Below are 288,358 nucleotides of genomic sequence, written 5' to 3'. Positions count from 1 at the left end.
CAAAAGTTGTACCCCTTCCCCGTACACGTTTCATAGTTCCAACGTGATTTGTAAAACCCAAACCATTGATAAACTAATGGCATTTAGCTTTGTTTGATGAAAGAGAAATAATGAGACATAACAGTGTATTTGTAAATAACTAATCCACAAACATTAATCTCGACACATGCGTATTTAGCAAGACGCGTTCTCATTCAAGACTTACCTCCCTTGAAAAGAACTCTCTGTGTGGCGTCGTCGACAACAAAAACGAAACACACACTGTCAGGTCCAGTTCCAGTTGCATTGGGATGAAACGACCAACAGATCCTAGATATGATGCGGTGGAAACATACGATGATAAACTCGCAAAATGGACACGGACTGAACTTCAGCTCAGTAGGCTTCACGAGGAAATGTAAGATTAACAACATTAATTTTGTGGGAGGATTTAATGTTACAATGATTAAATTGAAAATTGCCATGAATCAATTAAACAATTAGCCCGAGTTTCCTCTGGCCCTGACACATCTGTCTGATGTAGCCATCAGGGCCAGAGGAAACTCGGCCTATCAAACAATCAAACGCTTGTTTATTGTCACTTTTGAAGACCGGGGGGGGGAGGGTTGCAAGGCCAGACCGGGCTTCAACCCCCGACACCTCCAAACACTAGCCGGATGCTGTACCAATTAGTATTAATTTAAGCTTCTTGATCGCCAATGATTGACCTGGTCTAGTTCCACTACACTCTTCCCACTCATTTTTAAGTCTTCGACCCCGAAGGCCTAACAAATCACAACCTAGGCTCGTTGTATCCCATTGTCAAGTATTCACCTCACTTGAAACAAGGTTTTATCACTGGCACCAAATGTAAGAGGAGCGTTCAGAGACTGAAGTTTAAATCGGGGTCCTCCAAACACTATCCAGATGCTCTACCACTTAAGCTACGTGGTCGGTGATGATCAACCTGGTTTATAGTTCCGCTACACCACTGTATAACACCCAGATTTTAGGTCCATTATCTCGATATGGACTACGTACATTACCAGACACAACTCACACAAGTGTCTATCATACTGTGGTACCACTGTAGTGTTACGGTCACAATGAATTCTCTTGTTTCATTTGATCACTCCAACCACTAGTTATAAGGAGAAAGAGGAGCTTCTGTATTGGCCCCTTGAAAAGGGGAGGGGGGGGGGGGGAGTATATATATGTAACATAAGAGGAGAAGATATAGCGGCCAGACCTGGGTTCGAACCCGGGACTTCCAAACACTAGCCAGATGCTCTATCAATTGAGCTACCTTGTCACAGATGATCGACCCAGTCCAGTCCCGCTACATATACATTTGTGGCAGGTTTTAATTGTGAATGGTGTACATGTGATACAGTTGTCTTCTAGCTTCTTAGGGAATTGTTTCTGTGTACTTTAAAGATTGACCCAAAGAGAGGCTCTGATGAATTACAGTTTTTCGTACACAAGAAGTCAGGACAGTCGAACACTTCAAGAGGCAGCAGACCGACAACGGGCACGGTTGAGGAATGAGCAATTTCTTCAGGTATACCAAATACTATCCACAACGCAGAAAGTGGTTCTGAGAAAAATGTACATTTTTATTTGTTTGGTACAAAAGTCTAATTTCACTGTACAAATGTACAGTACAGTTGCAGGCATATAGCCCCACAATTGTAATACTGCATCAGACATTTGAAGCATTCTCTTATGAATAAATCTTTCTATCTGGTTTATATACTGTATTCTACACAAAGGCTGCAGGATTGAAGTTTCATGATGTAATACTGAGGTTAATTTGTGCTATTAGAATCATGTGGTAAAATATTAAAAAAAAAATAAAAACAATATGAGCCCAAGACAAAAAGCCTAAAGAATATCTAGTCCTGTTTTAGTACTTTTGACTATTGGCCAGAAAAAAAACATTAGGAGACGGGGAATTAAAAGTTGTTAAAATTGTGATTCAAAGTACTGGAAGGTCATTTTATAGAGATGTATCAGCAAATTCTTACCATGCTTAAAATTTATAATCTGTTTCAAATATATGTTGTATATTGGGTATTTATTCAAAAATTAAATTTTTGGATGCTATACAAGTACACATTAATATCCAACTGTCATGCTGTTTCCTCACTTGAACTTTTTCTCTATCCTGAGCCAGAGTTTATATCTTTTTAAAAAAGTAAGCACTTTGTTGTTCTTTTCAGAATATTGCTGACACTGAGGAAATGCTGGAGGCTGAAGCAGCCATTCCTCCTAGCCCAAGACTGACCACACTTCAGGTAAATGGAAATGAAGGATTTTACAAATATTTCTATCATTGGGGAAAAAAGGAAGATTGATGCAGTCTTAATTGATATAGGGTTCTCATTGTTGATGTCTCATATTTACATGTATGTAAAGTAGGAGAAGCAGGAAAAAAAGGCAAGTTTTGAGCTCAGAATTGTAGCTGATTATATGAACGATCATCTAATTTAGTTATCTCCCCTGATCTAGCTATACATCATAGGTGTATTAAGATATTGTCATTAAAAACTATTATTATCACAAATATTGAAGCATATAATGTCAATGGGTAAAAACTGAAAAAATGGGATATTCTCAGTTTGTGAATCCTTCAAAAACTGGAGAAGCCTATGTTACTAAAACTCAATAATTATTGTTGATTAATAAAGTACATTGTATTTTACAAAATTTAACTCTCTTGTGATCAACTCATTTTAAGGAAAATACATTTGAATAGTGAAAATGATATCTACCATTTTCAAAAAATTCAATTTTACTTTTCAAGCTATAATTTTGCCCTGGGTATCGCCTTTTAAACAAAAAATAAACTTGAGACTCAAATTCAAATCTTGAGTCTTAATTGACAGATTTGTTGGAGGTCAGCATCATATGATATATATACATTAATTTCTTCTTTTTTTTTTAATTAAGACTGCATATCATGACAAGATTTTAAATTATTATTTTAAATAAGATGATAAAGTAATATACTGGATTGGACTTCCATTCTCATGATTGATTTTTTTTACCTCCATGGGGGATGTCCACATAGACTTGACATGTTCCATGATGGCCCAGAATGAAAAACAACACCAAGGTCTAACACCTAGATCACATTTGGTCAAGAAGTGATCTAGGGGGCGGACCCTGGGGTGACAATAAGTGATGTAGGGGGTGACAATAAGTGATCTTTGGGTCTGACACCTAGATCTGACAATAAGTGATCTTTGGTTGGACCCTGGTGTGACAATTAGTAAGCTAGGGGTTGTACCCTTAGGTTACAATAAGTGATCTAGAGGGCCGACCCATGGGTGACAATAAGTGATCTAGGGGCAGGACCCTGGGGTGACAATAAGTGATGTAGGGGTGACAATAAGTGATGTAGGGGTGACAATAAGTGATGTAGGGGGTGACAATAAGTGATGTAGAGGTCAGATCCTGGGGTAACAATAAGTGATTTAGAGGTGTCAGACCCTGGGGTGACAATAAGTGATCTAGGGGTCAGACCCTGGGGTGACAATAAGTGATTTAGGGGTCAGACCCTGGGTTGGCAATAAGTGATCTAGGGGTCAGACCCTGGGGTGACAATAAGTGATTTAGGGGTCAGACCCTGGGGTGGCAATAAGTGATCTAGGGGTCTGACCCTGGGGTAACAATAAGTGATCTAGGGGTCAGACCCAGTGACAACAATAAATGATGTAGGGGTCCAACCCTGGGATTGTTTCTTCATTCCCGGAATATATAGGAATGTGTCAAGCCCCAGTGTGTATGTCTACTGGTTTGGTGTAGATGTGTCACATGGTGGTAATATCAATTATTTACATTATGTTAATACAGACAAACTACTGGGCAATGGTACGCAGCATGGTTCCTCTGTATGAGAAAAGTCTGGACCACCAGAATACAAAGTCACACAGTCATCGGAGCAACTCGGCAACCGTACAGCAGCCTAGCTCAAGTCTTAAAGGGAAGTCAACGAAACCAAGCAAGAAAAAGACTAAGAAAACATGATTTACAAAAACTTCTGCAGGTTATTTCTAAAGCTAAAAATATACTGTATAACAGGTTATTTACGTACCATCTAAATTACTTCATTTCAATTTACATCATTTGCGATTTTTTGATTGATCAGAATAAACACTGACAGGTGTTCCAAAATTTCTGAAGTCAGCTCTGAATTTAAGACAATTTTCCAACGTTTTAAACATGTCATAACTGGTACACGTTTTTCCACCTTATAGAACATGTCAATTTCATGAAAATTGATTTTCTTTGAATATTGTGAAATCTATCTCTTTGGAAATAAGTTTACAATCCTCTTTCTCTGGATCCGTTGTAAAATACCCGTAGAATTTGTTTTACATCTACAAACCTAAAGTTGTTGGTGTCAGTTTACATGATCGTTGATTTCACTCAAATGGTATAAATTGATTCAACTTCAAGTATCAATTAGTGAGTATTTGTAAACTGTGTATAAACTACATGTTTAAAGTACATTTCTGCTGATATGTTTCATGATTTGAATATTCATGTTCAGAATTCATCATGGAAATTGAGTGCAGAAATAACCTGTTATACAGTGTATTTACATATAAATCAAACCAAAAGCTTAGTCGGGAGGCAATTTATTTTAAATTTCTTATTCAAAATTATATGATATGCCATATCATAGTATTTTGAATAAGAAATTTAAGGGCTTTATTTTCATTGCCTTTTGTTTTGACTCAATTTCATTAATCTTAAAATCTAATTTCTTTTTTTTTCTGTTAAAATATGTTAAAATTTGCAAAAAAAAAATGTACAGGTATGACCTCAAATTCATAGAATACAATAGAAGAATTTCCTAATAGAGCCAACTCCATTCGTTCTAGTTCAGAGTGGGTTACATGTATAAGTCCCTTCACTCCACAGATAGATACCCAATGGTATGCAGTGTGATCGCGCAATAGAGAAAATCAGGTCAGCAAATCAAACACAACAGCCTTCAGAGTGAACGTTTTTATATTTGGTACATGTCAAATTGTCCTGCAGCCCAGGAGGGGGAAACCATTCGACAAGTACCAAATAAATTCAAAAACATCCACTCTGCAGGCTGATATGATTGATTCACTTAACTGAAAATATAATGGGAGTTTTGATTTAAAACATAGTGAATTTTGTGTATTAGGACACAATATATATCATATGAACAAATGTAGTTCATCAGGCAGCTACATGTGTTTAAACTTTTAAAGAAGCCAAGATGATTTATATGACTTTTTTACACTGCCATAATATGTACTGTGTTCTTTTTAAGTCATTTAAGTTTCATTTTCAGAGAGTTGCGATCAGATAGCGATTTACATCCGTCCATCACCGTCATTTTTGTGACAATGCAGTAGATCTTTTATTATCAAGGACCATCCATAGCCATACATTTACAAGGCAGTTGATAATATACCTAAGTTTTCTTCAAGTGCAAGTTGTTATTACAAATTATTTACATGTTTGTTTACATTTTAAAGATTTTCCTATATTTACCAATTGCAATATGACATCAATTGATAAAAATTTTACTTTAGAGTTTCCTGATCATTGGGATATAGTCCAAGTACCATTTTTTATTAGTTCCCTACCGGTGAAACTGGTATAGGTTTCTCCGTTCGTCCACCTATCAGTCCGTCCACTCGGTTTTCCATACTTTTCTCAGCCATGCTTCAAGGTATGTTTATGAAAGTTGGTATGTAACTTCAGTATGAGTAGCTACAGATCAAGTTTCAGTTTTGGGTCAAGGTCAAGGTCATAGCTATTTTCAGCAGGGAGAAATAGTTTTAAGATATGTTTCTTAAAAACATCAACCGTTTTTCCAACAGTGATTTTTACAATGATAATAGCTTTATGGTAAGTTGACGAATAACTATACATTAATCTTGTTATACAATGTATATGCAGTCTGATAAATTAAGATATTTCAAAATTTTACTTGTTAAACTTTTATTTTTACCCAAGAGCTTCTCCTCATCTTGTTTATTTTCCAAGTTTGCTTATTTTGGATACTACTGTTAGTGAAATATCCCTCAGGGACTTGACGACACAAATTGCCAATTCACAGTTCATATCCGATGTATAGTGTCAAGTCCCTGTGATAAACCCTATATTATACCTGTGTTACAGTTAAGGCTATATGCTAGCTCTATGTTAAGAGTTATCTCCCTTTCACATACCTGTTATTTGTGTGATAGTTAGGAATGCTACCATGCTCGGTATACTATTTTTCTGACGTTGTTTCAAGACTTTCCAAATTGAAATCTGGAGCCAAAAGTCATCCTTGAATGACCACAATTTTTTATAGCACATTAAACAATACAGAACCAAACCAAACAATACAGTGTACAAATTTTGTCATATATTTTGTTTTGTTGCATTTCTACCAGTGAAATTTATCTTATCAAACTAATAAAACTTATATTTATAAGTTTTTCAGTGAAAATATAAGTTTTTCGTTTTTGACCAACCAGAGCAAACCTTTGTATTCACCTCATTGAAACTTGCCGATTTTTCAAATCGAAGCGAAGATAGATAAATTGGTTATTTTGCTGTATTTCTGAAATATTCAGACTAGTTTTTGACTAAATGATCACTTGACATTAGCTTTTCGTATAGATTCCCTGATAACGACTGAAAACGCTTTAATTGCGTTGATAAGTCCTTCAAAATGGCGTGGTCAAGTTGACATGGAGTAACGTCACGAAGAAACGACCTCATGAATTGTTACTGATTCCAGCACTTTTTTACTATTAATTTTTTTATGTTTTTTTCTATTTTGTTTTTAAGTACATGTATATAACATGCAATAAAAAGAAAATTGAATGGTTTCCCGTTTAATATAATATATATTTCACTTGTACGACAGAATGTTTTGATATTTTTCACTCGTGCTTCACACTTTTTAAAATATTGATATTCATACTCAAGAAATATATCTTATATTAAGCTGGAAATCATTTAATATCCTCTTTTATTGCAGTTGTCTCCCTTAGGCAATATACCTGTGTCTTGTGTTGGAAGTTTTCTTCCATACACAGTACACCTGTTATTTGTGAAGTTATCCCCCTTACACATTATACCTATTATTTATGTCAGTTATAAATGTCAGAGTTATCGCCCTTGCACACTATACCTGTTATTTATATCAGAGTTATCTCCCTTGCACATCATATTTGTTTTTTTGTGTTACCGAGTTACATATAGTACTGTAAAAGTGGATATTTTCGCGTGTGGAAATTTTCGCTTAGCCAGCTTCCAAAGTGTTCGCGGTGTGGATACTTTCGCGCCGTCAAGATATTTTTGCGCTAACTTGTATCTTTTATATTTAGTATTTTTTATGTGTTAATATATTCACGTGTGGAAATTTTCGCGGAGATTTACTGATAGTGAAATAAGCGAAAATTTCCACACCACGAATATTTCCACTTTTACAGTACATGTATGTACCTTGTAATGCTAGAGTGCTTGCATGATTTATGATTTTTTTGTTTTTAGAATAACGCTTTTTTCGATGAAAAAATAATACAACAAACCAAATGAATGAATTGCTTAAAATACATTTTCATGTCTATATAAATTTGCTCAAGTGTTTTGTTTTTTTTACTTAATAATGACCAACATTTTATTTATGACTATAATGCAATAACTGTGTAATAGATTGTATGACCCTTATATAATATAATATACTGTATGACTATTATGATATATTCTTGTTATATTGTACTCAAAATTTCTCTTTTGTTGTAAAGTATAAATCTATTATATTGTAAGGCACATTCTGTATAATGTTGTTCTTATTTGCAATAAAAATGAAACAAAACTTGAATCTGTGTTCACATCATCAATTGATTACGTATTTGACTGTAGTCAGCCCTTTGATATACAGGGATTGGATCATAAAAATTCCAATCCCTGGCACCAGTTTTATCAATATTTCAAAACTCGAATAAATTCCTTAACTTTAGATTTTCTATAAGAAAACAATACATAATTTAAGATTCCTTCACTGTGGTTTCCCACCCTTATAATTCTGTTTTTAATGCTTTCCGATGGAAATTATGTGTTAAAGAATTTTCTTCATTGATAGAAATAGGACCATGCCCATGACTGGGAATTTGATATATAGCGCAAATATCATCAAAGTTTCCACATGACTCATTCATAGTTTTTAGTCTTTTGGTACAGATTTTGTTTTAAATGTTTTAGTTTTAGACAATGGTGTTCGAAATCTTTATATTTTGAGGTAAATTTGAGAGCAAAGAGATTCGATATTAAAATCTAAGTTAAGGCCAGTTGTGCGACACCTTTTAAGCCACTTGTAGATTCCAGTGAGAATTGGTGTAGAGGAACACGGAGTCCAAAGTTGTGTATATCTTCAGGTTTTATCAATGTGTAGTTCTGTTAAATATAAACCCAAGAATCTGAGAAAGATTTATAGCGAAATACTCTGTCGGAGCCAAAGTCGAGTATATGTAACAAAGATGTTTTTCCTGGGAATATGTTGGATATATATATCATTATATATAAATAGGGTCTAGTAAGTAATAACGACGGTATATAAACCAATATAGGTACTGGATCCTAACAAACAAATGTTGGATGCGTATTACTAAAATAGATAATTGTCAAGTAGTTATAACGACATTACAGACAAGTAAATTGTCGAATTTTCAAGGCAATCTGACCCTTTATCAAGACACGGGTAAACTACATACGATCACATATAGACATAGAACAGTTACACAAATATAGTGGGTATAAAGTACGGTGATATTGGGACAATACGGGTACACAGACATTGATTGAAACTTGGGTAGAGTCTGTGATTATCGTCCAGCCAGCCCTTTCACACTTCTCATTCATATTGAAATGCAGTAATTCTGATTTTCTTTCTTTTTCATACACTTCTGAAAAAACACCAAATAATGATGTCAAGAGTGTAATTTTGCAAATGAAAACAAAGAAACCAGTGTCAACAATCTAGAATGCCTTTTTATTTAATTTCAAACTTAAACTTGAACAAAACATGAATACAAATGTAAACAAGAATTATTGTAAAGCGAAAAAATAACAAACATTTAAAATTTAATTCTATTAACATGACATACAAAGTATGGTTTCAAATATTTTTGCAAGCAAACAGGGTTTTTTGTTATCAAATGCAGACATGCTCGGCTTTCTGCTGAATTGGAAATTAATGTATATATGGTACCCATAACCAACAATTAATACACAGCAAAAGTTATATACACTATATATACAATCTCTATATTTCCTCTTTTTTTTGCCATTTTTCTGTTTCTTTTTTCAGTTTTTATGTTGAATTTTCTATTTTTCAATTTTTTTGTTTTTGTTTGTTTTTTCTCTTCTTTGTTATATTTCATTAGCATAAATACACTGCAAAATGTTATATAGAGTATATATATATACAATCTCTATATTTCCCTCTCTTTTCTTTTTTTTGCTATTTTTCTGTTTCATTTTTGCCGTTTTTATGTTTTATTTTTTATTTTTCATTTTTTTTTTTTTTTTTATATTTCAATTTTAAAATTCTTTAAGCTGCTTTTTTACTATTAGTAATTTTGATGTTGTTTTTTCTATTGTTAAGTTTCATTTTTTTTTTTTTTTATTTCATTTTTCCATTTTTTTTTTTTTTTTTTCTGGTTGTATTTCTTTCTTACTTTCTTCTTTTCCCAGGTTCCTATACTTATAAATGTTCATCAGTTGTATAAATTGGACACGTTGCGAATTGTAATTAATCAACATTGTCACATCCACACACTATTCTTGTTTTCCTCCACTTCCGCCTGGTGAACCTGATCAATCTTCTGATCTGATAGGCTATGTCCGCCAGGACACGTTCAACAGGACCCCCATCTCCGAACTGACGGGTGGGGAAGGATGGAGCTGGGAGGCGGTCATCAGATAGGGGGTCAGAAAGCGGAACTAAAGGTCTACCACGAGCTGCTGTTTGTTTCCGGACTTTAACGGTATCCTGTATAGATTAAAATGATAAAATCATTCAGAATTGATTAAACAAGAGACCTTAAATTGGCGCCCGCCATTGAATGATCTTTATTGGTTCTATACAAGACTGATTTTGTCTCTACTCTAAACTCTCTTTTGCTCTTAATAATCTGATAACAAGAAAACATTCACATGAAATCTTAAGAAGAGCTATCTTGTATTGCTATACACAATGTTGTATCACTAAATGCTATGTTTTACACCCTTATATATGCTATAAATCTATATGGTAAGCTACAAGCTGTATAGCTATATATAGCTAAACGTTTTGCTATACGCTATATCATATCGCTATAACTTAAGAATAAGCTATAACACTAGTTAGGCTATGTTGTTATGTTATAGGCTTTTTTGTAACACAATCTAGTAGGATAATAAAAATATTACTCTTTGAGTGGTGATTTTACAGAAATCGTACAGCTTGGTGAATGAGCTTTATGAGTGGATTCCATAACATCGGTATACCATTGGTCAATATTTGAAAACTTACCTCGTCTTCACTTTCGGAAGAGCTGCTGGACTCTGTGACCACTTCTTCGATGATAGGTCCATCATAGAGATGTGTAGATGCCACAGCTTTATGTGGGTCTCTTGGTGAAGAATTGCCATCTTTGATTCCTTCTTCCGCCTTCACATTGATTTTAATGACAGAGTCGTTTTGCTTGGTTGCTTTGACTACAAGTCGCTGTGATTTACGACCCTTTTTTGGAAGATGTAAATTTTTCCTGTGTATATAATACATTTGTATTAAAACTTGAAATGAGGATAAAGGGTTAATTTGAAATTGAACTTCTAAATTTCCACTAATCAGAAGATTCTAAATAGCAGCCATTTGTTCATATCCAGATATTGAAGTTGCAGTTGTACATAAAGTATCACAAATCACCTACAATGTACCTATATACGAAAATCAACAAAATATAATATAGCTTCCTCAAAGCCCCCAGATTTCATCAAAACCAGGTAATGCCTAAATTCCAACAATCAGAAGCGAAGAAAGGAGGCCATTTTTTTAATCCTCAAACAGAACATAAACCTACATACATGTACATTGTACCAAAATCGGACAACTCAGTACTTTCGGTACTTTGATTGTTTAATATTCCCACTGGAGTATGTCAAGGCTGCAATAGGGCACTGCTAATGTAGTCAACTATGCTTATTGAAAATGATATACATTTTGATTTTTCAGAAGCCTGTAAATTGTCCAATCGCAAAACAGATTGCACATTTGTGTTTACGATGTCATACCGCACCGATAAACCAATTTTCATGAAAATCTGGCAATAGCTAGCTTTTGACCAATCAGAAGCCTCCACTTTGCGGCCAATTAGTGGACAACATATCATTGGCCAAAGAGAAACAGGTATTTGAAAACTTACCCATTTGGAAACGCATGATTTGCATCTACAAAACTCGTCTCCAATTACAGAAGTACCGCTGGACTTGATGACCTTTGGTTTGACCTCTCGGATGACGATAGGTCCATCATAGAGATGTGTAGATGCCACAGCTTTATGTGGGTCTCTTGGTGAAGAATTGCCATCTTTGATTTCTTTCTCCTCGTTCACATCGGTTTTAACGACAGGGTCTTTTTGTTCGGTTGCCTTGACTACAAGTGATGGTGATTTATGACCCTGTTTGGGAAGATGTACATTTCCCTAAAAATGTATAGAACACATTTATATGTAAACTCTAAATTTTAAAGCAAATGTTAAACAAATTGCATGTACATTTGTATACCTAAATCAGTCCCTTTGGTCTGGAAGGAAGCGCACAAGCTTAAAGGATATTTTGAAACTGAACATCTTAATTTCCACCAATCAGAAGATAACAAATGACAGCCATTTGTTCACATCCAGAAATGGAAGTCATGGTTGTATTTGTAGTATTATAAATTACCTACATTAAGGTCTTTTTTGTTCAGCTGCTTTGACTACAAGTGAAGGTGATTTACAACCCTTTTTGGGAAGATGTACATTTGAACAGTTACCCGAATCAGGTTATCCCCCTTGAATCAATCTAATTAAAATCTAGATGGTCATTCTCACTACGTTACATGAACATCTAACAACATCCCATATGGGGTCACGTCAGGGTGACCTTTAGGATTAGCCAATCAAATGACTACTTCCAGAATCTTGGTAGTGATTTTTATATGTCCGAATTAGCATGACTAAAAGTTCATAATAACTTGCATAATCTGTCAATTTATTTCAAGTCATTTCGTCCCACAAAATATATAGTACATGCTGTACCGAAATGGTTTGCTTCAGATGCATACTGTAACGAAATGGTTTGCCTCGATGACATCGGCAAGTGGACAATTCGCCCTGAAAGTGAAATACGCACATCTCAAAGGTCATCAGAACGTGACCCCTTATGGGATGTTGTTAGATGTTCATCTAACGTAGTGAACATGACCATCTAGATTTTAATTAGATTGCCCTTGAATTGGCAATGAAGCCATATTAGCATGATCGGCCCCAAAATGCCCTCAGAAAACACCACGAAAACAGCTGTAGAGCTGTACATGTATGTATTTACTGTTAACCGGATATCTGATCCCGACTCCTTCAGTTTCCTCGGTGAAGCACTGCTGCTTCTTTGTGGGGAGGGCTCCGTTTGATCGCACTTCAAAAGAAAAAATATATGTATATACAATAAGAGATCGCAGAGGGATAATAGCACCCACCATTTAATTTTTGCCACTTATTTTTTCTGTTTTTCCCTTCTTTTCTCTTTCCGCATTAACCTTTTGATAAAAGAGGAAAATCTTTATATGAAATCCAATCTAAAAAAGATGCAAGAAGAACTTTCTGAAAAAAACAACAACAATAACAAACTTCAATTGTCAAAATCAAGATGGCTACCTGTTGGCCATTTTGTTTTCCCGATCAGGCTCAAAATTGTAATGGACACAACTGTAGCGACCGTGTGAAGCATGCGTTTAAAGTTTGAGACACATCCCTTTGCGCTAGTACTTATGAAAATATAACGATGACACGGATTGTTTACAGACAGTCCACGGATTTGTGGCTACTTAAATGGCCCACCATCTGACGGATGTGGGCTAAAAATGTAAATTAAAACCTTTTTAAGAGACTCTGTGTATTGATAGATAAGGGGACCGTGTGTACCAAGAAATTGTCCGTAATTATTTAACAGTAGTTCTTTGACCACATGTACAGATTCTTACAAAAAACATAATCAATTGGTTTTCTTGAAATTCCATTCACTTGTAGTTCTTTGGCTGTTAACCCTTTCAGCCGGTAATTTTAACATGCTTTTCCCATGCTTAATTTTCATTATATAGACGAACATGTGCACCATATAACGAAAGCGATTGCTTTTGATTTCAACAAGATCTAGAGATCCCAGAGAAATCTTGGTGCCCACCATTGAATGATGTTTATAGGTTCCATGTCAGACTGATCTTTTCTCTATTTTTCCCTTCCACTTACTAATCTGTGTTACTTTGAGAAACATCCCTCCAGTACTTTTTAAACAAGGGGAACTTGTATATGAAATTTGAGATTTAGCAATAATGTCTGTCTGTCGACCATGTTGTTTTCAGATTGGTTCCAAAATGCAAAACAACGGACCAAGGGGAACCTACATATGAAATTTGAGAAAGATCCCTTCAGTACCTTCTGTAAATAGGTTACACAACGAGTGGTTGTTGGATATGGAATTTATTTCACACGAGTAAGTTATTTTTTAAAAGTTACAAAAGACACGAGCTTTATGGAATTTATTTCACACGAGTAAGTTATTTTTTAAAAGTTACAAAAGACACGAGCTTTAGCGAGTGTTTTTTGCAACTTTTAAAAAATAACTTACGAGTGTGAAATAAATTCCATATCCAACAATTTCGAGTCGTGTGACCTGTTTCTACCACAATAATATCGGCTTGAATCAAAGGGAAACGTGGACAAGTATATAATTTCGCGTATGCAAATAAAGTGTACCGGTGACATCCGGGACCCAGTGATGTGACGTCATTAGATTATTGATGACGTCAATAACAATTGCAGCTTGGGTCAAAGTTCACCGTGTTAGCCAATCGAAATGTGTACAGAGTTTATACCACATGTGGTATAAACAGATTGTTAATCAACAGCTGTAATGATTAACTGATGGTCTGAGAGTTGAATAACACGGCGTATTGTGGTAGAAAATAGCGATAACAAACTTCAATCATCAAAATCCAAGATTGCTGCCTGTTGGCCATGTAAATTTCCCGATCGGTACCAAAATGCAATATGCATAACAACAGACCAAGGGGAACCTACATATAAAATTGCAGAAAGATCTCTTCAGTTTTTTTTGAGAAATAGCGATAATAAAACTTCAATTGTCAAAATCCAAGATGGCTGCCTGTCAGACATGTTGTCTTCCAATTGGTCCCAAAATGCAATATGCATAACTACAGACCATGGGGAATCTACATATGAAATTTTAGAAAGATCCCTTCAGTACTTTGTCAGAAATAGCGATAACAAGAATTGTTTACGGAGGGACGGACGGACCACGGACCACGGACGCAAGGCACTTTGAATAGCCCACCATCTGATGATGTAATTAGTGATTATAAGTCATTGTTCCTTAATGAACGATACATATATAGCTAGGACTATTAAATCAGAAACAGCCAATGAAACATCAATAATGATAAATATTAGATCTACCTAGCATGTACTGTTCAGTAGATGATTGGTTTGGTTTGGTTTATTTTGTTTAACATCCTATCAACACTAAGCTCATTTAAGGACGGCCTCCCGTGCATGCGTGTGGTGAGTGCGTATGTGTGTTTTGGGAGGCTGCGGTATGTTCGTGTTAAGTCTCCTTGTGATAGGCCGGATCTTTTGCCGATTTAAAGTGCTATATATCTCACTGAAGCATACTGCCGAAGACACCCAGCAGCACACTGCACCCGGTCACATTATACTGACAACGGGCAAAACAGTCGTCCCACTCCAAATATGCTGAGCGCTAAGCGGGAGTAGCAACTACCATTTTTAAAGACTCTGGTATGTCTCGGCTAGGGGACAAAACCCAAAACCTTCCTCACAGCGGCGAACGCTCAACTAAAGGCCAAAAGTGAGGCATTGCCAAGGGAGACTTTAGGAAGAAGAAAGTTGTTAAGAAAGAAGATAAAAGATAAGATCCCAAGTTTAGTCGCCTCTTACGATCATGCAATGGGGGCAGCAGGTTCAATTCTTACTAGTCCGGCAGAATGGTGCATATATCAGTAGAATTGTGGGTTTTGTAGTAAAAACATGAAACTTTGCATATAGGTAGGGCATCATGACTTGAATAAATTCAGATATGGGGCCAAGCTATTTTTTCCAAGATGGCCGCCAAAATCAAGATGGCTGCCAAATTCAATATGGCTGCCATATATATCTGGTAAATTTAAGATTTTGTCCAATCTATGCATACCTTTACTTTTCTGACTACTAAATGAACAGAAATTAACAAACTTATTTCTTTATCAAACAATCATGTTAACAAGATAGCCACCAAATTCAAGATGGCCACCAAATTCAAGATGGCTGCCATATACATGCCGAATGTTGAGTTTCATAAAGGGTATACAGATTTTGACCTTTTTTTGTGAAACTCTTAGGTGTAATTAACAGAAAATTTGTAATGAAATAATCATGCTTACATTAAATCATATGGTATTTTAGGTATTATATAAGTGAAATATCATATACTAGGCACTATTTAAATCTTTAAAAAGAATTCATCAAATCAAAGTTAGACTGGAAAACATTAACACTTTTTCACAAAAACCCATTGTCCAAAAATCACATGGTAAAATGCCACGCTGAAGTTTACTTTTCATGGTCACATTCACCATCACACTTGCATAATGCAGTGCACTTGAGGTTGTTCCTTGCACATTTACAATGTCCTCTGCAGCCCCTGTCTGGGTTACATGCACATCGAATTAACTGGTGACAGGACTTCGATGCTTCAGGAAGTGTGGTCCATACAGGTTCCCATTCATGATCACGGTTTCTTGTCCATCCCCACTCACTAGGGCAGGGTAGGTCAGGCGAAGGTTTTAATGCTTGTCCCCAAACATATCCTGCTTGGTACACAGCTCTCTTTGTATGCTCCATCAGAGCTGCAGATGTTGGAGGCAAAACTTCTCTCTCTGTTTTATTAGTAATTACCTCGATTTTTTAATAATCTTTTAAATCTCGATTTTTCTGAAAAAAATCATATGGTCGTTAAGTATATTGACCAGTCCATCCAGTAAATACGAAATATGTATGGTAAATTCCATTTTCATTGAGTTAGCCCCCTGTGGTTATAGTCGATATGGTTAGGGTTACCATGCTACATTTGCCCACCATACATCTTGCTGCCATATCGACAATAACAACACTAAAACCGCTGTTCATTGCTTAAATGTATGTCCCTGGTTATATAATCCGCCAACGACATAAAAACATGACACGTTAATACTGTAACCCTGGTAAATACTAGCCGCAATTAGCTCAATCAATTGAGTGTAAGACTAGTAAGCCAGAGGTCCCGGGTTCGATCCCCAGCGGAGGCAGTGATTTAAATTTAATTAATCATGCGCTCTGTTACAATACGAAAGTTTTACTGTCAAAAAATGCGTAAAATACTTAATTAGAACTAGGGTCTGAGTCTGGATAAGCTAATTAGCGGCCATATTTAACGATATGACAAGAAAAATATGATATTGCCTATCTCGCTTCTCCTTTTAACATAATTAAACTCGCGATTTTCTCATTCAATTAAACTCGCGATGGTTCAGACCCCTACCCCTCCCGCCTTGAGTAGGATGGTTCAGACCCCTACCCCTCCCATACTATAGGATGGTTCAGACCCCTACCCCTCCCATACTATAGGATGGTTCAGACCCCTACCCCTCCCATACTATAGGATGGTTCAGACCCCTACCCCTCCCATACTATATATATAGGATGGTTCAGACCCCTACCCCTCCCATACTATAGGATGGTTCAGACCCCTACCCCTCCCATACTATAGGATGGTTCAGACCCCTACCCCTCCCATACTATAGGATGGTCCAGACCCCTACCCCTCCCATACTATATATATAGGATGGTTCAGACCCCTACCCCTCCCATACTATAGGATGGTTCAGACCCCTACCCCTCCCATACTATATATATAGGATGGTTCAGACCCCTACCCCTCCCATACTATAGGATGGTTCAGACCCCTACCCCTCCCGCCTTCAGTAGGCTGGTTCAGACCACTACCCTCCCCGCCTTCAGTAGGCTGGTTCAGACCACTACCCTTCCCGCCTTCAGTAGACTGGTTCAGACCACTACCCTTCCCGCCTGGAGTAGGCTGGTTCAGACCACTACCCCTCCCGCCTGGAGTAGGCTGGTTCAGACCACTACCCCTCCCGCCTTCAGTAGGCTGGTTCAGACCACTACCCCTCCCGCCTTCAGTAGGCTGGTTCAGACCACTACCCTTCCCGCCTTCAGTAGGCTGGTTCAGACCACTACCCTTCCCGCCTTCAGTAGGCTGGTTCAGACCACTACCCCTCCCGCCTTCAGTAGGCTGGTTCAGACCACTACCCTTCCCGCCTTCAGTAGGCTGGTTCAGACCACTACCCCTCCCGCCTTCAGTAGGCTGGTTCAGACCACTACCCCTCCCGCCTTCAGTAGGCTGGTTCAGACCACTACCCTTCCCGCCTTCAGTAGGCTGGTTCAGACCACTACCCCTCCCGCCTTGAGTAGGGTTTGTTTAGACCCCTCAAACTCACGATTTGTTCTCATTCATACGGAGATATCATATATGTATGTCTATCAAAGCGGCCATCTTTACAATTTGTAGTGTTAACACAAACAAATGCAAGAAATGGGTAAACACACAAGAATGATCCTTTTACATGTATTATTGATGCGCATATGAGCCGTAAGGCTCTCGGCAAAATAAAGAATCTGAATCTGAATATGATCGCTTGTAAATAAGGCTTCACGGGGCGATACACCCAACAAACAAAAAACAAATCTTTACCTCTGAAGTCATTATCTTGGCTATTCTACTTGTAGGGTCTACTCCATTGGAGAATGATAATAATGTAAAGTTTGTAACTTACATTACATTACATGTACTAGAATATACCGCAACCTATAAGCTTAGATCTATTAATAGCTTTCAGCCGACCATAATTACCCTTTGTCGGAAATGTAGCATCCTTAACGAAGAAAAAAATAACAGTTTACATGTTAACAGGGGAAAACTTATTCCTGCCGATGGTCCAGACAGGAATCGAACCCGGGTCTCCGGCGCCCTACTTATACCTCACGAGCCAAAGAATCATACTCCGTCAGCTTGGCGAAGGAGCGAAGAAGCGAAGGAGCGAAAATACGATGGAGAAAGAGCGAATACAAAATGGCGAAGGAGCTCATTTTCTCCTTCGCTTCTTCGCTCATTCGTCATCGTGTTTTCGCTCCTTCGCTCCTTCGCGTTTAAGTCGAAGGAGCGATTTTGGAAATTTGGCCCTAACGGAACACCATAACATGTCTCTCTTAATATACCTGCGAACCTTGAATGTTTCCATATCTAGAATGAGACAGACCTTCACTTGACATAATGGACCATCATTTTCTTTCACGAGGTTGACATCGTGCAATCACTGATGTTGTTAAGATACAACACACGTGACACAGAACAATGGGAGTCACATGACGTCGACGACAAATCAGTTATCTCCCCTGAAAATGACTTAGAACAATAAGAGTCACATGACGTTCGTCGACGACAAATCGGTTAACTCCCCTGAAAGCATTCACCGTCATACCTTATGAAATATCGGTAATTTCCGTAGACAAAATATTTTACGGAAAATTCAAACTGGTCCTGGTTGAATGTCATGATTATAAATTAAAATTGACGGTTTTGTCTTAAATTGCCCTTTCACATAATGTCGTAATTTTATCAAACAAACTCGGGTACATTTATATAATTATTTTTCCTGTTTTCCTTTACTGCACGCAATAAATTTCGATAAAGTATAAAACTGTTTAACAGAATAAATAAGGGCGTTTAAACTTATATGTCGTATATATTTATACATTGTAGCACGCTTGTTACGTAACGATTGCTTTATATTTAAATAAATATGATTAAAGTTGTTTGGATGGTGTCTTGATACAGTGAAATACTTGTGACCGTTACAGGTGGTAACTATATACAGTGGCGTGATAGTAAAATACTTTGGACCACTACAGATGGTCGCTATATACAAGTGTCGTGATAGACCACTACATGTGGTCGCTATATACAGTGTCGTGAGAGATATAGTAAAATACTTGGGACCACTACAGGTGGTCGCTATATACAGGTTTCGTGAGTGATATAGTAAAATACTTGGGACCACTACAGATGGTCGCTATATACAAGTGTCGTGATAGACCACTACATGTGGTCGCTATATACAGTGTCGTGAGAGATATAGTAAACTACTTGGGACAACTACAGGTGGTCGCTATATACAGGTGTCATGATATACCACTACAGATGGTCGCTATATACAGGTTTCGTGAGTGATATAGTAAAATACTCGGAACAACTACAGGTGGTCGCTATATACAGGTGTCATGATATACCACTACAGATGGTCGCTTTGCAGGTTCCGTGAGTGATATAACAAAATACTTGGGATCATTACAGGAGGTCGCTTAGACAGGTTCACTTAAAACTGTGTTTTATTAAATTAAGTTGCAATAAACCATGTATTTACTATAAACAATGAAAAGGAAAATTGAAACAAATCCTTGACAGTGTTACAATATGATGTATACTATCCACACCTGGCGAACAGGGCCAATACTGTTTCATCGTGTCAAATGGATATTCTCAATCAATCGATCAATCAAGAAGATATACTGGTACCATCACTTCCATGGATATGTTGGTTTGGGGTTAGGTATTTACTTAGGGCTGAGTATATGCTTAATTGACTCACCTTCGTCAGGAGCCATTTTGTAATTGATAAACATGCACCTTATCCAAAATCTGAAACCTTGAAAATCCTGTGGCGCAGACAATATCCCGCCAGTTCTACTGAGGTCTGCTGTAGAACATTTATTGCAGAACCACTCACGAAAAAAAATCAAAATCTTTGAATGAGGAAATCGTCCCAGGAAACTGGAAAATTGCAGATGTGACAGCTAGTCATAGGAAAATATCTAAAGAATTACTAGACAAGCCAATAAGACTAACATCTGTTCTCTCACAGGTCACGGAGAAGGTTGTAAAAGACGAAAGTATGGACTACATGGAACTAAACAACTTGTTTACTGTATACCAGCATGGGTTTCGTAAAAGGTCACTTTTGTGCCTCACAACTAATTTGCATTTGAAAGCTTGAAGGATGAATGGACAATAAACCTTGATTTTCGAAAAGCATTTGACTCACACCAAAGATAACTTAAACAAATAGATGGTTATGAAATTAAGAGACAAACCTTATCAACAACGGTTGAAATAACTAGAAATTCCTTCACTTAGGTACTGACGTTTACAGAGAGTCTATCGAACTACGAACAATATAGACACTTGTGACAAGGATAAACGATTTCCGCTAAATTGTAATTGGAAGTGGTAATGAAAAATACCCTCCCCACCCTGGGGACTAGCGATCTCTCCCCACCCTGGGGACTAGCGATATCTCCCCACCCTGGGGACTAGCGATCTCTCCCCACCCTGGGGACTAGCGATCTCTCCCCACCCTGGGGACTAGCGATATCTCCCCCCCCCCCCCCCCCCCCCTGGGGACTAGTGATCTCTCCCCCACCCTGGGGACTAGTGATCTCTCCCCCACCCTGGGGACTAGCTATCCCTCCCCACCCTGGGGACTAGCGATCTTTCGCTTTCAAGACAAACATCCTACTATTTGACTTAAGGGACATTCCCGCCATTCTTACCTAGTATGGTGGCCAATACTTTCCACTTTTACAAAATTACAACACCAGAAGGAACGAAAAGAAGCTGCAGAAGAAACACTGTCTTACATAGAGGTACATCTTCGCTAGCCAAGGTTTCTGATTACGTTACACTACACGAACCCTTGGCTGATATAGGCGTCAGTCCATGTGTGTTTGTAAACATCTCAGATGAAGTAAATCGGTAACGCTCGTTTTGATTGGTCGAAAATTTCATGCGTAAAGAATGGTAATTTTGAATCTCCGCTAGAGGGCCAGAACTGACGCCTATATCAGCCAAGGGTTCGTGTAGTGTAACGTAATCAGACGCCTTGGCTAGCGAAGATGATAGAGGTATTGACAGCTGGAACGCCCTACTAAATGAAATCATGTCTGCCGAAACATTGAAATTCCTTCAAATCCAAATTCAACGAACTCTGGAAATGATTAAACACCAAATCCTGTTTTTCTGTTCGAAATACCGTCTGGAATCGGACAGAGAATACAGCCAAATAGATTGTAGTCCAGAGAGGCTGCTAGGCCTAACAGAAGAGCTCGATAATAAATAACAAGTATCAAGTATCGTTTCTAACCAGTTTTGCTTATTGAACTTCAGTTCATCTTGGTGAAACTGGCAAAATCATCTGTATAACACCAATAACAATTAGAGTTATTAACTTTTACATTTTGTTCAGTTCTGATAATCAAGAAAATAAAAACACTTGATTAACATCAATTTGTTAATTTGTTACTCAGAAAGTATATAGATGTTTAAGAAAACTCGTCTTAGAAATCAGTAAGATAAAGAAGTATACTTACACTGTCTTGGCATTTCAACTACAAGTATTCATATTCACAAAACTATATTTTGTGAACTTCAAGTATTTACCTCCGATCCTTGAATGTTTCCATATCTGGAATAAGACAGATCTTCTCTCAGCATTCTGCCTTTTCCGTTTTTCAGAATGATTAACGCGGTTGCATGATTTCCTTCTGGGTATCGCGCAACACCGCTGTAACGATACACGTCACGTGACATAGAACAATGGACGTCACATGACGTCGACAATAAAATCGATTATCTCCCCTGATAATGTTCAATGATATACAATCCCACAATTTATTGTCCGCTGCCAAATCTTTTTTGTTATAACTTATATTTCTATTCAGTTTTCAAAACAAAAAATACATACACATGACACAATTTGACAATACATTCGTTCCTTTTACCTTCATCCATTTTTTCATATCACAAATTCAAACACTCTTGATACATATAAGCATCCATTGCATACTATTTTCTTTCATACTTATTCAAGTAATCATATCTGAATATTTGTATAGTATGGAAGTATATATATACACACATCATTATGACTGACATTTATATCACTGTTTGTATTTATTTATTTTCTTAGAGAAAGAAATATATTTTATATGTTTCTTTACAATCAAAACAAAAGATAGAAATGTGTATTTTTTTTTTATTAAAGGAGGGAGATGCATGATACAGACAAACACAAGACAGACAGATACCACAGACAGACAACTACAAGGACAGACAGATTGAAGAAAAAAGAAAAAAAAATACATATATATTTAACACATATAAGACATCTATTAGGACAAACAGCTAGACAGACAGACACCCGACGGACAACTATAAAGACATCCAAACACGAACAGATAATTGGAAAGACAGACAGATTGACAAACAGACAAACACAAGACAGACACTTGTCCGCTGCCAAATCACCGATAGTGTGAAGACTGCAACTAAGAAACTAAATTCATAACAAGAAACGTTTGGATAATTACGTGAAAAAAATAAAACCAATGGACAAAGAAAAGAAAATAATCTCAGACGAATTGCGCTTTTGTTGAAAGTCTTATAGCCTAAACCTAGTCAATCTTAATTTTATTGATCTATTTATTATTTCATTCTTGACAAAAGTTTGTTTTAGCTTATGCCTAGTAAATGTTATTTATTTATTTATTATTTCATTCTTGAAAAAAGGTTGTTATTAGCTGAAACCTAGTAAATGTTATTTATTTATTTATTATTTCATTCTTGACAAAAGGTTGTTATTAGCTGATACCTAGAAAATGTTATTTATTTATTTATTATTTCATTCTTGACAAAAGGTTGTTATTAGCTGATACCTAGTAAATGTTATTTATTTATTTATTATTTCATTCTTGACAAAAGGTTGTTATTAGCTGATACCTAGAAAATGTTATTTATTTATTTATTATTTCATTCTTGACAAAAGGTTGTTATTAGCTGATACCTAGAAAATGTTATTTATTTATTTATTATTTCATTCTTGACAAAAGGTTGTTATTAGCTGATACCTAGAAAATGTTATTTATTTATTTATTATTTCATTCTTGACAAAAGGTTGTTATTAGCTGATACCTAGAAAATGTTATTTATTTATTTATTATTTTATTCTTGACAAAAGGTTGTTCTTAGCTGATACCTAGAAAATGCTATTTATTTATTTATTATTTTATTTCGACAAAAGGCTTTTCTTAGCTTATTTGTTATTTTATTCTTGACAAAAGGCTTTTCTTAGCTTATACCTAGTAAATGTTATTTATTTATTTATTTATTTATCATTTTATTCTTGACAAAAGGTTGTTCTAAGCTTATACCTAGTAAATTGTATTAAACTGATACGTAGCAAGGGCAAGTACTAGCCCAAATTCGTTTCCTCTGATCATGTGGATTTTCTGGTAGAATTTATGTAATACAAGCTTTATAATGATTTCCACGTGATAAAAATGCATGTCTCAATATTTTGATAAATCTAAATGCTTTATCTATACTGAACGGATAAAGAAACGCAACTTCAACTACACGGTTTAATAAAATAATATTTATGAGCAAGTTACGTAAATGAAATGCAAGAGTTATGTTCGAATATCGGACCATCCGTCTTAATTATTATCTTCTTTTTTTTAGCTTTTAAGAAATGAGGACTTCATTAAGCCGTCACGAATTAGGGTACCCTTATGTCACAATGCTGAAATAACAGTAATTGTCAGACCGATCCTTAATATCGTATGTGTCTTCCCCGAACCGCTAAAAAGGCTCTAAATCTGCGGGAGTTTATAAGGTCATTCCCTGCCCCTAGAGGAATTTTATTCCATTCCTAGGTAAGTGCGTTGGCCAATCAGAGGAAGTTGATTGGCCGGGATGCTTGGCCAATTCCGATTACGGTCGTTGACTGTGTCCAGGTGACATAAGGGGGTCGGTAGTCCTCCGGTGTCTGTTTCCCCCTCAGGTGAGTCTGGGACGGACATGAGCATGAATGCTCCTTCCCGGTCCTGTGTCAAACTCCATACGAGCATTGTACTGCATTTCTGTGTTATTCATACTCGTTATAAATGACAGAACATTGTAGATAAACATTATATTGCGCGTTTCTTTCTAGTCAGACAGTATCCAGTTAAACTGATATTTGTATTTATGTTCCGTTGCTTGTTTCCTACACCATCAGTCAAACTGCCAGCTTGTTCACTATAGACAATAAACAACTTTACCACTTTGTACAGATTGAAATGGCGGTTTATTAGAACGACAAAAACTGATATTTGTATTTATTTCATTTGTTTCCCAAATAAAGAAGCCGCAAACGATATCAAAATCGGTCGATCCAGCACCGAAATATCGAGACCCGAAACAGCGCGCGCTCTCGTGTCCAGGTAAAAACATTGAAATCAGAGTGACCCACTCGTGGCCTCACTGTCTGTGGGGACAATGCCAGGCCATTGTCTTCATTTGACCTTCGTTGTTTTGGGGAGGAAAAACCATAAATAAATTAAACAAATTAATGAACGTGTTGACAAAGAAACCACAAACATCGTAAATCAGACACATAACACGTAAACACGGCGGGAGGTGATTCATTAAGGGATGAACGACGTCACGTGACTTGACGGAAGGGTTTTACAGACACGTTTTTTTTTTATAGAGTTGTGTGTTTGTCAAGGATTTTGTATAATAAAACAGCTACTGTCGGCACTGAAAACCAGTCCATAAGAAAAGATAAGGACTTTATCATGAAATGCGACATTATCATCTGAACAGTATCAATTTATTCCCAGGTAACGCATCAAAAAGAATTAGATATATTTATAATTAATTTAAGAACGCCGATGTGGCGCAGCGGTATACGCTGCGGGTATCTCTGGCAAGGCGATTGGGTGCCGTAGATCGTGAGTTCGAGGCCCGGTCAGGGTACGAGTCAAAAAGTTGTCTTCCTTCGTCATTTGTGTTGCTAAATTATATATCTATTTATTAGCACAATGTATCATATACACTATGTGTTGGTGATCCGAAGATATAGATTTGAATATCCTGTCGTAGTTGTATCGAGAGAAATATAAGATATATACAGAGTATATGAGTCAAAGAGGTAATAATAACGATAATATATGTGTCTTGATAAAGGGGAAGGAGAACGGAAATCATGCGAGGAAATCATGCGAGGAGATGATGGATGATTATAGATGACATTGTGCAAAACACTCACTTTTCACCCTTGAATTGTCTTACTATTGACAAATCTTTGGACGGATATATATATGAATATTGATGAGACAATTTTAAAATTTCATGGTCACTTCAAAGTGACTAAAAATGGAGAAACCAGTATGAGTGCTTTCATATGTTATTAGATGTACTGAAATTTAAAATAAAGATCACAAAAATAGGACTTCAATTATGAAAATGTATATAAAAAATACAAACGCCAGTCAAGTTCATATAAAGTTCGTAAAATAGACGACGCCGATGGTAATAAGATGTTTTATTTTTCCCTAGACGCGTTTAAATATTTGTTAAAACACAATATCACATTTAAAAAGTGAAATGAATGAAACATACACCATATTACATTCTTTTAAATGAAAAACGAAAAACCCGAACACAGTTTCGTATAAAACAAAGTTTACGATATTGGCTGGATATATTTGAATATAAAACCTAATTTTATTCTTCAGTAGTCGCTTATACTAATACTCCATCACAATTAAATTTCGACAAAATTAAAGTTCTGTTGCAAAAAATATCGAAGCAAAGATTTCAATCTTTAAAAATACCGATTGTAACGCCAGGAAAGTGTTGTCAGCTACTGTACGTCATCTGTGTCTACAATCGGAACCCCTCGTCATTTTCTATGACGGAGGCGAGGTGTTCCGATTGCTGTATCTAGCGGTATAAAGCGGTGACGCAGATTGATATCACGTGTTGTTTTCTCTCAGTTGATAAATCTATGATTGTTTTATCGGAATATTTCCCTTTTTTGTGGACGTATCTCGTAGACTGGCTTGGATACGGTAGAACATAGGTGACATGAAAAATATTTTTAAAAACATAATATATTTTTTATGTCACCTGTTCCGCCGTACTTGGACTTCTCCTACATATTTTCTTGATATCCACATTTCTGGGTCCTAGCATTACTGAAGATTCATTAAAATTTTAACTATTTTACAACAATTGTGAAACAAGTTTTCTACCACAATACGCCGTGTTATTCAACTCTCAGACCATCAGTTAACCATTACAGCTGTTGATTAACAATCTGTTTATACCACACGTGGTATAAACTCTGTACGCATTTTGATTGGCTAACACGGTGAACTTTGACCCAAGCTGCAATTGTTATTGACGTCATCAATAATCTAATGACGTCACATCACCGGGTCCCGGACGTCACCGGTACACTTTATTTGCATACGCGAAATTATACTTGGCCACGTTTCCCTTTGATTCAAGCCGATATTATTGTGGTAGAAACAGGTCACACGACTCGAAATTGTTGGATATGGAATTTATTTCACACTCGTAAGTTATTTTTTAAAAGTTGCAAAAAACACTCGCTAAAGCTCGTGTCTTTTGTAACTTTTAAAAAATAACTTACTCGTGTGAAATAAATTCCATATCCAACAACCACTCGTTGTGTAACCTCTATATATCAACTTATATTAATCATGCTTGTTGGCCCGGATTGAAGCACGTGTGATGTCTTACAGCATGTCCCATTTAGCGGAACGTTCCGTTTGTGCCAACTTGGAACGGGTTCGCTAAATGGTACATGACGTTCCAATCACGTTCTGTGCACGCGAAATCCAACATGCCGGACTTGACCATGCCATCTTTTCACTTTTGAACTTGATAGAGTATAATAGTTTAAAATTGTCATTTAAATCTACTTACGCGGCACAATACCGCAAAATAGGCTACAGTACATACGTCCTCGTCCTCCTGTGCCGTTTCAGTCAATTCAAAACATTGCGGGTTGAAAGTTCACAAGAGCGATAACTCCTGCATGTGCATTCGATTGACACAATTAATTAAAAATTCTTGTCACATTAAACTTCGATGTATCTATTAACACATGGCTCATTATTTGGTCTAGGCCATTTTTACCCGAACAATCACCCGAATTTTAATGAATGCTTTTTTGCCCAATTTTTGACAGGACAAGTCACGTAAGATGACAGACATTTCACGTAACATGACCGACACCAGTCATTGACAATCTTGACAGACACTGTTACGTGGAGTATTTTTTACTATTCAACACAAATGGGCATGGAAACAATTAATTCAATATACATGATGCCATACTATTTCACAGCATAACCCCTCGGGGTTCATTATGTTGAAATTACAAACTAACGTAACAAGGACAGATTGTTGGTGTGTATGTCATATTCCGTTACTTCCGCTATGTCGTGTCTACATGTCATATCACATAAAACAAACATGTTTTCCTTGTAAAGCATAACAACGTCGATGAATCGAAAACATATTTAACTGACTTATCTCTTATACAATGCATATTCTACCTTTAAAACGATTCCAGACTGCATCAAAACAACATAATATATCCATTAACATAACAGCTGTAAATCTTCACTGATTTCTTCCTCACGAGATAAAAATGTGGTATAAAAAACGGTTATACGCAATTTCCCAATGTTCTTCTTATTGTTTATCTTTAAAAAAAAAATAGGCAAGAACGAGTGATTTTTATGGACAAAATCTGTTCATATCGATTGAGGGCGAAATGTCCATTTTAGTGACTACAAAATGGCGAGTTCCTGGTTGATAATTTGAAAAAAATATAGGAACGGTGATAATTATTGAACTGAAACTGTTTTGTTTTTTTTGTTCGTCAGCATTTCTGTCGACTAGCAAATCTGTTATGTGTGTAGCCCTTGATTTGGTAAAAATATTTAAAGATCAATTTTTGAAATTAAGATAGGTTCAAGACCAAATAATGAGCCATTTCCAGTTTAATTACCTTCAAGTGTTTCGACAGACTTTTCTTGAATCATTTGGCTATCAGCAAAATCGTTAAGGAGGAAAATGACAGTAAATACATTCTGTTGTAAACGGTCTAATATTGTTTTTTTAAAGACTGGCCAAATCCAAAGACTCGCTCTCTTTCTTCAAATATCTGGTTTTATATTTCAATATACAATATCATCATTTAATTTACTAACAAGTCTTTCCTAAATGCCTCAGAGTAAAAAGAAATGGTTTGGCTAATGATCGTTCCAACGGTGGTTACAAAAACTTTATACATAAACGTTTACGTAGGGGTTGAACATCACTGCTCCAAATATGTGATTGGACTTTTCTGATATAAACAGTAGCATCGTCAAACATGTCGAGACGTAAAAAGTATTAATAATCCAAGACTTTTAGAGACTTGTGATCAATTTGACACGAAGCGCACTGAAAGTACTATAAATTTTGATCATTTTTTTTTCACCTGTTGTCATCTTTTGTTGTGCTTGTTGCCGAAAAACACAGTTTACCGGATATAACCTGAAGAGTCAAGTCGTAATCCTTTCAAAGCAATTATTACAATTCCCGCAGTTGGGTCGCTAAAAGGATACGGAACAGCTGAATACAGGTTAACACATCATGCATACATATATAACGCATTTTGTGTAAATTGTAATCGTAAATATATCACTGGCGGCCATATTTGATCCAACTTGGTACCCTCAAATGAGGCGTTCCCGACGAACCGGTTCGTTCCAGCGGAACGTCGTGTTCCATTTAGCGGAACGTCTGGTTCGTTCCGGAACAACCGGAACGTTCCGCTAAATGGAACACGCTATGACTGTGGGAGGAAACAGTACCCGGAGGAAATCCAGATGACCTCATACCTTCGGGGAATCGAACCCCGGCCGCCTAGGTGAAAGGCAAGTGTGTTACCACTGTGACACCCGACCACCCATTTATTTATGAGATTCCTTGGCGGACGCAACAGCTGTCATGAATTTTCGGATTTCATTATTTGGCTTTAATGTGTCTTTCAATAAATTCATACCTTAAGCTCCATATTGAATATGTTAATAAATTCATATCTTAAGTCCAATACTGTAACCATACTTAAAACTTTTAAAATACTGTAACCATACCTTAAGCTAAATACTGTATCTATACCTTAAACTAAATACTGTAACCATTATTAAGCTCAATACTGATATATTGGTAAAAACATATCTTAAGCTCTTGACCCCGGCTGTTGATAGGACGTTAAACAAAATAAGCCAAACAAAATCTTAAGCTCAATATTGTATATGCTAATAAATTCACATCTAATGCCCAATACTGTCTATGTTAATAAATTCATATCTAATTCATTTATCCTTTGAAAGGATTACACATTTTACAAATGAACTAAACATGGTATACAGGTTACGACAAACCTCGGGAACCAGCAGGGTCTACTACCTGCAATCTCAAAGGATTTTACAAAAGACACACACGATATGAACACCTCTCAATACACATTGTTATAGATACAGTAGCCAAGATGATTTAAACTGACCATACAGCTGTTTCGTCCTTTATTCCAGGAGTAGAAAGTGATGATAGATGCTTGAAATTATATACATAGAGAATACATGGTCAGTGTCTTAAAATATAAGCTGTATTTTGGCGAGGGTAAAGAAAGACAAAAGTGGCGAGCCTTGGCGAGCCACTTTTGTCTTTCTGTCCCGAGCCAAAATACAGCTTATATTTTAAGACACTGGCCATGTATTCTATTTATCCTGCAACAGTAATCAAAATAATCATCAAAAATAATCATTTTGAAGTGAAACGGTGTCAAAAATGACAGAAATATGTTCGCCTTTTAAACGTAGTTTCACTTTGAAGTAGGTCAGTCGAACTGACGCACGTGCTAAGATTCCAAAATACAGCTGTTTTCCGTCACTGCCGTATACAGCAAAAATATATACGGTGGGTGTATTCCGACAATGCGGTGGCAGTTGCAGGATAAATGCATGTACTGAATTCATATCATAATATCGTGTATAAGTAATAATTTGATATATTTCAAATATATTTACAACACTTATTCCAGAACAATTTTTCAATATGTATTCTGAAGTTACATTAATAATGACCTTTGTATTAACTCCCACAACAAATCCCTGCAATATGATATCATACCGTAGGAAGTCGCAGGTATTCGAGGGCTATGTACATGTGTGGCCACAACAGGTGCGACTGACCAACTAAAGACATTATCGCCCCCGGCGGATGGCCGACCCTTACCGAGGCCTCCAGGCCATGTGTCAACCTGACATATATATCCTACATGGACATGTTGATTTGTGTGTGAGGACTAAACTACAGTCAACTCCGGCAGATCTAGACGCTCAAAACCACACGTTTAATTATCAAAATAGTGTGGATATGTCATTGTGGCGTGATGTTCTTTAAACAAAATTTAAAAAAAAAAAAAAGGAAGGGGGGGGGGGGGGGGGGGGGGGGGGGTACCAATTTGGGCCATTCTGCGGTCATTCAGTGATAAGCATATTTTTTGCAGGAAGATATTTAAGGTCAGCTGCATAGGGTATGCTATTCAAAAGATCAGTATTTGATATAAAAATAGACAAGATGTTAAACTAGGTCATTCTGACCTACTTTTCAACTTTTGACATTTTTAACATCTAGGTCATTCTGATATTCTTTTCAACTTTTGACATTTTTTTTCGCAGATGAATATTCAACACCTGTTACTTCTCGACTCTATCAGTAACTGCCAACAATGTTACTCCAACATTAAATTTGTATGAACTTTAACAACACAATTTCCTTTTCCATCCACTGACATTTGACCCCTGATTTGTTAATAGCATGCCATAACTTTGTGTACAAACATTGTATTACTGTCTGTAGCCATCCACTAATTATCCATAACTTTACGTACAAACATTGTATTACTGTCTGTAGCCATCCACGAATTATCTATAACTTTACGAACAAACATTGTATTACTGTCGTTAGCCATCCACGAATTATCTATAACTTTACGTACACACATTGTATAACTGTCGTTAGCCATCTACGAATTATCTATAACTTTACGTACAAACATTGTATAACTGTCTGTAGCCATCCACGAATTATATATAACTTTACGAACAAATATTGTATTACTGTCGTAAACCATCCACGAATTATCTATAACTTTACGTACAAACATTGTATTACTGTCGTTAGCCATCCACGAATTATCTATAACTTTACGTACAAACATTGTATTACTGTCGTAAACCATCTACGAATTATCTATAACTTTACGTACAAACATTGTATTACTGTCTGTAGCCATCCATGAATTATCTATAACTACGTACAAACATTGTATTACTGTCGTAAACCATCTACGAATTATCCATAACTTTACGTACAAACATTGTATTACTGTCTGTAGCCATCCATGAATTATCTATAACTACGTACAAACATTGTATTACTGTCTGTAGCCATCCATGAATTATCTATAACTTTACGTACAAACATTGTATTACTGTCGTTAGCCATCCGCGAATTATCTATAACTTTACGTACAAACATTGTATTACTGTCGTTAGCCATCCGCGAATTATCTATAACTTTACGTACAAACATTGTATTACTGTCGTTAGCCATCCGCGAATTATCTATAACTTTACGTACAAACATTGTATTACTGTCGTAAACCATCTACGAATTATCTATAACTTTACGTACAAACATTGTATTACTGTCTGTAGCCATCCATGAATTATCCGTTTCTTTATGTTTATACATTTTATTACTTGACATTGGCTATTGCCATTCAATCGTATTGTATATATTTGTTTTCGACAAAAGACAACAATGTTTTGTCCTCCCGAGTGGCAATCGGCTGTTCTTTTACTTTCGTTTACAACATAACTGTCTTAGGCGACTCTATCAATATACCATATTCGATCTTACTTTCTATTACCACAATAGCTTAAGTCCCTTAATCGTACCAAACTTCGAGCTTACATAATACTGCGATATTCCGTTGACTGTGTGACGTGTCCCTACTTTAAAAATGCCCGGTTTATCATCAAATCTCACAACGATATATAACCAGCGTATTAAAGTACAAAATGTAAAACCCTAGCGGAATTATGAGCAACGACAACACACTATTTACAGAAAAATTAGAAAAAAATAGAAAAATTCAAAATTAAATGTCCAATTAACAGGATCAGTATTACGAAACAATAACTTCAGCAATATCAATTAAAGTCAGACCAGGATAACGAAAATATATCTACACCAGCGAACATTTTCCTCCATTTTGGCCGGTATAAGAAAACAACTATAACTTCACCTGACCCATTTTACCTACACTCTGATGTAAATGACAATAGGTACACCAGTGATATTGTATTGTTTCTCTTTCGCCTCTGACCCAACACTGAAGGTCCACACTCTCACTGACGATGTAGTTTGATTAATATTTGGCTTCTACTGTATCTATGTAAAATACTTTTACATTACATTCATTATAAAGAAATGTATATGTTGAAGCTAATTGCTAAACTTAAATGTTTCTTTTTCAGTTTACATCTCCTTTGCTGTTACAGGGGAGTAACCCCCCCAAAAACACAAACAAACAAAAAAACTAACAAACTGATATTTTTCACAATAAACAGAAACATCTTCAAGCATTAACCAGTAAAATGCATCTGAAATTAAATATATAGTCAAACCTGTTATATATGACGTTCCAAGGGAACCAATTAAAAAGATCACATATGACAAGTGGTCTCTGAATCCAGGTAATTAGTATATTAAATAAAATTGGGAGGGGAAAATACGGTCATATACTGAAAACGTTGAAATTTACGCGAGGGGGACATTTACGCTAATTACGCGGACTCCTTTTGTTCGCGAAAATCCCCCCCCCCCCCCCCCCCCCCCCCCCCCCCACGCTTATTATTTTGATAACAATTTGCGTAATCTTGAATTACAAGCGAAAGTGGATCGATCGCGAAAATGAAAATTACCCCCAGGCGTAGAATTTACATATTGAAATCGCGAAATTAACCCCCGCGAAAATAATAACGTTTACAGTATGAGAGGGAGTCAATTTATACAGGTGATCACTAAGGCAGGTTTGACAGTATATGTTATTATTATTCTTTTTAATGTTTATGAAAATGACATATCGATAAAAATGTTGCAACAAAACTTAAGTGATAAGAATATATTAAACATTGACATGAATAGTAAGTTTGAGTATAAACCAAGGATTAATGTAAAAAGCAGTTTGGAGGTATTTCCGAACGTCGCCGTCTCGAAAGCATGTAATAGGTCTGTGCCATGACGTGTTTCTGACACCTTGATGTATACATATGTTACTTATATTACACAACATTTATTGTCGTCAGTCCTGTATGACGTCAAAGATATTACGTAATGTAACAAGGGCTAATTCAAAGTCGGAGTACTGGCTACACGACGCCTAAGTGTATACATGTATGTTAGTTTAAACTGTGTTTTTTGGTCAATTTCCATTTAACGATATGTATAAAACATATAAATCTATACATGAAAACAAAGACCAGAAACAAGTGTCAAGATATATAAATCTGACACCTATATATCCATGCTATTCAGCTTAAAATGGCACTCTACAGAAACAATACGTTTAAAAATGGACACTTTGGTTTTTTGTTTTTCTTTCTTCCCTTGAAACCTTTTAGCGAAAACCGCGTAATCTTTCATTAGTTCTATCATTAATTACACATATTTAAAACAGAAGGACGGAACACGTACTCCCTATTCTAGACTATTTTGATTACGGAGTTTGATTTAGTATATTAATGTGATGTTGTATATCTTTATTCTAGTGCAACTGCAGTTAACTGCTAAACTTCTAGACTAATCTAGTAGTCGACAATGATACAAAAAGGAACTATCGATTCGAACTGTCTGTCAACTATTCATGACTATAACGACTAGCTATTCCTAAACAGTACCGTACATATTATACAAGTCGATTTTATTGTACGGGTCAAAATTAAACGGAAATTTGAACCATGTAGACTAAATTATTCAATGATATTATGAAATAATCCATTGTTTTTTTCTATAATGCATAAGAGATTTTATGATATCCTCGAACACAGGCTAAATAGCAACCTCTACAGAATATGTATTATAAGCACATTGTGCTTACATAAGAATAACAACGGATGAAATGACAGATCTCTATCATAAAATAATATATAGAGGATATCTATCAGTGTCTTCAGTAATACCAAATATATTTCACGAGTGGGGCCAATGGTATGATATTTTTCACGAGTTACTAAAAATACTGTTAGATATTTTGTTTATTACATTATATCAAAATATACCAGATAAACTTTTTATTTTCCCTATTGTCGTTTGTAAGCAGTGTTTTGATTGATCAAATCATAAAAAGTGAAAGCTATTTATAGAATTAATATTATTCGATATTTCACTAGTAAAATGTAATAAAATCAAATAATCGTGTGGACATCTACTCCATTATTCGAGTCTAGGTCACATACAGTGTAGATAAAATGTACTTTAGTTGAAATTATGTCGTTAAGATTAATACCAACGGCAAAATGTTGCGTCACATTGGACCCCTATTAACGGATGTTTGTTGGATGTTAATTACGTTCAAACTTGTTCAAGATTCAAAGCAATTTCTAGCATTGTAGACGATATATGATTGAGAAGGTTTTAGATCGACCCGGTTATTTTAATCAAAGCATTAAGACCGGAAAACATTAAAAACTTCCATATTGTTATAACAAAATGGCGAAAAAATATAATGATTTTGTCTCCTCAACTAGATAGTAAAGCCATCATACTGACTAATCGGGGATCTTGTTATTGATTTAAACAGACCGAACACTTTGTGAGATTCTGTAATTTATATGTTATTTTCAAATTCTTATTTGTATTAGATTGTATTAAATGGATCTTTTCGTAATCCTCTGTGGTTTCTTTCTGTATTACAAAATGTTCAGATTTAAAATGGATTTTCACTTACGTATTAATGAAAGAATGCTATTTACTTAAGTTTTTTTTATACAATATTATATAAAGCATCTGTAATACACAAATTTAAAATGGATTTTCATCTACGTATTCACGAAGGAATGCTATTTACTTGTGCTATTTTATACAATATTATATAAAATATAATATGTTACACACATTTCTAAAATGGATTTTTCATCTACGTATTGATGAAGGAATGCTATTTACTTTAGTTTTTTTATACAATATTATATATAAGTATATGTAATACACATATTTAAAACAATAGTAAGAGTATAGCTCTCCCATAGTACAGGGCGGAGAAGCATACCAAACATCACAACCTGTCAAAACTAACATGTTAGTCTGTCAGTAAAGCTGACCATATTTCTGTTACGTTCGACAGGATTCGGTTGTCCAATCAATGCAGGATTGTCTGTATGTCAATCAACGTACTGTATATGAGGTGTGGGTACAGACAGACACTGTTGAACTATTCCTCAGGGGACAGCCATTGTCTTTCTCCTCCAAGACGGTATATAAGGCACTCAGAACACTACATCGGCACCAGTTCTCAATCACACAGCTTTGCAAGCACACAGCATTCTCCCAGACAACATGAAGACCTGTTTCATCGTCCTTGTTTTGGCTTTGGCCATGATCAGCTGTGCATCGGCTCAGGTCGGTGGAATGCAGGGTTTAATGATGATGTCCATGTTCGATTCACCTGAAAGTAAGTATTGCTCTATATTTCTAATAATACCTTTGCTGTTATTTCTTGCTCTAGTTGGTATGATATTGACTTTGAAGAGCTGTATATATTTTCACTATTCCGTTATAATTGCCCAGATAACGATATGATTTCTTGTTCAGACGTATTGCTATTTATTAACGTTAATTTGGGAAATAATCCCTATTCGATAAATGGCTAACGTATTCTAGCTGCATGTATTCGGTCTGATACTCCTTTAAGTGTATATATCAGTTATCCATATTTCTTATATTTATACGCAGCATGGCTTATTACAGTGTTAATTTCAATATCGATTTCAACTATACATTCTTTATTTTTATTTCCATTTTGTTCAATATCAATATTGTAAATCATATCACAGTTATGTCGAATCTTAGTGTAACACAAAACATGCTAGCTAGCACAGTTTTATTCAAACTCATTCATTAGATAAACAAGTTTGTTTTGTTTTTTTCTATTTTTTTGTTTGTTTGTTTTTTTGTTTGTGGTTTACAGACATTCGTTGCCATATTTTTCGGAAATTATAGAGGCACTGTTCTTTTCTACATTAATTCTTATTTCCAAGATTGTTTTAGTCCTAACTAGAAAAGTATAGAACTACTTAAAAACAGCAAGCTTTACAGAACACAAACTCGTTTGAATATCATTTCACTTCATTATCTAATTTCAATACCTCTTTCAGTATCATTGTCTTAATTTGCTTTCTTAGCCTTTAAATGTCTTATATCTTATATCATTCTCTATTTTTACCGTTGCTTTAATTGTACCTTTTTTCTCCTTTCCAGTAAGGACTTTGATGATGTGCCAGATGTGTATGAGGTCAAGCGGAAACATAATGACCTGCAGCATGATGGGAATGTGTGGAAACTAGTCACGTGACACAGTTACCAGGACATTTTGTCTTCCTTGTCATTAACACTAGAAATCAGAATCCTGCATCCGTCACAATCTATAGAACCATAACGAGGTTTTTAGAAGTACTACTAGCAAAGAACATTTTTCCAATTCAACCAAGGATGTGCCTAAAGCTATCTAATCCCAATGACGCTATCCAAACTGTGATGAAGAGTTCGTCATTTCCGGTACGAGCAGATTAGCAGAGCACAATGGCGGGCGTCATTTGGATTAGAATGAGAAATCACCACATACTGTCATTGTTATTTATTAAACATCTCACATTTTAAATATTTGTCTTTGTTATATATAACATTTGTTGTATTTGTATTTAGAGTGAGAGCTGGCGAGCTTTAATGGTACTGTGTGTGCATATTCAAAATTCTAAAACCAATGTGTGTTGGGTAAGAAAGTAAAAAGTGAATTCATCACATAACTAGCCTTTTCTAACATGCTATAAGATCACATCAATAATATCGTTTGACACGTGTGATAACACATTTGTGACGTCATCACCTATTCAGCTATTTCTATCAGGATACCATTGGCGGTTATCGAGCCGAAGGCGAAATTTGACGACAAACGTGTATGCAAGACAATTTTACCTTTACAGCATTTGAACCTTTCTTATACAGAAATAATTTTGAGAGATTTTGAGAGTTATATGATGACACTGATGACAATGTCGTATGGAATTTATTTAAACTCGTTCAATAATTTTATAGGACACGAACCTTTATACAAACTTGTTTAATACACTCCATATGATATAGATTCTCATTTTACGATTCTCTTTTTCAACTCTTTGCATTTCATCCTTATCTCCCATAGCTGTAATCGTTTCCAAGAACAGTTTTGCCAAGGGTAACAGCATTAGCCTATGCTACACTTGTTTGAATTCAAGGTCACATATTTTAAAGTTGGGATGCATTACCAAACGTATTCAAATTCATAATTAATTTCATAATTTATATTCTGTTCTGTTCCTTATTACTGCGAGATATATTCAAAATATTTAAGAAAAACTGCCGATTTGAGATCTGTTCGTTAGTTTGCATGGATCAAGCAATTCTATTTTCTTAGATAACAATGTTTGAAGTGAAAGGATGAATGTAAAAACTTCATGCATGCTTATGATAACAAATTAATTGGCGAGAACAATTACATAATAAAAACAAATAATTTTATTTAATACTATATAAATCATCTTGTAATCCAACACACACATATCACTTAGAATTGTCAGCGTTCCGTTGGCAAGAAATAGCAAAAACATAGTTTGATAATAGGAATTAATGATCTCGTATATGGAAATGAGGTTGCTTGTTAAATATAGTCTTTTCATAAACACTAATCAGTTGGCGAATGTACACATTTCCATCATCACACAGGCGTAGAAGGGTGAATATTCCAGGCAGCTTTTGCACATTATGTACGGCATCAGCACTGAAACGACAAAACAATAGGGTATAGTAGACTAAACAATAGGGTATAGTAGACTGACAGGTGAAAGGTCGTGACAATTGTTAGCTGTCAATCACTACAAATATCTTCTATACTACAGCGTAAACATATATTTTGTTACATTTCCACATGGGGACATGATTAAACAATTAGAACACATACATATTAGTTTTCATTTGTTTAAAAAAAATTCATAAGGGACGGCGTTCTGCTTGCTGCGTTCTGCCTGGTGTTAGATATATTTAAACAATATCTCCTAGTTACTGGGCATTGCTAGACTCGTATATGTTCCACTATGCGTTTATTTGTGTCGATTACTCAAACAATGCCAGTGACAATGGTAAGGAAGGAAGCGATAGACAGTAAGCAAAGACAGTAGGCAGTGTACAGAAATCAGTAAGCTGTATGTAAAAAGCAGACGACAGTACGCAATGAGCAGTAGCCAACAGAGAGTATGATTAAGAAGTAAGCAGGAAACATGCAGCAAGCAGTAATCCTGAAGGAAGCTGTAAAGAATGAAATGTGGCAAGTAGTGGGCAGCAGGAATTCAATATACTGCAAACCTACACATTTTAGCGGTAATCTTATTTAAGCGGTAATATTATTTTAGCGGTAATCTTATCTTTGAGATTTTCGCGCTGAAAGCATTCTGCTAAATTATGATTACGCTGATTGTAGTTTATCTACATTGGTATCTATAGCAATCATTGTTGTTTCGCTAATCCATCCTTCCGCTAATCTCGATTTTAATTTGGTTTTGCGCTAAAATTTGACAGCGTAAAATAAAGTGCATTCACAGTATAAAGCTGGCGGTATATAATGATAGTAAGCAGGGCGCTGTCGCTTATAAAAGTCGAAATAAACATGATTTTCTTATTATGATGCTATTCCAGATATGGTACTGCAATAACTACAATAAAGTGTCTTGACACTTGTTTCTGATTCCTTTTTGTATATTTTATATGTTGTACATATATTGTCAAATGCAAATTGACGAATAAAACAGAGTTTAAACAAACTACAATAAAATCGGTTGCAGTATCATCAATCTTGTATCAATTACATAACCTGTGTAGGTATACCTACCAATGATAAAAACACAAATAAGAAACAAAAGAAAACAATCCGTGTCGATTAGACTTGTTTTAACCAACATTTTGATATACATATATATTCTATCAGCAGTGTAAAATCTCACGACACCTAATTGTTTTGTGTTTAAGTTGTACTTCATAATGAATGTATTAATTTGTCTGTACCAGAAAGTAAATTGTTTGTAAATCTCTAATATAAAGATAATGAATCTATGTTTCTAACTAGAAAGCATCAGATACCACACAGAATCAAAATTTTATGTGCGTCTATCAACTAGATTATTTCTTAATGTCAACGGGTTAAACCTTAAATACTAGTGAAAATTAATAAGATAAAACACTTACTCTCTTGTTGTCTGAGAACACTCATCATGAGAAGTCTGTTCCCCATGCCACTAGAAGGATTAGCGGTCTTTGGTCCCCTCCCAGTACCCATTCCGGCCCCCATACTAGTGGATAATCTGGGGTCCAAAGTTGATCCAGCATTCGAACCCATACCACGTGGCCTTTGCGCCGTCACAATGCATACAACAACAGCGAACGTAACGAGAAGTCTTAGAGCATCCATGCTGCCTGGTATCTTCAGCTAAGAGACCGGGGATTGAATTATTTTATATATATATACCACCTCAAATACCGGAACCGAAGGGTGACAAAATGCATTAAGGCCTTCATGCATGGGCGACTTGGTCCAATGTTTAGTCGTGTTTAATATCTGACCGCGTATGACCAATGAATAGTACATTTATATTATAAATCACTGGCATTAACAAGAATGACACCATACGTCATCTTCAATTAATTCAGTTTACGGTTCGTGTAATGTTGACTGTCCCTTGTAAACAGAAACTTTTATTGGACCGTCTCATTGGGTTTTATTATTTTATTGCCAAATGTATTATAATAATCGTGATGTAAACAATGAATGAAATCTAAAAATACTTTTAATGAGAATCATACTGTATCTTTTCTCGTTTTGCATTGTTCGAAATTTCGCAGTTCTACCGCAACACTTTCGAATAAAAATGAAACGGACTATAACTTTAAGGTTTCTAATTGTATTTTTCGTGATATCAATTCACAAACATTTATTTCTATAAAAAAAAAAAAAAAACATTTCTTAACAGTATTCAAACATGGAAGCAGCATTTCTCCTCTTCTGTATCTTTATATTTTTGTTTATTTCATATTGTTCAAATTTTCGCGACTCTAACGAAATCCGAAAGAAAGATTTCGTATAAACTATGAAACGGACCATACGTTATGCTAAGGTTTCTCTTTTTCGTTTTTTTTTTCTCATTTTATTCTCTTTTCACATACTGACATGATGTATAGAAAAAACATATTTACGATATAATATATACAATTAAAGAAGTGTTTGTAGTTGATACACGGCATTGTTTCACAACAAAATATTTTCATTTTAATCAAGGAGGACAGATCATGTTATTAATTAATCCAATAAAAATACACATTTTCATTAGTTTTTTAACATTAGTTATAATCATTAGTTCGTTAAACTTAATAATATTTGGTCTTGACCAATAGTATTTGTCTATATATAATTCTGTGAACAGATTGTTTTTGTTTAACGTCCTATTAACAGCCAGGGTCATTTAAGGACGTGCCAGGTTTTAGAGGTGGAGGAAAGCCGGAGTACCCGGAGAAAAACCACCGGCCTACGGTCAGTACCTGGCAACTGCCCCACGTAGGTTTCGAACTCGCAACCCAGAGGTGGAGGGCTAGTGTTAAAGTGTCGGTACACCTTAACCACTCGGCCAACGCGGCCCCTCTGTGAGCAGATAACGCTGTACATTCAAGTAAATAATGAAATGCATCGCCAATTTGTTGACCATTACAAGGGGTTTTGGAGAAAGGTAGTGCTATCGAAAAAAACATGGAAATCAAAATCCCGCTGAAATAGAATGCAAAATAGAATGTTTTGCAGTATTCAAAGTAGAAGTAACATTTAACCGTATTTCGTGGGGTTTCTTTATTTTCGAAAATGGGTAAAACAAAATCTCGTGTAAATAGAAATCTTGATAGTGAACTAGAGGTATCTTCGGTCAGTGTTCAGAACTGATTCATGTCTATTACACTGACCTTACACAGGGTGATATATTCATGAAGAGCTTGAGCGACAGCCTAGGACAAGAACTGACCTCCACACCTGGCCAGAATGACCAGTTTATCACGTGCTGTCCAGGCTCGTGATGGAATAAATGTATAACCATAGGTCGACATTTGGCATTAGGTAACAGAGTCGAGTGAACGATTTCGTGTAGTCCCAAATAATGTTAAAATGCTGTGATATTAAGATGTTTATGGGTTGTAATTCACAATATTTTAACCGCTTTTAATGTGAATATCTCATATAATTAAATCTAAACTGCACCGTGCAGCTTCAAGAACCCGTGAATGATTCTAAATACTTTAACTTAGAAATAAATTTAGTCCAGATAATTATTGAAAATATTCAACTACCAATAGAATTAAGAGGATGGAAACACACTTTTCTTTCACCTAAGCGATACCCCGTTCTGACACGAAAAGGTATTAGGGTCACCTGTCTGACCGCGTGGGTTTCTTGTTTTCTCCCATGGTATCTGTTGATATCACTTGCTTCGCAATTGCTTTGAAATGAATAACTGTTTAAATCTTAAGAATTTCTATATATTTGAATTTAGCATCCAATTGTAAATATTTGTAGATTTCCAGAAAAATAGTATATTTTTATTAGGTGATTTAACAATAATGTTGATCTGTATTATGCCATACTAATTTATTCCATTTTTTTTATTCATTTCGTATTGAATTCCTATAGCATATGTTGTATTATGTTTTGGTCAACAAGCGGGCAAAGTCCGAAGATACTTATTAATATACTATTGTTTTTCCATATAGTAATAGCTATCGTCAGTGCTGTTAGAGGCCAAAAAGTTGAAATTCAGAATTCGTGAAAACAAACGTTTAACATACTGTGGTTTTGTCCTTGTAATAATTGTCGCTGTTGCAAGTGGCCATAAAATGGAAATCCTCAAAAGTCTTGAAGATACCGTGTACTGTACAAATAAACAAACCATCTCACAGTTGTTTAAGTCTTTCTAAAGCTGGTTAAAAATTGATCAGAGGCTAAATCATTCTGATTGATGACATCAGCATACTGAGAATGCTCTGTACGTCATCACAATAGAACATTTGCTACTATGTAAGCAATACGACTAGTAGTTTTGTACAAAGCACACATTATATCAGCAGTTTCAACATAAAATGAGAGTTAGAAACAGTAGTCAAGATAACTATACAGTCTTAGCTTTAAACATAACGTTAGCGCCTCAAACGGCCAAGTTTAGAGTGCATTGTTCTCTACGTTGTCAGGGATGGTGTTAAATGTCATGAATGTTTCGAAAGATAAATGAAGACAATTTATTAAGATGTCTTTGATAAAACAAGCTATGCGAATGGACGGAGTGGTGAATACATACTTAATGAATTGCGGACATGATCCTTGGTTACGGTTCAAACGTCGGCTCGTCAGTACACTACCTGGGGTCAGCAGAGTGCTTCTTAGTGCACATTAAGTAGGTGACCATATACACACTTTATGGACAGTGTATATACAGACCATAATGGCGTGAAATGTAAATTACATCATGATACCAATAACATAACATGGCCAATGTCAAATATAGTAATGAAGATGAACAAAATCGTTGGAACTAACATCAGGTAAAATGATCCGTAAGATGATGTTATAATCAAAGTACTGAAAGTACTGAAGACACAAACGAAAACAAATTATTTTAACTGCTTTTGTTTAGTGGGGACATGGTCAACTTTGTATGGAACATCACCAATACCTGATTAGGACTAGGACAAAATATTGGCAAGAAAAGAAATTCATATCTACTTTTGATTGCAAGTGCGTCTTGGCAGCTAATTGTCAGAATAGGTACTCAGGTAATCTTATTTGACATCTTCAATGGGTTAATGTATACGTAGTTGTAGATGTAATATGAAGGTCCTAGATTACCTGTAAAATTAATGAGGCCTTTCTTTTCAAACTTTTGAGGATCCCATGCCTATAAGCGTTTCACAAATTATCATTATCATTAGCCATTGAAAAGATATTTATTCATTTGATGTAGCGCCCCATCTAGCTACCAGCTTTTAGATAAGAGAGAGCTCAGGTTAAAAACTCTTGTGTGATTGTTTTAGGATTTTATCGTGTGTGAGCCCTGGTTTGAATGATGTAATGTCAAGGTTTTGAATGATATTTTGTGGCAGATTGTTCTATCCCTTCAGTACCTTCTGTAAAATAGCGATAACAAACTTCAATTGTCAAAATACAATATGGCTGCCTGTCGGCCATTTTGTTTTCCGATTAGTCTCAAAATTCAATATCCATACCTAGGCACCAAGGGGAACCTACATATAAAATTTGAGAAAGATCCCTTCAGCACTTTCTGAGAAATAGCAATAACAAACTTCAATTGTCCAAATCCAATATGGCTGCCTGTCGGCCATATTGTTTTCCGATTGGTCTCAAAATGCAATATGCATAACTAATGTCAGCACCAAGAGGAACCTACATATGAAATTTGAGAAAGATCAATTCAGTGCTTTCTGAGAAATAGCAATAACAAACTTCAATTGTCAAAACCTAAGATGGCTGCCTGTCGGCCATATTGTTTTCCTTCCGATTGGTCTCAAAATGCAATATGCATAACCACCCACCAAGGGGAACCTACATATGAAATTTGAGAAAGATCTCTTCAGCACTTTCTGAGAAATAGCGATAACAAACTTCAATTGTCCAAATCCAAGATGGCTGCCTGTCGGCCATGTTGTTTTCCGATTATTCTCAAAATGCAATATGCATAACTAGGCACCGAGGGGAACCTACTTATGAAATTTGAAAAAGATCCCGTCAACACTTTCTGAGAAAAGTGATAACAAACTTCAATTGACAAAATCCAAGATGGCTGCCTGTCGGCCTTATTGTTTTCCGATTGGTCTCAAAATGCAATATGCATAACTAATGTTAGCACCAAGAGGAACCTACATATGAAATTTGAGAAAGACCAATTCAGTGCTTTCTGAGAAATAGCAATAACAAACTTCAATTGTCAAAACCTAAGATGGCTGCCTGTCGGCCATATTGTTTTCCGATTGGTCTCAAAATGCAATATGCATAACTACAAACCAAGAGAAACCTATATATGAAATTTTAGAAGATCCCTTCAGTACTTTGAGAAATAGCGATAACAAGAATTGTTTACGGATGGAGGGACGGACGGACCACGGACGCAGGGCGATTTGAATAGCCCACCATCTGATGATGGTGGGTTAAAAACACCTGGGTCTGATAAACAGACTCTGGAGGCGTAGAATGCGGATGTAGACAGGGCAGGGTATACCATCACAACGGGCACATTAAACTAAGCACTATATTCAAAACTTAGAATTACATGCTCATATCAGCTCAGACTTGAGACAGTTTCTTAATCGCTCATTAGAGTGAACATGATTTTCATATAGCACTCTACGTTATATGTTTACACTCCATACTGTGTAGCTACAAATAATCTATACAACAAAAACACATTCATTCACATGTACAGTTCAAATCAATTTGAAGTGGAATTTTGTTTTTCACTTATGTACATTGCATCAAATATTCTCCGCAATAGTATATGTACCATATACATAACTGTAACTGCATGATACATATATATATGTATGGTATATATATCATGTTAATTAATGTTAGTGAGATGTGAATGTAGCTATATGTATTGATATCATCGATTTCAAAATCAGAGGTTTTTTTTTTAATCTGCAGCATCTGTCAGATGAAAATGTAGTTCGAATGCCCAAACTGGATGAACTGTACATGTAGTAGCATTCTTCAAAGTCCGTTAGGAATGCTTTTCATACAAATGTATTTCTTTCAATTGTTCATGTGTTTAAAATATTAGAACACTGAAGTAATTTTTATTTTCATAAAAATGAAAGTACTGCTTATCTTTAAAACTAAATCGGATATTGATAAGATAAATTTGCCAAAATGTTAAAAATCAAACCTTATTAAGTAGAATCTAAACAGTTGTAAATGGCTAAGCCCACTATTCTTAACAACAAAATTACTAATTTTGATTCTCTGTCAAATATAATCAGGTTACTTGAAGACTTTGTCAGAAAAGTTAACACATATATACATTATTAATAGTTGCTTTAATTAAATTAATCTGAATTTGAACATTAAACCGACTTAACAATTTAAATGAAAAAAATGTGTTTTCACCATTGACCATAATTGATAAGAAGAAAATAATTATTTAACTCAACCTATGATATAGTATGTAACAGCCATCAAGACAATACTATTATCTTTAGTCATGCCAAGTTATTTCACAATAGGATATATGCACAACACAAAAAAGTTTTACACATTTTTGTTGTTTAGAAGAATAATGAACTTAGTAATTTTTGCTGTTCTTCTCAAATAATATGTACTAGTGTTGTAAAGAAAAAAAGATTAAATAATAATAATAAATCTAAGTTATAATAAATTATTTGCATTGATTTATCAATACTTTAGTGTGCATTAGTTTAAAGGTTAATTTAATTCAGAAGCTGAAATGATTTAAGACAGAAAAAACCGCAGATGTAGGAATATAACATTTCCACCGCCTTTAAATATCTCTGGTTAAATTTAGCAATCAGTACATTTTCATGAAAAATGTGTGTTTTCTAAAGAGTTACTGCCCTTTAACCGTCCCTGAAGCGTTCAAAACTCCACCAAACATAATAAAGGTCTATGTAGATGTACATCGTAGACCCCTTTCTTTTTTATAATATGCTTCGACTGTTATGTAATATTTCAAATGATAATGATAGATCATTTTCTATTTTTTTTAAACCATCACGAATATTAGAAAAAAAAGAATCAGTCGCTATAATTAGAGATGAAATTTTCAGTGACGTCTACATCTGCATGCAGACAGCCACGTTAATGCGGTACGCGTTCTGTAAACGAAAAACTTCATGTGCATTACGTAGGATATAATCAATAGATCCGAAGTCAATATTAATATTCACAAGTCCATTTGACATTTCGAAACCCTATTCAGTGAGAATTTATTTAACTTTTTATTTGCAAACATGCGTATGGTACTCGACTGCCGTTGTTGTGATATTGTCATGATGAATAGACAACTTTCGTAAAAAAAACATCTATATAGTCTAACCATCTGCAGACTACATCAATCACATGCAAATTAATATTTCAGTGAGAAAATGACAGTCAAAGTTGGGTTTGATCACCTACTCTTGCTTTTATTATTGTTTACATTACTGAAAGATGGCGGACAAAATCGGATGCTGGATGAGTGATTTTCAATGTACAAAATAACAACGATATTCCGACGAAACTTTATCAATATTATAACCCATTCAGTAACATGCCACCAAAGAAAAAAAACACATAGATGTCGATGATGAAAATTCAGCGTGATGTTAGTAGATTTTTCTTCCGGGTCACAGGTAAGCAATATGGCGCCAGCGAAAAGTCGATTGTATCATTCCGCGTGAAGTCAACGCGGAAAAATATTCTTACGTATCATCGACAGAACATACTTAAATTAAATACTTTGAAAACTATCTATTTGTGAGGTTCTGTTGTTTTGTCATATATCTAACGAAACTGCAGTGTTGCATTTGACTCCGTAAGTCACGGGACTATTTTTTTTTGCGATTGAATATGATTGTGAAGTGGCAGTGGAAGTTGTGTCAGAGCGAACGAAAATGCCAAAAAAAACCACATTGTCCTGTGAGCTTCTAAAATACAACAAAACAAAAGGTGATTTTTTTAAATAGCTGAACTTCACTGTATGTCATTTTTTATCGTGAAGCTAAACAAATATTTACTGCATAACATTACGGAGTTACTGTAAAGCAACGGTTAGATTGGCCAAGGCAGTATCCGCCAGAGGGCATCGTAGATTTTGTCAGCTACACCTCAAAAGCGCTGACATAGACTCAAACTTACGTTTGTGTCAAAAACTGATAACAATAGGACAAGGGAATACATTCTCTAAGGCTTACATATATATACGAATTACAAGAATAGAGGCAACACCGGGGTCAACACGCAATGGTCAACTCGTCGGGGTCAACGCCGGGGTGAGTAGTGGCGGACAGGTTGACCCCATTGTCATTTGCTTGGATACCCAAATGAATGCAGAATGATTTGAGATGGAGTAAGGGCATATTTAAAAGGGAACAATCCCACAAAACTAGGGACTGGGTTTCTTGTCTTTATTGCAAGGTTTCGAGAGATGCGGGTTGCTGAACACCAAGGGAAAGTTTTAGTCGACATCGCGATCGCATCTAGAGATATTCCTTATGTGATATGGAGTCAGATACACTGTTTTATAGTGATATACATGTAAAACACCAGAATCTTCCGATAACTGGGTAAATCTAGAATTATCTGGAAATAAATGAAATCATGTGTCATATTGATTAAAAGTATTTCATATCTGAATGAAAATCATATGAAAGCCTGTGTACTGATATTCCCCGTCGGATTCAAATATTGGAGAGAGATTTTCCCCGTCGGAATTTTTCGTGCCATTATAATTAGCCAATTAAGGTAGTTTATAGCTGTAATCCAAACGAATTGTTGATTACTTATAGTTAATTGCAGTCAGCGTTTAATGCCAAAACTCTGTCCATCGTGTTTTGATCGCGATTATTGGGTATTTTTGACAAAAATCATAGCAAATTCGCCGTTTGACAGTAGGGCAGCCGGATAATATTGAGCATCAATCAAACACGGCAAGTTTATGAGATTAACGAATTACTGATATGTATAAAGGAAATAGCGTAGAATTCCGTGGGTATCATCATATTTCCGATATGTTAAAATGCCATGTATCACTATAAAACATACCCCAGCCATGTCCTTACGCCCTTCGGGTAGATACTCCCCGTCGGATTAGTATATACTCCCCGTCGGATTCGTAACTTCCGGTAGCATCCGGTGAGATAGGTGTGATGCCTGTTGATATGACTAGTGGTTCCATTGTCACCCTGACAGGCGAGTAGCTGCCATGCAAGCACGTGCTTGCACATCATTAAAACAAAGATGTATTTAAGTAAAAAATGTTAACATTTGACGTTTGTTATGAATACTACAAACCTTTTGTGTCATTTAACTTACTGCCCAGTACGATTTAAGTTTTGCTTGTATGCATAAACATGGGTTTATTCGGATAATTTTGTCGTATCTGTTAACTAGTTTGTCCAAATACGACCAAATGGCACCATTTGGAGTTAAGATATCAAAATGTTTCGTATACCCCTTGAGCCCCCTACAACGCCTGCATGGTCTGGTTGTCAGTGTTTTCACATCAAACTGGTCGAGCTACGTCCTTCCGAGCTCTCAATTGAGATTGTGGAAACCCAGATTGGTATGGCGGGTGTCGTCGATAAAGCAGTCATCATTATTACAATACTTAAGTGTACAAAGGGCGACATTTTCAAAAATTGCCAAATCGAAAAGCCGCCCAGGAAAACAAGATATTGGAAATAAGCCATATCCAAATCATTACTTTTATATTCACTAAGTTTGAAGTTAGAGATAAGAAGAATATGATCCTATCCTTAGACACACACTGAAAACTGTTTTGCTTATAAAGTCTATTAGACTGGGTAGTAGTTTGCAAGATGAGTTAAACAAGTGGTCCGGGCTCATTTAAGTTGGTAGATGATATTGACGACAAAACGATTTTAAACTTTGAAAAGTATCGCATAAAAAACAACAACAAAGAAGGCGATCCCTGTAATGTATCAATTGTTTTATTTAATGTTTTAGCCCTTGAAGAGGTATCTTAATGCTGATTTATCTTGGCACTGGTCATTGTTCGATTTCATACCTAGCAAAAATTCAATATTATAGATAAGTATACACAGTTTGATATGTACATGCATGTGATAGTAGATCCCTTATACCGACTGGAGATGTTATTGTTATTCCATTTCTCCAATGATTGTGTTTATGCATCCATAACATTCACATTAAGATATATTTGTAATTAAACTTTCTTGTCTAATTTCGTTAAATCATAATAAAATTGTATGGCATCTGTGTAGCCACGCCCCTTTAGGTTTCCCGCGTTAGGCACGCGCCCAAGCTCTGTGAAGCCCATGCTTCGCCACAAGCTCACGGACGCTTCATTGGATACAAACACAAGATTGAAGAACGAAGACTGGTAACCAAGGTCGCGTGCAATTTGAAGATAGTGTCCAACCATGAACTTCCCGACACCTAATCCTCGACTTGATTTCTTCACTGCGAAACCAGCATTACATATATGCGAACATCTCCCAGGGAAATTTGGCTTCACGTAAAAGCTTCCCAATACGTCACCGGAAGTGACGTCACGACAAACAAATACGTCATGTGACAAGTAATAAGACCGGAAGTCCTCCACATTAGCTAAGTCTTCTTGTGGATAGCTGTTACCCTCCTCATTGACAATATACTTCATTATGGCATGGACTTGAGCCTCGTCTTCGTCCTTGTAATAATCCAAAACGACCTTGCGGCCATCTTTAAGAAGTCCGTCAAATGGTAGGTAGGGCAGAATGACGTCAGATTTCTTCTTTTTGATCACGTACGCCATGATAGATTAGTTAACACTGAAATTAATAATAAAAAAAAACAATTTTGATATCAAAACGTTAAAATCATATAACAACTTGAAACAAACACTAAAATTTTAAAATGGCGTCATATGACACTCCACAAGCACTCGCCTCGTGTGTCATACACCTGATTCAGGGGAGTGTCTGTGCAGATTCCAAATACATAAAGAATTCGAGGGCCTTCCATACATCTTTTTTTAAATGAGGCAATTTCTAGTGAAATAAACACATAGATATTTAAGTAGTGTCATAGTCTTGTATAAAACTACAGAAATCTTCTGTATCCGTCGTTTACCTCGATCTTTACTTACACCGTAACCAACATGGACGGGTTACACCCAAAGGTAATTTCAACACCTGCTTCTCCGACATATAGCGTTTACATGTTGGGGGAGGCCGCATAGACAAAGCTGAATCCAAATGATCAGTGGCCAGGGTTTCACTTATCCTAATGAAACCTTAACGTTGTTCAAGGCTGTAAATCAATTTTCAAGGCTTTTCAATGCCCAGAATGAAAGTCGAGGTTTTTCAAGGCCCAGAATGAAAGTCGAGGTTTTTCAATGCCTAGAATGTAAGTCAAGGTTTTTCAGTGCCCAGAATGAAAGTCAAGGCTTTCAAGGCCCAGAATGAAAGTCAATGCTTTCAAGGCCCAGAATGAAATGCAAGGCTTTTCAGGGTCCAAGGTGAAATTCAAGGCTTTCTAAAGGCCCGTGCTAACCCTGCACGCGCACCACGCATTCATTTCCCATACAGGGGAGTCCCGTCATTTAATATGACAACAGATAATAAAAGGACGTTAAACAATACATTTATATATAAGCAATATACATGTGGATACATGTAGTTTATTATATGACATTTTTAGTGTCGCTTTAAAATCATTTCGCTACTTGGTGAATTCATAACCATTGACTGTCAATGGAACATGTCTAATAAAAAAGGTAAAACAAATGAAAAAAAAGACAGATTTGCGTTTTTTTTGTTTTTGTTTTTGTCGTTACGATTAGCTTTAAGGGCATTTAATGAAAAAAAGTAAACATCGACATTCACAACTGTATGGTATGACAACAGTCAATTTAAATAAGAAACTCTTGTATATTTCAAGTACAAATTTAATCAAATTTAACCTAAATCTTTTCAAAGCAAATTTTAAGGTGCCGAGAAATATTTGAGAAATAACCAAACGCTTTGTAATCAATGTTGAACCCCTCCACTAATTTTTTGATTTAGAAGATTGGTTAATGCATAGTTAAAGAAACATTAAAAACAGATATTTTGATATTAAATTATCTGATTTTTTGAAGAGCATCAGTTTTAAAACTTATAAATAGTTCTCTAACGCGTATATTTTCTATATCTCGTTTCGGTTATTTTATAGATTAAATCAGAGACATATATACATGTATGTCTCTGATTAAATGACATCGCGAGAATGCATTAAATGGGACCAGTACCTGTATGTACAGCGAAACGTGTAAAGGGAGATAACTCTAAAGAAAAGTCAGCGCTATCAAAATACACAACTTAGGTCAACCGTCAAAGTGTCAACTTGCATATTTAAACACCGGCCACAGACAATGACCTCGTCAGCATCGTCATAAGATTACATATATATTACCTACATCTAGTAGATATATCACCAAACCGACTTTCCACGTGGTCAGTAAATTAGCGATACGGTACCCCGCCCGTAGCCTCGTCAAACATTGTAATACAGACCTATTTATATCGCATGAGAGCCTTTAATTTGCTTACCTTGATTTATGGTGTATTTCCTTCTGATCGACCACAAATTGATGACAGTCAGCTCGATGTCCAGTGCTCGTATCGCCCTTACCCGATATCTAATGGGGTCATGGCGCACCGGTTCATGCTTGTTGTCGTAATTGATTACGAGGGGCCCAAACGGGGAACGCGTTAGCAGATTTTATTGTTCACTTAGACATAATGTGTGTTACAAGAGGTATACAGATATACACCTTAATTTGCTTTGGTTTAAACAGTATTTTATTTTGTAAACAGCAAAGTTGTACACATTACATGAATGTAAGGATTCGAAAACAAGCCTAAAGCTTATATTAATTCGTCTCCTTATAAAAGAAATAGCAAAATATTTTGCTTTGTTATATAATATCCCTGTTAACATAAAGGAATGTAATTGACTACATTCGAAGAGTATTAGTTTTAAAACATAAATAGTTCTCTAACACGTATATTTTCTATATCTCGTTTCGTTCAATAAATAGACATACATGTACATATCTTTAGAATTAAATGGGTAAATAGCTGAAACGGCTTGCAATAATTAGTATGATATATGTTGTTTAAATGCATAAAATTCGCATTGTGTAGTTACTGAGTATACAGATAGTGAATAAATTTTGAAAGCTTTCAAACTCTCGTTTATAATTTGACAGTGAAATTCTCAAGAATAAATTAATCAATATCAACTTTAAGCTAATTCTATAAACGATTTCGCATATACACACCAATATTAAATTGGGCTTGAAAATACATAATGTAACTTCTATCTTTTTTTTAAAACTAATCTCTACCTAAACTTATCTATCTTAATTTGGGGGCACTATTGTGAAAAGGAAACGGGAAGACACACAAGCATTATACAATTATATTTACCATTGTATGGCACTGCCACTATATAACCCTACCAATTCAGTTGCGAGTTCACCAGCTTATGAACTGCCAACTGAAATTTGAATTTGAAAATTTCAAAAAAAAAAAAATCGCACGACAAATAAAAAATCACAGATGGTAAATATAAGCATTGAACGGCTTTCAGTTGGCATTCCTATTGACTATGAATGCCAACTGAAAGCCGTTCAATGCTTAAATGGACCATGAATTAGATTAACACAAGGAATTATCAACCCTCGAATTAGCCGAGGTAATTATGATAGTCAGGTTTGATACGCCTTGGTGTTAACCTCTAGCTTAAGTCGGAAGTTTTTTCATTTCATAAATAAAAACAAACTAACTAACAAACGAAAAACAAGATTTCTTCACAGCGACGATCGAGTTTTTCAGATATGTTCATCTTCGCTTACCAAGGGTTACGATCCAGTATCTTCCTGATTTTGATATTGAACACACTTGGCCAGCGAAGATGAGATATTTTGGGAACTCTGTTTTTCTGTGTAGCTTTTTATTTTCATCCTTTTAAATGGTTTAGTTTTATGAAGAAGATACAAAGAATAGTAACATTTGATATTCAAGAACTCAAAAATCATTAGATGAATCATAAGACAAAATTTAAGCTGATTTGCTAGTTTCACCAATCAGAAATTCGTATTTAAAGCAACAGGTAATTTCTATTTTAAGGTACGAGGCCAAGGCACACGTGTAATTAAAAACTCGTGCGAACCAATCGTGGATTGTTGAACGGCCTAACATTTGCTTTTGAACTAATGGATTCTGGTCTGTTTTATCCAATGAAAATACATACTATTTTAGTCATGTAATAAACATTCTTTAAGATACGTTCATATAAAATACATTTAATTAACACATTGGTAAAATCGTGTAAAATCACATTCAGTGACAATTAAATTAAAGGCCTATTTGTCTATAGTTGTTTTAATGTAATTGGTTCGTATTGGTGGCTAATATGAATTGTTAAAAAAGCTAAATGAAAAATATATATATATATTGATGAAAACAAATGGTTTTATGAATCAGAGGCATCATACAATTCTCTTTATCGCTTGGTCGGGTATAAAAAAATCAAATGAGCAGACATTATTATGTTTAAATTTGAGAAATGGATTCCAATATTCCATTCACCGATTCGCTTAGCTGAAAATTACCAGCAAGAAATTCTTCAACGACAGTTTCTTTAAAACTCGTATTGGCGGCTTTTGGGTCCTCTTCTACCTTGTTTTTAGATTTCCGAAATTGATCTTTAAATGGGAGTTGGCCCCCAATGTATTTGGTTTTGAGATGGCCCGTATCATCCACTATTTTGAAGTATCCTAGTTTCAGCCTCGACTTGATATCCTCCTCCCATTGGTCCTGACCAGCTTCATAACTGATTGCCAAGTCTGTGACGAGCCTTAACCATTCGATGGAAGGATCTTCAACCTTTGTATCTGAAGAAAAAGAAATAATATATTTATGCCGATATGTAAATGAGAATAACCCTTGCTTAAAACGAGGGAAATGATAATGAAACAGATTTACAAGGCGATCATTGAAATACGACCAGGTGGTCCGGAAAGGCAAGCATCTTCTGATTCAATGACAACATCCGCCATTTAAATTAAATCCGCGTTACGTAAACGCTTTGCACGTCGTCTCAGATTACACATTATAAGAGGATTGCATCAAACATTTAGACATTTCTGATTTTCAAAAACAAAGCACACAGGCAATATCATTTATGATTTTGTTAAAATAAACTCGAGAATATTTTGAAATAATCTCTGTTCCCATGACAATCACAATCAATTGAAGGAACCGCTTGCCATGCATGGGCATTCAGTTGTGAGAGTAATTCGAACAGACGATGATACCGTAGTTGTCATGTGAATATATATGAGTGTTTCATTATTTACGTTTCTAGGATATTCCTACAAATAATAAACAAATTACTGATTATATTTCATAAAACTCTTAAAGAAATAATCAGTTAGAACAGATAAACAATAGACTTGGTTCAACATTCTAAATGTATTATTGTATAATGTATAATTGCATGTTTCAACAGTTCAGTACCATACCTGGTTCTATTCCAACATCTGACGTCACATCACTCCAGTAAACATCGTACCTCTTCAGCAATGTGGCACTGCAATAAACATTTATCAAACTGAGAGTATAATATTTGGAAACTGTATATACTTATAAGAAATCCCTGTTGGAAAATATTATCCAGCGTACATGTACTCATCTATCTCTCCTACGTGATTCCATCCGGCTTTCTCCGAGTAGTATTGTTTATAAATATCAATTGAGGTGAACAGTGTTTTAAAACGGGTAAACATGTTATAATAGAACATTTTTTCATTTTATTTTTATTATTATTATTTTTTTTATTTATTTATTTATTTTTCTACAAAATTACGTCAGGTTGAATAACAAATCGCCCCAAAATAGGACTTATTATATTATTTAAACTACATTACAATGTATTTTCGGTTTCGGTTTCTAATGAAATGAACAATATTTGTTTTAGATAGCATGAAACCATTCACATAGTCAAAATATGAACGACTAAAATGCTCTATTAATTAGTTAATCTTTTCATTCATTTATTTATTAATTAATATTTAAATAAATGAATGAATGAATGAATGAATGAATGAAATGAATGAATGAATGAATGAATGAATGAATGAATTTATTTAATTATTTATCATTGTCTTCTGTAGGAATAACCGTCCTATAATATTTTCAGATCTTACTGTATAGATATCTTCCGATGAACACTGCCGATTGGGATTTTCCCTCGTATTACAACCAGCTCCTTATCGCCATTATTAGTGTGGGTCGCAGTGTCACCATTAGAATGGCAGCTCAGAGTTTGTACGTCATCATTCGGCTCAAAATTTCCGATGGGTTTCTGATATTCATTGAAGTCAAACTTCGTCACTTCCGGTATTAACTGGACCACAAACCCTCTAATGGTGGCACTTCCGTTTGTTGACGTTATATTCACTGAAAGGTTTAATACTTTGCAAGTAATATAGGCATCACAAATTGAACGAATAACAGTATAGAAAACTTCATTGTCTGTTTGATAAAATCTTGATTACCTTTTTGACCACACGATGTTTAAATATCTCTCATTGAGGGGAAAATGTCACATCGGATTTTGGTCGCGGCGGCTTCCCTAATTCTATTTTGTTTTAGTGTGTTACCATTGGTTTATTTTGTTTTACGTCCTTTTACCAGTCAGGGTCATTTAAGGACGTGCCAGGTTTTAGAGGTGGAGGAAAGCCGGAGTACCTGGAGAAAAACCATCGACCTACGGTCAATACCAGGCAACTGCAATGCGTGGGTCCCAGAGGTGGAGGGCTATTGATAAGTGGCGCGCTCGTCCACCGCTACCAATTGCCATATCATCGAATGTGAGAATAGTTAGTTCTATAATTGTTTGAAATCTTGTCTCCATGAGAATAAAATGCAATTTAATTTGAAATCATCAAATCAATCAATTAATCCATTGAAGTTGTTGGGTACTTACCAGAACAGTCAAAGGGACGCATCCAATCAAAATACGGTTACTATTCATGGACTCGATGTAACCATTGATGATATCAAATTTAATGATGAATCATTTGGATAAAAGGAATTTATCTACACAAATTATTTGTCTGGTTTGGGGAATTATTCAGCAAGAAATGTTTCCCTTTTCTTTGCCGCCAATCTCTCAACTTGAATTTTATACAATTCAATCGCCATGTAAATAATAATAAATGTGGAGTAGCTAATTTGCTTTATCTTGGCTGAGAATAGAACCAAATCTTTGGACAAACGTACATGTATGTAAAGATTTTAATTTGACTTACCTGTGATGTCATAATTCCCTCCTGCTTTCGTCACAATTGTTTTTATGGCGTACGGACTTGGTGATGTTTGTGACCTCACACCATGGTGTGGTAGTCGGTGTAAACAAACCGAACTGACTTTTGGAGCACCAGTTCCGTATCCATTTAAACCGGAAATGGTCCCCCAAAATACAAGAACGATAACTCCCCGCCACATGTTTCAGATACTAAAATATCTCCCTTCAGTCTTTATAAACATTATTATTCTTCAGGCATAACACGATATTGTTTTCAACCTATGGACAGACAGACGATTGCTGTCAGTAAACGCAGCTCTCAGCCATAAGGCATACGTGTTCATGAGTTGGGTAGCCTCGTGACGGTACCCTCGTGACAAGGTCAAAGGTCACTATTCTGCCCTGGGGTATAAAAATGATGGATTACCACTTCTGGCGAGTCCTAGAAGACGGAACAGCTGTATAACGTAGTTTAGATAATGTTTGGCTTTAAAGTGACTTACTCTCAATTTATACTGAAAGTTGTCTGAGGCGCAGTTTTATCATTTACCCATTATTCTTTAATAAAAAAAAAGTTTATATCAAATATTCCTTTTTTCAAATAATAGTAAAAATTTGTCTCATAAAGAAACAATAATGTCTTTTGAACAATTCTTTGGCTCCGCTTGTATCTTCTGTATTATTCAATAGAAATGGTCTATGATAATTTTCTTGATTCTGACGTATGGAGTAATTTCGTCTCAAACACGAAAACAATTAAATAAATATAAGATACAAACATGTACCTGCATCTTTATAATGTTTTATAAAAACAGGTTTTATAAAGGATTTCTCCTTCGATCCATTATAAAGTCGTCTTCGGATACCAACAGTTGATTGCCCGACGCCGTTAGGAAGTATTATGCACACTGTAGGTGACTGGTCAATCCGAGTAACCGTTATACATTTAAATACAATATCCCGAAACATAATCTTAGAGATGGACATAGTTGATACTGACTCAAGCCATGCCGGCACGGTATAAGATAATCTTGTAATTTTGCTGACTTATGTTTAATTTTAAACAATACAGGCCCTGGTACAGTCCTATGGTGTACTCGAATTTCAGGAGATGCCTTCAACACAGTGGTAGCACACTAGGCGGCCGAGGTTCGATTCCTCAATCGGATGTGAAAAGGTACGGGCACAAGCCTGACCACGTGCGTTTTCCCTGGGTACTCCGGTTTCCTCCCACAGTAAGACCCCTCATGCAGTTCTATCAGGGAAAACAAAAGTGATTGATATAAGTTAATATAACTTGTTTCGTAATTGTTTGTAAAATAAAGGTACAGCTGTGCTAGGATTGATGTTGACCAATTATCAACTGAGCATCTTAAAATGGTATTGCTTGAGTTCATGTTGTACATTAGCTGCGATGACGTAGGTCAGGACGACGGAGGGACGATTTCTGATAGCTGGTGGCCTGCCGGAGAACAGTGTAGGCAGGGTAAACAGTATTGGTATTGTTTCGGTGTCCATTGTCACGAGCCTGCCAGAAAGCTTTCTGTCACATATACCTATCTATTATAGGTCTCCGATATATAATTAATTATGTTCCGATTGAAAATCTGGATCCGAAGTCACGGTTTAGGTTTGTTATGAGGTTATGTTGTTTAATTTTCTGCGAATTTATCTTGAATCGACAATTCAATCATTTGTTGCAGTAGTTTGTCGGGACAGATATTGCCGATACTGTCCGATTTTTATATCCATTTTAAAAATATGATGTTCCGACATTTTCTCAGTCAGGTGGAAGTTCTTTGAAACCAGTATTTAAGGGGGAAAAAAAATCCTTTGGACAGCCCTTGTGGTATATCTTGTCCACATTCATTCTTTCTCTCGTTATTGTTTATCTGATATGTCTGTGCACGTTATAATATTTTCAAGCAGAGTTTGTTGAAAGAACATAATTATGTTTTCTTTCTAAATTCAGTGAAGTTTTCAAAATTTTGTATAAAACACACAAAATATCAATCTAGTTTAATTTATTTTTTTATCGACGTAATAATCAAATACCCAACCATAAAAACGTGAAAAACAAAGTAAAAAATCAAGGCATGTTAGTGTTTGAGCAGTGTTTATTGAACTGCTAGTCCTTCCGGAAAATGAAGAACAAAAGAAATAATTAGATTAAATATATTTGTGTTTTGTTACCCCCAAATCCTAGCATCTAACTTCAACATGTACACCGTTGTATAAATTTAAAGGCATTCTGTTCTAAATATAGACATGCATATACTTCATTTCAAAGTTAGATGTGTAAATGTATGTAGTTTTGACCTTGGAAGAACCTACTTAAGGCTGTCAGGACAAACCCAGGTCACTATTTGAATGAAACGGTCGTTTACCTGTAAATTAGAGTATACTCCCTTTGTACAGGTAAGGTTGAATCGCCTGATTACGTCCCCTACCTGTCCTCTCACCTGTGGCTTTGTGTTTGTGTTCCGATACGTGACACTGTGACTTCCTCAACACACATATACCCGTCGCAGGTTACTCACTCAACGTCCATTGTTAACTGCCAAAACATCGTGCTTGTTAAAAAATATTCAAAATGGCAGCATTATTTTGGATTATAAGCGTTACATTGGCACTTTGTTACACCGGAACCGCAGGTAAGTTGGTTTGATTAGAAACATGTAATACAGGTATACATTTATCATTTTTTTTTAAATATATATATAATATAAATATATGAAGTGGTATGTTTTACGTCCGGTATTAGTTTATTGGTATATATCTTTATATATATACTTGTATTCATTCGCTTTCCACTTCCACTAGGATTGTTTGTTTATAGAGATCAACCGTCATATTTGAACATAAATTTAAATCAACGCTGGCTATATATGGTTACAAAACAACCTTATTTATGCTGTGCACGTGTGAATCTCGGCTTACATACATACTGTGATACATGTATGTGTTGTGGATATTTATTAATACGCATATAATCACTGGAGATATCGACCGATATTTAATTGATTAAAACTTTAAAGTTTGTTCGATAAACCGTCAAACCCCAATGATATATTGGACGAAGAAGCAGAAATATTGATATCCGTACATATATATTCGTCAACCCTATATTACAAGCTCTGAATGGGGGTCTGTTGTATTTCTGGTCAAAATAAGAGTAATAGAATATATTTCAAAACATCGTGTCGTTCAGATTTACTGAAATTCTCGCTTGGATATATTTTGTATATAAATGACTGCCGTGTTTGTGAAGCATGTATATGTATGTATATAATATTTACAAAGCTCTCTACAGATCACGATTTGTTTACTGCCTGTTATATTTGGTACAGTAATATTATTTGTTATGGCCTGGCTGATAATAACTCAATCTTGCGCAGTAGATATATGGCTCGGAGCCTTACGATAGCCATTCTTGTAAGAGCATATACCTGTTCATCTGACCAAGCCCACGGCATTTTTTTTGCTTATATAAGTACTTATTTGTACATAATACGATTATTTACTGGTAGCTATTTACGTAACGAGTCAGAAAATATGGAGATTTATAATGTGTGGAAAGCCGGTGTCAAAACATATAGATTTTTTCCGGCTGATTCCCCCTCGGGTGAAATTCTATCCTGTTTGGGACAATATAATTGTTTATTTACAAAAGACAGGTACGTGGTGTGTAGGTGTTACCTACCTGTATGTATGTAAATTGTATACTACGTACGTATACTCCAAATGTAAAACTAGGTCACGTTCATTCAGACCGTACAAATATTTCTGGAATGTAGGCATATTTATATATAAGTACAAAAAGACATAATTGAGCATTGATGATTCAAGTTCGGCATTTTACAAAATCGTCTTTGTCTGATCAGGAAAATGTCAATTGTTTTTATTTGGTGATATATCGTATATAAAATTAAAATGTTTAAGGGGTGTGAGTGGGTTGGAGGGAGGGGGAGGGGGCAGTGAGATGGGGGAGGGGCAGAGATGGTGGGGCAGTGAGATGGGGAGATTGAGAAGGGAGGGGGGAAGTGAGAGATAGGGACAGTGAGATGAGGAAGTGAGATGGAAGGGGGAGGGGGCAGTGAGATTGGGGACAGTGAGATGAGGAAGTGAGATGGGAGGGGGAGGGGGCAGTGAGATGGGGGACAGTGAGATGAGGAAGTGAGATGGGAGGGGGAGGGGGCAGTGAGATGGGGGACAGTGAGATGAGGAAGTGAGATGGAAGGGGGGGCAGTGAGATGAGGAAGTGAGATGGGAGGGGGAGGGGGCAGTGAGATGGGGGACAGTGAGATGAGGAAGTGAGAAGGGAGGGTGCAGTGAGATGGGAGGGGGAGGGGGCAGTGAGATGGGGGACAGGGATATGTTGGGCAGTGAGATGAGGAGGGGGCAGAGAATGGGGACAGAGAGATGGGGACATGGAGATGGGGACAGGGAGATGGGGGACAGAGAGATGGGGACAGAGAGATGGGGACAGAGAGATGGGGACAGAGAGATGGGGACAGGGAGATGGGGACAGAGAGATGGGGACAGGGAGATGGGGACAGGGAGATGGGGGACAGAGAGATGGGGACAGAGAGATGGGGACAGGGAGATGGGGACAGAGAGATGAGGACAGGGAGATGGGGACAGAGAGATGGGGACAGAGAGATGGGGACAGAGAGATGGGGACAGAGAGATGGGGACAGGGAGATGGGGACAGAGAGATGGGGACAGGGAGATGGGGACAGGGAGATGGGGTCAGAGAGATGGGGGACAGGGAGATGGGGACAGGGAGATGGGGACAGGGAGATGGGGACAGAGAGATGGGGGGACAGGGAGATGGGGACAGGGAGATGGGGACAGGGAGATGGGGGACAGAGAGATGGGGGACAGGGAGATGGGGACAGGGAGGTGGGGACAGGGAGATGGGGACAGGGAGGTGGGGACAGGGAGATGGGGGACAGGAAGATGGGGACAGGGAGATGGGGGACAGGGAGATGGGGGACAGGGAGATGGGGACAGGGAGATGGGGACAGGGAGATGGGGACAGGGAGATGGAGTAAATGCGCGCGCTACTGTATGGATTGTGATGAATGAAACATTCACCCTCTTTCTTCATCTTCTCAGTTCGTACTTCAATTTACATACACAGGATAAATCGCGTGCATCCTTTTGAGTCACTTTGTCATGTACGACATGTACACTCATGTTTCTACTACATATATCTGTATTAGAGATAGATTTGTATATGCCACAAATTCCCCGCCCAAAATCGATATATAGATATACATGTATATATAGATGTACCATTCATAACTTATATATGCAGTGTTTGGGAATGTGAGATACATGTACCAATATACGTATATCACGTGACATTCCAGTACGGTTACCAGGTATACATTTTAATAATTTAGGATTTATTGTACCTGGTTATCCCGGATCAACGTGACTGAGCAGCTAATCAATAATCATGGGAGAGTCATAGTAATTTATAGAATATGACGTCACGTCACGGTACACATGTATCATCTAATGTATATGTCCACGATAATATATACATGTAACTATTTACAGAATAAATAAGGTTTAGGATGATTTTCCAAAATTTCTGTGAAATAACCTATGTGTTCTTTTTGTAATTCGATTTCTCAATTGTCTTTAAAATTTGATGTTAATGTATGTCCATTGAAATCTCAATCTAGCTGTAACCAAAACCAATGACTTATCATTGGAAGACGCCGGTCTCTCGCAAAATAACTTCCATGTATAATGATACCCATTTGTACATTTGGGTGTACTGGAAAATCTGGTAAGAACACAGCACGGTCACATATTTACTTAATATATCGTTCCGAAAAACATGTGTGTTTGTATTACTAAAGAAACTTGAAGTTCAGTTCTCTCCGGATTCTTTTGACATTCTTAGCCACTCGCCACATCTCGGCAGATTCCGTACCTACATCATATTGAAGAAGGTTACTGGAGTCAGCTGAGGCCAAAGTAAACCGAATGAAAATTCTTATAGCCGGACTTCAGCAAGTCTATCTGTGTATAAAGCCGAGGACACATTTTACGAGGGAGACATGCCTATATAATTAATTAGTTGCAGCCTGTCTACCTCCATTAATCTAATGACAGAGGTCAGGCCATACTGTCGCATTCTCCTCAGGGGTGAAGCTTGCTCAATCGGAAACTGTCGGTATTCAGTCTCGTTTACGGAAAATGCCGACGATTCCCGATTGACCTTAGCTCGGCTTTTGTTGCTTGAAAATGTAACCCCCCTCGTAATATTTCACAGAGGTAGCATTCCCATGTTAAACCAGTCAGGATCGACATCAGTCGATATATAGCACGGCAGACTTCATATGTGCCGATCATAAATTAGTCACTTGAACAGTTTTTCAGGTGTGTTTCATTTCAGTATTGAAGATTTCCAACCGTGCTCAAGTCCTTCCCGACACCTGATTGAACCTATACTCATATATACCGATTTATAATCTGGAGGTCTTTAAACGATAAACGCTTATATATACGGGTTTCTAATTACACACATGCATAGAGACACTTTTTATATCTCATACACAGTAACCCTCTTTATACCGACAATGCTGTCCTACAAGATTTTGGCGTTATGAAGACGATTCATCGTGTGGCATGTGGATAATCGAATTATATAGAAAACAATTTAAAACTGAAATTAACAGTAATTGTACATTTGGTTATGAAACAAAATGAAAAATTCCGATATTCATTATTTGCTTTAAACTGTATCATTTATGTCTCTTCCTGGGTCAAAAAGCATTACTCATGAATTATATTTTACATGTTACACCCTATCATATAGACCCTCCAGAATTACCTCAAGGACTTGGTATAAATCCCTATAACACACGATCTGTACAGATGTGCGACTATGCACACGGATATCGTGAGATAGGAATTTACGTCAAGGCCCTGTGTGGTATTTAACTTCTCAAAGGGCTGAAATTGTTACTGTACGAAATTTATGATCCAAAAGATGTTTGAAAGGATTTACAAAACTACTAAAAACTTCATGATATGTAATTTAAAAGGTAAAATCCAGATAAAAAGGCACTTCAATTTTACTTAACATGTTGTGTAGTGTACCTGTACATGAAATAGCACTTAAATAATACGCAATGCATATACATATCGGCAGGATTAGTCATCATACACCAGTGTTTGTAAACTGATGATTTGTACTTGCTAGTAAACAAACAAAATGTCAAACGTCTTTATTTATATTTATTGATATTAATACGACATAAATGAGCTAAAACTGCTAACATGCTAAAAAAAACAACAAACAAACAAACAAACAACAAAATTTAAATAAACAAAAACAATAAAACACGTGTTTAGTTGTGTAGGTTAGGCTATATTTGAGTCCTCAGTGATTTCATTGTAGACTTTGACTTTATTGACAAACAAGCATACACTCCTGTAATTCTCATCCATCGAACATCTTTGGGAATAATTTGCAGTTTTTATAAAGTTCAAAATTTGGCCGCTAATGAGTTAACCTTCTGATAATCGTTTTCCAACAACGGGCTGTTCATTGATACACATGAATAGTAACCAACCATTTTTATTTCACCATATTTAATGATATCTTGACGAATCATTTGATAAAGAAGTCCAAATAGCTGTAATTTAGCCCTAAACTTGCATTTTTATATCATTTAGATAAATAAAAAGGACTTTCTGGGATGCACTTTATAATTTCGAGACCGTTAATTAAAAATTATTTACACACATATTTCAAACTTACGGAATTAGAGTGGAAATACAAACCTAGAATGTTTCAATGGGTACACTTTTGTGTTCAAATTGTCGTTTTAGTTTCCCTCCCCAAATCTGCCAATGATATCGCGACATAAGTCGCCCCTTACACACGTTAAGTGGGTGACTTCTCCTTCCCCGACGGGTTGGTGCGCATGCGCGATAAGATAAGCCCGCCGTCGGAGATATGAGTAGACGTGCGATTAAGATTTTACTTACTTGTCTATGTTGACATTATGATAAAAACACAGTGCAACGGATAACATCAACACAGCATAAATATCTAAGAAAGGCGCATGCGCATTATAAACATGCATGGCTGGCTTGAGGTGTGCAGCTTGCTCGTCAACGATGTCCGAGCCCCACTCGATTTGCACTCCTCTCGGAAGAGATGCTTTCTAAGAATATCGTAATCTGTTATATGTAAATCTAGTAAACCGGGAGAATATAACCCTAAACAAACAAGTTTTAAAGTTTTCTCAAACACTATGACACAAACACATGCATGTATGTGTCATAAATCCTTCTCTAGTGAAACTCATCACTTGCACACTTAAAACATGGTCTCCGCCATCTTGGAAGATAAATCTTCCAGCTTCGAAACGGAAGAGGTAGAAGATCTTTCAGAAGCAGAAGAGCTACAAATTGAGTGACCGGAAGATATATTCTAGAAGGAGAAGAGTGCAAATCGAGTGGGTCTCTGGTCTTTGTCCATGCGTCCATACATAGTTTTTCTCAGATTCAGATTCAGATGCAGATATGTTTGTTAAAGTGTTGATATATACATTATAAATAATATACAAGCAAAGTTTCATTTAAACATTAACATACATCAACACCCAGCCATATTTGGCTTAAGAGACACTATTACTGTACATGTAATAGATTCTTATGTTAATCATTTTAATAAACATTTGATAAAAAGTTCTGTTTTCGCTGATACATATAAAACCATGATTTTGCGACATCTTTACTTAGTATGTTATTGCTGTGCACGATCCAATTAATTTTTCAACTCTCGCATGCTGACATCATTTATTAATTATGTAAATGCAGAGAGCCCTTTGCACACGTCACGAAATTCACGTCCAGAACGCAAAATTAACGCAAACCTGTGTTGTTCACGCTGAAAAATTATTGAACACGGAGCAGAACTTCTAATATTCTACGCGTGTATAATACATAGTCAAACCTCAATATCTCGAAGCCAATGTAGAACGGATAAAAAAACTTCGAGATATCCAGAGTATTGGATGTAATTGAATGTATTTTAATTTTACTTTTAATTTTAGCACATCAACTGAATGTTTACTTCGAGTCAGACAGGGTCTTCGAGGTATCAGAGATCGCGATAACGTGATTTGTGTACTGAAAATGTCGACGTTTTCTGATTATGAAAATCGGAGAACGGAATCTATCTTTTACGTGATGTTTAGTAAATTTGTGCAGGTTCCATGTTTTCATACGCCTTGATGGACTTGAAGGAGAGCTCTAGGTATCATGTGTTTTGAGCTCTATGAACCGAATCTTATTTAGTCGACGCCAATCAAGGGGTGAATGAGTGACAGACGAAATTAGAATATCACTTCACAGATTCGTCCAAATCAGGACAATAAACGAGGGGAATCGACTATAAGAAAGTAATTGATTTATTACATGATCACAATATAAAAATGTTTATAAAAACGTTTTGTTTTGTTTCAGGATTGGAATGTTACAGGTGTAGTCACATGATTATTACGTCAAATTTGACGTACCCGGATGATGAGGTCATACGCCAGTTAGCACCCGGATTGACGAACACGAAGTGCAGACGAACAGACAGTAACTATGTCCAGACACAGAACCAACAGAATGTAAACAACAACAACAATTGGAACACAGGCAGTCAAACAGGAATTCTCTACCCGAACACGTGTGACACGGCCAGGCCAGGATCACAGAAGGTCGTCAGGTGTGGGGTTTGGGAGGGGGATGTTTACGCCACCGTATTCAGTTCTAAAAGTAAGTCTTTATACAGAAACAACGAGTAAAGCCGAAGTCTTATGGTTCTGTCGTAATTACCTCGGTTCTTACTTCATACATGTGGTATTATATATATTTGTTTATCTGTATTTGCATGACGGGTGACGTCGACGGACAGAAGACGCGAATCCTTTTGGAGCTCATGGATTCATAACTTTATTTGTGTTACTTTGCCAAGGTTTCCCTATAAATAACAAATTCATCCTCTTTTTTAGTTTGAGTACAAATTATGGCTTTGTGTACATGTCAACTAATTCCATTTTATTCCTTATGAAAACAGATCTAGAATGCAATAATTTAAACACAAACCGCATTTATAACGATGACTTACAAGAAGACACGTGATCTAATCAATGTGCCGTCATGTGATATTATCCATATAACGTCATATGACATAATTCATGTGACGTCATGTGACGTAATCCGTGTAATGGCACGTGCTTAAAATGAGAATTATAGATAAACAAACGATGCCAACCGCTCTCCTACTGTTTCTTGATGTGTTATTTGTTTCATATTTGATGTCAAAGAATTTATTGATTTTTATTTCTAACATTCCTTCTGACAGGAAAAGAGTTCCTTGTATCAAATGAAATCATTTCTAATTTTGTGAAAAAATATGTCTTAGATTAAATTTCTTGCTATCAGGTTATTATCACGAAATGTAGTTATGAACGAAACGCCGAAGGCATTTCGAAAATCCATACATTGTTTATTACACGAATAGACGCTAATACACACCTTTAAACACTAAACAATATGTATATTCCTTTGTTCGATCGAAAAGAAGAATAGCCAACTGCCAATTGTGACGAGATATTAGTGATGTATTATCTTCAATACACATAATACATATATTTGATAATTTCATTCCTTGCCTCTCCAGGTCTTATGCTGGCTACCTTTGCCTTTGGATGCGCTGAAGTCGACGACTATAAGAAATATGGATGTTATAGCCAGTCAGGTGAGGAATCCGACAGGATCTTCTTCCAGGAAATTCTTCGTGGATCCTTCCGAGACAACGTGTACGTCAAGGATTTCCGGGGACGGTTTTGTCTTACTGCGGACGCCGAGTCCCAGTTAATCTCCGGCGGTGATAACTTATCAGTCATCAGTCCGATTTTCCTATTGGCTACGTCCATTCTAGCGTATGTTGTCACAAAACGTCTTTAATTGTGGCAGAAATTGTATTGGTTAGGTTTCTTTGTAGCAGGACATTTTTAATATTGTGTGAAAGATTGTCTTTTTATAGAATGGATGTTGCGTATGTGTTCTTGGGAGACATGCAAGTAAGAGTTTTTCTTGGATTGTGTTGTTGCTGTTTTTTTATTGTGCCATTTCTGAATTGACACTTTTAATTGAACAAAACCGATTCATTGTTGCCAAGACAGTTGTCTTATATACACGTAGGACATACTGCACCCTATTTATTTGTAGGAGACTCTTTAAAGCTTCAAGAAGCTTCTTTCTGATCAATCGTTAATCAATTTCTTTTTTAGTTAGTCTTTTTTATCTGTTTATAGTATTATATATATGATAGATCTGACAGTTTCGGCTGTAATACAGTCAATTTAAGAATAATCTTTTTCAGCAATATTTTGAAAATGTTTGAATTCTTTGCCATTTTGAAAGAAACAGCTCAAATCGGTAATAGTTAATATCATGTGTTGGAAGTGTAAATGTTTTTTTTTGTTTTTGTTTTTGTTTTGTTTTTTTATTTTTCTACGAAAATACAAAGTATTTATATTCTTGAATTTTCCTATAAATGTCTTTTTCATAAATAACAATTGCACGACTAAAAACGTTTGTGTACATATATGTATGTTGATGTAAATATGTTAATATTGTATTTCATTGTTTTAGAATCTTTACAATTAATTGACAAGTGAGATGATGTAGATATTGAATGGCGTATCACCTCATTGGTCTTTTGTTTTGATAATAATGCAATTTTCAGATTACAATGTAACCTAATAATTTTAAATATATGCTAGTTTCTTTCAATGGAATGCATTAACCCCTGTTTAAGAATATAAATAATATCCACAATAACAGTTGTCGTTGTAATGTAGAAAAGAAATTTGAAATTAAACAATTAATATAAATATAAAATTTTACTCAAAATTTAAAAGGAAATTTAATCATTACAAAGTAAATATAAAATTTTCAATCAGAATAGAACATTATGAAAAATTGTGAAATTAAAAATTAAAATTAAAATTGAAATTTGAAAGGAAATTTAATCATAGCAAAGTAAATATAATATAGATAAATGTATATATTTCCAGCACTTTGTATCAAGGTTTCGAAACTAGGTTATTCTCTTTAATTAAAAATATTTCTCATTTTTACAATAACGTAAGATCTGTATGATTATATATATTTATATTTGCTCATCTCATCATTTGGCTTGCAAATTGAAATAAGGCATGTCCATTTGATACTGTAAAGCATGAAATATACTTGCAGGTAGTATGTTCCTAGCCTTGAGAATCCTCTGGCCCTGACGCCGTGTGTTGTGTAGGAGCCCTTACACCAGACATTGTATCAGGACCAGAAGAATCTAGGTCAAGTTTATTCTAGCAAACACTAAAAGAGTAACCCAGTATTTCAACTAAATTCGCTATATTGACTTTTGGGGTTCATTATCAACCACGAAAATTGCGAATGTCCATACACCACCAAGATTTCATGTCATACAATATGTCATCCATTGTTTTATTAACACTGTTAATGATGTGTATTGTTTTATAATTTTATCTATTAATGATGTATTATTTTATAATTTTATCTATTAATGATGTATTACAATATGTGAACGTTTAACATTGTGAAAAAGAAACTAAGGGCAAAGCTATCATGCATATCAAAATATGTATTATTATTTGAATAAACAAAGAGAATAAAAAGGATTTAAGAAAAAATCTTGTTTTATATTGAATCCTTTTTAAATAGTACATTGTTTTTCAAATAATTTGTGAATGTTTGTGAATGACTTGCTATAAATGTGAATGTATTAAAATCAATTTATTTTTGTACTAGTTGAACTCTGTGTTCTAGAATCGTCTTGCCTATGTTCTATATTGTTTTACCTAGTAAACAAAATCGATCTCTGATAATTTAATAAATCCAGTCAAATTCCAGGGATTGATGTGTTTTATAAACATTCAGTTGAACGATATTGTTTATCAATGTTAATATATATTAATATCATTGATATATTGTACATTTGTTTCGTGTTGTTATATTAGTTTAAGTGATTGCACATTAACATTGTAGAAATTATGTCAAACCTGTCATGGTATGCGGTTATAAGTCATTCCTAGTCTAGTGCGTTTTGTTGTAAATTTCCTTCATAGCGGAATACAGAATAAATGGTCAAACACAACTTAAAATTTGCCCAGTATATGAGGGAAATTATGTAAATGAACAATTACTCATGCTTAAGTTGATAATGATGCCGAGTCTTAATTATTTTACCATTGTTTTTTAGAAAAGAAAAGAAATTTCGCTAATTACTACGCTGTACATAGATGCTAATTTTAATTTTCGCTATACTTTATAGTTAATAATGCTCAAGGGGGTTATGTTTGAGTTATTATCCGTTGTAATTGAATTTATCGCAAAAAATCAATATCAGCTAACGTTGTCTGTAAATGTATATCATTTTATTATATACCTGTGTATGTAGAAACAAGTCTAGATGTTGATATAACTGACAGGAATATAAATATAAGTCCCTTATAGAATTAAGCAATACACGAATTATCAGATTAACATATACTTTGATTTCTGATATGTATATTATATTGCTCAGGGTTAAAGCCTTAGAAGTAGCTATCGGTAAAATCATGTTACGGTGAATCTTAGAGACAACAATGTCTGAAACTAGGTCTAGGATTTTTATTTCCGACAATAAATTCACAACTAAACAGTATAATTTATTTTGTATTCTCTTACCATTCCTAAAAACATATATTGATACTGACTACTCATGCCAATATCTAAAATGGTTTTAAAAATTAACGAAGAATATATAAATAATAAAAAAAAGAAATAACGATTGATATCAAAACCATTGAAAATTACAAGGAGAACAAGACCAGGTGTTTTGGAAGGGTAAGTGTCCTCTGCTTCATCAACGACACTTATAGTAAATCTAGGTTATATATAAATATCATGGCACGTCCTCAAAATAAAACCAGGGGTAATATTTTATCAAATCCAGGTAATGTCGTGTTCTTGAAACGAAAACTGGTCTGTTATAATGATAGGCATTTGTCGGAACAGACAGGAATTTGTAGGAAGAGCTAGGCATTTATCGGAACAGATAAACATTTGTCGAAACAGATAGGCATTTGTAGGAACAGATAGGCATTTTGTCGGAACAGCTAGGCATTTTGTCGAAACAGATAGGCATTTGTAGGAACAGATAGGCATTTTGTCGGAACAGATAGGCATTTTGTCGGAACAGGTAGGCATTTGGCGGAAAAGATAGGCATTTGTCGGGAACAGATATGCATAGAGATAAAGATCGGCGAAATTCTCCTGATTGATAAATGATGGGGATTTATTTTTTGTGTTGTAAATACTCCCTGTTTTATCAACATCACCAATACAAATGTCACGAAGAAATGTATTATAAGTATACATAGTTAATGTAACGCGACAAGAAGTTTGTATATGTACGATGTCAAATATTGACTCTAAATGTTTGATTAATTTAAATGTGAGTAACTAATCAATGCATGATTGACAGTTTCCCGTAGCTTTAATATCTAATTGGAGGAAGCCTGGTATACCTCTTTAAATATCGAAGTCAAACTTCGACATACTCCCACAGCTTAAGTAGATTTTAACATATATTGATGTTTTTTATTATTACTTTGTTTGATTTCATGCTTAAAAATTAAAACAAATTTGTACATAATTTCCTGTTGTTTCTAATTATAGTGAAGTCAAACTTCAAAATACTCAACGTTCTAGATAGGTCTTTGTTAATATGATTGATGTTTTCAATATTAATTTGCGTGACAACATATTTCTGTATTGAAATGTAAGACAATTTCGCATATATTGTGTTTAGGAGTTTAGGTTTTCACTGACAATGGCGAAGTCTAACTTCGACATTCACGACTCAAAAATCTTTGCTAATATGATTGATATTTTCAATATTACATTGCTTGACTGCTAGTTTCCGTTTTGAAATGTAAGACAATTTCGCATATATTGTGTTTTAGGAGCTGGGTTTTTTATCGATAATAGCAAAGTCAAACTTCGACATACACGACTTAAGAATCTTTGTTGATATGACTGGTGTTTTCAATATTACATTTCCTGACTATATCATTCATTTGCAATATAAGTCAAATTTGCATTTATTGTTCTCTAATGATATTTACGTCAAATTTGTTATAGCCTTACTCCTACTGTTTTGTCAATGCAATATGATACATTTGGTAAATTTCATTTTTGTTTTTGATTTACAATAAAATCCCACTTATTCAAACCCGTATAAATCTAATACTCTCTAGTTCGAAACCTACGTTGGGCAGTTGCCAGGTACTGACCGTAGGCCGGTGGTTTTTCTCCGGGAACTCCGGATTTCCTCCACCTCCAAAACCTGGCACGTCCTTAAATGACCCTGGCTGTTAATAGGACGTTAAACAAAAACAAACAAACCAAACTCTATTCGTCGAACTGTTCGCTTGGCCCCGACCTCGTCCTCATATATTCTTTGTAAGCAATCTCGGATAACTCTCTAACCGCTCTTCGTCGAATACCATGCATTCCTCGAACTAGTGTTCATCCTTTATATTCATAGTATTCATCCTACCTGTCGAACAGGTACCACACTTGACAATTTTTACCTTTGTAACACACTGTGTCATATCTGTAGCATATCATATGTCTTTCCATAGAGTCAGGGATTTGATAAAGTTGACTTAGTTTTTTTATTATTTCACAGTTATATATTTGTTTAGTGAGTATATATAAGATAATGTGATGTATATTGATACAAGAGAGAGAATGTACTTGGAAGGGCCCAGTGAATATGCTGATTGTGTGGAAATTAGGAACGATATTGTATTTTAGTTTTTTTCAGTGAACAATAAATGTTATTCAACAGAAAACTCAATTTTAAGTGTATTGTATTAACGAAATTTACAATGAATCAATTGATAATAAGTGTGCTTCAGAACGGCAAAATTCCCTTAAATTCTTTGGTCAGAACCAATCAATGCTGTTGGCTGTTGGTGACTCATTCTTTGGTCTGACCCAGAAAATATGACTCATAACCAAAAACATTACAAACATGTTTTTTTTTTTCTTATGAGTTTTAAAAACGAGCAAATACAAATTTGCACAAAACTAGTCGTGTAATATACCAAAATGTTGGTGTGGACTGTTTCTCAAAATGTGATTACACACGTATAGTTTACGTATCGAAATCGCGAAATTAACCACTCGCGAAAATAACCACGTTTACAGTAATTATTTTCTGTAGATGCTGACCTATTCTTCTGTGGGGTTACTTTGTGGTAAGACGTAGCATTTGATAATTACAACTCACACAAATAATCAAAACTGCCAAATAAGCATGTTGATATGCTTACACGTGTCTATAGTACAAAATAGGAGCATTTGTTTGGCCGGATTTGAATTTAGGTACGTATACACACTTATTTTGTTTTGACCTAGAGATGCAAATGGCGGCTGTGAATAAAATTACAATAATATGGCATAAAAGGGGGTATTTCAATCTATAAAGCCCCTCCCATTCCGTACTATTAACACATCTGATCATAGTAAGAAGGGTAATTGAAAAAAAAACCAAACAAACAAAACAAAAAAAAAGCAAAAAAAACTAAGGAGTTTTGGGCCATTTTCAGATTTATGTATCTTTGACCGCAAACTCAGCGGTTGAACAATTGTTAATAAAAACCAGTCTTCTTGTCATATTCATAGTTCTTAATAGTGTCTAAAACAGTTTTGATGTTTGAAATGCCTCTCCATATGCCAAATGTGTGCGATATCAGCATGTATATCAAGTCAAATCCAGTCAAACCAATGCTATTATGTGCTATAACGGTTTGGCTATCTATGTGATAAAAATGAGCTAATTATGTCCCCCTGAAACATGCATTATTCACATGTATTTTGTTTTTGTTTTTAAATTACACGTCAACAGTAAGGTCCACGGTTAGTCATGGTACATACTAACAACTGATCAAGTCACTTCTGTTAAATTACACTTGAATAATGATTTATAGGCTTGTGAAATATCACCGACATCACTGGATTTGCTATTTGAATGACCCTTTTTGGCCTGTTTGTTCATTCCTGAATCATGATCGGTGTTTACATGTGGACCAATTATTCAATCTAAATTTCGGTCAAACCAAACCTGGTGCACGGGAAAGGGAGTAATTATGTCGGGCATTGTATCGAGAACTGTTCTGACTTAACTTTACTTTTAATTGTTTCATAATGTATATTCTTGAATTTCCTCCCTTGAATATGTAGAACTTGTCATATTTAAAGATATATTACTAATATAGTACATTTGTATGTGTGTAACATCCATCTTCGTCATGCGTGACAGTGTATTCCCCGCACATATATCATTATCAATTTTCTGTATGTCTTAATAGTGTTGTTTATTTGCTACAAGAAGTAGACTTAAGTTCTCCTGCAGAATAATTTATGATACAATTTCTTAGTTTTCTTTTGCTTTAGGTTTATTTCAAATGCACTGTTTCATCTTAATTATTCGTGCAAGGCAAATGTTTTAGAATCTGTCTGTAAAATCATGGTCATGCTTTCATAAATAAATGAAATAAAATATCAAAAGATTCATGTGATATTTCTTTTAAAGTAAATTGTTTGAAGTAATATTTTAAAAGGAAAGAAGCATTTCTGAAATGGAATGACAACAATATGTCAGATGATCGAGTGGCGAAGTGGGTAACTCACTCGACCATGGACTTAAAGTGTTTGGGGCTAACTGCCCGATCAATTTGTTGTGGGTATTTTTTATATTGAGATCATTGCGCGCTTCAACCTTGACCAACAAGAGCGAGTTCAGAAGTCAAAAGATTATTTGGCCAATCGTGAACACCCACTTCTGAAATTCCTTCAATTAAAGCATTTGGGTTTAGTCTTCGTATCATTCCCCAAACTTAAGGAATGTATTTGTGATGCTGCTTTATTTATTGATGATTTGAGAAGTTCAACATATTCCTCTTTGGTGGGTCAAGGATAATAATTCCGCATATTGTGAAATGTAAAGCTTTCTTCATTAAATAACCTACAAACCTATAATTAGTGCCATTTTCTTTTTTATAATCTTACAGAATATTTATTTCAAGATACTTATGGATTGCGTAGAAACATAGCAGAGAATGGGCAAGACGGGAATGTGCTGCATTAGACTCACTATCGGAGTTGATTAAATCCATCAGGTCCCATAATTCATAAAACAACAAGCAGCTTCAAATCCAAAATGAAAACAATATATGTCTGTATCTTGATCTCGAAGTCAAAACTGAAATAGGTTGTGCATGCACATAAGGCATCTAACAATTTGATCATCTCACTATCAAATCCCCTGCTTACAAAAAACAACTAGGCTTACTTGACAATCAGGGCAACCCTTCCTATACATTTCCCTCCGTTATTCTAAAGACGAAATACTGTCCGAATCATTCCTCAGTATGGAAATATTTCAAAATCCATGGTAGCGAGAAGGATGCTGATCTCCCTCGTTCGTATTGGATTCGTGAACATCCCAAGAATCCTTATAAACAACGTTTTAATGCTGGCTCGAGTAGTTGCATCGTTGGAGACCCACGGTTGACTGCACTTAAATGAAGTGTAGCGTAGTGCAATCAACCGTGGGTTTCCGACGATGAAGTAGTTGTTCAACTGAACCTTTATCCGAAGTTCTTACTAACATTACTATAAAGTCAGGGCTGCGGTTGTATTTAGGTGCTGTTTGCTCCAGATAGGGTATTAATGGAACGTGGTGACTTCAAAGAACTTCATATAAATCTTGAACATTCGCTCCTTAAAAATATGTTTTCTATCGAGGCATTTGACTTTTCGACTCTTTACACTACAATTCCCTATTCCAAAGCAAGCGAGCGCCTTTATTTTCATATCATTTGAATTTGTTTCCAAACAGGCCATAGACGATACAAGTACATGTATATAGCTGTGCATTTTGCTATACCTGCGACAATCGCCAAGATGAGATTGACCACGTCTTTGCTGTGTTTGACAGACAATTGACATATTCATGCGAATTCAATGTGCCCCTCGCCCGGCAATTTGTTTTTATAAGAGGATGACTTCATCAAAGAAGTTACCAAAATAGGTAAGACACTTTCGCAAATACCTTCGATACATTGATTTATCGATCGGATATACCTAGAAATAAAAACTCTCCCTACATTACCCGATTGGCTCTTTATATTTATGCACAAACAAATTGGCCAGCCTACAACCAAACTGTATTTTAAGACATTAGGAGTTCAATGTCCCTTTTGTCAATTTCCCATATATCTAGATAGTAGCATCCCTGCTTTACGTAGGAACCGTAAGGATCTGCATACACGATGCATACATATTAACATTTTGGTTTGGTTTGGTTTATTTTGTTTAACGTCCTATTAACAGCCAGGGTCATACCCCGAGAAAAACCACCGAACTACGGTCAGTACCTGGCAACTGCCCCACGTAGGTTTCGAACTCGCTACCCAGAGGTGGAGGGCTAGTGATAAAGTGTCGGGACACCTTAACCACTCGGCCACCGCGGCCCCATATATTAACAAAAGACAGATACAAATTTGGATAAAATATCATATTTAATTCTCAACTTGTCTGAATGAAAATTTATACAAAATTCAGTTTAGATTTATGATAATGATACGAGTATTACAATAGGCACACAGACTATACGACACTTCTATACGACACCAAGCAATAATTCTAACATTTTAACGCCAAACATCTATTTCGCATGCGGTTATATTTCTTTGAAATATCTTTATAACGAAATTAATTCCAACAACAAACATCGTTTCTAAATAACAGTGCTATATTTACTGAAAATGACTTCCTATAATAGATGAACTATCTTTCTTTATGTGAATGCGAGTAGATGTAATAAGATGTTTTTATTACGTAAACACACGGCATATTTCATGGACAATGATTTTGTGATGTTCTCATAGCGTTTAAGATGTTTTATTTGGTATAAATAAAGATACAAGGACAAATGTATTATTATTCTTAAAAAAATGATGAGTTTGTGACGTTTCTCATAGCTTTTTTATTTTATAAAGAAAGCATATTTCTAACATAAGTACATAGAATTTATTATGATAATGAGAATGATTGGGTTACATGTTTGCGGCGAAGGTGGGACTGTTCAATAAGGGTTCCCTCAAATACCATGTTTATGTCTGGTGAAGAAGTACATATCTTGGATATTTTCTTTTCTTTGCCAACATTTCAATGTTTTACATGAAATTTTATTCAGGGGATACACAAAGTGTGTTAAAGTGGAGCAACTCGCCTTTCCCTTAGGCGACAAACCTTCAAATCTCTAAACTGGATATGAGAGAAGTCAGCTCTACGACCACGTGGGTTTCTCTGGAGTAAGGTACACACGCGGTCTTCAATCCTTGTGAGTTGAATTAACTTGTTTTCGTAAAATAATGTTGATATTTCATAAGAAATAAACAATAAATCTATATTTTTTTGTATTGAAATTTTATGTATACAAACTTTAAGTTAGAATCAGATTGGCAACAATTCGCTGGGTTTTTATTTTTATTTCTCGTATTGTGACTTAGGTTTGTTTTGTGACATATTGGTCATTCAAATTAATTACAAGTGTATTTCAACAGTGTTCAAATTAAAACGCAGTAAATAGCACTGTTTTCTCTATCTGAATTGTATTTTTGTACGAAATTGGAGCCATGATATAACTATATGTATGGATTTATCAAAAAGAGTTGTTGATTGTGTTTATTTACGTAAACGATACCTCCCGATACTGTTTAGTTAATTTACTGGTGATTATTTCCATTTATTTTTGACTGGTTGATATTCTATTATTTGTGTTTAAGAGCAATTCATGTGGTCCAAATAATTGTTATGGCAGATATTTTTATCAAACTTATTATGTTTTTTGAACATTGACGATTTCACACATTCCGTAATGAGAAATACATACATATTAAAAGCATTTCCCATTTCAATTAATTTGACAAAATATACATTACATATTTGTGTCTGTTCTATATCAAATATTTGATAAATTATTAAAGTGATCATATTGATACAAATATTTACCGAATGAAATTATAGTTCCCTGTAAGCACATAATTAATATGAAACAGTTACATAAAACCACTGCCTAATAAATCCAAATTGATATAAAGCTTAAGTTTAAAAATCGTCAACCTGTCTGAATTTTATCAGCTAAGACCGACTGACGAAATTTTTGTGACGTTTAAGAATAGAAAATTAAAAATCATAACTGATAATAGTGAAACAAATGCTTGAACTTTTTGCAATAAGATATCTTTTTTTTAATCGTAGTGTTACTGGGTCCATTCATGGCAAAGATATTGTTGATATGGGGCCACAAAAGCAAGTATATATATATATATTTATATCTACGGTAGCAATATTCGTGTCGGCTTAAGTGTTAAAGAAGAGATATCTATTGCCAATAGTAAAACTTCTATCATCAGATTAAAAAATAATATATATCTATTTTTTCTAAACATGTCAATGAATGAAAACGCTATTAAAATATGATGTTAGGTCATTATATACAACATACAATATATACTAAAACTACATGATTTCCACACAATATAAAATCTGATTTGTTTACCAAAATGGAAACGTTAAACGTAACAGAAACGTAAAAGTATATGAACTTCAATAACAATACCTCGTGAATACACTAAAAACACCGATTCTAGTACATAATTGGTGTGAGTGCTATACAAGGATACAGAATTAATGATTATTTACATACCATGGCGAAAAACTACCACTTTACTTAAAAATATTGGATTTAACGTGCTAAAAACTACTGATGGAGATAGAATTTTCGATACAGGAAAAACACTACTTAACTATACAACATATCATAATTGCTTATATTTCAACATTTCATGTTTGTATTCTTACTTTCTTTGATTATTAATGTTGTTAAAATCTCCATTTGATGAAAATTTCAACTGATTTCTAAATAGTGATACATGTGTATATATATACTTAAATAAAACAAAAGAACATAAAATGTCTACGTGTAATATATATAACTTACATGCATTCTTTAAATAGAATGAAATCACTCCACTTGTCATAATCGGGTAGGGGAATATATCCTCATGAGATCAGTACATGCAATTACGTGTATAGTGAAATAAACAACATTTTAGTCGCTTAATAACTAAAATTAGACCTACGTTGCTAGAGAATATTTACCGTAAGAAACAATACGACAGGCCAGTTTAACACAGTTTCCGTATTTTTGGATAGTTACAGTAATGGCTACTTTTTTCGATTAGTTCTAATTTTCAAGTCGTCTTTTTAAGCAGTTTAACAAACTTTGACACTATTATTCTTTCCTGGAAAGGAAACTATGAAACAAGTTATCTTGTTGATTTTATTTTAACTGTTAAAATTTTGCGCGGTTTTTCACCAGATAAAATCCCGAAAAGTAAATCCCTTTTAAAAGTAACAAGTTTGACAGTGTACGTTCACTAATCTTTATCAGGGATGTAATGATAGCTACCTAGTACACAGCCTTAACTTTAATCGAGATTTCAACGGAAGTTACACTTATATAACTACATGAACATATAATCCGCGCCATTGTAGATGTCAGTGTGTATGTCATGGTTTTTATCTTTTGCCATTTTTAAAAGATTAAACAAATATTCACCAAATTTCATAATATGTTAAAGAAATATTCACCAAATTTAATATGTTTAAGAAATATTCACCAAATTTATTAATATGTTAAACAAATATTACCAAACTTAATAATAGGTTAAACGAACATTCACCAAATTTAATAATATGTTAAAGAAATATATTCACCAAATTTAATAATATGTTTAAGAAATATTCACCAAATTTAATAATTAACCTAACAAATATTCACCAAATTTAATAATATTTAACAAATATTCCCCAAATTTCATAATGAATTACAATTTGCTGCAATCTTAATTTCATATTTACCTGAATGCATTTTAAATGTAACAAAGGTAACATCAGTCTGCCATGCTGCATAACTTAGACAATAGTTTCAAATATTTTTTCGATTTCGATTGTAATTACGTCCCTTATGAGCAAAAGGAAGGGACACTATATTACACATTTCCTACAAATTTGCATGTACATACAAAATCATAATATACTGACCATATCTTGTTTTAATCATTTTTTTCAAGCGAGATTGTCAAGTTGTTCTCAGAAGAAATCTTCAGTGTATCCAAATCAAACATTGTCGACTCTTAACAACTGTTAAGAAATACATTCCGTAAGTGATATCTACGAAAAACGATATTTTAATTTTGATTGATTTGTGTTGTCAACGACAATACAGGACACAACAGCTCTATACTTAACCTTGATGAAAACTTCAGGTAAGATATTAAAAATTTATTAACGTGCATATGAAAAATAACGGGATCTAAAATGAAATAAACCAGATCCAGTTCAAATCAGTTTTTGATTCAAAGAATAATTCTAACATTTTCTTTCACTCGTTCAAAAGGTGTAAACAAGAGGCTACGATTAAAATAACAGTACACATAATATAAAAGTTGATAAAACGCCATTTATTTGTTTTCATGCTGTAAAAACGTCATAGCTCTACTTCTCATCTTTTTCATGTTTGAACTTTTCTATCATGTGTTTACATAAAATCTTCACTGGTAATTTTCTTGACTTTTAATTCATAATAAGAGTCCTAAATCATTTATTAATTTCATTTTGGTATTCAAACAATTCTTTTCTTGGAGTTTATTATAATTATATACCATAACAAATTTGGGAAATTAACACGAACTTCTGAGGAATAGACATCTCACTTGAACGAGTGAAGCATTTGATCGTCAAAGTTTCGCTGGGAATCCTACTGAAATTTACATGTAGTATTGTCGGTGAAAACAGTTTGTTAATCATTGGCACAGGACATGTGGGAAGAAAATGAATATTTAAACATTCAAAATACTTCATATACTCCTCCCCAAATTATTAAACTTTAGCTGGAAGGATTACATAAAAAAGGGATTATAAGAGAGGAAGAAAATATTAATTCTAATTGGGCACAGAAATGTAGGATGTCACAATAAATGAGTACGCAAATGAATGATGTTCCACACACGAAACAAATGCATATTAAAGACCATGGCATAGTTTAAGTATGTTGTGTTAGATTTTTGAGACAAACATCCTGAAACTTAAATATCCTGGGACAAACACATATACGACTTCAAAAGTATTTTAATTAAAACAAAACAAATAGCTCGCAACAATAGTGTAATACACCAAACATCGAATGATGTCATCGTCACAACGGTGTAATACACCAAACATCGGGTGATGTTATCGTCACAACGGTGTAATACACCAAACATTGAATGATGTCATTGTCACAACAGTGTGATACACCAAACATCGAATGATGTTATCGTCACAACGGTATAATACACGAAACATCAAATGATGTCATTGTCACAACGGTGTGATACACCAAACATTGAATGATGTCATCGTCACAACAGTGTGATACACCAAACATCGAATGATGTCATTGTCACAACGGTGTAATACACCAAACATCGAATGATGTCATTGTCACAACGGTGTGATACACCAAACATTGAATGATGTTATCATCACAACGGTGTAATACACCAAACATTGAATGATGTCATTGTCACAATGGTGTAATACACCAAACATCGAATGATGTCATCGTCACAACGGTGTAATACACCAAACATTGAATGATGTTATCGTCACAATGGTGTAATACACCAAACATCGAATGATGTTATCGTCACAACGGTGTAATACACCAAACATTGAATGATGTTATCGTCACAATGGTGTAATACACCAAACATCGAATGGAGTTATCGTCACAATGTCCTTTGTCAACATGCTACTACCCCAGGTGCATGCAGTAGCCAAAATCGTGCGAGTACAAATGAGTTAATCCTCATTAATGTTAACTAAAATTTTAGCTGATTTACGTCGAATGGTTGTTTACATATTCTGTTGAATGCGTAGATAGCAGTACCAGGTTTTCTCTTACCCTGGACAGGGATATCCGGAGTTTTACCGGAGTGAGATTTTCTTATCTCACCCTAGGGAAAAGACAAACTACACATGCTCTTTAAAGGGGTGAACTATTCTATTAATCTATCTACTTTTCTCTTCAAGACATTCCAAGACTGTCCTTGTTCAGATCTATGTATAAAATAAATCTTGAAATTCGCAAATCATAATTTTCGTTTTCAAACAACTTTGTATACACTTTTATGACGACATGATACTTTTTTAACAATAAAGGAGTTAAATGTTATTGAAAACACAACAGAAAGTACATATTCACAGAACATATCGATACAAACGACAACTTACCTGATTTTTCCTGCAATAAGCCCAAGGAGCTAACACAAACTGCAGGACGATGAAGTAAAATTTGTCAGTGTATTTACTGAACTGCCATAGAAATTCCTCAGCTCATTATAACTATGCATAGTCTAAACGCCGAACAAGTACACCCAGTTTTTTGCAATAGAATATTTTATGTTCTGAAGGTTTACGGATGGAAAGATTTGAAATCATAATTGAGATTACTTACTTTCAGTTCGAATTCACCAAGGAAAGGCAAACATAAATATTTATGAAGATGTATTTGTGAATTAACACTATTTCTAATAGACTTGGTAACATCAGGAACAGTGTGTCCCCCTCATACCATAAATGCAAAAAAAAGTACCGCTGGGCAGAACCATTAATCTACCCATCCGAAACAAAAGTGACATATTCTTGTACCAAAAGGCATTGAAATATCAAAATAAGAATTGCTAAAATAACATTATCAAAATACTGCTAAGAAATCTAAAATAAGTAAAAAAGTATTAATCAAATGTCCTTGAATCAAGTTTCAAAAAAAAAAAATCATAAAAAATAGAGACTATCTCATGATAAAATCTAAAAATATAAAGGTCAAAAACTCCTATAATCATAGAAATAAAATGTATAATTAGCTTATTTTCCCTATTTATTGGCCCTTAATATTAAAAAACAGCACTGCTCTTAGAAACTTACATTTATCCTTATCTTCTAAAAATTTTAAGTTTAAGGTCATTTGAATGAACTAGCAAGTGAAATATATGCTGTCTAATCCATAAATAATTCTTAGCAAAGGGTTATGAGATTTTAACCAGATATATTAATGATTTGGACATTTTGATATATCTTCTACAAAGAAAATATAGTATATAGTACTACATTTTTATGACAATTTACTTGCAGCTCTTCATCCGTTTTTAGTTCAACTTTTTTTAATTCTACGCTAAAGAATTTTTTAAACATATATTCAGTTAATATTCTAAACTATTGAAGTTATCTCTTTTGATAATTTGAACATATTAAAGTAGAAAAGTTATCTATATTGAAGGAAATCAGCGCCGCCATAAAGATAGTTTACCATTGAGCATTTTATTTACTTGGACAACCTTATATAGCTGCTGCAGTGGCAAAACATCTTAGAGTTACTTCCCCTGTTACGATAAGTATCTTTCATTTTGCTGCAACGCAAAAATTATTCATCAATAAACACTTTGAAGGCCTTATTGTATCCAAGTCTATAATCTTATTCCTGTTACAGGATATTTTTTTTTCTTAATATGTCTATTATATGATATTTGCAATATTTGGCAATTTTTTTCCAAATTTGTCTTTAGCTTCCAAATACGCTGACATTCCAATTGTAACTTTGTGAAATGGATTTTTATGAAACAGTTTGACTGGAACATCTCATAACAATGGCAAAGATAATTAACTCTTTATATCTTATAAGTGTTAACGAACTGACTCATAATTACAGCAGCTGTATTGATTAAATTCAGCCACAGTAGCTGCCAGGACCATTTTTGTGACATAATAAAACAGAATATAATTTGGTAAAGCTATTTAACACTCGGTGACTATTTAAACAAATTGAAAAGACAAAAATTAAAATTCAATACAATATTTGAATACTACCATAAATTACATAGATACAGATTACAATGAACCATTTGTATACATGCATGTTGTATTTTGTTTGTGACATTTATTACAATATATATACTTAACAGTACACAATTTTAAAAAAACATGATAATTTTCAATAGGACACTCTAGAAGGAAATATTAAACAATTTAGAATTATTACAACATTTATATTCAAGAAAACAGCTTTGTTATTTTTTTTCACAATTGTCTCCCATCGAAATTGACAATTTATGAAATGTCCCATTTAACTTTATCATTACCGAAGCTTTCTTTGTAAGCTTTCCAGAATGCTGGTATTCAAAATGTTTTTACTTTTTTGCATTTATTTAAGTTTGAGTATAAATGAAAAATTAATATTGTTTTAGGTATAAATTCAAGTTTTAGATCATCCTCGAAATTCCAGGAGTTGTGTTCAATTACAATTTCTGCCGTCACAAAAATATTACAACTTACGAATTTTCTAACACTACTTATCAACAACCATGTGACCACTTTATGTGTAAAGCATGACCTTAATTGCTTATCATTGTTAGTTATTAACGGATACATAAAAATGCTGCTAAGATTAAAACATATCCTTGCTGTAGAAAAACAATTACTTGATGAATGATATCTGTGGATTTCAGCTATTTTTTACAATAATTTCATGTCGTTTACCCATAATGCATTAGTTCCATCACCTTACCACAATAACAAAATTACCCTTGTGTTTAGTATGTTGTTTTCTTACAGATAAAAGTACATTATATGTTCAACAAAAATATACTGCTTGCGTTTGTGACAAAGATTCGGTAAAATTGCTGGATATTATATCTTCCGAGAAATTATCAACATTTATATTTCATGAATTACGTATTCTTTCAATCAAGTATTTATTCATTCTTTCATTTTCTGCAATGATCAATATTACTCTGGCATTGTTTGATTATCTTCTTGAACTTTTAAACTGCTAAATCATGAAATATTTCAATAAATCTCTGATTCACTGAAAATGTCTGCTTAAACATTTTAAAATGTGTTGATGATGGATTCAACTGTTTCTGAATATCCTATAACTAGTCCATCAAATTCAAATTACTCCATCTACAATGAATGAAATATTGGGAATAAAATATCAGCAACATTTTTTTTTTTTTCATAAATAAATATAATTATGGCCATTTAATACCTTGAACATGACACAATCTTTGACAGACCAGCATGGTAACAATTTTTTCCCAACCAACAAACATCCATTTCTGAAAATATTGAAGTTTCTTCTGTTTTTCTATTCATTAATTTTTTTTTAAATCTGCATAATTCTGCTGGGTAGGTTTTGTGAGCAAATACTTTTGAAATGAAATCTAAATTGTTACAACCTCTCAATTTTTTTCAATAACCATCAACAAACTTAATAAAATTATTTTTGTATATGAACAACCTGAAAACCTGCTAATATAATATTCTGCTGTGACAATGACGATAGTGCAGGCGGTCATACGAAAGCAGAAATCCAGATAATTGCAGTCCAAAAGGCAAGTGATATTTTGAGCCTCATTCCGATCTGATTCTTTGGTCTGTTTGTTTTCAATGATTTTCTCCTCCAGTCCTATGAGCACCCACAGTTGAATTTGATGTCTGGATCGTTCACATGCTCGTATTTACAATTAACACACTGCGTATGAAACCACTTATCACAATAGTCACATTGTACCTGGAAACATAGAAGAGCGGAAAACAAATTTATATCATTATATTTAAATAATGGAAACAAAGAAGTAAAGCAAACTGCAGAAAACAAATTTTGAACATAACAAACAAACATCTCATACACACAAAATTTTAATTTCACTAAAATCAATCAAGAAACTTGTGGGGGTAAGACTTTCAGTTGCATTGAGCCCAAACCCTGAACTCACCTCATAATACATAAAAAAATTCTTTTTTTAAATTCAAAATTCCTTTTTATTGGTTAAACACGGAAAGGCTTTGATGACATAAACAAAAGCAAAAAGAAAGGTAATTACCACGATTCAATAAGAAAATAATCTACAAAATAATTTTTGAATTTTACCGCTAATACTTACCCAGGCTACAGTTTTATCACTGGGTCTCTTACAATCATCAGCGTCACATGTTTCGACCTCGTACCACTCGACTCCCTCCTCTAAATTCTCTTCCTGCTCCTCTTCTTCCTCCGGATCACTACTGTCACTACTGTGGCCCCGCCTCCTCCGGCCACGTACAGGTGTAGGCTTGGCCTTCTTACCCCGGCCCCGCCCAGATGTGGTAGCCACTGGTGCAGGAGGAGCTGAGGGTCAAAAAATTAAAATTGTATGCCAAAACTACAGAAATACTGTAAAGTATTATAATATGGAAATAAAAGAACATTCATAATTTGACAAAGTAGCTTTACAACAGATCTCAAATTTCTCTGTAGTTAAAATTAAACATGTCTTTTTGGTAGTTCTCTGGGGAAGAAACTGTTAGTGAGATGAAATACCAAGTAGCAAGAATATCAAGTCATCATAATTGATAGTAAAAAGGGGAGATAAATCCATCATAATTGATAGTAAAAAGGGGAGATAAATCCATCATAATTGATAGTAGAAAGGGGAGATAAATCCAAGTTTTATTTGTAAGTCCAGGGGGTTTTAAATATGGGTTAGTAGGTAGTGCTACCTTTTTTTATTTATTCAGTTCTGCAAACAGATTTTCAACCTTCAATACAAAAGCAAACCAGGATATAAACTGGAAATCATTATTTATTTTGTGATCTTAACACTAGGAAACACACATCCAAGCTTATTTGGGTTTGCGAGACGTTGTTCAAACTTGGAAAGCAACTTCCGAACTTAAATATCCAGAATTGTCAAGTCATTTAAAAAAAAATAATTTAAGTAGGCGCATTTTTTCTAGGTCGGGTAGGTTACACCAAACCAACTATACTTTTATTTTGGCCTAACAGATCAGATAAAAATCATTTTCTGTTAAGAATGAAATTTTAGTCCAGTTTCCACAATAAAACGAGAATTCACAGTCGAACCCAGCAAAAATTGACAATTTATATTGTATATAATCAATACGAAAATAGCAACTTGTATTTTCCTGTATAGCTACCTTTCCTTTTCTTGGCTGCAGATTTGGGTGGTGGCGGCGGTGGGATTACAGATTTTCTTTGTTGAATTTTCTTTTTCACAGTTTTCTTTTGTCTTTTTTTCCCTGACAAAACAATATGAAGAAAAAATAAGGAAAAGAACAAGAATAAAAAGCTAACACAAGCATGTAAGACTTAAATATGTTGATATAAAGAATGTAGCAACATGCAACACAGCGTGTTCTACGTACACCTTGAACAGACATGCAGGATTTGCTGTATTTTAAGGACACTTTTTATATGTATACAATATATATTGATATAGCAGGGCTATCAAACATGCAGCTTTCAACATAGAAATAATGATGTAATGTTTAAGTCACAATGTCCTCTTGTCAGTCCGAGTGTTCACAAGTGATGGGGAGGCTGAAAGATTGATATGTGTGACAAAAATTATAAGAGTACCTTTGAAAACTGAAATGTACTTTCATATCTAAAGCATGTAGAAGAAAATTTTACAAACCTATGTCGGTATTCTTTAAACCATTTTTACTGATATAACCCCCCCCCCCCCCCCCCCCCCCCCCCCCCTCATCCAAAATGGAATAAAAGTATTCTAAGATACTCATATTCATTTTTGCCTGAGATTTATTCACTTGTTTTGGAATGGGGCCTTTTTGTACCAATTTTAGAAAGATAATTAGCGAATTGTAGAAGGAAATTTTCAGGAGTAAAATGCATGTTTTGAGAAGTTGGCAAAGAAAGCACATTTAGTGCCGCCTTTTTAGTAAGACTATTAACAACCTAAGTCTAATCATGTCTAGAACTTTATCTTATGATACTACATAAATCATTCGTGTAATTGAGTCCTGCAATAAACTGAAAATAAAACAAAATTAGAGTGAAAATGTTGTTGTGAGCATGTGTATACCCTTCAGTGACAAACATTATGGTTAAGTAAACGGTGGTTAAAAACAAACTTGGGTTATGTTAAACAATATCAGAAATGCTGAATGTCTTGTCACACATATAAATATAAATATACATGTATATTAATATCAACTTCTGTTCAGGATTTTGTTTTTTAAATACAGTATAACTTTTCACTAAAAATCACTGTTCAAAAGGTTGTAAATCTTAAAATGATAGTAACTTTTTGTGATTTTGATTTTTCATTTTCTACAAAGAAAAACTGCTAAAGACAGATAGCAAACAATGTAGAAATGTGTAGGATTATGAGATGAGAATTTTTGTTTTATACGACACAACATGACACAGAAAAAAAACTTCTGAAAGGCAGCATGCATGTTAAGATGAACATTTCCAAAGTACAGATTCAGAATTGGAAAAGTGGTAACGAAGCAGGGTTAAAACTGCACGGTGTTATGCAAGAAATGAAATGAAATGAGATGAGATCAGGTGAAATGAGAATTTATTTTGCATTTTTCACATTTTATGCTGTGAAGGAATGACATAAAGCATTAAAACCCATGATTATGCCACAGCCAAAAAACAAATAACATTTTGATATAATCTACCCAAAAACTGACAAAATACAATTTGCTATAAATCTACACATAAACTAACACAAGCACGAACAACATTTACTAGCTATAAGTAATTTACAAAGAAATATTAGCAGTTAGCAGTTAAATAACATTCAATATTGAAGCAGATGATATTTGATATAAATTGATACACAAATAATTGAACAAGGGAGATAACTCAATTCTTGGATCATTTTCCCATATCTACAGTGTATAGGGAGAACACAAAAAATCTGTACAATGATTTTAGGCGTATTAGTTATTTATAAACATATTTTACATGTTAATTGTCTAAAAAGTTGCAGTAAAAACAAATTCTTTTATTTTTACATATGTTTGTTGCTGGAGTTCAGGAAAACCCTTGTACACCCTGTAAATACCCAGGTAACCTGATGTTAAAACCCTGTAACCCGAATTTATTCTACTACTATCCAATTTACATTTTATCTTTTTTATCAAGGAAATTTCAGATTTCAGAAAATCTAGTATACAAGATCTTCGCCTTTTCATCTTTCTGAAGGGAATTTTAAAGAGTTCTTACATACATGTACATGTACTTTTGAGGCTGAAACTCAAACCTTTTTATCTGGAATAATTATAATTTTTGTTTCATATAATGATTTAATAATGAGATATAAAGAGGTTATAAGATAATTATAAGTGGTTGTTGTAAATATTATTTCCTTTAATATAGTTACATGTAGTTATTTTTCAAAAGTTTCAAAAACAAAACTTTTAGTATTCAAACCAAATAAGTTTCAAATCAAGGTTCAAACTTGTATATACATTTATATATGCTCATGGCTAATTACGTTTTTTGAAATTTGAAATAATTTATTTTGAAATATTTGGAAGTATGCCCAATCAAAGTTGTATTCTTTCTGACCTCAAAATTTATGAATTCCTTAAATAACGGAGGAAAAAATTCTAATCGAGTTGGAACTCGGATTGAATCCAGAGTCCAAGACTAATTGCAGAGCATTTCTTTATTTATTTTTTTATATATATGAATATAATTTAATTTTGTATGAAACACGTATTTTCATTGGCTGAAATAATTTTGTTATACCTCCATAACAAAATGTTTGACGTTGCGAAATGTAACGTCATTTTTGATTGGCTGATGACGTTGCGTAATAATTTATCACAGAAAAGAGTTCGCCAAAGAAAGTGAAATATCTTGGTGTGTATAAGACGAAATTAAATTATAAGAATTAACATTAATTATTTTTTCTGTTATACAGTCATAACTATGAAATAACAATATAAGGTTAAATTACAACATAAGTGTGCTGAATCGCTGATTGAGCCTTTAAAAGCTCCCACTGAGCTTCCAACTGAGCCTTAAGCTCCCACTGAGCTTACACCTGAGCCTATAATATAAGCTCCCACGGACCTTCAATGTTCATGTAGAGCCTGAACATACCTGTGGCTGGCCTGGTAGCTATCTTGCCTATCTTGTGGATGATGGCTTTTAGGCGTGTATTGGTTTCATCTGAGGCAAAACAGAGAGATACAACGTCTGGTAGAGTAGGGATGTACAATTTCACATCTAGAACACTTCAGCCTTAAGGTCAGAATCTAAAATGTTCTACAAAGCCTGATTTTCAGAATGTGTTTACATAGTAATGTCATGTAAATTTGAACTAGGGAAATGTGATCTAATTTCGATCTTGGCACCCACCATTCCGTCAAGATGACTTTCCTTAATCCTATTTGGTTTTTAGTTTGTTCTCTATGTTCCTCCTAGCCGTTTCCTCTTAATTTTCTGTTCTACTGACATGTGGTATATACAGTATATGACATGCAAAGAATGATCTATAATAGAAAGATCAGAAATAGTGATAACAAACTTCAGCTGACAAAATCCAAGATGGCTGCCTGATCATGACCGCCATCTTTTTTTCTCTTCTAAATGAACAGATAAAACTTGAGATGAACCACTGAGTAAAACCTGAGAAAGACCAACAAACTACTTCTGAGAAAGAGTAATATTAAAACTGTCAAAATCCAAGATGGCTGTCTGATCATGACGGCCATCTTTATTTTGTTTATTTTTTCTTCTAATTGAAAAAGTAGAACTTGAGAGAAACCACTTAGCAAAACCTGAGAGAGACCAACACACTACTTCTGAAAAAGAGCGATAGAAAAACCTTTCCAACTGTCAAAATCCAAGATGGCTGCCTTTGGACCATCTTGTGTCTTTACCATCTCAAAATTAATCATGCGCAACTAAGGGCTGAGAACAACCTACATGTAGAATTTGAGAAAGATCCTTCCAGTATTTCTGGATGACGGACATTGGTGAAGCGATAGACGGCAGATGGATGACAATTTGAATAGATCTGATATCAGGCAAATGGAGGAAAAAAATACCACCAACATTGATATATAAAGATTCTACTGACATCGGCTTACGGAATTGTACACCTGCTGGCAAAGAGGCCGATATCGTCTTCACAAAATCTCTTAAGAATGAAATAGATAAGCTTTTCTACTTCTAATAGTGAAAAAATAAGCATGTATACAACCCCATCACATCGAAAAATGAAGTAGAATTATAAAAAAAAAAAAATTAGTGAGACTAGATTTCAATGATGGATGACATAGCTTGTACATCTCTGTATTGAATGAGTGAATATGCAGCCTGGTTAAGGACGGGCTGCAGTGCCATGAGTTAGAAATTATAAATGATTCAAAATCAGAGAAAATAACCAGCGGTTTCAAAACAGCATTTTTCAATTATTTTAACCTGCACAATTGAATGTGCACAGTAAGAATTGGTGATAGCAAGAGGTCCGAGATACTGTTATGAAAGCGTAATTCAGGAATATACCTCTCCAAGAGGTACCACACGGTACTTATGGACCCTACAAGATACTTATGAACCTGGCCCCCAATATGATACTTACGGACCCCTACAAGATACTTATGAACCCCTACAAGATACTTATAGACCTGGCCCCCAATATGATACTTACGGACCCCTACAAGATACTTATGAACCCCTACAAGATACTTATGAACCCCTTCAAGACACTTATAGACCTGGCCCCCCACAAGATACTTATGGATCCCCTAGTGTACTGTTACATTTGTATTTGATATCTAAAGGGAGACAACCTCAAAATAACTGGTAGACCAATATTATGTAGATGAAAGGATGATGGCAAGGAAGTTTGAAATTTTCAGCTCTCCTGAAGATTAAGGAGACGATATCTTAGATGGCAAGTAAATAGAAGATTTTCAGCTCTCCTACTTGTCTGTGATTATAGAACCCAGTGATCCGGGAGAGTGAAATGATGATCACGAAAACAAATTAGAAAGAAGACAGTTTTCATATATTTGTTAATTACACAGCAGATGGAAAATAGTCAAACATGAAAAAAAGTGATACAACTCTGAAAACAATGTAAATTTTAATAAACATTTGTGGAAAATAATAATGATAAAAAAAATATCATTGCATTGATAATCCTAGCTTAGAAAGACTAGCAGCTCTTCAAACATGAAAGTCCACCAAATAGTTAAAAAAAAAAAAATATAATACAGTGTAATGAAGTGATTTTGATACAAAAACAAGATAAATAATAAAAGAAAATGCCGATATATACAGGCTCCTGTGTCAAATCCATCACCGGACATGTCATCCTGTTGCAAGATGTCACTGTAGATAGATCTAAATCGTAGGAAGTTTTCTGTACTAATAGCTTTTACAACATGTAGTCTTTCAATAGGTGTTGTATTTTTTGTCTAAAATTCACCAATTTTTTGATGTCTCAGAATCTAATCAATTACATAATTTGAATTACATACTAATACTGTGTGTTTTGATTTTTAATTCTATAAGTAATTTTTTTAAAAAAAAAATTTTTTTTCCTTGTGAATATGTAGTTTTTAAGTCAAAAATGTATTAAAAAATAACCAAACCCTAAATAACAGCCGAGCCCAGTATATAATACAGTATAACTTACCTAATACACATCCCTGTCTAGTGAGAACAACATTTTACAGTCCAAGCAATATTTTTCTTAAATAATTATATAATATAAGTATGCGTACAAGCTATGCCAAATGGTTACCCTCTAAATTGGACTTCATTTATACTGTTAAGATGAGACCATTATCACAAAAGCATTTTTCTAATAAATTTTTTTTTTCAAAATTACACAATATTCTGGTTTAAACGAAGCTAGTTTACACAAGTTGTGCTTAATTGTGTTAATTTGAAGCAAAGGAAGCAGGAATTAAAAAAAAAATGTCCAAATAACCGAGTGTATTTTCTAAATATCCGAAGTGTGTACATGGTTTGCCATAATTAATTAGTACTACGTGTTTTATACGAGAAATACGACTGAAATAGAACAGAAAAATTATTCTGTTTAAAAAGTCCAAAACAAATTCTTCCAAGCCAGAATTACATGTACCCTGGAAAATCTACACATAGAGTGCATTGGATTACTAACCTTGAAGAAGTGAAAACAATATACAGTATATACCTAGTATATATACATACATTACTACCAACTAATGTGCTTCATCAATCTTCATAGATTTGTGTTTAAAAAAAAAAAAAAAAAAAAAGATTTGTGTTTTAAATCACAATTGTTCATGTAAAATACCTGTAACAGTTTTTACAATACAATGTACCTTGGAATTTGGAGAGAAAAAAAACTCATTAGAAACCTGGAAGGTATACCCTAGCTGATCCAGGTGTGTCATATATACTCCCTGTACAGGTGTGTCATATTCTATGTACAGGTGTGTCATATTCTCTGTACAGGTGAAAATCTTTACCTTCGCTACTTTCTTCACTGGCGAACAGGTAAGGGTCTCTATGGCTCTCAGCCTTGTCCTCGTTCATCATCGAATCGTGGCTACTGCCTCCATTGAGTGACGGAAGGTCATCATTATCATTGAAGTCAGAGCTACAAGATACATCACAGACATGTATATTTTAATGTGTATAAAAGCTGAACTTATCTATATTATGGAATATGAAATATCTGATGTGAACACAGGTATCAGTCGATTGTTTTGCTTGATGGGATTATCATTTTGAGAAAGAGTGTGTAGTAGCTGGTGGCTACCTCAAAGAGCACAGAAGGACCACCATTGCATATATACATTCTGGAGCATTTGCGATAAAGTCTTACCCAAGGGACACAACCACAACATGTACAGGAGGGTTTATGCTCTTAGCTTCGGTAAGAATCACAAACCACCTGAGTATGATTGAACAATCACCATCAGCTTCCGTAAGAATCACAAACCACCCTGAGTATGGATTGAACAATCACCAGACATTTATATGTATTATTCAAAAAAATATGTGTCGATACATCCTTTTTAAAACAATAATATCTTTAACCAGTGTTTTTTCTGTATTTTTTTTGGAAAATCCAATTGACCAAATAAGGAAAATTTTACATGTGTCATGCTTACTAGTTTTATAATGTTGTGTTAATTATAACTGTATACATGATAGCACACACCAATTTCGACAATTGACCGACTTTTCTGAAGTATTTTGTGTAATATTTTCCATTATATATTTTGACATCTTTCAAAAGTTTTAATTTTGAACACAATTGGGAATTTTTAATTATATCTTTTGGGTAAAAATAAGGCTAATATATGCATTGAAAATGGAGTCATTTTGAGGAACCATGTTATATATATATATAGACAGGAAAAACACCGATACCAATATTCAGACAGATTTAAGAAATTATTATCTCAACCAACACAAAAGTATACAAAACATATGCTTTGAATTTGAAATTGATATGCCTTTAACTGATTTCGACTCTCTAAACTAATATACCTTTTACTATTTCGTTTAAACATATTCCAACCCTGTAATTAAACTAATATACTTTTACTATTTCGTTTAAACATATTCCAACCCTGTAATTAAACTAATATACCTTTTACTATTTCGTTTTAACATCTTCGACTATACCTTTTACTATTTCGTTTTAACATCTTCCGACTCTGTCTCCCGCGTCTAGATGGCATGGCAAGTTTCATTCTTTTTGTTTTTGCTCCTTTTTTCGGCACTGGAGCCTTTCTCTTCATCGGAACAGGACTTGGAAGCTGTTCGATTTCCTTTTCTTCTGTGTCCTTCTCTTCTTCGCTGCTGTCGTTTCGTTTTTCACTCTCATCTTTCATTTCTGTATCACTTTCATTATCACTGGAGTTATGACTATGGTATTTATTAACCTCACTGTCATGGTTCGATACTTCATCGTCAGAATCATCACCAGAATCCGAATCCGAATGTTCACTATTGTCACTATTATTGTCTACTTTTCTCAAAGACTGGCTAGATTGTTCTGAAACATTGTCATCGTTATCATCATTTTCATCGCTTTCGTCCTTGTCGCTGTTCGGCTCAGACATAATAATTGTAGAATTATCTTGACGGTTTTGTGAAATAGAAAAATTTGGTGTACTACTTTCTGCTGCATGGTCGGCTGTTTGTGAATTTGGAGATTTAGATGAAGACCTGACTGATGAAGATGAACTTGATGATGACGATGATGAACTTGATGAAGCTGACGATGAAGATGACGATGATGAGGATGAGGAACATGAATCATTGTCCTGAGATACACTTTCAACAGTTTTAATACGAGACGAGGAAGTCTTGTCTGAATCACTTTCAGTTTTTGAATTTGAATTATTTTTAGACCATCCTTCTTTGAAGGTTTCCATGTCTACTGCATTGTCCCGCGCACAAAGCCTTTTCTGTTTCTCAGAATCACTTGACGTGCTGCTTTCTTGTTCACGCTTGACTCCATTGTTGATAAGTCTTTCATTACTTCGGTAAACTTTTTCAAACTGTTAAAAAATATATCATACATATATATATATACGTAAACGATAATGTATTAATGAAATTTTCATCATTAATATCCACATGTAAAATTTACAATACTGATGGAAAATTATCTATTTTTTCTGATTTCAAATTAGCTTAATTCCTAATTATTTGTATACATATATATATCGTGTACAGGTATATATGCATATGTATTTTCAATAACCATTATATACCATGCATATTGCCTTTAGCTAGATTTCATTTTACAACAACAGCGAAACAATTATTTAAACTTGTAATATCTAAATCTCGTGTTGGCTCGGATGGAAGCACGCAAGGGGTCTTACTGTGGGAAGAAACCGGATTTCTGGGGAAACTCGTACACAGGTAGGTGGCCCAATATCTTATCACTGCGATTCAACTCTGTGAACCAAGATGAAGGGCAAGAGTGCCCTACCTGACCACATTTTCATCTTTAAAGACTTAATAAGTATGGAAAAGGATTCAAAGATTTATTTAATTCTAAGCACTTTTTCTTTTTTAAAGCAGAGACGGATGGCCTTACTATAAATTGGAATTCTGAGTGCGGCTGCCTTGAATGTTGGCCGGGTGCCAATTTGTATCCATTCGTGTGACCAAACGTTATCTTGTCCCCTTCCTCAAGTTCGCAGGAACTCTGCATCTGTTACAATAAAGAATGTATTATATCTTATATCATAGTTATACATTAATCGACCAATGGCCCAGATTCCATAATGTTATTGGAGCAAATGTTGCACTTCGAATAATTACATGTCCATCAAAAAGAGCAACTATAAGTAATCCAAGTATGTAGTAAAAGTATAGTTTTCTGTTATTTGAAATTTCACACACACAATCTCCACACGGAAATTTTTGACAATGTTGACAATTTTGATCCAAAAAAAACAAATAGACTATATATGTACATGTATGTGGATAGTATTACAAATAATGAGGTGAATTGGTAGCCTGTTGGATTCATTTAAAAATTATAGTTAAGTTATGCAAAATTTGGTTTTTGATTAAAGAACTTTGTCAATTCCCGGCCCCCTCCCCCTAAAAAAACAAAAACAAAACATGAATGTATTTTATGAAATTTGAACGGGCAGCTGATGATCCACCCATTAGATTATAAACTGACATATTACATTATAAATTGACATGTTACATTATAAACTGACATATTACATTATAAATTGACATATTACATTATAAATTGGCATTTGACATTATAAATTGACATATTACATTATAAATTGACATATTACATTATAAACTGACATATTACATTATAAATTGACATATTACATTATAAATTGACATTTGACATTATAAACTGACATATTACATTATAAATTGACATTTGACATTATAAATTGACATATTACACTATAAATTGACATATTACACTATAAATTGACATTTGACATTATAAATTGACATATTACACTATAAATTGACATTTGACATTATAAATTGACATATTACATTATAAACTGACATATTACATTATAAATTGACATTTGACATTATAAATTGACATATTACACTATAAATTGACATATTACACTATAAATTGACATTTGACATTATAAATTGACATATTACACTATAAATTGACATTTGACATTATAAATTGACATATTACATTATAAATTGACATATTACATTATAAACTGACATATTACATTATAAATTGACATTTGACATTATAAATTGACATATTACATTATAAATTGACATATTACATTATAAACTGACATATTACATTATAAATTGACATATTACATTATAAATTGACATAGACATTATAAATTGACATAGACATTATAAATTGACATAGACATTATAAATTGACATATTGACATCAGATTATAAATTGACATTTGACATTATAAATTTACATAAGATTATAAATTGACATCAGATTATAAATTGACATCAGATTATAAACTGACTATGACTTGTAAAATAATATCAAACTAAATATATCCATCTTTGATTTGCAAACAATGCCTCCCCATCTCATCACCTATACAGCTAACTAGATTAACTAGATGGACGTAATTAATTAAAAGACAGCCATTTTTATATTACTGTCTCAGAACTTTAATTACGATTCTTGACCATACCTTGATATCGTTGATGAAGGTACCATTGAGGCCCTTGTCATGAAGGACAAACTTGATGAGGCCATCCTCGTCACGAATGCCATGGATCTCGGAGTGGTGGCGGGATATAAAGTTTGGCAGAGTGGCCGAGTCAAGGTAATAATGATTACTGGCAGCACGACCGAACTTCGTCACACCGACATGGAGTCTGTAACGGGAACGAAACAAAACAATATTACAGGCTGAATGTGTTAACTTCGTCACCCCGACATGGAGTCTGTAACGGGAACGAAACTAAACAATATTACAATCACAGGCTGAATGTGTTAACTTCGTCACACCGACATGGAGTCTGTAACGGGAACGAAACAAAAAAAACGTAATGACCACTGGCTGAGAGTTTCAACTTCGTCACAACAACATGGAGTCTAATGGGAACAAAACACAAATAGATATCAGACATATTTTTGTAAAATTTCAGCCCATCTCTGGAAAAAATTTGTGAGAAGTTTTCCCATCGATATATATTAATTCGTAACCTAAAGGTAAACGTCTCGTGTTCATGGTATTCCTTGTGTCCAAGAGCCTGCAGTGAAAGCTACTTTCAATTTTTTTTTCACCTACCTTATTTTACCAGTTATAAGTCCATTTTTGGGAATATGCCCATCCCTCACTTTTGAATGTCTAATCCGAAATGGAAAAAGACAAAGGGCAATAACTCTTTTGAATAATTTCTATTTTCGAACTTGTCTGAGATCTTGTTGGTATCTGATTGCATACAAAGCTTCGTCAAAGTTGGTTGATATTTACTTCAGTTATCATGTTGACAAGGTAAATTGTTGACGGACGGACAAACGGACGAACAACCCGATTCCAGTAAACTCCCGGGGCCCCCTATAGCTATCTTTGTTGCGGGGGTATAAAAAGGCAGAGGGCAACGCAAAAAACTTGTAAAATGTTTAATTTAACATCTTCTTCTGTCAATTGTTTTGTATATCAAATACCATTTTATTACTTACATCATATATGTATTTACATATAATTTAATAAAGCCATAAATATGCATCATCACATGTGTAAAATGTTTCCATGCCTTAAAACTCTTAATTAAAGTTTACTGCTATATAGCTATAGACACACACAGTAGCTATATTGATAGTGTGACATCCACAATGAAGGATTTCTACATATATATGAGAGAGACTACAAGCTAAGAATACAAATTAAATTTAATCAATTTTTTTTTTTATTTCTGAGAAAATTTAATTTATTCATTCTTTTTTTTCTGAGACACTCTAGATCTCTACTTTAATGAAAATGGAACAAGTCTGAAGTTTGTTATATATGTGTATATATATTTAAAGGGTATTACACTACAACTATCAAGAATTTATTATATGTATCAATGCAAGATTAAACAGCAAGTTATGTAATCACAGGCCTTTTTTTTCACTGATTAAAGTGATTATGGAAGGGACCTTTTTGTCTAATTTTGGGAAGAAAATTGGTGAATTAGAAAAAAAAAAATTCAGGATTAAACTAATTTTTTTTTGGGAATTTGATTAAAATATGAAATAATTTCAATTGGGAATGGGGCCCTTTATCGGCCCCTAAAAGCCCCCAGAAAAAGCCCTGAAAAATATGCAGCAAAAAAGGTGCAAATATATTTTCTTTTTTTTTTTTTGCTAATGAAATTCATAAATTCTGATGAACTGAAAAATTTAATTATTTTTCACAATGTCAAGTAAAAACAGCTTGACCACGTACATCTACAAGAGATTCTCAGATATTTCAGCAAATTGGTAAATGATCACGAAAACACCATATCACTTATAAATTATACATGATGACTGTCATTCCATTTTTAAGTGCCACTCAGTAAAATTAAACCCAGTGAAAATGATTCAGTGCTCTGCATGAATACAAAGATCTCGATCCAAACATCAGCAATATTATTGATCGTCTGGCCCGACAATGTAAATACATAGTTAATTCGCGTTTACCCAGTACGGAGAATATCAGCCATGTACCATAACCTGTAAAAAAATCAATAACACCTTCGGAGGATCATACAGGTTTCGTTATTGGCCAAGGAGCTTTACGCAGATGAATTGGATGTCTCCGGTGAACACTTGTCAATCTCCTACAGCGCTGAGGGTGGCACACATATGTCATATGACTACCTCTAGATCATTACCCAATCTAGAATTTAGGGGAAACTACCCTTTTTGGACCATATATAGCGAAAAATCAGTTCTGAAAATGGGAAATTTAAACATCACAAAGTTTCAGTTTTTTGCTTTAAAACACATTTTCCATGTAAATACAGCAAATGGTTAATTAGGAAAGCAAATCTGGAATATTTGGGAATATTTTGCCATAAAAATGAGGGAAAATACAATATTTCAGTGAATTTAACAGAAGTCTTAAGGGAAAAATGGAACAAAATCCTGAGGGGAACTACCCATAAACGGTAGTAAAAAATCCCTAGATTGATCCCTGTAGTTTATTTCATGTTAAATATATATAGTATCCTTTCATAATGGTCTCAACATCAGTTCCATTAATAACCCATTTCTCTTTATATAATCTCTATAAATTACCATAGCCAGCGCAATCCTATATGCATTATACGTATACGTATACCAATAACTGGCTCAATCCTATATATGCATTACGTATACGTATACCAATAACTGGCTCAATCCTACATATGCATTACGTATACCAATCATAAACTGGCTCAATCCTATATATGCATTACGTATACCAATAACTGCATGGCTCAATATATATGCATTATGTATATCAATGAATTAAAATTCAATTACTTAACTATATAATGACTTGTGCAACAATTGCACTTCTTAATTTTGGGGACTTTTTTTCAGGGATTGTTAAAGGGATATTTTACACAACCTTTAAGAACTCTTTTTTATAAATGATTTCAAAACTACATGTTGTCAGCAGCATCACAATATTTTCTGCAGTCATTTTAATTTGGAAAAACAAAATTTCTGGGAATACCCTAGCTATATATATATATATAGGCCAATATATATATAAAATTAGACAACCTAAATATAGAACAGCATGCAGGAAACATAGAACTGAACTTCAGAAGGCTCACAGCTGGGTCAAATAGACTTTATATATATATATGCATGAAAAAAAAATATGGGTAAACACAAGCTGTTCACTTTGTATACGGTAATTCAATTGTGCTGTAGCCTGTGAAATATATAGCTTCCTGATAAATTTTAATCTAACCAAACTTTGATGGACGGAGAAAACATTGATTATCAGTATGTCGTATTACTTATGAAATACTTTGCATTTCTAAAAAATTGTGATAGTGAAAGTGAAATGCTCTGACCAAAGTGCTATAACTCTATAATAATTACGGGACATAATAATTTGGTTTGGTTTATTTTGTTTAACGTCCTATTTTTAATTAACAGCCAGCTGGGTCAGTTAAGTTTAATGTGCCTGGTTTTGGAGGTGGAGGAAAGCCGGAGTACTGGGAGAACAACCACCGATCGCGACCTATGGTCAGTAACAGGCAACTGCCCCACGTACCACTTGACCAACGCGGTCCCTAGACATAATAAAGAGCTGTCACTGAATGGCCGTGACCTTAATTGCCATGACCATATAATAATACCGTATATGACCTAATAAAGACGTCTGCCCTAATAACGGCGTCCCTACGTATACCTTTTTTCCAAAAAAAATCTTTGACTGAATGTCAAAATGGCGTTCAAAATCAATAATCGATGTGAAATGTTTTGCTTCTTTATGTGTTCAATTTTCTTCAGCAAATTAAGTCACTGGAACAGAAGTTTTTGCCACATTTTGTCTATTTATACAACTACCACATTTATCTAAAGCTAAAGTAACAGACTTAATTCATGTTGTTAAATAGATGTTGTTAAGAACAGAAAGCTAGTAAAAGACATTGTAAATCAATTATTAGGTCGAAGAAAAGGATGTCTGATATGATCTGGGAAATCACCTGTGTCTATAAATAGAACATAAAAGAGTTCCATTTTAACATAAATGGTGGAACGCACAGTCTCTGGTCTAAAGATCAGCTGGCATGGTTTACAAGTATACAGGAATAGTCAAGTGATGTTTAAGCTTAATTTATGATAATGAATAGATATCTTCATCTGGAATATTTTTTATGACTGAATTTTCTGCTATAAGGTATATATAGTCTGTTTCATAAAACATAAGAATAATGAATCTTAATAAATTAAAGGTGCCTGTTATTGAAAATGCACTTTTGTACCTTTATAGGAGTCTGAATGAAAATATTTATTTTCGTTTAAATACAATAACCCTTGTTAAATTGTTTTTTAGTTTGAACTTTGGTTTTATACTTTCAGCATTTCTTGGTTTTTTTCCCTCAAATATATAATCAGTAGCTAGGCTTGGGCAATTAAAGCTCCCCATATCATGCTCTAAAACTTTTACAATCATTCAACTTACACATAGCAAACAAGAGCCCCAAAGGACCTGTACATAACCTTAATAATTCAGGAAATACTGTATAACATATTCTCATTATAATTTATAGAACAAAGCTTTCTTTTGACCTTTTGACCTATATATATGACCATAACATCATCAATATATCAGGGCAAGGAAAATTCCAGGTCCAATGGCCCAGGGTCACGAGAAATCGGTCCAATGGCCAAGGGTCAGTAGATTTGGTCTGTAAATATATATACACACCAGTGATTGGTAAGTACAAATTTCCTGTAATATTTTACCTTACTTTTCCTCAGCATAATTTAATAATTTATACAACTACACTGGACAACTATGTTACATCTTTGGACAGGTACTTTTTTAGCCTGAATGACCAGTGATGCTGATTTTTGTCTTTGCCCCTATAGCTAGCTGGACATAATAATAATGATCATAGCAAACTGCATTATATATTACCAACTAGTCAACAAATCTGAATTGTCAATTGGACATGTCTTTGCAAAAATGCAAGTCAAAACTTCTTCTAAGGTATCAAAAACCTACTCTAGTTATGATAAGGATCTGCTGAAAAAGCTCACAGAAATTCTTAAATTTTCTTTCCCCTTTAATTTTAAAACAAATTATGTACATCAGTACCAGAACTTGCAGAAGGGATGTAAAACACCTTAAATTTTCATTATAATAATAATTTTTTTTTTTCTGTTTAAAAACTTATATTTTTTCTTAATAATTTTTTTGGCTTTATATCAAATCTAATTCCCTCAAACCTAGTGCCAGTATAAAGGTAAAGATAAAGGATTCATGACAGATCATACAGCCAAGCAATTACACACAAATTTATAATTTATATGTACTAACATACCAGGTCAGGTCATGTAGCCATTAAAAAACATAACATTTCAGTAAGTCACAGCCCCGAACTAACATGAAATTATGCGAAAGAATGCACAGATGAAGACTTTTTGCATTTGATTCTAATTCAAGGCTTTTTCTATGCGCTTTTAGGATAGGTTATATAATGGGCCAAATTCCCAATATTTGCAGTTTACTCCTGGAAAAAATTTTCCCCAGATAGTGACATTTAATATATACATGTACGTCAATGTATAGCGTTACTATTGGGCAGGCATATCTTCTACTTCCATATATATATATGGTATCAAACATATACCCTGAAAAGATAAACCCAAAAATATGCCTAAAAGAATTGAAAATTCAGTGACAAGTATTATAGGAAATCAGGCCAGACCAATTAATGTAGGTCAGGGACTCAAGGGTCAAAAGGGAGGTCGATGTGACATTGTTTTGGTACACAAGTTGACACACCAGTGTCTCACCAAGCTGAACTGCAGCCTAAGTATGAAATTCCTACAGTGTTAGCGACAAGTGATATAGGAAATATGTACATAGCCCAGACAAGATAAAGTGCGAAAGGACAAAAGAAAGTATTGAAAGACAATGAAAACCTATAGCGCCCCCCCCCCCCCCCCCCCCCCCCCCCTCCCCTGTGTGGGACCACAGATATAGTCTAATCTGATATGATAAATAACGGATGCAAGGCAATATACCTCTATATCCATATATCTCAATTATTCAATTAAAATGTTAGTGTTTCTTCCGGATATCGATGTTGTGTTATAATTATAACCCGCCAAATGGTTGTATTTCAAATCAAGGTCCTTCCAGTGGATATCAAGGTTTATGACAAAATCTTTTAATGTTGGAGAAACAACAACACGTTCACAGGAAGACTGTTCCAGACGTCCACAATTCTAAAACTGATGCCCCTGTGTGGGACCACAGATATAGTCTGAAGCCCCTGTGTGGGACCACATACAGATATAGTCTAACGCCCCTGTGTGGGACCACATACAGATATAGTCTAATGCCCCTGTGTGGGACCACAGATATAGTCTAATGCCCCTGTGTGGGACCACATACAGATATAGTCTAATGCCCCTGTGTGGGACCACATACAGATATATTCTAATGCCCCTGTGTGGGACCACATACAGATATAGTCTAATGCCCCTGTGTGGGACCACATACAGATATAGTCTAATGCCCCTGTGTGGGACCACATACAGATAATGCCCCTGTGTGGGACCACAGATATAGTCTAATGCCCCTGTGTGGGACCACATACAGATATAGTCTAATGCCCCTGTGTGGAACCACAGATATAGTCTAATGCCCCTGTGTGGGACCACATACAGATATAGTCTAATGCCCCTGTGTGGGACCACATACAGATATAGCCTAATGCCCCTGTGTGGAACCACAGATATAGTCTAATGCCCCTGTGTGGGACCACATACAGATATAGCCTAATGCCCCTGTGTGGGACCACAGATATAGTATAATGCCCCTGTGTGGGACCACATACAGATATAGCCTAATGCCCCTGTGTGGGACCACAGATATAGTCTAATGCCCCTGTGTGGGACCACATACAGATATAGTCTAATGCCCCTGTGTGGGACCACATACAGATATAATAGTCTAATGCCCCTGTGTGGGACCACAGATATAGTCTAATGCCCCTGTGTGGGACCACATACAGATATAGTCTAATGCCCCTGTGTGGGACCACATACAGATATAGTCTAATGCCCCTGTGTGGGACCACATACAGATATAGTCTAATGCCCCTGTGTGGGACCACATACAGATATAGTCTAATGCCCCTGTGTGGGACCACAGATATAGTCTAATGCCCCTGTGTGGGACCACATACAGATATAGCCTAATGCCCCTGTGTGGGACCACAGATATAGCCTAATGCCCCTGTGTGGGACCACAGATATAGTCTAACGCCCCTGTGTGGGACCACAGATATAGTCTAATGCCCCTGTGTGGGACCACATACAGATATAGTCTAATGCCCCTGTGTGGGACCACATACAGATAATGCCCCTGTGTGGGACCACAGATATAGTCTAACGCCCCTGTGTGGGACCACATACAGATATAGTCTAATGCCCCTGTGTGGGACCACATACAGATATAGTCTAATGCCCCTGTGTGGGACCACAGATATAGTCTAATGCCCCTGTGTGGGACCACAGATATAGTCTAATGCCCCTGTGTGGGACCACATACAGATATAGTCTAATGCCCCTGTGTGGGACCACAGATATAGTCTAATGCCCCTGTGTGGGACCACAGATATAGTCTAATGCCCCTGTGTGGGACCAATGTACAGATATATATATAGTCTAATGCCCCTGTGTGGGACCACATGTTCATTGTTCAGATATATATATAGTCTTTTAATGCCCCTGTGTGGGACCACATACAGATATAGTTTAATGCCCGGCCCTGTGTGGGACCACATACAGATATATAGTCTAATGCCCTTGTGTGGGACCACAGATATCTAACAATCTACTCCATTATTCCACAATCTATAATATCCTTCAGAAAGCATGGGGGGGGGGGGGGGGGGATGGGTGAGTGGTAGGGGTGGGGGTGGGGGGGGGGGGGGGGGGGGAGTTGCATCTGCTTCTATAGTTAGAAGCTCAAAACCAATTATGGTCAAAATCAGTCACAAACATACATACATATATATATATAAACACATATGTTGTACATGTATCACAATCCATTTGTTTGAACTCTAAAATGCACAAACAATAACATTTGGCAAATCCAAATACATATTAATACATGTCATCAATGGTGTATTGGCTCCAGAAACAACTTCATCAGTTTAATTAATCAAATTAGCAGACAGAACAGAAAATAGATCAGATATAGAAGATGACAAGGTGACAACATCACTCCGGAAATAACAACCCAACATTTAATTAATTTGTTTATGGGCATAATCAATACAACTAATATAATTTAAAAGAAACAACTTTTATTTAACCTGCGCTGATCAATTTTGTTTGGCCGCACGGAGACCTGTATCTAACATTTGTGGTAATCAGAACAATAAAGGGAATAATTTTGTGACAGTAGAGTGTCAACTTCAATGACTTCCTGCAGTAAAATCTAATATAGGCCTATGAAAGATTCTTCTAGCCTTTCATCATGATCATGAGTCAAGACTAATGCATGCAACATTTGACAGCGGTAAATGAGCTCAATCAATAAATGTAACATTAATTGTAACCTTTAGCTGTTAAACAAATAAACTATTATAAGAAGATAACGATGTATTTATAATTATCCAATGACGCCTCGGTTTTTCTTTGATCTTTTGTTGGCGATATATTGCATACTATGTGATATTTCAAATATCACATATGTGATATCTGAAATATCACATGGCATTTCTGATTGGTCCATGCCTCAGTCTTGAGGCGGGGCCAATTTCAAATGTGGGCGTGACAAATGAACAAAGACAGGAAATACATTTTAAACAAAATTTAATGAAATACGAGTGCCGTTTAGAAATGTTCTTTGTTGTCTTCTTTCTTCACCTTGTATGAACGTACAGCCGTGCTGCGATGTTCCGTCCTGTCCATATTGAGTTGCTCATCAAAACCTGACGAAACAGAATATAAAACCCTGTTCAGTATATTTTAACAGATCAGTAAAAAAATGCATTCATGATTACATATAAAATTTCAGTCATTTAAAAAAATGGTTATTCAGATTACGCCAAATATAATCGTACATTTTCGTTGCACAAAAATCTTATCATAAACAAAATAGTGATGAAAATAATAACAGGACGAGTGGATAAAAATACCGATTAACCGATTCATCCATGTATCTAAACAATTTCATGGACTTTGAAAGATTCGTGACATCGTGAACGTCGAAATTTACGAAAAATATTTCATTTCACAATTTGTTCAACCAATATGATTTTAGACTTACCTGCTTGGTAAAGGGAAGTAGCGCAGGTCCTCTTTCCGGAGCAGTTACCGTTTGTGTAATTTCCCTCGAATCCTGCAGTCTTTCACATGTTTTTCACATTACCATTCAGTTTGTTTACAATTGGCTGAGCTAATTCCTTGGTATCAACTATTCCAATGTCAGTAGCTACCGTGTCTGTCACTATCTTCAAGTTCATACTCATACTTATCTACGGCCTGTGATAATGTTATATCGTCGAGGTCAGTGAACACATCGACATCAGTGATCAGTACCTGATCCGCCATGGTTGACAGTCTCACTAGAAATGAATAGGCTACTGTGACAGAATGAAACGTGTCAGAAATTGGCGGGAAACATATCACAGTGACAGGTTTTTATCAATTGTATAGCTCCACCCCTAGGCACGTGGGTGACAAAACCTCGGCTGTCATTGGATAAAACAGATACAAAATGGGTACTCGTGACGTATCGCATATATCACACTCGTGCTACGCACTCGTGTGATATATCCGATACATCACTCGTACCCATTATGTATCTATTACATACACTTTGTATACCAACCTTATCAGTACCATCACCAAAAACATCATTTGACCTACTTTTACGACTCGATCTAAACACAACCATGTCTCGTGAATTGCTCTCACAATCCCTTCACAATAAGTTAGATTTATTATCGGTAACTCCAAATGTATCTTATCATTGATGTTTACTATGAAATTACATCATAATTCTAAGACGCTTCGATACATTGGGTCATGTTTGTAAACAATGTCGGTGAGGAAGAACCATGTTTACGGTCTTTTGACAGGTCATTCTGCAAGCAATATTTCGTGAGTATGGATCGAATAGCGCCGTCGTTTTGGAAACAAGATACTTACTTCATAACATCTCGAACCTTCGGTAACGTAGCTGTATGGCCAACTCGTCGGAGTTGGTACCAGCACTCCTCCTCTTGCTGTTCAGCGTCCATACCCATGGACATAACAATTTCGAGATCAACCAACCTTGACCTTCGATCACAAATCTTCTCCCGCGAAAAACACTACTAAAACGATACTATTCCAGGTGATACACTGTTACGCTTGCTTTGGCATCAACTAATCAAGATATGGAAATGCATACATATTAGATGAGATTACGTGCTTCGTTGAACCCACAACACAATACACAAGTGCTTTCATTTTTCATTAGCAGTGTAGTAAAAAACTAAACGGGACTAGTTTCAGAAGTGGACACGGATACGGAACATTACGGATTTAAATCATGATTACCTCCCTTTATTAACTCGAATCAAGAGGTCATCGAGTAGGACATCCCAGACGAACTGGGAAGATTTTCTTCGCGAACTAGGTAGTCTTACCGCGAAACGTTTTATTATGTAGGCTAATTCTCTCGGATTTTCTTACATTCGGAACCGCATATGACTGTTATGGACAACATTTTGTAATAGACACAGATCAGTCAATAAAGAAATGCTGGTTGGATTTTTTTCGGATGACCATTCTAGAGCTAATTAAGTCTATCATTGATGGTATTGATATGATCAGTATAAATTCTGTTATTAAAAATGGGCTTAACCAACGGTCCTTTATGTAATATTTACAAAACTGAAACTGAATCAATTGAACACGTATTATGGAACAGTGAGAAAGTACAAATTCTGCTCCAAAATTGAGCAAAAATGTAAACGATCTACTTCCTACGTTGAATTTAATAAAAAAAAAATTTTTTTTATTTAACTGGTATTTTCATGAACAGAATATATATATATATATAATGAGATACTTTTAACCATCAAACAACACATTTATATATCAAGATGCCCTCAGAATGATATTAACATTGTAGCCTTAAAAACGCTAATATCGCCAGAGTAAGGGAGGCAATCCTTTCAATTAGTGGGAAAATCTATTTATATCGATAGAATGAAAAAAAAATCTTCGTTTCTTATTCCATCAACTTAACATGTCCTCTCTTCTGTCAAATATTTCATTGAATTTTAATGTTAGTAAAGTTTAAAACAAACAATTCTACCTTTCCTCATTGAGTTGTTTGTTTGTTGGTAAGATTTGTATTTGATATAAAATGACAATTCATGAATGTGTTGAATGTGTGTCTGTAATGTCTAATTTATAAATATGTTAAAAACATGAGAAAAAAAGTCTTTCACTCAAAGTCATAAGGCTAACGAGTATTCTGATATACCAGAGCTACTGATTGGATAGTGTTTCAAAGTTGTTCTTTAAAATGAATTCAATTTATTTCATTTGAATATACAATAATGTATATATAAGTGAAATTGTTTTGGAATGAAATTTAACACTGTGCGAGAAAAAAAAATGCATTAGGTTCAATTTAAAGCTTATAACAGCAGAGACCTAACTATCGAAGCTATACATTTATATTTAAAAAAAAATTCTATATATATATATATATTTATATATAGGTCACTGTTTACTAGATATACATTTATATATATATATGTCACTGTTTACTAGATATATATATATATATAGGTCACTGTTTACTATATATATATATATATATATATATATAGGTCACTGTTTACTGTAGTTATATATATATAGGTCACTGTTTACTGTAGTTATATATATATAGGTCACTGTTTACTGTAGTTATATTAAGATTGAATGTTAAAAAAGATTTGTGGAACAACTTATCTGTTACATCAAGGTCGCAAACCCAGTCCTGTCCAAATTCAAGAAGGAGATTAAAACTCACCTGTTCTGATTTTTAGATTTCTCTCGGTGACGTCAGTGTTTACATTATAAGTCGATTTATGTTATATATAAACTGTACATTGTGTAACACTTGAAATAAAATGTATCATTTTATCATATAATGTGAAGTGCTTTATAAAGTATTTTTACCAATTAGATAGTGCGCTATATAAATAATTGGTGTTATTATTTCTACCACAATACGCTGTGTTATTCCACTCTCAAGACATTGTATAAATTTGCCGACTGTTGGATATATAGATGTTACACAACGAGTGGTTGTTGTACACGTATATGATATTTCTTTCACTCGAGTTAGTTATTTTTCAAAAATTGCAAAAACACGAGCTTAAGCGAGTGCTTTTCATAACTTTTTAAAAATAACTTACGAGAACGAAAGAAATACCATATCCAACAACCACGGTACCCATGTAAATGGGTCTCCTGTAATTAGAACGACTCCGTCGTCCATCTCTTCCATCGTGTTGCTGTCAACGTTAAACATCAAACCATTGGTTATAACTATACCAACTGGACATCGAGGTTTGTGTTGGGAAGTCAGAAAAGTCATGGAGCAACAATCTGTCTTGTTTGAATTGTTTGTAAAATATCATTTTCACGATGATGCTCTCTTGAATTAAAAACACTTTCCCTGCCTGCCCATTTCTGACTTTCAGTTTTCACACATGAAGCGAAAAATTATAGCTGAGATTTATTAAAATTTAAAAGTTTAAGATTGAATTTCACATATGAAGGATTTGGGATAGCATTTGGGAATATCCCTTGGCATAAGAAAATATCTGATCCTTTTTTCTTTTTTGCTACAATTCTCTATTTTCGTTTGATACAAACAAAAAAAATCTTTTTTTTTCTTTTTGTAGATTGTGTTTGTTTTATTTGATAAAATCAATTTAAGTCATTTTGTTATATTTGAATAAACAGCGGTTCTGATAATTCTGCAGTATCACATTTCGTTTCTCTGAAAATATATCATGGCGAATTATGATGTGTTCCGGATAAAGAGCCCGTCCTCCAGATCAGTATTTATGGCGTTCACGTTACATCCTGTTTCCCGGGGAGTAATTATTATAATGAGGTTTACAAATTTAGTCGGCAAGATATTTTCGACTTCTTCATTAATGGAATTAATATATGTTCAATGTACATAGTTTTAAAATAAAAAAACTTTTCTGCTCGCACAAAAGTCATTGTTCTACTGAGACAATGTAAACCATACGTTTCAATTACAATTACGAATCTCTCCCGACAAATGGCCGAGGTGAAAATTGCTCCCGAGATCGAGTCTGAAAAAACGTCATTTAACTCAATGCCAGGACAGTTACCGATGTATACAGGTCAAAAGATTGACCATTACAAATGTCGATATCCTTACTCAATCGTTTGGACGCCAATTCCGTGTCTCACGTAAGTAGAAACGGAAGAAAAATTCTTGGCATGATTTGTTTACAATTTTATGTTGTTGATATATTACTATCGTTTTAGAGGACCATGACCATCAGTTTATTTCTGCGGAATATATGATTATCTAACTATACAAAAACAGCACGAAACTTTGATGTTACAATTATATAAGGAAGGAGGGGCCATATATAGCTAATTACTTTCTCCTTCACGAAGTCTTGTCCTCATAAATCTGTAGTGAAAACTATCCTATCCATACACGGACTCGACCTTCTTCTTCTTATAATGACTCCCTTACGTCAATAATGACGATTATGTGGAGTGTTTGGGTGCACAGGGGCGCTAATTAAAAAAGAGAGCGAGTTTTTTTTTTTTCATGGTACATTTCAAGGTAGCCTGAGATTCCTCTGGCCCTAACCAGATATTCGGGCTAAGAGGATGGTTGTGTAACAGGAGAGGAGAAAATATAGCGGGCAGATCGGGGGTTCGAACACGGGACCTCTGAACACTAGCCAGATGCTTTACCAATTGAGCTACCTGGTCACCGATGATCGACCCAGTCCAGTTCCGCAACACACCTCCCTCCTTTTATCAAAGTCTTCGCCCTCGAAGACACACAGGACCCTTATACCACCACCTTGGGTATTTTAGCTGGGGGCCAATTTTGTAACAAGAGTGGAGAAAATGTAGCGGCCAGACTGGGGTTTGAACCCGGAACCTCCGAACACTAGCCGGATGCTCTACCAATTGAGCTATATACCTGGTCACCGATGATCGATGATCGATGATCGACCCAGTCCATGCAGTCCTGCTACAGTTGTGCTGATTATATTGGGCTATAAAGGGGGGGGGGGATTCTCACCAGCCATCATGACATGCATTACATTGATTATTTCACTACTTGTATGTAGCTGTTTGCATTCACCATTTCATGATAGATATTTTCAAAGCACAATAAAAAAAAATATGTATTGATAATTGGTGGTTATTCCAACATTCTCTACATCAGTTGGAATTAGAATATTCTTATGTTTTATCAACTGTGTTGGTGGCGTTAATGTTCGAGCTGATTGATCATGTTCGTTATAAATATAAGTTAATCACTTGTATGAGATGCTCTTGACCAATTAATCTTGTAAGAAATCTCTTGAGTTTCAATCAGAAATGTTCGACATCATGAAAAATAAAAATGATATTAGCTGACTGGAGAAAAGCTTGACTGGAACACTCACGCAGTAAGCACTACGAACAAGGAATGTAAAAAAATGTTTAGATATAGCAAAGACGGTAATACAGGTAAAAATCAATTGATTTTAATTGATCATTGATTGGATAGACAAAAATGATGACCAATCAGGATATTTCAACCAATTCCAGTCATTAATATAAGAACATATATACTCTACCTTAAGTCTTTCACAATGAAATTTTGATTTCAGATGGCTGTTCCCTTTCATCGGTCACATGGGCATCTGTATGACATCTGGAGTCATTCGTGATTTTGCCGGCCCCTACTATGTCTCAGTAAGGCTATTTACTTACATTGTTTAATTTAAATAATAAAATATGAACTCAAGTGAGTGGTACATTTGCTTGTTATATTACCATTTAAGAATCTATTAGAATATGTCAGATGTCTGATTATAAATTATTTGTTTACCTAATTTCACCAATACAGGAAGCCAGGAAATATGATATTTTTTATAGCTATTTGTTTTTATTTTATACAGGAAGATTGCATGGCCTTCGGAACCCCAACAAAGTAAGCGTAATGTGATGAACATATTATGGGGAGCTATGATAGCTCAGTCGGTTAAAATATTGGCCTATATATATATCTATGTATAACCTCTGGGGTAAACACTCCCTGGCTGTACTACAAGGAGACCCCCTTCCCCCAAATTGTTTGTCATGTTGAATCTAGTTTGTTTTATCGGGATCAGAACACATGCTGATAGATAATTTTTCTTCCAAATAACTTTAGTTATTATTTCAAAAATATGACTGAATTTGAAAAAAGAAAAACATACAAAATTTGACGGTACACCATTGATGTAGGATCCAAATGAAACCTTCATGTAAAAAAAAACAAAAAATCTTGTCTGTATTGATGGCTGCAAAGCGAATTCTGTAAACCTTGGGGATTTGATTTGTAGACAGATGAAGTACAGAACTGTTATGTCTCGGGGTCTCTGCCTACTTGGCACTTTGTTGTGGGGCATAAAAATCAACAAAATCAATATACATATGTATGTACTGCCTTATCTGGCTTTGTAACTGCAGCTATAGCCATTGGCTTTCAATTTTATATCGCTATTCCACTGTATAGATAAAGGGAAGTAACTCTTGTATAATCTATTCCTGTTATTCTAGGCCGCAGCCCACCATTGACTTTAAAGTTTTATATCATTATACCACTATAGATAAAGGGAAGTAACTCAGGTATAATCTGGTCCTGTTACACTAGGCCATAGCCCACCATTAACTTTAAAGTTTTATATCGTTATACCAAGGTATAGATAAAGGGAAGTAACTCTGGTATAATCTGATCCTGTAACTTTAGGCCACAGCCCATCATTGACCCCAAAGTTTTATATCATTATACCACTGTATAGATAAAGGGAAATAACTCTGGTGTCAAATGTAAGCAACAAGATACAGGTGTATTTTTATGAGGATGTGTGTGGATACAATTGTTACACAAATGGTTTCAGGTACTGGCAGCTGGATATCAGTAAAGTCAGAAATGGGAAGGACAATTGGGATAAGGCCGTCCACGAAGCATCGGAGGAATACAAGGGCAGAATGGTAACTATCATGTAATTAGGTATTGTTGTCTGTAGTCCGAGGAATACAAGGTCAGAATGGTAAATATCACGTAATTAGGTATTGTTGTCTGTAGTCGGAGGAATACAAGGACAGAATGGTAAATATCATGTAATTAGGTATTGTTGTCTGTAGTCGGAGGAATACAAGGGCAGAATGGTAAATATCATGTAATTAGGTTTTGTTGTCTGTAGTCGGAGGAATACAAAGACAGAACGGTAAATATCACGTAATTAGGTATTGTTGTCTGTAGTCGGAGGAATACAAGGTCAGAATGGTAAATATCACGTAATTAGGTATTGTTGTCTGTAGTCGGAGGAATACAAGGGCAGAATGGTAAATATCACGTAATTAGGTATTGTTGTCTGTAGTCGGAGGAATACAAAGACAGAATGGTAAATATCACGTAATTAGGTATTGTTGTCTGTAGTCGGAGGAATACAAGGTCAGAATGGTAAATATCACGTAATTAGGTATTGTTCTCTGTAGTCGGAGGAATACAAGGACAGAATGGTAAATATCACGTAATTAGGTATTGTTGTCTGTAGTCGGAGGAATACAAGGACAGAATGGTAAATATCACGTAATTAGGTATTGTTGTCTGTAGTCGGAAGAATACAAGGTCAGAATGGTAAATATCACGTAATTAGGTATTGTTGTCTGTAGTCGGAGGAATACAAGGACAGAATGGTAAATATCACGTAATTAGGTATTGTTGTCTGTAGTCGGAGGAATACAAGGTCAGAATGGTAAATATCATGTAATTAGGTATTGTTGTCTGTAGTCGGAGGAATACAAGGACAGAATGGTAAATATCACGTAATTAGGTATTGTTGTCTGTAGTCGGAGGAATACAAAGACAGAATGGTAAATATCATGTAATTAGGTATTGTCGTCTGTAGGTGGAGGAATACAAAGACAGAATGGTAAATATCATGTAATTAGGTATTGTTGTCTGTAGTCGGAGGAATACAAGGACAGAATGGTAAATATCACGTAATTAGGTATTGTTGTCTGTAGTCGGAGGAATACAAGGACAGGATGGTAAATATCACGTAATTAGGTATTGTTGTCTGTAGTCGGAGGAATACAAGGGCAGAATGGTAAATATCATGTAATTAGGTATTGTTGTCTGTAGTCGGAGGAATACAAGGTCAGAATGGTAAATATTACGTAATTAGGTATTGTTGTCTGTAGTCGGAGGAATACAAGGTCAGAATGGTAAATATCACGTAATTAGGTATTGTTGTCTGTAGTTGGAGGAATACAAGGACAGAATGGTCAATATCACGTAATTAGGTATTGTTGTCTGTAGTCGGAGGAATACAAGGTCATAATGGTAACTATTACGTAATTAGGTATTGTTGTGTGATATCAGAGGAATACAAGGACAGAATGGTAAATATCATGTAATTAGGTATTGTTGTCTGTAGTCGGAGGAATACAAAGACAGAATGGTAAATATCACGTAATTAGGTATTGTTGTGTGATATCAGAGGAATACAAGGACAGAATGGTAAATATCATGTAATTAGGTATTGTTGTCTGTAGTCGGAGGAATACAAAGACAGAATGGTAAATATCACGTAATTAGGTATTGTTGTCTAGTCGGAGGAATACAACGACAGAATGGTAAATATCATGTAATTAGGTATTGTTGTCTGTAGTCGGAGGAATACAAGGGCAGAATGGTAAATATCATGTAATTAGGTTTTGTTGTCTGTAGTTGGAGGAATACAAAGACAGAACGGTAAATATCACGTAATTAGGTATTGTTGTCGGACATCGGAGGAATACAAAGACAGAATGGTAAATATCATGTAATTAGGTATTGTTGTCTGTAGTCGGAGGAATACAAGGACAGAATGGTAAATATCACGTAATTAGGTATTGTTGTCTGTAGTCGGAGGAATACAAAGACAGAATGGTAAATATCACGTAATAAGGTATTGTTGTCGGACATCGGAGGAATACAAAGACAGAATGGTAAATATCACGTAATTAGGTATTGTTGTCTGTAGTCGGAGGAATACAAAGACAGAATGGTAGATATCATGTAATTAGGTATTGTTGTCTGTAGTCGGAGGAATACAAAGACAGAATGGTAAATATCATGTAATTAGGTATTGTTGTCTGTAGTCGGAGCAATACAAAGACAGAATGGTAATTATCACGTAATTAGGTATTGTTGTCTGTAGTCGGAGGAATACAAAGACAGAATGGTAAATATCACGTAATTAGGTATTGTTGTCTGTAGTCGGAGGAATACAAGGGCAGAATGGTAAATATCACGTAATTAGGTATTGTTGTCTGTAGTCGGAGGAATACAAGGACAGAATGGTAAATATCATGTAATTAGGTATTGTTGTCGGACATCGTAGGAATACAAAGACAGAATGGTAAATATCACGTTATTAGGTATTGTTGTCTGTAGTCGGAGGAATACAAAGACAGAATGGTAAATATCACGTAATTAGGTATTGTTGTCTGTAGTCGGAGGAATACAAGTACAGAATGGTAAATATCACGTAATTAGGTATTGTTGTCTGTAGTTGGTGGAATACAAGGGCAGAATGGTAAATATCATGTAATTAGGTATTGTTGTCTGTAGTCGGAGGAATACAAAGACAGAATGGTAAATATCACGTAATTAGGTATTGTTGTCTGTAGTCGGAGGAATACAAGGACAGAATGGTAAATATCACGTAATTAGGTATTGTTGTCTGTAGTTGGTAGAATACAAGGGCAGAATGGTAAATATCACGTAATTAGGTATTGTTGTCTGTAGTCGGAGGAATACAAAGACAGAATGGTAAATATCACGTAATTAGGTATTGTTGTCTGTAGTCGGAGGAATACAAGGACAGAATGGTAAATATCACGTAATTAGGTATTGTTGTCTGTAGTTGGTGGAATACAAGGGCAGAATGGTAAATATCATGTAATTAGGTATTGTTGTCTGTAGTCGGAGGAATACAAAGACAGAATGGTAAATATCACGTAATTAGGTATTGTTGTCTGTAGTCGGAGGAATACAAGGACAGAATGGTAAATATCACGTAATTAGGTATTGTTGTCTGTAGTTGGTGGAATACAAGGGCAGAATGGTAAATATCACGTAATTAGGTATTGTTGTCTGTAGTCGGAGGAATACAAAGACAGAATGGTAAATATCACGTAATTAGGTATTGTTGTCTGTAGTCGGAGGAATACAAGGACAGAATGGTAAATATCACGTAATTAGGTATTGTTGTGTGTAGTCAGAGGAATACAAGGTCAGAATGGTAAATATCACGTAATTAGGTATTGTTGTCTGTAGTCAGAGGAATAAAAAGACAGAATGGTAAATATCATGTAATTAGGTATTGTTGTCTGTAGTCGGAGGAATACAAGGTCAGAATGGTAAATATCACGTAATTAGGTATTGTTGTCTGTAGTCAGAGGAATAAAAAGACAGAATGGTAAATATCATGTAATTAGGTATTGTTGTCTGTAGTCGGAGGAATACAAAGACAGAATGGTAAATATCACGTAATTAGGTATTGTTGTCTGTAGTCAGAGGAATAAAAAGACAGAATGGTAAATATCACGTAATTAGGTATTGTTGTCTGTAGTCGGAGGAATACAAAGACAGAATGGTAAATATTACGTAATTAGGTATTGTTGTCTGTAGTCGGAGGAATACAAGGACAGAATGGTAAAGTTCACTTAATTAGGTATTGTTGTCTGTAGTCGGAGGAATACAAGGGCAGAATGGTAAATATCATGTAATTAGGTATTGTTGTCTGTAGTCGGAGGAATACAAGGTCAGAATGGTAAATATTACGTAATTAGGTATTGTTGTCTGTAGTCGGAGGAATACAAGGTCAGAATGGTAAATATCACGTAATTAGGTATTGTTGTCTGTAGTCGGAGGAATACAAGGACAGAATGGTCAATATCACGTAATTAGGTATTGTTGTCTGTAGTCGGAGGAATACAAGGTCAGAATGGTAACTATTACGTAATTAGGTATTGTTGTGTGATATCAGAGGAATACAAGGACAGAATGGTAAATATCATGTAATTAGGTATTGTTGTCTGTAGTCGGAGGAATACAAAGACAGAATGGTAAATATCACGTAATTAGGTATTGTTGTGTGATATCAGAGGAATACAAGGACAGAATGGTAAATATCATGTAATTAGGTATTGTTGTCTGTAGTCGGAGGAATACAAAGACAGAATGGTAAATATCACGTAATTAGGTATTGTTGTCTAGTCGGAGGAATACAACGACAGAATGGTAAATATCATGTAATTAGGTATTGTTGTCTGTAGTCGGAGGAATACAAGGGCAGAATGGTAAATATCATGTAATTAGGTTTTGTTGTCTGTAGTTGGAGGAATACAAAGACAGAACGGTAAATATCACGTAATTAGGTATTGTTGTCGGACATCGGAGGAATACAAAGACAGAATGGTAAATATCATGTAATTAGGTATTGTTGTCTGTAGTCGGAGGAATACAAGGACAGAATGGTAAATATTACGTAATTAGGTATTGTTGTCGGACATCGGAGGAATACAAAGACAGAATGGTAAATATCACGTAATTAGGTATTGTTGTCTGTAGTCGGAGGAATACAAAGACAGAATGGTAAATATCACGTAATAAGGTATTGTTGTCGGACATCGGAGGAATACAAAGACAGAATGGTAAATATCACGTAATTAGGTATTGTTGTCTGTAGTCGGAGGAATACAAAGACAGAATGGTAAATATCATGTAATTAGGTATTGTTGTCTGTAGTCGGAGCAATACAAAGACAGAATGGTAATTATCACGTAATTAGGTATTGTTGTCTGTAGTCGGAGGAATACAAAGACAGAATGGTAAATATCACGTAATTAGGTATTGTTGTCTGTAGTCGGAGGAATACAAGGGCAGAATGGTAAATATCACGTAATTAGGTATTGTTGTCTGTAGTCGGAGGAATACAAGGACAGAATGGTAAATATCATGTAATTAGGTATTGTTGTCTGTAGTCGGAGGAATACAAAGACAGAATGGTAAATATCACGTTATTAGGTATTGTTGTCTGTAGTCGGAGGAATACAAAGACAGAATGGTAAATATCACGTAATTAGGTATTGTTGTCTGTAGTCGGAGGAATACAAGTACAGAATGGTAAATATCACGTAATTAGGTATTGTTGTCTGTAGTTGGTGGAATACAAGGGCAGAATGGTAAATATCATGTAATTAGGTATTGTTGTCTGTAGTCGGAGGAATACAAAGACAGAATGGTAAATATCACGTAATTAGGTATTGTTGTCTGTAGTCGGAGGAATACAAGGACAGAATGGTAAATATCACGTAATTAGGTATTGTTGTCTGTAGTTCGGTGGAATACAAGGGCAGAATGGTAAATATCACGTAATTAGGTATTGTTGTCTGTAGTCGGAGGAATACAAAGACAGAATGGTAAATATCACGTAATTAGGTATTGTTGTCTGTAGTCGGAGGAATACAAGGACAGAATGGTAAATATCACGTAATTAGGTATTGTTGTCTGTAGTTGGTGGAATACAAGGGCAGAATGGTAAATATCATGTAATTAGGTATTGTTGTCTGTAGTCGGAGGAATACAAAGACAGAATGGTAAATATCACGTAATTAGGTATTGTTGTCTGTAGTCGGAGGAATACAAGGACAGAATGGTAAATATCACGTAATTAGGTATTGTTGTCTGTAGTTGGTGGAATACAAGGGCAGAATGGTAAATATCACGTAATTAGGTATTGTTGTCTGTAGTCGGAGGAATACAAAGACAGAATGGTAAATATCACGTAATTAGGTATTGTTGTCTGTAGTCGGAGGAATACAAGGACAGAATGGTAAATATCACGTAATTAGGTATTGTTGTGTGTAGTCAGAGGAATACAAGGTCAGAATGGTAAATATCACGTAATTAGGTATTGTTGTCTGTAGTCAGAGGAATAAAAAGACAGAATGGTAAATATTACGTAATTAGGTATTGTTGTCTGTAGTCGGAGGAATACAAGGACAGAATGGTAAAGTTCACTTAATTAGGTATTGTTGTCTGTAGTCGGAGGAATACAAGGCCAGAATGGTAACTATCATGTAATTAGGTATTGTTGTCTGTAGTCGGAAGAATACAAGGACAGAATGGTAAATATCACGTAATTAGGTATTGTTGTCTGTAGTCGGAGGAATACAAAGACAGAATGGTAACTATCACGTAATTAGGTATTGTTATAGTTAAGGCATGTTTTAGTATGTGTGTTTACTTGTTGATTGTTACAAAGATGTCGTCAATGTGTTTCCGAAGGGATAAAGAATTGCAGGTGTCTGATCAGCCATTTATGCTTTATTCTTTCGGTCTGTTTATTCATATTTTTTTTGTCTTTTTGTCTGTTCATTCATATTTTTTTGTCTTTTTGTCTATTCATCCATTCATCTAGTGGTCTCATTGATCTTATTAGAATTTTAACAAAATATATGGAAGTATTGGCAATGCCTAAATTAAGTCTAAAACTGTGCTGTCAGACTTAACTCAGTTTTTCCTACATATTATCAACTACAAACCAAGCAGTCTTGTTAATTTGTCATTCATTTTATGAAGTAAAACAAAATGCATATCGATGAAAATTTCTTAAAAAGGAATTTATTAAAATCATCAACTAGGAGTTACCTCCCCTCCAATACTGTTATAATATGTAAAATTTGAAAAAAAGTTGTTTTTTTACTTCTAATCATAAGACTATATTTGTTTATTTTAGCACAATCTTTGCTGTGACAACTGTCACTCCCACGTGGCGATGGCGTTGAATTTAATGCGTTACAACGGAGGCTCAAGCTACAACATGGTATACCTATGTTTTATGATGCTCATACACGGAAAATATACCAGGTAAGATGTTTGTTAAGGCAATCTTACATTTGGTCTTCATTTTCTTTGAGGGAGCTTTATACTATCGGAGCAGTGCCTTTCCAAACTATATATCTGGGTCCAAATTTAGGCCCCAAATTTTGTTGATTAATTTTTCCTAATAATGTCGATAAAAATTCCCCAAATATTGAAATTTGTATGTTGTTAATTTGTGAGGACATAAAATACATCAATCTGTGATTCACATTTTACATGTAATTTTAAATTTGCAAATTGTATGCAAAAAAAACCACCAAAAATAAGAAAATATCCAATTATCATTAGATGATTATTTCTAAAAATAGCCAGGAAAAAACGATGAATACACTTTTAAAAGTATAACAATAACTAGTAAAATTCTTGTTCTGAAACATTTGTTATAGTGTTGATGTAACAATGTATATTGTATTATTTTACAGCGCCTGTGGCTTTGTGAAGACCTGGCTACCATTTCTCATCATGGCCTCCATCATAGTAACCGTTGTTTTGGTGATGCATGTTGCTTAGCAACGAAAGTCACAATAACCAGGATAAGTTGTTTGGCTGTGATATAATACATCTTACTGTCAACTTTACTCATAACTAATTTCAGGTGACAGTGGAAAATGATTTGATAATTCTGAAAGTCATTGTTCCCATTTCGTAAGAGTAATACAGTTGATCTGGTCACAAAAGTTCCAAATAGTCCAGAATGAGTTGTTTGTGAAGTTGACTGTAGAATCGTGTTGTTTTTAATTAACCTGTATTATAAGTGTTGGGACGATTATCAACTCTGACATTGATTAATATTGATTATTTATTGATCTAGAGATACTTCAACATCATCAACACATGGTTTAATGGGGTTGATTATAAAATTTATCAGGTCAGAGTGGCTGTTATATGTTAAGAATATGATGTAAGTGTATATACTGAGATTGTATTATGTTGTAATTTTGTACCAAATTGTAACTTCTATAATAGATACATGTAGTTGTATATAGTATTTAAACTACAAAGAAGGATCAGAATATCCAGTTGGCCCTTGATTTTTAGCAGTTTCAGAAGTCAAATAACCATTTCTCAAAAAATTGAAGGGTCAAAACATATGTCGAATAGACATGTTCCTTCAAACACATGAGACAAATTTCTGATTTTTGAGAATCAAAAACATACTCTCAAGGGTCTACCTACTGGATGCCCTGAGAATACCCTTTAACTTACTCACACAGACAATAGCATGTTGATCCCATAATGTGTCGAATATGACTTGATATATATATATATATAGCATTAAACAGTATTAAAATTCAATAAGCAGGACTTAAAATATTGCTTTTCTCATACAGAAAAATTATTAATTATTATTTGTATCTATAATTCATCAATCACATTCAACCAATAATTGTAAGATGTTGACAAAATTATATCTAACAGTATTTAATATTAAAACAGCTTTAAAATGCCGCAGGATAACAAAACATATTTACATACATTGTATATTGTTTTTAAGATAATGAAAATGATTAATTTTAATTGATAATTAGTACATCACATCTAAATTATTTCCCCATAACTGTGTGTTATGTTCAGTTTAGAGGATAAAAATGTGAGAGAAAACCAGAGTACCCAGGAAAACCCCAAATGGCCTTAGAAGTGACCCATACATCTTCATGTCTTGGTGGAGATCCATACCCCAGCTGGCAGGTAATAGGCCAGTACACTATCCACTACTCCAATTTAACCACAAATATCAATTGCTTGGAATGGATATTGATCATAATTCAATATATTAAAAGATAAGTTATATATTGGAAATTTAATATATTAACAGAAGTGATATATTGGAAGTAAAATGCAAAAGCCAAAATTTGTCACAACATATCTTTCAAGGACATATATGTAATTATCTACAACTTAAATAGCTGTTATTTCAGGTCTGATTCGATCAGAGTTATTGGTGCCATAATTCCTCCTTTGTTACAAACGTTATATAGACCTAGATTAGTAGCTGTTTTCTTACATTTTCTATATATTATCAAGAGTTGGTATATTTACATTTTAATGTGTTAAATGTCATGTATGACTATTGTAGTCAAATGATCATGGATTTTGTCTTCGATATTATATGTGTATTACATAATTATAAATCTTTGAGAATTTTGCTGTGTTTTATATCATGCAACATTATTGTTATGTTTCTCAACTATTTACTATGAGACAACTGAACAAGGGGGAAAAAAAGTAGTACCGTATTTGACCTAATACTGTAAGTGCATCCTGCACCTTATAATAAGCGCTACTGACGCTTTTTCAGGAAAAGAGGATGGGAATGCTAATTGATACAAATAAAAAATGTTGTTTTCTCACTGATCTGACAATATATAAAATCTTCAGTCTTTTGACCAAAGACTCTAGGTTGTTTTTGGTACTTTTTACGACATAAAAGTATGTAAACAAAGATATTTGTCCCGCCTTTTCAAACAGAATTTTTGTTGTAGGTGGTTTTATTAAGCTCACATCTCATGTGCTTTTGAAAGTACATTGTGAGCTTAAAAGGTCGAATGCAATATGTATATATGTATATAAAATATCATTCGCTTTTTATCCATAAAAACTGTAACCTCAAATGAAATAAAATCAAAAGTGCTTAAGAAAAAAAACCCATTAAAGTTCATTAATTTACATTTATTAAATGATGACTGTTTTTGTTCTTGTATAAGGTTTCATGATTTCAATTTTAAAGTCATCTTTTACAAGGTTTCATAATTAATTTCAAAATTTTAATTTTTGAAACTGCTAGGCATTGATGCAAATAATACCAAGGGGAGGTAACTCTTGAAGTCTTATGGTTCAAAAACATAATTGCTCGTCGGACGCAAGTATAATTGAATGATGTGTTCATGTTTCTATAAAAGACAAAGTCTGTGTATTGATGTTGTTGTTTGTAGATAATTATAATCGTGTACCAGAGGTACGGTTGGTTGAAAAACAAACAAAATAACAATATTTTAAAGGAATTATTTTAATATGGAATTAAGTCTTTATTGGAAAACGATCAACACCTCATCTTTTTTTCTGCAAAGACTCCAATCCTGAATTTGTTATTTATGTAATTGAATCAAATCTAGAATGTAGCCCATCCTGAAATAACGTTACACAATACCAACCAAACCCACACAAGGGAGGCCGTCCTTAAATGACCATAGCTGTTAATAGGACGTTTAACAATGCACAGGGGAGGCCGTCCTTAATGACCGTAGCTGTTGATAGGACGTTAAACAATACACAGGGGAGGCCGTCCTTACAGGACCATAGCTGTTCAGTTAGGACGTTACACAATACAAAACCAAAATCTACATAGGGGAGGCCGTCCTTAAATGACCGTAGCTGTTGATAGGACGTTAAACAATACTAAACCAAATGTAATTTATGATGCCGTCTTTCCTGTGTTTTTGTTGAATTTGACTTTCTTGATATTCCTGATTAATTTGTCCGCAATTTCCAAAAGAAATTTAGATGCAATATAGAAATAGGACCTTTTCTAATAAAGATAAACTTGATTTACAGGGTAGATATAAAAAGAGGTGTGTAGCTTAGTAAGGTAGTCACCAACTACTACAAGAAGATCCTGCCTTATATATGACCCTGGCTGTTCACGAGACGATAAACCCAGCAAACAAACACACCATTACATAAGCTTTACTCATTGTTGTCTCAAATGAAACTTGGGATATATATTACCTTCCATGCATATAACCTTTAACATTTGTTACAGTAATTACTGTCAATGATATTTCTTTAACATTATGTAATGAGTCGGGTGTCTTTCATCCTCATTTTCGGATAAAATTCATTTAAATCCTTAAGTATTAAATATGTACATTGTGTAATTATTTAGTATATACAGTTATTCTTCGTTTCTTAGGTTCTTTAATCTGAATCCAAATATCATTCATAAAAACATTTTTGCAAAGGTTCCCTGGTATGGAACTCTTTTTAAAAGAAGGTTCATTTCATCAGTAAAGTGGCATGCATCCTTAAATACCCAATAAATTTTGGAGAAAAAAAATCCAAAATTGTGTGCTTTACAAATTTTATTGAGATTACTGTACTTACAAACATCATTATTTAAGAATATTTTTTCTTTCATAAAACACATTTCCAGTCATACATCATTTTTGGATTGATGACTGTAACATTGCTGAACAGGTCTTTATATAATGACTGCTGATCATTTAATCAACCTTTGAATATCAGCATTTTATGGCTTGGAGGAGTAGTGTTGAAATCCATTTGTATTTTTGTTTTGTACTGTCAGGATTGATGAAATAAATATACATTTTGTTTTGAAGTTTCATTTTGCTGATTTTTTTACCACACATGGCACAAAGTACCATTGTATATATGAGCTTATGATGGTCCATGGGTGGTCCATTTTCTGTTTGTCTGTCCATCAGCTTTTAACTACTTCTAGAAAACTATAAGCAACTGGCCAGTTTGTACCTGGAGTACAATATACATTAAAGATTACTCATATAAATGACCTTGACCTAAAATCGTCTTCTCAAGGTTCACAGGACACACACGCCTTATATTTTGCCAATGGCAACCGATATTTGAGTTCTATTAATATTTCTCCTTTACCTAATTGACGATGGCTTATTTTCAAGGGCAAAGGAGTCGAATTGAGACGGAGTGTAATGAAGTTTCCCTCTATAAACGACCTTGACCTATTGTTCTAGATAAGCATTCCTTTGAGGTCCAGGATACTAATGACTGGCTAGTAGATACTAAGTTTCCTCACATCAACGACCTTGACCTATTCTCAAGCTCAAATGGTCAAATACACCCTCTCCCCCAATAATGTTGTAAATTTCAAGAATCTTATCAAGTTTCATAAACATCGAAGGCATCATATTTAGTAGCAGATACCTAGAACAGAGTGTAATGAAGTTACTCCATATAAATGACCTTGACATGTTTCAAGGTTATTTCCTCATATAACTGACCTTTTAAACGTGAAAAGTCTTCACCAGTGTTAGAAGACCCAGTGGTCTGTTATTTTGAAATGACCTTTATTTCCCCATAATGGCTGTATTCGCGATCCTTAAATATATCACGAATATACACATCAATCTTACGACGTGTCTATATACATTCACAAGGACATTCGACAAGGCGGTTTTGCCAGAATTTAGTTCGGACTAGGACTATCGCGAAATATTAGCCCCGCAAAAGTATCAACTACACAAAATATGATGACGTCACTGTAGTAGTAGAAACACATGTGCCTGGCACACATACATTTTATATGATAATTGGTACAGCATTACCAATGATTTTGAGTCATAGTTTCCGGACACAGTCTAACAACATTAACAATATTCCTCCTACTATTCTTGCTATTTTACGAAATGGGCGTGAAAACTGCCGTCAATTTCTCTTAAATTGCATTAGTTCGACATTCCTCTTAAGAATACTTTACACAAATACTCGTTAGATTTTTTATAATGTCCATTTAATCTCCCATATATTTCGTCTGATTAAAAAAAACTATATTCCAAGGTTCCAATTTCTACATGGGGTTTCTACATCTTTAGTTCAAGTCGGCACAAACCGCAACAATGGCTGCTCTTTGACGAAGTGGGAGAATTTATTCTCCCAGCTTAAGTTTCGGGGTTAAATATAAAACCTATAATTTGCACTATCTTCGAGATAACTGCAAGTTAAACAAGATGGATAGCCGTGTAATTGAAGGATACAATTTCACACCGGATAAGAATTTAAATAAAATGATGAAATAATTTCCTTCTTCAACAGTCTCCCTGCATGGGTATGTATATATCATGCGATAATGAGCTCTTTAGTGACGATGTTTACTGGTTGTGATTTCCACCTTCGGATGACACGCGACATTACGTCATCTCGGATCCAAAATGGCGTCTGAACACATGCTTCGATGTTTCATTTCTCTTATTGTTAACTGCTTGATTAAAGGGACATCACGGTAAAAACGTTGTAATTTTCAATGAATGTTCGTGTTTTGTTCCTTTCCAGTTATGTTTCTGTGCTGTCCCAATGTTCACAGTCGATCCTCATGTCCAGCTTGACCACTTGATTTAGTTGAGAATCCCCCTCTAAATTTAGCGCGGAAATTATTTTTAAATCATCACGTAACTGTTTTGAAATCGAGGCAACACAAACACACGATAGTTTACAAGGCGAATTGGATTATTTGGACAACGATATTATACAGTGGTTTAAATGTTAAATAACACGTTCTGTATGTATTCCGTATTCATATACATGTATGTATGTGTAAATAAGTGTAAACACCGTACATATAGTATAGTGACAGTAGCGATGTACTGGTACAGACTGTATAAATATTACCGAGTTTGTGTAAATATTACCGAGATTGTCATGACCTACTATCCAGCAATCAAGCAGAATACGAGCAGCGTCCGTATTACTGCTGTTTTCATGTTTGAACTGCATTGTGCTGCTTCCCCAGTTTAATTCTAGGATTGTGTTTGACCCATTTTCCAATTATTCTCTTCATTTCGGAAGCTGTTATCGTTTTCAACCGCAGTCGATTCACATTGGAAGCCATTTTTGTGTTCAGGTGTTTTAGTGTGTTGTGCGCATGCGTGTTATCGTATATGTCACAAAATTTGCATATTCAAACTATTGATCAACGAATTGTGATAACCTTTTTATAATTAATAATTGATGTTTTTTATATACATATATCATCAAATTCGAATGGTTATTGTTCATAAGGATATTTTTTTTAAATATATACCCAATAATATGAAAAAATACAAAATAAAAATTGGTTTACCGTGATGTCCCTTTAAGGAATCGCTAACATTAAAATGTTTATTGGCGACAATGCTTCTCGGCTATTGTACTGTAATAAAATCGTCAGACCACAACTTGGGTACGGAATTGTACCCCTCCAGGTGACATACCTGTAATTGAAATATATTAGATAAAGGGTACCTACATTTAGTGTAAAACCCACAACGAATATGACAGAAAAACAAAACAAAACGAAAGACAAAGATGTCAAATGTTGTTGCAGGACTTCAATTGTCTCTAAAAAGACAGTAAATGAAAAAAGAAAATGCATGTTCTTAACTGTGCTTAGTGATTTAAATCCTAAAGATATGCAAGGGAGTATGGGAAATATATTCTCAAAAAATGTGATTCCGTGGAAGGGTCATTTTAAAGCACCCTACCAGGGAAAGGTTACAAAGCAGGTCAAGGGACTATACGAAAGATACCATCATACAGCTGTTTCGTCCTTTTAGGTCTCGTCAGTGATGTTAGGGACATCATACAGCTGTTTCGTCCTTCTAGGACTTGTCAGTGATGTTAGGGACATCATACAGCTGTTTCTAGGACTTGTCAGTGATGTTAGGGACATCATACAGCTGTTTCGTCCTTCTAGGACTTGTCAGTGATGTTAGGGACATCCTACAGCTGTTTCGTTATCTAGGACTCGTCAGTGATGTGATGGACATCATACAGCTGTTTCGGCCTTCTAGGACTTGTCAGTGATGTAAATGGCATCATACAGCTGTTTCGTCCTTCTAGGACTTGTCAGTGATGTTAGGGACATCCTACAGCTGTTTCGTCCTTTTGGGACTCCTCAGTGATGTTAGGGACATCATACAGCTGTTTCGTCCTTCTAAGACTCGTCAGTGATGTTAGGGACATCATACAGCTGTTTCGTCCTTCTAGTACCCGTCAGTGATGTTAGGGACATCAAACAGCTGTTTCGTCCTTCTAGCAGTTGTCAGCTATGCCAGGGACATCATACAACTGTTTCGTCCTTCTTCGACTCGTCAATGATGTTAGGATCAAACAGGTCAAGGGATTGTACGAAAATGAACATCACCGTTTAACAGGAAACAATATATACCAAATAATGGATATAAAACTGCATGATTCGATCTGTTCGTCCTCCTTGACTTGTCAGTGATGTAAGAGACACCATACAGCTGTTTCGTCATTCTAGTACTCGTCAGTGACTTCCGTTTTGTGTTGTTGTCTCTGGGGTCCATGTTGACTTCCGTTCTGTGTTGGTGTGTCATTGAGTCCATGTTGACTTCCGTTCTGTGTTGGTGCTTCCTTGGGTCCATGTTGACTTCCGTTCTGTGTTGGTGTGTCATTGAGTCCCATGTTGACTTCAGTTCTGTGTTGATGACTCATTGTGTCCTATGTTGACTTCCGTTCTGTGTTGGTGCCTCATTGAGTCCATGTTGACTTCCGTTCTGTGTTGGTGCCTCATTGAGTCCATGTTGACTTCCGTTCTGTGTTGGTGCCTCATTGGGTCCATGTTGACTTCCGTTCTGTGTTGGTGTGTCATTGAGTCCATGTTGACTTCCGTTCTGTGTTGGTGCCTCATTGGGTCCATGTTGACTTCCGTTCTGTGATGGTGTGTCATTGGGTCCATGTTGACTTCCGTTCTGTGTTGGTGCTTCCTTGGGTTCATGTTGACTTCCGTTCTGTGTTGGTGTGCCAGTGAGTCCATGTTGACTTCCGTTTTGTGTTGGTGTGTCATTGAGTCCCATGTTGACTTCTGTTTAGTGTTGGTGTCTCATTGTGTCTCATGTTGACTTCCGTTTTGTGTTGGTGTGTCATTGAATCCATGTTGACTTCCGTTCTGTTTTGGTGCCTCATTGGGTCCATGTTGAGTTCCTTTTTGTGTTGGTGTGTCAATGAGTCCATGTTGAGTTCCTTTCTGTCTTGGTGTCTCTGGGGTCCATATTAACTTCCGGTCTGTGTTGGTGCCTCATTGGATCCCATGGTTACTTCCGGTCTGCGTTGGTGCCTCATTGGGCCCCTGGTTACTTCCGTTTATGTCGGTGTGACATTTTGTCCTAGGTTGATGCATTTTCTTTGTGTCTCCATGGGTTTCATGTTGTCTTTCATTTTGTGTCGGTGTCTATAAGGTTCCCTGTTACCTTCTTCTTGTGTCTGACCTGTTCCGCTGATGTCTTCGCCCGTTATTTTAGCATTCGTTTGCTTTGCCTTTTGACAGCCGTCCCAATACCACGTACGGCATGTAGCAAAATCGTACAGTACCTTTAAAACAAGATTAAATCGTCAATGGTCGCCGATCACAGACAGCACAAACAAATCCTTTTATTACAATAAATTCAATGTTTACAAAACTAATAAATGTTTTAGAGTAGTGAGTTAGGGACTAGGTGTCGGGTAACACGTGTTAACATACAGCGATAAATCAGCGACAATGAACTTTGTAGGGTCGCGATTCCGGGTCAGGTTTTAACACCTACTCTACAATTAGTACGCTTTGATGGTACGTCAGACTTTATTTACACACCGTGGCTGGCTAAACATAACACTACCTTATCCCTTTGTCGTAAAACCACCATTACGTTGTCCTACCTCCCGCAGACTAAAATGGCGGAGACAAGTACCATACGTACAGTTATACTTCCTATCATACTGCCGTAAAGAGGGTTTATTTGTGGTGAAATACGGTATTAAATAAGTTAAAAGGTTCCTCGCGATATATGTATGTTAGAAAAAGGTAATGTCGTGTTATTGAGTAGGCGAAAACGATGTATCGGACATAAATAAATAAAAATGCAACAAATTCTCTTTAGAGAGAAACTCACTGATCTAAAATATCCATCGATATGATAAATTCACGAGACAAAGTTATGAGAGGGAGAGCCAAACTTAGTATGTAAAATCCTACTGATGGGTTCGTATTCGTCCTCTCATCCTATTATTTTCCTCCGTGTCCTGCCTTTGTTCTTTCCTTTCATTCCCGTTAATTTATTGGCTGACCTATTGACATCGTCGGTAACCCACGGTCCTGAAGGTCACGGACTTCAGTGAGCGTTAGAACCATGGGTAAATGACGACGCCTTCATGAGGGTCCCATCAGGATATCTAGATGTCTTCAGATCTATACGGACGTGATTCTGTTATTCTGTAACAATTTAATCCCATCAATTCAGTAAGGTTTATGCAACGCAAAACTTCTGGTGATTTACTAATTTTCCTTCCCTATCTTCTCATTTTGAGATCAGTGACATAACTTGAAATAGACCTATATTTACATGACGATATCTTCAATGAAGTAAAGATTTTTTGTCTTTTGCTCACGTCATACATTTGACATGTTGGTGTTCTTATTTTTTCTTGGAACATCACACTTTGTTTGTTTGCTTGTTTTTTGTTTTTGTTTTTTTTACGAGCGATTGGTTTGAGGTGCTACGAAATAAAAAGAATGACAGATGCTTACTCCAAAGTTATATTCCTTCTGTAGGGAAGTACCGGTATACTAGTTACAATGCCTTCTCAATACAGACTACTGCCGTTAGGGATCTGATATCTGATGAGGCGACCAATGTGGGAAGCTCAAAGATGTTCACTTTTTTTAAAGGGGAGGGGGGGGGGGGGGGGGGGGGGGTAAAAAGGGGGGGTCTTCTGCACATATTATTCCATTTAAACACCGATAACATTTGTTTAATCCGTTTATACCATTTTATATCTTTGTTCTCGGTGTCTCTAAATAACTCTTAACCAATTTACAAGTGTGTGCCCATCGTGTCTTACTTTTTCTTTTAAAATCAGAAATATCGATGGTGTAGGTATATTTGATGTACTTCAGATCCGGGTTGCTTCGTTTGTTGGAAGGAAGTCAAATTGTGACACGACCAACTGCTGAGTGACCTCCCTTAGTTGTAGCTCTATGCCAAGAAACAATACGCACATATAGCCGCTATCTCCTTAACACAACGGCGATAAATATAATCCAAAGTACATTGAAAGAATGTGAAATTTTTTATATAGCGGTGTAATCTGAAGAAATATAAACTTATATATCATTTCCATATCAATAAACGATTGTACCGGGTTTAATTTGAGGCTCTTCTTCTCGAGTTATTCTACAGCTTCTTATCTCTAATCCTGTGGGCACTTATATGTATTATATATATCAGCGGTGTTGCTGCGATAATATTTTATTACCTTTCAGATATCCGGATTCCGTCTCCAGACCGTGAACTACTATCTACCTAATACAATCTCTTACCAACTTCTATAATGCAACTTCTCCGATTATCTGTCATAAAGGGAGATAACTATTTTGAAAAATTACGATTTTCGTTCAATCGAGGAAGCAAAAGTTCAGAATATAAAATATTCAATAGTGGCGCTGATGTGCTCTGTTATCAGTTGCAGGGTATTAAACTACAGATTGACCAGACAGGATGACAATTTATCATAAATCGCCGTCGTCTCGACCAGAGTGTATGAGTAGACTTGTAGACCTTCTTTCTTGCGGTCATTGATAGGCGTTATCGAATCCTGAGTGCTGTTTGGTTTCTACTTTCAATGTCTGGTAAGCTACGAAGATCTAGAAGACTGTAACTGAAGTCTCGACATCAAGAACATGTTCAATTTACGAAAATTAACGAAACATTAAAATTATGATATAGCAAAGAAAGAAAGAAAAGAAAGAAAGAAAGAAAGAAAGAAAAATTTTCTGATTTGACCATGCAATCATAGCACTGCTTACTTGAAATAAAAGAGGATAATTTTAAAGCTGCCCCTGTAGATGGTAAAAATCTAGATATTAGCCCCACTCGTGAAATATATTTGGTATTACTGAATACACTGTTAGATATCCTCTATATATCAACTGGAGGAGAATATAATCAACTTGATTTGATATTCATATCCCAGCACCGAAGTCAATCCAATCTCTAATCAAATCAGACAGAAATTGTTATATTATCTTACTGTGAGATACACTTCCTATGTAAAATCTTACTTGACTGATCTTGATTAACTCATTTCCGGTGTCGTCGGTGAAGCATACAACGCTTACTCTTCCAGAACGCCTGGTCGTTTTCTCCGTGTACCTTATTAAGGGTCTCAGTAGAATATATATATTGTTTATATCCCCTGTTATTTATCAGTTCTGAGCTAGATTTTGTTTACCTGTCAGTAATCCCAGTTTGTTTTTATTAGATAAAGGATTTTTGTTTGACATGTATAAGATAATTTCATAAATATTTTAAGGATCAACTGTACTCTCTGAATATATTTCAACTTGCTTAGCCGTAGAGTTAGGCCGGGATAGTTGAGAGCGTATGTCGACGTAACTTCAGACGAAGATCCGAGGTGCGTCCTTCTAGACTTCCTATCCATGGTAGTTTATGTTACGGACCGGTCTGTGCTGGTGTTATTGTGTCCTTGGGAAAGACGCTTTACCCTCTGGATGACGTGACGCTCCTCCCGCAATTGTTCAATGAGGTGGTCACCAGCTACTACAAGGAGACCCGCCTCAAAATTACCCCGACTGCTCCTGGGATAAACCAAGCAATCTAAACACCAAACCAAGGAAGAGTTGTCTAATATTCAATCCACATATTTAGAGTTTGAAGAAGTATATCAAAACACAGAAGCGATGAATAATTATAGGTATTATAAACAAAAGGGCTTCGACGACAACATCGACATCTAAATCTTCAGTTTCTATTGTAATGTCGTTTGTATTCAATGTGTTACCAGTCTAGACTGGATGTTAAAGACATGAAAGAAATGTTGTCTGCTTCTTTATCAGATTATATTTATAGAATTTGAAGGAGTTATAACGATCCTAATGACTCACTTAAGAGGAAATGTGTTTTTCAGTCACAATATATATTCAAATTAAACTCGTTAAAAATACTGGATTGTAAAATGAAGAAAAATGTCTATTTAAGCTGACTTGATATCTCATTACGAAGTCAGTGAAGCTAAAACTATCAAAGCAGATTATCATGGGATGTTATTCATGATTTCTAATGCACTAATATAAGTAGGTATTCCCATAGCTCTTGATTAACGCTAAAAGATAACCTCAGTCCTCAGATGACCTTTATTTACATATGATTTCTTTCTTCATACATAACTTACTGAAATCCAAGAAATTTTAGCGGTTTTCTTGTTTTAGCGATTTTCACGTTGAAACCCTTTCCGCTAAATTATGATTGCGCAAATTACAGTACTGAATGTTATTTTCTACAGCAAACACTGCGCATGCGCCAATTCACCATATATAAATGCTAATCTGTTTAAATTCAATTATTCGCTAAAATTTTAGTACTCCAAATGAAATATGTTTGCAGAATGTCGTACCTGTATTATCACTGTTGACAGGACATGTTTACACGAAGACATTTTCTTAAGGATTGAATCTTGATTTGGTCGATTTCATGGGGTCATGAATTGAGTTGCTCTTGAGACAAATTTAATGAACTTGTCTCAAGAGCAACTCAATTCATGATCCCATGAAATCGACCAAATCAAGATTCAATCCTTATATTTCAATTGTTGTTTTTTTTTCGAATAAAAAAGTCGGTCTAGATATTAATGTCTGGAAGCTTGTGCAAGTCCAATTGCGGAAAAGCCCGAGGAGTTCCGGATTGTGCATGTCTAGTCGGTCGAGTAAAATAGTCCGCAATAATAGGATTAAAAACAGCATTAATTTGTCAAAATAGAAGTACATTGTATTTAGCATATCTGGTCTTTCATAAAATACAAGAATGCATTATAAATTTGATAATTTTAATAATTATTCCATTTTTTATAACAACAATGTAGAAAAAGTGAAATCGTTTCGCGGAAGGATTTTAACCATGTATTCATACGCACTGATCAGTGTTAATCTGGTAAAATTCATGAGCAAATGAAACAGATTAAGTTTGGTAGTTTCATTGAGTCCAACTTGAGTACAAATTGAAATATTAGCTTATGTAACAGACTATCTATACTAGATACGCTATATATACACTTTATACATGCTTACAGGCCAGGGTTAAAGTAACTATAAGTATAAATATCGGCTATATATGCTTACTTTGTAAGTCTAAAATCCCGTGTCGTGTCCTGTATTCAGACCAAGATATATCTGGCGGGTGTCCTCGACGCTTACACTTTCCGAACGCCTGGTCTTAGTCTCCTTGTACTTTTACTGTTATGGTTATGACCCGAAATGTGCAGGAGAATGACAGAGGACAGGGGGGGGGGGGGGGGGGGGGGGGGGGAGAGATTATAAATAGATTGTTAAGTTGTCATGCCCTCGTCTCTGTCACAATATGATTCTACATGCTAACAAAGCATTTTGATAAACCTGTGCATCGAAAAAACGCTTGCATCTGACGACCCAATTGCACTTTGTCGCATCAGGATATTATAGAGTTACTCCTTTACTAGAAAGTACTGAAAACGGAAATAATAAAATCCGTGACTTATTATAATATCTTAGGTATAATCGCTTGCGTTTATGGCGGAATAGGCGCTTTTCCATCATCACCGATGTGTATCGAATCTACATTGACATCAAATGCTCGTTTGCCCAGCATGACGTCACGGGACGGCGAACTTCCGTACATCACTTCAAAGTGAGTCGGGCAGATCGGCATGCAGATTAACAGGTACTAACTAATGGTTAGAAGCCTTCACAAGCTGGTGACTCCGCGGGATCTCACTCTACACAAGTTAGACGAGATTTCTTTCCGCATTAGACATTACATCAACAGAAAGATGAATAAAAAACAAATATTTATATCACTATTTTTAAAGGAAGTTTTTCTCTTTAAAATATCTCGGTAATGGCAAAAGTTATTTGGTAATGATATATGTTATTAGATACTTCTGATGCGAATTTAGATTTTTTATGAACAGATGGCGTTATTGTGGGATTCTTAAAAATTTGAAACAGGTACAGTGTGTGCAAGTTCGACGTACTGACGTCATTGCCCGGGGGTCCGCGGTGGCCGAGTGGTTAAGGTGTCCCGACCACTAGCCCTCCACCTCTGGGTTACAAGTTCGAAACCCACGTGGGGCAGTTACCTGATACTGACCGTAGGCCGGTGGTTTTTCTCCGGGTACTCTGACTTTTCTCCACCATCAAAACCAAGCGCTTCTTTAAATGGCCCAGGCTTTCAATAGCACGTTAAACAAAATTAACTAAACAAAACAGGTGAAAAAGTCATTGCCCAATAAAATGTGATACTGTGTACCGTATAGCTAGGTTTGGTTGTTTTTTAACGTTCTATCAATAGCAATAATCGTCAAGTGACTGTATGTGTCGAATATGTTCGTATGAGTCTGATAGCGCAGAACTGATGCCTAATTTTATAGTGCCACCTCACCGAAAGATACTGCCGGTCTCGGGCGGTCGCATCAGGCCATTTTAAAGATTCTTGTATGTCACGGCCAGAAGACAGGGCACAAAGTTCCATATAAGGTCATATTGCAATAAGCGTAAGCAAGAGGTAAAAGGAAACAAGATGCTTGTGGATGGGGGATGGGAGATGGGGTTGGGGTGGGGATTGGGGGATGGAGGTTGGATGGGGGTTAGGGGTTGAGGGGTTGGGGTTGGGGGGGGTTGGAAGGGAGGATGAAAATCGACGCTAAAACCAGCCAGTGTATACCATAACCCGGTCACATTATTACATCATACTAAAAGCATAAAATAAATTATATAAAAAAACAATGAAAATGAAATAGGATTTTGTTCATATATAATAGCAAAATCTTTTGTAATGCAGGAAAGAAAGACACACATACTTTGATATATGATAGATGGATGTATGCTTCTATTTGAATATAATAGTTTTGAGTTTGGGCTTCTTAAGGCACACACTGGTCCCCGAGAAAAAAAATAGGGTGTACTTATATAATATCGCGTAAGTTGTGTTAATGCTATCATTAACCCTGCACCTGTTGTGGTGCACAGCTTTTGATATGAACTTTGATATAAGATATCAGATTGGATAAAGTGCCTACGAAACAACGTAATCGCGTGATATTAAAATCGACAAACAGCAACATAATCTGACTATGGTTAGATATAAGTATATACGTATGTGCCGATACTTCAATGAATCTTGTAAGATGTCTTTAAAGCCTCAGTTAGCATTAAGTGAGGCATATACTTATCTGAAAGGTTCATCGCGTCTAATATATAGCACAGGATGTAAAAATGAAATTAAAAATCAACAAATTCAGACAATCCTAAACTTTCACCCGGTACTCCTTTCCGGCTCAATTTGAACTGGATGTATGCTGTTGTGTCAGGGGATTTGTTGATCCTTTTCTCTAAAGAAATATTAACCAGTTTGTTCGCTGAAATAACAAATAATACTGGCATTATAACGAGACTGCAATTATTGCTCAAAATCAATAAAGCGATGGCAAAATTAAAACAATATATGGATTTGCACAGAGCATTTGGAAAAGTACGAGAAGAACAGGACCAGGCGTTCCAAGAGATAAGCGTCTTCTGCTTCAGCTACGAGCCCTGTCATGTTTGTGTACGATGTCAAGGAAGTTATTGACCCATTCAAGGACAAATATTTCTAATTCCTTATAAGGAATGAATGAGGGAACCTTTTTATCAGGATCATTGTTGGGTGGTTGTTGTGGTGAAAATTGATCCGGCGTTCTACGATTTCATCTCTATTGTATGCCACGATTGATTTGGTTTGGTTTGGTTTATTTTGTTTAACGTCCTATTAACAGCTAAGGTCATTTAAGGACGACCTCCCGTGCGTGCGACATGCATGCGTGTGGTGAGTGCGTATGTGTGTTTTGGGAGGCTGCGGTATGTTCGTGTTAAGTCTCCTTGTAATAGGCCGGAACTTTTGCCGATTTATAGTGCTACCTCACTGAAGCATACTGCCGAAGACACCCAGCAGCACACCCCACCCGGTCACATTATACTGACAACGGGCGAACCAGTCGTTCCACTCCAAATATGCTGAGCGCTAAGCAGGAGTAGCAACTACCATTTTTAAGACTCTGGTATGTCTCGGCCAGGGGACAGAACCCAAAGCCTTCCTCACAGTGGCGAACGCTCAACTAAAGGCCAAAAGTGAGGCATTGTCAAGGGAGACATTAGGAAAAAGAAAGTTGTTAAGAAAGAAGAGAAAAGATAAGATCCCAAGTTTAGTCGCCTCTTACGATCATGCAATGGGGGCAGCAGGTACAATTCTTACGCCCTACCTGCAGGGCAGTGACACGATTGATAGTAGACTTCAAAATCTGTGTTTGTCAGCGTTTGCTAAACTGGACATTGAAGAAACTAGCCCGCTCTAACAATGACAATGTTATTTCACTAAAACTGAAAACTCTCATACTTTCCCTGTCAGACGTCGGTTTTTGGCATTACACTTAAGTTTTGTGGTTATAGATCAATCTTTGTAGAAGTGCATATTAAATATCGATTTCATGCGCTTTTGTTCAGGAATAAAAAAAAAACGAAATAATTAAACTAAATAAATCGTAACACGATAACGAATTGTTTTAAAATCTAACTATTTTTTTAAGTTAAAATCAAAGTAATATTGAAGAAAGTTGGAGGTTACCCAAGATCATGGTTAGAATTATCTTAAAGTATATTTTCTTTGAATCGACAGTATGCCATCTCCCTTTCGAGGCCTCCTCCATTTTGTAATAGACCGACCCGTTTCGGAATAGCGTTACTTCACGAGTGTTACACATATCAATCATGTCCATCAATATCATTTTCATAAAAAGATAACAAAACATTGCTGATAGAATGATTCCATACTAACGTTGATGTACTCTCGCGCAGCATGACGTTCTCGAATGCACTCCATTTTGTTTCCAAGTTGTTTGCGAACCGGAAACAAGATGGCCGCTAGATAATAATGACTCCCTCGGGTTCCGGTTATAAATGGTGGCTGTAGATTTGTATCAGTTACCACAAAATCGTTATTATTACGTAGATATTTCCCATTCAGGTAAGATTGCGTGTGATCGGCAGGATAGGGGGACTATATCGGAAATGCGGAGGAATATTTAAGAAATCCGGTCTGATAGCGCAACACCCATAAAACAACAGGTGCGCGTATATAGCAGCTGGTCGGAGTAACACCCCGGTCGTTAAGAAGTTCTAGTGACGTCATCCAAGGAGATAATTTCAGTTAAACAGAATTGAGCAAGGTTCCCCCATAATGACGCATTCTCTGTTGATTATTACGACACAAATTTTTGTCTTGTAGAAAAAAAGACGACTTTTAAAGCATGACCTTGTCCATGACGTTATTTGACGCAAATGTGGCAATAAATTCATTATAATTTAACGTCAACAGGCCACCTGCTATGTACAAGTTGTCAAAAAGTAAGTGTTTTTGTATAGATGCAATCAATGTTTTATTAATAAATTTCCTCTCATATGCACGGTATGTTTAAAATGGCCAATTATAAAATTGGTAAAATCCGTTACCGAGTGAACATTTCCTCGGGGCGACATCTGGCGGTTTTTTCCAACGTAAGTTACGGACGATGAGGAAGTCCGATGTTCATCCTGTCTTATGACGACATCAAGAAAATATCAGATCGACCCGTGATATTAATTATATTAAATATTAATTTTTATTTTAGACGTTTTTGAATTAATTTGAATCAGAACATGCCATACAATATGCCAATCAAAAGCGATCAATCATTGTTTGAAAGATAACCATATCAAAATACTTGGAATTTTCGTTTGTTTTCGTAATATAATTAATGAAACACCAATAAGTATTAAAGGGGTATTAAAGGGGTATTCCTTCGTTTGAATAATTTTTTCCAAATTTTAAAAGTTATAATCTTTACATCAATAAGGCAGTTTTACTCTCAATATAAACCAAAGTTCTTCGAGTACTAAGTCCTGGAAATTATTGATTCGACCCGAAATATCACTAATTACCGCAAAGACATACGGTATTTGTATACAATACCCCTTTTTCTTGTACATTTCGGCGTTAATTTCATTACTTGTAGGCACAAACACCCATATAATCATCGTTCGGACATAGATTCCATCAATAAAAATTGTGCATGTTTCTGATGTCCGAACGAAGGACTGTCCCTGTATGTTAAATCACGAGATTCTCGGGTAATCGGCCAGTACTTATTCTTATATCGATTATTGATAAAAATTGTTACAAGGTTGTTCCCGATATAGATCACTTTCCCCCTTTTCTATTTTTTTTGCATATTAGTTTCCAGATTTAATAAAAATGCATGCTGGGTATTGCTAAAGCCATACATGCCCCCTATCGGCCCCCGATAAAAATAGTAACAGTGACCTTGACCCAAATAACCATGAAACTCCTGTTATTTGGTGTTTCACGCTAATGAAAACCCATGAATATAAGAATCAGTGCTTATATATTTCAAAATTGTTTCATAGCAACAAAACTTGTAAACAATATTAATGTAGAAATTTCAGCAAAAATCTGTAAATCAAATATGATTTAGTTTTGACACTAATAACTAGATCAAATTAGATTAAATTTTTCCAATTTCACCCTAAAGTGACGTTATCTAATAACGTGGCTCACCAAGCTCGCTGTATGCAGTGGTTTTATTTGAGAAGAACTTCAGGTGTCATAATTCTAGACAAGGTTTCTCCGATAAGATGGAACCTCCTCACGATCGGCGCGTGCGTTGCAGGTGTACCATTTTGCCGCCATGGGGGACAACCAGGTATTCCTACATCAACCGTCACGTGCTCTCCGCGTGAGAAACGGAGATGGAAATCTAAGACCTCTTCTTGTTATGCGGTTTCATCGAACATGGCTTCCGATGTGAAATAAGATGTATGGGTTTGGCCGGCAATATCAGGCTATATATTATGCTATGTCATTCATATAAAGGTTTCCTTACAAGGAATTATTCAAACTGAGAAAAACAATAAAGAAAAAAAAAAAGATTCATATCGTAAGATTTCCTGATGAGCTTCTTTGCACGAACTAACGACAATCGTTTTCATCGCTGTATTAATGTAACTGAATTGTAAATACACATCAAATTTATAAGATATTGTAATAATATTTAAATGTGAATAAGTATTGTACCAAAAGAAATTCAAAGAATTCAGTATATGGCGAATAATGAATATACAACCACAGGGATCTGATAATTTGTTATAGTCTACATGTATTTTGACCTTCACTAGTGTGTATCACAGGGACCTGATAATTTGTTATAGTCTACATGTATTTTGACCTTCCCTAGTGTGTATCACAGGGACCTGAGAATTTGTTACAGTCTACATGTATTTTGACCTTCCCTAGTGTGTATCACAGGGACCTGAGAATTAGTTACATTCTACATGTATTTTGACCTCCCCTAGTGTGTATCACAGGGACCTGAGAATTTGTTATAGTCTACATGTATTTGGACCTTCACTAGTGTGTATCACAGGGACCTGAGAATTTGTTACAGTCTACATGTATTTTGACCTTCACTAGTCTGTATCACAGGGACCTGATAATTTGTTATAGTCTACATGTATTTTGACCTTCCCTAGTGTGTATCACAGGGACCTGAGAATTTGTTATAGTTCACATGTATTTGGACCTTCCCTAGTGTGTATCACAGGGACCTGATAATTTGTTATAGTCTACATGTATTTGGACCTTCCCTAGTGTGTGCCAATTTTCAGACATCTAGGGGTAATCTAGCCCTTCTAAACGTATGAAAATAGGCAATAAACACTAGGGAAGGTCCAAATATATGTAGAATGTAACTAATTATCAAGTCCCTGTGGATAAAACTGTATCATACAGCTGTTTCTTCCATCTGTTAAATGATGCCAGGTTCCAAAAATGTTGAAATCCTAGAAAGACAGTCCGGAAAAGGCATAATCGTTTGTTTTACTGTTAACCCCTTTCTCTTTAATCTTCTTCTTGAAAAACGTATCCAGTTTGAATTTTTGCAAAGATTTGTTGAAACCAAATCACAAGGAAAAACATATAACTCATTGGTTTTCAAACATTCTTATATTAAATCATTTAAAAATTTGTATACTATGTATATAGGGTCTCAAAATTATTTCCATATGGGATTTTATGAGACGAGTTTCAGAAGTTTTATTTTGTGAGTCTTGGCGAGACGAGTTTCATAAAATCGCATTTGAAATGAAAACAAATTTAGGGTAGATATCATCATATCACTTACAAATATGGTACCAAAGGCAGACATTTTGAAGGGGCAAAGTGGTTAAGGTGTCCCAACACTTTATCACGAGCCCTCCACCTCCGTGTTGCGAGTTGACAACCCATGTGCGGTAACTGCCTGGTTTTGACCGTAGGCCGGTGGTTTTTCTCCGGGTACTCCGGCTTTCCTCCACCTCCAAAACCGTCACTTCCTTAAATGACCCCAGCTATTAATATGACGTTAAACAAAATAAACTAACTTAACAGACATTTTGTTGAGCCATTTTCACTTCATGACGTAACGTCAATGTCCATATTGTGACGTCACAATCAATTTCGACTGGCACAGCCAATGAAAAAAGCTCCAAGGCATTTTACACTAGTGACATATACAAAAATATTAAATGGGTAAATTTACTGGATAACAAGTCGATTATGTGATAAATGCTGGATATTAAGTTTAGGTGTACTTCTTCCATGTTGTAAGAAGCGACTGCAGAATTTTTTATATATATATATCTAGGAAATCTAAGAGATCGTTATTATTCACTAAGACTATTTTTGGTAGTACCTCCCTAAGTAATCAGTTAATAAGTCACAAGGTAAGGCGAGAAATAATTTTAAAATGATCTAAAACAAGGCCTTAGCATCACGAACGAGTCATCGTAAGACGAAACAGCTGCATGATACAGATTAGTTCAATTTTGACTCTACTGTTTCTAACTCCCAATTCGTATTGAAAGGTGCTGATATGTTGTGATTTTTGAACAACCTTTTTTTCTTCTCATTTAACAGTATATTTCAATCAACCGGGTTATAAGAATTTAGAATGGTCAAAAATTGCTTTTATTTTGATACAATTATCATTTTTCACATTCAAACTGGAGCTAGGGTTGATAGCCATGTGATATACGTCCTTAATGCCGTGGAGTTCAAATACAAATTCGCACACCTCGACATGCACGCTTATAAGTTCGTAAGGTTAAATATTGTACCATCGTGACCGAAAAGGTTAATATATTAGATGATCTTAATTTCGTTCAAAATCTTGTAAAATCTAAACTTTCGTATGTGTCGTGAGAATATACACATTTAATAAGCAATGGATCAGTTTTTTAATGTCCTGCTACGAAAAATAATTATAGGAATTTGTCTACTTCTATAATATTGACTACTTTACGTACTGACTTCACTACAGGGGAAAACCCATATCTATTTTTAATTCGTTTTTGTAATCCTTATAGGAAAGATGAGATTTAAGAAAAATCCGGATGTTTCTTATACAGAGGCTACCAAGGAGGGGCAGGCCGTACCAGATGGCGGGTATTATAATATATATATAAATGTAGGTAGATTGTGCAATCCTGACCTCCCACACACGTCATAGGGCCTGGTCTACCTCACACCGCATGTGACAATGCTAAGTAATTTGCTGTCAGAACTTAGGCCCTGTTTAAGTGGATAAAACCCATTCTGTTGCATATTCTGTCTGCTTATCCCGCCGAACCTATATCTCTTATGTGCTATTACGCGAGATTATCTCTCAACATATGCGTTTCGTCAATTCAACAGCAGTTCGAAATTTCAACTTAACACATTACGGTATCTGAATTAGTTTTTGTTGAAGAGTGTAAGATGTTGACGTATTTTGGATTGATTTTACGGACATACATATGTCTACTCTGGCATTTTAATTGTTGTTTAAATACAAGTTCTAAAATTAGGTTTAGAAGTTGGATACTTTCCGGTTTCCATTGAAGAAACTTGATTTCGACACAATACACCAGCTTGCCTTTGTATCTGTGGGAACAAGTTTAAGACGGCTGTAGATTCGTTCGTGAACGATGTAAGCAACTCTGATTCCCCCTGTGATCAAGCAATGGAATATAAAGTTGTAATATGCCATATTTTGCCTCATGATATCATGTCATACACCATCCAATATTCATCATGTGTTATTTTGAAGACACCTGACGATTTTTTTTTCACATATCGTAATTTAGGACATTTATACTTACAGGCATATCTAATTTAAACCGTATGGGTACTTCAGGAGGGCATGTGTTGTTACTATTTCATAATGTGTAATAAGGATTCCATTTTGGTACTAAACAATCCTTTGACCAAATGTTACCATTCACCAATAGATATATTTTACAAATGGCGTACCTATCAAGGAATTGTAGCGTGTTATATGTTTTCGTTTTCCAGGGGTTACCCTCATCGTGGGCCGACCCCGATTATGTAGGAAGAGGAGATTTGAAGAGCTCATTTATAAATAAGAACAATATATATAAAGAACTATCTCAACATTAAGGATGACAGTATGACATCAGAAAACATGTCCATTCTTCAATGGCCATTGGTCCTGTATCACAAGCAATTTATTTTACCTCGAACTTCAATAAATACTCTGCCCTATTTACTTGAAATGCACTTCCAATATGCAGGTATGCGCCTGGTTGTTGCATCCATCTTTAACCACATTTGCTAGAAATTCAATTGTTATCATAACAATGCATTTCTATTGTTATGTCCTTGATCTATAAATATATAAGTGATGTATGTAAATTCTTTTGTCTATATATGTTGCAAATTGATTTAAGACTTAATTACTTAAGTCTATATAAGTCCTATAATTACTTATCTTCGGCAATCAAGACACTTGTGACGTATTTAGACAATCTATCATATTGTTGGACGTCTTTCATATTAAAGAAATCTTACGTAATAGAATGTATTTAATTACAATGTGGAATTCAAAATGGACCCTATAGCCCATGGCAAAACTTAGATTATGTTTCTTTTTTAAGTTATATCATTTTTTATCAGAGAAATATTTCAATGTTTATTCAAAAGTATTTATTTCGGATTCAATAGCAAAAATAATGTAAACCCTGGTAAATACTAGCCGCAATATACCGCTCGGCTAGAGAGATATTCTCTTAAGCTCAATCGGTGGAGCGTACGACTAGTAAACCAGAGGTCCCGGGTTCGATCCCTAGCGGAGGCAGTGATTTAAATTTAATTAATCCTGCGCTCTGTTACAAGAATAAATTAAAGAAATAAATTCCGTATGATGACATGTATTACGTAGAATATGTCCGATGTCCAGGTTAATTCGCGCGTTATCGGTTATATAACGCTCCCCGTACGAATTTCACGTGCAAACCACTTAAATAAAATGGCTAAATGGTGTATCACTCGAAGTGATAAATGTAAGAATGAGTTTTTGAAACTCTGAGTTTTAAAAAAAAAGTTCTGACAAATTCTTACAAATCAAGAAGATCTTCCCCACAAAAATACACCCAAACAACCCTCTCGTGTCCTTCAACCTTCGAAATCTCCGTTTCACTTTATACATTTATGTTCAGGAAGGATGTATCTTTCTCCAGGCATGTGTTACTGTAGTTAGAAGTATAGAAGGCCATCGGCGACATTAATTCTGGTACAGAAACGAACTAATTTTCACAGTGTAAACAACGCTATGTCGTAAACACCGTAACGTTTAGTTTAGTGTTCACTTCCTAGATACATCATGACAGATATATTGCAACATAAACAGTTTGAGAATGAAAGAAAAACTCATTTTCTTCAGAACAAACAGGTTACAAAATGGCCGCCACGGGGTATAGAGTATTCAAGCCAGCAGACCATCGACAATGCAGACAGGTTTATGGGCCCAGTTTTTCTGAAATGCATTTTCAGAATAGTGAAAATCTCGCGGATACAATCGCTTTTACGTATTTCTCGAATACATCATTTCTGCAACAACTGTATTTGCCTTACTTTTTTTAAACGGGTAATCTTTGATGTAAATGAATGTTGTGGATAGACAGAAAAACATAACTTTTGAAAAATATAATGAATGATTCAATTTCAGACGAATGTTTCAATATCTTACAACTTTGTAATCGATTCTATGGATAGTGTTGTCTTTGTTTATTTATACATACCATACTGGGTAAATATCAAATTGAAATAAGCCATACTCGTTATCTCGATAACTCTGCTTAACTCGAATAAAAATCCAGTTCCGACAGTAAAAACCTACACCTCGAATTTTCGATTTATGTTTTCATGATCCCTCTGACTTCGAGATAGCGAGGGTCGACTGTTGCATACTTGATGAAATTTATATAAAGATTTGAAATACAAATATTGTTTGTGAATAAAATAGGGTACAGTCAATCCTGTCTATCACGGCCACACAAGAGATCGTGGCATAATTATACATATCCGGCGAAATGTTTGACCCACACATGTGGCCTTAATAGACAGGTTTATGTCATAAATACATGCGGCCGTTATAGACAGGGTTTCGTTATACATACATGTGATCGTTATGGACAGGTTTTCGTTATAAATACATGCGGCCGTTATAGACAGGGTTTCGTTATACATACATGTGGCCTTTATAGACAGGGTTTCGTTATACATACATGTGGCCATTATATAGAGGGTTTCGTAATAAATACATGTGGCCGTTATGGACAGGTTTTCGTTATAAACACATGTGGCCGTTATAGACAGTTTTTCGTTAAAAATAAAGTTGGTCTTATAGACATAGTTTCGTTATGAATACAGATTACCTTTATAGACAGAGTTTCGTCATAACTACAGGTGGTCTTTATAAACAGGGTTTCGTTATATAAGCTGACCTTAGGGCAGGTTCAAATGTATATTTATCATATAATGATTGTAATAGAAAGATTTGTATTATTAGTGTATGATCTTTACAGACAGGTTTTTTTGTAATAAATACGTGACCTTAATAGAAAGGTTTTATTCATAAGCTGACCTTTATGGTTAATGATTATATTAAGATGACAATGCTTCTGCTTACCACAAATCACTATATTTAACCAAGAGCAATGATATTGAAAATACATCTGCAACTCTCAGGAATAAACAATTGTCAGAAAAACTTGGCCAACGTTGCACTCTGAAGGATATATATGAGCTGCCGATCCTACCGACATCTCGAGGTCCTGCTGTGCCTCAATCGGACAGAGGGAGTTTGTAGTTCGTTCTGAGTAATTGCTCTGAGTTTGAACGTAAACAACGTATTACTATTGTTTCTTCGCGTCGCGGTCTTTGAAATGAAATTTGTTTTTTTATTTCAAAGGATCTGAATTTATGCACGCAATTTATACAAGCAAAATGTAATATTAAGGTTCTGTTTTTCGAATGGTTATTAATGTGTAAGTTTGAATGGCATTCTAGTTTAAAAAGCATGCGTAAGAGTTCATGAGTCGCTAAGCTCGTGAATGATAAGTATATATCAACATTTCAAAATGCACGTGACGTGAAATCGCCAAACTTAAAAGAAGCGATGACCGAGAAAAGAAGTCAAATATATTTGCAGTTAGAGAATGTCTTATTATTGATATTTTGTAGAGTAAAGAATGCTGTATGCATCAAATATAAGATTATAGCACTCCAGGGTCTATGAGTCTTACCAACATCAGGTTTTAAACCCTGACCTTCTTTACATATGGAACTTTAGTGTTTATCTAACATTTTATTGCGATTTGGTGTTATGATCCAATATATTAATAGTCATGTCAAAACGCTTTAAATCCATTCCAGTGATTGCGCCAGTGAAGGGTCGCCAGTTCGAGTCCCGGCACGGACATTGCGTTATATCCTTGAACAAGATACGTCACTCCTTCGTGTTCCAGTCGACTCAACTGTAAATTAGTGTGTTGTAGCGCAGTGCAATAAATGTTGTAGGTAAGCTGTTAGCGCCAAAATGGCAGCTCCGGCTGCATATTCCCCAGGGAGTTGAGAAAGACATTGGCTGGGTGCTAAAAGCCCATTAACCACGGATGATGATTTGTGAACTGCTCTGAGACGGTTATGTTGTTGTAATACAGCGGTGTATAAAACAACAAATTGTTATTTAAGGATTGAATAAAGTTATGTTGAGGTATATGGGGGTATAAACCTCAATAGGTATTGAGACAAATTTATTATGAACTGCTTCGCATACACCTCAACATCACTTTATTCAATCCTTATATTTATATTTTTTGATATTTTTGTATAATATTTTGTCCTTGACAAATAGGGACTTGTGCAAGTCTACCACGAAACTTACCGAAATGTACGTCATCACTCTTCGTCTACATATGGTTATTACTTTCGGGATTTCTTTCATGAACAATCTTGATAACGAATTAAAACAAATATGATTTTAATGGAATTGATTTCATATAAATATGATCATTTTTGAAAAGAAATTAAAAAATATAGTCCAAGCTCGACAAATGTAATCCTACGCCGGACTTGATATAGTTCATTAAAAAATGACTCGAGTTAACTGTGGTAGGTTCATTGAGTCTGAATTAAGTCGAAATATAAATATTATTTATTATTACAGTAAAACTCACTTGTGTCGAACACGCTTGAATCGAATACATCGGATGAGTCGAATGTTTCGTTCGATCCCGATTTTCCCCTTCTTTATCTTAGTTGTGCTATACCTTGATATTAAAAAAATGAAAACAATACGAAATTAAAAACAAGAAGGTAGTAATATACTAGACATATGTCTTTATACAGAGGGCGTTCCAAAGTATCAAGTCGTTCCCACGAGGGAAGGTAACCATAGATACGTAATCGGTTTTTGAGTGAAATTTTGTATTTACCAAAATAATTCTATAATAGGACTGTTTTGTTGATGTCGTCTTGTCGTCATTGGTTTATCTTGCTGATTTTTGTATGTGTCTCGTTGTTTCGTTCTGTGATCTCGTGAGATTCTCGTTGGTTTATCTTGCTGATTTTTGTCTGTGTCTCGTTTGGTCGCTCTTTGAACTCTCTCGAGATTCTCGTTGGTTTATCTTGCTGGGATTTGTTTGTGTCTCGTTGTTTCACTCTCTGATCTCTCGTGAGATTCTCGTTGATTTATCTTGTTGGTTTGTGTATACTTTCGTGTGAACGTTTTGTAGGTTCATACTAAGATGGGGAACTGGACGTAGGACAAAATCGAGTACGGTGACATCTTGACTGACGTCATGAAAAGAAGTGATCCGTCATTGGTTCATATTTGGTGTCCGTCAAATCAAGGGAGGTAACTATTTTACAAGCTACCTATACAGGGTTATGCTAATATATTTGTATATTCTTTATTACAGAATGTTATTTTTTTGTGTTTCCGGCACCACACATGGTGCTTGTTATTTTGTTTGTTCTCTATGACGGTGGTCACAATAAACTTGTAGCGGAAACGTCACGTCTTGGAATTAAGAATGTCTTCCGTCGGTACGTTGAAACATGACGAAATTCAATAAATATCACAAAAACAACGTTTTAAGTATTTTATATTTAATTTGTTTGATATTCACAATATATGAGACATAGTTGGACATATTTTTGTACAACAAACAATATCATATCACATATCGGCAGCCAACAGTCAACAAACACATACCGTCAATTAGATGTTTGTATCAAACACAACTGTTCCAATACATACAACAGGAACATTCATAACAATACAAGGTCATTGTTGTTATATCTTTTAAATTAAGAAATAACAATATAATTTAATACAGGAAAGTCTTTGTTTTTCATGGTTAGAAAAATGTGCCCAATGACGTTCACATACTGAATCTCAATTTACCAAAATCCTAAACCAAAATAAATTATTATGGGTCTTCATGTTTGTCAATTTTATTTTATGAAAATATCATATATCTTAAATCGTAACTTTTGATAATTTCTTCATACAAAACTTTTACTATTGAAACTAAAATGTTCATCCTGCATTTTTGCTGTCTTATTAATATTTCTGTTTTTTTCCCACAACAATATTGTATGACCTGCATTCTCAATAGCCTTTTACGAAACAACACAGATACATATATGTCTGCAGCACTATAGAATTGTAAGCTCAGCGAAACATATCACATTTTGATTTTCTTTTTAAATACATTATTTCTTCTCTTACTGCAAGAAATATTGCTACGAACATTCACACGCGAGAGTAATGTCAATTTCAACACAATTTTCACGCCACAGAAATGTCAATTTCAACACAAGTTTCACGTTACAGAAATGTCAATTTCAACATAAGTTTCACGCCACAGAAATGTCAATTTCAACACAAGTTTCATGTCACAGAAATGTCTATTTCAACACAAGTTTCACGCCACAGAAATGTCAATTTCAATACAACTTTCGCGTTACAGAAATGTCAATTTCAACACAACTTTCACGTTACATAAATGTCTATTTCAACACAACTTTCACGTCACAGAAATGTCAATTTCAACATAAGTTTCACGTAACACAAATGTCTATTTCAACACACTTTTCATAGGAACATGTATTAAGGACATATCACATTATTTTACTATCATATCAAATAAAATACCCTTACCTAGCCCTATAACATTATATATTAAGTGCATGATTTCCGAGATTCCAAGAGAATGACGTCATTTTAATGTCAATAATGTACATGAGGTTGTAGTATAATTGACGACATTTACTACAGCTAAACTATGTAAGTCTAGATCCATAGTCAAAATGGTATTACGATTTAGACATATTTGATGACATTTTAACTGATCTCGTGTTCATAAAAAACAGACAGCAAATTGTCTAGTTATTCTAAATAAATTATATTGCCAGAATATCTGTATCTAGTCGATCATATTGTTTCGAAATAATACAAAAAATTGTATAATATATATAATAATTCAGTGACGTCATCAGTATGACGTAGTATCATATGTATATCATGCAATGAACGAGAACACATATAGGCAAGAATAGGCCTACGATGTATACATAAATAGGGACTGATCCAATATACGAATTAGGATGAAAATTAATATCAATATCAAGATCAAAATCTATCATCTCGAAAAAAACGTAAGTGAGGTAATTTAATATATACGGGTAAATGCCTATCAGAAACATTCTTATTCCTCTCTCTCGCTTAACTCTCAACCTCTCAACCTCATTTTTGTCTCAACTATCTCTTAATCTAAAGCAAAATATCATAGGTAATTATTTCAAATTCTACCATGCAAGCGTTGTTTAAAGTGTCTTAAATGGATGAAATCGTTGCAGATGTATCAGAAAGAACATTGAAGATTGAAAGACAGAATTTTCTAACTTAAACAACAATAGAAACGAAAAAAAAATGTTGGTACGCCGGATGAAGCTCGCGTGGGTAGCACCGGCCGGATAATTCCTTTAAAACAGGTGATGTTGTGTGGTGTATGATACGGCGGAACTGATGAAAGAAAGTATATATATATGTATGTCTGTATCATATACCGCGATAAAGATTGAAATGATTGGCTAACGACTTTCTGACACAATTAGGTTGTACGCATGCGCACAGCCTCGTGCGCTCGCACCTGCCCTATACGCGAGCGATTTTATGTGAATTACTTCAGATAATCTTGTAGCTATGGTTTATAGAACACAGCCATATACAAATTCAAAATGTTACTGGCACTAACGAATAAAAATGATTCTATCCATACGAATAAATAATAATGATATCGGTATCATAATCTTATCCTTATATTATCTCTATTATCTCAACAATAATAGATTTTAATCTACAAAAATATTATAATAAATACTCTATATGTCCTATCATGTTCCCATGGAAACGACGTAAATGGAATTGTTTCGACGATATTCTGTACAGAGATGCATAATCTTAGCCTAGAATATCAACCATAGAGTATATGTAATATCATCGACACACATGATTAGGTAGTCAAGGCATTTTGAGTCACACATGGCTTGTTGTGTATCTTGACCAACACATACCATACATCATCGTCCATTTCTCGTAATAGGCATTTACTCAAATGCTCAGTACTCGCTTTAGCTGGCACTGAACTACCCGTGGTACAATGCATCATTGTGTGTTTGCATGTGTGGTTCCGCTGGCTTCGGTTAAGTCCATTGTCATTATAGCACAGATGTAGCACATTTTGTAACTTCCGGCTTAACTTCCGGTTCCGAAATTAGATGGAAGGACATTCCAATCAAATGTTTGGGACTTATGGCAACTGCACAGGCAATGCGCATGCCCGCATGCTAACCGGAAGCTTTCCTCGTTTGGCCCTGTTAGACTTTTGATTCTTGTGTCTGTAGGAGGATAAGGCTCTCCTTTATTTACACGTGTGTTCATCAATTTCTCGTTCACATTTTTTACACGTGACGTAACAACACCAGTGGAACTTACACGAACACCTGTCCACAATTTTTCGCCTACGGGTCTCATAGCCTCTACCACAGCACATTAAGTCACAGCCATCTATAGCTTTCGATGTCTTGTTGCATACCCTCCCCGTGGTGCCGAGGGACCCCGTTTTCGGGTCGGGCTCACAAAAGTCAGGGGAAGCGATCAGATAAACTAAATCTGAGTTAGTGTGAGGTTTAAATTGTGGGTTTACTGGAATTAGGCGAGGCCGTAACTTATTTCTATCCAGTTTCACTTCGGTTGCTCCGTCGAATTTTTCTTTCACAATTTGTCCGATATCTCTGAAAGAAGGCATGGCTCTCCAACAGGTCTTCAGCTCGCAGGATCCAGAAACGCCGTGGCACTTGCACTGTCTAACCATATTATCCTCGACAGCCTGAAACAAACAAAGAATAACATTACAAATAGAGAAATGAAATAAACTTTTTGAAAAATTATACCGAAAACAATCAAGATATTAGCACAATTCAATACAAATTAAGAGATAGAATTGAGAGGAAAATAATTAAAAGACATAAAAAAAGCCGTTTCGTCCCTTTAGGACTCGGCAGTGATCTGTTTTATATAAATTGTAAACCCATTTAAATTCAGGTTTTATCTAATCAAAGCAAATTACAAACAATGAAGGAAACTAATTAAGATTCTAAGACATTTGTCTGAAAATGTAGGTTAATTTAAGTGGCACTATCAGTCTGATAATTCAATCTTAAGTATAATATACCACGTCTTCCGTTTAGTTGATAATATATTTTGAAAGCGTATAGGCCCAGTGTTATATTAAGATCGCGTGCACTTTTTTTCCTATTAACATTATGTGTTAAGTGTCTATGAATGAAATGAAGTGTCAGGAGGCGACATCTACAGATAATTGAAAGACTTTATCTGTCTTTTTAAAGGCTCACTTGTCATGATTGAAACTAAGATTTTATATAAATCACTCTTGAGGATGTATAACTGTTCTGTGTGACGTTTTGACGCGCCTATCCGATAACACATTTTAAATGGAAACATGTACGGCTATCATTCTAATGATACACAGCTGACCTGAAGTCGATGGCATAAAATACATTGGATCCGGATAATTCCGGAAAATATGGTCCAGATGCAACCAACTATTAGTTTGAGTGTACACTATAGACTGTAACAGAGGATGGTTCGTCCTGCTTGGAAGAGTTACCAATTTAGTTGTTTTTGTGAAAGTGGATATTAGCACGGAGCTTAAACGAGGCTGAACATTGGAGCTCTTCGATGTCCTGAGAGGCATAAACGCAGAAGGTACTGCGTACATACAGTTCATGATTTAATGAATCTTCACTAAGAATGTCGGGATTAATTAATATCAAGTAGAGAACCTAAGCTACACCGGTTAATAAGTCTCTATATGAACCTCCTACACACATTTAGGTTATCATCGATGTATTTAAAGGTACTCGTTCTCTGTAATACTATAAACTTGTCAGGTAATAGTTGTCTTCATAGCATCAATGCTTGATGTTGCATTTTAATCCCGCGGCGGGCAGATTATGTATCATTGACCCTAAAGGTCATGAATATTTAGTAAAAACAATAACAAAAACACAATTTTGGGTCAGTTATATTTGAAACAGTTGCCTGGCTGATTAACAACTTTTGATATTTTACGTTTCTTGTTTTTTTCTGTGGTTTTAATCGATTTGCCATGGGCTCTTTAGTAAATATATCTCCTATCTGAATTCAATGTGGGTGCATTTCTTTCGCGACGAACCTGTTGGAAATCACGCAATAAGCCATAGGCGATGATCTTATCAACTCCAAGATTAACAATGAAGTTCCTAACAAAAGTATGTGATAGTTATCATTATAGGGATCGTAATTTATAATACCTTTTAGTTTTTTATGGAACCTGTTTAATTTATATTGTCGACGGGATGACTTTGAAAATATATTCTTACAGCTTTCTTCAAACAAAAGACTGATTTACACACGGATTACTTGTAATTTTTGTAATCCGTGTTAGCGGAGATAAAAATCATGTTCATATAAACGCTTGTTCCTAGGAGTTAACTTTGGCGGCAAACCTCTTACTTACCGAGATACACGTACAAGAAAAGATGGCAAAGCGTTTTAGATACTTGGCAGTAGTGAAGGTTGTGCAACAATTCTGTCATATACAATTACATTTGTCTGGAAAGCACGTGCATTTCGGCATGTCAAGATCATTGCCATTAGCATACATACTCAATAAAAAAATGTTTGATTTTCTGATAACTTCGCACTTGAAAAGGTCGGTTTACAGTCCCGTGCTGTTCGCACTTTCTACCACAACTTTTCAATCGGTCTTATCTCTACATTTCTTATATAATCGGTTTATTGTTACTTTCTTCAATAACACACTTATCAGTTATACACATCCATAGAAAATCTGTTCTTATTTCAATGTGAACTCCGTAAAAAGCAGGCCATATTCATTAATCTTATGTTAATTATACCCGTCTTAAACATGCTTGTGTTCCTTTTGTAGGAAGCTAGAATTTAATTCAATTTGTAATAAATATTGAAACTGTTTTCACCTTGAAAATATCCAGTTACATTGGAATTTAATTAAATGCAGCCCGACCTGCAGCAGCTACATTGACATGTAGTCTTATCTAAGATAAGCGTTTGTTTATAATCTACAGCACGTGCCCCTCTCGAAATCTACACCTACCAATATTTATACAGTCTTTCGGGCGTTTGTAAATATCACTATTGTACCATAAACAATCTGTTTTTGTCTTATTTATTTTAGTCTTTCCACCAATCCACATACGTAAAGCGGTTTACCGAGTGCAAAGGCCTATATTCCTTTCGGCATATCACATCTACCCAGAATACAGGCCAAATGCATATCTACCTGTATGTATATTTCATGTCTTTATCATTAAAGACCCTGATTAATAATATGTGCTCATTAAACATATTAGTTACTATAGTTTAATCTGCATCCATTAAACGGATTCATTTTACCATGATATATCAAAGAATACATGGCGTTCACGACAAGTAGGTTTTTTCATGACATAATTTTCGTGACGTCACACACAGCGTTAAATGCCTTCGGAGGATATTATATTTCGAAGCATGATTTAAGCTTTCTTCGATGCTAATGAAGAAATAGCATCCCCAAAATTGTTTATTTGATTTGATTTCAGTGTATATTGCGATATTTTGAACACAAATATCATTCTTGTTCCTGTAGGATTATCTTGGAAATTTATCGAATTTGACTTGTAAATGTTACTCTAAATATTTTTTCTGGTAATTCAGACTTCCCGAGATACTCTATATTCCCCGATAAGCTGTGTGGCACACTCTAATGAAAAGATATAATATCTAGTCAATTGACCGTGAATTTTCCAAATCGTTATTTTCGTATTAATATTGATTGAGTGATGCAGAACGCTATCATTCAAGCCTCTGAGGGACAGTGTGTACCCCCAGTGGGGAAGTTTCGACCCCATCACTGAAACGCTTTACGAGCAAGTCGTAAAAATCCTGACTTGCCCGCATTGGCTCTAATTCGTCTATTATCAAAATCTTAACATTTTATCAAAATTGACATGTGACCCGGTGCCAATAAAATACAACAAATGTTCTGGTCTGCCAACACGGTAGTTAGCTGTGATTTGTAGTCCATTCGTTTGTCTGGTCTAATCCGATCGGCCGGAGGTCCGGTCATTTTGGCCGATATATCATCAACTAACCTGCCATCTGTCGGGAGAAAAAGCTGGCGGGCAGACGATCGGTGTATTAATGTCGCCCACTAATGTCATGTGACATGTTACGTGCTAATTTAAATGTGAGAGGCACGTTTCCAGTGTAGGATGTTAACACATTGTCCAGTGTTTTTATATAGATATGTTGGCTATCAACACCTTGCTCTTCGGACAGTTGAAATGACCGCTTGACCATAAATCACAATACATGACCGTCAGCAAAACAATTTGTTTATGTATAAATCAGGACATCTTAATACAGGTCAAGAATTAGCTAGGAATATCAAGAACATTTGGAAGACGATGAAAAGTTGATTCCTCGACATTTTAAACGATAGCTACATTAATCAATTCACAAATGATAGAATAAATTACTAATATCGCGCTTTCTTGTAAATAGTTAGAGAAGAGGTATCGATTGTTCAAAAAAGAAACACGCGACTGAAAATATACATGGTCATTGCAAGTTTCCCTCTGTGTGTAGGTTTCCAAGACCGCAGATCATATGTTCTATAAGCTGAACATATGTAATGTTTGTCGAGAAAGTCAGACTTGGTGGGGCTTAGCCTTTGAAGGGCCTAGTTTTAATTGTTTACTGACGGTAAATACCTGGTCAGTACATTAGCTGATTAAAAACTTAGACGAAGAGACATTCTCCTTGGCTACCACGGATTTCCACAACTTGTCAGAACCATTAGCACTGACAAATGAATGCTGCCCCATTCCACAACCTAACTATTCCTCTGCAATTTAAAATCCAACCCGAATACCCGTAAGCTTACCCTATCCAAACCCGTATCAATTTCATTACTAAACCTTTTATTTTTATATCACATTTTGCATTTAATTTCTTGATTTGTATATTCACTGTTGCATTTTTATACGAAAAATTAAAATTAGCATTTAAAAAGTATAGCAAAAATGACTGTAAAATACTGTAATAAAAGGTATTTAAGTTGAACGATCATTTAACAACAGTGTGTGTTGATAAAGATGCTGGGACAACTTGATTTAAACCAGTAATGTGCTCCGAGTCATTTATATTGTTTGTTTTGAGTAATAAAATTACATTTCAGCAACGAATAACACTAACACTCTATTCATTCACAATCTAAGTATTTAAGTATTGATAGAGCAACTGTTGAATAATGAGGGCACCATTTAGATCTATCGCGAACGGTGTCTAATGTGGCACTTTTGTCCTTTTATCGTCTGCAATTGTTACTGCATTAAATACATATAAAGACGCGAAAGAAACACATGGAAATCGCAATTGAGGGCCTATCGTTGTACATCAATCATAGTCATGGTCGTAGAAATGCTTAAAAGGGCAGCAGACAAAAAGCGTCTGAAAGAACAGGAAATATTAGCTCTCGATTTGATAGAATTAAGTTGTAATTATTAGATCATTTTGAAGATCAATTTCAATGTTATTCTCTCTGAAGGGATTAGTTTCAAATAACGGCTATTCTAATTAATAGGTGTAAGCACAGGGAGGTTTTCAGATCTCTGGAAATGGGTTAAATTAAACTGAATGGGTTTCCTTCAAATATTGCTAGTCTTAACACATCGGGGAGGATTAAACAGTTGTCACTATTGTTACACGACGTCTTGGCAATCACATCAAGATATTACACTTTCTTATCTATTCTTTTATGCTTTTAAATATTGTGAAGAGTGTAATCTTGACGGTGTGCTTAAGAATGTTTGATGTCTGCAGGCAGGGATCGTTATATAAACAAGCGTATCTATATATAAATTGATGTATTGCCACGATTCCTAAAAAATATTTAAACTTATCTTATTTGTATGTTTTCCGAAATTCGTAAAACACAAAAATGTGATCAACTGCCTACTCAAAAAGAGTAAGAACCCCCATACTTTTCTCGAACAATTCGCATATTTTGCCATATTTTACGAATCAGTGACAACACTTCTGGCTTGCTGCCTAAAGATTGCATGGCCTCTCTCGCTGTTTGTTTTCGTTCTTAGCATGAAGTATAGTGATGTGGCTCCCTCTAACGCTACACGTAGGCTTCCACTCAACGACAATTTAACGATGATTGCAATACCAAGCAACCATGTGATTTTTGAGGGTGGCATTGTTTAGCCGAAATTCTTTTGAAGCTTTTTACATGAAGTTCGTTATAACGAATAGCTATGATATGGAGGGCATTTTATCAAAGCAATCAAGATTGAAACGCATTTTTGATATATTATCCAGTTAAAAATCGTGGAATGAATTACGGATGTATTCAGCACTGAGAAATTTTCAGTCTAAATTTTAAGTATCTGAATCCTGGTTTGAAAATGATCGCAAATCTTAGGGAGAACAATTTATCTTTTGTTTAGTTTATTTTCAATTAATAGCGTAATAAAAGTCATGATAACGCTCCAGGGATATACGTAATTTCGAGGGCGTGTGATTTCTCATGGTTAACTACGGAACTAGTAAAGTGTAAGATATGATGACATTTTAAAAGGATAAAACCACGAATTTCCTAATTTTATAGCCCCCTATGTTCCTGTCCCATTCTCACTATCCCCGATTTTTATCTGAGAGGAAGGGCTCATTCACAGAAATTCGATTACATCTTAAGTTGTTTTTCTATAGAAGTGATTGACTCAGCAGAAAGAGAAAGCCGAGTCAGGAAATGATTTTTTGTAACCTTTCCGAATCATATGATGAAATATGAAATTATCATCAACCTTGTTGTCTAATCATAGTTGATAGACGGAATTACCATCGTTTTGAAAACATATAAATCACACGGAAAGAAATATTTCAATTATCATTTCACAAGCAAAAATAATAAATCTGATTAGAAAAACAGAGCTGGTAGTGGGAATTAGCCTCGTTCTGAAAACCCATAAATCACGTGACGGGGAAAGTTTTAACTCATTTCACTTGCGGGACAAAACGCTTTAATATATTTATTTGAAAAGACGAATCGGTAGCGGGATCTGGCAACCATTACACGGTGTAAAACAGACCTAATTTTTTATATACATCTGTCACCGCGGTGTTTTTTGTGTGTTTCGCCCAAGGGCACAGTGTGTCCCTGGTAAACAGTTGTATAGGCCTCGACAGGTTAATTTAGTAATAAATGCAGAAATACCTTACTAGCTATTGATAGTAAGAATGAAATATATTCACCCTCTTGATATATTCGTTTTATGAATGACACAATGGTTTTTACAATGTACCATTTTGTGTGCGTTTTGATGTTCGGTATTAATGTGACCTACATTGCATTATGTTGTAAACTGTTGACCCGGATTTCGTTGGCAGGTACTTATTGAAAAGATACCGTGATATAATTAAGAAATTTTGATAATTTTGTATATTGTTATATATATGATACTTTACAGAAGATATTACACTTTTTAACCTGGTCACTTTCTGTCACGAGAGGTCATGGAAATGTGTCTGTAATTTTCTACAGAGAGTAAGTCCGATACTCTCGAGAAAGATGAGAGTGAACTCCGCTACTATCGAGAAAGGTGAGAGCGAACTCCGCTACTCTCGAGAAAGGTGAGAGCGAACTCCGCTACTCTCGAGAAAGATGAGAGTGAACTCCGCTACTCTCGAGAAAGGTGAGAGTGAACTCCGCTACTCTCGAGAAAGGTGAGAGCGAACTCCGCTACTCTCGAGAAAGATGAGAGTGAACTCCGCTACTCTCGAGAAAGATGAGAGTGAACTCCGCTACTCTCGAGAAAGGTGAGAGTGAACTCCGCTACTCTCGAGAAAGGTGAGAGTTAACTCCGCTACTCTCGAGAAAGGTGAGAGTTAACTGCTACCCTATCAAGAGTCCGCTACTTTTCTGACTCTCCAGATCTTGATGGAGTTGTCTACATTTCACAACGACCATGATAATAAGTTAACAGATTAATAAGAAGACTAACATGCTAATCACAATACCATTAGCCTATATATACCCAATGATATTGCAGGAATGGAACCTCGTTTTCAAATGTAGTTAAAAATTAGGAAAGCATGCACGAATTTGTATTTTTTCGAATGTGTGTCAGTTCTAATCTTACTCTATTTACGAATTCAATCTGATAGCCTATGTCAATATGAAAAGGAAAAGACTGTAATTCAGCATTTACACAAAACTATCCTATGAAAATTTGATACTGAAAACTGTTCTTTTTTATATAAAGAGATGATATCTTATATGGCATCACTCCCCGTTTTTGCTAATTTACACTGACGCACACAGGTCAGCAATTAAGATTGATATAAAATAAATTGCGGCTCTTCTAGGGATTAATTTGTCTGGGTTATGAGTACTCTTGCATATTTAATTCTTAAAATTTTAATCCTTGTGTCCTTGGCTTTACATACGTCGACTTACGGTGAGAATTATCGGGGATTTGATTCCAGAAACACGTTTAGGATATTGCACCGGTTTAATCTGTGTAAACGAATAAAACGACCGTAAACGTCACCGTTTTGCTGCGAAGGAATGTCAAACTTTATAATTTAATTAGACGAAATAGGTGTCAGTTGTTTACACGATGTTTATGTTGACGCTAAGCATGTCTAGCAATAAAAAGCAACGCTGGACGCTAACAACAATCTCTAACGATGAGAATAAAGGTTTTCTATTTTACAACTTGTAAACATGGGTACATATGTATTCTACGCCCTACATCAACGTGTTGCAATACTCGTCTGTATTTTCCGGGAAAGGATCTTGAAATCATTTTCGAGTTTTAATTTACTGTATCCCTGCGTGGACCATACCGGGTTTATTATTAGTTTGCCCACAGATATATCTAAACGGTGACGCAATAAAACGGAAAATGGTCACCACCCATATTAACCCGACATTCCTGTATTTCAATGTTTGCCGGGTAACCTCACCGAGCGCAAATGACATCTCGATATAGGAGTGTATACCCTACTACAGGAAGGGTTCATACTTATATATTTTTGGATTTTAAACTTTTATCTGGTGAAGTAACTTCACACTTGTTAAGCTTCATTTTTATCATTTGGAGCACACAATTTTTTTTATCATAGTCTGATCACAATACCGTGACGATTATGAACAAATTTACATTTAAGGTCCAAATAGTATAAATAAAGTTATACATGAGATGAAATCCTTCGAAGATAATTTTACACAAGATAAATGCTTGTGTTTCTTTAAAACGTCTCTGATTCATTTCCTAACGTAAGTTTGATAGATCCGGGCCTAAGATGAATCTAACCAATCACCGTTGTTCATAATTATGCTCAGATACCACAAAACAGCTGGAATATATATATACCCAGTGTAGGTTTTGAAAGATATGCAATATGTCAGCTTCATTCATAAAATATTTGTAAATAACTTATAACCTTACAAACGTGAAAATGTGTGTGTTTATTTTATTGAAAATGACACGTCTAAAGAATTTACGTGGCACCACTGGGAAACGGCATTCAGTCTGCTATGGAATGCATCTATCAAAAATGTCTGTTTACATCACCCGAAGTCGACAAGGTTCACATTTTGAGAATGCTTCATGCATAAATATAAAGTGTGATTTTGCCCCCTCCCCCTAACCTTCCCTGAAGCACACACAAATCCCCCCCCCCCCCCCCCCCCCCCCCCCTCCTAAACATTTAGGCTGGTAGCTTAACGCACACGAGCTGACAGACGTCGATAGATTGATAAAGCTACATTTTCTACCGCCGAATATCATGCATCACCGTACAAAACTACAGTTCTGTGTGTAACAGTGACAGGTTTATGAATAACATTAGATATCAGTAAGTTTTATTCGACTCCCCTCCACGATAAACCTAATACATTACGTGTTAACTGGACAGGGTTTGTTGTCTTGTTTCTACCGTTAAATAATCTACTGAAACTTATTTACAGCATCTTGATATAAGGCAACAGTTTTGTTAGATTTGACGAGAAATAATAAAACTCTAATGCTTTTAGTGTAAGAGTATGAACTATCACAATCCATACATCGACTTTGATATGATATGAAGTGACAGTTTCGGTGTTGTTTTCATAATAACTTGTGCAGCTTTTGCCACTTCGAAGAGGCAGTCACACCTGTTAAACGGAATTTCGTTGCAGGTGTGAAGACTTTGTTTACATAGATATACGTATAACTGATTTTAATATCTATATCCTATAACATGTCAACAGCAGAGGTGACAGACTAGTAAACAAGTAAACATTTTAGATATAAACACCGCGTGGAATTCAATTGAAAGGCTTTGACCTTATACAACTATACTATAAAATATCAAATATTAACGCTTGACGAATGTACCATTCATGTAAAAAAAAAACACGCTACTTTCACTCGGCTTTCGATCCGTCTAAACGCTATTTAACAAACTCTGAATAATATTATCTTATGCGAGCTTGCCTTTCAATCATATTTGTGAAGAAGTCGCATGCTTTAGTGATTGTCCTACCTGTTATGTATACGACTCGCGTTCTCATTGTGCTTTACGTATCAAAGAAAGATTTAAAGTTATGTATGAACATTTACAAATTGAGTAAACGCGGTTCTGAAAAACATACATATCTCGGCATCTTTATAATATATAGCAATACCGACCGCTATTTATCTATGACTAGTCGTGCACTTAAGAATATGATCCAGGTGTGATTTGAAATGACACAGGTAAAAAAAAAATACGTCAATTATAGGTATAGGGGGTTTTAATGGAATATTTTGACTTTATTGACGAGAGAAAATCCCCGCTATGCCTCAAAGTTGTCACGGATCGTCAGGTGAAGATGGAGATTCTTAAGGTGTTCTTACCTGTTTATAAAGCGCTAGCCAGGTGTTTGGGCTGATCTTGTTAAGCACCTACTCTTTCTATTGATATATTCAGGCGCTAGGGGTACAAAGACATATTTTCCTATCGTCAGTTATAGCTCAATAAGGGCTGTGATTATGGTAAATCACCTCACAGGGGGCCGCGAGATACAAAACCACTGAATCCATGTACTTATTCTGTAAAGTTGTTAATTTTCGCGAGATCGGGATGAGATGCTGTAAAACTATAAATTTTCGCGAGATACAACAACATTTCCTTGAAACTTTTCCCTCGTTTTCAAGGTGCGTCCTAAAAATAATTACTTTCTCTCAATTTTGGTGCTGACTTCTATAACTAAAATGAACCGAGGGCTGTATTAAACCATTTTTTCTCATAAACTACATTACATGCATACGTTAAAAGGTGGGATGGTTTAGATTTTAAATTTCATTTATAACGATTACATCGAGGACGGTTACTTCAGTTCTCGCTATCATGACCACAGCTGAAATGGTGGAATGTATTACTTAGTAGGTATTTAACATCCAAATCAGAAAAAGACCATTACGAGTTTAAAATATTCTTCGCGTGTAACGCTATTTGTTCTCTTCTGAATAAAATGCTACAGAAAGCACATCATTATTTTACATGTGTATCGAACACGTGTGTGTGGCTCTAAGACCTCACAGTAACGCCACGCCTACTGAGTATATCGCGAGAAAGTTACCGCCCGGAAGAGGAAAAGTGCTTATTTACCGGGGATACGGAGGGAAACAGCCCCTTAAAAACAATGTGCTATTATCGATGTTATTTTAGACCATTTTATTCGATTATAGCGTCTAGATCTAAACCTAAGTACGTGGTTTTGTGTTTGATACGCAGACGCCATCGCAAACAGACTCCACTAAAACCGGTCCTAGTATAGGATTCGGGGAATTGGGGGGCAAACTATCTTTTTCTGATCTGAAATTATTGGTAAAATTAATCGGTTCTGTCGTGTGTCAGACAACCTATAAGCTATGATGGTAATATTAGCTTTATTGTATCGACATTTTCCCAGTTTATGTATAAACCTTGAGTGCTTTAAAAGTCTAACAGTTCAGATAGCCATTGTGTTTTGGTGTCGTTTACAAGATGTCTGACACTGGGACTTTGTTTCGTCAGATTAGTTACGTAGTTCAACACTCACATTCGTAACGATAACTTTGTTTTAAGTTGATATAATGCCTTCTTTATAAGCTTAACCACGTATTATGCATAATTTTTATTATAAGGCTGTATTTGATATTTAAAACTATCAGATATTTCGTTCTTTTGCGTGGCTGAAATCTGTAAAATGAATCCGGATTTTACTTTCACCGACGTTTTCGGTAATTAGATTGTCAATTACTCGGTTCAAAATCCGTCCCCAGTATTTACATAATTTGGCCTTTAATATCTATAAACATTAAATTGACGATACAATGGAGAATGTCTCAGGGACGTTTGGAGAAAGTGTCCAGTATTGTCAAACTCAAATGGGCTCACAATCGGCCTGTGATTTACGGTTTATGCGACACGTCCTGAGGTCCTGGGAAAAGAGGTTCGGCCATTACACTTATAAAGATGTGCGTCTCTCCACCCCAATAACGCCAGGCGATCGACGATAAATTATGCGTCACATTTCTCGTTAATAAAAGGTTGGACATAGATCCAGCTTAATCCCATTGTAACCCCAACATCAAAATACCCATTAAATCGGTCTAAAGTCGGCGCAGTGTGATTGCCGGAAAAGTGATCTATATTTATGCGACGAAGCCTCAAGCCAGGGGGAGGAGGGAGTTTGAGCGGTTGAAGAGGGTAAGATACACCACACAATATGTCGGTGCGAATGCCAAGCCAAAACGTCACTCAGAAACGTCAAATTTTAAATTAAAATCGTGATGAATCGTCCCGTTTATAATTTTATTCGGTATCCGTTTTCAATTGTTCATTGAATTTCTTATTTTCCAAAGTATTTCGATTGGACAAAAATATGTTTTAATAATATCATGGCTGCTGCCAAAACTGATGTTTCCGTAAATAATGATGTCGTGATGAAGGCTTTCTTCTTTTTTTGTTCTCGTTATCAAGAAATTGGTGTTGTTTATTTGCCGGATGTAAAAAATATCTTAGGTTGTTTGCCAAGAAAAGAAAAAAAAATCATGCTTTTGCAATCGTTCAAACATAGCTTACCTTTCTGCCTGCTTCGTTATTATGTAAATTCATAAGTTTCCTTCCAGAATTTTTAATATTCCTTCTTCTCTCACGTGCATCAACGAATTGTTTTGAAAATGCTGTACCGTACGCTATATTGTCTGAACACCCAGACCACTCGAATCCCTTGGGACTCCGTCCCGTTATCGATCGATCACAACCACACCTAGAGAGGGCGCCACTACTGCACGCGCGCGTCACCGCATGTGCAACTCCGGCCGCTGATATGGCATGTACGAATGACGCTTCTCTGGTACCTGAAATGAGAAAAACAAATTATAAATTGGACAAATTTAATTTTTCGTTCAATTTATCAATTTGTTTTGCATGATTTGATTAAAAAGTTTTAAATAAAATCGTCTTTTTAAGTAAGAGTATACAAGAAATCGTAACTCTAACTTCCATAAAATCCTTGTTTTAGATCATATACTTGAAATGAAAGGGTTCATGTTTGTGACAGAGTGAACGTTGTGCTATTATTGATAATTGTGAGACATGTTTTATATTCAATTTATTTGCAATGCATGTTCTCACTAGATTTTCCCTCTGTATTGAGCTTGGCCCATACATTCCTGTAGATGAACCCGCCGTATTAGCTGTTATCGGCTGTGTGACAAAGCCTTGTCGAACCACTTAAGGGGGTATCTATGTACTTGTATGTAGGATATGGCTTTATCGGTAATATAAACCATTTCACTCCTAACAGGGATGATAAAACATCATAAACGTATTGATGTGTGAAAATGGACATGGGAGTAAGGATCGCCGAGGAGAAGCTACCGGTCATATAAATCATCCGCGCGTGCGCAGCGTCTCGTTTGGTAAAAAAAAGGAAATCATGCCCTGATCGGAGTCTGTTTCGTAGAATATTAGCTGATTGATAGTTACTTGTAATAGAGTCCGATAAAAACAAACTCATCGAAAATATGGAGTCAGGAGTGTCACTACTAACATTTTATACTTTCAAAATATTAAAACTAAAAAATAATGAAAAATTTAAGCTTACAATACTTTCTAATATATTTGGTTTGATAAATGTCCAGGTTACTCACTAACTGTTCTCAAATCTTCCCAAAATGTGTTTTCTGCTTTATCTCATTGTACGTAATACACTTTCACGTGAGCGAGATGATATCACCAGTTGATAGTTCCAATCAGCGAACAGCAACCCTTAAAGAACAGTCGTATTCATTCACACCAAAGCGAAAGGCGTGAATTGTTTCAGACGCTAAATATTATTTATTAACAGAAATTCAATAATTGAACTGGGAATTGATAATTGTTGAAGCTTTAAGTGAACTTTTTAGAAGTGGTTAAAGATAATTAAACATATTGGTTATGTTTATATAGTTTGATTGATATCAGGCAATGTGCTGCATGCAATATTTCCGCTTAATGTGATGTAGGCTGTGATCCATGCATACTTCCGCTTAATGTGAAATATTCTGTAGTCATCTACGATTTATCTCTGACTTGCGTCTCCCACGCGAGCAACTTTGCTTCTGGCAATAGATGAGTCTTTCTCGCTCATTTTATGTCATTAATTTCTCATTAAAGTAAGAAACCATCAAAATGTCGAATTTGTGAATAAAATACTTTTTGAGAATTAATATTTATGGCTCAAGAATGAACATGATTCTAAAAATCTGATAAATACGTTCTTTTATTTGAAGAAATTATTGTGGAGATTTTAGCTTATTTTATCACGACTGTGTATTCATGTCCAACCCTTCAGCCAGAAGCATCTGGTCCTAACTATCTATCACCGGAGTGTCTGAGTAAGCTTTTTTCTGTTCTTACGTCAAAATATACAAAACAAGTTATCAATTTATTCTGATCTGTACGGATCACCTTTAATCATAATACCGCTGTCCAACAATTTGTTGGACTAAATATGGACTAATTTCTTGGGTAAGAGACTTGTGTGTCTGACGGGTGTCAACTGATGAAATATTATCGTAAGTGCTCCCTGTAGGAGAAAGAGTTTATCCTCATCCATTTAACATACAGACACGCCAGATTTTTCTCTTCGTCTATGTAACATTATATAAAGATGTCACTCTATGTGTTACGCGGAAACTCGGCGGCTAGAACACCTGCTCCTAACATAAACACTTATATCCTTTAGTTTGAAAGCAAGTAAAAAGACGTTTCCGGAATTTACGTATGATTTCAGTTTGGGTTTTTATTAAAGTGGTGTCGTTGTTAGATAATATAGCGGTGTTCTACTGAAATATCATGAATTATGATTCCGTCCGTTGTAAGACCTGTAGATTTAGAAGATCAGTCTGAGGTATAAGGGTCACTCAGTGGTCATTTGTACAATTCAAATGGTCGCTAGTGGTTTCACTGTCTCGCCTTATCGGCTGTTTCCGAGCTGTTACGAAGACCATTTCGTTACTAATCGCAACATCTCGGTCAGTTCCGTGATGCAAGGATCGGAATCTGGCCTCGCTCTCGAGTCTGCACGCGGGACCAAATATAGGTAAATATAACATCAGCTGTGTTTATAGAATTCCACGTTCTTTACTTACTGACGGACGACATGTGTTACATCTTTTCAATTTCTGTTTGTCGACTAACAAACAGACTTTATGTAAATAGATTTTTTATTTGTTTGTTAACGTTCTTTGACAAATAACAAAATAATAAACAGTAACGCTGAAATTCCATTACGATAAATCCCCGTTTATTGTGTCTAACGATTTCAGATTGTATAGCGTTTATCAGATCTATTTACATTTAGAAGATTAAGCAAACTAACACAGCCCCACACATGTTATATAACCTATTTGAAAACTTGAAATCAATATGATTAAATAAATAAAACATCTCTGCTCTAACAGTTCATAAACGTGAGGTTCGAGATGTGACTGAGCTTAGGAAGCGTAGAATTTCACACGTCCAAGTAAAAATATCCCATGTTTACCCTTTGGTATATATTTATACGGGAAAGTTTATAAGAATCAACAATTTCGTGAATTTTTCTCACTATTTGATAATGTCAGTCATTTTCTTCCACCTTGGATCTGATTTCGAAGATTGTATGAATGCGTTGAGGAGTTAAAACACAGGATAAATGCACTTTAACATAATATATATATAATATATATATAAATGTGTGTGTCTGTGTGTTGAGTATACGGTCGATCTCTCAGCGATGTGACATATATTTACTTACAGTCAACGTGAGTATGTATACATAGCTTACAGTCTGTGAATTAGCATGTAAGTGATAGAAAGTGGGGTTTAGAGAGGTTCAATACAGGTCTAATCATAAGTCTGGTTAGCTTTACGGTTAGCTTGACGACTAGCCCGAGTTTCCTCTGGCGCTGTCACCATGTCTGGTGTAGGCCTGCACCAGACATGGTGACAGGGCCAGAGGAAACTCGGGCTACTTTACGACAAGACCGATTGTCGATATATTCACCGAAAATATATATCAAATGATCATGTACGTAAGTCGATTTCGAATGTTTAAATCACGGAATATTCGACATACCAAAGATGCATTTCATAACACTATGTATCAACGAGATGCTTGTGATATTCGAGATACCACTTGGTACTAGTTCGAGATACCGAATGCGAGTTATTCGGAATATTCGAGATATCACTAATTCGAGATATATCGATTCCGATTGATGAAGCAAAGAAAGCAAAATATCTCCACTTTTTTGTATATTGTTTTGAATGGAGAGGGAAAGCTTGGAATTGGTTGTATTGAAATCATACTTATTTGGAAGGGATGGTTTAAATTGTGATGTTTCAATTTCAAATGGAGAATTTTGGTGTGAAAATTATGGGCTATTTGTAACTGATCAGCGCGAGAGGCTAAAACCACTTTTAGAATGATGTCACGATTGTTTGATAATTTTCCGTCGTTTCGTCACGTGATCACATCTAATGCTAAATAAAGTTACTTCTAATATATATTGCAAAGGCGTTTTCATCATCAAATTAAGAGGTGAAATCTAAATTTGCGAGGATAACTTAAGGTTAATGATCGCCAAAGGGGTTGGTATGGTTAAATTCCTTATGCTCATACATATCCATTTATTTAACACCTAAAGTCTCAGCGGTTTATAAAATAGCTAAAAGGCGAAGTACTTTTAACATTAAAACAGGCGTATCCGAAATAACCGTCATCGATTTCATCTGTTATCTACGCCAAGAATGTCTTAGGCTTGACAGTTCTGACGTAACACTAGTGACTTCAATATTTACAAATGTACATAAATTTAAAACAAACATTTTATTCCATAGTTAGTGTCAAATCGGTCAGCATGAAGTCTTACTGCCAAAAACCACGACATTCTGAAAATCACTTATCTCCCATTTTGACCTTTAACCCGAGACGGCAATGAAATTCAAATCACAAGGCATAACGGCGTAAATGGATTTTTTCTTTACTTTGTTTTTTTTTGTAATGAGTTACCTCCCTTTTCTGTTTTTCATTACCGTTATCCTATATTGAGTACCAGCATCTCTGATACACTAACTTTAGGTTTACATAGCAGTTATCAATACCTTTTGAATCAAGTCCAAATCCACACACGAAGATTTATGCCGTGATAAAACTAGTTTGGAGTGACAACATTCCGCGACAAGGTAGCATACAGCCTTAAATTATAAGTGTTTACACTCTATAATGAATTACTTTAAACATGAAACTAAATTTATAAAAACAAGGTCACACTTACCTAATTTAAGAACATTTCCAAAAACCTTTTTTGCATTAACAGTACTACAATTCCACCGGCGATTACGGAACTGAAATTGGCACTCGTCTATGGCGGAATGCGCACCATGTTTTACGCTTTCCATCACTTCTAAATTTTTTCTACAAATTTTCTTCTGTCTTTTTACTAATCCTAGTAAGGAATCACACATTTCTGGTACTTGTATTGCTGCCACGCTGTTCATCCTTGCGAGTGATCTGAAAATTGGAACAATAAATTATCATTAAAAAAACCAATCATGAAATAACAATATTATTCAAAAGCATAAGAAGCTGTGTTTTCATAAACATAAACATAAAATCAGCCTAATTGTATTTGACTATCCCCATTATATACAGATAGCCCCTGTCACACGTCTGCTTGATCTTGATGTACATCTCTATGACACTTCCCACATATGCAGTTGGGATGTGCTTATTTATGCAGCTACACTGTTTATAGCAATATGCGTTTAACAGGACACTGTTTTGTTTTAGTATGTAATATACGGTAATTAAACTTATGATAATATCCAATGTTCCAAATCGGTATATGATGCTTCGGCAGATTGATAAGGGTACATTGATTAAAAGTTTGAGCAATAAAATTAGCATACATAATACAATAAGTTTGTGATTATGACGATTATTTATCTATTCATTTATATCTGATGCACTTGATTTAAGTCTATCGTACTTGCAGGTGCTCGAGTTATTTTGTTTTGCAATTACCTGAAAATGAGCGATTGGTGTCATTTCTGTATGACAAATTAGTTGCTGACGGACAGGGGATATTAATTATTATAAGACTCTATATAAGTTTAATGACATTTAAGCCTATAATCATTACTTTTCTCACATTGATCGTCAAGTTTGTTGTTACAGTGGAGACGTTTCCCACTACTGTTTTTATAACATCACAGATATTGATGACGTTTGTCACATTGAGTCGATTAATGGGCTCTGACGAAGACAGCTAACTTCTGCAGGCAATGTTACATCAAAAGATACAACAATACTTAGTAAAAACATACAATGAGAATGTAACATGACGCGGGGCACGAGACAACTCACATTAGTCTGTCCGAAACACGTCCGGATTTCTCTATCTCCGCTTTGTGCTTTGTTCTTTAGTTAGAACATGGCTCCCCGGGCACTGGCTACGATCACTGGGGGACTAAGCTTATAAATGACTTTTTAATCTTATCTCGGTAACTAGACTGGACACCAAGTCAGCACCGTATTTATACTCAATTTATATCAAAGATTTTATTTATATATAGAATATGTCGGTACACATGGAATGTGTGTACTGTCAACTAGAACAAGATTTGGAAATGTCTTACCTTCCCGATACATATAATCTGATACCTGTTAAACTACACGTGTGTAGATAAACGATTTTACGTGAAAAAATAGTATATATATATATATCATAAAAACAATCTTATTCTGTACCCCCAGATAGACTGATACCTTTAAAATACGTCTTTAGAGAAATTCTTTTACGTAAAAAAAAAATACCAGAAAAGAAACGTTATGTCCCCCCCCCCCCCCCCCCCCCCCCCCCCCCCTTTCAAACAACTATCTCTTTACCACCACTCACGAAACCAAAACTCCCAAGCCCCCCAAACCCAACCACCCCCAGGTATGGCTTCTGGCCTAAGCATCCCAAACAATTAGTATTAATTACTGAGTTCAAAATCGACCACGCGCATATTTAATTACTGACTATGTCTCAAATTATAGGTAAGCTGTGAAAATGGTGATTGGAGTAAATTCATCATTTTATGGGTTCTTTTTCCCGGGACAGACAGATATATCTACACTCCTGTGTATATATAGGATAGCAAATATGTCGAATAAAATACATCCAAGTTCTTTTATTTAAAAATGAACAGAAAAACACATATTTCAAATCTATTGGTTTTTTATTACTTTGCTGACGGGTTATCATAAAATGATCTGATAAATTCGTATTTTCGTAAAAATCCCGGAAAAATCTTTATGTGTTTTAGCCCCCAGGGTAGTAAGGGTGTGAACGTTCTCCTTTCTTATTTATAGGAAGACTATTCATAAACGATGGGTGCTGATAAACATCTGAATTATTCAATGGAGTTTTAACACTCGGAGTGTTTTAGCATATAAATATATTTATCATAAGTTAGATCAGGTACTTGGGCCTGACAGACAAATGTATTGCATATATGATCCATTGACCACTGGTCCGTATACTTATAATGTATATTTATATATGTTTTGATCACGTGACAAATTACCCCCCCCCCCCCCCCCCCCCCCCCTCTCCATGTATTACCCCCTTCAATTGCTAAATAAGACGTATGAACTTCGCTTGAACGAAAACTACCTGCAGAAGTACAAAAATTATAAAAATCTTCAGACTTATCATCACTGATATCAATATACATTTCAATACGACTGAATTTTTTCTCCTAACTCAAAATTGATGTTACGGACTGGTCATCAGACAGAGACTGACCACATCGGGATGGTCAAACTAGAGGGTTGAATATGTTACCACATTGAATATATCTATCTATGGTTTAATTCTGTGGCTGTAGCAAGTAGCTGTAAATTTTAGTTTTAGTGGTTAATAATTTAAATCTCGACTGTAATTATAAGCGATATACGACTGACATTATTAAAATGTGTATCCATTTGTAATTATTTCGCATCTTTATTTATTTTTTAAATCTTAATGCAGAACCAGCTAAGAACACACAAAGTCTTGGTGACAAGACCCTAATATTTGGTGACATGTGGTATGTTTCAGTCAGCGTACGTGTATCCGACATCGTGACCTTGCCAACAGACTTGGAGTGTTGAGATCGCGAACCTGGACGATGGAGGGGCCCCATGTACCTAACAGTATCATATCTAGATATATTTTATGTTGATTCTAAGTTTCTAAAGTGTATGTTTATAAACCACACATGTGGCCTACTATATCCGAAAACCACACGTGTATATATATATATATACAAATACAAAACATGTGTTCTTCATACTTATGAAAATTACATCTCTATGGCGGGCGATTTTATGAACGTAACGAGAAATTCATTCCATCAATGTCAAAAAGTATACATGTATACATACAGATCGACTGTAAATTCAATATTTGGATCATCCCAGGTAATTCATGGTGAAAAAACATCTTAAAATTCACCAAATTTGGATAAAATCAATTTCTATATAGAACTATGTTATTAATAGATTATCGATAATTGTGGTTAAATACAATTATGATTAATTAAGTTCGTAGAAGCAGGTGTCACACATTCGCCACTTCAGATATTTGCGGTGTGACTTATATCTAAAACGAACCCGGTATATTAATGACGGAAAAGGATAAAACGTATCTGTGCGTAACGATTACAATAAATTACAGTTTTCCATCATTATAAAACTGCATGCTCTATAGATGTAAATATTTTTAATAGAAATATTCATTCCTCAATTTATCTCCGTCAAACAGGCCAAGATTCATATCAATCTAGGCTGTTGAAAATGATTTCAGTACTCCATGAAAAAAGTGAATAATTTTGATTTCTCTTTTTATAAATCTGAGATAATATCGGTTTTAGATCAACCTGATGCTGTCAAAACTAATTTAAAAGTATAATGAAGAGATTCTGACTTGCGAATCAATTAATACAACATTATCGTTGTGTTGACATTTTTAGTTTATCTGAAGTGTTATGAGAAATGGAATGCTCTACTTCGCAAGGGTACTGCAGGTAAAATAAGGTTTAAAGATGTAGTTTTTATATTCATTCTGAACCACCTTTGTTATCAAATCTACAAAGTATAGCATTTAGAAGTTAGAGAAAAAATATTATTTTATATGCGTGAAATATTTTTTATATTAAGGGTATATGCTACCTTACATATTATACCTAAAACCTATGTTCGAGTTATCGCCCTTTTCAAATTAAAAGTGCATGATGCCGGTATTGTTTCGTTTTTCCTTCAATGCTATATTCAACTATTTAATTGATAACGTTGTAATCAAACTTAATACCAAGTTTCTTAGTGGCGGGCTCTTTAAAAAATGAGGTACGTTTTGACAGATAGTGTAAAGTGCAGTTTGAGGGTATTTGTATTATCGGAAGAGAGCTTTAATTTTGTACCCACACAATGGAATGTGTAGCGACATAAGTGGTTTGCACTAACTGATAACTGTAATAAAAATTCTGCTCTATCGTGTTTAACAGTGAGTGCTTCATACAAAATCAAATTATAATTTTATCAATTTTAGACTGGATATACCGTGTATATACGTCACAGACAAGCGATACAAGTTACGCAATTTTGTTGACAATAGCAAGTCAATAACTGTTTACCTACCGCCCCCTTGTGTTATATCGTTGAATATATAATATACAGTATATTATCGAGTCCAACCTCGATGACTCAAGCGAACCCCCTCCTATTTTATGAAGTTGTCCCCGGTGACTTGCTGCCGAGGGGGGCGGCCTATGCTATTGTATTGAGACATTTTTACGGCGGATTCTTACAGTAGAATGACTTAAGCTGATCCAATAGCTACTACAATGCCACCAGGCTATTATTAAAGACATAAAAATGTTCGATTTATGCGTTAAAAATTTCTATATGGGATTTCTGCGTCAAACATGTAGATATATTTAGGAAAATAACTTGAACGTTACTACACATCAATATTGAATGTTTAAGTATAGTATCTATGTATGTACTTATATTGTATATTATTGGAGCCCCCCCCCCTCCCCCTCTTAGTCATTTACCCCCCCCCCCTCCTCCTCTCTCTCATCGCCCCCTCTCTTTACGATGACAGTCATACGACAAACTATTAATTTTTTTTTAAATGTTACTCACTTAAAAAGCTCAGATGAGAAATAGGAAGAAATAAAAATTGATTTAACGTGAGACATATCTTAACGGTATTGAAGTAAGGATGGGATTTTAGAATAACTTGACTGTAAATTATATTAAAGTGAGGTTTCAATAGAAGTCTCTGGCGATACGATGCTATCTGTACCCGTTAACTTGTGTAGCCGGTAAATGTTGCTCCACTATCGAAAGTATATTGTATATACCGAGATAAAAACTAGCTTGTTGATAATGATATTCAATGCAGTAATCAAACCCTCTTTTTCAACCGAGATCCCTTCAACATAAGATATCGATATGAACTCCCAATATGAAACAAACCCCTAAACCAGTGGCTCCTTACAATAATCCTAAACTCCCTTGTCGGAGATTTAAGGTAATCTTTGTCATGTGTACAGTTACAAAGAAATGGGCTCCCAAAATGTTGCTAAATTTTGATATCTAGTGCTGTTTGCTGTCTGACTTCAAGCCTATAGCACCTCTTGGGTCAAACAAGACCGATTGTTTTCTCCGCAGGTAAATTTGCGTTGTGAGTAGATATCTAAGTAAAGCCCTACCTATAACAATTGTAAAATACGAAAATAACTCATTTGATTGAGCTGTGCATAATCACCCAGATGGTATGCTAATGAGGAAGCCATGGAATATTTGCATTTCATTAACTAATTTTGTTTTATTCCCAAATATATTTCGATTGACTCATTACCATCAGTAATCAATAAAGATGATTGAATGAAATTGATTCATTATTAAATCAATTTAATTCTAGGCATTAATTTGTCAAATTTAACTTAGAATTTTAATGAATTATTTCTTTTCATACATGGATGCTGAATTACAAAAATACATAAGATTTTCATTTTTTGAAATAAAATTCACAAATAAGATTGCAATATTCAAATATATGGCTTACCAAAAGCAAAACTACATATAGATTTTATATAGGCATAAGTATTATCTAACCGATATTTTGAAATTTCGATGAATTATATAAAATGTAAAGAAAATTTTAGTACTTACAACCATCGGATACCGTCCGCCAAGGGAGGAATCTGGACTAAAATATAAACACATATGAACGTATACAAACAGTCTGGTCGCTTCATCGTTGTAGACTTAAATCCTTAAATAGCTAAGTTGATCCAGTACTTGTAAAAATCTCCAAAGAATGAAACCGGTGTGATCCCCCTTTTGGTTGAAAACACAGAACGTTTTTAACAACAAAACTCTTTAGAATACTTATTACACTAATCTGATGTACATCCAGAGTTATCCAATTTTCCACAGAATCACACAACTCTCCATATTCTTTATCTGCACAGAGAAAATCTTGTATACAAATGTCGTATGTGTATTTACTACGAAATCCACATGTCTCCAATCCTGGTGTACACTTTCACGTGATATTTATAAATTCTCTTTCTGTGTATATAACATCAAGTTTTTTCCCCTCTTACTTTGCACACTGTAATCTTTCATGCATAAATGAAAGAGCTCTACGCTATCCAGCAATACCGAGGGACATTTCAACAGCAATAGCCCCGCCTACTTTTTAGATGACGGCTTTTGATTGGTTCCGCCCAACCGGAACGCTAAATGGAGTCGTGAATGTTTTGACAAAGGTGTCGCTCCTCCGTTTGTTCCTCAATGAATAGAAACGGTCTCGCTCGCCTCAAACTGACTCGATGATAGCCTATAGTTAAATAAATCTAATTATGTAGTAAAACATCGACTCAGACTGTCTGAATACGATAATTAGAGGTCTGCGTCACACAAATTTCAAAGCGCTTATTGCAACATTTCTTTAAATACCGTCAAAGTCAGACGGTGAAGCTTCCTGCTATCAAAATAGCTTAATAATAGACTCAAAATATACATATTGATTTACTAATTGGTGCTATTTTTAACGACACGGTGTTAAAACAGATTGTCAACAAGAATTACTCACCATCAGAGACCTTTAAACAATAGAGTTACGGAGACCTGTAATAATCTCATTATTTGAGTAAAGGTTTATTTCAGAAATATCTTTATTTTAGAATATTTGTTGTATTTATTTATCATGATTTAGAAACATATGGTAACCAACTGGTAAAATAACTTGAGTTAGTATATGATGTTCCCGATTTATATAAATTCTAAATATCATATTATGTTACAAATAGACACTTTTGTCGCATTTGTTATTTCAAACCTTTAGCATTATCAACATTTTATATATAAATATATAATTGTTATAAATGGTACAATTCTGTGGATTAACACTAGAATTCCACAACCGTTTCGAGTATTATCGATTAGATCATGCAGTGAGTATCTATCCAATACACAGGTGTGTGGAAAAGCACGTGTCTCTGAAGCGGTTAATATTGTGTTGGTTACACATTCCGCGTTAGATTTAATCCTCATGACGTGTCCATAAATGTATAAATTATGACATACTTATGTTCCGATTTCTTGTTGGGTTATATTACTATAAATATTACACAGACAATGATTTAGAGAAGAATGAAATTCCCTGCATATGCAAGGAGACGAATTAAAAAGTTAACTTTTGTACTCAATAATATCATCATTATTACACATATGTTATTTCTTACAGGAAATCAATTTAATATATATATGTAGGTTTAGTAAATAAACACTTGAAAAATAACCTGTTAGATATACTCTAGTTATTTATACCTGTAGTTTTCTCACCTGTAATCAATATGAATCCGATCCATCTGCGATTGACTCGTACGTGCTTCAGCACGTGCTGATATACATCCCCGACAACACCACTGGTCGTGTTTCTCACGCGCGAATGCTTGATAGTCCATCACAATACACTATGACCGGGGAAATCTAGAACACTCAACTGTTGATCGACTTAACTCCACAATCTAGACAAATCTTCAAAGCGTTTGGGTAATTTTTTCCCCGACTACGAGCCCCCTTAAATATCTTTCGTTTTCCTCTATCAAATGTATGAAAACGGCGCTTTCTCTGGTTAAGATATTAACGCGGTGTGTTAAAGCTGCGAGCATTATATACAGTCAACATTACTGTTTGGTTTGGGTGATAGAACGTCCTACAGAAGTTTTCCTCATCAGGCGGGTGATGTTGGACCCTCCCCCTGCTCCATTTCGACCCTGTGTTGGTTAACACACTCCGCGGGACGGTCCCGTATCATTGCAATAGACAAATGTCACATTTCACTGTCACCTCGCGGTACACATCATCACACCTGATGGTCGGGAGGTTCAGAAGGTACGCGGGTTATCATAAGAAAAATACCTCTTTTAGCTCATCTCTTAATGACCTTCAACTCCAAACAAGTGTTTATTTATCTTGTAATTTTACTCTTTTAAGTTCAAGGCTTCAATGCAGCATGCAGTCTTCAGCTTGTACATTTGTAGATAATATCAAAATAACCTCGTGATCTTACTCACATTGACGCGTCTGATATATGACGTGTTTACAAGTGACCGCCTTAGACAGGTTGTTCCCATACAGCTGGAACAGTATATGTAGCTTGTAGCCTTGTCTGGAAAATTGTCTTGAAATTTTACATACGAGTTCACTTTCGTCGACACGCCTCATGTAGGAAGTGTTGACGTATCACTGTTTTAGACATTTCGTCCCAATACAGCTGTTATAATGTAACATTTAACCTTGTCTGGCGAATTGTCTTCATTTAGCAAAGAAGCTTGAATTGTGCTCATGTATAACGTTTTACAAGTGACCGTTTTAGACAGATATTCTAATCCTTGTCTGCCTTCTTCAGACGTAATTTCCGGTGTGTATAATCTGACATAGATTGACAATGTTTTTCACATAGACCACTTTTCATCACCTGACGCTTTAAACAGGTTTTCTCATCGCTGATGCATGTTAAATCTTCACAAATTCTGAGAGTATACAACACGTATTTTTCTCAGCGGTCGCTATAGAGGTTGTTTTTTCGTTTATTCCAGCGGTCGCTATAGCAGTTAATTTCTTGTTTCCTCCAGCGGTCGTTATGGAAGTTGCTTTTCGTTTCCTCCAGCGGTCGTTATGGAAGTTGCTTTTCGTTTCCTCCAGCGGTCGTTATGGAAGTTGCTTTTCGTTTCCTCCAGCGGTCGTTATGGAAGTTGCTTTTCGTTTCCTCCAGCGGTCGTTATGGCAGTTGTTTTTCGTTTCCTCCAGCGGTCGTTATAGAAGTTGTATTTCGTTTCCTACAGCGGTCGTTATGGAAGTTGTTTTTTCGTTTCCTCCAGTGGTCGCTATACAAGTGTCCGTCACTGACCGATCTACATACACAGGTCGCGTTTTATAAAACTGTTGTGGTATCAGAAAGTCGTATGTGAACCAATATCATCAACCCACACAACTTGTCTGTCTCGGCTTGTCACTCGAGTCCCTGACAAGACCTCGAGCTTCGCCGGTATTAACTTAAGTCATCTTATCTTCAACCCGTCTGTATTAAAAAACAATTTATCAAAAGTGGGGAATTTTATCAATAATTACACATACATAAATAACCGTCGAGAAGACTTAGTACAGCCAAAACTCTGATTGGAATATACAGCGTTTGGTTTCCCACATGCGCCCGGGTGAATTGAATATGTAGCTACCTGCTAAATCAGAGATTTTGCGAGATGATTCTAAAACGATCACTGCAGTAAATACAGGTGCATGTGTATACACACACGGATTTCGCTCTTCATTATAAAATACATTTTTGTTTAAGATCGTGTTACATACTTGATCTTAAAGTATACATCTGCGCGTGGTCTCGTTTGACGCTTTTAGCCTTTATAAGCCCGTGTTAAATCTGTGTTTGGCCCCTTGTTATGACGTGTGTAGAGAATGCACACCATGTGTTATGTAAACTGAAGTTTAAACCACAAACACTATAACACTGTAAAGATACCCAGTGAAAATCTATACGGCAAGCGTGACAATTTATCTTTCACGTTTTATAAATATATATATGCATTTTTTCGCCATTATGGCTGACCACAGAAAGCGATGACGCGACGTGACGTTGTAGACAAACATCAAAACTGATGACGTAATAACATTGCTGATGTATACTATTAGAAGAAAAAGAAGTGCGGTCGGACGGATCAAACTATACATTCACATATCACGAATAATGTTTTGAATTGTGTCCATTTTTTAAGATGGTCACAGGGAATTTGAAGAACTGTAGGTAAACAAGCGGAGCTAGATGGATATCACTAGCTTGATGTCCAAACTGGCACGAGTTTGCCTTCATTTATGCTTCTGATGCTACGAACACAATTAACACAATACCCCGAATACACATTTACATTATACTCTACAGTTTAAATCTTTTCGAACGTCTTTGAAGTCGGAGTTGATTTACAAGGTTAGTTTAATAAGGGCTGTTTTTATTACGTGAATTGAAACATTCAGTAAAACTAAAACTAGAATTTTAATGTGTAAACATACAGCTTATTCATTCAGCGCATTTTTTTGTATTTTCTGAATTCACATGCAACTCGCTTATCCAACTCTGAGCTGCCCAACCCTCAATTTTAAATCAACACCTTGAACCATGTTGATAAATCGACACCACTTCACTCGTCTCACTTAATGTCAAAACATAGCACTCGATTGATTTAAATTCCTCACAATTCTAATCTTCGTCTTTTAAAAAGTTTAAACGTCAAAGCTAGACAAGCTAGCTAAAAGAGACATAACGATACCTGGCGTGTACATTTTGTATGTGAAGAGTCGCAGTGAATGAGCTATTCCACGTATTGTCACGGCTAAATGAAGCGTTTCAGAGACTAGGTATTTTTCCAATGGCTTCATTCTCGGTCCTGCTGGGAAGAAACATCTTACTGTTCAAAACATTTATCAGACCTGTACTATAACTCGTCGAGAGGCAAAATATTAAAGTCATTAATCATAATTTAATCATAATTCCTACTGTCAGCGTCCAACCAAGCACTTAAATCACTATTTATACGAACGGGTTCAATATTTTCAATGGTCATGTATTTTTGCATAGTTAAACTGTTTTTGAGGACAGTATAATAACTTGATGTCTGATCGAATATTTTAATGAAAACGCAGTTTTCTAAGCTTTATACATTTTTTTACTTGCACCATGTGTATGAACTGATTCGAAAATCGCTTAAGGACACGATTGCCCCAAACATGGACTTCTGTAATCTAGACAATTTTTATACATGTCGGACAGTATGTTATTGGTGTCGAGAAATGCTACATTGAATATATTGCAACAACTTCAGTTAAATAGGGCCCTGGCTTTCCAGTTGATGACAGAATAAGGGACTCGAAGACGCACCAAAATGAAACAGAAGACAACATGGACTCAGAAATTGGAAAAATCAAATGGGTGCATCTCGCCATTAGCAAGACTTTATGACGACAGAATGAAAAAGGGCATGCACACACGATGAATTAAATTGCACGTTCTCTGTAGGGATATTTGGGTCTACAGGGAAGAAAGTCATTTCCGGTTTTGTCTTTCAGTTTTTTTTTTTTGTCACCAAGAGAAAATATTTCATTTTAGGTTTCTTAGTAACCAATGTAATATCGTTAAAATGTCTTACTAAATTTAAGGAAGGGAGATAACTCTTGAGACAAATCGATACATAGTTAAAGATAGCATACACCCTTAACTTTCGGATAAACTTTGTCAACCTTGTCGGACAGTGTCATAAATTTCCCGAATGAGTAAACTCCGACATTACACAAGGGTGCCGACCCTGTTAAAATCAATGTCGGAGATCCTCCCCTGACCAGAGTCAGAGGATCCCTCGTCAGCCTAATGATGGCTCAGAACAGAATTTTCTGAAACTTTTACGACGTTATTGTTTGATCCAGACCGCTTTTAGTCTACCGTGTCAGTTTACTGTAAATATAAAACGGGTCTATAAAAACGATACTCTTGGGGGGATGTAAAACGTGAAGATCCGTGCTGTCATACCCATTATCATTATCAGAGCGCCCAGTTCTTACTTTGATAGATAAAATGGGAGAAAATCGACTATAACGTTGTCCGGCCGTGGTAGTCTTGCTCAGTCAAACGCTTGTATGATATACGGGGTTATATGGAGGTTGGTATGGCTGTTAGAATGTACTTATATAGAGTAAGGCAAATTTTGGTTCGATCTCAAAGAGATAGAGGATATTGAATGGTTTTCCGTTTAATATAACATATAATTCACGCGTATGACAGAATATCGATATTTCAGCTCATAGCTGCAGTGAAAATATAAGTTTTATTAGTTTGATAAATTTCTATATTTCACTGGCAAAAATGCAATATTAGACCTTTCTTACGACATGACTATGTAATATATCTGGAACATATTTCTATTAATGCTGTAAGGTACATATACTTAATTATTGTGACGTACATATCCAATCCGAAAGAGTTCCGCACCAAACGGTGTGCCTCCAAACGGTACTCAATTAAAGGTACTGCATATAATTTGAAATTGATTTAATATGATTTGAAAAGTTTTGAATATTTTGAATATTTTGAATATATAAATACAAAAAGTATGCATAAGCGAGTCTGTGGTGGTAATGGGAATTAGCTCTCGTATTTAATACCACCTGAAATAGGGACAAAATCAAAAAACCGTAATCACGAAAATTCTGACGGAACAGCTACATCTTTACTGAGAACAATGTTCGTTGGGAATGAATACAAAACATGGATATGGAAAGTTTGGTCCCTTTCATGGTGTCCTCACCCCCCCCCCCCCCCCCCCCCCCCCCCCCCGGAAATTTAGTTTGTACGAGTAGTTGATGGACCGTTGTGTAAGTCACTGCTATTTAAAACAAATTCATTTTTAAACTCATATAAGATCCTTTATTTTTCACTGTAGGTATCTTTCGTCGAGAATAAGAACCCTTCGTGGACCTCAACTATATCTAGGTCAAATGCATGTCGTTTATATTTTGTTTCTGGTATAATTTATATATTTACTGAAATAATGTTTTAAAAAAATTCGATATTAAACCCAATAATACATTCCCAAATATTTACTTTTAAATGAGAACACACACATACTGATATCATGTTTTAAAAATGAAAACGTTGAAGGAATAAATATTACAAATACAATTAATTTTAAAATATTAGCTCTCATAAAAATTCAGAACACAAGTTTGTTCAGTCATACCGTCTTTGTTGATATTGCGTTTATTAGATTTGATGTTTTATTTGATAAAGCGCCAATTTCAAAATGAACTTTTGCGGTAATGTTAACTACATCATGTTTCCTCAATAAAACTAAATCCTATCACCGGAGGTACCTTTATGGCCACCTTAAAGAGTAACATCTCTTCGCTAGGTAGAAATTAAATGATTTTTTTTTTTTTTGTAAATGAAACACTGCTGAAGATTTGCGATGAAATATCGTCATCCCACTTCGGGTGTAAGACGCCTACCCTCCATCAAAGATGCCATCACTATTACCCCCATCTCCCCTCCCCCTGTTCCCGCCCCTCTCCAACCCGCAACCCCGCAACCCCCCCCCCCCCCCCCCCCCCCCCCCCCATGCTGCTTTTGTATATAAAGATAAACATATAAAATGTATGTAGTTTTTATCTAATAATATATCTTGTGATTCCGGTTAAAATGTACTTTCTTTAGATACCATCTGTAGCTGACTGTACAATGACACTGACAATTTGTTTATTGTCGTAAACAGTACAGTGTACGAAAGTACGGCTATGAAACTGAACCTTTTTACAAACGGAGCGAAATTTACTTGTGAAAATACGGTACATTCAGGATAATTCAGGGTCACTGTTTATCGAACTTGTACCTCGTGTCCTAATGTCAATGTGGTTCTGTCAATCTGTTCTTGATAAAACTATTTTTAATTCAAAATTAAACTGAATAATCTGGCTGAACTACATCCGACCTTGCTCGATTTACCGGGTATATGTTCAGCCGGTTTTTGTCAACATACGGCATTTATACCTTAGAAGATACGTGTATCAATACTTTCTTGTAGTCGTCATTTCAAAAGAAAGTCAGTGAAACGGGAGATTCAGAATTTTTCGAAACAGCAATCCCAAATTTACTGATACACTCCATCCAACGGGAGTTTACTCTAAAATAAATGTGCATTTTTCATCAGATTTCAGTGCTCGATGATAGAGACGGCGTGTGCCCAGTCAAATCATCCCTTTTGAAATCATATCTCCAATACTCGAAATAAAATCGTAGTAATACAAGACACAGGAAGATATATCATTTCAACAGATTTTATTGCTCATAAAGTATAATGTGCAAAAGTAAATGGTAACAGGTTCAGCATATATAATCCATTTCATTAGATTAGTGTTGCGAGAATAAAGAAAGTAATGAAAAAAATGGACAAAATATGTCAGAATTTATAAATCAATTCAATGTCAAAGAGATGTTATCCTGTACAGAAGATAGAAATTACAGTAAAATTTGTATACCTACAAATGCAATATATTATCTACATATGTAATATAATATCTACATATGCAATACTGTCTCTACATATGTAATACTGTCTCTACATATGTAATATATTGTATCTACATATGTAATAGCCTTATTTCATTGTGTTACACTGGCAAATGCATTCGACTTATCAAAGATATTTCCATACATGTATATATATAAAACTAAATGAATTTCAACACTAGTGTATCAAGAATACAGTAAGCTCACGTGCTTGTCACATAATGGGGACCACTTCTAATTTTATTGGAGACGTGTACTTTCTATGGTGAAAAAAAAAAAAAAACAACGAGGGGCGGTTATTCGTAAATTATTGCGTCACATAATATGGAAGTCCTATGAGTCATTTTTGACGTCATAACGGCCAATTTTCCTGATAATGTTAGCGAAGAAAATCATCCCAAAAATTACAGTACATTAGGATATTTCCTGATTTTTATCTTAAAACACATACCTGAATGTCATTAAAATCCCGATATAAATTTTTCATTGTAAATTTCTGGTTTTAGCGGCACTTTGATGTTAAGTGATATACAATGTATTGTCAGTCAATAATTAAATATGAAAATAATTCAACTCACTTTTAAATCATGAATACGGGAATGGATTGCGAAAATTTTACTAGGGAACAAATTGAACAGATAACTGAAAATAATAAAATATATAACTTTTTTGGGTATAACTATAATTTCAAGTTTAATTTATATTTTAGGATTTTATCAAAAGCTGAATTAAGCATACCTGTCTTGTTTTGAAAATTGTCCAACCCAATGCTTTAACACAAACCTTCGATATTTTATCTGTAACTCTCCCAAGCCTCTACCTTCATCAAACAGTGTTGAAAAGAGGGTCTAAAACATTGGTCAACAACGCGCATATATAAATTTGATTTTAATGATAAGTAAATATAGGACCGACATTGAACCGGCTCACGGTTAACTTAGATACGTCATAATGGCGATGTAAAATGGCCATCACGTGGAGAGGGCGAGCGTGTTATTCATGTATAATGTTGGTTTTAATGGTCACTCGTTTCCTGGTGTAAGAGGTCAACCTATGTAGTATTCCGGTATTTTATTCTAAATATAGTCGGAGTGTTCCGTGGTCCTATATCCATAAGAGGAAGATTGTCTGGGTCATGTCTAAACGTCGACACGAAAGTCTGGTCCGGAGGTAGGATAAGGGGAAATTCGGAAATACACATATCACTGATGTGTTTTGGTTCGGTGGGAGGGTGAGGTGATACTTGGACAACACAAGTTACTGCCTTTGGCCCGGTGGGAGGGTTAGGTGATAGTCGGACCATACAAGTTACTATCTCGCGTCAGGGTGTCGTGTAGATGATACTTAGATGACATATGTTATCGTCTTTTTTACGGTAGAAGGGTCAGGTGATACTCGGACGTAAGATTCCTGTAATAAGATATTGAGGTTTTCTGCTTCAAGATATGGCAGTAAAAACAGTTGTTTAAACACCAATAATAAAACATGAATGTCTACTGCACATATATTTTTTAACAAAAAGGAAGGCGATCTAGAGCTGTTTTCTCAATTTCACCAACCCACTATCGCATATTTTCGTCTTTACTTTTTTTTTTTTTTACATTTATCATATCAGTACAATAAAAATTGTCGAATTTTGATTGATTTATAGCCTAGTCAAGCTGTGAATACACTTTTTAATCTCTACGTTGAAAGTAATTTGATAAATGTTTACGAATTAACACATGTGTCTTAACATCACCTGTAATTCAGAACCTTATACCAGGTGTGCGAAAGAAAAAAATTGAATAGAAAATAAAAATAGTTTTTTAAATAGATTTGATACGACTTAATGTACATCGTTTAAAAGTTAGAGTGAAAAAAGTTACGGAAAGGAATCAAATTGAGTATTCACATATTACACTGTAAATTGAAAATATTTTAGATATCATAATTAAAAAAAAATATGTCTTAAGATCATACTTACCATCTGTCGATTCTAATGTGTACATTTCCTAATTAGGGTTTTGAGTATCCCTCGGTCAAGAGTTGTTTCAATCAACCTTTGACCACCTGCGACCGTCACTGTTAATTGACCATGACGGGTCTGCAGTAAAAACAGAGACCCGCGGTCGCAATGCAAACAATTGATTAATTACCTGTAACGGTAATTGACTTAATTGGTGTTATTAAAACAATGATATCGCCAAGTTGTTAAAAATACCAACAGGTGTCACCTCTAGACAATCGGTTCGATGATTGATGTACGGTTTTGTTTGCGTTTGAGTGATTTAACTCGGCTAGGTAGGAACAATTAAGGATACGTAATTGGATTACGTCATAATTAACAGGTGTGTCAATTTGATTACGTAACACCTTGCAGTCCGGTTAATTGGAATTAGGTTTACAGAGTATTGAGTCGTGAACTATGAAATTTTTATATGTCTCGATCACCCAAAAATTCTTGACGATTAAATAAAAACTCACCAATATCTACTTTTAACTGATAAGCTTTATTTTTGATTAAAACCTCTAAGGCCATAGACCTAACAGTATACACTAATGTCATTGACAATGACCATGGCAATATTTTATTCTCATATACATATTAAGTGTAGAGAATAAGATACAGTACATACAACATTGTACAGGATATATGATATAATACGTGGATACATTTTCATTTCAAAATATTTTATTCAAGCATTTGAATTAATTTACATACAATATTTCATAATAGAGATAGACTTAGATATAAATATGAATTGGACAACAGGCTAAGCCTATACAGGTCCTTTCCGTACTTCCTTTTTTATCATAAATACTATAAATAATCTTAGTGGTATAGTTGTATTTCTAATTATGTAACGATATATATATTATATCTTATATGTTTGATATGTTAATTAAATTTAGAACAATTGTTAAGTAAGAGAATATATCTAAATAGTGTTGAGCCGTATACTTACTAAAGATACACACACTTATGTACAACTAATGACGACAGTCTTATCATATTGCTTTACCCTGAATTTATTTGCATCATAATTGAATTTTCATTTCAACAAAATTTATTGAACACATTTTGTACAAAAGAATGATATAGCGGCCTTTGTCTGCATAAATCTTCTGACGACTTTTCTTGGTTGACTTAATTCTTTAATATCAATAACTTTCAGTAACTGAACGACTTTAAGACACAGATTTCTTTCAATAATTAGTTTCGAGTTCTACAATCAAAGAGTGGGTAGAGTTAAACGTTTTGTTGGTAGGGCAGTGATGTTTCAATTTTAAAGTTTAAGTTTTTTTGTTAACAAAACTAAGACTTAATTGTAGCCAACTTAATGATGGCCTGTATCGTGTGAATTAATGAGTTCGTGTGTGTATTGTGAGGGTAAGGGTTAGTTAGTGTGTGTGTATTGTGAGGGTAAGGGTTAGTTAGTGTGTGTATTGTGAGGGTAAGGGTTAGTTAGTGTGTGTATTGTGAGGGTAAGGGTTAGTTAGTGTGTGTATTGTGAGGGTAAGGGTTAGTAGTGTGTGTGGTATTGTGAGGGTAAGGGTTAGTCTAGTGTTGTGTCTTGTTGAGGGTAAGGGGTTAGTTAGTGTGTGTATTGTGAGGTAAGTGGTTTAGTTAGTGTTTGTGTATTGTGGGGTAAGGGTAGTTCGTGTTTATGTGAAGGTAAGGGTAGTTATTAGTGTGTGTATTGGAGGTTACAGGTTAGTGTGTGGTTTTGTGAGGGCTAAGGGTTAGTTGTGTGTGTGGAGGGTAAGGGTTAGTTAGTGTGTGTAGTGTGAGGGAAGGGTAGTTCGGGGTGTTGTATTGTTGAGTGTAAGGGTTCGTTAGTGGTGATTGTGAGGGTAAGGGTGAGTTACGTGCGGTATTGTGATGAGTAGGGGTATTAGGTTTGTGGATTGTGATGGTAAGGGTTAGTTGTGTGTTATTGTGAGGGTTAAGGTTTAGTTAGTGGTGTGTATTGTGAGAGTAGGGGTTAGTTGTGTGTGTATTGTGGGGTACGGTTGTCGGGGCAAGGTTAGTAGTGTGTGTATTGTGGGTAAGGGTTAGTTAGTGTGTGTGTATTGTGAGGGTAAGGGTTAGTTAGTGTGTGTGTATTGTGAGGGTAAGGGTTAGTTAGTGTGTGTATTGTGATGGTAAGGGTTAGTTAGTGTGTGTATTGTGAGGGCAAGGGTTAGTTAGTGTGTGTATTGTGAGGGTAAGGGTTAGTTAGTGTGTGTGTATTGTGAGGGTAAGGGTTAGTTAGTGTGTGTGTATTGTGAGGGTAAGGGTTAGTTAGTGTGTGTATTGTGAGGGTAGGGGTTAGTTAGTGTGTGTATTGTGAGGGTAGGGGTTAGTTAGTGTGTGTATTGTGAGGGTAAGGGTTAGTTAGTGTGTGTATTGTGAGGGTAGGGGTTAGTTAGTGTGTGTATTGTGAGGGTAAGGGTTAGTTAGTGTGTGTATTGTGAGGGTAAGGGTTAGTTAGTTAGTGTGTGTATTGTGAGGGTAAGGGTTAGTTAGTGTGTGTATTGTGAGGGTAAGGGTTAGTTAGTGTGTGTATTGTGAGGGTAAGGGTTAGTTAGTGTGTGTATGTGAGGGTAAGGGTTAGTTAGTGTGTGTGTATTGTGAGGGTAAGGGTTAGTTAGTGTGTGTATTGTGAGGGTAAGGGTTAGTTAGTGTGTGTATTGTGAGGGTAAGGGTTAGTTAGTGTGTGTATTGTGAGGGTAAGGGTTAGTTAGTGTGTGTGTATTGTGAGGGTAAGGGTTAGTTAGTGTGTGTATTGTGAGGGTAAGGGTTAGTTAGTGTGTGTGTATTGTGAGGGTAAGGGTTAGTTAGTGTGTGTATTGTGAGGGTAAGTGTTAGTTAGTGTGTGTATTGTGAGGGTAAGGGTTAGTTAGTGTGTGTGTATTGTGAGGGTAAGGGTTAGTTAGTGTGTGTGTATTGTGAGGGTAAGGGTTAGTTAGTGTGTGTATTGTGAGGGTAAGGGTTAGTTAGTGTGTGTATTGTGAGGGTAAGGGTTAGTTAGTGTGTGTATTGTGAGGGTAAGGGTTAGTTAGTGTGTGTGTATTGTGAGGGTAAGGGTTAGTTAGTGTGTGTATTGTGAGGGTAAGGGTTTAGTTAGTGTGTGTATTGTGAGGGTAAGGGTTAGTTAGTGTGTGTGTATTGTGAGGGGTAAGAGTTAGTTAGTGTGTGTGTATTGTGAGGGTAAGGGTTAGTTAGTGGGTGTATTGTGAGGGTAAGGGTTAGTTAGTGGGTGTGTATTGTGAGGGTAAGGGTTAGTTAGTGGGTGTATTGTGAGGGTAAGGGTTAGTTAATGTGTGTATATTGTGAGTGTAAGGGTTAGTTAGTGTGTGTGTATTGTGAGGGTAAGGGTTAGTTAGTGTGTGTGTATTGTGAGGGTAAGGGGTTAGTTAGTGTGTGTGTGTTGTGAGTGTAAGGATTAGTTAGTGTGTGTGTATTGTGAGGGTAGGGGTAAGTTCGTGTGTGTGTATTGTGAGGGTAGGGTTAGTTAGTGTGTGTGTATTGTGAGGGTAGGGGTTAGTTAGTGTGTGTGTATTGTGAGGGTAACGATTAGTTCGTGTGTGTATTGTGAGGGTAAGGGTTAGTTAATGTGTGTATATTGTGAGGGTAAGGGTTAGTTAGTGTGTGTATTGTGAGGGTAGGGGTTAGTTAGTGTGTGTGTATTGTGAGGGTGATGATTAGTTCGTGTGTGTATTGTGAGTGTAAGGGTTAGTTAGTGTGTGTATTGTGAGGGTAAGGGTTAGTTAGTGTGTGTGTTGTGAGGGTAAGGGTTAGCTAGTGTGTGTATTGTGAGGATAGGGGTTAGTTCGTGTGTGTATTGTGAGTGTAAGGGTTAGTTAGTGTGTGTATTGTGAGGGTAAGGGTTAGTTAGTGTGTGTGTTGTGAGGGTAAGGGTTAGTTAGTGTGTGTATTGTGAGGGTAGGGTTAGTTCGTGTGTGTATTGTGAGGGTAAGGGTTAGTTAGTGTGTGTGTATTGTGAGGGTAAGGGTTAGTTAGTGTGTGTATTGTGAGGGTAAGGGTTAGTTAGTGTGTGTATTGTGAGGGTTAGGGTTTAGTTTGTGTGTGTGTATTGTGAGGGTAGGGGTTAGTTAGTGTGTGTGTTGTGAGGGTAGGGGTTAGTTAGTGTGTGTGTATTGTGAGGGTAAGGGTTAGTTAGTGTGTGTATTGTGAGGGTAAGGGTTAGTTAGTGTGTGTATTGTGAGGGTAGGGGTTAGTTAGTATGTGTATTGTGAGGGTAGGGGTTAGTTAGTGTGTGTGTTGTGAGGGTAAGGGTTAGTTAGTGTGTGTGTATTGTGAGGGTAAGGGTTAGTTAGTGTGTGTGTTGTGAGGGTAAGGGTTAGTTAGTGTGTGTATTGTGAGGGTAGGGTTAGTTCGTGTGTGTATTGTGAGGGTAAGGGTTAGTTAGTGTGTGTGTATTGTGAGGGTAAGGGTTAGTTAGTGTGTGTATTGTGAGAGTAAGGGTTAGTTAGTGTGTGTATTGTGAGGGTAAGGGTTAGTTAGTGTGTGTATTGTGAGGGTAGGGGTTAGTTAGTGTGTGTATTGTGAGGGTAAGGGTTAGTTAGTGTGTGTATTGTGAGGGTAAGGGTTAGTTAGTGTGTGTATTGTGAGGTTAGGGTTTTGTTTGTGTGTGTGTATTGTGAGGGTAAGGGTTAGTTAGTGTGTGTATTGTGAGGGTAGGGGTTAGTTAGGGTGTGGTATTTGTGAGGGTAGGGGTTAGTTAGTGTGTGTGTATGTGAGGGTAAGGGTTAGTTTAGTGTGTGTGTTTGTGAGGGTAAGGTGTTAGTAGTGTGTTGTATTGTGAGGGTAAGGGTTAGTTAGTGTGTGTATTGTGAGGGTAGGGGTTAGTTAGTGTGTGTGTTGTGAGGGTAAGGGTTAGTTAGTGTGTGTGTATTGTGAGGGTTAGGGTTAGTTAGTGTGTGTGTGCTGTGAGGGTATAGGTTAGTTAGTGTGTGTATTGTGAGGGTAGGGGTTAGTTCGTGTGTGTATTGTGAGGGTAAGGGTTAGTTAGTGTGTGTGTATTGTGAGGGTAAGGGTTAGTTAGTGTGTGTATTGTGAGAGTAAGGGTTAGTTAGTGTGTGTATTGTGAGTGTAAGGGTTTAGTTAGTGTGTGTGTATTGTGAGGGTAGGGGTTCGCTTAGTGTGTGTATTGTGAGGGTAAGGGTTAGTTAGTGTGTGTATTGTGAGGGTAAGGGTTAGTTAGTGTGTGTATTGTGAGGTTAGGGTTAGTTTGTGTGTGTGTATTGTGAGGGTAGGGGTTAGTTAGTGTGTGTATTGTGAGGGTAGGGGTTAGTTAGTGTGTGTGTATTGTGAGGGTAAGGGTTAGTTAGTGTGTGTGTATTGTGAGGGTAAGGGTTAGTTAGTGTGTGTATTGTGAGGGTAAGGGTTAGTTAGTATGTGTATTGTGAGGGTAGGGGTTAGTTAGTGTGTGTGTTGTGAGGGTAAGGGTTAGTTAGTGTGTGTGTATTGTGAGGGTAAGGGTTAGTTAGTTAGTGTGTGTTGTGAGGGTAAGGGTTAGTTAGTGTGTGTGTATTGTGAGGGTAAGGGTTAGTTAGTGTGTGTGTATTGTGAGGGTAAGGGTTAGTTAGTGTGTGTATTGTGAGGGTAAGGGTTTAGTTTGTGTGTGTGTATTGTGAGGGTAAGGGTTAGTTAGTGTGTGTATTGTGAGGGTAAGGGTTAGTTAGTGTGTGTGTATTGTGAGGGTAAGGGTTAGTTAGTGTGTGTGTATTATGAGGGTAAGGGTTAGTTAGTGTGTGTATTGTGAGGGTAAGGGTTAGTTCGTGTGTGTGTATGTGAGGGTAAGGGTTAGTTAGTGTGTGTATTGTGAGGGTAAGGGTTAGTTAGTGTGTGTATTGTGAGGGTAAGGGTTAGTTAGTGTGTGTATTGTGAGGTTAGGGTTTAGTTTGTGTGTGTGTATTGTGAGGGTAGGGGTTAGTTAGTGTGTGCATTGTGAGGGTAAGGGTTAGTTAGTGTGTGTGTATTGTGAGGGTAGGGTTAGTTAGTGTGTGTGTTGTGAGGGTAAGGGTTAGTTAGTGTGTGTGTATTGTGAGGGTAAGGGTTAGTTAGTGTGTGTGTATTGTGAGGGTAAGGGTTAGTTAGTGTGTGTATTGTGAGGGTAAGGGTTAGTTAGTGTGTGTGTTGTGAGGGTAAGGGTTAGTTAGTGTGTGTGTATTGTGAGGGTAAGGGTTAGTTAGTGTGTGTGTTGTGAGGGTAAGGTTAGTTAGTGTGTGTGTATTGTGAGGGTAGGGGTTAGTTCGTGTGTGTATTGTGAGGGTAAGGGTTAGTTAGTGTGTGTGTATTGTGAGGGTAAGGGTTAGTTAGTGTGTGTATTGTGAGAGTAAGGGTTAGTTAGTGTGTGTATTGTGAGGGTAAGGGTTAGTTAGTGTGTGTATTGTGAGGGGTAGGGGTTAGTTAGTGTGTGTATTGTGAGGGTAAGGGTTTAGTTAGTGTGTGTATTGTGAGGGTAAGGGTTAGTTAGTGTGTGTATTGTGAGGTTAGGGTTTAGTTTGTGTGTGTGTATTGTGAGGGTAGGGGTTAGTTAGTGTGTGTATTGTGAGGGTAGGGGTTAGTTAGTGTGTGTGTATTGTGAGTGTAAGGGTTAGTTAGTGTGTGTATTGTGAGGGTAAGGGTTAGTTAGTGTGTGTATTGTGAGGGTAGGGGTTAGTTAGTATGTGTATTGTGAGGGTAGGGGTTAGTTAGTGTGTGTGTTGTGAGGGTAAGGGTTAGTTAGTGTGTGTGTATTGTGAGGGTAAGGGTTAGTTAGTGTGTGTGTATGTGAGGGTAAGGGTTAGTTAGTGTGTGTATTGTGAGGGTAAGGGTTAGTTAGTGTGTGTGTATTGTGAGGGTAAGGGTTAGTTAGTGTGTGTGTATTGTGAGGGTAAGGGTTAGTTAGTGTGTGTGTATTGTGAGGGTAAGGGTTAGTTAGTGTGTGTATTGTGAGGGTAAGGGTTAGTTAGTGTGTGTGTATTGTGAGGGTAAGGGTTAGTTAGTGTGTGTGTATTGTGAGGGTAAGGGTTAGTTAGTGTGTGTGTATTGTGAGGGTAGGGTTAGTTCGTGTGTGTATTGTGAGGGTAAGGGTTAGTTAGTGTGTGTGTATTGTGAGGGTAAGGGTTAGTTAGTGTGTGTATTGTGAGGGTAAGGGTTAGTTAGTGTGTGTATTGTGAGGGTAAGGGTTAGTTAGTGTGTGTGTATTGTGAGGGTAAGGGTTAGTTAGTGTGTGTGTATTGTGAGGGTAAGGGTTAGTTAGTGTGTGTATTGTGAGGGTAGGGGTTAGTTCGTGTGTGTATTGTGAGGGTAAGGGTTAGTTAGTGTGTGTGTATTGTGAGGGTAAGGGTTAGTTAGTGTGTGTATTATGAGGGTAAGGGTTAGTTAGTGTGTGTATTGTGAGGGTAAGGGTTAGTTAGTGTGTGTGTTGTGAGGGTAAGGGTTAGTTAGTGTGTGTATTGTGAGGGTAGGGGTTAGTTCGTGTGTGTGTATTGTGAGGGTAGGGGTTAGTTAGTGTGTGTGTATTGTGAGGGTAAGGGTTAGTTAGTGTGTGTATTGTGAGGGTAGGGGTTAGTAAGTGTGTGTATTGTGAGGGTAAGGGTTAGTTAGTGTGTGTGTATTGTGAGGGTAAGGGTTAATTAGTGTGTGTGTATTGTGAGGGTAAGGGTTAGTTAGTGTGTGTATTGTGAGGGTAAGGGTTAGTTAGTGTGTGTATTGTGAGGGTAGGGGTTAGTTAGTGTGTGTATTGTGAGGGTAGGGTTAGTAAGTGTGTGTATTGTGAGGGTAAGGGTTAGTTAGTGTGTGTGTATTGTGAGGGTAAGGGTTAGTTAGTGTGTGTGTGTTGTGAGGGTAGGGGTTAGTTAGTGTGTGTGTGTTGTGTAATTCATGTCTTAATCATTTACAAATTAAGATGTGTTTTAATATATTCGCCCTCTATTTTCATATAGTAAAAAGATGATTTAACTTGTGTGTAGTCTATGAGCTAATATGATGCTTATCTTATATTAATACATAACATCTGTCAGTCCCTGTAAATATGTCTAGTCCGTCTAAACCGGTTGGTTCTAAAACAATGTTTTTGTCAATTTACCTTAAACAAATTTAAAAAATGCGAAAATGTTACAAAAGGATAAGGCAACATTTACGTGTATATAAAGCTTTTCCTAAGAATCCATCATCGGGTTTGACAGGTGGAATTTGTCATTGAAATATGTCAGAAAGTTATCTCTAGATATTACTTAGACATCACATGCAGGTTCCCCATGTTATCAAATGCTTAGAGAAATAGGGAGAAAGTAGCGAAAAGATCAATCTTTCATTGTACTGATAAAGATCATTCAATGGTGGGCACCAAGGTCGTTATGCACGAGACTACCATAGACATGACGTAAATAAACTATTTGTAGATGTCGGGATGTATTTCAAATGTGAAGAAAAACTTAAATAAAAAAAAGGTGAAATATAAATTGAAATTGTCCATCATAGATAGGCTATAACACACGATAGTGGAAGCCAACAGGTGCCAAGACAAGTAGATTAACCTCTATCACAAGAATCTAGAATTTAAGATATGAGTCTGACATCTTGATTTAATGAATATATGCCTAGTGTATGTTCGATTCTAAAATTCAAAATTTGGTTTGTTTGGTTTGGTTTGTTTAACGGCCTATTAACAGCCAGGGTCATTTAAGGACATGCCAGGTTTGGAGGTGGAGGAAAGCCGGAGTACCCGGAGAAAAACCACCGGCCTACGGTCAGTACCTGGCAACTGCCCCACGTAGGTTTCGAACTCGCAATCCAGAGGGGGAGGGCTAGTGATAAAGTGTCGGGACACCTTAACCACTCAGCCACCGTGGCCCCTACAAGCTAAAGAATAAGTATATAGGCAATCATTATATACTTTGTTTGTTTTTGTGTAACGTCCTATTAACAGCCAGTGTCATTTAAGGACGTGCCAGGTTTTGGAGGTGGAGGAAAGCCGGGGTACCCAGAGAAAAACCACCGGCCTACGGTCAGTACCTGGCAACTGCCCCACGTGGGTTTCGAACTCGCAACCCAGACTAAGCGGATAAAAGAAACAGGGTTATAATACATTAACTAAGCGGTCCATAGACGAATCTCAAAGACAGACAAATCGTTGTTTTTTTGTCATGTTGATTTTGTTTTAAACTTTGTCTTTATTAGCAAGGTATCGATGAGGCAAGTTTAATTGTGATTCTGAAATTAAAAGTGAAATTTTGTGAATCAAATAAAACAGTTACTCGTTTTTGTATTTTATTAATTTGTATTTCTAGGTTGCTGCCGGATCATTTTGATGTGGAGTCTCCTTGAAGTAGCTGGTGACTACCTCAGTGACGTCATACCGGATGAGCGTCGAAGCGTATTTGTTATGTGGGTAGGGATGGAATTGTTGGGATGTAAAGTGACGTTCCCAAGGACATAATCATGGAATCATAGACTGGAAAGGGACCTCGACTTCCGGTAAAACAGATATCGCCAGGGATCGAACCACGGACCTGAGATCCTCACCCAGGTAGCATTTGTCTAATGCCGTAGAAAGTGTCATCGATTTCACAGGGACCTGATTACTCGTTTCAGTTAATGTGTATTTTGACCCATCCCTGGTGAGTAGCATATTCAAATTTTTTTAGAGAGGCTAGATTGACATTCAGCAAAAATGATACCCCTCGATCTAATGGATGCTAATCTAGTCCCTAAACGTCTAACATATGCTAAACACTGTAGGATAGGTCTGAATATACATGGACCAACAAATTCTCAGGTCCCTGTGGTACACACTTGGATAGATCCAAATACACATAGACTGTAACAAATTCTCAGGTCCTTGTGCTAACACTTGGATAGGTCCAAATACATGTACAGCCAGTCTATAACGAATTTTCAGGTCCATTTGATACACACTAGGATAGGTCCAAATGAACCTTGACTTCAACAAATTCTCGGGTGCCTGTGATATGCCCAAATACACCTAGACTGTAACATTTTCTCAGTTCCCTGTGATACAAACTAGGATATAGCCGAATACATCTGGACAGTACAACACTTCAGGTCCCTGTGATCGATATGCCCTGAGTGACATCGAGAGTTATATTTCATTACCTCTTAATGATAACATTTTCAATCGTATGGGCAGTTTTCTGACAAGTAGTTTATTTTACACATATACAGTACAAACGGGACCCAAAAAGGCAACGGATACGTTTGAAAGGAATTTTCCAAATTACAATAAAACCTTTTATCAAAGTAATGCACTGCTATTTTCAGTACTGTTGTTGTAAATTTTGTGTAAATACAGATTGTAACATTTCCACGCAGTTTGATGTAATTCAACACCCCCGCTTGAATACACAATGCCTTTTCTAAGCTACACTTAGCTCGCTCAAACATGTAATCAATGATCACGAAGTAACTACAATTTTCCATTTCGCGTTAAAGATAGCATAGGATCGAAGTTTTCCGGAAACAGACTCCGGTTTCACAATATATCCGTATCAGAAATTAGATCGACCGGAAGTTGAAAAGTTATAATACCACGTCCTGTCAAATTAAACGATGCGGTTTATAATGAATATATTTCGCTAAAAGCGGCCACTTTGCTTTCCTGTTCTTTTCGTACGAATTATACTTTTTATCTTTATCCATCACAAAGTTGATAATATTGCTATTTTGAAAATCACTTAGCTGGTTAGCTCGTAATGTTTGCTGTCATTTTCTGTTTGTAGATTTCTATTAGTGCACAGAAACTATAGCTATGTTACTAAATCTAGCATTTCTGAAATCGAACTTGGTCTGATAGTGTCCGGATTGAGAAACATTTCAAGATTAAATCCATCCAACGGCGTTCTCTTTATACTGCTAAAGAAACATCATAGTAAGGTCGATGAGGTATTTATGACATTGTTCTGACATGCGTTGGAGAAAACATTGTTGAGTCAGAAAAAGGGAAAAAATTAGAAAGAAAAACAACAAAAATGAGAAAAAAATCATGAAATCAAATGACAAAAGACCTGTTCTTGTGCACAAATATAAGTCTACTTTCCAAATTTACCAACAGAAATGACGCATATATTTATAATCTTACCAAAATACCAACACTTTTATGCCAAGGGCGAAATCGATCTTTGACCTTGAAATGAAGGTCACAATGACGCGATTAGTCTCAACAGCAACTGTGGGTTATTTTACCACATGTCTACAGCTAACATCTGTCTATAACAACCACCTGTCTATAATTACAACCTGTCTACAACTACCACCTGTCTATTACTACCACCTGTCTACAGCTAACATCTGTCTATAACAACCACCTGTTTATAACTACCACCTGTCTATAACTACCACCTTTCTATAACTATAACCTGTCTATAACTACCACCTGTCTATAATTACAACCTGTCTATAATTACAACCTGTCTATTACTACCACCTGTCTATAATTACAACCTGTCTACAACTACCACCTGTCTATTACTACCACCTGTCTATAATTACAACCTGTCTACAACTACCACCTGTCTATTACTACCACCTGTCTACAGCTAACATCTGTCTATAACTACCACCTGTCTATAACTACCACCTGTCTAAATCTAACACCTGCCCATAGCTACAACCTGTCTATAGCTACTACCTGTCTATATCTACCACCTCTCTATAACTACCACCTGTCTATAACTACCACCTGTCTATAACTACCACCTGTCTATAACTACCACCTGTCTATAACTACCACCTGTCTATAACTACCACCTGTCTATATCTACCGCCTGTCTAAATCTAACACCTGTCTATATCTAACACCTGTCTATAACTACCACCTGTCTATAACTACCACCTGTCTATAACTAACACCTGTCTATAACTACCGCCTGTCTATAACTACCACCTGTCTATATCTAACACCTGTCTATAACTACCGCCTGTCTATAACTACCACCTGTCTATATCTAACACCTGTCTATAACTACCGCCTGTCTATAACTACCACCTGTTTATATCTAACACCTGTCTATAACTACAACATGTCTATATCGACCACCTGTCTATAACTACCACCTGTCTATAACTACCACCTGTCTATAATTACTACCTGTCTATCACTACCACCTGTCTATAACTACCAACTGTCTAGAAATACCACCTGTCTATTATACCACCTGTCTATAACTACCACCTGTCTATAACTACCACCTGTCTATAACTACCACCTGTCTATAACTACCACCTGTCTATAACTACCACCTGTCTATACCACCTGTTTATAACTACCACCTGTCTATAACTACCACCTGTCTATATCTACCGCCTGTCTAAATCTAACGCCTGTCTATAACTACCACCTGTCTATAACTACCACCTGTCTATAACTACCACCTGTCTATAACTACCGCCTGTCTATAACTACCACCTGTCTATATCTACCGCCTGTCTATATCTACCGCCTGTCTATAACTACCACCTGTCTATAACTACCACCTGTCTATAACTACCACCTGTCTATAACTACCACCTGTCTATAACTACCACCTGTCTATATCTACCGCCTGTCTAAATCTAACACCTGTCTATATCTAACACCTGTCTATAACTACCACCTGTCTATAACTACCACCTGTCTATAACTAACACCTGTCTATAACTACCGCCTGTCTATAACTACCACCTGTCTATATCTAACACCTGTCTATAACTACCGCCTGTCTATAACTACCACCTGTCTATATCTAACACCTGTCTATAACTACCGCCTGTCTATAACTACCACCTGTTTATATCTAACACCTGTCTATAACTACAACATGTCTATATCTACAACATTTCTATAACTACCAACTGTCTATAACTACCACCTGTCTATAACTACCACCTGTCTATAAATACCGCCTGTCTATAACTACCACATGTCTATATCTACCACCTGTCTATATCTACCACATGTCTATATCTACCATCTGTCTATAACTACCACCTGTCTGTAACTACCACCTGTCTATAAATACCACCTGTCTATAACTACCACCTGTCTATTATACCACCTGTCTATACTACCACCTGTCTGTAAATACTACCTGTCTATAACTACCACCTGTCTACAACTACCACCTGTCTATAACTACCACCTATCTATATCTACCGCCTGTCTATAACTACCACCTGTCTATATCTACCACCTGTCTATAACTACTACCTGTCTATACTACCACCTGTCTATAACTACTACCTGTCTATAACTACCACCTGTCTATACTACCATCTGTCTATAACTACCACCTGTCTATAACTACCGCCTGTCTATATATACAACCCGTCTATAATTACCACCTGTCTATAACTACCACCTGTCTATAACTACCACCTGTCTATATCTAACACCTGTCTATATCTAACACCTGTCTATATCTAACACTTGTCTATAACTACCACCTGTCTATAAATACCACCTGTCTATAACTACCACCTGTCTATTATACCACCTGTCTATACTACCACCTGTCTGTAAATACTACCTGTCTATAACTACCACCTGTCTTTAATTACTACCTGTCTATTACTGCCATCTGTCTATAACTACCACCTTTCTATAACTACCACCTGTCTATATCTACCGCCTGTCTATAACTACCACCTGTCTATATCTACCACCTGTCTATAACTACCACCTGTCTATACTACCACCTGTCTATAACTACCACCTGTCTATAACTACCACCTGTCTATACTACCACCTGTCTATAACTACCACCTGTCTATAACTACCGCCTGTCTATATATACAACCCGTCTATAATTACCACCTGTCTATAACTACCACCTGTCTATAACTACCATCTCTCTACAACTACCACGTGTCTATGTCAACCACCTGTCTATATGTAACCCTGGTAAATACTAGCCGCAATATACCGCTCGGCTAGAGAGATCTTCTCTTTAGCTCGATCGGTTGAGCGTAAGACTAGTAAGCCAGAGGTCCCGGGTTCGATCCCTAGCGGAGGCAGTGATTTAGATTTAATTAATCATGCGTTCTGTTACATATTTCTACCACCTGTCTATAACTACCACCTGTCTATATCTAACACCTGTCTATAACTACAAGTGTCTATAACTACCACCTGTCTATAACTACCACGTGTCTATATCTACCACCTGTCTATATCTACCACCTGTATATATCTGACACCTTTCTATATTTACCATCTGTCTATAACTACCACCTGTCTATATTTACCATCTGTCTATATCTACCACCTGTATTTATCTGACACCATTCTATATTTACCCTCTGTCTATAACTACCACCTGTGTATATTTACCATCTGTCTATATCTACCACCTGTATATATCTGACACCTTTCTATATTTACCCTCTGTCTATAACTACCACCTGTCTATATTTACCATCTGTCTATATCTACCACCTGTATATATTTGACACCTTTCTATATTTACCCTCTGTCTATAACTACCACCTGTCTATATTTACCCTCTGTCTATAACTACCACCTGTCTATACTACCATCTGTCTATAACTACCACCTGTCTATATTTCTACCATCTTTCTATATCTACCACCTGTATATATCTGATACCTTTCTATAACTAAGATATGTCCAACACTATTGTGACTTGCTAATGACGGTGGTATTAGGGAAGCGATGCTAGTTTGTAAAGAAATAACATATTCATTTTTTTTTTATTTTGCTTTTGTGATTTATTTATGAATTAAATTCAAAATAGATTTATAAATAGAATGCTATTAGGGAATTTTACAAAGTTGTTTCATCAATCGAGGATTTAAAAAGTCATAGTTGCACACGTGCATGTATTTTATCATCCTGAATCATTCAATCGGAATCACTGTTAACAGATTGAAGGGCGTGAATGATTTTTGAACCAGATTTCAATTACTGGGTATTGCGCTTTGCCAAAATAAATAATTTGTCTTTATGATAAAGATGCATTTTAATGTATCTATAACTTCAATCAAAACCGAACGTTGTTGATGAAAATTCTGGAACTTATTCTGCGTGCTGTTATAAAAAATAAAAGCAATTTGTTATTCTAGTCACCGGGAACCTGAGACTGAAAATGATACTGTAGTTCATCCTTTTGAAATTACTTTTATTTCGAACGCCCGTCTGGGAAAATTGGGCTCCTGATCATAATTGACCTAGTTTTAATAATTTCTCAAAAATATGATTATATGGTAGGCTAGACTGATGGGAAAGCTTTTATCTACCGATAGGAAATTACTTACGATTTTTGTGAAGTGTTTAAACAGAAGATCAGTTAATAAACAGAAAATGACTTTTCATTCTACATTCACCGATCCTTTCAGTTGATATTATTTATTAAGGTATATATAGTAAACTGTAAAACTACATACTTATTTATTTTACAACGACTGCGTAACAAGTGATATAAGCTGGATGATGGTATTTCCTGTGTTGGTTCGAACTGAAGCACGCGAGGGTTAGTTATAGGGTGGGGCCGCGGCGGCCGAGTGGTTAAGGTGTACCGACACTGAATCTATAGCCCTACATCTCTGGGTTGCGAGTTCGAAACCTACGTGGGGCAGTTGCCAGGTACTGACCGTAGGTCGGTGGTTTTTCTCCCGGTACTCCGGCTTTCCTCCACCTCCAAAACCTGGCACGTCCTTAAATGACCCTAGCTGTTAATAGGACGTTAAACAAAATAAACCAAGCACGCGATGGTACCAGTTATATACACTTGTATGTGATGAAAATACCTAGAGGAGATCAAGCAGGTGAAATTCCGTAGTTTTTCATGTCCGAACGTGGAATCGAACCCTGGTCGCCTAGGTGAACGTCTGTAAATTAATACTACTGCTCCAACCGACCATTCCGATTCTTAATCCAGCCGGTCTGGTACACGTTATGGAATCCCCATCATTTCCATCAGTGTTAGGAATGTAGCAAATGTTGCTCCATTAAATACGGAATATGTACGCCCTATGTACATTTTTGCAATTTGTTTATGTGCATACACACAGGGGCTTGGTATAGAGTATCAATCCAAGGTCTCTCTCTATATATATGAATTTGTTCCACGTTCCTATGATAATGGCGAAGTTTTTTGGTTCTATCCTTCGATTGAGACACTATACTCATGCTTGGCCCTCAGCATCTTGGGCGTGTTTGTTTGTTGGGTTAATCACGCCGTAAACAGCCAGTGTCATTATGAGACGATGTATCCTTGTAGTAGTTGGTGACTACCTCACTGAACAACATACGGGAGACCTGTCGAAAGCCATCCAGGGCAATTAGGGTTAAGTGTCTTCCCTAAGGACACAACCACAACAGCACAGACCAACCCGTTTCTCAGCTTCCTAGAAACAGAAATTTAGGGGAATAAGACGACTGGCTCGCTCGTTGTCAGTATAATGTGACCAGGTGAGGTGTCGCGCTTGACTTCGACAGTACGATTCAGTGAGGTAGCACTATAAAGTCTAAATCGGTCTTGAACTATCACAAGGAGACAGAACAACTTTCTCACATAGACTACATACATACCTCTCGGACACAGGGGATACCGTCACGTCAAACAACACAGACCTAACCAGACAAAATCTGGTGTGTAACCATGTAGACACTGCTCCAACGACAAACAGAAACCGACGTCTGTCTCTGTCCATTGTGGCCATTCTATACCAATATGTCCGTCCCCTGCGTGTTAACTAACATTTCTAGCTCCTGTGTCGGCGAATATTGGGATGATTTTGATCAAAGTACACGTATCATTTCAACGTAATAAACAGTACGACTAAATGATTTAAAGAAATAAAAATAAATAAAGTCTGTTTCTTTCTTCTATATAAAACAGTATCTCCCGTAAAGCTGTCTGATATTGACTATAATATCGGTTGCTGCTACATTCAGATTTACTGTGAAGTTGACCAGACACAGGGTTTTGACAGTTTTACTCACTTCCTGTTATTAAAACGCGTCGAGAAGATTAACTGATGGCAGAAACAAACTCTCACTTCACCAAGTTATCACAAAAAACCGCACAACGTAATTATATCAATCTGATTAACAGTAGGGTGTGTAAACCCGAAACCGTCGCCCCATGTAACGACTGCAGCTGCAAATGTATTGTGGTAAGTATGCTGGAAGGGAGGTAACTCTAGCAAAATGGGAATACAAAAATGTAAAGAAACTCGCAGTACATTTTTAGAAGTAGTGAAACGACAACACTTTCTTGGATTTAACCCCCCCCCCCCCCCCCCCCCCCATCCCCCCATCCCCCTAACCCCTAACCACACCCCCAGAAAACAAATAAATACATAAGTGGAAGAAAAATGCCTTTTCGACATATTGAAAGCTGACTGGATCCGAACATGGCGTTAAGCAGTAACGTCTATGTGAAATAAGACAATAAAATTATGAAAGCTGAAGTGATTGGAAGATCACACCGTTCACGTGCGTTTCGTTCGCAGGCAATACTATTTTGGCCGCACACCATATTTTGTATGATGTCCGTTTCCAGCCACTGTATCTATTATGCCATGTATATAAAAAGAGACCTTTACTGACAGAGTTGACCTTTATAATAAATAATCAGATAGTGGGATAGTGACAGGTCAATTCCCTGGTCCATAAACAGGTTAATCCGATGTCTAGATGGTAAATATTTATGAAAATTAATTCATCATCTCGATGTTTTTCCCGTAATTTGATTGATAATCCGTAATATTATTGATCCTCGATTCGGATGATTGTTAATCCGTGGTCTGGTAATTGTTAATCCGTGGTCTGGATGATTGTTAATCCGTGGTCTGGATGATTGTTAATCCATGGTCTGCTGATCATTAATCCGTGATCTGGTGATTGTTAATCCGTGATCTGGTGATCGTTAATCCGTGATCTGTTTATCGTTAATCCGTGATCTGTTTATCGTTGATCCGTGATCTGTTTATCGTTGATCCGTGATCTGTTTATCGTTGATCCGTGATCAGGATGATCGTTAAACAAGACTTTGGTAATATAACAGGTCAACAAGACTCGCTTTCAAGAGACGTCTCCATACCACGATGTTTGTCACATACAAAAGTACATTGTACTTGATTACATCGATTACATTCTACGCCAAACTTAGATTAAGGGAAATAACTCTTATTGTATTGCATGTTGTCAAAGGAAAATCAATCGAGGGAAATATTCCAGAAAAAAAGTTAATAAATACATTAGTAAATAAATAAATAAATCTTTAATTCATCGGTTAGACCCCATGTGTTTGCTTCTGGTTCGTATCAATAAAAGTAATAAAGATAGCCCCTAGGTAACATAAAAACCCCACACACAGTAAGATAGCCCCTAGGTAACATAAAAAATAGCCCCTAGGTAACATAAAAACCCCACACACAGTAAACACTTTTGCGGTTAATTATACGATATTAAAAAAAAAGTGAGTTTGTTTCTGGTTTTTACCGCGTACACAACTGTAGGTTGCTAGGCTTCGTCTCACCGACAAAAACAACATCAAAGCCCTATATGGTATATATGTATATTATGTACCTGGTACAGCCTTTGATATGGGCTGGCGAGGGCAAGATCATGACCGAGTTTCGCTACAAGTTCATTATGGGTATCGTTGTAAATGCATGTTTATAGGAATTTCCACGTGACATCGTATTAGTGCAATCTATCCCATGATTCCTTATTCTGTTCTTTTGTCACATCTGTCAGAACGCCAACCTCATGAACCTGCGCAAATGTGTTATGATAAAAATTGAATTGTAGTCTTCGGTTGAGGTAGACATTTGCATTCAACGATGTATAGGAGAATATAATTTTAACCGAGAACATGAGTTAAAAAAACTTATTTCTGATTTTTTTGCATGCTTAAATACACGATATGCTTTTTTCTTCCACAAATATTTTGTTTTCTACAAGTCATATCTGTTTGTGTTTCTCCGGAAGCTGCGAAAAGGACCGGTCTGTGCTGTCGTTGTGGTGTCATTGGGCAAGACACTTTACCATGACTGCTGTGGATGACGTGCGGCAGACTTTTACATTGCTCAGTGCAGTAGCCGTCAGCTACTACAGGGAGACAGGGTCATACGAGGACGGATGTCTATAGGGAAACCAACAGCCAGGGTCATACGAGGACGGGTGTCTATAGGGAGACCAACAGCCAGGATCATATGAGGACGGGTGTCTATAGGGAGACCAACAGCCAGGGTCATATGAGGACGGGTGTCTATGGGGACACCAACAAACAGGGTCATACGAGGACGGACGACAAGGAGACACCAACAGTCAGGGTCATATGAGGACGGATGTCAAGGAGACACCAACAGCCAGTGTTATATGAGGACGGGAGTCAAGGAGACACCAATAGCCAGAGTCATATGAGGACGGATGTCAAGGAGACACCAACAGTCAGGGTCATATGAGGACGGATGTCAAGGAGACACCAACAGTCAGGGTCATATAAGGAAGGTTGTCATGGAGAGACCAACAGCCGAGGTCATATGAGGACAGATGTCACAGAGACACCAACAGCCAGGGTCAAATGAGGACGGATGACCAAGAGACAACAACAGAAGAAAAGGACATAAGTACAAAGGAAAATATCCATCTTACTATCTATTGACGAGCAGACTTAACATGTTTTTTTCTGTATTTTAAATCCCGTGTAATCGAATTTTATAAGAACGCTATTTTTCCTTGTTAAATTTGTCAGACAGGGTTTTATTTACATACAGAACACTTTTCGTGTACCTCCATAATTTATTTCGTCAGTGAACTACTTAAGTTAAAGTAGGTCATTTTCTCTAGACTTTGTTTCCGAACTAACATGACGACCACTTTAATTTTCCTTTTTAGTACCAGGTACATGTCAAAAACGAGGGCAATAAGTTTAAACGATTTGTATTACTCAGCTGAAGGCTAAGCACCGGGGCAAAGTTTAACACAAAAATATATATTTTCTCTCTTGTTCTGTACGATAACATAAATTGACATACGAAATATATATTTTCACATGGAACCAGATTTTGAGGAGTTTTAATGTGTTTAAAATAGATTCAATTTGAAATTAAAGTTACATCAAATTAAATGTGTTTTGAATGTTCCTCTATAGTGACAATACCATGACGAAGACGACGACGTTGACGATAACGAAAATGACGATGATGCTGATGATGATGATGATGCTGATGATGATGATGATGATGATGATGATGATGATGATGATATTATGAAGATTAGTTTGATAATAAAAATGATAGTTATTAGTTTGATAATGTGAAGATGATGCTGCTGCTGATGATGATGATGATGATGGTGATGGTGATGGTGATCCAATAATGAAATATGATCATGTGACAGCACGATACCTGTGGGCGAGAGAGCATTTTTGTATAAGAAATAATGGCAATAAAAAAATCCTACCACGGACGCATTAATGGTCACGTTTTGGGTATAGGTACGCCAAATAAATAAATAAATATGAAATACAAAAAACGCTTTGAGGCATCTTTTACAGCATTTTCATTAAAGGCTTATTTAGAAAGACTCCGAAATGAGATTCAAAGTTGTCTCATCCCATACGTATGTAAGAGGGCGCTTTATAGAGCATAGGAATCAGTTGAACATGCATTACGGTAATACACAATGTAAGCGAGATATCATTACGAAAATCCGTTTTTTTTTTTTGGGGGGGGGGGGGGGGGGGGGGGGGGGAGGGTAAAATGGAGGATATTAAGAGAAATTGTTTGATGACTTGATATATGGATTAGGGATGCGGTCCTCCTTTCAAATGTGAATTTATCCGGAAGTTTATACGACAATGCAATATCAACGATATTAGGGCATAGCTCTTAAAACGTCCACAGAAGAGGAAAGCAAATGTTTATTTCCGAAAGATTAAATTCGATTACAAGATCTCCCAAGGTCAAAGTGAACTACACGTCATCGCCCACGTGACATAGATCGGTGTCACTCGTGGTCACACCTACCAGGTAAGGAGATGAGCAAAAATTCACTTATTTTAAAAATAAAATTTACCTGTGACAGACAGTTAGACAAACTGCATTTTGTACGTTAGCAATGGCTCAGGAGTCTCTGGCGAGTTTATTTGGTCTTGGCAATATTTGCTGTTCATAAAACAGGTAAGTATACAGATAAAGTTTGTAAAGCGTACATACATTTTAAATGTTTCTGTTTCACTGAGGCGGAGTTTAATTATTTTGATTAAAGGCTTTGTTTACTCAAAGTCATTGAAGCGGAACACAGTTGCGTTGACATTGTAATATTCAACGTAAATGTAAATTACTTTGCTTTTGTCTTAAATATATAAGCTGTTTAAATTATCAAAAGAAGACGTTAAATTTGTACTTGCTTATGTGTTCGCTGTGTTAAAGAGTTGAAGCTCGAATATAGGGCAATCGTGTAGCCAGAAGTGTCATTTCTTCAATTTAACATTTTTAATATATTTTCTTACATCTCGTCAAAGTTGATTTATTTTTATATATAATATGTACACATCTTTAATTTTATGCACTAACCGCTAACCAAGGTTTTAAAACATAAATCCACATAATCCTATAACTGTTAGGTTGTACAGCCGATGTACAGTACAATAGGAATATATACATGAGGAAATACATTGTTTTCTGCACATTTAAATATTGCATAGTCACAGATAAGGATGTTGTCATTTTTGTTTTTGGCGGATATATATTTTCATAATATTAATTTGGTGGTTGAAAATATTATTTAAATACATGCACATACCGTTATGTCAAGTCCAGCAAATGATTAGCATGTCATCTTCCGCGATTGGCGCAGATTTTAACAATGTTTAAAGTTTTTGTTTGTTTTGTTTTTTTTTACTCTAAATTATGCTTTTCGTCTTTATATCTTTCTAAAACACACTTTGTGAATTACCATTGTTTGATAAAGAGTTATGGCGCATATTAGCATGTTTCGACCTAATGGTGGCTGTTAAAAAAAATGTCGAAAGCTAGGTTTCTTAATACAGACCTTAAATCTATAACATGAAAATAGTCTTCTTTGCGGAAAATGTGTTGTTGATTGCGATGGGTATTTCATAATATGACCGGTAATCTGCATCATCGGGCTATTTGCAACTTTCAACGTGGGCTTTCCGAAATTCTAAACTATTTTTTTGACATAGCGCGCATAGGAGGACCAACTTTTACAATGTCTCATTTCATTCTACGTTTCCTAAAATGTTATCCTCCGATGCGCTGGTACATGTATTGAAATAAACTCCCCAAAAAAGCCACAAAACAAAATACAAAAACAAAATGTAGTTGATGCAAGTTGATAATATAACTTCGTTTTCCGTCATGGTTGATTTAGCTCATATGGTAAAAAAGGTTCGGAGTTCGAATCACCAAAATTTTTCATTTTAATATCCTATGTTACCTACTAGCATTTTATTTTGTTGATCACATTTAAAAAATATATTCAGCATTAAAATGATAAAAACGTGGGGATAGAAAATTTTCACTTGATTATAAAAATAAAAATAAACGATTCGCTCCGAATCCGTTCAAAGCAAAATGTAAACAAACTGTCATGTCGGCAAGAGACATTCATGGGTGGGTGATGTAAAGTTCCTAATTATTCAGTCAGTTTTACTGTATTTCATACGGTAATGATTGACAGTATATACAGCTACGTAATGTTTTCGTAATCCGCTGACAACGCACAGCCGAGGTGTGGTGTCAGTGTTGAGTTAGAAATGTGTTTGTGATCTGTTTAAGCTTTAGATATTTTGATGTAATAGTTGGCTGAGCGTGGATATTTGAATAATTTACACTTTACGTTGTCCGATAAGCAGTGATGGTAGACACTGCATACATGCATAATTGGAATTTATTATTCGAGTATTGATGGTGACTGATGACATTTCGTTGATCTCGTCAATAATGGTAAGGGTCTAAAGTGTTGATATTTAATAGGCGATAATGGAAACTCCAAATACATGCAGACATGCTTTTTTCATTAAGCGACTTTTCTGAAGGTCAAAACAACGTCCTATTGTAGTCCATTCCTAATTTTGTGCTAAAAACATCTCCAAACAGTATAGAACAAGATACCCAATATTAATTAAGAATTTTGTGAAAAGTAATTAATTTATTGACAATATCGATCGGTATGCATTTTTTTTTTTAAGAAACACGTTCCGCCACGTATCATCAACAACACCTACGTTGTAATCTTCAGGCTACGACTTTCTTTCCTGATAATTCTTGAAACACTTCGCTCACATGTCAATCTCTTGATCATCAGTAAAGTTTTTGCCCTCTGCTTTTAAAACACCAAACAACCAAGTGTGCTGGAGAAGTCTTATGTTAATATCAGATTTCTTGGTTTTGATGTCTCTCCTAAACACAACTTCACAACCCGCATCTACATAAATATCTCTCATTGCGAGAACGGTACTGTAGTAGGTGTTTAAAATCTCCGTCAGATACGATATTGTAAATAGGATAAAAGCACATTAATATAATACATGTATTTCAAATCACGGACACAGATTACTCGAAGAAAATGTAAAACATAATGTCAAAAATTGGGGCGTATGTAGTGTTGTTGCCAGCTTTGTTTAGTCACTATCAGGTAATATAATATGATATATCGAATATTACGTCCTTATTATAATTAAAAGGACATGGTTTACACATGTTGGCATTACTTAAGGATTGTACCTCATTTTGACCGCGTTTATGGTAGTATATTCCCACAGGTGGCAACCAATTAACATTTCCTATGGTTAGCGCTCCATAGGATATGTTTGTTTCCAGACCCGAAACCAACACTTTGTACAAATGGTAAAACTTTGGCAGCATTAGGGTAAGTTATAAAGCTTTCTATACTCAAAATAATTTTGAATGTACTGAATAGTAAAAACATTCAAAATGTCATTTGTTACCAAAATAATGACGTTGTTTTCACAAAAGACATGTACTTAAAAAGATATCTTACCGGCGGTATACTTTCTGTTTTAGTATTAAGTTTATATTTCCAACTTTCCGATTTCGTTAAAAACAATATAAATATTTTTAACTGTTTTATGAAAATCTGCGTCCTTAGTTTAGTCAGAGACAGATCTATACAATGTATATGTCTCTGTTTTAGTAATTTAGTTACGTAATAAGTCGAGTAGACAAGTGCATCATCGATCATTTTCGGTTAAATGCGAAGCCAAGGAAATCAACTTTGGAGACATAAATCAATGTATCGGTGCGTGTATAAATCTTTAGGCCGACCCCTATGGGAAATAAACATTGCTGGAAACCATACCTTTCAAAGGCAACCTCCCAGGGTAGGGTCATAAATGTATCTCGATATTTTCCTGAAATAAACATTGTGTGACGGTCCGACAGAGCTATCGCCACCCCTCCAGTAGTGATAGCGACATTTAAAATATAAATATTCCTGACTTTACGTAATGTGTCTAGTATAATATTTTTGGCATAAGCCACAGTTCTCAAAGTTATCGAATTATTAAACTCAAGAAGTCAGAAAGAATTGAATTTGTTAGGAAGATTTATTTCAGAAGCCTATGAACGTAGAATTGTGTAAATACATTATTACTGCAATGTATTTTGTAAGTGCTGCTCTCTGTCCGATATTTTTATGTGTTTATGTTCAATCTGTCCGTTATCCGCCTGTTCCATTATTTTGATACATGTACAGGTGTAAGGATTAACCGTTCAATTTCGATATACCTTAGTACATATAACTACATATTAATTCAAAGTATTATCTAAGGATTATATGTATGAAATTTGATATCATTACTCTAGGTGGAAAATGTGTACCGCTTTAGTATTATGTAACATGTACACTGTAGAGTATGAGATTTTGTGTGAATGTATCATGTATATGTATATATACGTTTGTTAAAAACCGATGGACCGAAAGGCCTAAGGTAATAAAAGAATTGAATTGAACAGACATCTACATAGTACACATTACTAAGATTCATTTAATGTGCAGGGTTTGTAGATCAGGATGGACATCCAGGTATTTTTTTACATCGACAGTTAGGTTTTTTTTAGATGTGTGTTCCATATACTGCCACCGACTTTCCTGCATTGCTACTTAATATCTTCTAATGAAACAACAACAACATACGTGTTGTATCTATGATTACCCGTCACGTAGAAGCACTGGAGCGGCATTTAATCAGCAAATTTCAATACACTTAACACTTACAAATGCAGAAAGAAATGAAACTCGGCTAGACATCGCTTTCGGATCACATATTTCAATAGCAAAAATGAATCTTAAAAAAAAAAAAAAAAAAAATAAATAAAATAAAAAAATCGCTCATATTTGATAGTAACAATCATCAGTACAGTCAAACCTGTCATATGTGACCTTCCAAGGGAGCTAATAAAAAAGGTCACACACGGCAGACAGTCTCGTAATCCAGGTTCAAGGAAAAGGACCCGAAAAGGCAAATACTTAATTAATCTGTCACATATATCAAATTTATAAGATAAAATTACAAATACGAAAATAGGATTTCATAAGTCATCAAATAAAATAAGATATTATCGAATCTCTATTAAGATACTACTGAAAGTAATTTGAGAAAAAAAAATAGAAATAAATAAATAAATAAATATCCCACTTAGTACAAAGGTGATAAAGGATTTATTATTTTTAATTTAGTTCAAATTCTTTTATTGTCATTAATATTATTTTTCAAATACGTTTAGTATGGCAATACATATCACAATAATTTTGCAATCTAAAGATAAAAATAATAGTTGGAATGACTTGTTTGATTATTTCCAGTGTCTGATACATTTAAAAAAAAAATTGCATTCCTGAATTCCTGGTCCGGATATCCGTCCTGATTATTAGTAACGTTACTGCATTTCCTACATCATAACGGAGACTTTTATTGGCTCATATCTGCACTAATGTCTCAAAAAAGAATAAATATAAGTTTAACAGTATATCAACTGTTTATACATTCCCATTTTTGTATATCTTGCAAGCATTTTTTTTGTATTTCTATCAGTCAACACTTCGTGAAAATCGTCTAAATGGCTAGAATGTCCATTCGCCCAATCCTCTCCTTGAGGAGTGGAAGACATTTTTCTTGAGACTGATTAAGAAATTCCATGCATATCTGAAGTATATTTTAATCCTTAAATTGGCCCTATTTCTTCTTGATCATGACTTGCTTTCGTTTTAAAACTCAGGAAGACGAAGACGCTAGAAATCCGGTATTCAAGTTTACGCTTTGTGGTATAGGATATTGTCGATTTACATTTGTTGTTTTTCGGTTTGTACACTCATGTTGGTAGCTTCTAATGATTCGCCTAACTTCCTCTAACATTGAAAATAAACAAACAAAACAAAACAAAGATATTCGCCACTTCAGAAAATAAAATAAATTATCATATACAAATTCTTGTTGAAAAAAAATCTATCTTAGTTTCAGACCCCGCGCATTGGAAACAGCTAGCACAACATGACCTGAACAAAGCCCTGAACCGGAAGTTGAACACCAACAAGGCGCGCAACGTCATCTTGTTCGTCGGAGATGGGATGGGCATTTCTACCGTCACAGCGGCCAGAATTCTCCGGGGCCAAACACAAGGTGCCACGGGCGAGGAAACCGTTCTGGAGTTCGAGAAATTTCCTGACATCGGTTTATCGAAGGTAGATAAATTAGCTGTTATGTATGGATGCTCTTTGTTATTTAGAATAAAACAACCTTTTTTTACAATGTTCATGTAGATAAAGTCTTAAGTTATGAATGGCTTGTGTCACTGCGCAAATGATTCCCCTAGTTTTGTGCTTGATGTCAAGCCACTTAACAAATTGTAATGAACAGTACAAATACATGCTCCGACCTCCAGTTTTGTAATTTTCTTTGATAAAGTTTATTTTTGCATACACCTGACCTATATACAAGTCATCGTTATGTATATTAAACCTACAGACGTACTCCAATGACCGGCAGACGACAGACTCCGCGGCCACGGCAACCGCTATGATGTGTGGACAGAAGACAAACTACCATTTGGTAGGACTCAGCGACCAAGCCAGAGCTCAAGACTGCTCAAGCGAACATGGAAACGACATACCTTGTACCTTTGATTGGTTCCACTCCGATGGTAAGACACCACGTGATGTTTGTTGGGAGCTTATATTGTAGGGACATTGACGATGTACTGAGATGGATTTGTAGATAGGAGTCGGTTACTCTTTTAAGGGCCGCGGTGGCCGAGTGGTTAAGGTGTCCCGATAATTTATCACCAGCCCTCCACCTCTGGGTTGCGAGTTCGAAACCTACGTGGGGCAGTTGCCAGGTACTGACCGTAGGCCGATGGTTTTTCTCCGGGTACTCCGGCTTTCCTCCACCTCCAAAACCTGGCACGTCCTTAAATGACCCTGGCTGTTAATAGGACGTCAAACAAAAACAAACCAAACAAATCTTTTTAAAGTCCCATTGACACAATCCCTATAGCGATGACATTAAACAACCGATGAGTGTATTGCTTATTTACAATGTACAGCTTATCAAATTTAAACAATAGTGCATCATATTCATAAAGTAAATCAGCGATGTTACGTATCTACAATGTAGAGTCAATCAAAATTAATAAACAGTGTATCATATAATTACAATGTTAATGAGCGATGTTACTTGTGTACAATATAGAGCTAATCAAAATTAATTAGCGGTGTTACATATTGACAATGTTGAATTAATTAGTTTTGTTACGTATTAACAATGAAGAGTCAATGAAAAATAATGAACCTATATCATGTTTACAATATTATTCAGCAGTGTTAAACGTATGCAAGATGTAGACAATAAAAAACAATATTGCGTTTTTTTTTATAATAGATCTTAAAATAACGACGAAACATCTTTTCTAGGTATACAATATTAAGTTTTGTTCTTTCTGTGTCAATCCGCCATTACAGGACGTTCGGTGGGCGTGGTCACCACTGCCAGGATCACACATGCCACGCCTGCTTGTGCGTACGCAAAGTCCGCGTCACGTAATTGGGAGGGAGACAGTGACATGGTGGGCGTGACGGGAGGGTGTAAGGACATCGCCTATCAGCTCATAAACAACAATAGTTATGCTAAAGTGAGTATACCAACTCGTCCACGACATATTATACATCAAAGTTAGAATATCAACTCGTCCACGAAAATTTATACATCAAAGTGAATATACCAACTCGTCCACAACAATTTCTTTATCAAAGTCAGTATACATGTACCAACTAGTTTACGACAAATCATAAAAAAAAACAAAAAAAACAAAAAAACAAAAAGCAAAAAAAAACAACAACGAGTATACCAGCTCGTCAGCGACAAATTATACATCCAATGGAGTATACCAACTCGTCCACAACATTTGTGATATCAAAGTGAGTATATGGAAGCGTCCATGACAAATGTTACGTTATAAGACTGCAAAAAAGTCCCAGTGAGGAAGGTCATGGGTTTTGTCCTTCGACAGAGGCATTCCTGAGCTTCTAAAAGGATAGTTGCTTCTCCTGCTTAACTTTCAGCGTTTTGAAGTAGGACGAATGTTAGGACAATGTCAGTGAGTATGATGTTACTGGATGTCTTCGGCATTTAAGATTGCACGATACATTTAACATCAGTTCCATGCTATCAAAGGGAGGCAATCATGAACCACACTACCACTTACACACACGCATACACACACAAAGGGGATGTTGTCCTTTAATATGCAGAGCTGTTGGTAACACGTTAACCAATAACTGACCCAGATCAAAGGGAGCATACCAACTCGTCCAGAATTTATCCAGAGATTGTATATTTCTAGGTTTTACTTGGCGGAGGAAGACAGTTCTTTCTTAGCATGAATGATTCCGATCCAGAGCTGAACCACACCAACTCCGATAAACAACGTCTGGACGGGGTCGATCTAACACAGGTAAATGTTTGTTCTCAAAGAGGACTCAAATGCTTAAATTAGGTTTCTTAGTTTGTGAGAACAACTATCAAATTATGATCAATAACCTTTTGAAGTTTTCAAAATATACGGCGTAAATATGGGTTGGGATAGGGTAGGGGAGGGATGGTGTGGAGGTGTGAGGTTGAGGCTGGAGGTGAAGGGCTGTTAAAAATGATTCTTCTATTCATTTCTTGGAAATTAGGTAATAGAGTATTTTTACGCTGAACCAGAACGAGGGTATTTACCTCCTACCAGTGATATAGCCAGTCAGAATAAATGAAATCAAATTCGGTTGTTTCCGTAAGTATTCGTGTGCATAGCGCACCTGGGTGGATATCGGCGTGGATGTCACGTGGTGTAAGGCTATATAAGGCATGCACGTGGATAGTGCGCTCTTTCGAGTTCGTTACTCACCGCATAGCAGGGTTATAGGTTTGTTTTTGTTCTGTGTAAGAGGGTGTTGACATTGTTATTTTATGTGAATAAATGAGCAACGAGCTGTTATCCCATTTATGTGTTTGTTGTTCATTTGAATTTAATTATTTTATGTTCGGATGAATGTAATGAGGGAGAACATAAGATGCTTTTATTTGATCCTACCGTCCTTTAGCGAATATCTCACATTATGTTTGACCAACCAACGGGGTTCGAAGAAGAAATATTAGCTCGACTAAAGCTGTGAGCGGATTACGATACATCGTGTCCGAATTTCGGTGAATGTAAATTTTAGAATTGCAAGTTTTTTTTCTTAAATGTCAGCTAGATACTGTTTATCCTTTAAGGTTTGGAAAGATGACAAAGAGAAGAACAATTTATCGGCTAAATATGTATGGAACAAGTCACAGTTTGATGCCATTGACCCACGTGACACTGATTATATACTAGGTAAGTAAGACTTTGTATCTATACCTGTGACAGGGTTAAAACCTACTGGGTATACCTCAATATCTTCCTCTAAGAACCAAATTCTTTAAGAGTGTAGTACAAGTTTTGGTAAGGAAGTCCTAGCGCGCGTTCCTTTATCGGGTTCGTACCAGTTGTAGCAGCACTAATCTGCTGTACTCATATTGGAATACAGCAGAACCGAACCGGTTTTCGTGGATCATTTTTTCAAAGGTACCACTTGGATCCAAGATGGCGAACTGTGATTCTTCATTTGTCGTTCAAACGTTAAAAACGAGATGGAAATTCTCATTGACGATGGTTGATTTAAATTCATGCATGTCAATGTTGCAGGGACTATTAAGGTACATGTATTGATTTTAAATGCGTCAGGTTGTAAAAAAAAAGAAATCAATAGGTTTTTGATGTTAGGAGCGATCGAAAATTACAAACAAAATGATACCATTACCAAATGTCATTGATTTTGTAGTGAAATTGCTCCTTGCGAAAGAGTGGAAAGGACAATTGTTTTCAGATAAGAAAACAACTTGTTTGCATCAAACTGTGTTGGAACCGTCCGCGGAGTGATAGTCCCCATGGGACGTTGAAGATACATAATCGGTCTTGAGTTCAAATAGAAAAGGATGCAAAATCTTACCAGATTTTGTTTTGAAATTTATATTTCAGTAATTATGAAACAAGTTATATCAATAAGTCATTCTTTTTGGCCCAGGTGGAAACACGCAGGAGGTTTAACGTTTGAGCAAATTTGAATACCAATTAAAAATCAACAGAGCTGTAGGTTGTCTTGTTGAAGAGAACCCGTATCGCCTAGGATACACATTTACCCTGTTTCTTGTTAAGGCGAACTTAAACATCTGTGCTTGCTTACCATTTACAGGTCTGTTTGAGGCTGGCCACATGCAGTACGAATTGGACAGAGACAATGGAACTAATGGAGAACCATCTCTAGCGGAAATGACGCAGAAAGCCATCCGAGTACTTCAGAAAGACGAAAATGGTTTCTTTCTACTGGTTGAAGGTGATAATAAAATAATTATGATTTTGCTTTACATATTTACTACTTAATTTCATTTCATACAAAAAAAAAAAAATATCTTGTTTCAAAGTGATAATTTGAATAGTTCCCTTTTTCCACATATAAGAATACCACAAGGTGAGCCAATTATACTGTCGTTATTCGTCTTCAATCTATCATATACATGTAGTACAATACAATAATATAATATATTTTATTTAGATGTCAAATATCACAGTACAAAGTAATTAATGATTGGTAATATTCGCAATCAGAAGGATGATATTCAGGGGATGTCGGCTTATCATACACTATTGAAGTATGATCTTGAATATAATAATGATTATGATAACAAATGAATTTCATATCAGTGTCACGTATAAAATCATCATAAAACCTTGGTCACATAATTACATCTAAAAAGAATTGATGGCCGGCCAAATGCTGACATTTGAAACTGTTGAAATTGCAAAGTACTTTTGTGATAAAATCAGATACACGTATTTGTGTATCACTAGTATGACACACTGTTTCTCACTTCTCAAAGGAGCACGTATTGACCACGCCCACCATGACAACAACGCCAAGCGTTCACTTTACGAAGTTCTAGCTATGGAGGACGCCGTAAAGATGGCGACTAAATTGACGGACGAGCGAGACACCCTCATTATCGTGACAGCCGACCATTCACACGTCTTCAACATCGCTGGATACCCAGAACGAGGCAACGATATATTCGGTAAGTATATACAAACGAACCATAGCCATGTGAAAGAGCTGATACAAAACTACATTCCCGTCGAGTGCCCCGACAGGATTCGAACCTGGGTCTCCGACATGCTACGCAATAGCTCTATATCCTGACCCAAAGAAATCATACTCCGTCAATTGAGTGACAGAGACCGTATTTAACACTATGTACAAGTCACAATGACCCACTCCATCAGCTGAGTGATGGAAGCCATATTTAACACTATGTACAAGCCACAATGACGCACTCCACCAGCTGAGTGCCAGAGACCGTATTTAACACTATGTACAAGTCACACTGACCCACTCCGTCAGCTGAGTGACAGAGACCGTATTTAACACTATATATAAGTCACACTGACCCACTCCATCAGCTGAGTGACAGTGACCGTATTTAACACTATATATAAGTCACACTGACCCACTCCATCAGCTGAGTGACAGAGACCGTATTTAACACTATGTACAAGTCACACTGACCCACTCCATCAGCTGAGTGACAGAGACCGTATTTAACACTATGTACAACCTACAATGACCCACTCCATCAGCTGAGTGACAGACTGTTTTTAACACTATGTACAAGTCACAATGACCCACTCCATCAGCTGAGTGCCAGAGACCGTATTTAACACTATATATAAGTCACACTGACCCACTCCATCAGCTGAGTGACAGAGACTGTTTTTAACACTATGTACAAGTCACAATGACCCACTCCATCAGCTGAGTGATGGAAACCATATTTAACACTATGTACAAGCCACAATGACCCACTCCATCAGCTGAGTGCCAGAGACCGTATTTAACACTATGTACAACCCACAATGACCCACTTCATCAGCTGAGTGATGGAGACCATATCTAACACTATGTACAACCCACAATGACCCACTTCATCAGCTGAGTGACAGAGACTGTATCTAACACTATGTACAAGCCACAACGACCCGTTTCTTTACAGACATGTACATGGTCAATGTGACTTCCACGCAAATAGTATTTTATTTTGCGAGAGTACTGGCTTTGATAAAAAGTAATGAATATAAATGGCCAATGTGGTCTTCTGATTTTCAAACAACTGAAGAAATTACTGTATAGAAGAACATAAGGATGTTATGGAGACATTTCGACTTGATTTGCATATTAATTATAGAGTTCTCCATTTATCGTGTTAAAGGAAACAGGAGGTAATTAACTGTCTTGAAGAAAATCGACTATAAGGAAAGATTTACGCGATAGCGTTACCGTAAATATCCTGTAAGTGTGACCACAGGGAGACATGTTGTCTTCAGTTTATATGCTTCTTTGTACATTCGACATTTGCATAGCATTTAAATTATAAAGTCTGCGTGATTACTCATGTCATTTCATACTTTTAATTTGATTTTCATTCCAGTTTCTGCAAAAAGTAAAAAATAAATAAAATATAATAGATAAGTCGAAATGCTAATATTTGAGTTATTGATATGTCTCTTAATGTCTCTTGAGGTATATATAAACGGTCAAATGGTTATATCAAAATATTTTTCACTCTCTATCTGGTTGAATACAGACGATAGATCAAAGTACTTTAAGTCTGAAACCGAAAGCATCCCAAAACACACATACGCACTCACCACACGCATGCATGTCCCACGCACGGGAGGCCGTCCTTAAATGACCTTAGCTGTTAATAGGACGTTAAACAAAATAAACCAAACCGAACCAAACCAAACAGAAAATAACAACATAATACAATGAGAATATATGAGAAGAGATGTAGTCGGATAGGGAGATAATGTTAATTTTGGCTTCTTCGCGAGACTTTCTATTCTGTACCGGACACACTTTAGTCGCCTTGCACAATAAAATAGTGTCATACAGCAGGCATAATGTTTATCATCAATGCACTTTTTACACAAGGTGTTTATTTTATCACCATTATTAACGTTGCTTGTTATACGCATTTAATACTCTATTTCTCCCAGGCGTGGTCAGTAATGTTGGGGATGCAATAGCTGAAGATGGCATTCCTTTTACAACTCTTCTTTATGGTAACGGAGCGAGTTACGATTGGGGAAACAGGACAAACGTATCGGCCATAGACACAAGTAAGTACCATCTACATCTGGGTATCACAGAGAACATGGCATCATGGGGAATAAAGATGTTCTACTGTATCTCAGTGCGGCATTCTCTACTAAGGCAAAAAAAAAAAAAACCCCAAAAAACTTAGATTATCTTAATATTTTCATGACTCACAATTAGATGATGTCATGACTTTATGCTTAGTTACCATATCACAAACATATCAATTATCAATTTTGTCGCACAATCGTAATGCAAAAGTGGTGACGCAGGACTGTATCCGGGTCTCTATGACAACATTCGGTATCTAACGACAGGGACGTATGTCACATGTTAAAGGAACAAACTAGTCCTTATTTTAAAGTATGTACAACCTTTAAAGCATATAATGCAATATATCTATAAAACACAGCAAAGTCGTGAAATGAATGTACTTTTATTCATTCCTTGCCCGCTGGCTATTTGTAGAAGTACTGTTTTCATCGAATGAATACATACTGTAAACGACCTTATTTTCGCGGTGACTAAATGTCACGTTTTCATGTCTTGTGACATTTTTGTGGCGATTTAATTTCGTAATTTACTGTCATAATAGGTTTAAAATACCTATGATTGGAACTGTTTCCCAACGATCAATTTTCGAGAATTTTTATCGTTCCAAAAATGCGCAAAGATAAATCGCACGCGAAAATAAGTTGGTTTATAGAAGCTGTTGCACAAAATTATACAAAACAGTCACAATTCATTGGCTCTATCCCTGAAACAAATAAATGATATAAAATTATGTTTCCGTTGGTATTACAGCGTAGAAGATTATATATAACTCCATATATTTATTTGGTATACTATTTTCTTCTTCCAGCACACAAAGACTACCTTCAGGTGGCAGCAGCTCCGCGAGAATCGGAGACTCACGGTGGAGAGGACGTATCTATCTACGCACGAGGCCCGATGTCACACCTGATACACGGCGTGCACGAGCAGCATTACATAGCACACGTGATTACGTACGCCGCTTGTGTCGGTGAAAATTCCCAACGTTGCGAAAACCAACCAGACACAAATCTCAACGCAGCAAACAGCAACAGTCTAAATTATCTGAATGTTATTTGTGTTATGATATGCATATTGCGTTTGTATCACGTACATTTGTGAAAAAAAATGTTTACATGAATTGATTGAAGGAGCATTCGACTAAGAGATTTATCAAATATCGTATGCCTATTGAAGTTAGCATTTCTATATCTATTTGTGAAAAGATGTGAAAAAAGGGAAAAAAAGAATGAAAAAAATGACACCCATCTAGGATGATTCCGAATATAAGCAGGTTGTCCAAAGTTCGCAGGACTTTTTGATTGTGTGCAGCATTGAGACTCCAGAGATTAGAATGGCATTTATAACAGTATAACTTCCTAAGGCAATGTGAGGTTTCTCAGAAATACCATGTATGAAAATAACATCATATTTACTCCCCGGAAGTAACCGTGGGCGTTTAGTGTCACCAATCGCCGTCCTCCCATCTTTATATCTTTAATTAAACATTAGGAGTGCTCATTCAATCATGAATAGAACTAGGATGCGAATATTGATCCTGAAAGGTTTTGTTTATGAACGGTTGGCAGTAAAATTGGAAAACATTGGCCTTGTTTTTAGCGTAAAATTCATTTCCAGCGAAACAGGAGAGGGAATACATACTCATCTCTGAATGGCATGTTTCAACTGGTTTCAAAGCTGATGAGATATCATTTTCGCCGATATCGTACCTGATAACAACAATACATTTTGTAGTAATCCGGACCCGTCACACCTTAATAAATGAGTGTTAAAAAGAAAATCCATGTCATTTTCCTAAATAACTTTTGACGTGCTCAAGAAAGTGGTGAAAAACATGGTCGGCGCCGACATGTTTCTTTACAAATGCACGATTTTGGAGGGGAAAGATTGTAACAGCCGTGACTCACGAGCGTGTATTATTGACACGAGAGTGGATTACTGGCAAATAATACGCGGATTTAAACCAATCAAAATTGGCGTTGCATAGCAAACGTGGTAGAATTCCTAATAATCTGTTGACGTGCTCAAGAAGATGGCCTGATTATTGCACTTATATCGAACTTAAACAAATGAAACATTTCGACAATAAAAGAAAAATATTTTTAGCATTTGGGTTTAGAAAATTTAGTATTCAATGATAGAATATTACTTAATGGTAGATTTGTCAACACAACCTACTGGCATCATCAAACATATTTTGTCAAAAATACTACACAATGATATGTATCCTAGTACAGTGGAACTTCATTAACTCGAAGTCGACGGGACCACGAAAAAACTTCGAGTTATCCGAGTGTTCGAATTAAGCGAGTTATCGTTTTTGGTGAAAAGTTTGGTCAATATTTGTCAACATTATATAATCATTATAACTTCGCTCTGTCGCTCATCAGTTTAGTGTGAAGACTGGTCAATACATGTAAATATATATGTAATGTTTCGTTATGTCACTTGTAATTTGGTGTAGTTTTGCCGATATACAGTCATGATAAAGTTTATTTCACTAAGTCACTTCAATAACGATCTGATGTGCAAGTCATGTTTGCAAAAGGTAAACGATAAAACGGAATTCGACAAAATAACAAGTTATTAATGTCAAAACAAATAACCTTTTAAGTTTAACACAGATTGCATACAAAACGTAACAGAACCATTACCTTTTATTGGACATATATAAAATACTGTTTGATCAGCCTACTTACTTTTTATTGATAACCACGCCATTTCCATGTGTATTAGCACCGGAAGTTGGGCTGCGCATGTGCGTATAAAATGTTACTGTAACAGAGTTGGTGTTTTATCCGATTTAATAGACAGCACTGACCGTTACAGTTGTACTCTAAACACCTCGGCAGTAATTAAGCTATTGTTTCAGCAGTTTAAAGATTTAATAGGCGCCGGTGACTGTCATTTCTACACCTGTAAAAACATCAGCCGGGTAGATCTACCGATGTGTCAGCTAGAGATTAGTTCCGCTTGAGCGAACGGGTAGATGAGTTGTTGACTATCGTGTGTACTGATATCGGCGACCGCCTTGGGAAATTACCTGATGTAAGTAAAGCAGTACTTTTTATCACCAAGACTTGTTGTTATAAGATTCAACCGACAATTTCTTTTATGAATTTATGAAACACTTATAATAGCATGTAGGTTAGTAGTGCCGTTATGTTCAGTATTACAAACGGAATTTAGCTCTTAAAAAATGTCGACGTTTGCCACCGATCGACGAAAATCATACTTCGAGTTATTCGAACATTTCAAGTAGGATTTTTATTGTTGGGACCAAATTTTTACTTCGTATTATCCGAGTTTTTCGAGTTATCCGAATTAGAATTTTCCGAGTTTTTTTTACTAAGATAAAAAGAGAATTCGGCCGGGACCGGCGAGGTACTTCGAGTTACGCGGGGTATTCGAGTTATCCGAGTTCGAGTTAACGAAGTTCCACTGTATATGTCTACATCCCATTACGTTCATTACTATAACACGTAGCCTAGATAGGGAGTCTTAAAGTTTAAAGTATTTTTAGGCTCTGACCGCTTTCCACTCATGATCGTATATTACTTGACACGAGTATATGAGCTGTTAAAATATTACATGCTGTTATGCTACCTATCACATACACCACAGCAAAGCATTAACAGCAGTTCAATCCCTATTTGAATTACACTTTCCCTGGTTAGCTAGCTGATTTCATGCTTTTGCAAATGATATAATTACAAATGTACCATTTATGAAGCATTATTTACAAGGGATACAGTATAGAGGATCTTTAATTTGATATGTCTCAAGCTTTAAAGTTTGAGTCTTCGTCCGCACACAGTAAGCAAACAAAATCTTTTACACACTGATGATCAAATATTACTTGACACAGGTATATATGCGCATCAACGTATCAAAATCAGTATAATAAAGTTAGTGGTCGATCATTTGTTATCAACCGATAATGTTTCTTTTCCTTTGTATTTATTTTTGAAGCCCATTTATCTCGAAAAGTAACGTAAAATATTATCAATGTGTTTATTGACCTTAGACACGAACTTAGCCTTCAGTAAGGATCAGTATGGTGTTATGTCGACACGCGACCACTTAAGAGAATATTAACTCTAAAGGCAAACAGGTCATGCAGTATGTAATTCCTATCCCGTACTGTTAAGGTTAAGTCATACGAGATAATTACAGTGTTAGAAAATACGCCATATCCCTTTAACATTGTTTTGGAGCTGAGCAATCCTGTGATGGACTATTCACTTCAAGTCGTCTCCAGACGGAATGTGGATATATTTTTTATAATTTTTTATGGGGAGCACTTTGGTATTAAAGTCTTGTAGATATAAGCTGATCAGGGTGTCATAGTGGAAACACACTCGCTTTTCAACTCAGCGGCCGTGGTTCGATTCCCTGATCGGACGTGATAAGGCATGGGATCACCTGCCCGACAACTTGAACACTTTAACGTACTCTGTTTCTTCCCCCTGCAGGTAGGGCGTAAGAATTGTACCTGCTGTCACCATTGCATGATCGTAAAAGGCGACTAAACTTAGGATCTTATCTTTTCTCTTCTTTCTTAACCACTTTAGTTGAGCGTTCGCCGCTGTGAAGAAGGTTTTGGGTTCTGTCCCCTAGCCGAGACATACCAGATTCTTTAAAAATGGTAGTTGCTACTCCTGCTTAGCGCTCAGCATATTTGGAGTGGGACGACTGGTTCGCCCGTTGTCAGTATAATGTGACCGGTTGGGATGTGCTGCTGGATGTCTAGGCAGTATGCTTCAGTGAGATAGCACAGTGAATCAGCAAAAGTTCCGGCCTATCACAAGGAGACTTAACACAAACATACCGCAGCCTCCCAAAACACTCATACGCACTCACCACACGCATACATGTCGCAAGCACGGGAGGCCGTCTTTAAATGACCTTAGCTGTTAATAGGACGTTAAACAAAATAAACCAAATCAAACGGTAATGTATGACATGATTTGGGTTTCAGAGTGATAAGAATCACAACGAAATTTACTTTTGGATTTCAACATTTGTTAGGTTCATTATTCAGAACTTTCCAGAACTATTTCATTATCGCCCACCCCTGTAGGGCTCGTAATCAACAACTGTTTGCGGATCTCTTGTCCACAGCAGTTAAATAATTCAATCTGGACCCGTCACACCTTAATAAATGAGTGTTAAAATGAGAAATCATTGTATATATTTCCTAAATACCTTTTGACGTGCTCAAGAAAGTGACCTGATTATATATCATTGCATATACATATGCATATCGAACTTAAACACATGCAATTTTTCAATAATAAAAGAAAAAAAAATTAATATTTAATACATTTGAGTGTAGAAAATTTAAAATTCAATGATAGAATATTCCCTAACTACGAATGTAGGACATTGACACTGGTCAGTGTCTACATGTGCTCATGGGTCACGTGGCAGCACTATGGTGTGTCCAGTATGATGAACGTCGAGTGTTCAGTGGAGCCTACGACTACATGGTGAAAGTCTGGGACGAGTGGTCAGTGAGCCTACGACTACATGGTGAAAGTCTGGGACGAGTGGTCAGTGAGCCTACGACTACATGGTGAAAGTCTGGGACGAGTGGTCAGTGGAGCCTACGACTACATGGTGAAAGTCTGGGACGAGTGGTCAGTGGATCCTACGACTACATGGTGAACGTCTTGGGCGAGTGGTCAGTGGAGTCTACGACTACATGGTGAAAGTCTGGGACGAGTGGTCAGTGGAGCCGACGACTACATGGTGAAAGTCTGGGACGAGTGGTCAGTGGAGTCTACGACTACATGGTGAAAGTCTGGGACGAGTTGTCAGTGGAGCCTACGACTACATGGTGAAAGTCTGGGACGAGTGGTCAGTGGAGTCTACGACTACATGGTGAAAGTCTGGGACGAGTGGTCAGTGGAGCCTACGACTACATGGTGAAAGTCTGGGACGAGTGGTCAGTGGAGTCTACGACTACATGGTGAAAGTCTGGGACGAGTGGTCAGTGGAGTCTACGACTACATGGTGAAAGTCTGGGACGAGTGGTCAGTGGAGCCTACGACTACATGGTGAAAGTCTGGGACGAGTTGTCAGTGGAGCCTACGACTACATGGTGAAAGTCTGGGACGAGTGGTCAGTGGAGCCTACGACTACATGGTGAAAGTCTGGGACGAGTGGTCAGTGGAGCCTACGACTACATGGTGAAAGTCTGGGACGAGTGGTCAGTGGAGCCTACGACTACATGGTGAAAGTCTGGGACGAGTTGTCAGTGGAGCCTACGACTACATGGTGAAAGTCTGGGAACCAGAGACTTAGACCTGTCTACATACATGGCAGGGTCACACTAACATAGTCTATACTCTACAGACCCAAACACTACAATGTAAGGGGAACTCATTATGTCTGGTGATCCAAATTGTCAACACGATCTACAGACATCTTCAAAGATATTTTGTCAAAGACATTATAATTTCATTATCGCCCAGCCCTGTTGGACTCGTAAACGATAACATTTTGCGGATCTCTTGTACACAGCTGTTAAACAATAGCGTTTATAATGTTCTAGTAACTTTTGCCAATCTTTTTGCTGTAATTGGCAATAAAATATGTTTAAACTAAACTAAAAGTAACAAATGTATAATTCAACACATTTATTCACAAGCACAAACAATAAATACACAATGGATAATTACGCATAATGCCTGATCGACTCACCCTTAGTACATTATAGGAGCCACGGAACAAAATGATTTCCCATAGACGATAACACGTCCTTTAATGACACTGTCTTTAATGCCCCTAGCTATTAGATGACGTTAAACAAAATAAACCAAACTAAATCATACCTGGAAATTGTTCACCAATAACTCTTTTTCGTTCTGATATGTTAAAGATGGTTTAAAATAAACATTAGTTTTACCTTTCAGCCGAAACAAATTTGGTCAGGTATTTTTATTCATGTTTTTTCGTAAATAATATCATACCGATTGTTCTACCTTTCATTCTCTTTCATGATCCAGCATTCATACGTTGTCATATTGCAATGAGGGTCCACGATTAGTGGTCCTTTAATCTGAAAAAGTAAGACACTCGAAGTTTTTATCTCTTAGCTTCCGCGTTATTCGTGAGCCATGGAGCCTTTGTCATCAATGTATACATTGACCCACATTTTATTTTATCGGCCTCTCGTGTAGGTGGTCGTTTTCATGTATTGAGATATTGATTGGTTAAATAGAATAGCCTCATGTTATAACGAATGGAATTTGAGCGTTTGTTTTTCGTCAATTAAGTACCTGACAACCAGATCGGTTAGGGTTATAAATGTTTCGTTGGAGGTTTTAGTTTTGACTTTGATTCAACCCTGCTCACAGCATAGACTTGAAATGTGCTTAATGATACAGGATTCATCTTTTTACTTTTATCACATAAATTGTGTACAGTGATTAAACTTAAAAACAAAAGTTGTTTAAACTGATGTATTGAGTGAAATACAAACTTTAATTCAGGATCAACATTGGAGAGGGAAGTGAAATACCTGTATATCAGGTAAGATATTTGGTTTGTGGTTAAGGTGTCCGGACACTTCATCACCATCTTCGCCAGCCAAGGCTTCTGATTACGTTTCACTCCACGAATCCTTGGCAGATATAACCGTGTTCAAACCATCGCGCCCTGGAATCCCAGGGCATCCTATCAAATCGCGTCTGACATTCGGGCTTGGTTTCACCGTAAACAAAAAATGGCGACGCCTAGTTTAGAGCTACCATGTCGTCTATGTCATGGTATTTTGCCTAAAAAGCAGACGTACGATATTTGGAGAAACATTTGGAGTTCTCAACCAATTGGTAGAAATAATTGATCATATACCTCATCAAAATGACTCAAAAGGTTGCCTTGAACCCGAGGTTACGCAGTCGACCAGTTTGTTGTTTCATAATACTAACAAGTGGCGCAACAATTACGACGATAGCGTTTGGAAAAATGACAGGCACACATTCGTAAATCATGGATTTACCACTTCCTGTTTTGGTACCAACAAAGACATCTTTTCCAGTACATATAGCTTCTAGACCTTTGATCTGGGTTTCCCTTAAAGATTCAATGTTGAAACGCTTTGCAATTTCTCTTTTTTTCCCTTTATGGCCTCCATGTTTGTTTGTAAACATCACCGATCAGTACATCTGTAACGCTCGTTTTGATTGGTTAAACAATTATGCGTAAAGGGCGGTAATTTCGAATCTCGCTAGAGGGCCAAATTTTACGGCTATATCTGCCAAGGGTTCGTGGAGTGAAACGTAAGCAGAAGCCTTTGCTAGCGAAGATGCTTGATCACTAGCCCTCCACCTCTGGGTTACGAGTTCGAAACCTACGTGGGGCAATTGTCATGTACTGACCGTAGGCCGGTTGTTTTTCTCCGGGTACTCCGGCTTTCCTCTACCTCCAAAACCTGGCACGTCCTTAAAACACCCTGGCTGCTAATAAGTCAGACGTTTTAATTACTTGTTGATATGACGGATGGTTTCGTTATGACAACACTATTTATCATTTTTAGAGTTTGACTTAACCCATATTCGACCTATATGTTTATGTCGGCGATGAAGCAGAAGAATGTATAATGTAAGTATTCAAGCTTACTTCCCAGTCCATATAATGCACATGACGTTTTGTGGTTGTGTTATAGGTAAGCCTTCATCCCGTACCAGAAATCTTCACGACAGGAATTGCTGAGGAAAACACACATGAGTAAGTCTTTTTTATAGTTCATAATTACACCATCAAATAATTGTACAAATGTATAACGTTTTTATTCCTAGATATTTGTTGCCATCATTCCTGAAGGCCGCCTACATATATATCTATATTCAGCAAATGTTAGTACATGTATACTATTTCATGCCTAGATATTTGTTGCCATCGTTCCTGAAGTCCGCCTATAATAAATGTACTGTCGATCCGAAATTTGAAATACTTCTTGTGATAAGATAACCTAAATTTAGTTTTTACATGTTGTTAAGTTATGGGCCGCGTGGTTTTGATTAATATTAACTAATATTATTAACATCGTTTAATATTTTCATATGTCACTGATTATTAGACAGGAATAATCGAGATTATTGCTGATGCTACAATAAGATTCATAAAACTTATGTCTGTTTGTATTAAACGAGTCATTAATTCTACTTTCATATTGGGATATCTACTTGGTACCAAATAGTTTGGACAGTATAGCCAGGAAATCCAGACCGACACCAGTGTAAGTCTACAACGATAGATGTCTAGAAAAGAAACTTATAGGAATAAGGCCACTCAAATCAATTTGAATATTTCTTAATATAATTCAATAAATTGAAAAAGCAGTACGCTATATCATTTTAATGTGTACTATATGAGTCTTTAATTGATTTTACTTTCATAAAGAGCCATGTCCATTATACCAGAAAGCTTGGAAAGTATAGCTGGATTATCATTGGAAACAACAAGGTAAGCCTTCAGTGAAATATTAAATGCTTAGAAAAGTCATGAATAAATCAAGGTCACTCTATATAAACTAGAGTATTTCGACCTTTGTAATGTTGTGTAATAAAAAAAATGAGATTAGGTATACAAGTTATTTTTTCATGAGAAACAAATACAGGTCAATCAATAGAAAGAAAAACAAATTTTATTGCAAAGTCATTTTAAGTGAGATCATTTGGTATTACATGTGAATATTTTGTTTTTGTATTTCAAAGTACAGACTTAAAAAAAGAGATTAATTTTGAAAGTTTCTCAGATTTTACTGAAGTCGGATATGGGACAAGTAATATTTTGACAACATGTACATACATTTATATATAAATTGTTTACAAGTATCTCATGTTTTTTACATGCTGTGTCATATCGGCAGTGTATTACCGTTATAATGCTACAAGTAAATATGGTTGTATGTCCACTTACTAGTTGTGTCGCATTTCGCGACAAATTGCTTCATGTTTATTTACAACTAAATATATCGTTATCATTATCAATCAAACACTAGGTTGTACACAAGAGACAACTCCGAGTGGAATCTGTTTGGGTAAGTTGACGGAGATCAATTGTTTGTGCACATTACTAGTATCAAATAAACTATCGACAACATAAAGATTTATGGGAATCACATGCATCAATAACATAAATATAAACTTTAATTGAGGTTTCAATTTTTTTTTGAAACAAAATACCATCAAAATTGAATTTATCTATTGAAAATTCAGACCAGATATTATCAGTGCCTTTCAAATCAAGCTATAATATGATGTAGCGTATCTGGTTGATCTATAACGTGTATGTACAATAACTATGAGAATTATATCGGTATCACCATTATGAATCGTTCATCAGTTTCAGTATCATTTGTGTTATTTACTAGAATGGAAATTTGAATTATAAAATAATTTTCCGGCCATACCGAGGGTAAGATTTTAAGCACGATGTGTTGCTACTACCATAATCGAAAAACACTGATGAAGTTACATAATCTTACCTCAAATTAAGATGGGGAAACATTTTGAAAGATTGTAATGTTTTCAGACTGAAGTCGAGTGTAATGTGATCTTCATTTTCTTGAGTAGATTAAGAGACATTTATCTTATCTATATTAAAGTTTTTAAATAATCCCTTTTCGGATAAAACACAGCAGAAACGGCCACATAAGTTCTCATCCATGTGGCAGTTTTATCATTAGAACTTTCATATAAACATTATTTGATAACAATCTCTCTGACTTTGTATATGTTGAATTTGTTTCAGTGACCAACCAAGAGAGAATATAGGGACGCAAAGGACGCAGAAAGAGTAATTTGAAAGTATTCCTATTATTGCTTAAAAAGACAGGTAGCATCTTTGCGCATGTGTTGAAAATTATGAAATAATCAGTTCTTACTTAATTTCTCTTGCTTACTACTCTTTTTGTGCTATTATGTTACCTCCAATTGCTTGGTTTAGTTTTTTTTAACGTCCTATTACCAGCCAGGGTCATTTAAGGACGTGTTGAAAGTGGAGGAAGCCGGAGTACCCGGAGAAAAAACCACCGGCCTACGGTCAGTACCTGACAACTGTCCCACGTAGGTTTCAAACTCTCAACCCAGAGGTGGAGGGCTGGTGATAAAGTGTCGGGACGCATTAACCACTCGGCCACCGCGGCCCCTCACCAAATAGTACAAATCATACAACTCTTTCACACCACACACATATTGGTAATCATCTCTTCCGCTCCTTTGTCCTTTACACAAATGAATGGTAATCTGAGCCTGCCTGACTTTGTGTATACTTTTCTTATTGTGATAAACTAATGTGTGTGTATTCCTCCACATCTACGAGAACTATTAAATCAAGCTTCTGGTTTTTATTTTGCGTGCAGTCTTTGTTTCCATTCTGTTCATGACGGTTCTATGGAGAAAAATTTTGCAGTATTGTTAGAGCAACATTCATAACCTTAGTTTATCTTTGTATAGTGCAACAGCTATAGTCATTTAAGGATATGTCGTTTTAGTATGCGGATGTCCGAAATGGAAGCCTATCTAAGAATGGCTCGATAATGACAAACTTGATATGTTCTCTAACACTTGCGTAGAAAGCGTCCATTGGCTGAAAAGTCTTTTTTCTGGTGTCTGTTTGTGTCTAGATTTCTCGTTACACAACCTTACAATATGATTTAATACATATTCTTCATCAATGTTGATTTTGAAATTATTTATTTCCAGATCGGCAGACACAGTAAGGGAAGGGATTCTTGCTGTAAAAGTAGAAATATTGACACCAAAACAACGAAATGAAATAACAGCGATTCCTCTCGATAGCAATGAGCATGTCGTATCAAGGTTTTTTCGTTTCTATCCTCGCGAAGTATCCGAGCATTCTGATGTTAGAAATGACCCAAAGAAATGTTTGGATCTAACACATGCATGTGACGGCGATGACATTTTTGTTCTACTTCAAAACGGAAAATTACCACTGTCATTTCAATTAGATGTAAAACGGCCCTGCGCCATATACAACCTAAGAATAAGGAATAACAAGAAATGGGAGCACACTGAGGGAAACTGTACAGTAAGTGCGACATTTAAAAGGAAACTTCATTTCTATGTTAACTCTTTGTATTTCATATTGAGGTCATTGATCGCATAGCTATGTTAGGATTTTCACTGACTACACAGTGTCCTATTCATAGGAAAATGCACATTTGTCAACACATTGATAGTGGATTACGTAAACAACGAAATGACGTTTATGATCAGATCAATTATAAGCGCAAATTGTCCAAAAACAAAAATAAGGAATAAAACCATTTGAAAAAGCTATTTTCACAACATAGTAATCCTGACAACAGAAAACGCTTTTTTTGCGCTGTGTCAAAATATGGAAAATTGTGCCAGAGGAAGTAATATTGTGACCCATAATTTATCAAAAATGGACTAGACAGGTATTGGGCGGACCAATAAGTTTTATATAATTATAGATAAGAAGTTCTGTAGAGATGGAACTGCTGCAACAATTAATTTATCTAAACATTTTTTCATGTTGTATATTTGTTTTCGATGTAGAGGATTTTAATTGATCCTGTACTAGTAAAAACACTTCACCACCTTAAAAATGATGTTTTTAGTATTTGGAATGGATGCACGCGATCTTTCCCCGGTAAATTGAGGACTTTTTTTTGCTTTGAAAATATTTCATGAATAAAATATGTGATTAATATCAAATCAGAATATTCAATCAAGGGTAATGATTGGCTAATGACTATGTATGGTGGGGTCTCATTAAAGGATTTGCTGATCAAAGTGTGCATTCTTATGATATTTTCAGAACAATTGTATCAACTTCCTGCTTGGTTCTTTATCAGAAGTAGACATTGTTGTAACGGCAAAGACGGCAGAGGAAGCCATGGTTCTTCATCCAGATAGTGACACCATGGATTTCAGGTTTACAGAGAACCCAAAAATGAAACTTCACATTCCGAAGAAAGCAGTAGAGAGGCCTCAACAGGTTCACGTTTCCGTACGTGGTCAAGCATAATTCATAATTTAAAAAATAAATGTACAAAAATACGCTCGACCATTTGTGAAAATGTGCTGACAGTTGGATAAATATATCGAACTTGCTACTAGTGGTTTATGGTCTTCCGACCTATTGATTGGTCCCAAACGTTTATCATGCGTACTTCGTGTCTCATGATCATTTGATAAAGTCACCAGGAATCATCTTTACGTCATAAGATGCAAAAACTACTACAAAGTCTAGATCTGTCGCAGTATCGGAAACTTTCACGCTCTCCTATGCGAACTATTCATGATCAATGTACGGACTTGTCCTACAAGGATTTCCTGACGTAAATAGGTCACCTGACTTGTGATTTAGTTGTTGGAAAGAGAATTCATTTCGTTAAAGCTAATGCTTTTGTAACTTAAAAAATAACTCAAGTGAGATGAATAACAATAGATATCCAACAACCTCTCTTTTGTTAGAATATTGAGACAATGAAACGTCTAATTCTTACCGTAAAAAACATTCAGATCCGCGCGAGATTTGAATATTCATTTTTTTTAGAATTGTATCCAAATACCCATTCGAAAAAATTGACACCTCTTAAAAATCAGCGATTAACACACATGGGTACTTTTCATTCTTCTCTGTGTTTCTTGATACAAGTACTGTTGAAGTGCATAAAACTTAAGTCTCTGCCATATATTATAAATTCAAATTTTCGTATATGAAAACTTTGTTCTTTCAACAGTGGACGTCCATTGATGAAGACGAAGCCAAGTGTAATCGCGATAGATACGGTTATACAGACATCGTTGGTATAACACCTATTGTCTTCATCAGGCATGACGAACCGTTTACCGCAGACCTTTCCTTGACCCTACCGATAACGAGGCTGGCGGATGTCGATTTGTCAGAATGTGATATTGTCTCTTTCCATTGCGAGAATGACACTGTGACTACGGAAGGCATTGTTAAAGAAAGTCTTTGTCAAAAAGACAATACCTGTGTATTAAAAAGATCTAAATTCAGCGGGTAAGTTATTTTATGGAACAGATGTAATAGGAGCATGAACAAACTTGCACTTGCAATTTCTTGTTGCACTGTAAAATGGGTTTGGAATTTTCAGTGTATTTCGTTGTTGGTGAACAATTTTGTGTTACGCAAACGGCATTTTAGGTATGTCAAATGTGTAAAAAGTGATTTCAACTACTAATCTTGATAACAGTTTGCAGATAAAAGTCAGGCGAACCACCGATGTGATTTGGCTGCCATTAAAATCTGTCACGCAATGCTCTTTTTCAGTCTCTAGATGTCAAACCAGATTTGAAAAATCATCGGCCATTTGTTTATATCAATGAATTGCTACCAATTAATATTATTCAGTTTTTTTTGTGTATTTGGATATATTGAAAATATAGGACTAGTTTTCTGTTCACGCTATATCCCTTTCAAATTATATCATTAATGACTAGTCATTAGATATTACTCATTCGGCCTTGCTCTTTGCGTGAAACTTTATTTAGGTCCTATTTTTCTCTAGTTTATGGATTTTGAGATAATGATTTGCTTGCATGTTATAATTCTGTGCTTGTTTCCAAAGAAATTACTGTTTGGGAATAAAACATTACGCATAACATAAACTATCAGTTTTCAAATATCCCTCATCATATAACGTGAAATTTAAATTTGAAATATTCGTTTGAATAGATCATTATTGGGCATGATTGCCATATATAGTTATACCACTTAAGAAATATCTTTTCATTTTGAATTCTTTATCCAGAGCAGGAGCAGTTGCTATACAACGTCGCGAATCCTCTGCTCAGGTTGCTGTCAAGAACAATATCGAGTTGTTGGTTGGCCTATCAGTACCATGCAGTATTCTGATATTTCTTGGAAAAGGAATAACCTCAAATGACTGGATGATGATGGCGGACATTGTACCAGAATCTGAAATCAACGACAGAATTGCTTCGCGAGTGAAAGACGAACAATACTGTGTACCCCTTAACAGCAGATATGGAAGTTTATATCTAAAGCGCAACGAAATCATTTCTATTGATCTCGACAAAAGAGGCACTTTGGCTTTTGGTCCAGAGATGCCCACGAAATTTGCAAAGATCCATTTCTTTCATAATTTGAAAGAGAACTATGCCTTATTTCCGGTGATCGTGAAGCGTGGAATGCGCCATGCAACCAGGGGTGTTGTATTGTTTTCAAAACAGGGAAATGTATTCCACACGGCCTATCCATGCCCTGATATTCTCCTGAAAGTTCCAAAGACGCAAAAAGGCACATAATGCATCCGGTAAGTAGGGAATAGTATCTGCAACTGATTCACAAACGCCAATATTATGACAGAAATGCGTGATCGATCGATAAATCATACGAATATCTTGATGAGAGCAATTTTTGTTTCATATAGTTAACTTTTTTTCATAAAGTAGATTGAAGTTTGTGTCGATTAATTGTCACATATCGAGAATATGCATGTAGTTTCTGCTCTCTGAAACAGACCCATATTCTGCGAAAAATTGAAAAATTAAAAATTTGTTTGTATTTTCAGTGGAAACCCTGGAGAATTTGAAAAGCTGTACGGAAAAGACGTCTATTGTGAAGTGTCTTACTGGTTTACAGATGAGAAGGAAATCAACACCAGTATTCCACACTGTTCAACGATTAAAATTGTTTTTAGACTATTTAGATAAAAGAAAATAGACACTTTTTACATTTACAAGATACAAATTTGTTGTGACTTAAATTTCCCCTCATTGACAGATCTAATAGCAAATTTACTTTTACGCTAATGTTTGTTTTGTTTTGCGATGCGATTCTTTATTTGTTCTTTTATATATATATATATATATATATATTCATGTACAATGTATTCAGTTATGGAACAAATGTTTACCTTAATTTCATTTGTAGTATGTTTAGAAACGTGTCTTCTCAGATGCATGTAGGCTTCTTTTAAAGATATGATGATATTCAATTTTTGCAGGTCATTTAAGCATTGAACGGCTTTCAGTTGGCATCCATAGTCAATATGAATGCCAACTGACAGCCGCTCAATGCTTATATTTACCATATGCGATTTTTTATTTGTCGTGCGATTTTTGTTTTGAAATTTTCAAATTCAAATTTCAGTTGGCAGTTCATAAGCTGGTGAACTCGCAACTGAATTGGTAGGGTTATATAGTGGCATTGCCATACAATGGCAAATATATGTATATATTGATATGTATTTGCTGCTAAGTCTATTTGTTATGGTTATGTGAGGAAAGTGGAAAACTGATAGTCTGGTCAGGGTATTAGACTCTTAGTGAGGATAAGAGTTATTCGGTTGAATCACAGATAAGAAAATAATATCTATGGTTAGATATTGAACTGAAAAGAAATCTGAAGGAATGAACTTATTTATAGAAAGACCTGCGGGATAAATGTGACGATGGTTTACTCGAAACTCGAGGTTTTTTAGGGTCTAAGAATGAAGGTGAAATTTGTAATTATTTAAATGACGTTGTTTTAAATGATCCTTCAACTCTTCAATCTGCACCCTTCTTTTTAACAAATGTTATCTCTCATATTATATATGAGGATGTTGTTTAACCGATACCAAATTTTCTTAATCCTTTAATATCCTGGGCCCTGTATACAGCAAGGAAAACTCTTGCTCAAATCCTTTTATCAATTTCTGGTTCGAGGGGTAATCTTATAACCAGAATTTCAGAGCTGAAACTTGATTATTACTGGTGATGACCTGTTTATAGTTTGGGAATGATTTTTCATAGGACTACTTTTGATTGTTCCCTGGCTGGTGCCCTCTCCTGTTTTAGAGTTATATCCTGGGAAGAGCTTTTCGGAATGACCTCAAATACAGAGTTAATATATATGGGAAAATCTATGATTTGGTCTTGAACAGAAGGCCCGATTAATAGGGAAACAGACCCTAGGAAATAGGTTATTGGTGTTTCAACCTGTTTTCTGCTCACGAAATTACCCAAATGTTTTGTTATAGCCTGTCCTGTACCCAGACTTCCCCATGGAAGGTCTTCATGTGCCTTCCATATCCTAAATCACTATCATAAAACTGTTAGTGTCTCTTTTGTTGGAGACGGGTGTTTCATTGGGAAAGTTTTTAGCATATATTACCACATAGACCCGAAAAGCTTCCATTTCTCAATGGAATGAATCCCAAACTACTTAAACGAGGGAAAATGCCAAATTTTCTTTATACATTTTGAATGTCCAAAAACATGCGGTTTAAATTCAAACACCAACGTCTCTAACTCTATTTATTAAATTATTAGACTCTAAATCTACGGGTCTATGCTGCAATCCAGCGATCTGATACTTTTTGTCGCAATCTTGTCTGTGACTACCATTTTAGACAGTTCTGTGCGTGGATCGGCCACTTGTGAATGTAGAGGTTCATGTGATAGTGTTGAATTGTCTCCCTTTGTCGACTTGTCTACCTGTGTTGAATTATCTCCCTTTGTCGACGTGTCTACCTGTGTTGAATTATCTCCCTTTGTTGACTTGTCTACCTGTGTTAAATTGTCTCCCTTTGTTGACTTGTCTACCTGTGTTGAATTGTCACCCTTTCTTGAGTTGTCTTCCTGTATTGAATTATCTCCCTTTGTCGACTTGTCTACCTGTGTTGAATTATCTCCCTTTGTCGACGTGTCTACCTGTGTTGAATTATCTCCCTTTGTTGACTTGTCTACCTGTATTAAATTGTCTCCCTTTGTTGACTTGTCTACCTGTGTTGAATTGTCTCCCTTTGTTGAGTTGTCTTCCTGTGTTGAATTATCTCCCTTTGTCGACTTGTCTACCTGTGTTGAATTATCTCCCTTTGTTGATTTGTCTATCTGTGTTGTATTATCTCCCTTTGTCGACTTGTCTACCTGTGTTGAATTGTCACCCTTTCTTTAGTTGTCTTCCTGTATTGAATTATCTCCCTTTGTCGACTTGTCTACCTGTGTTGAATTATCTCCCTTTGTCGACGTGTCTACCTGTGTTGAATTATCTCCCTTTGTTGACTTGTCTACCTGTGTTTAATTGTCTCCCTTTGTTGACTTGTCTACCTGTGTTGAATTGTCTCCCTTTGTTGAGTTGTCTTCCTGTGTTGAATTATCTCCCTTTGTCGACTTGTCTACCTGTGTTGAATCATCTCCCTTTGTTGATTTGTCTATCTGTGTTGTATTATCTCCCTTTGTCGACTTGTCTACCTGTGTTGCATTATCTCTATTTGTTGACTTGTCTACCTGTGTTGAATTATCTCCCTTTGTCGACTTGTCTACCTGTGTTGAATTATATCCCTTTGTTGACTTGTCTACCTGTGTTGAATTACCTCCCTTTGTCGACTTGTCTACCTGTGTTGAATCATATCTCCTTGTTGACTTGTCTACCTGTGTTGAATTATCTCCCTTTGTTGACTTGTCTACCTGTGTTGAATTATCTCCCTTTGTCGACTTGACTACCTGTGTTGAATCATATCTCCTTGTTGACTTGTCTACCTGTGTTGAATTGTCTCCCTTTGTTTACTTGTCTACCTGTGTTGAATTATCTCCCTTTGTCGACGTGTCTACCTGTGTTGCATTATCTCCCTTTGTTGACTTGTCTACCTGTGTTGAATTATCTCCCTTTGTCGACTTGTCTACCTGTGTTGAATTATATCCCTTTGTTGACTTGTCTACCTGTGTTGAATTGTCTCCCTTTGTCGACTTGTCTACCTGTGTTGAATCATATTTCCCTTTGTCGACTTGTCTACCTGTGTTGAATTGTCTCCCTTTGTCGACTTGTCTACCTGTGTTGAATCATATCCCTTTGTTGACTTGTCTACCTGTGTTGAATTATCTTCCTTTGTCGACTTGTCTACCTGTGTTGAATCATATCTCCTTGTTGACTTGTCTACCTGTGTTGAATTGTCTCCCTTTGTTGACTTGTCTACCTGTGTTGAATTATCTCCCTTTGTTGACTTGTCTACCTGTGTTGAATTATCTCCCTTTGTCGACTTGTCTACCTATGCTAAATCATATCTCCTTGTTGACTTGTCTACCTGTGTTGAATTATCTCCATTTGTTGACTTGTCTACCTGTGTTGAATTATCTCCCTTTGTTGACTTGTCTAACTCTGCTGAATCATATCTCCTTGTTGATTTGTCTACCTGTGTTGAATTGTCTCCCTTTGTTGACTTGTCTACCTGTGTTGAATTGTCTCCCTTTGTTGACTTGTCTACCTGTGTTGAATTATCTCCCTTTGTTGACTTGTCTACCTGTGTTGAATTGTCTCCCTTTGTCGACTTGTCTACCTGTGCTGAATCATATCTCCTTGTTGACTTGTCTACCTGTGTTGAATTATCTCCCTTTGTTGACTTGTCTACCTGTGTTGAATTGTCTCCTTTTGTTGACTTGTCTGGACCTTCTGAACCTGGCTGTGCGACATCACAAGGAAATGTTCCTTGGCTATTTCTATTGCTGTAGGTGTAGACGCTGGCTCAGAGTGTTCTGGCGTATTTTGCTTGCTTCTTCTCATTGTGTTGTTGGATAAAATAGTACAGCTTGGGTTTTAGTGTGTTTTCTTTTCCGCGTTATTATTTTGGAAGTATCTACTAGGATGAAGGTGCACTTGATGTAAAAAATATACTTTTTTTTTTTTATATATATTTGCATCAGGGAATGTACACGATACCATGAACAATCTCAATCTGAATGGAGTTTGCGCCCAAACTGATTTTTCATATTATAAAGAAAGAGTCAGAGTGTCAAGTGTCAAGATTCTCGCGTGAAAATTGTTAAAATGACATTTCCGCTGATATAACTAATCTTAACCATCTTATAATTCTATGAAAATATGTCACAAACACATATTGTGGTAAGTATCTAAAGGTATCTAAATGCAAATTACACTTACACATGTATATTTGATAAGCTACCGTCATGATAAGATTATATTATATTGTATTTCAATTTTCATATAAATTCTCCACGATATCCTTTACATTAACCAATATTATATCACAACTATATCATCTCTGCCTCAGGTCCTGTTGTATTGAACCAAAACATCTTATAGCTTTTTAGTATGAACAAAGGGATGCATAAAATGATTATGCACATATGTATCCAAATGACGATTAGAATTTTGTATGTTGTACATATTCCGGAGCGTTTTCATTAAAAGCAAAGCGATATTTTTGCATATTGTCGGGTCACATTGGAAATAATTGATTGTTTTGTTATATTCATTACTATCTTAAAAAGAAGCATGTCTGTCTAAAGCATCCTTTGGACAGCAATCAATAACAAACAAACAACAAAACAAATGATGTGAAAACACTTTTATTATGCTTTTTAAGAAAGTAAAACAAAAACCATACCATAGGTAATATATTTATGTCTTTTGTCTGATTTCAATAAATCGAAATAAATTAAAAAAATCTTAAAAAAAAACCCATTAGCATTTGTTTATTGATTTGCATGGAAATACCTTTTACACCGTTCATGAATACGTTGATGATGTTTGGATAATTATATTATAAACTACAACGCTTAGATCCTAAACATATACGAGTACAAACTATTGTGAACAACAATAGTTTGCATTCATACAATGTGTTGTACATCTTACATCTATATATGTAATGTCAAAACATGGTAAAGTGTGTGTGTTTGTTGGGGGGGGGGGGGGGGGGGGGAGTGGGGCATGACCTGTAACAGATATGTAACGCTTATACACAAAGGCATATATGCTGTAGTTTTTGCAAACACTTCTACAGTATTTCTCACTTGAATACCTAAGAAATGGTGTATAAGTGTTTGCAATGACTACAGCGCTTAGTGATGTCTTTTGTTGATATCCATTAAGCGTGATTGTTTTTTGTTTTTTTTTGTTTAATGTCCTATTAACAGCTAAGGCATTTAAGGACGCCTCCCGTGCGTGCGACATGTACAATATATGCGTGAGGTGAGTACGTATGTGTGTTTTGGGAGACTGCGGTATGTTCGTGTTAAGTCTCCTTGTGTTAGGCCGGAACTTCCGCCGATTTATAGTGCTACCTCACTGAAGCATACTGCCGAAGACACCTAGCAGGATACCCCACGCGGTCACATTTTACAGACAACGGGCGAACCAGTCGCCCCACTCCATGTATGCTGAACGGTAAGCAGGAGCAGCAACTACCATTTTTAAAGACTCTGGTATGTCATTAAGTGTAAAGCGTTACGGGTCCCGTGCACGTATTACATTGCTGATATCGATACAGTAAATGAGTTTAAAAGCATCCAACTTACCGCGAGCTGGCACCTTCGTCCGCCATTATCGGACATCCAAAGTTTTCATATCTGTTACAAGTCATGTGTTTCCCCGTCTGTTACACTTTCAATTACTTTTAAAGTAAAACGATGTCACCTTAGCAATATGTTCAACCCAGTTTGCCATTCTGTGGTAGCTAGATACGAGGACATTTTGAGACAAATATGTAAAGGTCAAAACAACAGTGTACTTATTAAAAATTGCAAACAGTAACATGTCATAATATTGCGCGTTATCATTACTTTAAAACCTGAATACTCCCTTTGTTGTCTTATATAGATTTAAATTTGATTTAAAATAATTTGGTCACTACCGAAAACGTCATCACTTATATAACGTCATTGTGGCTTTGGACTGTGGTCGTCTTCATGACAAAAATTAGGACGTCATAAATGACAGGCCTTAAATCGTACCTCTTTGCAGTTTGCTTGACGTCATGAGCATAAAAATGTAAATTCAAATTATATCAAATGACCATATCACACATAAAAGTTTTTTGAAAATTGAATTAATACAAAGGAATGTGGGGTTAGCGAGAAATCAATATAAAAAATAAATCAACCAATAAGCAAATACGAGCTTTAATACAAAGTCTGATTAATAAAAAGTTTGTTAATATGTAAGATCCGATTTGGAACTCTGTTATCATACCATAACCAACACGTTTACATATAAGTATATCTAATATCATTTGTTTGGCTACCGGGTATATCACCACATGGGAAGCCTTAGCCATTTTAAGACATTTTCTCCTTGTAGTAGCTGGTGCCTACCTCATTTAACAACATAAGGGGATGCAAAATTCATGCTTTTCAGTAGCATAAGGATAAAGTGACTTTATCTCATGATACAACCACGAGAGGTTAGGGCATCCTCTGATATCCGCTTCTGGGGGAACATAAACAACCTTGCTGGAGACCATTCACCAAGCATCTTTACCTGATATGCATTAAATTGGATGACCAATTGAGGTACCGAAGCTTCCCATTTGGTCACATACCACAAAGAATATTCAATACACATCCAATGCATTTATCTGTAATTAAACTGTTAAAACTTGCATGCCGTTTTACAAAACTGGCATCAATTTGAAACTATGTGCTACATTATACTACAGAAGAAATTAACGATACATATGCTATATAAATTTAAGTACGTTAACAATTTGGAGAAAAGAAAATAGTAAAGAAACAAAATAATTCCAGAATAAACAGATTGTTTTAAATATCATATAATCACCATGCAGCATATACTGTTTATGTCTTATGCATTTTTTTCTTCGTTTCATCGTTCTCAATATTTGAGTTATAATTACGATTTTGATCGCATGTATTCTAAAACGCAATTTCGTTATCTGAGTAATAACCACCCAACAGTTGCGGATTACTTCACAATTAACATCTTTTCCAGTTCTCTCTGCCTTCAAATTTCACATTGTTTTCCCTGAAAAAAAATATGGAAGATTTAATTATGACAGTATGTCAAAGTATTCAAACATCCAATCGATATACAATTAAATCTATTATTTTAATGGAATAGCATAAATGACAAACAAACCGGTATTTGACTTATTCCTGGACTGAGCCCGTCAATGTGTACATAAACTACCCTCCAAAAGTACTGTTACACTTGGAACGTTTCAATCGAATAGCAAGCCAGCAAACTTTGAGAAAAAGTGTTGTAATATCCGTAAGATAGTTCATTTGTAAGAGGATTACAAATTATTTAAAAAATACCTCACTTCTTTGAAGTTGCAGGGAGAGGGAATGGAGGGCCCTAATTTCCATAATGTTCAAAAATGAATAGAAATATGTTTTTTTACTGACACAAATAAAAGTAATTGTCTGACTGATTAACAGTAAAGAAATGTAAGAACTTCATTCTTGAAATTTATATTAAGCAAAGAGGGAAATTTCCAGAATGTTTTTGAGGATTTCAATTGGAGCAAAACATATGCACTGTTGGAAAATGAACATGAACATTTGAAATCATGAATAAAAACATCCTAAGAAGTAATGATTCTAACAAATTGTAATAAAGACTTCGAGATTAACTTTGCTGTATTTTACGTAATAATTGTAACAGGACTTCTAGAAGGCAGTGAAGAATTAGAGTAAATACATCGACAACTACAATTAATATCACATTAATGTAGATGAAGAGGTGAACTAGTAAACAATGTGGACAATATTACTTAAACAACGAATTCAAATAACGAACGAGGGACAAGTAAAAACGTTGTCTTCATTTCTACATGAATTATATGCAGCCAACTCCGTTACGTGGTAACGTATTGTCGAATTTCACGGGTCTAATCCCCCCCCCCCCCCCCCCCCCCCTCGGACCTACGTGTATTCCGCAAGTACCACATTTGGTGAAACCAAGCTTTGTTAACATTCTGCAGTTAGCACATCTATACATCTGTTTATATGTTATACAAATACAGACATTGGTTGATGGCAATCCATGGTTTTACTGACCTGAACTGGACAATATTCCCTGAGGCCAGAGGTCGAGGGGTTATAGTTCAGGGTAAGTCCGTAAACTAATGGATTACCCGAAACCTAAGTCTGACTCTACTTTCTTGTACGCGTTTTATTTCATACTAAGGCAGTTCCTTTAAAATATCTCATCATCACCGGGAGGTTAATATAACGATTCGCCAGGTTCATACAATGTTATATTAACCTCTGCTGAAAATGATCTCAGGGCAGATGACATACTTTCTATTTTTGGCAGGAGTAAATATATGATTCCACGGACATGACAAAACAATATACTCCTTCGTGATGTCATGAGGTATTTCCAAGGAAATAATTGATATCATGTGATCCCATTAAAACCAATGAGTGATAGTGTTACTACATACCTATCATACAATAAATATAGATATTTGCTGGGCATTTATTTCCCTATATAATTGATGATTGATAAGTTATATCAGCTAATATCAATCACGTTTGTTGACCCAGATAAAAGCGTGGGAGGAGTACCCGATGGAAACCCACATGACTCTATACCTTTTCACGTCCAATCAGGGAATCGAATCCGGTTGCCTAGGTGAATCGCAAGCGTGCTACCACTATACTACCCGATCAACTGAATACTTACCAGATATCGTAAGGTTTCCTATTTTGTCGATGGGGATTTCTGGAGAAGATCAGGGCATGGATAAGCTGTGTAGAATACTTTTCCACGTTTTGAAAATTCCACGGCTCCCCTGGTTGCTTTGCTTATTCCACCTTTCACTATAGAAGGAAACAATGCATAGTTCTCCTTCAACTTATGAAAGAAATGGATCACTGGCGTTTTACCTCTAGCAATCTCAGAGCTGAAGGTCATGTTACCACTTTTGCCAAAATCAATAGAAATGACCTCCTTCCGTTTCAGATATATACTACCTGATCTGCTGTTAAGTGGCACACAGTATTGTTCGTCATTTACTCGCGAAATAATTCTATCCTTGACTTCTGACTCTGGTACGATATCGGCCATCATCATCCAGTCCATTTTTGTTTTGCCTTTCCCAAGGAAAATCAGAACACTGCATGGTACTGAGAGCCCAATTAAAGTTTCTAGCTCTTCATTTTCGACTGCAACCTGAGCAGATGAAACCTGACGCCGAATGGGAGCTACTCCAACCCTAAATAAAAGTACGTCAAATATTTTGTTAGCATTATTACTGCGTATCCACAATCCAAATTCATGACTAATTCATACTATCATATGAAATGTTTAAAATGGCTAAGCATAAGTAGCAATTAATTATTTAGTATGAAAACAAGCAGGGAATGACGATATCGTTAAAACGAAGGCAAAAGTATGAACAAAATGGAGTCTAAAGGGAGATTAATTAAAACGTGAGAGGAAAACAAGACAAGGGCATGTGTTCATAAAACATATCTCATGCTCAAATACACCGTTTGTGCGCAGGCAGAAATACTGATAATTGATAATAACATGATATTATGAAAATGAAATCATGCGAAATATTAAAACAAGTCAGTGGTGTCAAAAGAGAGAACACGAGGATCAGGACTCGAGACCCGGACAATTCGCCCTTTTTTATATAGATTTTCTAGGACATTTCCTTGTGTAAACTGGACGGTATTTCTAATAGTTCGACTGCGAAATGATAAAGATTTTCCCACATAATTACATACATCTATACATCATATATGTGAATGGACATCTTATTATTCACAGTACAACTCAATATTAAATGACAATTTTGATTTTACTATTTAAATCATCATTATATTTATGATATGAATGTACAGTATATTACACTCATGCAAAATATGGATATATATCAGTTGTTGCCTCACAAAATATGGTAAAACTGTGTAATTTACTAGCCAATTTGATAAACAATACACAAAAATTGTGTAGTTTACCAATTTAAAAAGTAATTAATAAAAATCCATTTTTTTTTTATCTTTTCTTGTATTTTATGATACTATGAACATAATCCCATATCTTTTATTATATTGAAATGGTTAATGTTTTTTTTAAACATAGTCAATAATTGGATATCATTGATTCAATGAAATTATATATAAACATATGTTTAAAGCAACAAAACAATTACAAGGAGTACACAAACATTACATACCCACAGAATTTTGATGTTTTAATGGTACACGTGCTATCTTCGCGACAAATACAATCTGTGACAATGTCTGTTTCAGTTACATTGTCATTTTCGACGTGGAATAAGACAATATCACATTGTGACAAATCGACATCCGCAAGCATCATTATCGGTAGGGTCAATGTTAGATCCGCCGCAAATGGTTGTTCGTGTCTGACATAGGCTACAGGCGTTATCCCAACGATGTCTGTATTTCCACTTTTGTCTCTGTTACACGTGGCCTCAGCTTCATCAACAGACGTATGCTGTTGAAGGAACACAGACCTTTATTACGGCGACATGCTGATTATTTTGTATATTGTAAATGGCAGTCAACATTATAATTCATTTCACTCTATTCATGGCCATTAAAGAACCAGGTACACATTTAGGAATGATATATATTCCTAATTCTATGCCACGTTACGTTGAATTGGGGAAAATGTGTAATTACATAAATAAAGATGGAGGGCGAAATAAAATGCTAAAGAGGCTCCCATATAATTCTTCCAATTCATAAAATGAGAAAGCCGATGTTCATATAACAATTAAATGTATTTCCCTTTCATTTTCATACCGGGACCACAAAAAAAAAAACGCTTGAAAAAAACAACAACCCAGTACCAGTCCGTCACAAAAATGTGGGTGGGTGAAAGTCTACATTTTGTTTCCCGTATCCCTTTCTTAACCCACTATGTACTTTGTTTTATTTACTTCTGAATTTATATATGACAATAAAACAATCTTTTAAAACTCTGTACACATTTTCATCCAAACAAGTGTTCATAGCAGCCTCACTTTCGATATTATCGTGTTATTCGTCCAGATATAGCCTTTAGGTGAGCTACTTGATATAATTATCAAAAGATATTTTCCTGGTCAAGCTTTAAACTTGGCTGTCAAATAAAGACTGCGAAAGACATATGGACATATGGAAGAAAATGTATATCATTTGATATTTTAAGGATATTTCATTACGTGGACGATAAACACCTTATACTTATACAGTTCTCAGGAGTTAATGATAAGACTCATGTCATCAATACTTCTACCAGGAAAGACAGTGACGAACAAAAGGCCCCAAGGACGGTCCCGCTAATGAATAATTACTTAATAATAATCTTCCAAATATACATCGGATTACATGTTAAAATATGACAAGCTTGTAGAGATCATTTTCGTGATGACCAGACTGTTTTACAGTAAGAATAAGATCATTCAGCAATTTGGTAAACAAATTTTCTCCTTTTTCGTACACACAAAGAAGCAACATACCGAAACATAGAGATATTGTGGTTCCTTCACAGCTTCCTCGGGACAGTGCAATTTGATGTTCTTGTTATTCCCAAAAAGGATATCTTTGGGGCCATTTCCTGGGCAAAGGTATATTGATTCTTCAATCCTTGTTGCCGTTACAACAACATCTACGCCTGATAATGCATCAATCAGGAAGATGATACCTTTATCCTGGAGAAGATCATATCATATCACACTTTGATCAACATTTGTATGCATGAAACACAATAGTTATATCGTGTTTTAGATTTAATCTAAAATTCATCCCAGTTTCAAGATTTGTCCTGATTTTCTATTACATTCCTATTAAACTAAATGATATCAATGCTTAAAATGAAATGAAAAAAAAAAAAAAAAAAAACGAACTAAGAAATCTTACCCTGTACACTTCACAAGACTGATGTGTTTCTTTTAATGTTAAACATTATCACTTACCGAAGATGTTGCTTCAGTTGTCTCCCATTTCCCATTATTCCTGTACCGAAGGTTGTATTTGGAGTTTGGTGGTTTTACAGCTAATGTCACTGACAGTGATATCCTTCCTTTTTGAGATAGGACAAGACTTTCTTTCCCGTCACTTGCCTGTGATAAATCTAAACATTCTTTCGCGTTACATCTCAAATCTGGCTTCTCAGACAGTTTGCGAGTATCCAGATGAAAAAACTCTGTCAGGACATGTTCTTTGGCATCAAAAGGAATCTCTGCTACTTCATTTCGTTGATTTGGTGTCATTATCCCGACTTTTACAGCCAGAACCTCATCTTCCTCTCCCGCTTTTCCCAATCTAGAACTAGGTAATTCAACAACGTCACAAAAATATGCCAGATGATGTATTTATAAATACGTGAAATATAATCAGTCAAAGCTCCAGAGATATTGCTTCTCTGAAATGGTCACGGTTGTAATTTAAACCTTTTGACACTGTTAGAAAAGTCAAAGGAAAATGATTTCACAAAAACATGACCAACACTCGACATCTACATTAAGTACTGAAGTACGTAACGAACAAAGCCAATTTTAGTTACCCATTGTTCTCTCCAATCTGTAACCACATAAAAATTAAACATTGTGCATTATGAATTTTTCATGAATTCCGTCTACTTACTAGATTATTGTATCGTTGTCGTCCACAGTGTCTGCCACAGGGTTTTCCTGAGTCTTGAGCCTGAAAGTCAATGGATATTGAATATGTCTTAAGTTTCATAATTTACGTAAAAACATATGCGAGGTTGCTTTTTTGAAAGATAACACCTCGTTAGTATACATATAGGTGAAATTGAAGGACGTTGCAAGGTCTGTTACCTGTTATGATAGTCATTTTCGTATTAAAACCGTGACAAGTCAGCCAACAACAGGGGGGGGGGGGGGGGGGGGGGGGGGGGGGGGTATAGTTTGTTCTCATGGGTTTGCCAATTGTCTGTGGGAACTTGGTCCGGAAGACCTGGTCAACAAAGTTAGACCAGATTTTGCCAAAAAGGAATAACTGACTTTTCGTGTTCATGTACAGTAAAGTATCAGTCAACAGCTTCCTAAGAAAATCCATTTGAGGTTACTGATTACTATGAAAACACCACAGTGCATTATAAGGGGAAAATGCATTAATTGGTATATTTACATGCAAATATATTTGTGTTTTATTGATTTAAATCAAAATCACATCAATGTAAAACAAAAATTCATATTCTTGTTGTTCATACCAATCAGAACAAATCAGATTAGATTTATTTCTTGTACCGGACTCAATACATAAATATATCTAATGTGTATACTAACGGGAAAAAAAACATGAGTTCGATCTTTCTAATATGACTTTCAGACATGTGGCCGAAATCAAATTAAATTTCACAGTGAAAATGTTCTTCGTAAATCCTTACATTTCGAATATTACGCAATGCCGCGATTGAGTGAAGTCGGTAGGGATAGGGCCATTGATCTGATAATGCAGGGACATTTGCAACGTTATGTAGCCAAGCAATAAGGTGTCCATGAGAAAAATATATCTAATTAAGAAGGGCGTCGGAGAGCCATAGGGATATTTAATGACTGTCCCAGTAGCCGACGCCGGCACATTACGTCAAGATAGAGGCCTATGTCTGATTAAGGTCAGCAAACGGCGCGGCGTATCCTTGTTTTAACGGTATTTACGCAAATACCATCTGTTCAAGGACAACAAACATCATCAAAATGCAATTAGTAATATTGTTTTAAGGTCAAAAATACCCGCAGATTATACCGCTCCCCCACATCCATGTTCTAAAAAGAATGTTTCAATAGTGCATTGATGATCGGCCCGATACCCTGATATAATCATAGTGACAATTCGTCAATTAGATACTACGAATACCTGGAACGCAATGCATATACAAATTAGAATGCGATTTGTACACATACTATAAGTATTCATCAAATATATATACTGCCGCGGTGTGCTTTTGCTACAGACATTCCAAATATGTAAGGGACAAAATGTTCTTTTTTCTCGAATCTGTCGAGCACTGCGAGTCCAAGACTTTTTCATCCAACATCGAGCAAAATTTACATGTTTTATGACCGCACTTTTTTGAAATATAGAATTTCCATGTGTGATTTTAAAATCGAAGTTCTCGATATTCGCAAAGGTGGCTGTTGGTTCAAACCCATCTAGAACCTGATAAATTCTCCCATTTTTTCATAGAACATTAAACCTACATGTAAACCAGTTTACTTACATGTACGTGTCCAAGTTCTGTACAATCCGCGAAGTTCGGCTTCTGGAAACGAAAAGATATTTTTCTTAGTATTAATAAATTAAATTATCATACGTAAACAGTTTTAACTACATGTATAGAAAAGTTAGAAAATAGTATTTAACGCCAATCAGATCTTCCAAGAGAGTTTCCGTCGAAAAAAAATATACATTTGCAGTGATCTAAAAGCATTTTTGCATCTCTGATGACCTAAAAAAAGATAATCAACTCGTAGGTAACCTCTATTGATAGTTCGATAACCATGTTATTCATCTATCAAGTATATACTCGATTATTTTATTATATCGAAAAATAAGATAAACCCTTTCCCTGGAAGACCCGCATAATGATAACCAAAATACAAAAATGAAAAGATAAATAAATATACGTACCGATAAAACAAATAAATCAAACACAATGTCGCACTTCCGTTTCATTTCTAAAGTATTTATTTCAATGAACTACAAATTGTTTTGCGTCAAATACTAATTTCTGAAGTTTTACTCAGTTAAACACTTACTTTATTTCTCGTATGTTGATTCGTAGGAAATGAAATTGCAGGCTGATTGGCAAAAGAAGTCCCGGTACATATAAAAGAAAACGAAAAATTCATAACATTTCTATACCATTGATATGAACCTCTGTGTTTTATCATAAAATGAAAAGCGAACCTCACACTTACTTATGAAAACGTATGGATTGGTGTCAAATTTGTAATCCATTAAAATGCTGGTCGAATTATCATTTTGATATACAGTAAAGGTAATTGTGATTTTATTTACGTTTTAAGATTTTCTGACTTCACCTCGGCAAGCCTGTAATAAGAGAGAAAACGATTGAAAAGGCATAATATGTTTGCGTGATAAAGACTCCTCCGTACATTGAATGCTCCAAACGAACTTTTCCATAGTTATTTCATAAAACATTCAGCATTATATTAAAGCGAGCTTTAAATCGTTTAAGATATAATTACCAGAGAGCATTCAATCTGATAGAAGTTTTTTTTTCATTTAATCCAGTAGAAGATTTTTAAATAATCTGAAGGGAGGCATGTTCAAGGGAGAACAGGTTTTCTTCAAGCGTGATTATGATATGAGGTCGTCAAAGTGAGATATATAATAATGAAAAGAAGCATGATTTTTTTCTTTCAACTTTTACATAAACATTCAAGACTACTTTAATCGTTTTCTTTGCGTTTGGTAGTACGGGTGAATTTTATATTGTTGTAGATTGCATGATTACTTACTTCTCGGTCAACCAGCTGACATGCCCCAAGCTAAAAAAAAAAAAAAAAAATAAATTTTATATTAAGTTTTCCCATCTCAAGATATACGCAAACGTTTCAATGTTAAGTATAGACTTTGATTGTACTGACATTTACTCGTATATTGTAAGAAAATAAATATTGTTACCACAACCTGAAATAGCCATATCGTTTTTGATAAAGAATACTACGTGTGTATGTTGTTGATGAAAGAGATTGTGCTGACCATTTCACTTTTTATCACCTGATTAATGAATCTATCATATAAAACCTAACATAAACTAAAGCTTTATGTTCCCAGATAATATAATATACTGTGTACTTACATCAAATCAAAGTCTCGAACATTTTTCAGTCTGGTAGGTTGAAGATAAAAAAAATCAGTAATTGATTAACTACATATATATAGCCATTATGTAGATATTTCGTCATCGTTCAGACGATTTGTGATTAAAAGATATCATTTTTTCATATATATGAAAAATTGACCAATTAAAAAACACCTGGCCTCTTACTTGTCCAGATGTCAGTGATATAATTTGAAATGTTGCAATGTTATATTTTTTAACATTCAGAAGCCAATGTAATTACGAGATCAAAAGGAGCTGTGAGGATTATAGTGTTTTGAATAGGATTATGACCATAAATTTTCTGTTCAAAATATTTCTAAACAAGTATTACTTACTGCCATTTGAAACCCGTGTTTCAAATTTCCTTTTGAAAATCGATTGCTTTCTTTTATAAAAAGTACATACCTGGCTCTCTCAAACCTGTATTAACAAAAAAGAATCAATTTGATTTAGCCATAACATCATATCTACTTGTTGCCAATATATTTGAATTTGTCCTTTTAACGTTTTTTGCACCAGGCATGATAATATGAAAACGGATGTAACAGAGCACAGAATGACAGAGAATGATATGGTGCAAAGGTAAGTTTGATTGTAATTTTGTGTAAATAAATCATAATTTTCATATCTAATCATTTTCTAACTCCGCTTTCCCGAAAGCAAATAAGTTTGACATAATGCGACGTAGGTCCACCGGTGTATATATTGTCTTTAACTTCTTATTATCTAAAAATCCCAGAGACAAAGCCGTAGGGGTCGAATGAAGTAAATTATTTAAAAGACTTCTTCCTTATAACCAAGGATAAAATTAAGAGTGAATATGCGGACAGAACCAAACAGGAATAAGAGGTTATTCTGTTTTTCAAATTCATTATCTTGACCTTTTTTTTTAATTCAGAGGAGTAGAATATTTTTACCTATTAATCGTTTTCACCACAAAAATAAATGACCAACATGAATGTTATTTGCAAGCAGTATGCCGCGATAAAGGTTTACCAAGTCTGTTCCAATGACTGGGTGTCAAAAGGAGTCGAAGTCCAGACGACTTTTTCTCCATAACCGAAAAGCACAAGATCATGGTACACAGCCATTAGCATGCTAAGCTGAATAAACGTGCTCTACTTTCATATTCCTATTAAAACACGCTACACATAATTTCAAGAGGAGGAATATGATATATTGGTACTTACATTCCAATCCAAACACGAACATCTTCTAATCTGAAATCGATAGGAATTATATTGTTATTTTAACATGTAATCTTTTGGAATAGGCCCGAAATGTTTTGTATAATTTGTATTGCTTCAATAGCGAAAATTAAACATTTGTTCGATTGTTTTGCTTTTCATTTAGTGTTCGAATTAAACAAAATCATACTCACAGTTGAGGCAAATGCTTTTCCATGCTGCAATTAAAGTTCATTAGATGTAGGGTCAGAAAAAGTTCAGTTAAGAATTGAAACACGGAATGTTGCGGATATTTGTGATACATAGTTGAAACATGCGTACTATATTTAAGACTATAAACTAAGATATTAAAGCTGAACCATACTGGTTCATTTAAAATATATCGTGACTTTCAAATTACCAAAATTACTTTTTATCCCGTGATACACATTGCTGATAATGGTATGAAAAAAGAGAACCGATAAAATATAGAATTATATGTACTTACTCTTCAAACAGTCCTTTGTTAATGCTGTAAAAAAATCAAAAATATCTAAATAAATCTATTATTCTCTTAATCCATTCATTCATTTTTAATTCTAAACATCATTCTTATCATCTAGCTATTTCAATTTAAAGTAAAGCAAACGAATAATTTTCAAGTAATCATATGGTTTATAATTTCTTATGTTTTCTATGTTTATGTTTATAATTTCCTCATGTCCAAATCTGTATTTCGGTCGATGTAATGTTAATGAGATTTCTACTTGCATTTTTACATCTAAAGCTATCATAGCTCAAATATCGTCCATTTCATACCCTTGAAAGAGTTAATTTTGATAAGAATTTTTTTTCAAAGGAATACATAAATGAAATATATGACGTCTTATAACGATGAATTATTTAAGGATTTACATCAATTATTTTTTTCTGTTATACAGTCATAACAGAAAAAAACTGGAGTGTACTCTAAATAAACAGCGAAGCGGTTTATGAAGAGAGTACACTCCAGTTTTTTTCTGTTATGGCTATATAACAGAAAAAAATTATTAATGTTAATTCTTATAATTTAATTTCGTCTTATACACACCAAGATATTTCACTTTCTTTGGCGAACCCTTTTCTGTGATAAATTATTACGCAACGTCATCAGCCAATCAAAAATGACGTTACATTTCGCAACGCCAAAAATTTTGTTATGGAGGTATAACAAAATTATTTCAGCTAATGAAAATGCGTGTTTCATACACAATTAAATTATAAGTAGTAAAGCATTGGTTTCCAAAAAGCAAGAAACCTTTAAATAATTAGATAGCGACATGAGTCTGTTAATACAGCAAAGAAAAGAGAAACAAATTGAGAAATGTTACCAGGGATAGAAATATTAAAAAACAAAGATATTAATATCAGTTGAAAATAAACATATTTCCATGAAAATGTGCGATGTCTGATGACATTGCAAAATAACATTGTTTTCAATAATCATTAAACACTCTTGTTGAAAGTTAGAAGTATAATATCCGGAAGCATTGGCGTAATTAAATTGATGTTAATAGATTTATACACTAAGTTGGAGAGACAGGTATGCCATAATTGTAGTTTATATTTAAACAAGAGCAAAATATGATATAGAAATATTTAAAAGCGGTTCCGATCGCCAGGCATCGACATTACCAAATAATTTTTCACAACCACAATCTATTTTCCCCCTATTCATTTTGCCTTCCTAATTAAGAAAGAAATATACATAAAACATGATTCAAACCTCAATGCAGTGTTGTCGTAGTTAGCAATTCTGAAAACGAATAAGGGGTCATTAAGAAAAATAAAATAATAATAAAAAAAAAAAAAAAAAATGAAGTTAAAATTTTGCATTTCATTCCATGATTATTTAAAGATACACGGACATGTATACATACCTTCGTTAAGAACAAAACAAAAAACCTGTTCTTTATATGTGTTTCCAAATCAAATCTTCGCGTTAATAAATCAAATTAGTGTTTCGACTTTACAAAACCGTTCTTGCTAGTTGTTAAACATATTCAATGAAATTAAAACCTAAAAATTGATGAATAGTATACTTACTGCATCCGCCAGTCTGTAAGCTTGCTTTTTCTGAAATGTATACCATATCCGTAAGATTGTGTAACTATTTGCTCCAATTCATCGGGTTTTGTGAACATTCTTACTTGATTAAATACGAATGGATTTCTTTTTTCATGAAATTAAGTACATGTATGCAGTTTTATAACATTACTAGAACGCACGAATTCAACAATGGGACCGAATTGATGGAGTTATACTCCTTAGCAGTTGTATTATACCACTCGACCTTGTGAACAAAGCTTAGGTAAGATATAAATGTATAGTGATGAATGTTTGTTTGCAGCCTCAGTAACAGTTTGAACAATTTCCATATTTGAACCGAACTTATCCTAATGCACTGTACTTATGGCCCTTTGCAGTTTAGATATTAGGCCAAAAGCATGATGTATGAACATAATTCATATAAGTGACCCTGACCTTTTTTCAATGTCACAGTGGTCAACTGTATCCAATCTTGTTTAAACCAAAAACCCGCCTGTCAGTATACATATCAGAACTCTGGTAAGCGATAACGCCCACAGGCCTCTTGTTTATTCACACTTTTGTAAGTATAAGATAATAATGCAGCTGAAACTTGCTCTAGCCTTATTTCAAATTTGTTCCCTTTTTCTTTGTTGTTAGTTAAGCTGTGACCAATATATGAAGTAGCTGGTGGCTACCTCAGTGAATATTTTAAGGAAGGATAACCAGAACGCTAAGGTACATGTAAATTGTCTTGCGCATGGATACAACCAAACCACTTTGATATTTAAAATCTAGCATTAGTACTTACACTTCACGAATCTTGTCTTCATTGGTTTTGCTATAACATGAGATTTTAAAGACAACATTAGAGAACACTTTATTACATTTGAATTACATTACATAAGAATGTAGTCTTTCTTACAAAGAACTAAGTAGTACATTCCTATAGACTGATACGAGTACCAGGTTTTTGATTTTTGTCTATAAAATTTGAAGTTAAGAAGAATTATTTGTAATCTCTATTTAATTTAACATGCATTATTTGACTTGGTAATAAATTATGATTGTTCACAACAAAAAGGCATTACAAAACTTATATTAGCTTTCCACCAGAATATGGGGCGTTATGTTACCATGGAAACATTGAAAAATACTCACCTATGTACAGATGCATCAGCCATTCTTGTTTCAGAATATTTCAGGAATGCGTGCCTGTCTATAACGCAAACAAAAATCGCCACATGTATATTTTACTGTATAGAAGAGTTCAATAATGTCATTCTTTGACGATAACAATTATATCACTCATATGCTTTAATGAAATAGTAACTTGAAAAAATGGGAAATTTAACAATATAAGGTTTCGAAAGATTCACAGGGGGTAGGCGCGGACCTTAGCGACAAAAATAATTGTCAGATGAACAAGAGGCCCAATGGGCCTGTATCGCTCATCTGGCTCTACACCAACTTTGAAGTTGATTGATGTCATTTCTACACATACTATGCTGATTACCTCTTTATTCAAATATCAGTGTATGCTTGGTTTTTCATATCAATACATTTTCTAGTCCATTCCAGCATAATATTTGCCTAATATCAGGTTTCATAGAATCTTGGCTATCGCAAAATTATTTAAGATTTAAGCGGATTTCACCCCTGTGACCATGAATGTAGGTCAAGGTAATTTATTTGAACAAGCTTTATAGCCCTTTACGCCAGCATGCTACAGGCCCACTATTAAGTCCCTGGGACTCTTGGTTATTGAGAAGAAGTCGTTCGAAGATTATAGCCTATTTCACCCATGTGACCTTGAATGAAGGTCAAAGTCATTCAGTAGAACAAACTTTGTAGCCCTTTACCCCAGCATGTTACAGACCCAATATCAAGTCCCTAGGCATCTTGGTTATTAAGGAGAAGTTGTTTGAAGAGTATAGCCTATTTGACCCATGTGACCTTGAATGAAGGTCAAGGTCATTTATTTGAAAAAACTTGGTAGCCCTTCATCCCAGCATGCTACAGGCCAAATATAAAGTCCCTGTGCCTCTTGGTTATTGAGAAGAGGTCGTTGGAAGATTATAGCCTTTTTGACCCATGTGACCTTGAATGAAGGTCAAGGTCATTTATTTGAACAAACTTGGTAGCCGTTCATCCCAGCATGCTACAGGTACAATATCAAGTCCCTGGGCATCTTGGTTATTGAGAAAAAGTCGTTGGAAGATTATAGCCTTTTTGACCCATGTGACTTTGAATGAAGGTCAAGGTCATTAATTTGAACAAACTTGGTAGCGCTTCACCCCAGCATGCAACAGGCCGAATATCAAGTCCCTGGGCCTCTTGGTTATTGAGAAGAAGTCGTTTGAAGATTACAGCCTTTTTTACCCATGCGACGTTGAATGAAGGTCAAGGTCATTTATTTGAACAAACTTGGTAGCCCTTCACCCCAGCATGCTACAGACCCAATATCAAGTTCCTAGACATCTTGGTTATTAACGAGAAGTTGTTTGAAGATTAGAGCCTATTCGACCCATTTGACCTTGAATGAAGGTGAAGGTCATTTATTTGAACAAACTTAGTAGCCCTTCATCCCAGCATGCTACAGGCCAAATATCAAGTTCCTGGGCCTCTTGGTTATTGAGAAAAAGTCGTTGGAAGACTATAGCCTTTTTGACCCATGTGACGTTGAATGAAGGTCTAGGTCATTTATTTGAACAAACTTGGTAGCGCTTCCTCCCAGCATGCTACAGGCCACATATCAAGTCCCTGGGCCCCTTGGTTATTGAGAAGAAGTCGTTGGAAGATTATAGCCTTTTTGACCCATGTGACCTTGAATGAAGGTCAAGGTCATTTATTTGAACAAACTTGGTAGCCCTTCACCCCAGCATGCCACAGGCCACATATCAAGTCCCTGGGCCTCTTGGTTATTGAGAAGAAGTTATTTGAAAATTATAGCCTATTTGACCCATGTGACCTTGAATGGAGGTCAAGGTCATTTATTTGAACAAACTTGGTAGCACTTCATCCCAGCATGCCACAGGCCGAATATCAAGTCCCTTGGCCTCTTGGTTATTGAGAAGAAGTCGTTGGAAGATTATAGCCTTTTTGACCCATGTGACCTTGAATGAAGGTCAAGGTCATTTATTTGAACAAACTTGGTAGCGCTTCCTCCCAGCATGCTACAGGCCACATATCAAGTCCCTGGGCCTCTTGGTTATTGAGAAGAAGTTATTTGAAAATTATAGCCTATTTGACCCATGTGACCTTGAATGAAGGTCAAGGTCATTTATTTGAACAAACTTGGTAGCACTTCATCCCAGCATGCCACAGGCCGAATATCAAGTCCCTTGGCCTCTTGGTTATTTAGAAGAAGTTGTTTGAAGATTAAAGCCTATTTCACCCATGTGACCTTGAATGGAGGTCAAGGTCATTTATTTAAACAAACTTGGTAGCATTATCACAGCATGCAACAGGCCGAATATCAAGTCCCTGGGCCTCTTGGTTATTGAGAAGAAGTCGTTGGAAGATTACAGCCTTTTTTACCCATGCGACGTTGAATGAAGGTCAAGGTCATTTATTTGAACAAACTTGGTAGCCCTTCACCCCAGCATGCTACAGACCCAATATCAAGTTCCTAGACATCTTGGTTATTAACGAGAAGTTGTTTGAAGATTAGAGCCTATTCGACCCATTTGACCTTGAATGAAGGTCAAGGTCATTTATTTGAACAAACTTAGTAGCCCTTCATCCCAGCATGCTACAGGCCAAATATCAAGTTCCTGGGCCTCTTGGTTATTGAGAAGAAGTCGTTAGAAGATTATAGCCTTTTTTACCCATGTGACCTTGAATGAAGGTCAAGGTCATTTATTTGAACAAACTTGGTACCGCTTCCTCCCAGTATGCTACAGGCCACATATCAAGTCCCTGGGCCTCTTGGTTATTGAGGAGAAGTTATTTGAAAATTATAGCCTATTTGACCCATGTGACCTTGAATGAAGGTCAAGGTCATTTATTTGAACAAACTTGGTAGCACTTCATCCCAGCATGCCACAGGCCGAATATCAAGTCCCTTGGCCTCTTGGTTATTGAGAAGAAGTCGTTGGAAGATTATAGCCTTTTTGACTATGTGACCTTGAATGAAGGTCAAGGTGATTTATTTGAACAAACTTGGTAGCGCTTCCTCCCAGCATGCTACAGGCCACATATCAAGTCCCTGGGCATCTTGGTTATTAAGAAGATGTCGTTGGAAGATTATAGCCTTTTTGACCCAAGTGACTTTGAATGAAGATCAAGGTCATTTATTTGAACAAACTTGGTAGCCCTTCACACCAGCATGCTCCAGGCGCAATATCAAGTCCCTGGGCCTCTTGGTTATAGAGAAGAAGTTGTTGGAAGATTATAGCCTATTTCACCCATGTGACCTTGAATGAAGGTCAAGGTCATTTATTTGAACAAACTTGGTAGTCCTTCACCCCAGCATGCTACAGACCCAATATCAAGTTCCTAGACATCTTGGTTATTAACGAGAAGTTGTTTGAAGATTAAAGCCTATTCGACCCATTTGACCTTGAATGAAGGTCAAGGTCATTTATTTGAACAAACTTAGTAGCCCTTCATCCCAGCATGCTACAGGCCCAACATCAAGTCCCTGGGCCTCTTTGTTATTGAGAAGAAGTTGTTTGAAAATTATAGCCTATTTGACCCATGTGACCTTGAATGAAGGTCAAGGTCATTTATTTGAACAAACTTGGTAGCACTTCATCCCAGCATGCCACAGGCCGAATATCAAGTCTCTGGGCCTCTTGGTTATTGAGAAGAAGTGGTTGGAAGATTATAGCCTTTTTGACCCATTTGACCTTGAATGAAGGTCAAGGTCATTTATTTGAACAAACATGCTAGCCATTCATCCCAGCATGCTACAGGTCCAATATAAAGTCCCTGGGCCTCTTGGTTATAGAGAAGAAGTTGTTGGAAGATTATAGCCTATTTCACCCATGTGACCTTGAATGAAGGTCAAGGTCATTTATTTGAACAAACTTGGTAGCCCTTCACCCCAGCATGCTACAGGCCCAATATCGAGTCCATGGGCCTCTTGGTTATTTAGAAGAAGTTGTTTGAAGATTAAAGCCTATTTCACCCATGTGACATTGAATGGAGGTCAAGGTCATTTATTTAAACAAACTTGGTAGCATTATCACAGCATGCCACAGGCCGAATATCAAGTCCCTGGGCCTCTTGGTTATTGAGAAGAAGTCGTTGGAAGATTACAGCCTTTTTGACCCATGCGACGTTGAATGAAGGTCAAGGTCATTTATTTGAACAAACTTGGTAGTCCTTCACCCCAGCATGCTACAGACCCAATATCAAGTTCCTAGACATCTTGGTTATTAACGAGAAGTTGTTTGAAGATTAGAGCCTATTCGACCCATGTGACCTTGAATGAAGCTGAAGGTCATTATTTGAACAAACTTAGTAGCCCTTCATCCCAGGATGCTACAGGCCAAATATCAAGTTCCTGGGCCTCTTTGAAAAAAACTTGGTAGCCCTTCACCCCAGCATGCTACAGGCCCAACATCAAGTCCCTGGGCCTCTTGGTTATTGAGAAGAAGTTGTTTGAAAATTATAGCCTATTTGACCCATGTGACCTTGAATGAAGGTCAAGGTCATTTATTTGAACAAACTTGGTAGCACTTCATCCCAGCATGCCACAGGCCGAATATCAAGTCTCTGGGCCTCTTGGTTATTGAGAAGAAGTCGTTGGAATATTAGAGCCTATTCGACCCATTTGACTTTGAATGAAGGTGAAGGTCATTTATTTGAACAAACTTAGTAGCCCTTCATCCCAGCATGCTACAGGCCCAACATCAAGTCCCTGGGCCTTTTTGTTATAGAGAAGAAGTTGTTTGAAAATTATAGCCTATTTGACCCATGTGACCTTGAATGAAGGTCAAGGTCATTTATTTGAACAAACTTGGTAGCGCTTCCTCCCAGTATGCTACAGGCCACATATCAAGTCCCTGGGCCTCTTGGTTATTGAGAAGAAGTTATTTGAAAATTATAGCCTATTTGACCCATGTGACCTTGAATGAAGGTCAAGGTCATTTATTTGAACAAACTTGGTAGCACTTCATCCCAGCATGCCACAGGCCGAATATCAAGTCCCTTGGCCTCTTGGTTATTTAGAAGAAGTTGTTTGAAGATTAAAGCCTATTTCACCCATGTGACCTTGAATGGAGGTCAAGGTCATTTATTTAAACAAACTTGGTAGCATTATCACAGCATGCAACAGGCCGAATATCAAGTCCCTGGGCCTCTTGGTTATTGAGAAGAAGTCGTTTGAAGATTACAGCCTTTTTTACCCATGCGACGTTGAATGAAGGTCAAGGTCATTTATTTGAACAAACTTGGTAGCCCTTCACCCCAGCATGCTACAGACCCAATATCAAGTTCCTAGACATCTTGGTTATTAACGAGAAGTTGTTTGAAGATTAGAGCCTATTCGACCCATTTGACCTTGAATGAAGGTGAAGGTCATTTATTTGAACAAACTTAGTAGCCCTTCATCCCAGCATGCTACAGGCCAAATATCAAGTTCCTGGGCCTCTTGGTTATTGAGAAGAAGTCGTTGGAAGACTATAGCCTTTTTGACCCATGTGACGTTGAATGAAGGTCTAGGTCATTTATTTGAACAAACTTGGTAGCGCTTCCTCCCAGCATGCTACAGGCCACATATCAAGTCCCTGGGCCCCTTGGTTATTGAGAAGAAGTCGTTGGAAGATTATAGCCTTTTTGACCCATGTGACCTTGAATGAAGGTCAAGGTCATTTATTTGAACAAACTTGGTAGCCCTTCACCCCAGCATGCCACAGGCCACATATCAAGTCCCTGGGCCTCTTGGTTATTGAGAAGAAGTTATTTGAAAATTATAGCCTATTTGACCCATGTGACCTTGAATGGAGGTCAAGGTCATTTATTTGAACAAACTTGGTAGCACTTCATCCCAGCATGCCACAGGCCGAATATCAAGTCCCTTGGCCTCTTGGTTATTGAGAAGAAGTCGTTGGAAGATTATAGCCTTTTTGACCCATGTGACCTTGAATGAAGGTCAAGGTCATTTATTTGAACAAACTTGGTAGCGCTTCCTCCCAGCATGCTACAGGCCACATATCAAGTCCCTGGGCATCTTGGTTATTGAGAAGATGTCGTTTGAAGATTATAGCCTATTTCACCCATGTGACCTTGAATGAAGATCAAGGTCATTTATTTGAACAAACTTGGTAGCCCTTCACCCCAGCATGCTACAGGCCAATATCAAGTCCCTTGGCCTCTTGGTTATTTAGAAGAAGTTGTTTGAAGATATAGCCTATTTCACCCATGTGACCTTGAATGGAGGTCAAGGTCATTTATTTAAACAAACTTGGTAGCATTATCACAGCATGCAACAGGCCGAATATCAAGTCCCTGGGCCTCTTGGTTATTGAGAAGAAGTCGTTTGAAGATTACAGCCTTTTTTACCCATGCGACGTTGAATGAAGGTCAAGGTCATTTATTTGAACAAACTTGGTAGCCCTTCACCCCAGCATGCTACAGACCCAATATCAAGTTCCTAGACATCTTGGTTATTAACGAGAAGTTGTTTGAAGATTAGAGCCTATTCGACCCATTTGACCTTGAATGAAGGTCGAAGGTCATTTATTTGAACAAACTTAGTAGCCCTTCATCCCAGCATGCTACAGGCCAAATATCAAGTTCCTGGGCCTCTTGGTTATTGAGAAGAAGTCGTTGGAAGATTATAGCCTTTTTGACCCATGTGACCTTGAATGAAGGTCAAGGTCATTTATTTGAACAAACTTGGTAGCGCTTCCTCCCAGCATGCTACAGGCCACATATCAAGTCCCTGGGCCTCTTGGTTATTGAGAAGAAGTCGTTGAAGATTATAGCCTATTTGACCCATGTGACCTTGAATGAAGGTCAAGGTCATTTATTTGAACAAACTTGGTAGCCCTTCATCCCCAGCATGCCACAGGCCAATATCAAGTCCCTGGGCCTCTTGGTTATTGAGAAGAAGTTCGTTTGAAAATTATAGCCTATTTGACCCATGTGACCTTGAATGAAGGTCAAGGTCATTTATTTGAACAAACTTGGTAGCACTTCATCCCAGCATGCCACAGGCCGAATATCAAGTCCCTGGGCCTCTTGGTTATTGAGAAGAAGTCGTTGGAAGATTATAGCCTTTTTGACCCATGTGACCTTGAATGAAGGTCAAGGTCATTTATTTGAACAAACTTGGTAGCGCCTTCATCCCAGCATGCTACAGGCCACATATCAAGTCCCTGGGCCTCTTGGTTATTAGAGAAGAAGTTGTTGGAAGATTATAGCCTATTTCACCCATGTGACCTTGAATGAAGATCAAGGTCATTTATTTGAACAACTTGGTAGCCCTTCACCCCAGCATGCTACAGGCCCAATATCAAGTCCCTGGCCTCTTGGTTATTTAGAAGAAGTTGTTTGAAGATTATAGCCTATTTCACCCATGTGACCTTGAATGGAGGTCAAGGTCATTTATTTGAACAAACTTGGTAGCACTTCATCACAGCATGCCACAGGCCGAATATCAAGTCCCTGGGCCTCTTGGTTATTGAGAAGAAGTCGTTTGAAGATTACAGCCTTTTTGACCCATGCGACGTTGAATGAAGATCAAGGTCATTTATTTGAACAAACTTGGTAGCCCTTCACCCCAGCATGCTACAGACCCAATATCAAGTTCCTAGACATCTTGGTTATTAACGAGAAGTTGTTTGAAGATTAGAGCCTATTCGACCCATGTGACCTTGAATGAAGGTGAAGGTCATTATTTGAACAAACTTAGTAGCCCTTCATCCCAGCATGCTACAGGCCAAATATCAAGTTCCTGGGCCTCTTGGTTATTGAGAAGAAGTCGTTGGAAGATTATAGCCTTTTTGACCCATGTGACCGTTGAATGAAGGTCAAGGTCATTTATTTGAACAAACTTGGTAGCACTTCCTCCCAGCATGCTACAGGCCCAACTATCAAGTCCCTGGGCCTCTTGGTTATTGAGAAGAAGTTGTTTGAAGATTATAGCCTATTTGACCCATGTGACCTTGAATGAAGGTCAAGGTCATTTATTTGAACAAACTTGGTAGCAATTCATCCCAGCATGCCACAGGCCGAATATCAAGTCTCTGGTACTCTTGGTTATTGAGAAGAAGTCGTTGGAAGATTATAGCCTTTTTGACCCATGCGACGTTGAATGAAGGTCTAGGTCATTTATTTGAACAAACTTGGTAGCGCTTCCTCCCAGCATGCTACAGGCCACATATATAAAGTCCCTGGGCCTCTTGGTTATTGAGAAGAAGTCGTTGGAAGATTATAGCCTTTTTGACCCATGTGACCTTGAATGAAGGTCAAGGTAATTTATTTGAACAAACTTGGTAGCCCTTCCTCCCAGCATGCTACAGGCCACATATCAAGTCCCTGGGCCTCTTGGTTATTGAGAAGAGTTATTTGAAAATTATAGCCTATTTGACCCATGTGACCTTGAATGAAGGTCAAGGTCATTTATTTGAACAAACTTGGTAGCACTTCATCCCAGCATGCCACAGGCCGAATATCAAGTCCCTTGGCCCTCTTGGTTATTTAGAAGAAGTTGTTTGAAGATTATAGCCTATTTCACCCATGTGACCTTGAATGAGGTCAAGGTCATTTATTTGAACAAACTTGGTAGCACTTCCTCCCAGCATGCCACAGGCCGACATATCAAGTCCCTGGGCCTCTTGGTTATTGAGAAGAATGTCGTTTGAAGATTACAGCCTATTTCACCCATGCTGACGTTGAATGAAGATCAAGGTCATTTATTTGAACAAACTTGGTAGCCCTTCACCCCAGCATGCTACAGGCCCAATATCAAGTCCCTTGGCCTCTTGGTTATTTAGAAGAAGTTGTTTGAAGATTATAGCCTATTTCACCCATGTGACCTTGAATGGAGGTCAAGGTCATTTATTTGAAACAAACTTGGTAGCACTTCATCCAAGCATGCCACAGGCCGAATATCAAGTCCCTGGGCCTCTTGGTTATTGAGAAGAAGTCGTTTGAAGATTACAGCCTTTTTGACCCATGCGACGTTGAATGAAGATCAAGGTCATTTATTTGAACAAACTTTGTAGCCCTTCACCCCAGCATGCTACAGACCCAATATCAAGTTCCTAGACATCTTGGTTATTAACGAGAAGTTGTTTGAAGATTAGAGCCTATTCGACCCATGTGACCTTGAATGAAGGTGAAGGTCATTATTTGAACAAACTTAGTAGCCCTTCATCCCAGCATGCTACAGGCCAATATCAAGTTCCTGGGCCTCTTGGTTATTGAGAAGAAGTCGTTGGAAGACTTATAGCCTTTTTGACCCATGTGACCTGTGAATGAAGGTCAAGGTAATTTATTTGAACAAACTTGGTAGCGCTTCCTCCCAGCATGCTACAGGCCACATATCAAGTCCCTGGGCCCCTTGGTTATTGAGAAGAAGTCGTTGGAAGATTATAGCCTTTTTGACCCATGTGACCTTGAATGAAGGTCAAGGTCATTTATTTGAACAAACTTGGTAGCCCTTCACCCCAGCATGCCACAGGCCACATATCAAGTCCCTGGGCCTCTTGGTTATTGAGAAGAAGTTATTTGAAAATTATAGCCTATTTGACCCATGTGACCTTGAATGGAGGTCAAGGTCATTTATTTGAACAAACTTGGTAGCACTTCATCCCAGCATGCCACAGGCCGAATATCAAGTCCCTTGGCCTCTTGGTTATTGAGAAGAAGTCGTTGGAAGATTATAGCCTTTTTGACCCATGTGACCTTGAATGAAGGTCAAGGTCATTTATTTGAACAAACTTGGTAGCGCTTCCTCCCAGCATGCTACAGGCCACATATCAAGTCCCTGGGCATCTTGGTTATTGAGAAGATGTCGTTGGAAGATTATAGCCTATTTCACCCATGTGACTTTGAATGAAGATCAAGGTCATTTATTTGAACAAACTTGGTAGCCCTTCACCCCAGCATGCTACAGGCCCAATATCAAGTCCCTTGGCCTCTTGGTTATTTAGAAGAAGTTGTTTGAAGATTATAGCCTATTTCACCCATGTGACCTTGAATGGAGGTCAAGGTCATTTATTTGAACAAACTTGGTAGCACTTCATCCAAGCATGCCACAGGCCGAATATCAAGTCCCTGGGCCTCTTGGTTATTGAGAAGAAGTCGTTTGAAGATTACAGCCTTTTTGACCCATGCGACGTTGAATGAAGATCAAGGTCATTTATTTGAACAAACTTGTAGCCCTTCACCCCAGCATGCTACAGACCCAATATCAAGTTCCTAGACATCTTGGTTATTAACGAGAAGTTGTTTGAAGATTAGAGCCTATTCGACCCATGTGACCTTGAATGAAGGTGAAGGTCATTATTTGAACAAACTTAGTAGCCCTTCATCCCAGCATGCTACAGGCCAAATATCAAGTTCCTGGGCCTCTTGGTTATTGAGAAGAAGTCGTTGGAAGATTATAGCCTTTTTGACCCATGTGACCTGGAATGAAGGTCAAGGTAATTTATTTGAACAAACTGGTAGCACTTCCTCACAGCATGCTACAGGCCAACATCAAGTCCCTGGGCCTCTTTGTTATTGAGAAGAAAAGTTGTTTGAAAATTATAGCCTATTTGACCCATGTGACCTTGAATGAAGGTCAAGGTCATTTATTTGAACAAACTTGGTAGCAATTCATCCCAGCATGCCACAGGCCGAATATCAAGTCTCTGGTACTCTTGGTTATTGAGAAGAAGTCGTTGGAAGATTATAGCCTTTTTGACCCATGCGACGTTGAATGAAGGTCTAGGTCATTTTCTTGAACAAAACTTGGTAGCGCTTCCTCCCAGCATGCTACAGGCACATATCAAGTCCCCTGGGCCCCCTTGGTTATTGAGAAGAAGTCGTGGAAAGATTATAGCCTTTTTGACCCATGTGACCTTGAATGAAGGTCAAGGTCATTTATTTTGAACTACAACTTGGTAGCCCTTCACCCCAGCATGCCACAGGCCCATATCAAGTCCCTGGGCCTCTTGGTTATTGAGAAGTTATTTGAAAATTATAGCCTATTTGACCCATGTGACCTTGAATGGAGGTCAAGGTCATTTATTTGAACAAACTTGGTAGCACTTCATCCCAGCATGCCACAGGCCGAATATCAAGTCCCTTGGCCTCTTGGTTATTGAGAAGAAGTCGTTGGAAGATTATAGCCTTTTTGACCCATGTGACCTTGAATGAAGGTCAAGGTCATTTATTTGAACAAACTTGGTAGCGCTTCCTCCCAGCATGCTACAGGCCACATATCAAGTCCCTGGGCATCTTGGTTATTGAGAAGATGTCGTTGGAAGATTATAGCCTATTTCACCCATGTGACTTTGAATGAAGATCAAGGTCATTTATTTGAACAAACTTGGTAGCCCTTCACCCCAGCATGCTACAGGCCCAATATCAAGTCCCTTGGCCTCTTGGTTATTTAGAAGAAGTTGTTTGAAGATTATAGCCTATTTCACCCATGTGACCTTGAATGGAGGTCAAGGTCATTTATTTGAACAAACTTGGTAGCACTTCATCCAAGCATGCCACAGGCCGAATATCAAGTCCCTGGGCCTCTTGGTTATTGAGAAGAAGTCGTTTGAAGATTACAGCCTTTTTGACCCATGCGACGTTGAATGAAGATCAAGGTCATTTATTTGAACAAACTTTGTAGCCCTTCACCCCAGCATGCTACAGACCCAATATCAAGTTCCTAGACATCTTGGTTATTAACGAGAAGTTGTTTGAAGATTAGAGCCTATTCGACCCATGTGACCTTGAATGAAGGTGAAGGTCATTATTTGAACAAACTTAGTAGCCCTTCATCCCAGCATGCTACAGGCCAAATATCAAGTTCCTGGGCCTCTTGGTTATTGAGAAGAAGTCGTTGGAAGATTATAGCCTTTTTGACCCATGTGACCTGGAATGAAGGTCAAGGTAATTTATTTGAACAAACTTGGTAGCACTTCCTCCCAGCATGCTACAGGCCCAACATCAAGTCCCTGGGCCTCTTTGTTATTGAGAAGAAGTTGTTTGAAAATTATAGCCTATTTGACCCATGTGACCTTGAATGAAGGTCAAGGTCATTTATTTGAACAAACTTGGTAGCAATTCATCCCAGCATGCCACAGGCCGAATATCAAGTCTCTGGTACTCTTGGTTATTGAGAAGAAGTCGTTGGAAGATTATAGCCTTTTTGACCCATGTGACCTTGAATGAAGGTCAAGGGGATTTATTTGAACAAACTTGGTAGCGCTTCCTCCCAGCATGCTACAGGCCACATATCAAGTCCCTGGGCCTCTTGGTTATTGAGAAGAAGTCGTTGGAAGATTATAGCCTTTTTGACCCATGTGACCTTGAATGAAGGTCAAGGTCATTTATTTGAACAAACTTGGTAGCGCTTCCTCCCAGCATGCTACAGGCCACATATCAAGTCCCTGGGCATCTTGGTTATTGAGAAGATGTCGTTGGAAGATTATAGCCTATTTCACCCATGTGACTTTGAATGAAGATCAAGGTCATTTATTTGAACAAACTTGGTAGCCCTTCACCCCAGCATGCTACAGGCCCAATATCAAGTCCCTTGGCCTCTTGGTTATTTAGAAGAAGTTGTTTGAAGATTATAGCCTATTTCACCCATGTGACCTTGAATGGAGGTCAAGGTCATTTATTTGAACAAACTTGGTAGCACTTCATCCAAGCATGCCACAGGCCGAATATCAAGTCCCTGGGCCTCTTGGTTATTGAGAAGAAGTCGTTTGAAGATTACAGCCTTTTTGACCCATGCGACGTTGAATGAAGATCAAGGTCATTTATTTGAACAAACTTGGTAGCCCTTCACCCCAGCATGCTACAGACCCAATATCAAGTTCCTAGACATCTTGGTTATTAACGAGAAGTTGTTTGAAGATTAGAGCCTATTCGACCCATGTGACCTTGAATGAAGGTGAAGGTCATTATTTGAACAAACTTAGTAGCCCTTCATCCCAGCATGCTACAGGCCAAATATCAAGTTCCTGGGCCTCTTGGTTATTGAGAAGAAGTCGTTGGAAGATTATAGCCTTTTTGACCCATGTGACCTGGAATGAAGGTCAAGGTAATTTATTTGAACAAACTTGGTAGCACTTCCTCCCAGCATGCTACAGGCCCAACATCAAGTCCCTGGGCCTCTTTGTTATTGAGAAGAAGTTGTTTGAAAATTATAGCCTATTTGACCCATGTGACCTTGAATGAAGGTCAAGGTCATTTATTTGAACAAACTTGGTAGCAATTCATCCCAGCATGCCACAGGCCGAATATCAAGTCTCTGGTACTCTTGGTTATTGAGAAGAAGTCGTTGGAAGATTATAGCCTTTTTGACCCATGTGACCTTGAATGAAGGTCAAGGGGATTTATTTGAACAAACTTGGTAGCGCTTCCTCCCAGCATGCTACAGGCCACATATCAAGTCCCTGGGCCTCTTGGTTATTGAGAAGAAGTCGTTGGAAGATTATAGCCTTTTTGACCCATGTGACCTTGAATGAAGGTCAAGGTCATTTATTTGAACAAACTTGGTAGCACGTCATCCCAGCATGCCACAGGCCGAATATCAAGTCTCTGGTCCTCTTGGTTATTGAGAAGAAGTCGTTGGAAGATTATAGCCTTTTTGACCCATGTGACCTTGAATGAAGGTCAAGGGGATTTATTTGAACAAACTTGGTAGCGCTTCCTCCCAGCATGCTACAGGCCCAATATCAAGTCCCTGGGCCTCTTGGTTATTTAGAAGAAGTTGTTTGAAGATTATAGCCTATTTCACCCATGTGACCTTGAATGGAGGTCAAGGTCATTTATTTGAACAAACTTGGTAGCACTTCATCCAAGCATGCCACAGGCCGAATATCAAGTCCCTGGGCCTCTTGGTTATTGAGAAGAAGTCGTTTGAAGATTACAGCCTTTTTGACCCATGCGACGTTGAATGAAGATCAAGGTCATTTATTTGAACAAACTTGGTAGCCCTTCACCCCAGCATGCTACAGACCCAATATCAAGTTCCTAGACATCTTGGTTATTAACGAGAAGTTGTTTGAAGATCAGAGCCTATTCGACCCATGTGACCTTGAATGAAGGTCAAGGTCATTTATATGAGCAAACTTGGTAGCGCTTTCTCCCAGCATGCTACAGGCCACATACCAAGTCCCTGGGCCTCTTGGTTATTGAGAAGAAGTCGTTGGAAGACTATAGCCTTTTTGACCCATGCGACGTTGAATGAAGGTCTAGGTCATTTATTTGAACAAAGTTGGTAGCCCTTCACTCCAGCATACTACAGGCCACATATCAAGTCCCAGGGCCTCTTGGTTATTGAGAAGAAGTTGTTTGAAAATTATAGCCTATTTGACCCATGTGACCTTAAATGAAGGTCAAGGTCATTTATTTGAACAAACTTGGTAGCACTTCATCCCAGCATGCTACAGGCCGAATATCAAGTCCCTTGGCCTCTTGGTTATTGAGAAGAAGTCGTTGGAAGATTATAGCCTTTCTGACCCATGTGACCTTGAATGAAGGTCAAGGGGATTTATTTGAACAAACTTGGTAGCGCTTCCTCCCAGCATGCTACAGGCCACATATCAAGTCCCTGGGCCCCTTGGTTATTGAGAAGAAGTCGTTGGAAGATTATAGCCTTTTTGACCCATGTGACCTTGAATGAAGGTCAAGGTCATTTATTTGAACAAACTTGGTAGCCCTTCACCCCAGCATGCTACAGGCCACATATCAAGTCCCTGGCATCTTGGTTATTGAGAAGATGTCGTTGGAAGATTATAGCCTATTTCACCCATGTGACTTTGAATAGAGATCAAGGTCATTTATTTGAACAAACTTGGTAGCACTTCATCCAAGCATGCCACAGGCCGAATATCAAGTCCCTGGGCCTCTTGGTTATTGAGAAGAAGTCGTTTGAAGATTACAGCCTTTTTGACCCATGCGACGTTGAATGAAGATCAAGGTCATTTATTTGAACAAACTTGGTAGCCCTTCACCCCAGCATGCTACAGACCCAATATCAAGTTCCTAGACATCTTGGTTATTAACGAGAAGTTGTTTGAAGATCAGAGCCTATTCGACCCATGTGACCTAGAATGAAGGTCAAGGTCATTTGTATGAGCAAACTTGGTAGCGCTCTCTCCCAGCATGCTACAGGCCACATACCAAGTCCCTGGGCCTCTTGGTTATTGAGAAGAAGTCGTTGGAAGATTATAGCCTATTTGACCCATGCGACGTTGAATGAAGGTCTAGGTCATTTATTTGAACAAACTTGGTAGCCCTTCACCCCAGCATGCTACAGGCCCAATATCAAGTCCCTGGGCCTCTTGGTTATTTAGAAGAAGTTGTTTGAAGATTATAGCCTATTTCACCCATGTGACCTTGAATGGAGGTCAAGGTCATTTATTTGAACAAACTTGGTAGCACTTCATCCAAGCATGCCACAGGCCGAATATCAAGTCCCTGGGCCTCTTGGTTATTGAGAAGAAGTGGTTGGAAGATTATAGCCTTTTTGACCCCATGTGACCTTGAATGAAGGTCAAGTGCTCGGTGCTCCCCCTGACATTTTTTTCTCGTTTCGACTTCTCTCGGAATTTCGTCTCCTGCCGTCCTTGCAAATGTAAGAAACAACTTGTCTAGATTTTGCATAATTGACTATATACAGAAGTGGAAGTGTTCATCTTTTGTGAAAGACCAGCTTGGTCTAGAATTTACAATTGATAATTTGATCAGATTTAAAAGACGTGGTGTATAGAGGAAAACAATTGGCTTTGAAAGATGTGCAGGCCCCGGAACAAAATGTGTCTCCCTGCGAGAAATTAATAAGGCTTCCCTTTCAATCATATTTACGGCTAATAAATATATTTTACATAATATATGAAGTCACCTGGGGACTTTGTGTCTGTATATTTGACGGGCTACGTATTTTAATTTAACCTGTTCATATTTGGTTTGAGGTGTTTATCTTATTTTAAGGGTCATCTATATAGCAGAATAGTGTTGAATTTCAAACACGAATAAATACCTTAAGATTTGCACAAAAAATATCATGTAATATACCAAAATATTTGTTTGGACATGTAGCTTCTTACAATCACCAATAATATGCTATAGATGCTACCAGTTTCTTCTGTAGAGTAACTTTGTGGTAAGATTTGGCATGGAATAATTCTAAGTCACGCAAATGATCAAACCTGAAAAATAGCCATGCTGTTATGTTCACAAGTGTCTATAGCACAGGGTAGGAGCATTTGTTTGACCGGATTTTACTGTATGTACGTATAAACACTTATTTTGTTTTGACCTTGAAATGCAAATGGCGGCTGAAAATAATATTACACAAATATGGCTTAAAGGAGGCATTTCAGTTAATAACAAAACTCCTATATCGTACTTTTAAGACATCTCATCAAAGTAACATGAACATTTGAATGTCAATTGTTAAAATGATGAGTTTGCAGCCTTTTTCAGAAATAGGCATATTTTACCTCAAACTCAACGGTTGAACATTTTTTCATAAAAGCAGTCTTCTTGCCACTTCAAGAATACTTTATATTGTCTAATAAGAGCATTTTTGATGTTTTAAATACCTCCTTATATGCCATATTTGTGTGATATCGTTCACGACCGCCATTTGCAATTCAAGGTCAAAATAAAAACAGCGTTTATACATATAATAACGTCAAAGCTGGTCAAACCAATGCTCCTATTTTGTGCTTTAGACACTTGTGAGCAAAACGACATGGCAAGTTTGTGTAATATATGGGATACAAATGAGTTAATTATGTCCCCCTGAAACGTGCATTTTTCTTACGTTTTGTTGAAATTTACAAACAGCTTAACAAATTACATGTCAACAGTTATGGTCTTTAATAATGAATGTTTTTAATACGCCACTGATTTTGGTTAAAACTGTAAACCACGTTTTACTTTATCAGTTTCAAAACATGTCTCATTTAACACCGTTAAATAGAGAATCTTTTATCGGATCTGACTTGACTGTAATCGTTGAACAAACTTAATAATAACTTCACAGCGCTCCAAAATATCACGAAACGTTTTTCTTAGTATTTTAACTATCACTGAGGGATTTTACTTACCTTCATTTTTTGTTATTACTGCTAAACACGCAACGAATGACGGTTGGAAAGATGCGACTGCGACCTTGAAGGGAAGTATAATTGTCTCTTGTATAGACAGATCTTTAGATTGTAAAATGTTTGTCATCACAAATTTAATTGACAGCTTATTTTTTGTTGAATTTATTTTATTAATTAACTCTACCAGACGGCCACAATTCATAAATGGAAACCCTGTTGGTATTTCACACAACACAGCGCAAAAAATAACGAAAGTTTTATCTCCCTGGAGGGATTCCATGAGAGCGTTAAGTACCTACATGTTTTCGACGGATGTCGATTTTTAATTCATACCTAATTATATGAACGATTTACAGCTGTCATTTGAACGAAAAAGGTGTACATACTTTTTTAAGTTATCAATTAATAACCTATATAGATATTTAAAATAAACATCTATCTATCTAAAATTTCTTCGTTTATCTTTTTTCCCTTGACACTCCTAAGGAATTAATTTATTTCATTGCCATTTTAGGTATATTTCAAGATGAATGACATTTATAGAAAAAAGACTTCGTGTGTGGTTCAAACAATAACCAAAAGCAAAGGCGCGTATCATTTAACCAAATAAGGGTATATTGTCATATTGTATACCTGTAAACATATTAGGTAAAATAAAATCTATTTTCATCTTAATTGTATTTGCGGGGGGAAATGTCAATAGAACCACGCGGTCCTTGGTATTTTGCTATAAGATGTTGCTCTCACGGCATTTCAAAATGGCCCCTGAATGTACTATGTAATAAAGAAATTGGCCAATAGATCTCAATGATCACATGGGTTCTTATATAGCTGTAGTGTGGTGCGGAGACGCCGGTATAAAATGTACACAGTGCAAAAATACATTTATGAATATTTCCCAGTGTAATGTATCCTATTTCGTCTCTATCTTTTTTTTATTGCTGTGACCAAATGAAATGCTAGTGTCATCCTCAGAAAAGTAGAAACTATTGATACAATAACTAATAATTATCTAGAAGTTAAAAAAAATTGTTGAAGAACTTATTCGAAATCGACATTTTGAAACCTTTCTGTCATTGAAATGTCGAAAAGCATCACACCTGATTCAGTAGAATGTTTTCTTACTCGTATAAAACTAACCATTTTAATATGTTCAAATGAATAAATTTAAACTGTTAAATTTAAATGGACCATATCCTCTTAATCCTCCTTTATCATTGCTAAGACGTCGTCTGATTTAACAAAATATTACGCCATATAGTCATTATAGTCTATACTTAATATGCATCAAATATTGATTAAATAAGTTTTTTGCTTTGTTTGTATTGTTCAACGTCCTACTAATGGTTGTGATAACTTAAGTATGACCTCCTCAGGGTGCTCTATTCTACTGCCAATGGATGAACTCGCTGTACCACCCGCACTTTTTTCGAATATTTCGTTCTTAAAAAATGCAAAATAACTTTAGTTTGAATTCCAAACCCTGTCGGAATTTTTGTTTTCTTTTTCTGTTTATAATTCCTGATTTTGTTTGAAAGGTGCCTATTTTTTGTTTAGTCCCGAAAGTTAATCGTAATCTGCTCGTCACGTTTTTCCTTCAAAAAGTGACACGTTTAATTACTTAATGCTTTTGAAAATTGAATATTTAAAATAATGAAATGTATTGAAAATAATGAACGTATTTAATAATAGGTCTTTGCAAATCCCTAATCAGAATTTGGAATTTCCTGTTTTTGCTCGCTTCCTATCGTCAACATTCTAGGTCCTTAGCATCACTGGCGAGACCTAGAAGGACGGAACAGCTTATTTTGTGGTATAATTCACTTTTGCACAACTGTATCTAATTCTTCTCTTTTTGTTTTGAGAAGTCTTCTTATATTATTATTTTTTGTTTAAGTATTGATGTCAGTTTTTTAAAATTTCATCGGGGTATGAAACAAATTTTGTTTGCAAACTGTATGAATCCACGTATGCAAACTGTATGAATCCGCGTAGCGGATTCTCACAGAAGTTTGCGAACAAAATTTGTTTCATACCCCGATGAAACTGAAAAATAATTGACATCAATGCTTATAATTAATTTTTGAAAATGATTTTCTAATTTAAAACATGTTTTATGTACAATTTTACTGGTTTAATTTGGATTATTTTTCTCAAATCAATACGCAACGTCAATTCGCGCCATTCTCGTAATTTCTTTCATAAAAGAATGAAAATAATTTTTCGACCAATCACATTTGAGTATTTACCATGAAAACAAAGAAAAATTAATTATACAATATTAAAGGAAAAGTAGAACACTGGACGGTGAGCCTTCCTGTGAGAGGGCATGGAATATAATATCGATAGCTGTGCGAGAACAGCATTGTTTGCCTATTGATAATGTATGATATGTTCATAATAATTGGTGTTTAGAGATGTCCAACTTTCTGAATCACATTGTAGCCTTTAGGTAACTGAAGCAACATAAAAAAAAAACCATAACTCATCTACTATAACCAAATATGTAAATTAATCTGATTATAGACCACTGAAATAGATGCATTTTAGCACACTGCCTTAACTATGGAATATATCACTCTTTGCTTTTTAATTTGATATTGTACGTATTAATAGTTCAGAAGTATTCGTCTCGAATTGATGTACAGAAACCACTTGAAAATGACTATAAGCAGAAGCAGCTTACATTTGTGTATATGTTGGATGAAATGAAATGTTTTGTCTTAAATAAGAGAGAGTAGAAAGATAATTAAAATCTAAAATTCTTACCTGTTATTCCTTCGTTCTATCCTTATTCCCAGAATTTAAGTATTACCACTGCTGTTTGCTTTCACTACCTGGTTGCGACTATATAAAGTTTTTACCAACTTCGGTTTGCGATTTAATCACTACACACAAGTGGTATGACACGTTAGTCGTAGCATACACAAGTAAAACTGAAAATTAAAACCTTACGTAAAGCAATGAAAGCAATTCAATATGTTTCTCTAGTTAAGAATACGCGAATACTTATACATACATGCTCACATTTCATTCGCTAAAACAGGACCAGGAAGGACTGTTTTTGTCCAATAAGATTATTCCAGCTATTTTTATGCTAAACATCAATGCATGTGGTCGATTAGCAAGAAAAGACGAAACTAAACACTGCCTTATATGTACAGTGTATAAAATCATTAGACAATGTCAACATTTGTAGTAATAAAGTTTCTGTTTTGATTCCTACTGGTATGGTGTAAACTGTATGTTTTACAGATATTTCAAATGACGCGCACTGCCGTCAAGTATCTGCTATAAGGACATCAGACCTTTGGCAGTTCGGCAGCCTAATGTTTGTCAGGTAAAGTGTATTGGTGTCAGTCGAGCACAACAGTTGGTAAATAAGTCTTTTAGCCGGGTATACGAACGAGAAATGCTTTGAGTGACAGCTATGAAGGCGGGGCTAAGACTACGGTTAATCGGGAGAGGAGTATGTTAAATTAGGCGTGCGATATGGAAAATACCTTATCTGACAAGTATGTAGGCGGAGATCAGGCTAAAGCTAGTCGGAGGTCAGCGTAGGAAATATATCTTGATTTAAAAGTCATCGTTATTTTATACAAAAGTGATGGATTGTGCAAACAAAGCAAGAAAAGGCACGAGTCACAAAGTTGTCTTCTTTCGTCAATTGTGTTATTATGTTATATATCAAATAATTAGCACAATTATCATATACACTATATATGTGTTGTTGATCCGAAGTTAAAGATTTGAATTCTCTGTCGTAGTTGTACTGTTATGAATATTTATTATAATCATATGTGTACAATTCGCGTCCGTGTATTTAAATACATTGCGAATAGGTTTGTCACTCTGATCGTGTCAGGATATCGGGCCGACTATCACTGCGTCATTGAAACGTTCATGTGGCGTAGCGGTATAAGCTGTGGGTATTTCTGGCTAGGCGATTGGGTGCCGTAGATCGTGAGTATGAGGCCCGGTCAGGCACGAGTCATCAAGTTGTCTTCCTTATATACGAGCTATGTGTGTAATTCTCGTCAGTTAATGTTATCATATATATTCGCTTGCCAAATGTATTCAATAGGATACTCTAATTTTCGGAAAGGTACCGGATCGTAATCATTGGTCAGCGAAGATGACATTTCACATTCATTTTGATTTGCATGATAGTTTATGAAATATCAATTCTAAAAAAACCTGAAAAAACACAATTAGAATAAAGCGTAATTGTGTATGTGTACCGAATTGAGTCCCAGATCTCTCATTCTCGTAAATGTATTCCTACGCAACAGATTGACATCTACCGAAGTGTAAACGTTGGTAAGTCCACTTTGAGTAAAACACGTCGGACTTTTTTTCTGTTGGTGTGTCCTTGGCATCCGTACTTATACGTGTGACTGCTCCGAGTACCTGAAACCTCACAAAAACAGACAGATCTATTCATCCACTGAATTATTGGCTAGATATATACAGTGGGGGCTTTATGGTGAACGTTCTACTATAATATTATCTATGATTGTATAGAATCGCATCTTAATAAAAAGATGGGACTATATACTGATTAATACAGTATACCTTTACTAGTAACGTTTTTGTGTTTTTTTAGGCTGTCACGCAGCATTTCTTTTCGAGGGATGCTTGGCTGCACGGAATATTTGATATTCAAGTACTGTCAACACAGTTGAGTAATCTACTGAAACTAATAGCATTTGATAATATTTTCTTCATGTTGCAGACACCTTCAACATAAATAAATTAGTGTTGGTACCAGCTTTGCTGTAAATATAAATACCGTTTTGAAAAGAAATTTGGGCATGGGAACGGTCTACTCTTGGTCTTCAAGTTCATGAGATGTTGTTCACCAAGTGAGTATCATGTCAACAAATATCTTGATGTCACTTTTGTCTAGCAACAAAACAACCGAGAAAAAACATGACATTCTCACGGGCAAAACCGTTTATGATATCAGGCAAAAAATGTACAAAGAATGCTTAAGAAGTGACATTTACCTACGCGGTCGCCTGTCGACGTAACGCTCAATGACATTGTAATCTGACCCGGACACTTGGTCAATGTAACATTTATAGAGTGACAATTTCTTATAGCAGTCGATGGATAACTGCTTATAATTAAAAAAAATCCAATTTACCACCATCCTAGGCTGATTTTGTAATAATGAAATAATATGTATATCTAAATGTTGATATATCACATATAGTTAACATCTGATAACAACTGTCAGAATGATCACTTTGTAGGAACTATATCCTGTCATAATTTACATAAACTCGGTGAGGTATTCATACACAGAAATATCAAGAATAAAGAAGGAACTATAAAATTGTGACACGGTGGAAACAGTTATGTACACGGTGCCTTGCCTATAAAGAGTCATGAAATAGGGTAAAATTGGAAAGGGGAAATTCAGTTTGGCAACTATTCGGATCGGATTGGAGTTGAAATGATTATGATTTAAATTTTTATATTTACCACAGGTAACTATTTCATAGCGACACGTAGGGATTTTTTCTAAAATAAGTATATCAGTTTTTTATTTGATATAAATCATCGATCACTTTGTTTTATGTTGTTAAGTTTGGTTGGTTGGCTCATGCGCAATGACAACTGCAAATAGTGTGTGCATCTGACAAACAAAATTTTATTGGCATTCGGCTGAAATGCGACCGTGAAAGCTGAAACCTTTATATAATTGTATGTACTACAGAAAACACTTTAGTTCCATACTGAGTATATTCTTTATTTTAATTTGGTTTTTGATATTTTGTTTCAAACCTGTCTTATCTTATCATCGAAAATTTTATTCATGATCTTTGTGAATCTAAGGTAAATGTTGAAGAAATTATCTAAGGATATATTGAAATTGACATTTAATAGAAATACAGCAGGTGACTTGCTACACAGGTCAACAAAACAACGACCTCGGCCATCTTGCTTCTGCTCACTCCATTAGCCTCAATGGCATCACAGCGTTGTTTATTGTCAGCAACACAAGCGGCATACGTCATCACGTGCGCTATATAATGCTGCTCGTGAACACCGTGTATAAGGTGCGCCATTGGCCCACGTGCATATATCCCCACGTCCTGTCCTCCGTGTGAGTCTTCGAAACGTGGAGCAGCAGCCGCTTGTAAGTAATCTTTATCAGCTAAAACAGAATAAGGAGTCATTTAAGCAAGGAACAGTGATTTTTAATGTTGTTATAGACGATATGTCAAGGTTTCCATGCTACATTTGCCCACCATACGTCTTGCTTCCATATCGACTATAAAAACATTAAAACCACTGTTCAATACTTGTATTTACATTGTCTTACTATTTTTGTCAACTTTGAAAAAAACTAAACCAACACCAAAAAATCCCGCCCTTTTTAATGTAACATGACCCACTGGGTGTTATAGCCTGAGGCACTGGGTGTATAGGCGTAATGGTGGCAACTGCCTCTTAGCATTGTGTCAATCGGGAAATGCGGAGCAAATGTAAATATACATTAATGTGCTTTCTTTTCATATGAATGGTCTTTGTAAGAAACCTTTATCAGCTAAATAAGAACAATGAGTCATACATAATTACTTTGTCTTGTACTATTGCATTTGTATCATCAGAGTTCTTTTACTGTCACCGTGTTAACATATCTGAGTCCATTGAGCAATGACATTATCACAAACCTACCTGGGGCAATTTCATATATTGAATGATTGGAGGAAGTTTTGAAAATTATTGCATTTCTGGTACATGGTATACATGTATTTGGTGAATATTGGAATACTTATATAGGAACAGCCTCTATACATATAACGGTCACCTTGGAAAATCATAATTCTAATTCTGTATCAATATGAACAAATATGGTTACTTTTGTAAAATACTAAACTGATAGGACATTGGGTTCCGTTAGAGTAAGCGTCTACTCCATCATCGACTACTTCTGTCGTACAAATCTATCTCGTCTTCTGAATAAGGGAATTAATGAAGCGACCATAACCATAACACAAGTGATATGTCAGAAATAAGTTTCTCTCTTAGGAACCTTGTGCCACAATTTTTCCTCAACAAAAAACAGTGATACACCAGTGCTGGTTGCATAATATCTAATAATGTTCTCCTTCCCATTTTTTTTTAGTACGTCGTCCTATTCCTTACAGGATATTATTATTTTGAAATACTCACTAGTGTCCGTAGCCTTCACATCGGTCCTATTCCCTGTGCCGTATCCTGGACCATTTCCATACGAAAGGGTAGTGAAATACGGACCGTTCAGATCTTCGTCATTGTCGACTACTCCTGAATAGAAAAATAGAGTTTATGTTAGTTTATATCTATTCCGTATCATACTTTATGAAATAAGTCGTGGATTTCATTTCTTTCATAACATCTTTCTTCTCTGTTTTATGCATGATTGAGTTTATCACATTAACTGTATCTTTTTGCGTCATAATGATTGTAAATTGGGACGCCATCCTCGAAAATAGATATTTTTCATAATACATCTTATATAAATGATATTGCATTGTCAATTCTTTTTATCATGTGATTAAGGTCTTAATAAATGTTTCATCCACATAGACCATGCTTTCTTTGTTATCCGATATCATTGACTTAATGTGATATGAAATACTCATGAAATGGTATCTCCCGAGAAAAAAGATTTCCAATTGGATGTAAGAAGTAGAAATGAACGTTTGAATACAACTTGTAAGAGTTATTCCCCCTTGGAATGCCGATTTACCATAATTTATCACTGTAAGAGAGATGATATGATTTCGTTATCACAATGATTTGTTCTTTCTTTTCCAGATTATGGTGAAAATAAAAATGCCCATATTTTATTCATGTCATGTTCCAAATTAAATTCCTACTTGTAGCCAAAATGTGTCAATTAAAACATGACTTTATCTGTATTCAGTAAACATTTACAGAGAATAGTGACATAATTTCGTCCTCAATTTAAATAATAACCGGGGTTTTTTTTGTTTTGTTTTTTTTGTTTTTTTTGTTTTTTTTTTTTTTTAGTTTTTTTTTTTTTTTTTTATGAAAATTGCATGTTTTCCCCAAAAAGTCTGAATATTGAAAAAAGTAGCATTAAAAGGTATGGACATTTTTGCGACAAAGTAGATGGTGGCGTTATGACCGCTTATTTCGAGATTTATACTGATCAGTTTATCCCCACCATGTCGTATCCCCTTAACTCATTGTTGCTGCATATTCCAATATTACTGTGTAATAAGATCATGAATCAACAAACGCCATTGAACCAGCGCCAGTAACATTTGCTCCCATAAACTTACGAGTATTTGGCGAATTCATTAGATAAAGGACCTTTTATGTTATACTTTTAATATATTGCACAGTAGACCCATTATCTAATTCATAAAGATACCATTGAATAAATACCAAAAATGTTGTTTCCTCGAGCTGGGTACCCGGCAATGTTGAAGACGTGGGCGTGGTCAGCTGTTACGATTATGAGTGTGTCTTTTTCGTCAGTCATTTCAGTTGCTATTTTAACAGCGTCCTCAAACGCCAGGCCATCATACAGAGCACGCTTGGCGTTGTTTTCGTGGTGAGCATGGTCTATGCGACCTCCTAAAATAACAGTGAATTAATTTTTAATACGTTTTAACTTCTGATGTTTTGATATAATTACGAAATCCTATATTAACATTTTCGGTTGTTAATGCAAAAAGTTATTTTCTTTGGTCTGTTTTTTTTAAGTCAATGATCTGTTAACAAAAAGAAGCCAAATCTGGACTTTTTCACTATCATTCAAGATATGAAAAAAGAAAAAGAAAAAAAGAACCCCCCCCCCCCCCAAAAAAAAAAACCGGCTCGCCATCCTCCAATTCCTTCCTGTTAACCATTGTTTTCTGTATACAATGGATATATGTTATTGATTGGACGTAACCCGTACCTTCCACTAAGAGAAAGAAACCATTTTTATCCTTCTGGAGTACCCGGATGGCTTTCTGTGTCATTGCTGCCAGAGATGGTTCACCGATTTGGCTTTTATCTCTGTCTAAATCATATTGCATGTGGGACGCCTCAAAAAGACCTATTGAAAATAAATAAATCATAATATTTGTCAAATTAAAATATATTTTCGGTCTATGCAATTGAGTCGAAAACAGTTATCATGGTTATGGAAAAAACCTTCTACTGTACAAGGATAGCAACACTTTTACTTACGTATTTCTTGATTATATCTCACCCTAAGGTTGATACAAGTTTTTGCTCTTAACACGTTATCAAATATTATATACTTGTAGCGGGGGGGGGGGGGGGGGGGGGGGGGGGGGGGGGGGGGCTATTACTTGTGTTATATTACGTGGGGGTTATGTTCAATGTTTAATTATACTGGTTAGCTTTATACAGGTAGTCTGTGTCAGTGTACTAGGGATTATTGGAGTTTGTACTCTGTGTACCTGTGACGTATTTGCCTTGTTGTTTGTCTCTGCATACGTGTCCTGTGCGAGGTTTGTGTTTTTCCCGTGCTTCTGTCTTGTGTAACTTGGTCTTGTCTGGGTGTCGTCTATTTTCCTCGTTGCCGATTGGTCCACTGTTTCGTATTGTCAATTTTATGTATAAAGGTTGTGTGTTTCTCTATTTCGGGGAGCAGAGCGCTGGATTAGTTTCCTGTGGTGCAAACCTTCTCTGCGGTAGGTACTTAGGGTTAATTGGGGGTTATGTTAGGTTCGTTAGTGTAGACAATATCATTGTGGGATGGGGAGATATATAGCCGGGAGGGGGGTTAGTTTCGTGTCTTAGCTATTAATAGATATGGGGGGTTTCCTTAGTTGTTAGGCCTATTATTATATTTCTGTGCTCTGGATACGTGTTCTATGTTGTAAATACTGACATGTTTCTCACAATAAATTGTTAAATGGTATTTCTATAGTTCTTGTCCTCCTTCTCCTTTCCGAAGCTACAGTACAAGTATTTACCCATCGAACCTGGGTTGACTGGTGTACAGGGCGAGACGGGGTGTCAATTCACATCCCCCCCCCCCCCCCCCCCCCCCCCCCCCCCCACCCCTCTCCCTCCTGTTACAAAATTGGTGCCGTCTTGACCAGAGCTTGTTCTGTTTATAGAGAGGAGGAAGTGTCTTGAATAAAATCCCTGTTACAAGTTGTTTAAATTGGTCAGTTTTATTAGTGATCTTGGAAATAAACTAATAGGTACACCAATGCCACAGGGGCGCGTCACTGTAAACAGTAATGGCGGAGAGCCCGATAATCAGAATGTTCGAACAGTCGATAGTATTTCGAGCCTATACAATATTGTAGGGACGATGGCAACACAATGTCACTCATCAATACATTGGGAACACTGGGAAAGATCATAGATCATGAAATTAAGAAAGTAGTGATGCCCCCGTAACATACTTACACTTGTTAATTAGTAAATTAACTTACCAAGTAAATAATCCGTGCTTGAGGGGTCTATGGCGTCGAAATCGCCCTTATTCCAGACGTACTCGGCTTTTAAATTGTTCCTCTTTTTTTCTTCCTGCCAAACCTTGGGACATAACACAATTAGTTAGATATATATGCCTCTCTGTCTCTGTCTCCCTCTGTATCTCTCTGTGTCTCTCTCTGTCTCACTCTCACAGTCTGTCTGTATCTGTGTCTCTCTATTGATATGATAACGATTCTACTTATTGCAATATTCATAGTAAATCACGCAAAATGTCGAATCTATTGTAGTGATTCTTTTTCTGTTTTATTTTTAAACTTGTTTTGACCTGGATTGTTATGGTAAGTATTGTTTGACCGGAGTACCCGAAGAAAAAAATGTAGTAAGGCCGGTGGCCACCGTCCGTATACACGTGCGATCGGGGCATCGAACCCCAGTGGCCTAGTTACCATTGTGCCACCGGGACCACGCTTCAACAGAAATGTTTGTTACGCGTTTTCTAAAATATGATAATTATTAGCAAATTGAAAAAAAAATTATTTTTAATATCATGCTCTTTGAAAACATTGATCTGACTCGATATTGTAGTCTCGAAAAAAAGTTCAATGTTTTTTGTCTTTGAGGTTAAAAGATGATATTACTAATGTCAGAACATACCCAAATGTAGATTAGTCCGGAAATTATCACAAGGGGCATATAAGTATGTGATGTGGACAAGCAGGAGATCGGAGAACCAGGATGATACTTAGTTGTGACCGGGTATTGAACATTTGAAGTCTTGCTTTTTTTTTGAAAAAAAAAGATTGCGGGCCATGTATGTAGGTTTATCGCTTAAAATTTGAGCAATATATTGGATTAAAGAAGTCTTTTTACTTAAATCAGCATTTCGGGTGTTACCTGCTAAAAAGAAAGAAAAGAAGAAAAGAACTGCAGTTTTATCAAACCGATGTGCCATTTCTTCTGTTCACAACAAAAACACTAGAAGACAAAGATACACAGCGTGCATAAATGGACAAATTTTCTAGTGGCTTTTACAATATCTTTTTTAGTTTAAACATATGTCAATGTTGTAAAACAAGCGAGATGATTGAGCCGACGTAATGGCAACTTAGAGTATATTGTTCCAATATACAACTAAATTATGACAATATAGACTCAAATATCTTCCAAGAAGAAAATGACTTGATGATATATAAGATAGTTTTGTCCTTGCCTTGATAAGGTTGACGCCGTCTAGCCGTTGTTTAGCAAAGTTCTTGTCGTTCAGCTCCGGGTCGGAATCATTTCTTCCTAGAAAAAACTGTCGTCCTCCTCCTAACATTACCTTAAGGTATCGAAAAGAATATATTATCGAAATACATTCATTAGCAATAATGATATTCGGCATGTAATGTGCATGTCGGCATTTTCCTTAAGGTTTGCTTTTGTGAATGCTGATGATCAAAAGGAATTTTTTTTTTCAGTTACAGTAAATTTGGTTAAAACATTAGAGTTCCTTAAGATAATAATCAATTATTGTTAATAATTTTCATTTAAATCAATTAATGTTAATAACCATCATTTAAATAATTATGTACATGAAGAGCCGCTACAGATACAATTATTGACTACTCTTGTTGACAAGTAATCAAGTAATGATATTCGTCTTATTTTAAGGTAGGAGGCGATATGCACACCTGATGTAGCCGTTATCGAGGATGAGTTGGTATAAGTTACATACCTTGACATAGCTATTGTTGTAGATCAGCTGAGAGGCGATGTCTTTACACCATCCCGTCACGCCCACCATATCACCGTCTACCTCCCAGTTACGAGACACGGACTTGGCGTAAGCTGCTGCGGGTGTGGCGTGTGTGATTCTGGCGGTGGAAACCATGCCTACGGATCGACCTAGAAACAACGGCTAGGGTTAGGGTTAGAGTGAGCTTTAGGATTAAAGTTAGACGAATACAGGAAGACAAAAATGAACGCTTTGAATAATTGAACTTTATTATTGATTATATTAGTTATTCCGATTCCGATTGGTTTTTTGTATAAAATGAGGTCAAATTCAAGTAGTTAAGGAAAATTGTTCATAATTGAAGGGAACATAGACGTGCGGCTCGAGCTGTTTTTTTCACAACCAATATATATAAAAGAAATCCTTGATGATAAATAAATCAAGCTCTCAAAGGAATAGTGATGCACAATTATAGTGTTCAATAGCATTAAAATTTACGATGTTGAAGGGGCCACAGACGGGTGCTATTATAGTGTTGTTTCACTGAAATACCACACCCGAACACAATATTACGATACCAGTATGAACTTGTCTTAATTCGAACTTTGAAGACGAAATACCAATTTTAATAGACTTTCGTTTGTCTCGTCGAGAAAATAAAACAAATACCTAACGTAAATAGTGAAAAATTAAAAAAGAAATGAAACAGGTTCCCAATGGATTGGTGTTGCACCGTAATAGTGTGAAATAATTAAACAATTTTGTTGCAAAAGTGTGTAGTTATTACTATGACAGGGGACTATAGTAATTCACCAGATTCATACGACGGTCTAGACAGATGTGCATTCATGTGCGTCGGTATATAGTTGACAAATGACAAGTGCAAAATGAGATCGAATACGCGTACAGATCAAAGATAATCATCAAATCATTTTTGTTTTCGTTTTGTAACAATTCTTAGGACAAAGTGATGACGTTTACAAACAAAACTCTCCGATAGACACACATTGGTCGCCTCAGAGCCAATCAATGTTGGATCAATTAATTACCGTCTGCTCGAAACCATTCAAAAGCACACTGAAGTTCGTTTCCGTGTTGGCTTGCGCACTGGCCATCTCTAGCTAGGTCGCTTAAGCCAATCAAACGATAGTTTGACTTCTCTCCACACAACAGGGCGGTCGCTGTCGCAGCAGAGTCGGTCGTTTGCCTATCCTGGGAGTATGTCTGAAAAGATACGCCAGGCAGTTGTTAAAATAGAGGTTACACAACGAGTGGTTGTTGGATATGGAATTTATTTCACACGAGTAAGTTATTTTTTTAAAGTTACAAAAGACACGAGCTTTAGCGAGTGTTTTTTGCAACTTTTATAAAATAACTTACGAGTGTGAAATTAATTCCATATCCAACAATTTCGAGTCGTGTGACCTGTTTCTACCACAATAATATCGGCTTAAATTAAAGGGAAACATGGCCAAGTATAATTTCGCGTATGCAAATAAAGTGTAACGGTGACGTCCGGGACCAGGTGATGTGACATCATTAGATTATTGATGACGTCAATAACAATTGCAGCTTGGGTCAAAGTTCACCGTGTTAGCCAATCAAAATGCGTACAGAGTTTATACCACGTGTGGTATAAACATATTGTTAATCAACAGCTGTAATGATTAACTGATGATCTGAGAGTTGAATAACACAGGGTATTGTGGTAGAAAATAGTTTATATATTGGTCAATATAGTACAGAAATCATAATAATGCCACGGGGAAAACCAGATCAAATAATACCTGGAGGATCAAACATTTCTGTCATGCTGTTTCTAAGTGACGGCTTATAATCATTTTAGTGTCACTGGTACATTTGTTATCGTAAACTAAGCAGGTGGATTTATGTTCAAACATTCAAATTCATGTAATCAGTATAAGATGTAATATCGAAATATTATATTTGTTTAAATGATAATTTTAGACTTTTTTATTCTGTCGATTGAATGAGGTGAAAAATGACCTTCATTTATATAACATTATCATATACTTGTACCGTACTTGTGAGAGGAAAATACCACTTATTTCTGATGGAAAGAAAACTGACGAAAACCGTAATTCAAATAGTACAACTACAAAGGGTTAGATATTCAAATACTAAATATATATATATGACAGCTTACCTTTGAAAACCCAACATTCGGGAATTTCTCAAACTCAAGCACTGTCTCCTCCCCCGTGGCACCTTGTGTTTGGCCCCGGAGAATCCTAGTCCCAGTCACAGTGGTCCCGCCCATCCCGTCTCCTACAAACAGGATGACGTTTTGTGCCTTATTGGTGTTCGTCTTCCGGTTAAGCGCTATTTTTAGCTCCTGTTCTGCAAGTTGTTTCCAGTGTGCGGAGTCTGAAACTTAGTTTTGAACGAGTTTTCTAAGATCGTCGATATCCAAGGATGAAAAACCGCTTTCAGATGGCAATATTGTTACTATAAAGCAGTATGAAATAAAGTGATATTATTCTATCAGTATCATTTGGTACCTAACTTCCCCATCTCTCTTGCTTTAATTATACATACGTTCCTTCAATACTGACTCAGAAAACAGTTATATCAACCTGATAATCGAACGGGGCTTTGTGACTGTTAAACAATCAACTTCCTTTTATCTTAATTGATTTACACATTTTGTTTAAATTTGTAACTTTGATATACAAATGAATTGGACCACAATTTCATTAATATAAAAAACGTTTCCGTTTCTTTTAAATGTCGGCGTTTCCATTAGGACACAATGCTACCTTCATTGATTTGACAAATACACATTTGTCCCTGAATTTACAGGTTTACCTTGAAAACTAACATTGGTTAATAACGATCTACATGTTTTTGTCGTTATTAGCTGGGTTTTAACAAAAATCAATTCTGGCCGTGTCTTAAATAAGGAAAAAAAAAAAAAAATACGAAAAAAAAAAAATACAAAAAACCCCCAAAAAAACCCAAAACAACAAAACAAACAAACAAACCTTTATACCAAAAGACATATTTCCAAGGCAAAACAATCGCATAACTTCAAAGACTACTGAATTTGTTGTGATTATCGTCGTACGCTTTATAATCTGATATGAAGGGAAATATGGCGGTTAATGATAGCGTACATCTTCCTTTCTTCCATATGAAAGCTACATTTTCGTAGGTGTAGATTGTTTTCCATATAAATCGCTTTTCATGTTGACTAAGGTATTCTGCGTCAATAACGAACGTATTTTTCTTTGAGCCTTAAAACATCATTGTAGGCCTATTCTGTTTATTTAAAAGGTTTTGTTTTCATGTTACGTGACTATTTTTATACAATCCTGAACAAACCCTTCTCTCATGAATGGGAATTATTACGTCAAAAACCGTATCAACACAGGTAACAAAACCTGTATAAAGTTATATTCATGACGTGCCCTCTTTAGATCACATGTCGGCGAGGTATATGCATCTTTATTTTTTTCTGCTGCAATATAAAGA

The 288,358-nt window shown here is 36.0% G+C and overlaps 14 protein-coding genes and 3 long non-coding RNA genes across 18 annotated transcripts in view; 5 read left to right on the top strand and 12 right to left on the bottom strand.

Moving 5' to 3' along the window:
• Nucleotides 1-6,432, top strand: part of LOC117345153 (uncharacterized protein C3orf14-like) — a 6,449-nt gene extending 17 nt beyond the window's left edge. Inside the window, exons 1-4 of the mRNA XM_033908146.1 lie at nucleotides 1-397; nucleotides 1,417-1,540; nucleotides 2,202-2,276; nucleotides 3,838-6,432. The exon at nucleotides 1-397 is cut by the window's left edge and continues 17 nt beyond it. Of these exons, the coding sequence (XP_033764037.1) occupies nucleotides 291-397; nucleotides 1,417-1,540; nucleotides 2,202-2,276; nucleotides 3,838-4,011 (480 nt within the window). The 5' untranslated portion in view covers nucleotides 1-290 and the 3' untranslated portion in view covers nucleotides 4,012-6,432. The remainder of the gene's footprint in view (nucleotides 398-1,416; nucleotides 1,541-2,201; nucleotides 2,277-3,837) is intronic.
• A 2,568-nt stretch (nucleotides 6,433-9,000) lies between these two features.
• Nucleotides 9,001-22,029, bottom strand: LOC117345151. The gene is made up of 5 exons (XM_033908145.1): nucleotides 21,895-22,029; nucleotides 12,601-12,687; nucleotides 11,435-11,714; nucleotides 10,544-10,776; nucleotides 9,001-10,021 (listed from the first exon to the last, which is right to left on the bottom strand). Exons 1-5 carry the CDS (start codon nucleotides 21,946-21,948, stop codon nucleotides 9,782-9,784), a joined length of 894 nt encoding a protein of 297 aa, XP_033764036.1. The 5' UTR covers nucleotides 21,949-22,029; the 3' UTR covers nucleotides 9,001-9,781.
• Nucleotides 22,030-35,930: 13,901 nt separating this feature from the next.
• LOC117345401 lies at nucleotides 35,931-37,315 on the top strand. Its single transcript, XR_004536427.1, has 2 exons — nucleotides 35,931-36,109; nucleotides 36,916-37,315. It is a non-coding gene; the product is annotated as an uncharacterized LOC117345401 (long non-coding RNA).
• An 875-nt stretch (nucleotides 37,316-38,190) lies between these two features.
• LOC117345400 lies at nucleotides 38,191-40,176 on the bottom strand. Its single transcript, XM_033908474.1, has 2 exons — nucleotides 39,928-40,176; nucleotides 38,191-38,470 (listed from the first exon to the last, which is right to left on the bottom strand). Exons 1-2 carry the CDS (start codon nucleotides 40,148-40,150, stop codon nucleotides 38,379-38,381), a joined length of 315 nt encoding a protein of 104 aa, XP_033764365.1. The 5' UTR covers nucleotides 40,151-40,176; the 3' UTR covers nucleotides 38,191-38,378.
• A 9,250-nt stretch (nucleotides 40,177-49,426) lies between these two features.
• On the bottom strand, nucleotides 49,427-52,999 carry LOC117345313 (N-acetyltransferase aca1-like). The gene is made up of 2 exons (XM_033908381.1): nucleotides 52,054-52,999; nucleotides 49,427-50,292 (listed from the first exon to the last, which is right to left on the bottom strand). The coding sequence occupies exon 2, from the start codon at nucleotides 50,274-50,276 to the stop codon at nucleotides 49,686-49,688; it is 591 nt and encodes a 196-aa protein (XP_033764272.1). The 5' UTR covers nucleotides 50,277-50,292; nucleotides 52,054-52,999; the 3' UTR covers nucleotides 49,427-49,685.
• Nucleotides 53,000-53,309: 310 nt separating this feature from the next.
• On the bottom strand, nucleotides 53,310-57,191 carry LOC117314722. Its single transcript, XM_033868812.1, has 4 exons — nucleotides 56,826-57,191; nucleotides 55,719-55,971; nucleotides 55,035-55,102; nucleotides 53,310-54,404 (listed from the first exon to the last, which is right to left on the bottom strand). Exons 1-4 carry the CDS (start codon nucleotides 57,019-57,021, stop codon nucleotides 54,064-54,066), a joined length of 858 nt encoding a protein of 285 aa, XP_033724703.1. The 5' UTR covers nucleotides 57,022-57,191; the 3' UTR covers nucleotides 53,310-54,063.
• Nucleotides 57,192-59,284: 2,093 nt separating this feature from the next.
• Nucleotides 59,285-72,781, top strand: LOC117314687. The gene is made up of 3 exons (XM_033868773.1): nucleotides 59,285-59,475; nucleotides 66,326-66,625; nucleotides 67,533-72,781. The coding sequence occupies exons 1-3, from the start codon at nucleotides 59,415-59,417 to the stop codon at nucleotides 67,817-67,819; spliced, it is 648 nt and encodes a 215-aa protein (XP_033724664.1). The 5' UTR covers nucleotides 59,285-59,414; the 3' UTR covers nucleotides 67,820-72,781.
• A 3,721-nt stretch (nucleotides 72,782-76,502) lies between these two features.
• On the bottom strand, nucleotides 76,503-108,111 carry LOC117314685 (uncharacterized protein C01G6.5-like). Of its 2 annotated transcripts, XM_033868771.1 has the most exons (9): nucleotides 107,782-108,105; nucleotides 97,589-97,775; nucleotides 96,001-96,117; nucleotides 94,572-95,452; nucleotides 93,404-93,534; nucleotides 90,033-90,101; nucleotides 87,083-87,184; nucleotides 86,050-86,273; nucleotides 76,503-85,676 (listed from the first exon to the last, which is right to left on the bottom strand). In XM_033868771.1, exons 1-9 carry the CDS (start codon nucleotides 107,883-107,885, stop codon nucleotides 85,572-85,574), a joined length of 1,920 nt encoding a protein of 639 aa, XP_033724662.1. In that variant the 5' UTR covers nucleotides 107,886-108,105; the 3' UTR covers nucleotides 76,503-85,571. The 2 variants fall into 2 exon arrangements, with proteins under 2 accessions (XP_033724662.1, XP_033724663.1); XM_033868772.1 differs by lacking the exon at nucleotides 90,033-90,101 and having other exon boundaries at nucleotides 107,782-108,111.
• Nucleotides 106,424-107,037, bottom strand: LOC117314686. Its single transcript, XR_004529567.1, has 2 exons — nucleotides 106,898-107,037; nucleotides 106,424-106,559 (listed from the first exon to the last, which is right to left on the bottom strand). It is a non-coding gene; the product is annotated as an uncharacterized LOC117314686 (long non-coding RNA).
• Nucleotides 108,112-110,779: 2,668 nt separating the features above from the next.
• LOC117345099 (transmembrane protein 222-like) lies at nucleotides 110,780-123,932 on the top strand. The gene is made up of 6 exons (XM_033908051.1): nucleotides 110,780-111,069; nucleotides 112,506-112,590; nucleotides 112,797-112,828; nucleotides 113,781-113,874; nucleotides 120,678-120,808; nucleotides 121,246-123,932. Exons 1-6 carry the CDS (start codon nucleotides 110,915-110,917, stop codon nucleotides 121,331-121,333), a joined length of 585 nt encoding a protein of 194 aa, XP_033763942.1. The 5' UTR covers nucleotides 110,780-110,914; the 3' UTR covers nucleotides 121,334-123,932.
• Nucleotides 123,933-129,024: 5,092 nt separating this feature from the next.
• On the bottom strand, nucleotides 129,025-129,390 carry LOC117344790 (lysostaphin-like). Its single transcript, XM_033907615.1, has one exon. It carries the CDS (start codon nucleotides 129,388-129,390, stop codon nucleotides 129,025-129,027), a length of 366 nt encoding a protein of 121 aa, XP_033763506.1.
• A 20,181-nt stretch (nucleotides 129,391-149,571) lies between these two features.
• Nucleotides 149,572-175,922, bottom strand: LOC117345201 (protein Wnt-4a-like). The gene is made up of 4 exons (XM_033908212.1): nucleotides 175,440-175,922; nucleotides 169,507-169,742; nucleotides 164,783-165,060; nucleotides 149,572-152,423 (listed from the first exon to the last, which is right to left on the bottom strand). Exons 1-4 carry the CDS (start codon nucleotides 175,523-175,525, stop codon nucleotides 151,956-151,958), a joined length of 1,068 nt encoding a protein of 355 aa, XP_033764103.1. The 5' UTR covers nucleotides 175,526-175,922; the 3' UTR covers nucleotides 149,572-151,955.
• Nucleotides 175,923-206,927: 31,005 nt separating this feature from the next.
• On the top strand, nucleotides 206,928-221,439 carry LOC117314704 (alkaline phosphatase, tissue-nonspecific isozyme-like). The gene is made up of 10 exons (XM_033868791.1): nucleotides 206,928-207,031; nucleotides 212,353-212,579; nucleotides 212,863-213,037; nucleotides 213,855-214,024; nucleotides 214,736-214,846; nucleotides 215,650-215,752; nucleotides 216,651-216,791; nucleotides 217,336-217,527; nucleotides 219,509-219,631; nucleotides 220,471-221,439. The coding sequence occupies exons 2-10, from the start codon at nucleotides 212,466-212,468 to the stop codon at nucleotides 220,761-220,763; spliced, it is 1,422 nt and encodes a 473-aa protein (XP_033724682.1). The 5' UTR covers nucleotides 206,928-207,031; nucleotides 212,353-212,465; the 3' UTR covers nucleotides 220,764-221,439.
• Nucleotides 221,440-236,980: 15,541 nt separating this feature from the next.
• LOC117344789 (repetin-like) lies at nucleotides 236,981-240,981 on the bottom strand. The gene is made up of 4 exons (XM_033907614.1): nucleotides 240,956-240,981; nucleotides 238,723-239,140; nucleotides 237,749-238,144; nucleotides 236,981-237,568 (listed from the first exon to the last, which is right to left on the bottom strand). The coding sequence occupies exons 1-4, from the start codon at nucleotides 240,979-240,981 to the stop codon at nucleotides 236,981-236,983; spliced, it is 1,428 nt and encodes a 475-aa protein (XP_033763505.1).
• A 561-nt stretch (nucleotides 240,982-241,542) lies between these two features.
• Nucleotides 241,543-254,595, bottom strand: LOC117344788. Its single transcript, XM_033907613.1, has 16 exons — nucleotides 254,498-254,595; nucleotides 254,178-254,207; nucleotides 252,921-252,944; nucleotides 252,437-252,466; nucleotides 251,652-251,666; nucleotides 251,223-251,252; nucleotides 250,879-250,908; nucleotides 250,415-250,447; nucleotides 250,153-250,194; nucleotides 249,615-249,656; nucleotides 248,012-248,071; nucleotides 247,342-247,696; nucleotides 246,886-247,077; nucleotides 245,593-245,876; nucleotides 244,089-244,620; nucleotides 241,543-242,420 (listed from the first exon to the last, which is right to left on the bottom strand). Exons 1-15 carry the CDS (start codon nucleotides 254,593-254,595, stop codon nucleotides 244,107-244,109), a joined length of 1,779 nt encoding a protein of 592 aa, XP_033763504.1. The 3' UTR covers nucleotides 241,543-242,420; nucleotides 244,089-244,106.
• Nucleotides 254,596-255,290: 695 nt separating this feature from the next.
• LOC117314807 lies at nucleotides 255,291-275,649 on the bottom strand. The gene is made up of 3 exons (XR_004529606.1): nucleotides 275,482-275,649; nucleotides 255,641-255,698; nucleotides 255,291-255,320 (listed from the first exon to the last, which is right to left on the bottom strand). It is a non-coding gene; the product is annotated as an uncharacterized LOC117314807 (long non-coding RNA).
• Nucleotides 275,650-278,454: 2,805 nt separating this feature from the next.
• LOC117344787 (alkaline phosphatase-like) overlaps nucleotides 278,455-288,358 on the bottom strand; it is a 13,813-nt gene continuing 3,909 nt past the window's right edge. The window contains exons 2-10 of the mRNA XM_033907612.1: nucleotides 287,031-287,257; nucleotides 285,913-286,087; nucleotides 284,864-285,033; nucleotides 284,357-284,467; nucleotides 283,143-283,245; nucleotides 281,642-281,782; nucleotides 281,125-281,316; nucleotides 279,901-280,014; nucleotides 278,455-278,878 (exon numbers count right to left, since the gene is read on the bottom strand). Coding sequence (XP_033763503.1) covers nucleotides 278,601-278,878; nucleotides 279,901-280,014; nucleotides 281,125-281,316; nucleotides 281,642-281,782; nucleotides 283,143-283,245; nucleotides 284,357-284,467; nucleotides 284,864-285,033; nucleotides 285,913-286,087; nucleotides 287,031-287,257 — 1,511 coding nt within the window. The 3' untranslated portion in view covers nucleotides 278,455-278,600. The remainder of the gene's footprint in view (nucleotides 278,879-279,900; nucleotides 280,015-281,124; nucleotides 281,317-281,641; nucleotides 281,783-283,142; nucleotides 283,246-284,356; nucleotides 284,468-284,863; nucleotides 285,034-285,912; nucleotides 286,088-287,030; nucleotides 287,258-288,358) is intronic.

Source organism: Pecten maximus, chromosome 16 (genome assembly GCF_902652985.1).
Source record: "Pecten maximus chromosome 16, xPecMax1.1, whole genome shotgun sequence".
NCBI lineage: Eukaryota > Metazoa > Mollusca > Bivalvia > Pectinida > Pectinidae > Pecten > Pecten maximus.
The sequence above is the reverse complement of the archived record's forward strand: the minus strand, read 5'-3'. Positions and strand labels throughout refer to the sequence as shown.

Bases quoted from the DNA above. Each gene is read 5' to 3' on its own strand.
- LOC117314685 (XM_033868771.1), bottom strand. From the start codon at position 107,885: ATGTCCATGGGTATGGACGCTGAACAGCAAGAGGAGGAGTGCTGGTAC. The intron at 93,535-94,571 runs GTATAGTCGAAG...TGTATCTTGTAG, and splicing joins TTAAAACGAAATAGTAAAAG to CTCTGACTTCAATGATAATG. The intron at 86,274-87,082 runs GTAGCTATACAG...TTTGACCCTCAG, and splicing joins TGCAGCCAAGAAAAGGAAAG to CTCCTCCTGCACCAGTGGCT.
- LOC117344789 (XM_033907614.1), bottom strand. From the start codon at position 240,981: ATGGCGGACGAAGGTGCCAGCTCGCG. The intron at 239,141-240,955 runs GTAAGTTGGATG...CTACACCTACAG, and splicing joins GACGAAGGTGCCAGCTCGCG to CAATAGAAATAGCCAAGGAA. The intron at 237,569-237,748 runs GTAGACAAGTCA...AATTCAACACAG, and splicing joins AGGGAGACAATTCAACACAG to GTAGACAAGTCGACAAAGGG.
- LOC117344790 (XM_033907615.1), bottom strand. From the start codon at position 129,390: ATGGGACTCAATGACACACCAACACAAAACGGAAGTCAACATGGACTC.
- LOC117345151 (XM_033908145.1), bottom strand. From the start codon at position 21,948: ATGCTGAGAGAAGATCTGTCTTATTCCAGATATGGAAACATTCAAGGA. The intron at 12,688-21,894 runs GTAAATACTTGA...TTTCTTTTGAAG, and splicing joins GAAACATTCAAGGATCGGAG to TGCGATCAAACGGAGCCCTC. The intron at 10,777-11,434 runs TAAGTTTTCAAA...ATATACACAGGA, and splicing joins ATCATGCGTTTCCAAATGGG to AAAATTTACATCTTCCAAAA.
- LOC117345099 (XM_033908051.1), top strand. From the start codon at position 110,915: ATGGCCGAGGTGAAAATTGCTCCCGAGATCGAGTCTGAAAAAACGTCA. The intron at 113,875-120,677 runs GTAACTATCATG...TGTTTATTTTAG, and splicing joins AGGAATACAAGGGCAGAATG to CACAATCTTTGCTGTGACAA. The intron at 120,809-121,245 runs GTAAGATGTTTG...ATTATTTTACAG, and splicing joins ATACACGGAAAATATACCAG to CGCCTGTGGCTTTGTGAAGA.
- LOC117314722 (XM_033868812.1), bottom strand. From the start codon at position 57,021: ATGTGGCGGGGAGTTATCGTTCTTGTATTTTGGGGGACCATTTCCGGT. The intron at 55,972-56,825 runs GTAAGTCAAATT...TAAACCTTTCAG, and splicing joins AGGGAATTATGACATCACAG to TGAATATAACGTCAACAAAC. The intron at 54,405-55,034 runs GTATGGTACTGA...CTTTTTCTTCAG, and splicing joins AGATGTTGGAATAGAACCAG to ATACAAAGGTTGAAGATCCT.
- LOC117314687 (XM_033868773.1), top strand. From the start codon at position 59,415: ATGGCAGCATTATTTTGGATTATAAGCGTTACATTGGCACTTTGTTAC. The intron at 59,476-66,325 runs GTAAGTTGGTTT...GTTTTGTTTCAG, and splicing joins TTGTTACACCGGAACCGCAG to GATTGGAATGTTACAGGTGT. The intron at 66,626-67,532 runs GTAAGTCTTTAT...TTGCCTCTCCAG, and splicing joins CACCGTATTCAGTTCTAAAA to GTCTTATGCTGGCTACCTTT.
- LOC117345201 (XM_033908212.1), bottom strand. From the start codon at position 175,525: ATGAAGCGACCAGACTGTTTGTATACGTTCATATGTGTTTATATTTTA. The intron at 169,743-175,439 runs GTAAGTACTAAA...TCCAATTTTCAG, and splicing joins GCGGACGGTATCCGATGGTT to ATCACTCGCAAGGATGAACA. The intron at 152,424-164,782 runs GTAAGCTATGTT...TGTTTGTTTCAG, and splicing joins ATAACGAAGCAGGCAGAAAG to GCTGTCGAGGATAATATGGT.
- LOC117345313 (XM_033908381.1), bottom strand. From the start codon at position 50,276: ATGGCGTACGTGATCAAAAAGAAGAAATCTGACGTCATTCTGCCCTAC.
- LOC117345400 (XM_033908474.1), bottom strand. From the start codon at position 40,150: ATGGATGCTCTAAGACTTCTCGTTACGTTCGCTGTTGTTGTATGCATT. The intron at 38,471-39,927 runs GTAAGTGTTTTA...TTGTCGTTTCAG, and splicing joins TGTTCTCAGACAACAAGAGA to TGCTGATGCCGTACATAATG.
- LOC117344788 (XM_033907613.1), bottom strand. From the start codon at position 254,595: ATGTTCACAAAACCCGATGAATTGGAGCAAATAGTTACACAATCTTAC. The intron at 249,657-250,152 runs GTAAGTGTTTAA...TTTCGTTTCCAG, and splicing joins ATCAACATACGAGAAATAAA to AAGCCGAACTTCGCGGATTG. The intron at 247,078-247,341 runs GTAAGTGATAAT...GATCTTCTCCAG, and splicing joins CAACTGAAGCAACATCTTCG to GATAAAGGTATCATCTTCCT.
- LOC117314704 (XM_033868791.1), top strand. From the start codon at position 212,466: ATGGGCATTTCTACCGTCACAGCGGCCAGAATTCTCCGGGGCCAAACA. The intron at 214,025-214,735 runs GTGAGTATACCA...GTATATTTCTAG, and splicing joins ACAACAATAGTTATGCTAAA to GTTTTACTTGGCGGAGGAAG. The intron at 216,792-217,335 runs GTGATAATAAAA...CACTTCTCAAAG, and splicing joins TTTCTTTCTACTGGTTGAAG to GAGCACGTATTGACCACGCC.